Source organism: Macaca nemestrina, chromosome 9 (genome assembly GCF_043159975.1).
Source record: "Macaca nemestrina isolate mMacNem1 chromosome 9, mMacNem.hap1, whole genome shotgun sequence".
In the NCBI taxonomy this organism is placed as follows: domain Eukaryota; kingdom Metazoa; phylum Chordata; class Mammalia; order Primates; family Cercopithecidae; genus Macaca; species Macaca nemestrina.
In genome coordinates this window covers 9,802,122-10,090,479 of record NC_092133.1, presented here as the reverse complement: position 1 = coordinate 10,090,479, position 288,358 = coordinate 9,802,122, and the positions used below count along the sequence as shown (strand labels likewise).

General features: G+C 45.9%; 2 protein-coding genes across 2 annotated transcripts; one reads left to right on the top strand and one right to left on the bottom strand.

The window, feature by feature from the left end:
* Positions 1-17,748: 17,748 nt before the first annotated feature.
* On the top strand, positions 17,749-43,511 carry LOC105470062 (G protein-coupled receptor 26). Its single transcript, XM_011721798.2, has 3 exons — positions 17,749-18,456; positions 26,209-26,322; positions 39,744-43,511. Exons 1-3 carry the CDS (start codon positions 17,789-17,791, stop codon positions 39,973-39,975), a joined length of 1,014 nt encoding a protein of 337 aa, XP_011720100.1. The 5' UTR covers positions 17,749-17,788; the 3' UTR covers positions 39,976-43,511.
* A 55,322-nt stretch (positions 43,512-98,833) lies between these two features.
* Positions 98,834-244,667, bottom strand: LOC105470066 (carboxypeptidase X, M14 family member 2). Its single transcript, XM_011721812.2, has 14 exons — positions 244,217-244,667; positions 233,274-233,372; positions 215,803-215,912; positions 195,903-196,042; positions 152,028-152,112; positions 150,907-151,057; positions 134,162-134,250; positions 124,533-124,656; positions 122,178-122,374; positions 120,644-120,823; positions 115,121-115,418; positions 110,477-110,616; positions 107,909-108,008; positions 98,834-100,220 (listed from the first exon to the last, which is right to left on the bottom strand). Exons 1-14 carry the CDS (start codon positions 244,518-244,520, stop codon positions 99,967-99,969), a joined length of 2,271 nt encoding a protein of 756 aa, XP_011720114.2. The 5' UTR covers positions 244,521-244,667; the 3' UTR covers positions 98,834-99,966.
* Between the last annotated feature and the right edge of the window lie 43,691 nt (positions 244,668-288,358).

Genomic DNA, 288,358 nt, shown 5'->3' with positions numbered 1-288,358 from the left:
AAACACAAAAACAGCATCCTGTCTGCCCTAGCTGAATATTCAGAAATAGTCAATCTTCAAAAACGGAAGTGTTTGCCCAGGGTTTTATTTCTCAGGTGTTGGTGGGTGACTGGTGTTCTCACATCCAACTTGTTTGTCAACTCCTCGGGATGTTTCTAACCGTATTTCACAGGGGAAAAGACTGGCTAGCGGAGATGTCGGAGCCCCCTTCTGATTGGAGAGGAGCTCCTGCCTGCAGGGCACCACCATGGAACAGGTTGCCCACGCGGCTGAACATGGTCCTGACAGATGGTCTCCCTTCCAACAGGGGCAGAGAGTGGCTGTTGGCACCATTTGTCTGTAGTTAGTGGTGTCTGTCACCTTGCTGGGGCCTTTCAAAACTTATTTTTGTGGATGTTTTTTGCTCACTCCCAAGTATGAAGCAAGGCTGAGGAATAAGACGTCTGGCCCCTTCGCGCGAAGCACTAGAGATTCTCCCACTGTTTGATCTGCATTTGCGCAAACCCTGCCTTCTATGGAAGATGCCCTCCTGATGGTATAAGTTCAAAGCGTAGCTCATAGCTCAGACATTTCTCTTTCTTCAGCCAACACATCTTTAGCAAGCAGGTACCTACGATTTGCCAGGTACCAGCCTTGGGGGCAAGGCCTGGAGCTTCTTGGTCCTTGTACTTTCTGCAAGACCCAGAGACCTTCCATAGTCTGTTGAGTAAAGGAATGGACAGCACGTGGGATGCCAAACAAATGGGACAGAGCTTTATGATGACTTGGAATTATTAAAAGCTTCTGGTTGCAGAGCTGATGTCCCAAATATTTGATGAGACACTAACTGGGAGATCTCGGGAGACAACAAACACTCTGATGGGGCAAGTTTTTCCCAGGTTTTCCTCTCTTTTCCTGGGTGGATCCCCAAAGCTTCAAACCAGAGAAGCCCCACCCCAGCCGGAACGGGCTTCCTGTTGAAGCTCCATTCCTTCCACTGGAGAAAGCACCGGATTGCCTTGTGGATTTACACAGCAAGCCTTACCCAGCCCAGGGGAGCCATGGCCCTGGGTCTTGGCTGAAGCACAGTTGTGACCCATTGTTAGGGTTTTGAACCCTTTGGGATTCCCATAACTGAAGCTGCAGTGACAGCATAGGGTCAGCACAGAGGGTTATGTAAGATTTCAGGGCCCTGGTGTTGAAGTCTCTTGGCCCTTTCCTTCACTTCCTGCTGTAGGACTGTGCCCCCAGTGATGAGAATTCGAGGTCTGTGCATTGTCAGGAAGTTCTGGAAGCTGCCTTCAAGTCCACCTGGACATGACTGGACAGAACCTGGAGGGAGTGAGTGGAACCTTCCAGGAGCTGCTTGAAGAAGCAGCCAGTAGCAGTGAACCCACATGCTGGCCAATTTGATTCCCTCTTAGAATTGACAAAAGAGGTGGCCCAGCCCAGAGATTGCTTAGCGTGGCCAAGGACATGGGCTTTAGAACTAACAGGCTGGGCGCGGTGGCTCACGCCTGTAATCCCAGCACTTTGGGAGGCCGAGGCGGGCGGATCACCTGAGGTCAGGAGTTCAAGAACAGCCTAGCCAACATGGCGAAACCCCGTCTCTACTAAAAATACAAAAAGTAGCCAGGTGTGGTGGCAGGTGCCTATAATCCCAGCTACTTGGGAGGCTGAGGCAGGAGAATTGCTTGAACCTGGGAGGCGGAGGTTGCAGTGAGCTGAGATAGCGCCATTGCACTCCAGCCTGGGTGACAAGAGCAAGACTCCATCTCAAAAACAAACAAAAAAACCCAAAAAACCTAACAGGCCCTGGTTCTAACAGTCCTGCCCTCTCTTGTTGTAACTCAGGCCGGTTGGCTCATGATGGGCCCCTCATGGGGCTGCGTGACAAGGACGACGACATTGCAGGAGAACCTGCATACACTGGCTGGTACACAGCAGCCTCAGCAACTGGGAGCCACCCCACCCTTTCCTCTCTTGTGATGCTTGTTGACATGGAGGAGAGGGAAGCTGCCTGTGCTCTCCTGAGAGGACCCAGTTTCCTGAAAAAAGCTGGAAGCTGGGGGCTCTGACTGCTGGGTATTTAGGAAGAAGGGATCTTGCAAGGAGCAGGAGATAAGGAGCCCACAGGAAGCCAGAAATTCATCTCAGGGTGAATCTGCCTGGGTTGCAGTGGGGGCAGCTCCTCCCAGGGTACCATCATGGGGACCACCCCTCTGGCTTGCCCTGCAGGCCTGTGGGCATCCTGGAATGAGTCCCTCACTGCGGCCAAAAACCCTTGAGGCTGACCCACCCAGGAAGACACGGGCTCAAAAGGAAGAGAAGCCTCACTTCGGCCTGGCATGGCCTGGCTCACTTCCCTTCCCTCAATAATCACAGTGTCAGCCCTCAAGGATACCACTTGTGGGACTCCTGATTGACCTCCTCTTTGAAGGCAGGGAAGTTACACTCTCTACAAGCAAAATAGAGCTCTTGTTTTTATTTTTATACTTTTAAAAAATAGGAACAAGATTTCACTATGTTGCCTAGGCTGGTCTTGAACTCCTGGGCTCAAGGGATCTTCCTGCCTGGGCCTCCCAAAGTGCTAGGATTACAGGTGTAAGACACCATGTCCAGCCAAAATACAGCTCTTATCCCAGATTTCTCAGGGCCCGTGGGGTTGGGGAGAAGATGGATTGCCTTCCTATGCTGTCTCTCTATTATATAAAGTGGAAATAAGGAAGGATAACACACGGCTGGGGAGCTGGAGGTGGGGATCTGGGTTCTAGGTCCCAGCGCTGTGTGACCTTCACCAGCACCCTCACCTTCACCCAGAGCTTTTGATTTCCAATCTGTAAAATTCGGGGGCTGCAGTAGATTATCCTCAGGGTCCTAGTAGCCTTCCATGGATGTGACTCTGAGGATATGCGCTTGCCTTACTGGGGACTTAGTGAAAGATGATCAAGAGGGGAGACAGCTGGGGGAGCCTTGCAGACATGGTTGAAATCCAGACTTGTGCCTCCCCAGCAAGTTGGGCATGAAATGAAAGATCTCATGCATGTGAGAAAAGACAATGAGTTACCAACAACAACCTGAAGGATCTTGCTACATAAAGCTACAACAAAAGGGTTCTGCTAAAAAATAAAGAAAAGGTTTTATTGACAAACCAGAAATCTTCTTTTGAGGTTTTGTGCTGACTTAGCTGCAGATTTTAGTGCTGGCAAAGATGTTGCAAAGATGAGTCTGATCTCAGGGTACAGAAGGGCTTTGGCAAGAACCCTACTCTCTTGAGCCCACAGGCCCTGTCTCCCTCCCCAAACCTGGCTGGTAAACCTACGTTTTCTTACATGTTGCTAGTGCTTTAGATCAAATTTTCTCAGAAGGTAATGATAGTGGAGTGGGAAGAGTAGACAGAGCATTAAACCCCATCTCTGCCACTTGCTACCTGTGTCACTTAAACTATATTGGTTTTCTCATCTGTGAAATGGGTATAATAATACAAAACTGTCTTCTTTTGCTAGGCAGTTGGTGTTAAAACAATACTTGCAGTGGTCTTACTAATACTTACAAATGTTTTATATTATTAAAGGATGCAAGACTAGAAGGCCAGTATTTGGAAAATCCTGAGTGCAATGCAGGAGTCCCTGGAAGCTGTGGGCTACCTGCCTCTTCATTCAATAGGAGGCCTCAGTCCTGAGCCATTCTTTTGGGTTCTGGATGCTGCTTGGCAATAAGAAGCCCTAGGTGCTGGGCACGGTGGTTCATGCCTGTAATCCCAGCACTTTGGGATGCCAAGGTGGGAGGATCACTTGAGTTCAAGAGTTTGAGACAAGACTGGGCAACATGGTGAAACCCTGCCCCTAAAAAAAAAAAAAAAAAAAAAATTAGCCAGGTGGCCATGTGTACTTCCAGCTACTCAGGAGGCTGAGGTGTGAGAACCACTTGAGCCTGGGAGGCGGAGGTAGCAGTGAGCCAAGATTACATCAGTTCACCAGAGCCAAATCCTGTCAAAAAGGAAAGGAAAAGAAAGGAAAGGGGAAGTGGAAGGGGAAGGGGAAGGGTGAGAGGGAGCGGGACGGGGAGGGGGAGAAGAGGGATGGGAAAGGAAGGGAAGGGAGTGAACAAATAAACAAATAGAAAATAAAATTTACAAAACAATGGTGCATAGGATAACATAAAACCATATTTAGAGATAAAAGGGAGAAGTGTAAGCCTGAAAATGACAAATATTGCTGAGAAGAATTAAAGGAGCTCTAAATAAGTGAAAAGATGTACCATGTTCATGGAATGAAAAACTCAATATTGTTAAAATGGCACGTTTCCCCAAATGTATCTACGAATTCAGTGCCATCCAGTCAAAATATCAGCATGTTTTAAAAATGTTTAAACCAATTATAAAATTTATATGGAAAGTTAGAGAACCTAGAATAATTAAAACAATGTTGAAAAATAAGAATAGAATTGAAGAACTCCAGTAGCCTTATTCTGGCACTTGGAGATCCCACTAAGGGGTCTGATGCTATTTATTTTAAGGTGATTATTTTAAGACTTACTACCAAGAAAATGTAATCAAAACAGGATAGGTTGATGTCAAGATATAAAAAGAGATAAAACACAGTAAAGAGTCCAAAAATAGAATCTCTCTCATAGTCAGTGATTTTTACAAAGCCCCCAAAGTTATTTAATGTAGAAAACATTTGTTCAACAAAAGTTTCTTGAACAACTAGATACCAAATGGAAAAGAAATGAACCTTAACCTTACCTCACCATCATATACAAAAATTCCTTTACTTTGAACGAATCCTTCACCTAAACATGAAAGTTAAAACTATAAAACTTCTAGGAGAAAACATATCTTTGCCAATTTGGGATAAGAACATTTTTCTTAGCAGAACCAAGAATCATAAAGATATAGGTTGGACTTCACAAATATTACAAAGTTCTGCTCATCAAAAGACACCGTTAAGAAAAGAAATATGTAAGCCACAGATTAGGAGAGTATTTAAAACACATATATCTAATAAATTGCTTATATCCAAAATATATTTTAAAACTCAATAATGAAAGATAACCTACTTTAATGCTAGTTGCATCGTAAAATTGTATAGACATTTTGGAAAATTGGCATTTTCTTATAAGGTTAAATATATATGCAGGTATTTACTGAAAAAAAAACTAAAACATATGTATATTTAAAAAGCAGTGGAAGAAGGCCAGGTACAGTGGCTCATGCCTGTAATCCTAGCACTTTGGGAGGCCAAGGTGGGTGGATCACGAGGTCAGAAGTTCAAGACCAGCCTGGCCAACATAGTGAAACCCAGTCTCTACTAAAAATACAAAAATTAGCCAGGTGTGGTGATGGGTGCCTGTAGTTCCAGCTACTTGGGAGGCTGAGGCAAGAAAATCGCTTGAATCCAGGAGGTTGAGGCTGCAGTCATCTAAGATCATGCCATTGCATTCCAACCTGGGTGACGCAGCGAGACTCTGTTTCAAAAAAAAAAAAAAAAAAAAGTAGTGGAAGAGTGTCCAAAAAAGCTTTATTCAGAATGTCCCCAAATTGAATATAATGCAGATGTTCATCAACAGGAAAATAGCTAAAAATCAAAAAACAAAAACAAAAACAAAAAAACAACCCTGTGGTATATTTATACAACAGAGTTCTGCTCAACAAGAGAAAGGAATGAACAACTAAAATACACAACAGCATGGACAAACTTAAAAGATATTATGCTGAGTGAAAGAAGCCTGATGTAAAAGAGCACACACTGTATAGTTCCATTCAGATGAAGTTCTAAAACTTGCAAAATGAATCTACGATGATAGAAAGCAGAACTCTGTAAGGCTAGCTGGGGAAGATGAGATGTGGACTGCCTGGAAAGGGGCATGAGGGGGTTTTCTGGGGTGATAGAAACATTCTGTATCTTAATAGGTGTGTGAGTTACTTAGAAGATGTGTTTATCAAAACTCATCAAACAGTATACTTAGAATTTTTACATTCAAGGTATGTAAACCATACCCTGCTAAGAAAAAATTTCTTATAATACAGAAAAAAACTTGAATCTGCACAGAGGGAAAATACGCCTCTACTCTCAGAGCCATGAAGAGCCAGAACAGAATGACTCCGGTGATCTGACTACTGGACTGCATCACCAACAGGGAAGGTGGGGCTACCAGGAGCAGAAAGGAAGGGGAGGTGGTGTGGGCAGGATCAAGGCTTCTGTTCCCATCTGGCTAGGCCAGGCCCTGTGACACCTCCTGGTGGAACCTCCAAAGTGTCAACACTACAACTGGTTGGAAGGGTGAGCTTCTGAGGCCGACAAGTGATATTTGAGAATGCATAGTCAGGCAACAGTCAGAGAAAGGCACTAGATGAGCTTGGCAATCCTCTTTCTATAACAGGTTCCCTCTAACCTCTCTGCCGTGAGTAAATAGCTTGGTTTTTCCATAAAATGCCCTGAATATTTATGCAAAATAAAGAAATGACCTTTTTTGCTTTCCAAATCTTGCTAAGCCCCTAGGAGAGTTGAGTCACTTAGTGAAAGAGGTGTATGCCTGCCTTGGTTTCCCTGCGTACCTACACCAACTTCCATAAGAAAACATCACTTTGAGGCTACTAACCAGACTTGAGCTTTTTGCTCTTTCTTGCACACACTCAGACACAACCACACAAATGCACTGCCCCTGTCCCCAGCAGACTTACAAGTAGACTTTCTCCCTGAATGCATGTAGAGTGGAGCCTGAAGTGCATAGGCCCCTTATGTGTGATGAGGGCCAAAAGCTGAGCCCAGTGACTGTTCCCAGCCGTGTGGCCAGAGAAGAGTGAATCCTCCTCCACACATCTACCCACACAGACCTCCGAAGCAAAAGTGGTACATGGGCTTCAGCTGCCACTGCAGTGGAAGGGATTTAATTTCAGCTATATGGGGGAAGGAAGGCCCTAAGATGCTTCTGTTTCCTTTTCCTAGCCCATTTCCCCTTATCCAAGTTCCTTGTGTGGCATCTTCAAGGGACCTAAGTTGCCAAGTGAAATCACCTCACCCACCCACCTCATTTCGCAGGTGGAGAATCTGAGTTACAAAAGCAGAAGGAATCGCCCAAATGCATGTGATCAACTAGGGTCACTGACTAGACCAGCATCCCGAACTCCTGGTTTGCAGTTCAGGGTGACGTCTGCTACACGATGCCGGCAGCCCACAGTCTCTTTTCCATCAGAGAAGGGGGTTTATTCCCATTGGAAAGTACTGGAAGGTGGCACCCAGGCTATGGGCTCCCCCAGTGGTCTGCTGGGGGCCCCACAACAGACTGCTTTCCCAGTCCTGGTGTGAGGGCACAATTAAAGCAGCTTCAGAATCACCAGTAAAGAGTGGGTCTCCCCTTTAGTTGTTCACTGAGAACATAGCCACAGAGGTACAGATTATGGACCCCAGGAAGTCCAGGGGAGTCAGATTAAGTCAGGCTGCACATACCACTGAGAGCAGCCTGGTATGTGCTCCGTGACATGTACGTTACAGGAGGATAGACAGAGGAAGTGGAAGGCATAGTTTTGAAATATTCTGGCCGGGCACCATGGCTCATGCCTGTAAACTCAGCACTTTGGGAGGCTGAGGTGGGCAGATCACCTGAGGTCGGGAGTTTGAGACCAGCCTGACCAACATGGAGAAACCTCATCTCCACTAAAATAACAAAATTAGCTGGGTATGGTGGCACATACTTGTCATCCCAGCTACTCGGGAGGCTGACGCAGGAGAATCACTTGAACCTGGGAGGCAGAGGTTGCAGTGAGCCAATCATGCCATTACGCTCCAGCCTGGGCAACAAGAGCAAAACTCCATCTCAAAAAAAAAAAAAAAAAAAATTCTGTATTTCAAAATGATGGGACCATACAGTTCAGTGATTAAAAGCATGGCCTTTGGAATTCAACAGACCTGGATGTTGCCTCTCACTGGATATGTAGCCATGAACCCCACTTTCTGAGCCTATAAATGGAAAGGAACAGTTATCCCAGCATCTACTCAGTGAATGGTACCTGAGGATGGCTTGCTTTGAAGATCTAGTTTCAGAACTCAGGAGACACAGCACCCATAGGCCAGGTCTGGGCCTTCACAGCCAGGGAATATAATTTTTTTATTTCTTTTCTTTTTTGTAGAGTCAGAGTCTCACTCTGTTGCCCAGGCTGGAGTGTAGTGGTAATCACAGCTCACTGCAGCCTCCAACTTCTGAGCTCAAGAGATGCTCCTGCTTCAGCCTCTCCATTAGCTGGGACTACAGGCATGCACCACCACACCTGGTTGTGTTAGTTAGGGTTCTCTAGAGGGGCAGGACTAATAGGATAGATGTATACATGAAAGAGGGTTTATTAAGGAGTATCGACTAACACGATCACAAGGTGAAGTCTCACAATAGGCCATCTGCAATCTGAGGAGCAAGGAAGCCAGTCCAAGTCCCAAAACCTCAAAAGTAGGGAAGCCAATAGTACATCCTTCAGTCTGTGTCCAAAGACCTGAGAGCCCCTGGCAAACCACTGGTGTAAGTCTAAGAATCCAAAAGCTGAAGAACTTGGAGTCTGACATTCAAGGGCAGAAAGCATCCAGCACGGGAGAAAGATGAAGGCCGAAGACTCAGTCAGTCTAGTCCTTCCGTGTTCCTCTGCTTGCCTTTATCCTAGCCACGCTGGCAGTTGATTAGATGGTGCCCACCCAGATTGAGGGTGGGTCTTCCTTTCCCAGTCCTGACTCAAATGTTAATCTCCTTTGTCAGCACCCTCACAGACACGCCCAGGAACAATACTTTGCATCCTTCAATCAGATGAAGCTAACACTCAATATTAACCATGACATTGGCTAATTAAAAAAATTTTTTTCTTGTAAAGACAGGGTCTTGCAGTGTTATCCAAGCTTGTCTTGAACTCCTGGTCCCAAGCGATGCTCCCACCTCAGCTTCCCAAACTGGGATTACAGGTGTGAGCCTATACGCCTGGCCCCAGTGTTGCTTTTTTATTTCTTTTTGTGGAGACTGGGTCTTGCTCGGCCGGGCACAGTGGCTTATGACTGTAAACCCAGCACTTTGGGAGGCCAAGGCGGGCGGATCACGAGGTCAAGAGATAGAGACCATCCTGGCTAACACATGGTGAAACCTGTCTCTACTAAAAATACAAAACAAACAAACAAACAAAAACCCTAGGTAGTACCATTCAGGACATAGGCATGGGCAAAGACTTCATGTCTAAAACACCAAAAGCAACGGCAGCAAAAGCCAAAATTGACAAATGGGATCTAATTAAACTAAAGAGCTTCTGCACAGCAAAAGAAACTACCATCAGAGTGAACAGGCAACCTACAGAATGGGAGAAAAGTTTTGCAATCTACTCATCTGACAAAGGGCTAATATCCAGAACCTACAAAGAACTCAAACAAATGTACAAGAAAAAAACAAACAACCCCATCAAAAAGTGGGCAAAGGATATGAACAGACATTTCTCAAAAGAAGACATTCATACAGCCAACAGACACATGAAAAAATGCTCATCATCACTGGGCATCAGAGAAATGCAAATCAAAACCACAATGAGATACCATCTCACACCAGTTAGAATGGCAATCATTAAAAAGTCAGGAAACAACAGGTGCTGGAGAGGATGTGGAGAAATAGGAACACTTTGACACTGTTGGTGGGATTGTAAACTAGTTCAACCATTATGGAAAACAGTATGGCGATTCCTCAAGGATCTAGAACTAGATGTACCATATGACCCAGCCATCCCATTAGTGGGTATATACCCAAAGGATTATAAATCATGCTGCTATAAAGACACATGCACACGTATGTTTATTGCGGCACTATTCACAATAGCAAAGACTTGGAATCAACCCAAATGTCCATCAGTGACAGACTGGATTAAGAAAATGTGGCACATATACACCATGGGATACTATGCAGCCATTAAAGGATGAGTTTGTGTCCTTTGTAGGGACATGGATGCAGCTGGAAACCATCATTCTTAGCAAACTATCACAAGAACAGAAAACCAAACACCGCATGTTCTCACTCATAGGTGGGAACTGAACAATGAGATCACTTGGACTCGGGAAGGGGAACATCACACACCGGGGCCTATCATGAGGAGGAGGGAGGGGGGAGGGATTGCATTGGGAGTTATATCTGATGTAAGTGACGAGTTGATGGGTGCTGACGAGTTGATGGGTGCAGCACACCAACATGGCACAAGTATACATATGTAACAAACCTGCACATTATGCACATGTACCCTAGAACTTAAAGTATAATAATAATAATAATAATAATAATAATAGCTAGGCGTGGTAGCGGGCGCCTGTAGTACCAGCTACTCCAGAGGTTGAAGCAGGAGAATGGTGTGAACCCAGGAGGTGGAGCTTGCAGTGAGCGGAGATCGTGCCACTGCACTCCAGCCTGGGCAACAGAGTGAGACTCCACCTCAAAAAAAAAAAAAAAAAGAGAGACAGTGAGAGAGACTGGGTCTTCCTATGTTGCCCAAGCTCTTGGTGGGCTTAAGCAATCCTCCTGCCTCAGCGTCCAAAGGTGCTGGGATTGTTACAGGCATGAGCCACTTCTCAGGGCCCAGTGCTCTCTTTTTTTTTTTGTGGAGTGCAATGGCACAATCTCAGCTCACTGCAACCTCCGCCTCTCGGCTTCAAGCGATTCTCCTGCCTCAGCCTCCCAAGTAGCTGGGATTACAGGCGCCTGCCACCATGCCTGGCTACTTTTTGTATTTTTACTAGCGACAGAGTTTCACCAGGTTGACCAGGCTGGTCTCGAACTCCTGACCTCAGGTGATCCGCCCGCCTCGGCCTCCCAAAGTGCTGGGATTACAGGCATAAGCCACCGCGCCCGCCCCGCAGTGTTCTTGAAAGTGATCAGAGGGCGGGAGGATGAGTGGGAGGAGAGGAGCTGTCCACTGTCCCAGTGCTGACCTGCTGAGAACTCCAGCCTGGGCAGGACCCAGCAGGCTTGCAACCACTCAGGCACCCTGGTAAATTTCTAGGCTGTGGTTGTGGGTGAGTGGGGACTGGAGTGGGACAAAGAACTGGGAGAAACAGCTTTTCCTGAAAGCTTCAGTCCTGGGAATACAAGACAACCTCCACTGCCTCACTCCAGCTCAGAGACAGGAAATGAACAGGGCCAGACATCTTTAGAAGTCAGTTTAAACCCAGAGAAGCTGTTGTTCATGAACCGGTTCAATGCCTCACAGTCTAACACTAAGGAAGATCAATCACACACTTCTCTGCTCCTGGTGTCAGCCTGCATTGCAAATAAAGAAGCTGCTGCCACCACAGACACATTTAATGGATTTTCAGAGCAAGGTGCAAACTCACTGGCTGGCTGCTTGCCTGTGAGTTCAGTGGAGAGGAATGGCTTTGAGTCAGGTAGACTGTAGCTGAACTGCAACTCTTTCTATTTGTCCAACTGTGGGGCAACTGTGGTGTAGGTGATGAAGTCCTGGGCTGAGGGAGAACCCGTGTTCTGATCTCAGATCTGCCACAGGGCATCTGTGAAACCTTAAGCAAGCTGCTTGGTTGCAAGTTTCTGACACCTAGTCCATAATCAGGGTAATTATCCCTACCCCATGAATGATAAGGGGTGAAATGAATTTAATGTGCTTAGCAGAAGGTCTAGTCCACAGTGAGCCCTCAGATAGACACTGACTTTCTATACTACTCAGCTGGCATTCAGTCCAAGCACTTGGCTTGGGAAGAGAGTTAGAGGAGAGAAGAATGGGAGTGATGGGCATTTGTACATCATCCGGAGAGACTGGGAGAACCAAACCTGGGCATTAGAACAGAGTCAGCATGTTTATACACATAGGCCTGGGTCCACATCACCTCCCTCATCAGCTCTGGCTCCCTGAGAATGCTGCTTAACTTCTTTGAATCTCAGTTTCCTCATCTGTATGATGGAGTAACTAAAGTATGTCTGGTAAAGGGCTGCCATGAAACTTACGTGAGATAAAGCAAGGGATCCTAGCAAACCTTCAATAGATGTTGCTCAGCATTCTGAGTCCCATCAGACAGTGGGGTCTCAGCTTCTTCCAAGAGATTGTCAGCTGACACTTCCAGGCAGCAGGCTTCCTCTTCTCTCTGGCTGGGCCCTCTGCCTGGCCTGTGGGGCCTGGGCCAGCCAGAGACTCAGGAGTGGCAAAGGCCCTGTCTAGCAAGCCAATTCTTGTCTTATCTGATAATGAGCAAGTGAGCCAGAGACCCAATGGTGCTGTTGGACTTCATTTTCATGATTCTGCTTACCCCACTTGAGGGCTGGGCCAGGGGTATGCATAAACAGCTTTCCTGGGGGGGCAGGCACCACCTCTCTGATAGTCGTAGCAGAGAGACCATTAGACAGCAGTCAGGATCCTGGGTTCCAAACCCTGATCTGCCACATGTTCTTATGCAGTGAACATCCCCTGTAGGGTCTCAGAATTCTTATCTGTGTATCATTCTTAGAACTCCCAGGGTTCTACAAGAATCCCATGAAGAATCAGATGTGTAAACGCTTAAAAATAGAGAACTGCTGGTGGGCCAAGGTGGAGAGACTAGAAGGGGCCTATCCCCAGAATGACTGGATGCTACATGTCCTGTAAGTTATCATCTGAATAGGACTGACCTTTCTGTCCAGCCTGGCATTGGGCTGGCATCCACAGTTTGCATTCAGAGTTTGCCAATGTCCTTTCTTCCCGCTCTTTTACAGACCTGTGGTATACTCAAGGGCCACAACCACATGCCAGGCTTCAGGTTCCAGGCATTTGCTCAGGCACTTCCTTCCCCATGGAATGCCAGGCCCTGGCCCCACTCCACTTGCAGAGCTCCAGATTCCCCCAAGGGATGTGCTCTCTGTGTCCATGGCGCTTTTACAGAACTTCCCTTGGGGCATTGGTGACATTCTGGTTTGTGTTCAGTTTATATCAATATTTCATCTCTTTCTAAAGATAACTGTGGAAAGGACCACTGCAGTCTGCAACCTCTCATTGGAATGTGTATTCAGGCACATGCAAGGGTTAAAGACAGTAGCACAATGGAAATAACAGTGGATTTGAATCCTGACTCTTCACCAATTCATTTTATTCTATCCATTGGTGTGTACTTGGAGTGACCTCAAACAAATGTGGATCTCTCTGAGTCTCAGCTCCTTCACTTGTCAGGATGGAATCATGATATTTATGCCACAGGGTTGCTGCAAGATAGGCAATGACGTGCACACCCATCTGCCTCTACCATAGTTCTGTTTTGAGCCCTCCCTTGGGTCCCAGTTACAGCATTTAGTGATTCACGTTGACTCTGTCACGAACATTCCATTGCTGCTGACTTCCCTCCAGCTTGAAGGAGCATGCCATGCAGATCCAGCCACAGTGTGTTCCGGTGGGCACACTCCAGGCCTTTTGCCCCTGGTCAGGCGGGATGGATCATTGTGGCTTTTCATGGAGGTGCAGTGAGGACTTGTATCAAGGCCTGGATAGGGACGTGCATCTCCTCTCCTTGCTGAGTGTGATCTCACTGCCAACTGGTGTCTGGGGCCATGTGGAACCCGTGTTTGGGCAGGCTCAGCCTGACTGAAGCCAACAGGGCTGGGGGCCTAGTTACTGTAGGATATCAGCACCCCCTGCCAATGGCCCAACTGAAGGCAGGAAATGTTGCTCAAAACTAGAGGAAAACGAGTTCAGTTTGTTTCTTTAGGAAACTGAGTTAATATATCCTGAGTGTCTTTCTGGCATTTTAACCTTTCAATGTTGCCTTTAGGAATTTAGAAAGCAAATGATCTTTAAAATGATGTGAGAGGGTATATGAATGTGTGTGTGTGCGCGCGCGCACGCGTGTGAATACGTGTGTGTGTTCATTGGTTTATTGATGTTGGACCTAGTTACCAAGTCACCAACATCAGTTTGGTGTTGCAAAATTGAGATACTTTTAAGTTACAGTCCAAGGACACCTTCCTGAGAAGGTGGTTGAGAACCGCTGGAGTATGCAGGAAGAGCCAAGTCATGGAGCTAGAAGTACTGGCTTCATCCCTCACCAACTCTGTCACTTAACTTCTTTGAGTCTTTGGGTTCTCATCTGGAAAATGTGGGGTAGCGATAAAAGCTTTTCTTCCTGTCTTTGTTGCAAGAACTAAATAAACATAGTACTGTTTGGACATGTTTCATAAACTCCAATATGCTGGGAGAATATTAATTGACATGTTATATTGTCAATATAAATATAAATAAATATTTATATAAAGATATAAAGATATAAAAATATAAATGGGATCCTGTGTGTCTAAAGTCTCTGGTGAGGCTTCAGTGAGTGCCTCCAGGACAGAACATCAGGTCATGGTTGGAGGATGTGCCCAAGTGATTGTTTGGCATCCAGTGGCTTACCCTGACCATTTCTCATAGAGCACACTCCTGAGAGCATGACCACAGACCACCCTCACCAGAACTACCTCAGGAGCTCATGAAAATGCAGACTTCCAGACCTTTTTATTTAGAAACCCCTAGGGGTGTGACCCAGGAATCAAACTCTTTAACCAGCACCCCAGCCTTACCAGGTGACTCTGATACACATGAAAGTGTGAGAATCACAGATCCAATAGTGACCCCAAAATGTTGGTTGATTTACTCCATAGACAACACTTGGGCACTATCTTAGTCTGTTTTGTGCTGATAAAACAGAATACCTGAGACTTGAGACTTGAGACTTGGTACTTTATAATGAATAGAAATGTATTGTTCATGGTTCTGGAGGCTGGGAAGTCCAAAATTGAGGGACTGGCATATGGTGAGGGCCTTCTTGCTACATCATCCCCTGGCAGAAAGTGGAAGAGCAGAGGGAGGGAGAGACACAGGGAGAGAGAGAGAGAGAAACGGTAGGGGGGCAAACTCATCCTTTAATAAGGAACCCATTCTCATGATAAAGGCACTAATTCACTTATGAAGGCAGTGCCTCCATGACTCAAACACCTCCCATTGGGCCCCACTTCCCAATACTGTTGCATTGGGGGTTAAGCTTCCAACACATGAACTTTGAGGGACACATTCAAACTATAGCACAAATAGCTCCTATCTCCTGCCAGGAGCTATTTGTAGGGGACACTTCTTTGGCAGCAGGAGAGACACACAGATGAACAGCGTCCTCTGCTGTCATATACCAGATATTTAATGAAGACATGTAGTCAACACTGAAATCTGTAGGCCACATGAGGGGGCCAAGGATGAGGATCTTGCTAGCATTCTGCTCTGTTTCCTTCTCTGGGAAGCAAAGCTAAACATACACATTACCTTATGTAGTTATCACCACAGCTTTGAAAGGTAAATAAGAAAACCTAGCCTCGAGGATGTTGAGTAACTTGCCCAGTGTCCTATGAAGTCAGTGAGTGGTGTGTTGTTAAATGTTTAACCACAGGCTGGGGTGTGAGAAGCCCTGATTGTGGAGTTTGCTGATTTCTATAGTGCAAAAACTCTCATTGTGGTGGATTTGAAGGTACCAACATGCTGTCACTGAAGCAGAGATGGAGAGAGATGCCCATAACAGGCCCTCGTGAGCTGGTGTGAGCTGGCTCCAGAACTCCACTGTCTGCAGCTGTCAGTCACTCAAATAACTGTCAATGAGTGTCATCTGTGGACACACAGAGAAGAGGGGGCATCTTGTTTCTGCCCTCCTGACACCTCATTTCATGAGCATTTAATAAAGTTTGGATGTTTGTCCCCTCCAAATCTCATATTGAAACATAATCCCCAATGTTGGAGGTGGGCCCTGGTGGGAGGCAAAGGCGATTGGGTCATGGGGGCAGATCCCTCATGAATGGGTTGGCACCATCCTGAATGACTTCTCAAGCCATGAGGGATCTGATGGTTTAAAAGCCTGGGATCTCCCCCTTCTCTTTCTTGCTTTCACTCTTGCCATGTGACATGCCTGCTCCCACTTTGCCTTTAGCCATGATTAGAAGCTTCCTGAGGTCCTCATCAGAAGCTGAGCAGATGTTGGAGCCATGATTGCACACCATGCAGAATCATGAGCCAGTTCAACCTCTTTTATTCATCAATTACCCAATCTCAGGTATTCCTTTACAGCAAAGCAAAATGGTACAATACGGCGTCTACAATGTGCTTGGTACTATGTGAGGGAGATACTTAAGTATAATGAGGTCCCTACCTTCAGGGGATAGAGTCAACCACATCCTTGCTTGGCTTACTTTATCTAGTGGCTTGAGGCCCAGGAATGTCCAGTCACCACTGGCCACACTGGGAGGCTCCAGGATAGGGCTGTCTGTGTCCAGGACAGGGACCTGAGGTTGCTGACATGCTGCAGGGGGCCACTGCAGGGCAGTGTCTCATAGAGTTGAAGGGGGCTGCAGGGGCTCTGAGAGCTGCCCCTGTCTGTCCATCCCCACCCCTTCCCCACAGAGTCTTGGTTGAGAACAGAAGGGCCACAGTCCCTGCACATTTTCCTGAGGATAGGCAGGGGTACCCTGTGTCCAGGGTCTCTGTGGCCTGGACCAGGCCTGCCATCTGGCACCCTCCCCATTTTCTGAAGAGTTCTGGCACGTTATGTCAGGCAGGTCCCTCATAAACTAGAATGTGCTGCCTCACCAGTCTCAGGGCAGATGGGTGTGTGGCTTCAGGGCTGCAGAAGGCAGCTGCTGGAACTGGGAGCAGGACAGCAGAGTATCCACCACACCAGGGCTGCTATCTAGGCTGGTTGTGGACAGCCTGGCATGCCCAGGTGGGAGCAGTCAGGGTCAGATAAAGGCCTCTCCCGGCTGGAGAGATGCCCAAGGGATGTTACAGAGAGCCTCGGGGTCCCTGCAGCAGGCTCAGGATACAGTGGAAGCTCTGGCTGTAGGGCGAGGGGAAGAAGGTACTGTGAATCGAGTAACCCCAGTCGTGTAGCAGCTGTTCTTGGGACAGGCAGGCTGGGACACTCATGTCAAGGTCTGCCAGGATAGCATGCAGGCGGGGACAGGTGGCACTGGGGCGTGAAGGTGTCCAGGCATCCCTTCCTTTTCTCAGAGAGATTTCCTTGACTCAGCCTGTCTTTGACACACACGGGGGGATGGAGGATGATGGGGGAAGGGAGCGACAGTGAGCCAATCACCCTGCACCAGAGCCTTCAGGGCTGGTTCCCTCCGAGCCTGTAAGTGTGAGTGTGTGTGCGCGAGTGTGTCTGTGTGTGCACCAGTGGGGATTTCCGTGATAGAAGCAGCCAGATTCCAGAGACAGAGAGAAGAGGAGGGGGAAGAACGAGAGGGGGGAGAAAATTGGGGGTGGGAGAGACAGACGGAGAGAACAGCGCGGGGGGGGGCGGGGAGAGGGAGAGAGGTGGAGGGGAGAGCAGAGAGAGAGCGCGAGTGAGAGAGCAGAGAGGGAGGAAGAGAGAAAGCAAGAGAGCGGGAGGGTGCGCGGAGCGGAACGGAGACAGAGCTCGCGGGGATGGGGTGAGAGCGGGAGGAAGCAGAGGCAGAGGCGGAGCGGGGGCGCAGGTGCCTGCAACCCAGGATCCCGGGGCACTAAAGGCTTCGGCTTCGGTCGCGCGCTCAGTCGCTGGCCCAGAGGTGCAGCGAGGGGGGCCGGGGTTCACTGCTGCGCGCCAGGTGCCTGCCCGGGAGGCGGCGCGGGGCTCCGGGGTGGCTGCGCGCCCAGACGCCTGCCCGGGAGGCTGCCCGAAGCTCCAGGGTGGCCGCTCGCCCTCCGGGGAGCCATGGCGGCTGGGGCCGGGGGTCGCCGGGCGGCGGCGGCGGCGCCGAGGGGCTGAGCCGGCCGCGGGCTGCGCTATGGCGGCGCCGGGTTGCGGGCCCTGAGCGCCGGCGGGGGGCGCGCACCATGAACTCGTGGGACGCGGGCCTGGTGGGGCTGCTGGTGGGCACGATGGGCGTCTCGCTGCTGTCCAACGCGCTGGTGCTGCTCTGCCTGCTGCACAGCGCGGACATCCGCCGCCAGGCGCCGGCGCTCTTCACCCTGAACCTCACGTGCGGGAACCTGCTGTGCACCGTGGTCAACATGCCGCTCACGCTGGCCGGCGTCGTGGCGCAGCGGCAGCCAGCAGGCGACCGCCTGTGCCGCCTGGCTGCCTTCCTCGACACCTTCCTGGCGGCCAACTCCATGCTCAGCATGGCCGCACTCAGCATCGACCGCTGGGTGGCCGTGGTCTTCCCGCTGAGCTACCGGGCCAAGATGCGCCTCCGCGACGCGGCGCTCATGGTGGCCTACACGTGGCTGCACGCGCTCACCTTCCCAGCCACCGCGCTCGCCCTGTCCTGGCTCGGCTTCCACCAGCTGTACGCCTCGTGCACGCTGTGCAGCCGGCGGCCGGACGAGCGCCTGCGCTTCGCCGTCTTCACTGGCGCCTTCCACGCTCTCAGCTTCCTGCTCTCCTTCGTCGTGCTCTGCTGCACGTACCTCAAGGTGCTCAAGGTGGCCCGCTTCCATTGCAAGCGCATCGACGTGATCACCATGCAGACGCTCGTGCTGCTCGTGGACCTGCACCCCAGGTGAGCCGTGCCCCGCTAGGGCTCTGGGAACAGCCGCGCGGTATCTTGGTGGGAGTGGGAGGTCCCTAGCCCCAGGGGCTCTTTTCCACTCAGCCTCTGTTTCTTCTGAGAACACGAGGGTGGGGAGAGCGGCCCAGCTGTGGGGCTTAAGGAGGTGCTTAGGGTATCAGCAAACCAGGGCCACAAAAAACGTGGGTGAGCCCATCTATACATCGTTTTTCGAAGCATCAGGGTAAGAATCACAGACAGTCAGAACTCTGTTGGGCTTCTTCATGCTCATTTTCTGTGTTTGTAGCTTTCACTTTAAATGGCACATGGGAAGTCCGTGGTCTTTGTTCCCGTTAAAGACCTTCAAAGTGTTTGATTCTGGTCCTGAGAGGGCAGCCTCGAGGCTTAGGGAGCTCCTTAAGAGCTCTTCAGACCCAAGTGTGTCGCTTCTCTGAGTCTTTCCCTTCTCGGGTGTGTGGCGCCGCCTCTGTCTCCCGACTCTGTGTGTGTGTGTGTGTGTGTGTGTGTGTGTGTGTGTGTGTGTGTGTGTGTGTGTGTGTGTGAATTCTGATGGACTCGAGCTGCATCCTTCCCTGTGGTGGGCCCTGAGGGGTGGGGCGGGGGCTCTTCCTGTCCTCCCCGGAGAGCACTGTCCAGTGTCTGCCGGACTTGGTGCCTAGAGGCTCCTGCAGAAGGAGTGTTACCCCAAGGCTCCTGGGGATGCATCTGCCCCTACCTCTGTCCTCACATTGGCTGCTGCTCTCAGGAGGGCAGATGGAGCTGGGCAAGCATGGGTACCCTCTGGCAACCCCTGCCATCCGCAGGAGTCTGTCAGAGAGAGAAGGAGGGAACTCTTAGCTGCGCTGTCCTGAGCTCACCTCGGCTTTCCCCAGGAGAATAGGAAATCGAGGAGGGAAACAGCTGGCAGCGTCTAGACTCTGCTATTTTACATCCTGTTGTCCCAGCGGAAGGCAGGCTCCCCCTCTGTGTCTTGGGACCCTAGATAAGGGGGTGCTGGGGTCCAGATGGTATGGCAGGTGAGGCAGGCAGAGAGCTCCGACAGGGCCAGCAAGGGCCCTCCATATGAGAGAACCTGGGAACCCAGGGGAACCTCGGGGCAGAGGAAGCTGTATCCTCTGTTGGATATGTTCCACACCAAGATTAAAGGGGACAGACTGGAGGTATCAGGCTGAGCATTCTGAGTATTTCCTGCATGAGAGCAGTAACAAGCAGTCCTTGACCTTCACGGTGCTGGCACATTGAAGGGCAAGTGTGCATGTGTTCATTGTCCCCTTGAGCACAGCCATTCCTGATTGCACACTGGACCAATCGTCCAGCCACAGAATCCCCACAGATTCAGGAACAGAATGTACATGTGAGTGACTGAGAGCTCATAGATACCAGGACATGTAAATGTGGGAGCTCCACACACAATCTCATGTGTTCACACATAAACTGTATATGTACCAGACAGCTGGCCATGTGTACACAGGTTTACAAGAGTGGCATGCGTGCATTCTGCCACAAAGACATACACTGGCTCTCACAGCACATGTCTCTGCATGGTTCAGTGTCCTTCAAGGAAATATTTGCAGCCACGATTGCAGAGCTGTTGCCCTTTCCATGACTCGGGGCTGAGAGGGTCTTCCTTAGAGGGTGCATCCTTAGCACTTGGGCTGGGACTGCTCTTAGAAGATGTAGGGCAATGTCATTTAACTCCCGAGACTGAAGACTCCTAGAGCGGGCCCTCTCACCATGAGTCTAACAGCGGAGGAGGGTTGGGCTGGGAGTGCAACCAGTTCTTATTTAGAGCAGTACAAACTGCATTCCCACTCTTCCTCCAACTTCCAGAAGAGGAGGGGCCGTGGTTCCTGTTCAGCCTATTTGGGATGTAGGGCCAGCTCCACTCCTGCAAATCCCCCTGGCTGATGCCAGGCCAGACACTGCAGAGAGAGTCCTGGGGTCTCAGGAGTGGAGGCAGCTACTCTGCTCCCCTTTGATCTCCCCTCCACTCCTCTGGGAGGACCCTGATCTCTTCTTAGCCCCAGGCCGCTTTGAGGAGCCCCTGCTCCCAGCGCCCCGGGACCCTCCAAGCCCAGTCTTGTTGGAGAGAGGAAAGACTTCTGGAGCCGGGGTTGCCATCGGCCAGTGCGAACAGGCCCCCCGGTCTAATGCTCCCTGAGGTCATGGAATAGTGGCGGACCTGATAGCACTGCCCCTTCAGTGAAGACAACTTGTCCTTCTCTGAGGGGCTGATCTCCACCAAGCATGTGGAAGGGACAACACAGGAGGGGACAGTCAGTCCGCAAGAGACCCTGACAGCCAGTCCACCAGCTTCTATCTTGGCAGCACTAAACTCTTCCTCCCTACAAATGAGCAAGTACAGAGCTAGCTCAGTGGCTGCCCCGGGCACCACCAGTCTCAGGCAGTAAGCCTCCTGGGGCCATTCCGTGCTGAGAGCCTATAGGACCTGGGAGTGCTGGTCTTGGGCAGCGGGAGCCGGCTTCTCCCTCTGGACAGCCAGGGCAGAAGCTGGAGTCTTTGTTCACTGGAAGTTGTGTCAGCCTCCACACTGATAGCCTCCTGGGACTTAATTACAAAGGATCTGTTTTGAGGACCCAGGGTGGCGTTTGTCTTTGTCAGGAAGCTCCCTGGTGGTGTCCACTCTACCTGCAGGATGTTTGGTATGATAAGGAGCAGTCCTCACCCCTTTGCTTCAACCACCTCCAAAATACCCAGGACCCTCTCTTCTTAATTCAGTCTGGGACCCTGGCCCTGGGAAGCATTCCCTACTCCTGCCTTTCTGTGTTGATTTCTTCAGTTACATTTCTGAAGAAGTTTGGAGTTTCTAATGTTTGTTAGACACCTGGTGCTCCACCTGAATGAGCAGCATTCACTTCTCCCATACCACAGCTGGGGACTAGTTAGAGGCAGCCCCTCTCCCTGATGCTCCCAGACATGGCAGAGCAGGTGGGCCCCAGGGCGTGGTTGCAGGGACCTTGCTTTTCCCTGACTCACTGGCTTGGCTTAGTGATTTAACAGAAACAGAATGTTGATGATGAGGTCTCAAAAGGGAAGCAGTGCCAAACCTAACTGGAGCTTCCTGTGAGGCTCCCCCAGGCTCTGCTGGGTCCCCCAGCATGTCCTCCGTGTCCTGTGAGCAAAGTCTGCAGATGTTGGCTGAGCAGCTGACTCTAGAGGGTGTCAGAATTGTGGCTCAGCAGACAGAAACTACACTGTACCCTAGACTTTATAGATGAGAAAATGAGAGACCCAATTTTCAAGGAGAAGAGAAGCACTCTCCTAATTCAACAAATCTAGAAAGTGTCTCAAGCTAAGACTCACAATCAGGTCTGTCCCTAAGAGTTATGGATGGAGCAAATAGTGCAAATGGAGGCTCACCAGCTGTGCATATAGACGTTCTACATTAAGCTTACAAACTGTTACATGAAACGTGTTCTGCCCTCCTACCTTGGTGAATATACCTTTATAATGACCGGCAAGGCTGGTTTCACGTTTAGAATTCTCAGGCTCCTTGGGGATCAGCCTCATATGTGCTGGGAGAGCCGAGCTGGCCCACCTGTCTTGCCTACCACCCCAGCTCTACCCAGTACCACGAGGGGCCTCCCTTGCACAGGTGCACATTGCAGGTTGCACACCCACATTCCATGCACGTGTGTTGCTCACAAATACCACCTCTCAGGCGTCTAGCTGGGCACACAGGTGGCACAGTCTACCCTCAGGAGGATGGGACCAGGGGAGATGCCCACACACATCTTGCAGGCAGGATGAGGGCATTTGGGCAAAGAATTCCATGTCTTAGGCATTTAGAGCTTGGTTTGAAATAGAAGGTGGGGGCTGTGGGTAGGCACATCCACTTACCCCTATTAACTCTTTATCATATGGGGAGGGATGTGGGACTCTTAACGTGCAGGGCCCAGGGCAGGGGTCCCTCTTGCTGGATTTGAGGGCCAGACTGCTTATGCCGGTGTCCTGACCCCAAACTCAGGGCTCTTGCCCTCCGTTAGTCAGCTTGTTCCCTTGCCTTAAAAGCCAGAAAAACCAATCTGAGTCACTCCCCAAATACTCAGAGCGTGGGCTCTAGCTGGACTCCAGTGGTCTAGGGATCTTTCAGGACCCAGGCCTCTTGTGGAGAGCAGGGAGGTGTCTGTGGATGGAAGGTTTTAGCTGAGATCACCTCGTTGATTGACTTTTCAGATATTCCTGAATGGTGCCATCCCCTCTGCCCTAGGACTGGAGCCACTGGGGAACATCTCTTCAACCTCACATGTCACAATGCTGGAGGGCCTGTCTCCTTTGGTCTCAAGGAAACTGTTGTGTCACAGCCTCGGGACCTTCCCCCTCCCCCACTCAGCCACACCGACACACATGCTCGCACTCTGGCTGAATGTACCTGACTGGGTTGCCTTGGGAGAGCTTTGAGTCTCACACCCTCTGCACCACAGATCCCGCCTGCAGGTCTGAGGACCCCGGGTATCACAACCAGGCCCTGGGATGTTTGAGAATGCCCACCTCTCAGTGATTCTATGGCAGGCAGTGGGGTCTCAGGGAGTCAACCCAGAACCACTCAGGAGACCTGGGAGGAGGCCTGCCTCTGTCCTGAACTTGCTGTGTAAACTTGGGCATGTTGTAAACTTCCCAGTCCTCAGTGTTCTCATCTGAAGATAAGTAAAATAACAGCTCACAGGGCTGCAAGATTTCAAGGAGCTCAGTTTTGCAAAGCTATGGAGGGGGAAAAAAATGACAGCAAGTGCAAAGTGATGTTGTTCTGGGAGCGGATGAGCTGTTCTCATACTGTGCTTAAATAATAATCATAATAAGAAGCAAGAGGGCCGTGATGTTTCCCTTAGAGCCTGGGGGCTGCTCTGCCTTGCTCACCTCTTGCCACCTCCCTGTTCTCACCTGGAAAGCAGGAGAGCCCCAAACAGAGGAGATGGATTTATCATTTTCTTTCAAAAGATTTCAGGAAAGGAGTGATGTGGCTCCCGACTAGGAGCACTGGACTAGGAATCAGTGACTGGGTGCTAGCCCCACATGAACTGCACTCCCTGAGTGGACAAATCACTCTCTCTTTTGAGCCTCAGTTTCCCCATCTGTGATCTGGGGTGCGTGGATGAGCTGACCTTTCATACTATACATGACTGTGGGATCTAGCTGGTCTGTCCCAGAGCAGAGGCATGACCAGGCCCATGTGGATGTGAGCCCCAGGCACAGTACCCACTGTATAGACACCCTTTGTGCTCCACGGCAGGCCCAGTGTCATTAAGGTTAGGAAACCATGTCCACCAGGTCCCTGGAGGCCCAGAGAGGGTCACAGAGCCAGCACGAGCATCAGATCTCCGCCTCAGACCTCCTGACTCTTGATTCATTCTTACTACACCTTTGACACAGTTTCTGGTTACAGCTGTTTCTGTCGAATGCATGGGGCAGGAAGAGAACTTCTGCAGTGGGGGAGCTCTGTGGTTTTGGAGGTGGTGCACATGGCCCCAGAGTCAGAAGGTCTGGGTTCAGGTCCTGCCATCACCTAGAGTGACCAACCATCCTGGTTTGCCTGAGGTGGAGGAGGGATTCTCAGATCTAGGCCTTTCCCTTTAAAAACTTGGATAGTCTCCTGCAAACTGTTCAGGAACAGTACCAGATCAACTGGAACAATTGGTCACCCTACAGCCACCATTTTCCAACTGTATGATCTTGGGCCAGTTACTTAACTCTTCTGTGGTTTATATCTTCTCATCTGAAAAATGGGGACCGTGATGATATCAATCCCTCACTCACATACATGTTGTGAGTTTTAAATAAATGAATAATCTCCCATCACTGTTTCTAGTATGGCACACATATTATAGACTCAAGAAATGTGGGTTAATTAATATTAATTTCTAGAAATTAATTAGTAATATTAGTCGTGAGTAATACATTTTCAGCCAGGACAAAATCTGTTTATACAAAGCCCGACTCCGGTTCTTAACTCTTTAAATTCCTGGAAATGCAGAAGTCAGGGGGAAAAAGTCTTTGAAGAATTTTAGGAGGCTTCAGTCTAAACTAATATAAAATTGTCCATCTGTGATAGGAAATATAGTTAAGAGGAGTTTTGATTAAGTATCAAAATCATAAGTCTCCTGGCAGGCAGGGAAGGCTGCCCTGGCATTAGCGATGTACATGAACCTGGCTCATGAATATTCTCTCCACTGCTTGCATTTTTTGAACAGACTGGCCTATTTTTGGAGCCAGACCACTGCAACTCAGGCCTGGCACTGCTAAGTTATCTTCACTTCCTGGGCAACTGTGTCCACAGTCTTCTTTCCTGTTCATTTTTGATCCTCTGGAAAGGTCCCACAGCAGAGTGGAGCAGAAACAGGGTTACAGTTAGAGGCATAGGTGGCTCTTAATTCCATCTTTGAAGCTATGTCCCTGATTCCTTGGGGACTTGGGAGTGTCTTAGATTCTTCAAGCTTGGTCCCTGGAGGAACCAAATGACTCCTCCTTCAATGACCCCATCATGTGGTGTCTGTAGCTCCAGGCAGAGGTGAGGCTGTGGATGGAAGAAGTAAGGTTGAAGACGTGGAGGAAAGGAAGCCTCATGCCACAAACTGTATGACTGGAGTCCAGGCTGCCCCAGGTGAAAAAGATTTGAGTCACGCACATGGGTTCAAATCCTGCCTCCACGTAAGCAAATCATTTGGCCTCACAGAGCTCATGCTTTCTCCTCCTCCTCCTCCTCCTTCTTCTTCTTCTCCTCCTCCTCCTCTTCTTCTTCTTCTTCCCTCCTCCTCCTCCTCTTCTTCTTCTTCTTCCCTCCTCCTCCTCTTCCTCCTCCTCCCCCCTCCTCCTCCTCCTCTTCTTCTTCTTCTTCTTCTTCTTCTTCTTCTTCTTCTTCTTCTTCTTCTTCTTCTTCTTCTTCTTCTTCGACAAACTTTTGCTGTTCTTGCCCAGGCTGAAGTGCAATGACGCAGTCTCAGCTCACTGCAACTTCTGCCTCCTGGGTTCAAGTAATTCCCCTGTCTCAGCCTCCCAAGTAGCTGAGATTACAGGAGCCCACCACCACGCCCTGCTGATTTTTGTATTTTTAGTAGAGACGAGGTTTCACCGTGTTGGCCAGGCTGGTCTCGAACTCCTGACCTCAGGTGATCCACCTGCCTCGGCCTCCCAAAGTGCTGGAATTACAGGTGTGAGCCACCACGCCTAGCCAAGCTCACGGTTTTCACTGTAAACGAGGGGAGGTAAAAAGTTGCCTTGCAGATAAAACACATCTGCCAGGATTGATTGTGGTAAAGACAATAATTCAAGATACTACTTAGAGAGTGGGGCACTCTGGAGCCAGCCCATAGCATATGGTCAGTGAATGATATCAGCAATAATAAGAGGTAATGTTTAACGTTTCTTTGTACTGACTTGGGCACTGTGCCGGTGGCTTTGTGTGCTTTACACATGGAATGCATTCCATGCGTCTCTGTGCTTTATGCATTTAATTCTCAAAGCAGCCTCTTGTAGCATCTTATTACATTATGTGTAATACACTAAAATATATGATGCATATTATTATTTTACACACGAGGACCTTGAGGCTTAGCAATGTCATACTGCTTGCCCAAAATATCTACAGCCAAGAATTGACCCTGGGTCTTTCCGACTCCATAGTCAAGTTCTCACACTAGAGACTGCTGCCTGTGTTAGTAAATAGTGCCTCATCCTGACCTAGCAAGGGTGCCCTGTAGTTCACCTTCTCTCCTCTCTCACCTACAGTGTGCGGGAACGCTGTCTGGAGGAGCAGAAGCGGAGGCGACAGCGAGCCACCAAGAAGATCAGCACCTTCATAGGGACCTTCCTTGTGTGCTTCGCACCCTATGTGATCACCAGGTAAGCCTGATTGGCAGGTGTGTGGTGGGACTTTGAAGAGCAAGGCAGGGCCCAGTGGCCTTTAGCAGTGGCAGCCTCTCTTGGTCACATGTTCTTCTGCAGGGTGTGTTATGAGGTACAAGAGTGAACTTGCCAGATTTAGTGAACAGGAGGCTGCACGCTTTTCCTCTCCACCCTCGAATTCTTTTGGATTCAACTCAGAACCCAAAGGGTGTGAAAGACTCTCTCCCACTCGATTTCTAAATCACATAATTAAACCCTTTATCCCAGGCTTCCAACCCCCAGGAGGCCCTAAAGAGGAGAAGGTGAGAGAAGACGGAGGGAAGCATCATCTTCCCCAAACCCCAGCTCCCCACATCCTGATTCACTGCCACTGAATGCAAGACAGCCCAACCCCCAGGCATCCCCAGCCCAAACACCCAGGTCAACAGCAAGGTCACCTGCCACCTGCACAAGGAGCAGGTAGCATGCTCTGTTTCCAGCCAGGTGGGCATACCTGTCCTATGGCTCAGGGGCTCTTCCACTGTTAGGCCAGGTGCTGTGAGGCTTTTCGTGTACTCTCCCAGATCTCCAGATCCTCGAGCCAGCCAAGGTTTCAATACACTAGCCTTGGGCTGTGCGTCTCTCAAGCCAGCTTGCTCTAGCTGCAGCACTCCCCATATGTGTTAGCCAGAAAGAAGGAAAATATGTATTACCCAATCAGTTTTGTGCACTGGAGGGAAAATAAAAACTCCACAACTTTGCATCTAAAGAGGGTTAACTAGATGAGAAGTTGACAATAGAAAAGGAACTTTGATGGTTATTAGAAGGTGGATATGGAAGCTTTCATTGAATCTGGGAAGCAGAATCTGTGCAGGGTGTGTGTGTGTGTGTGTGTGTGTGTGTGTGTGTGTGTGTGTGTGCGTGTGTGTGAAAGAGAGAGGGAAAGAGAGAGAGAGAGAGAGAGACCCCAGGAAAAGAACAGATCCCAGCTGCCAGCAGCCCCCAGCATCCTCAGTTGCAGGAACCACACGGGGTCCCCCATGCCTCACCATCATTCAGCATCTTGCACGCCCCAGTGAAGAGGGGACCCTGTGGACAGTTCGCCCCTGTTTCCTCCCATTTGTCCTTACACTGAGCTGAAGCATAATTTGCTCTGGCCTCTGCTGCTGCTCCCAGTTCTTCTTTCTGCCATCCAGGAGGCTGTCCTCTACTCCCAGGAACCTCTGTGGATTGCAGACACTGGGCCTGACTTCCTGAGACCAGCTCCCCTCTTCTTTTCCCCAGATAGACAACTCTGTGGTGCCTTCCCCTGTCTCCTGTGGCTGCTTTCTCTAGGGGAGATCTAGTTAGCTTGTGTCTCGCTTTGAACGTGGGGCCAAGACCTGTCTGCAGGTCTCTGGATGGGTCTGACCGGAGCAGAACTATTGGTTCTTCTTTCTAGAACTGTTCACTAGACCTCAGCACCACTGACATTCTATGCCAGATACTTCTTTGATGCCATGGCTGTCCTGGGCATCATGGGGTGTTCAGCAGCATCCCTGACCTCTACCCACTGGATGCCAGTAGCACCTCCTAGTGAGGCAGGGGTACCTCCCCAGGTCCCTCTAAATTTTGATAACTAAAAATGTCTTCAGACATCACCAAATGCTCCCTGGAGACCAGAATCACCCCTGGTTGAGAACCACTAGTCTAGACCCACCACATCCAGCCAGGAAGCCAGAGCTTACATCATTCAGGGATTTCCACAAGACACAAAGCCTAGGCATGGCAACAGAGGAGAAAGGATTTCTGTTGCTCCCCAAGGGAGGCATAGGAGAGGACTTAGCAGCATGACTCTGGAGTGTGCCTTCCCAGAGCCCAAACCCCAGCTCCCCCACATCCTGCTGTGTGACTTTGGGCCAGTGATGTGGCCTCTTTGGGCCTCCAGAAGAGAGTGCAGTGTTGTGAGGATCTAAGGACAGGGACCATGAACATGCGGCACATGCCTGCTGAGGATATCTGTGGTCTTCACTCTCCTTCCTTCTGGCACTTACAGCACCATCCACGGTGCCCCTGCCCCGGACTGGCTGCTGCAGCAAGAGGGGATTTGATCCAGTGAGGGAAGGTGCATCAGACAGGGAGGGCACACAGATCCCCTCCTCTTAGGTCACAGAGGAGGGGCAGCCGTGGGTTAATGAGGTAAATGGGAACCCTCAGAGGATAGGTGACACGGCTCCAACTTCAAACTATTGGACTTTTCTCCGGCTTAATTTCCTTTCCCAACAACATTTTCCATTTAAAAAAAAAAAAATTACAGCCGGGTTCTCTCTCACAGTGCCCAGGGAGTAATGTTTCAGTAAAATGGATGATAGATTACAACTCAATATGCTCCCTCCAAATGGATTTGATGCATCTCGGGTTTTAAAAACATTCACAGAACAGTTCATCCTCCATGGAGATGAGCAGCAACTTACCTGGGAAAGAAGCAATGCCCAGGAAACCTCATGAGTACAAAATATGTCTCTGGCAAAACCCTGCCAGGCCACCACCCTGGCTGCTCTTGCCTTGGCTTTCTCTTGTGTGTGGAGGAGCCATCCTAAGAACACCCCCTAAAATGAGCACACACACCTACATTCCAGTTCGGTGCGTCTCTAGAGCACCTTTTTTGCGGAGCATACAGGAATCCCTGCAGCGGAGGCATGGGTTGGTATGACCCCAGGAGTTCCCCTCTCTTGGGGACATTGACCTTGTAGTCCTCTAACCCAGATGGAGCACCGTGTCATGCGAAAGGCCCAAGCTCCACAGGTTCTGGGGCAGAAATGAGCTCTCACGGCTGGGGCTTCACGGACAAGCCTTGTGAAGTGGGCCTGGCTGTTCAGGGCGACTGTCCAGGGAGAAGGGACAGCACGAGCCAGGTCTAGAGCTGTGCTGTGCAGCACGGGGGCCACCAGCAACAGGTGGCTACAGGGCACTTGAAACATGGCCTGTCCAAATAGATATGCTATAGGTTTAAAAACACATGAGCTCTGAGACTTAGCATGACACACTCTATACATGAAATTAATACATTTTTGGCCAGGTTCAACAGCTGACATCTGTCATCCCAGGGCTTTGGGAGGCCAAGGTAGGAGGATTACTTGAGGCCAGGAGTTTGAAACCAGTTGGGGCAACATAGTGAGACCTCTTTCTCTGCAAAAACATTTAAAATAATAACTCGTAATTTTATATAGAATTCATAGTGAAATGATAAAGTTAAATAAAACATGTAATTAAAATTAATTGCACCTGTTTCTATTCACTAGCAGAACATTTCAGGTGACACCCGTGCCTGCCTTCTCTCTCTGTTGGCCCTTGCTGGCCTGTGGTCAGGGACGTCTGGGGTGCGAGGTGTGCCGGTGCCCTGCTCCCCACCTCCCTCCTCCTAGACCTTGAGCTGCTCATATGATCCTTCAGTGGCCAGGACCTCCATGTCATCCACTCTAAGAGGATGCACAGAACTTCCTCCTCCACCTTTCTCTCCCATCAGGGCCCTGCTCAAAGTCAGGGTTTATCTGGGAATGTTTCCTGAGCAGTCAAATCAGTGTCTTTCTCCTTGGGGTCAGGAGGACTGAAGGGAGGAGACATCAGACCCTGAAACAAGGCAGCAGGGAGAGGAGTGCAAGGCAAATAGAGCCTCCTGGTGGGTCCTCCTGCAATCACACCCCTCTTGGAGCCTCCTGACCTTGCCAATCCCTCTACCCCTACATGGCTTCCACAATGTCCAACCAGATGCTTAGTCTTTAGGGTGACCGGAAGTCCCCCCCAGGCACATCAGATGGGCTTCTGTGAATTTATATTCACTGCACCAGGGGCCATCTGAACCCCAGCTGTGCATGGGCACAGCCAGGACCCCATCAGAGCTCTACTTCCCCTGCCAGGATATGGACTGCCAGGCTGGGCAGGGTGCAGAGGGGACAGGATTAATCTCACAGCCACCTCCAGGGAGCCTGATGCAAACTCTTCCATCTTCCTTTGAGTCAGGGTTGAGAAACACATTGCTTGTGAGGAGAAGCCAATCAATGGTAAGGAATAAGCAAGATCATCCTGCAAAGCATTCAGCACAGTGTGAACTTATCATCCATGCTGGAATCTGGATCACTGACATTTCCAGTCACAATTTTTTATTTTTCTGCTGTTCTTTTCAAGACGATTTCCAAGTATAGAGATGACCGGTCTCAGAAGAAGCTGAAGACACACCTCTGAAATGTAGTTGAGGATTTAACTTCTTATAGAAAATGAGTCCTTGTGGAGAACCAAGAGCCATGGGTTTTGGAAGCAAAGGATCCCCTAAGCTATCATCTCATGCAGGGAGGGTGAGCTGGTTGCACCATGGAGACCAACTTGAACCCACTGCTGGTGACCAGCAGAGCACTGTGTTGAAAGCAGTTCTGAAGCCAGGCTAGGATTAGCAGGAAAGTGCTAGGAATGGCTGGGAGAGGCATGCATGCTTGAAGTTTTTCTTGGGTTTGCCAGCTTGGCTTTACCTTAGAATTGCCTGAAGAGCTTTACATCCAAACTCATATCTGGACCTCACACTGAACCAGTTCAGTTAAACTCCCTCGGTGTGGGGCTGAGCATGGGTGACTGTAAGGCGCCTCCGATGATTCTAATGGCCAGTGTGCTGACAGCCATGTCTATTGCATCCCAACCCATTTTACTGCTGGAGTAAGTGAGGACTGGGGTCAGGGAGTGTTGGAATAATTGCCCGGAGCTACGCATCTAGTCGGCAGTGGAAGTGGACTTCCAACCTCATTGGGCTCTCTACCCGTCCTTCAGGCTCTCAGAGGCCTCTGGGGAGTCTGTGCAGACCCAGCTGTCCCCTCCTTTCTTGTGTAGGTCTGTGGCTGTGGCATTAAAGCTCATGGCATGCAGGGAGTGCTCCAAAACCCTTCCCCAAGATCCTCTACCCACTCCCAAGGCAGATCTTCCAAGGCTTGCTGAGTGAGTCATACTCCTAGACTCCCATCAGCCCACTGCACTGCAGCTGCAATCGTGGACTGCGGCCCTGGGGCAGGCAGAAGCCTGGGGAAACAGCCAAGGACAGGTCCTGGATGGCTGGACGGTTCTGGAGCTCCATATGGAGGGAGTCACTTCCTACAGGCTCTCTCTCTTCTTTATTTTTTATTTTTTTTGAGATGGAGTTTCACTCTTGTTGCCCAGGCTGGAGTGCAATGGTGCAATCTTGACTCATCGCAACCTGCGCCTCCTGGGTTCAAGCCATTCTCCCACCTGAACCTCCCTAGTAGCTGGAATTACAGGCATGTGCCACCACGCCCAGCTAATTTTGTATTTTTAGTAGAGGCGGGGTTTCTCCATGTTGGTTAGGCTGATCTTGAACGCCCAACCTCAAGTGATCCACCCACCTTGGCTTCCCAAAGTGCTGAGATTACAGGCATGAGCCACCATGCCCAGCCTAGGCTCTCTTGAGAACAGCCGCCTGAGCTGCATCCCTCCAACCTGCCAGGTGCTCGGTGGTGGCAGCTCAGGGGCATTGAGCTCAGCTGCAGCCCCAGCACTAAATAGGCAACACAGAAGATGTGGGAGGTGTGAACCCTGTTCTAGGTCAGATCCCTGAGACAGGGGGCTCCTGGCTTAGATAGGATGAATGGGGACCAGGAGGCAGCCCTTGGGTGGAGCTTGTTTGAGCTAAGAAGTGTATTACTGCAACAGGTTCAGCTGGATCTGACGTGGCTGTGCCTTCCACAGCACTCTACAGTTTGCTCAGATGTTATTCTCCTGGGCCCTAAAGTGCCCCCAAGAAATGGACTGGGTGAGCTATGTGAGCTCCACTCTGCAAATGGGGGCACCAAGGCTCAGAGAGGAAAGACACTGCACGGGTCATTTAGCTGGAGAGACTCGGGGAACCGGGCAGCGTGAGCCCATCTGCAGATGCCACTGGGCAGCTCCAGGGCCCCCTGGGCGGAAGGATGTCTCCCTTGCATGCAGCACCTCCTCATTGTTCTCTGCCTCCTCACTGTCCATAGAAATAAACATCAAAACCCACTGAGGCAGTGACAGGCTGATCCTGGGGAATTCAGACAGGAAAAGTAAGGACAAGCTCTATCTCCTTAACTAATTCAGGAAAGTCCCTTCATTTTTAATCCTGTAAGTCCTCACTTTGTACCTGAAGCTGTACCAGAGCTGTCCTGATACCCTCTGCACCTAGTTAACATTCTCTTGGTTTGTTTGTTTGTTTGTTTGAGACAGAGTCTCACTTTGTTGCCCAGGCTAGGGTGCAATGGTGCGATCTCAGCTCACTGCAACCTCCACCTCCCTGGTTCAAGTGATTCTCCTGCCTCAGCCTCCTGAGTAGCTGGAACTGCAGGCGTGTACCATCAGTCTGGGCTAATTTTGGTATTTTTAGTAGAGAGGAGGTTTCACCATGTTGGTCAGGCTGGTCTTGAATTCCTGACCTCAGGTAATCCACCTGCCTTGGCCTCCCAAAGTGCTGGGATTACAGGCATGAGCCACCGTGCCTGGCGCTAACATTCCCATTTTATAGATGAGGAAACTGAGGCTCAGTCAGGTTCCAGCCTTCCCCAATTCCATCAAGTGACTCGGCCTCAGTTCTAGTGTGGGTCTGCCTGAAACCAGCGCCTGTGCCCAGCCCCTCACAATGCACCACTCTGCTTCTCCTCTCAGTAGAAGCAGAGGTTCCTACTTTCCTCCCCCAGGTGTGTGGGCAGACACGTTGAGGCATGACCCACTCAGAAGTGGAATGCTGCAGTTTCTGAGATGATTGAAACCAAGTTGTTCATGTGTCATATACACCCTTCATTGAGCTGTCAGCACAGAAACTAATATTCCCCACAACTCCCCAGTGACTGTATCTAGGCAGTCAGCCTTGCTGCTTCCACCTGCCTTGTACCTTATAAATGGAGATGTGTCAAGAGCATAGGTTGACGTCAGATGGCGGCTGGAAATGCTGGGAGCTGGGAGGCCAGGATATTGAGGAAGAGAGGAGGATTCTGCTGTAACATCTGCCACCGCTTTGAGTTGATGGAGAAGATCCCACTGGCTGGGCAGGGGATTCCCTTCTCTTTGTACCCTATCTATTCACATTTGCCTGTTAACTTTCTCAGATAGGAAAGCATAATTCTTGGGTCAAGTGTTTAAAAGAACCATTCAAGTGTTCCTATAGGTTATCAAGCTTTCTATTGGAGAGCTTGAAGTCTTTATAACCATACCTGTCACTTAGCGAACACCTGCCAAGCACCTGGGGCTATCAGCGCATACCTTGTTGCATCTGGGACAGCTCTAACAAGGTAAGTGCTAGAATCCTAGTCTCACAGAAGTTCAGAGAGCTGAGATGAGTTTCTCAAGGACATATGGGTAGTGAGTGACCGAGCCAAGAGTTAAAGGTCAGTGTCAGGCCAATTGGCTATAACTCAGCCTTTAGGCCATGCCACAACTCCAAAGACTGGGGCAGGCACTGGAAACACAGAGAAGCCACATGTGTATGTTTTCGGCCCAATTTCCAGTAGGCCCACGCGTAAGTACCATGGCATGAACCTAGATGGCCTCCAAGCTCCTGTGAGTGAAGCAGGCATTGAGTTTCTCTAGCAAAATTGGTAGGTTCTCCTGCAGTCATCCCCAATCTCCCATCTCACTGACAGCAGTTTGTGTAGCTGGAGTTCCCAAGAGACCATCAGCGCTAGTAGCCAGAGCCACTGGCGAATGCAGTTGGCATCTTAGAAAGACAGGACATCCAACTCTACCAGCCAAAGAGCTGCCTGCACTTGCGTACTGGGGCACACAAGGCCACAGTAGGAAACATATTTGCAAAGCTGCACCTTCACTCTTAATAGAAGTCTGACACCTCCAAGTCACAGTCACACTGTTCTGTGTCCTCAAAGCCGTAGGTCACAGAGGACTTTTCCCAGAGTCTTTGAGCAGGGTCTGCAGATCCACAACAGGTTCTCATCCAAGAGTTCAAATGACATATTTTCTGAATTAAAATCCACATGTCTAGAGGCATTTGTAAGGCTATGCTCTCCGCAGCGATCTACGCTTACAAATAATTGTGGTTGTCATATATTATTGGAATCAGGCTTTGAGGCACTTGAAAATCTGACAGCACCATTATTGTGGCTTTTCAAAGTCAGGAAAATGTGTAGATGGGAGAGGGGTCTCATATGTAGGGGATTCCCGAAGATTGATATTTTATTAATAAAATGACTTCTCCATTCTGTCTCATGAAAATTTAAAGCATCAGCTTATTACTTCAAATATGCAGGTCTTCAAATATGCAAGCTGAGTTCTCCAGAAGTCTTAGGAAGACACTGGGCTGGTTGTCCAGGGAATGTTCTGTGGCCCATGTTGTATTGCATTCAGTATACAATGTGTGTGTGTGTGTGTGTACACATGTGTATGTATGTATGTGTGTGCATGTGTTTATGTGGATGTGTGTGTGTGTGCATTTGCATTTATGTGTGTGTGTGAGTGAGAGAGAGAAAGAGGAAGAGAGAAGAGAGGAGAGATGATGGTGGCATAGAAGGTGTAAATAGAGGGTGCTAATTTGTCACTGTAAATTCAGGATTTGAAAGTACAAGGGCTTGATCACACTGAGGAACAGGAACCTGAGTCAAGGAGGCCGGTGGGGCAGCCTGGCACCAGGAAGGCACGTGGTTGCCGGCACCCGCCTTCCCGTTTCAAATCCTGGTTCCTGCATGTTCAGGCTATGTAGCTTTGACACTTCTCTGCCTTAGTTCCATCTTCTGTACCATAGAGAGAGTGATATTGGAGTCCTGAGATGGTCTCTGTGAAGCAGTTAAGGAGACACAGAGCCCCTGGGGGCCCACAGGAGGTGCTTGGTCAGGGGCTACAGGGGTTACTGGTCCTGTTCTCACTTTGGAACTTGCTTCCCTTGGGGATTCCCACTGTGAAGCAAGATCAGGACACTGGTCTCTCCAGAGGCTCAGAGAAGGCCTTGGAGTTCTGGCAGACATGCCTCCCTCCTCCCTCCCGGGACAAGGACTGCCTAAGCTGCTGGGTGGGAGAGTGAGGTCCCCATGGATGAGGAGCAAGGATGGGCAGCTTCTTGTCTCCATCAGCCCTGGACTGTGGCAGCCAGCTCAGATGCGCCAGTGACCCACATCAGAGGGGTTTGTTACTGGACTGTGGCAGCCAGCTTAGACGTGCCAGTGACCCACATCAGAGGGGGTTATTACTGAGAGAGGAGGCATGGCTCCATGGGATATTTCCCTAGACAGCTATCAGAACATAGGGGTGCAGGCACACAGGGTTTCGGGGTCTGGCAAGATCTGTGGGTATCTGCTCTGTGTGTCACCCTAAGTCAGAAAAACACACATCTCTGTGCTCTGCTTCCTTTTCATCAACAAGCTCTGTGCCCCACAGTGCTTTCTATCCTCTCCAAACCTACACACCCCTCCAAACCTACACACCCCGGCTTACATAGGGGCTGGGCTCCTGTGTCAGAATCCCCTGATGTGCTTAGAAGAGGGGATCCCGGCCCTTTTCCAGCTCCGTCCCCTCCCCTTGCCTGATCTGCTGACCAAGGGTGTGGACCTCACCCCAGGGGATTTTCCCGGGGAGCTGGGTCAGGGCAGGCACGTGTGCCTTTTGAGCACAGAAGCATGAATGCTTCCCCCTGAATGGAGCCTCATGCTCCAGAGAGCACATGGAAAGTCATCTATTGCTCAGTGGAAGGTCGGGGGAGGTGGCAGACAATGACGTTTGTGGGGAAAGGTCCTGCCTTCTCGTGGGTGGCAAGGGGCAGCACCCTGCTCCTGGGGCTGCTAATCTTTGTCAGATCTCCAGGGTTGACCTTGGCATACATGGGCTCTAGGAGTGGGGCGGGGCTGGTTGATGCTGTTATAGCCAGGGGTCCCCAGAACAACCACACAACCACACAGCCTCCCCTGCTCCCCTGCTCCCCATGGGGTTCTTCAGGGGGCGTCTTGGTTTGCTAGGGCTGCCGTAACAGAGTACCACAAACCGAGCGGCTCTAACACAGAAAGACTTCTCACAGTTCCCGAGGCCCGAAGTCCAACATCAAGGTGTTGGTTCCTTCCGAGGGCTGTGAAGAAGAAGAGCTCACTCCACCCATTCCCTGAGCTCCTGGTGGTTTGCTGACCATCTTTGGGTTCCTTGGCTAGCAGATGTCTCACCCTGATCTCCGCCTTCGTGTTCACATGGCGCTCACCCTGCATGTGCGTCTCTGTCCAAGTTTCTGCCTTTACGGGAACACCAATAGTACAGAATTAGGGGCCCGCCTTACTCCATCATGACCTGATTTGTATCTGAAACAATCTTATTTCTAAATAAGATCACATTCCGACACTAGGGGTTAGGACTTCAACATGTGAATTTTGGGGGGAGACGCAATTCAACCCGTAAGAGGGGCCATGACAAAAGGAAGCCAAGTCCTGCTCTGTCAACACCTGAGCCCAATAACCCCTCACTGCGGGACTCTCGGCCAGAACTAATCAGGAGACAGGGCCTTACACTAGAGACTTCTGCTCGGCGAGCTGCCTCCCTCCCACGTCCCGTCCTGAGACCATCCACTCACTTTGACTGCGGAGGGGAAGGAGGGAGAGGGAAAGGCATTAAACAATCTGACCACATGGAGGAGGAGAGGCTCCCTTTAGCACACTGTGACCCTGCCCACTAGTGACATGTGACTGGTCAGAATCATAACGCCCCTTTCCTGGGGGGAAGGGCACCAGGAAGGGGTGAGCAGAGCTAGATCTGGCAGGAAAACATGGGCTGAATAATCCCTCTCTAAAAGGTCATCTGGAAGGGATCTGGTGCTTATCCAGAAGCCTGCCCAGATCTGGAATTAGAAAGAAGTCGTTGTGGCAATATGGAAACCCTTGCCTCTTCTCATCAACAAAAGGAGCTGGGGGCTGTCAGAGCTAGTGTGGATAATAGCCAGCAGCCAGCCACGGCAGGCACAGGGAGCCACCTGCATGGGGCCATGAGAAAGCAGCTCAGCCAGCCACAGCCGAGCCTGGAGGGGGCATTCCAGCTACCCCCCGCCAGTGGCCACTGGCAGCAGCGTCCAGGCCTGTATTCAGCCAAAGCATCTCTTTGCTTGGAGGCCCTGACAAAGGCCAGACATTTCAAAGCAGAAATTGTCATTGTGCACAGTGAGGAGGGGCAAGGGACAAAAGTTCCAGACAGCATATAGTGACCTCATGGAAAAGGGGTTCTTGGAGCCAGAAGGGACCCCAGAGCTTCCTTTGTCATGTCTGCAATGCTGAGATTCACATCTTGGCATGGCCACTAGCCAGGACTTGGACTGCAGGTAGATGGAGCTGGGCTTCCCATGCAGGAGACCCTGACTTGCTGCTCACCTCTCTGAGCCTCGATTTCCTCACCTGTAAAATGGGAATAATGATTCTCATTCTGCTGGATAATTGTACAGTTAGGGATTGTACACACAAGTGCTTGGCCCAGAGGAGACATTCAACTGGGAATTATGATATTTGAGCCAGGTGGAGAGCTCAGACTTGCCATGAAATCTCTGAGAAGCAAATGCAATAGATTTTACCTCTTTATTATCTAAATGGTGAAATTTTAGATTGTCCTGAATGATTTTATTCTGTGAAATCTACAGAGCCTGCAAATAACAGTTTCGATCTTGCTGGACGGTTTGATGATATCTGGTTCTGTTAGTAAATCCTTTTGGGAGAGCCAAAATGCTAAGCCTGAATTTAGCAAATGTATAAAAAACTATAGACATTTTGGAAAAGCAATTTGGCACCGCATAGCAACAATGTGTTGGCATTCAGCTATTTCATTATTATTATTAGGTGTGAATTCTAAATTCAGGGGTTTTTTTTTTGTCCCTTTGAATTCATCACTTCTCAAAATAGATTTCTTAAAAGTATAGATTTCCTAAATGTTCACAGCTCCATTTCCCCATTCAGGCTCCCAAGCATATGAGAGGAGACATAGTCACAGTCCCCCACAGGGTCAGAGGGCAAAGGTGGACAGTGGTGCTGAAAATAGAATGCCAACTAGAGGGGCCTCAGAGTGGACTCCTTGAGAGCCTGTTCCAGAAAGGGGCATTTCTGTGGAGGATCGTGGTCCACAAGGTTCCTCCTCCTCCTCTTTGCCAGCTCTACAGCCCAAAGAAGGCTTAAGCATAAACAACTGAAGATAGCAGCACTGAGTTCCAGCTCAAGCTCAGTTCTTTCTGTACCTGGGTCCTCACCTGGGCAGTTCCCGAAGCTGAGAGCCACCACCACCTTCTATCTGCAGGCACTCTAGGTAGAATACAGGTACTAGACCCCCAGTCAGAGGGGAGTATAGGTGCTGCAGCTTCCATGGCCACTGACTTGCTGTGTGATGTCTGGCAATCCCTTTCCATCTCTGGGCCTCAATTTTTTTCATATGACGACGGGTGGAGAGAGTGATATGTGATCTCCAGACTCTCTCCCAGCTCTGTGGGTCTTTTCTATTTCATGTTAATGCTGGATAATGTCCAAATATGGCCAAGGGTGCTAGACACACTTGAGAGAGTAAATGGCCTGATTTGGGTGGAGGGTAGAATTCTGTTGAAGGCTTTCCCTGAGCTCATAACATGGTATTAGCACCCTCGCATGGAGCTGTCTGATGGTACCGAGAGGACTCCAAGATACATGGGCTGTGTCTTTCCCTGCCCCTCCCCCAAAGAATGAGGGTCCCTTTAGGATCCCCTGATGGCGGCTATCGTCGAAGACCACCAGGATCCCAACCCAGGGAACAGGACTTCGTGGCCAGCATTGTTTCCTGTGCATGACATACTTTGAGCTTTGCAAAATGTTTTCACAATTGTTCTCAGCCCTTCCTCCCATGCAACCTCCTTAGGAAGACAAAGCCAGGATTGGAAGCCAACAATGGGACCAGACTCTTCTAGTGAAAAGATCATTGACACGATATTGTCCCACCTTTTTGTTTTTCACATGAGACATACAGGTCCAAGGAGTGAACAGAGGTGCCCAGGGCCACATGACAAGTCAGCAGCAGAGCTGGCGCCAAAGCCAGAACAGCCAGCTATTAGCTAATAGCTGGGTTCTCGCTGCAGCTTGGATTTCAGAGTCAGACAGACCTGGGTTTAAATCCTGCCTTTACAATTACTGGCCATGTGACCTTGGGCAAAATATTTAACCTTCTGGGACATCTGTTTCCTTGCATGTAAAACAGAGATGGTCATATCTCCCAGGGCTCAGCAAAATCACCTATGGAAAGTGCTTAGCACAGTGTGTAGAATAAAATACAGCCTGGAAAATGTTCACTATCATCATCGTTATTGGTGTAAACTGTTATCATTGTTATTTGAAGAGGCAGTCTCAGATAAATTGAGGGTTGGGCTGGGAAATTGTGGTCCACAGGGCACAGACAGGCCTGGTCCATGGCCACTCCAGGCGGTGCCTAGCTGTGTCCTCATTAACAGCTTCCCTGTCTCTCTGCAGGCTAGTGGAGCTCTTCTCCACCGTGCCCATCGGCTCCCACTGGGGGGTGCTGTCCAAGTGCTTGGCCTACAGCAAGGCCGCGTCCGACCCCTTTGTGTACTCCTTACTGCGACACCAGTACCGCAAAAGCTGCAAGGAGATTCTGAACAGGCTCCTGCACAGACGCTCCATCCACTCCTCCGGCCTCACGGGCGACTCTCACAGCCAGAACATTCTGCCGGTGTCTGAGTGAAGGACCACGCTCCTGCTGAAGAGTTTAGAATGAGGCAGCGGTGAGAAGAAGGGAGGGAGGGCGTGGGGGCCCCTGGGTGGACACCACCAGCCACCAGTCCCTGGCACACCCAGTGATCCTGGTTCCCTGGCTTGTAGGGGCTCCAGAGCCTGCTTCCTGGTTCCTCAAGGGCAGACATTGGACACTCACTATTTGTCACCAAAGGATGACTGTGGGCCATGTGCTGGCCTTTCTTTCTAAGAAGCTCCTTTGAGCTCCTGGACTCACCTGAGGCTCCCTGGGGGATGACACTCAGTTCTGTCACTGTCAAGGATGCAGACAGCTGATGGTAGGTGGGGAGCACGGTGTCCACCTGCCTGCTGACCACTGGGCGCTACTCCATGCTGAAGAAAAGTGACAGTCTCCAGGGGACATTTCAGCCATGCTGAAAGGGAGGCTGGCAGTGGTCATTTGGCCCGGATCTAACGTGGCACCTCGTCTCCACAGGGTAGTGACGGCTGCTTCAACCCAAATATTATTCAGCTGGTACTAACGACATTGTGCCCAGCTGGGACTCTTGGGCTCTGTGCCTGAGGGAAAATGTTTCACAACTAGTGGCTGCCCAATTGCTGCTGACCAGTTGTCTTAGAAATGGTCAATTGGATTCCACTTTTGTCCTCTCCTTCCCCCAAAAGCGAATGTTTGTGTGTGCGACAATCTCAGCATGAAAATGGTTTAAATAGGCTGGTCCTACATGTATTAGGTTCTTTCAGGTTTGACTGGGAGGTCACCTTTTTCTGATTTACAAGTCCCAATTGTTGGAGCTCAGTAAAGGCAGGAGGAAGGTGGTTGGTTAGTCCCCCGCTCCCCGTTTGTGACCTGAATTTACAGGAAGTGTTTCACTTTGTCTTATGTATCTTGTCTGGCATGTCCTGGGAGATGGATGGGCAAGAACTGGCCTGAGCAGGGATTTTTGCCTTGATTTTAAGTCACTGGGTTCCATTGTCCTGGCACCTCCATTTCCTTAGTTTCTGTAAACCTATTAACAGAAAGTACAGGCTGTTCAAGGTTATCAAGAAATTGCCCTGTGCTAATGATGAGACAGTGAATTTCTTTTTTTTCCGAGATGGGAGTTTCACTCTCGTTGCCCAGGCTGGAGTGCAATGGTGCAATCTCGGCTCACCACAACCTCTGCCTTCCGGGTTCAAGCGATTAAAGACAGTGAAATTTTTATGGAATACTGCACCTATAATACATATGCCAATCTGTTAGCAGTCCTGACTTGATCTAATAAAAACCAAGGAGAGCCACCCCTGCTTTCTGGCCATCTCTTCTTTGTCTACCATTTCTAATTGACTTTCAAATACTCATAGCAGTTCTTTTTTCTTTTTTCTTTTTTTTTGAGAAGGAGTCTCGCTCTGTCACCCAGGCTGGAGTGCAGTGGTGCGATCTCAGCCTGCTGCAAGCTCCGCCTCCCGGGTTCGCACCATTCTCCTGCCTCAGCCTCCCAAGTAGCTGGGACTACAGGCGCCTGCCACCATGCCCGGCTAATTTTTTGTATTTTTAGTAGAAACGGGGTTTCACCATGTTAGCCAGGATGGTCTGGATCTCCTGACCTCATGATCTGCCCGCCTCGGCCTCCCACAGTGCTGGGATTACAGGCGTGAGCCACCGCACCCAGCCCAGAGCAGTTATTTTTCAATCCTCCACTCTAAGTGATTCCTCCAGGGTGGAAAGCATGGGAAGCAATGGAATCAGATGGCTCATTCTCTCCTTCCAGCTCTTTACATCCTAACTTTGGAGGTGTAGAAGGAAGGATGTGGTCCAACAGGAAGGAAGTGAAAAGAGTTTATTGGTTTTTACTTCTAGGCAGTCCCAATTTTTAAAGGCAGACAAGTATCTGCATATTTATTTGAAAAGATGTCTTATTAACTCTTAGCTCCTCAGTTAGAAAACAATTGACCTGGCTTAGTCTTTTCTAGTTTCAAAGTTTCTTTGGAGACTAGAATGGAGACAGGTGTGGCTTCCAAGGAGGCTTTGGCATTGTGCAGTTGCTGTCAGAGATGGGCCCATACCTGCTAGAGGAAGCCAATGGGGCACTATCCTTCCCAGTTTCATGATCTGGGGCGTCATGTTGGTAGCTGGAAATCAGCCACGGTGGGAGTGTTTATACCATGAAAATCAGCAAATGCTATAAATCAGGCCTTGTGCCCCACAGAGAGCTGATTGTGAAACATCTACTAGCACACCACTGCCAGACATGACTGTGTGTCACTGAAACAAAATTGCTCTGGTTCAGAGCTCCTTTGGCCACTCATATTCCAGTAGCTACAGACATTTGCTTCCTGGTGGCAAGCAGCTGTGCACCCTCCATCATCCCAACCCCAGAAGGATCACTGGGATTGAAAACCAGCAGAAGCCGAGACAGGATGCACAGCTGAATGGGAGGAGAGTAGCTCCCTTCTCACACAAACACTTTCAAAATTGGGCAAAAGTGGCCCAGTGCATGAGGTCAGTCGACAGCCAAATTCCAGCAGCAAAATACATTTTCATCAATATCACTTTGGGAGAATAACTGTGGCACACGCTCTTTCTGCTTTCTCTGTACTGTGTAGGCAACATGGTGTCCTCCCAGTAGCAACTAGATCTCTTTTACCTCTTCTTTAGCCAAGAAGCAAGATCTGTCACCCACGACACTGCATATCTTGAAAATATGCTTTTCATAATTTTCACTATACCTCTAAAACCAATCGTACCGGCATCATGTAGACAAAAACTCCAGAAAAGTCGATTCATTGGGCATTTTCATTATATTTGGATACATGAATTAAATCCCAAGGGAAAGTGAGAAGAAAATTACTTTATTAGCAACCAGCGTTAGCCAACTCTGCTGTCATCACCTTTAGATAAATGTTTATTTTCATCGCTATACAGTCTATCAAATTTGCCCCCTGGTTTTATTACTCCGAATTGAATTATCTACCTCATTTTGTTTTAATTTAATTTATCAAAGGTAACATTGTTTTCTCAGGTATAACACATAGAAACACCAAGATTTTCAGCATCTGAGTCAAACTAAACTACTTGCTTGACTTCACTCCAGGGTGAGACTTGACCTTTAAGGCCCAAACTCTGGTGAGCTATTGGACTGGGTGGAAACTTTTCAAGAAGGCCATAAAGGAGGGGCTTTCAAATTCCTAAATCCACATATAGGACTGAGTTCCTAGTCCTACACAATCAGAATTTGCCTTTTTAAGTCACCCTGCAACAATTCCGGCTTTTTATATGGCACCTTTCTGAGGGAGGGGATTTTGCAGTGGAGGGACCTCCAAAGGGAACGTCCATTTGCATGTGTGCCGTGGTATTTAGGGTTTGTCTCGTGGTAAGCTCACCTCTCAGAGATGGCTCACCAATCACCTGCCTGTTTTCGCTTAGAAAGCAGGCTTGGGCAGGAGGGAAAATGGATTTGAGCCATCTCAGACCAACTGTATCTCTTCTAGGACTCAGCTCAGCCTCCTGTCCCCATGAGCAATAAAACTCTCTCCTTGTGTCTGTGAGATTCGTTTTCTTTTTCATGGTGCCTTTCTTTCTAGAAAAGATGGAAAGAATGGGGCCAGGTTCATGTCCTGGTTGTCACCCTTTTACACGCTTGGGTGCAGGTAGATATGGCCTTCCCATGGCTGCAATGTGACCCTTGGAGGAACCAAAGTCTGTGCATTGTAAGAATTTAGCCCAGATGCAGGATAAACTAACTTGCCTGAGTTTAATGAGGATATTTTATCAAGTGCCAGGAATCCCTTGGGTCAGTTCCTATCCTCTGGACTGGGAGCAGCATGGGAAAAAGAGGTCCGAGACATATTTAGCGTCTCATGTGTCTGGAAGGGAGCCATTGGCTCTTAAATTACTATTCACAGAAGCCACCATGGAAAGTTGTTTAAAATGCAGATTCCAGCATCCCCTCCTCAGAGATCAATTTCAGCAGGGCCAGGCAGGACCTAGGTTTCCGCACTTTTAATCATTGATTCCCAGGTAACTGATAGGAGTTGTCTTCAAACCATCCCCTAAGGAAAAATGATCTTAGACACTTGGATAAATTCTATAGAAAACTTGAGTGTTTCTATTAATAACTATCTAGGTTTCAATCGTCTTATATCCTTTCCCTAATTCTCCAAACAGTTCAATCTCCAGCTTTATTCAACGGCTGGGCCATTTTGTTCTCGGAGGGACAAAATTGATCTCTCCATGAAATTGTAAAAACCCATCTTCATTACTTTCTACGGGCTCCAGGTCATAAGGATGAGATATATTTTGGGTGCTGGCAGAGGATGGCAGTGCTGGCTGGCTCTGAGCCAGGAAGCCGTGTTAGAGGAAGGGACCGTGGCATTCAGAGGGGTCCCCTTGGGGGCACTTGCTTGGGTCTTGGATCAAACTCAACTGGGGCAGCCTGGCTGTGGGAGGTGATGACGTCTGCCACCTCTGCCACTACCCAGAGCTTGTCCTGCCCTTTTCCCAGCCAGCCTCATACACAGGAACTGAGCCAGGCTGAAGCAAAGTCAGCAAGAGACAGTTCTGCCTGCCAGTCTCTGGGTGTGGGTCTCTTGTTGGCTCCCAGCTCATCCCGTGTGGCTGATCCTTCCAGGTCACTTGGAGCAGCCAGTATTGACAGTGTCCTAACAGCTGGTGGGTATGAAGGAAAGACCAGGCTATGGACTCACATGGAGTGCCCTGGTGTTGGCTCTGGGATCTGGGCTGGGCTGGACCTGGGAAGAGGGTGGGTGGAGCTTGGCCTCTGCAGTTTGCACTTGCAGGTTCAGGGGAGAAAGTTGCCTGAGATCAGTGTTTAGGGGTAGTGTTTCCCATTAATCTTCATCATAATCTTTTGATGTAGGTGCTGTTATTATCTCTACTTTACAGATCTGGGAAGATTTGAAGGTCCTGGAGACAAGGAGGTTTTGGGGAGAATGCAAAACAGGGCAGGGCTCTCAAGAAGGGAAGACCAGTGACTATGGGGAAACTGAGTGTTTCTATTAATAAGTATCTAAGTTTCAATTGTCTTGTATCTTTCCCTAATTCTCCAAACAGTTCAATCTCCAGCTTTATTCAAGGGCTGGGCCATTTGGTTCCCAGAGGGACAAAATTGATCTCTCCATGAAATCAGCTGCACCTCACTCTGGGCAGCTCTAGGCTCAGCAGATGTTTTTCTGCCATTAGGAAATAGCCCCTTACTCTCAGCTCCTGCTCTAACACCCATACCCACCAGCTGGGCCTTGGGACCTCTCCCTTCATATGGCTCCCACTTGCTTGGGAAGGAATTCTCTAGACTTCTCTTACTCTGTATGTTTCTGGGGGAATTCTGAGGGAAGAAGCTTTGCAGCAACCTCTGTGCCCAGAACATATGGCTCGCAAGCCCTTTGCGCCAACAGGGAATCTATCTAACTAATTGTTTTAGTGTGTGAGGCTCATTGTCAACCTGGATTTCCCTGAAACTCTGGGCCAGCAGCCCCCAGGAGCATCAGTAGGACCCAGAATTTCCCCTGGCACCAAACTGGACCACTTTGCACCTTGCACCCAGGAGAACTGACTTAGAGGGCCCTGGTGTTGGCTCTGGGACCTGGGCTGAGATGGATTTGGGGAGAGGCTGGGTGGAGCTTGGCCTCTACAGTTTGTTCTTGCAGATTCGGGGGGAAAGTGGTCTGAGAGCAGTGTGATTTGTAAGTTCCCCCACCTTCCCCGCTGGCTCACACTGTCTCCCCAGACCAGTGGCCTATTAGCCCCCAAAAAGTTAGTCCAACCCCAGGCCAGCTGCCTTTGCTCTGCTGTGGCCTAAGTTCTGGCCTGGTCAAAGGAAGGTGGCAGGAACCCCAGGCTTGCTCTTGCCTCCTCGCACCTCCTTCCAAAAATGCGGAGTGAAAGAGTAAAAGCCAGACACTTTTAGGGGCTGACTGTCTAGAAAGGAGGAATCAGAGGTCCCAAGGAACACAGTTGTGCAACTTCCTAGGGAATCTGCATCAGGAGAAAGAAGCGGCTAGGACACATGGTGGCTTCGCTCAGCCTGGCTGAGACATCACTGTGCAGAGGAAGAGATCTGTCAGGGGTCCGGAGGAGCAGAGTCCTGGAGCATCTGGGAGGGCGGCATGTGGCAGCTGCAGGCTCTGGCCCAGAACTGTGAACACACCTGCCCGTCACTCTCCAAAGATTTACTGAACACTTACTGTGTGCCAGGCCCCGTGCTTTGTCAGGCTCTGGGGAGACAAGTCATTACTCTGCAATGTGGGAAGCAGGGCTGCCCTGGAACTGTGTACTCAGTGCTGTGGGGGTACAGAGGGAGGGCTGAAGAACTTAGCTGGTGGGAAAGGAGGGTTCTGGAAGGCTTCTCAGAGATGGTGGCACTGGGCCAGAACTTACAGTAGGGAAGAGCATGTGGCAAGGCACAGAGGAGATGGGAGCCTGCCTGGCGAGGGGTCCAGTGGTGACAGAGCTCACTGTGGGTCCAGAGATGGTGTCAGGTGAGGGCTGAGAGGGAGGGCAAGCGCCCCTTGAGATGGGCTTAACGTGATGGTGATCTGTGTCCAGTGGGAGATGATAGAAGTCTCGAGGTTGGGAATATCAGAATTAGGTCTCTTTTAGAAAGAGAGGCCAAGGAGAAAATCCATATATTCTTAGCTACCAAAAAAGAGAAGGAAGAAAGAAAAGAAAGAAGAGAAGCGAGACAGAAAAGAAGGAAGGAGAGAAGGAAGAATGGGAAAGGAAGGAAGAAGGAAGGAAGGAAGGGAAAACAAAGGAAGGAAGGAGAAAAAGGGAAGGAAAGAAGGAAAGAAAAAAGGAAGGAGGGAGTGGAGGAAGGAAGGAAAAAGGAAGGAAGGAGACCTAGCCACTTCTTTCTCCTGATGCAGATTCCCTAGGAAGTTGCATGAAGAAGGAAGGAAGGAAGGAAGGAAAGAAGGAAGGAAGGAAGGAATGAGAGAAAGAAGGAAGGAAAACGAATCTCATTCATTTTGAAGGGCATCTGCATTACACAGCATGGGGAAGGAAGCATAATTCACTCTCAAGAACCAACCACATCAGGCAGGGCACATCTTCTGACAATATCCTGAGGGGAGCGAATGTTTGTCTTCAGTAGGGGAGTGCCACACATTTAATATCAATGCAGGGTCCTGATGGGCACTGCCACATACCCCCGGGACAAACGGAAAAATCCACACAGCAGAAACAAGCAGTTGGCAAAAGCTGTCCTCATGCTACTTGGCAATTCGATCACCCTCCCTTCACTCCCACCCCTATCTCCGGGTGTTGCACAGTTTGCCCGTACAGTGTGTCATGTAAATAGCATCTAGCACTTAAAGGTCAAATTTGATGAGTCTAATCAATCTCAGCAGTGTTTTAGTTCATCACGTATACCCATATTTAAGGACTTTTAAAGTAATTTGGATTTTTGACTCAAAAGATGATATGCCCCCCTTGGGGCACGCGTGAGTTCTTAGGAACACCAGCGTGTGGCATTTCCTGTGTCCTCTCACGCATGCTCAGCATGTCAGTGTTGTACTCATTCCCTGGCACGGAAGAATTGTTGCACGTCTTTAATGGAAGCCAAAGTCCATGATTTGATGGTTTCAAGAGCCTAAAAGCTGTATTTGGAGACAGGAAGTCTACTCTGAACTGTGAGAGTTAGAGTATCACCATCAAGGCCCAAGGCTTCAGTCTTATCCTGGACAATCCTCAGGGATTGGGTTTGGTGTTGGGGGAGCACTGGATGCCATCACATTGACACTCAATTGATTGGGTGACCCAAGATGGTCAGTTGCCTAAGGACCAGACCATAGTGACTGCTCATGCATCCGCTAAAATACCAAACGCTCTGCACCAAAAGACTCAGCTTGACATTGCCTTGCATTCAACTCATGTATTACCAAATCTTTGCTTGAATTATTAATAGTAACCAAACCCTCTGCTCTAACAACCTTCGAATGTCAAGTTCCTTTGCAAGCTGAAATTGTTCCAAACCTCAACACTCCTGTTTTACAACAAACATGTAAATACAACCTTTTTTGGAGTGCAGAAACATTTGTGGAGTCTGGTGTGCCGCCAACCCCATCAGGATTTCCCCAGGGGAAAGTGGCTAACTCTGGATCACAAACAGCCTTGGAAGTCCAGCAACAAATCAAAAAGGTGCCTTGCCTGACCCCCATTACCACCTGGGGTGGTTTTTCTAGACACTGGAATAGGCCAGACTTAATTTTCTCAGGCTCATCTGGGAGAAGGATCAAATCCTGCCATCTGGATGTGCATTATTCATGCTGGTGTTTGGTGAGGAAGCTCCTAGGAATGCATATATCTCTCCTTCTGCCATTGTATGTCGTGCGTAGTGGATGCCAGTAGACAACTTTAGCCACTTCCGTACGTCCTTCTTTATGGAACACCCTCATTTCCCCACATGGAGGTTTTACTCTGCCCAGTGTCCAATGGGAGAACCATCCCTTCCCTTTAGTGAGAGGACAGTTGGCTAAATGCTATTCTCAGTGCTCCTGGAGGCTCCTAGTAATGAGGGCACTGAACACCAATTCTTTACATTCTTTGAATTTTCATAGATTCCTATTTTTTTCATGTTTGTGCAAAGTGGGGTGAGGAACTCACACCAACCACAGCTTGGGGCATCCAGAGAGTGGCTAATAGATAATAGAAGGGAGTCCAATTAAGGAAACCCAAGGTATGTGCCAGCTGGTTTAGCATTCAATATGGAAATGCACTTTATATTTATTTGCACACGTCAAGAATACTCTTGGAAACCAGGATTTAGAAAAATAAAAGATATTTCATTCCTGGGGACAAAGTGACCTGCAAATGATTGGCTTTTGTACAATGCTGTAATCCCTTAATGTCAGACTCTTAGGAAAATGGGTGGGACATCTGTGTGTTTGTGTTGGAGTGAATGTGCCCATAACCCTGTGCTCCTGTGTGCCTGTGTGCCCATGATTATATGCACATGGGTGAATGTTTGTGTGCCCATGAGTATATGCATACGGATGAATGTTTGTGTGCCCATGATTATATGCACATGGGTGAATGTTTGTGTGCCCATGAGTATATGCATACGGATGAATGTTTGTGTGCCCATGATTATATGCACATGGGTGAATGTTTGTGTGCCCATGATTATATGCACATGGGTGAATGTTTGTGTGCCCATGATTATATGCATATGGGTGAATGTTTGTGTGCCCATGAGTATATGCATACGGATGAATGTTTGTGTACCCATGGTTATATGCATATGGGTGAATGTTTGTGTGCCCATGAGTATATGCATACGGATGAATGTTTGTGTGCCCATGATTATATGCACATGGGTGAATGTTTGTGTGCCCATGATTATATGCATATGGGTGAATGTTTGTGTGCCCATGAGTATATGCATACGGATGAATGTTTGTGTACCCATGGTTATATGCATATGGGTGAATGTTTGTGTGCCCATGATTATATGCATGAAGGTGAATGTTTGTGTGTCCATGATTATATGCATGTGGGTGAATGTTCATGAACAGCAACAGCTACACTCGGAGTAGAAAACAAATGAAGCAAAAGTTTAGCATCCTCTCATGTTTGTCAACATCATAGTTTTACGTTTACTTTCTTCTAATCTATTAAACATAAATATGGCTCCATTTGTTTAGTATTACCAGAAACTCTCCCAATACGGCAATATTACCTTCTGTGTAATCCACTTGCCAACAGCTGTTTTCTGTTGAAATGGGACTCAAGAATTTTGAATCCAAGGCCAATGCTGCCTGCTCTGTTTACAATGGTTTGTGTTTCGTGAATACATATCAAATGTTGTAATATATTTTTATGATAGAATTGATGGTTAACACAGGGAAAAAGTATATATTGTGATTCTGTCCAATAAAGCCTCCTGTTATAAAATCTCATGCACCTTTTGATGACCTGATGTAAACACATTTTTAGGTACAGGTTAATTGCCAGAAATGTTAGTTTCATGTAATTTCATGGTGACACTGAAGTTTCTATTTCTTGTCTTTCCTGTCTTCCAATATTGTACTCCTTTTCTCTTCCATCTCCAATGCCCTAGGTGCTCCTGCCCACCCCTGCAGCCTTCTGAGTAGTAGGTATTTATCTTTCGGGGGCCTTCTCTTAACTTGCCCAAAAGCACAGCAGCCCTCCCCTTCCCAAACACCCCTGACCAGGGGGATGTGTATTCCCCACCCTCTCAAATACCTTGCAATTTTTGCCACTTTGGCCCGGTTCCTCAGGCTTTGCTAGATGACTAATTAACTTCTTGGATCTCAGAAACAGAGTAGGAGGGGCCTGGGAGAAGGAGGACCAGACTTCTCGGTTGCCTGCTGTGTGCTTGGCACTTTGCTAGGGGTCTTGGCTATAGTTTCTCATTGAAGAGCTCTAGAGGTGGGGCTTCTCAATTAGTAGATGCAGGGACTGAGTTCAGAGAAGTTAAATGACTTACCCAGGATCACACAGTAAGGGGGCATAGAGATTTGATCCCAGGTGTGACTGATACTAAACTCATATTTTTACCAAATCCATGAAGACGCTTCCTGAACTTAGAGATGATTCAGCAAAGGCCTGTCTTTTACAGTTGGGGAGACTGATGCATAAAGAAGGAACTGACTTCCTGATATCAGATAGTAGAACTCGCATGTCCTAGGAGCTTAGGCAAGTTACTACATTCTTTCAAAACTCTCTACTATTTTCTGGTTCAAATATCAGATTTGCCTTTCTATCCCAGCACATTCCCCTTTCTGTGGCACCATTTCCTCCCCTCCAAATAGGGAGAAGGACCCTCTGTTCCTCAAGGTCTTGTGGGGATTAAATCAGCATGGCACATAAAGCACATAGCGGGTGCTTCACATCTGGAGACACCAGATGCCCAATCCACATCACAGTGGCTCTCATGGGACTGGGGTCCCCCAGGCCTCAGCTACTGCTTCCTTAGGACAGTACTTCCTGCTCAGCCAAAGAATTAACATAAAATTAATATCCCAACATGCACAGCGACTAAGAGCCAGAGCACACGTTATCAAATTACCAGCATTGCCATTAACTGGCTGTACCACCTAGAAAGAGTGACTTATCCTCTCTATGCCTCAGTTTCCTTGTGGATAACACTGGCTAGCATCACTACTGAGTCATCATGCTTCAGGCACTCAGAACAGCACTTGACACAGGGTCAGCTGCACAGTGAACATTGCCAGTCAGCCTTAGTGCTGTCTTTTTAGATAGCACTCTGTCTCCATAGAGGGGGTATAAAGGCAGGCTTGGGAGAGATTGTGGATGAGGGGACTCGGCTGGGGCTCCTTAACCTTGTTCACACCCATAGTGCTCACGACATGGCAGCTTGATCCATTTCTGAGCGAATTTTCACAGCAGTCTCAAGCCTGACACTGGGGCCAGGTATTTGAGCAAGAAGATCCAGACATGATGCAGCCGGGTATCCCGTGGTGCTCGATGGCCCAGCACCCACATAGGACTAACGCAGCTGATTCTAACTTCGCTAGGCCCATAGAGCATGGACATTGCGTATGGGGCTTTACTCCTGGGAAGTGAAGGAGTGGCAGGGGCCCCACAACATTCTTTTAGGGTGGGCTCCAGGCCACTGTTCTGAGCAGACAGACCTCTTCTTGCCCTCCAATGCTGAATTGGGCTGTCTTCAGGGGAGTTGTGAGTTTCCTTGAAGGTCAACCAAGTCCCAGAAGAAAAAGGAATCAGGAAAGCTGCTGTATCTGGGAATGGGAATGGGATGCTTCAGTCTGTGGGGGCCACTCTCCCCAGCATGGGAGCATCTCTAGTATCAGCTCCAGGGGAAGACCCTTATGCTGATTAAGGCTGTGAGTAGCTACCTACCCTGAACACCTACCCAGTCCCAGATGCTGCACTAAATACTCCAAAAGCACCATCTCATTTAATATCTCAATACTCCTATGAGGTGAGTGTTTTCTTATCCCCTTTTACCATTGAGGAGGCTCCAGGGATGGAGCAACTTGTGCAAGGTCACACAACTGCTCCCAGAAAGGCCAGCTCCATCTCTCTAGCTCCTACTGCCTCTCCCTTCTGCAGGGGCCCTGCAGGCAAGGTCGGGGCCATCCAGGGAACCACTGTCCCAGCATCAGTATCCACACCGCGACTTACTACTCCCTCTTTGCTGACTTTCAACAAGAGTTTAAGATGGATATTTACAGAGTCACATTCCATCTTGGCTTTTCTAACTTATGTCATTTGGCCTGATACAAGGCTCTTCACTCTCTTAGCTGTAATTTTCTCAACTTTAAAAATAAATCTGGGTGTAAGATTAGACATAGAAACCAATAGAATAGAGTCCAGAAATGGACTGACCCATAGATGATCAATTGACTTCAACAAAGATGCTAGGATAAGTCGGTGGGGGAAAGGATAGTTTTTCTTCATATGGTGTTGGAATAGCCACATACAAAAATAAATAAATAGACAGACCTCCACTCATCCCTCACCCTATGTGCTGAGCTTAACTTGAAATGTCTCAACACCCAAATGTAAAGACGGAAAATATAAAACTTCCAGAAGAAAACATAGGAGAAAATCTTTGCAACTTTAGGGCGTGCAATGGTATCTTTGACAGAATGTGAAAAGCATTAACTGTAAAATTAAAAATTGATGAATTGGAATTTCATCAAAATAAAAAACTTCTGCTCTTGAAATATCATTTAAAAAATGAAAAGACAAGCTACAGAATGGAGACAATATTTGCAATACATAGTCTGGCAAAAGAATGGTATCCAGAATACATAAGACAAATTATCTGTTTAAAATGAGCAAAAGATTTAGGCCACACTTCCAAAAAAAGATATGCCAGTGGCCAAACAAGCATATGAAAAGGTCTCAACATGATTAGCCATCAGGAAAGTGCAAATTCAAACCACAGTGAGATACCACTACATACCCATTGAAATGGTTAAAATTAAAGATTGACAATACTAAGTGTTGAAAATAATGTGGAACAACGGAAACTCCCACACATTGTTAGTAATACGAAATGATACAATCACTTTGTATCTTGTGAAAGAATGTTCACAGTAGCTTTATTTGTAATAAACAAGTGTGTACTTTAATTGTACTGGTGGTTAAGCAAGTATATACATTTATTAGAGCTCATAGGGTTGCAACACTTTAAATGGGTGCATTTTATTGTCTTTAAATTATGGCAGAATAGAGTTGATTTAACAACAAGGAAAGCTGTTTCTCTTAAAGGTAAACATGAACTTACTATATGACCCAATAACTCTATTCCTAAGTTCTGTTCCAGGAGAAATGCAAATGTGTCTGCAGAAAGAATGTTCACAGTAGCTTTAATTGCAATAAACAAAAACTGAAAGCAACCCAAATGTCCATCAAACAATTGTGGTATATTCTGTTTTATTCTATTTATATGAAATGTTAAAAAAAAAAAAAAAGACTAATCTACAGTAAAAAAAAAAAAAATAGATCAATGGTTATTTATGTTTGGGATGGTAGAGATTGTAAAGATGCACAAAACTGATATTTTGGGGGTGATGGAAATATCGTGTACCTTTTTTTTCTTTTTTTTTTTTAAGACAGATTTTCGCTCTCGTTGCCCAGGCTGGAGTGCAATGGTGCAGTCTTGTCTCACCACAGCCTCCGCCTCCCGGGTTCAAGCGATTCTCCTGCCTCAGCCTCCCAAGTAGCTGGGATTACAGACATGCACCACCACGCTCAGATAATTTTTGTATTTTTAGTAGAAACAGGGTTTCTCCATGTTGGCCAGGCTGCTCTTGAACTCCTGACCTCAGGTGATCTGCCCGCCTTGGCCTCCCAAAGTGGTGGGATTACAGGCGTGAGCCACTGCACCCAGCCAAGGGAATATTGTGTACTTTAACTGTACTGGTGATTATGCAAGTATTTTGTTAGAGCTCATAGGGTTGCAACACTTTAAATTGGTGCATTTTACTGTGTATAAATTATGGCAAAAAAAGTTGATTTAATAACAAGGAAAGCTGTTTCTCTCTAAGATCTCTTCTAGCTCCTGGAAACCTTGACAAATATGCAGAATTACCTTCTCCTCGTTATGAAAATTCGCTTTTTCACACCGCCTCAAATTCTCCCAATAAAATGAAATTCATCTATGCTAACTCATCTTCCTTTAGAGCAGGGGTCTTTAACCTTTTATGTGGGCCTGCTGCCAGCCTGTGAAAACTATGGACTCCTCCAAATAACACATTTCAAAGGAGGTAAAATAGGTAAGATTTCAAAGGAAGCCAATTATATTAAAATATAGTTACCAAAATATTTTTAAACATTTGCATTTGCAATATAGTAATATATGTACTTTGTTAGCACATTAAATGACAAAATCTAGTGGCAGTCTAAAAATTACCATAATTCCAAAATATGAGCTGAAACAATATTTCAAATGCCTGCAACAATTGTAAAGTGATATGAAGATGCACCTGCTTTCTGTTGGTGACAAAGTCACAGGCCACCTGACATGCCTATAGTCTATTCCTCACTTGCAATTGAAAGTAACACTATTTTTTTTTTTTTTTTTTTTTTTTTTTTTTTTTTTTTTTTTGAGATGGAGTTTTGCTCATTGCCCAGGCTGGAGGAATGGCGTGATCTCGGCTCACTGCAACCTCTGCCTCCTGGGTTCAAGTGATTCTCCGACCTCAGCCCCCCGAGTATACAGACACCCACCACCACGCCTGGCTAATTTTGTATTTTTAGTAGAGACAGAGTTTCTCCATGTTGGTCAGGCTGGTCTCAAACTCCTGACCTCAGGTGATCTGCCTGCCTAGGCCTCCCAAAGTGCTAGGATTACAGGCATGAGCCACTGTGCCCTGCCAATACTAAATTTTAATTAAAAGTTAGTGAGAATGAAGACCTGATTTTCCATCCAACTTCATAGATTGAATTCTGTCTATGGAACCCAGTTCGAGAACCCTAGTTTAACAAGTGATTTATACCTAGTGTGAAATTTTTAATCAAGTTTATTTCAGTTAACTCCGAGACTAGCCCCTCACCCACATGAAGGTGAAAAGGAGGCTTGGAGCACCAGGTAGGGAGGACAGGGAGGACAGGAAGGGCTCTGAGGATGGGCAGAGCTGGAGAATGGACGCAAAATCAAGATGGGAAGGAGCCGCCTCAGGTTTCATGGGTGTGGTGGTGGGGGGCCTGGTTTAGCTACTCTCCTGTTCCAGACAGCTCTATAGAGAAAGAGTTCAGGGCGGGGGGTTTCTATGGGTTCCCCAGTCTGGAGTGCCCAGCTCCTGTGGGCCCTAACTGAGGCACCAGAGGAAGGCTGGACAAGCAGAGCCAGGAGGGGGCACTCCTTTGTGCCCAGGCTTCTAGGTCTTCTGGGTTGGGCAGGATACAGAGCAAAACCCCTTCCCCAACTCACACAGCTCCAGTCAGCTGCTGGCTGTTGGCAGGGCAAGGCCCACCCCCCAGAGCCTGCCCCCCACAAGCTGTCCTCTGAGATCTCACTGCCACAAGGGTGACCTTCGACCCAGGATTCGGGGCTTTGCTTCAGGGTGCTTTGCTCTCTGCCCAGAAAAAATCCCCCAGGAAAGGAAAGACAAAGGGGTGGTTACTTGCTGAACTCCCCACAGGTTTACCCTGAACCCAGGCCCAGAGAGGGGAAGGGACCTGGCCGAGGTCACCAGGAGGTCGGGGACATGCTGGTGCCCTTCCAGCCCTGGGCTTCTGCCCTCTCCTCCCCTCAGACCAGCTCCCATGGGAATGTGAAGAAAGGAGGACCACAGGCACCAGTGAGGCCACCCTGGGGACACACAGGTGGTTAGAGGCAGCCCAGACCTCAGACATCATCCAGGGCACTTTTATAAACAGGAAAAATGTGGCCGGGCAAAGAGTAGAGGCTCCTGCTAACACCACCAGCTGGTAGGTGGTGAAACCACATGTTAGCCCTTGGGTACGTGGTTCCCCAACTTGACCATGTATTAGAATCACCTGGATTGCTCACTCAAAACATGTCTGCTGGCACCAGGCCTGACCCTACAGAATCAGCAGTTCTGTAGAGGGGTCTAGGATCTGCACTGTCAATGAGCAGCCCAGATAGCTCCAGTATGCAGCCAGGTTTGGGGCTCATGGCACTGAGCCATTCCCAAGTGTAGCCTAGGAAGAAGTCCTGAGCTGTGGGCAGAGGGAGGGAAGAGCTCGGAGAGAGCATCTGGTTCAAGACACTTGATTCACTTCTTTCTTTTTGGTTGGTTACATCTAAAACTAAGGATGGGTGGCTGGGGTGGGGGCCAGAATTTAGTCTTAGCTGAGCTGGGGGCCAAATGGAGTGTGCCCTGAGGCTTGGGACAGGAGCATGTGGGTGGGACTTCCCATCCCTGACCCCCACACTTATCCTGCCCTTCAGTGGCTATGAGGGATGGCAACCAGGTCACAGGGCTGGACTTTGTGGCCCCAAGCCCCAAGGAGCAAAGCTGGGCAGGGCTTTGGCCTGGATCAATGGCCTTAGGACTCAGCCCACACATAAGTGGGGTGAGTGCAGCGCAGGACAGCGTTCGTGTTCTCCAAAATCTGTCTTCATTCTGACTCAGTCACCAGGGGATTCTGCACCCGGGTCTTACCAGAAATGCACCTCTGAGTTTCAGTTTAGCTCTCTGCCCATCATGTCACCACAGCGGTCCATGGAACCTGATGCATCCCGCAGCTTAGCCCTTCCACCTTGCCCAGCATGCCCTCCTCACCGACACCCCCCACTCCCAGCCCCTGCCTCTCAGCCTCTAGGGCTGCAATCTGCTTCTGTCTTCTCCTTGGATCACACACTTGGACCCAGCTTCCTGTTTTGCTCTGGGCTCTGCTTTCTCTTGCGGTGTTGGTGTCATGGAGGTCTCAGGTGAGAAACTCCTTTCTGCCATGTGGCTGTCTGTGGAGAAGTGGGGCACTCTGTGGGGAATGGGATACGAGGGGTGTCCGTGCACTCCAAGCTGTGGCCCCTTGGGTTATAGATCAGTTTTTATCCAAAGACCCTTGTGATGAGTCCAGGCTTGAGTTTAGTCCCTATTCTAAGACATGATTTTGCATTTCTTCTTTCATTGGAAGATGACATTTCAAAAACTTTCCTTGGCTTCCAAAAAACTTAGCATTAGATGATAGAAATCAGCTCATGGGCCCCTTGCTTTTAGGTGATATCTATTGTGTTTCATCCTTGAATATCAATTTGTCGTGCATCCAAACTCGCTATGCCAAACCTTTTGAATCAATGCAGGGTATATGTCTTAAATTAACTCCATAAAACTTGAGTAGCTAGCATAGAAATTTAAGGAAGTATGTGAGCAGGACGTTATGTCCCCCAGTTCACCTGGCCTTCTTGCACTCAGTGCTTTCAGCAGCTGGAGGGCGTTTTGTGTCATGTCTAAGTTAATGACAATGAAGGGATGGGAGTGAAATCAGTTATCGGATAACAAACAAGTGCTCTCATGTCTGATGGGTAGAAGAGAGGGGCACTCACTTCCTCAACACATGAGATGACACTGACCTTTCAGTGAGCTCTCCCCAGGAAAGAGGAAGAGCCCTGGGCGGGCGGGATGGGGAAGGACACTTCGGGAACCATGGAGGAAGCTTGGAGCTCCCTGCTGGAGCATGCAGCCTGCAGGGCTGCAAAGAGAAAACCTGGTACCACCCTGGTTTGGAGGTTTGCTGGCTGTGCGAACCTCGACAATTTACTTCTCCTCTCTGAATGTCAGTTTTCTCAACTGTATGAAGGAAACAGTAACAGCTACTTTGGTTGTTTGTGAGGGTCAAATGCAACACACATACAGAAGCCCTATAAAATGCAAATACTTTTTATCTTCAGTTCTGTGCAGAGGCCACTGTGTTTACTTATGTATTGATTCTCCCTGTCCTCTCTCCCACCCCTATCCTCCTGCCCACATGCCCTCACCTCCCAGAAGTAGGAGAGTACAGTTATTTGGTTAAAGCAGTTACACTTTTCAGGATTTGCTTCAGGCAAGAAGACAGTGAGCCCTGGGAATTGTAATTAATGGAGGCAGACTGAAATGAGCCAGTGGATTGGGGTGTTTGCTGATTCATCTTGGAAAACACTAGGTCCTGAATCCCAATCGGCTTCTACCACATTGGTCATTGTTCTATGTCTGCACTGTCCTGTGCAGAAGCACCTGTGTTTACTTACAAACTTACATATTGATTCTGTTTCTTCTCCTACCCCCATCTTCCCCCTCATATCCTAAGTGCTCAGCACAGTGCTAGGTACACAGCAGGCACTAAATAAATGTTTCTTTAATTAAATTCCCATTAATAGCTACACTGTGTGAATGGTGCTTTCATGATAGATTTTCCTGTCACCCCTTGAGTTTCTGCAGACATTAGGATTCACGGAGAATGCTGTGTTCCAAGTAAAAATATTCATTATGACACACGCTGTTTGCAATTTCCACAATCCAAGTCATTACCCATAATGTGCTTGGGGAGGAAAACAAACCTCTCTTGGAAATGCTGCCGTGTAGTGGTTGGGGTCAGAGCTCTGCCTCCAAATTCTGTGACCTTTCCAGGAGCACTTCTCTGTTGACCATGACCAGGAGGGATTCCAGGCTTGGGAGCACCAGCCAGAGGACCCCCAACCAGATGAGATCCAGTCACACATCTCAGGCAAGGTCAGACAGCCCAGAGCCCCCAGGAATGCAGCCTCCCAGATGTGTGCTAAGGACAGCATGCTTATTTGGAACGCTGGGTCACCCTGTAATGCATTGCAGAAACATGGAGATCCCCCTGTTTGACACTTTCCCCTCTTAATCCCATTTTTTAGAAATAGCTGTGCAGTGCAGAAGTTTCCTCCTGGTCTCATTAGGTGTCTCCTCATAATTACAGGTTTTAAAGCAAGCTCAAGGCAGAGCCTTTCAGAGAAATTAAACCTAACGAAAAAGAGAAGAGAAGAAGAAAATGCGTAGGAGCTGGATAATTGCACGCCTGTGTCTCTAGCGGTGGGCTCAGGCACACAGAGCAGCAGATGGGATCTAAATTGAAGGAAAAATCAAAATGAAATGCAACTCAGACAAATGATCATCAAAGCAAGCCATGAGAATTTCTGGACAAGCCTCTAGCTAGTTATTTGCTTGGTGACTTTACCTAGGTAATTGGTTCCATTGTTTCTCCCCAACCCCGGATGTCACTCAGCTGTACCTCCTCTCTTTCCTCTTGGTGGGGGATTTCTAGAAACTGCTTCTGGGGCTACAGGTCATAGGACATCAGCCAAGAGACAGTTTTCCTCCACTTTGCCTCCCTGTCTCTCCCTCCAGCTGCTGCACTTTGATCCAACCATCTGCAAACCTACCCAGGGCACATGGGGCTCCTAACCCTGAACTATCACATAGCAGGTGCCAGTTTTGTTTTGTTTTTAACATGGGCTCGTACTTAGAAGCACCTTCAGCATAGGTGAGTAGAAAGCCAAGGGCTTTGGAAGCAGAATGACCTAGAATGGAGTCCATTGCTTGCCATCTTTTTCACCTTAACCTTCGTTAGCAAACTGTTGACAACAGTAGCTGAACCCTTAGATTAAGTGAGCTATTCTGGAAGGTGCTGGCACACAACAGGCAGCATTCATGCCACTTAGTCTCTAGTTTCTCTGGGGTAGGCACCATGTTCAGAGTTTTTAGAACTTCTAGCCCTTCCAGGGCAGCATGAGGCAGTGTGGTCAGTAAGAGGAACCCCATGGGTTTGAGACTCTGGTTGCCAACTCTGTGATCTTGATCATGGCCCAATGTCTCTGAACCTATGTCTTCCTGGGGCCATCAGGGATACAGAGACATCATCCCAGGCCTGCCTGCCCAGTTCAGCGGATTAGGCTGCCATGAATTCTGGGTAGTAAAGCATGAAAACAGGTTCTATCAACTGTTAAAGGTGAGTCCAAATTAGTGCCTTAGGACAGCTCTGGAAACCCACAAATGAAAAGAGTTCTCAAGAACTTTTCCTGGGGACCCCCTACAGCATGACTTTCACACAATTGGTGCCATGGTGAGGGTGATGGCTTCGGAGCTGGAAGAACCATGCTGGCACTAGCCCACTGTGCAACTTCGGCCATGTCCCAAACCTCAGTTTCCTCACCTGATCATGGAAATTATATCCTGATAAGGAACATAAATGTTCTTTATGAACTGCAAAACCCACGTCTACGTGTTACTTGTTCTTAAAACTCTTCAATCTAGCCCCAGGGACGTTCTGCTCTCAACATTACTCACTTGTTGGTACTTAGTTTAAAACTTCTGTAGAAGGGAAGATACACACCTTCACTGAAAACCCACTTATGTTCAAGCATCATTTGAAGCAATTAGCTTACTTCACAAGGCAATGTTTAATGAAGATCGTGGCTGGCAGAATAATGGCTCCCTCAAGATGTCCATGCCCCACTCACCAGAATCTGTGAACATGTTACCTTATGTGGCAATGGGGACTTTGCAGCTACGATTAAGTGAAGGAGCTTAAGTTAGGATATTACCCTGCATTATCAAGGTGGGTAATGTAATCACAGGGTCCTTAAAGGATGGTAGAGGGAGGCAGGAGAGTCAGAGGGGGAGCTAAGATGATGGATGCACGACTTAGAATCAGAGAGAGATTTGCAGATGCTATGCTGCTGGCTTTGAGATGCAAGGAGCCAGAAGCCAAGGAATGTAGATGACCTCTGGAAGCCGGAAGAGCCTCTTCTGCAGGCTCCAGAAAAAATGCAGCCCTGCAACACCTTGGTTTTTGCCCAGTGAGACTCATTCTGAACTTCTGAACAACAGAACTGTACGATGATAAATTTGTGCTATGTTAAGGCCCCAAACTTGTGGTGATGTGTTACAGCAGCAAAAAGAAATTAATTTATAAATAAATGAAAGCTTCTGCAACTTGTGTACAGAAATCCAATATCCCAGGTACAAAATGGGAGAAAATTGGTTCAGCAGCTGCGCTTTGGAACAGAGCGTGATGACTACATGTCAAGATGTGGTGATGATCACAATGGCAGGTTTAGTGTTGATATTTTCATGAGGAGCGACTGGAACAGAAGTGGAAGTGGCCCACATTTACCAAAGTCATTGGGTCACAAGAATAGTGGGTTCAGTTCAGGACAAAACAATTCTAGCGGGGCATTACACACTGGCACAACCTAAGAGCCAAGAGAGAGCAGTAACACTCATCTCTTGCTAGCAGAGAACAAATTGGTACTGCCTCATTGGATGGCAATTTGGCAACGTGTATTAAAATTTTCAACACACATATTCTTCAACTTAGCAATTGCATTGCTCTGAATTCATCACACAGATAACCTGTACCAAGAAGTACATACAATGCAGGAGATTTATGATTGCCTGGTTTGTAGAAGCAAAAGATTGGAAACTATCTAATACCCATCAAAATGGGACCCGGTTTAATAAACAATGGGACACTATGAAGCTTTACAAATAAGCCGGTGGGGCTTTCTACACTGACGTGCAATAATCTCCAAATTTCATTATTAGTGTTTTTAAAAAGCAAGCTGCAGAAGAGTGTGTGTGTTATTTTTGTCTAAAACACATTTGTAGACATTGTAAATGCATAGAGTTCCTTTGAAAACACACACAAGAAAGTAGGAACACAGTTGGCTCAGGAAGGAGAATGAGGGATTGGGGGACGTGGCAGATGAGATGTCATTGGCCCTTCCCCTTACCATCTTCTGCATTTTCTCCTTCCATGAACTTACATTGTATACTAAAAAGAGAAAGATACAAAGGAAACAAAGGTCTCCGAATCCAGCTCATGTGTGGGCTGTTAAAGGAACCGGAATGCTTACCCAAGGCAGAGGACAGGACCAATGGAGAAGATTTGTACTTGAAATAGACAAGACTTTTCTGACCGTCAGAGCTGCCTAAAGAAGAGCCAGGCTGTCCCAGAGAGGAGTGCATGTCCCATGGCTGCTGGGGCTATTGAGGTAGACACCAGATGAACCTTTCTCACAGGGTCACAGCAGAGTCTCAGGTTCTGGAGGATTTTGTAAAGTGCAGAAAGTCCTCCCCAGGCAGCAGCTGGAATCATGTGGGGAACTTGTCAATCCCACTGATGCCAGGGCTACCCCAGACCATCTGAACCAGAATAAGGAATATGAGCTCTACTCTGGCCCCATCTAATCTTGCTCCAAATGGAGCTCAGAACCTTCCAATGGTTTCCCATTGTACTTAGGACAAAGATTATATCCTTACCAAGGTCTCAAGTCCTCTTGTTGTTCACTCTCTCCCAGCCTCTTTAACCAATTCTTGTCCCTCTCACTCACTCACAAGGATGTGTTCTGCTATAGTCTGAATGTTCATGTCACCCCAAAATTCCTAAGTTGAAATCCTCACCTCCAAGGAGATGGTATTAGGAGGCAGGGCCTTCGGCAGGTGCTTAGATCCTGAGGGTGGAATCTTCATGAATGAGATTAGTGCCCTGAAAAAGGAGAACCCAGAGAGCTCCCTTGCCCCTTTCTGCCATGTGAAGACACACCAAAATGGTCATTTATAAGTTGGGCATCAGGACCTCACCAGACACCAAGTCTGCCAGTTCCTTGATCTTGGACTTCCCTCGATCTTGGACTTCCCTTGATCTTAGACTCCAGGACTGTCAGAAATATATTTCTGTTGTTTTTAAGCCACCCAGTTTTAGATATTTCATTATAGCAACCCAAATAGATTAAGTCACAGTCCAACTGCTTAGTGCCATGGACTTATCAGAAGTACCACTAACACATTCACCGTGCCTATTGACTATTCTTGGTTATTATTTTTTTTACTTTGATTAAAAACACAGGTGCGCTTGTTACTTACTTCAGGTGTTGTCTAGGACCAGGGGCGGCCAATTATCCCATTACAGAAACAATGTACTTGGAATAATGACTGTGCTTCAGAATAATCCAATTCTATTCACCTGAGTAAAGTAAAAGACTATATTCCTGTTAAGATCAGGCATACTAAATGGCTGAATTCTTATTCGGGGAGAGGCTAGCTTGGGTGGCTAGTGGATGGAAATTCTACCCATCCACTAGTGGGATCTACCACTGAGATCAAGAATGGGGTGGGTGGAAATGAGGGGTCCATTTGGAATACGTTGAGTCTCAGGTGGGTGAGTCCAGGGGATAGTTGATTGATGGTTTTAAAGGAGGGAGAGTTGTAGGGTGGAGAGGAAGATTTGGGAATCATCTAGATTTAGGAGGTAGTTGGAGCCATCCAAGTGAAGAAATTGCCCAGCAACTGTGTGTTCAGTGAAAGAGACTCAGAGAACCTCTGATGGGGCAGGTGGAGAGAGAACAGGTGGAGACTGAGAAGATGCAGAGAGATGCACAGTGAGAACTAGAAGGAGCAGGGCCGCAGGAACCCAGGTTGGAGAAGCTCCAAGACTGAAAATGGGGCAGAAAGCATCAGTAAGGTAAGGCCACCTCGACGATGTTGGACAGCGGAATGAAGACAGTGGGGACTATGGGACTGTGTCAAGTGTGGTCTGGGCAGCAGGGTGGCAGTGAAAGTCAGCACAGAAGACAGAGACGTGAGTGGGAGATGAGGAAGGACTCACCTCCCATTGGATGGATAAAAACTGGCTGCTCCTCTCTGCACACTAAACAAAGTGAAAAAGAAAAAGACAAATGTTTCTATTTTTCCAGCCCCTCACTGGCCTGGAGGCCTCTTCTTGCAACCTCATAGATTCTATGTCTGTGTCTGTGTGCCTGTGTGTGTGTTGTGTTTAAGTCACTTTGCTTTCAGATTCTTGCCTTAAAACTATTTAAAACAGGGGAAAAAAGTAATGCATCCTGTATCAGTCAGGGTTTTCCAGAGAAATAGAACCAATATATATTAAGAAATGTATTTTAAGGAATTGGCTCATGTGATTGTGGGGGCGGCAAGTGTGAAACTTAGGCTGGAAACCCAGGCAGGAGTTAATGCAGTTGTCTTGAAATAGAATTTCTTCTTCTCTGGGAAACCTCAGTTTTTGCTGTTAAGGCCTTCAACGGATTGGAGGAGGCTTTGCCCCATTATTGAGGATAACAGTCTTTCTGATTTAAAGTCAACTGAGAGTAGATGCTAACCACATCTACAAAACACCTTCACAGTGACACCTAGATTCTTGTTTGATTAAACAACTGGCTACTATCGCCTAGCCAAGTTAATGCATAAAACTAAACATCATACATTCCAAATCATGCAAACTGCTAATTTCCTGCCTAAGCTTTATCACTGACAGTCTCATTTCTGTTTAACAAGATACTGGAAAATGGAACAAGAACCTGGGGTGGGGTTCCTCCTCTGGCCCCTCAATAAGTCATGGGATAGCAGAGGTGGCTGCAATAACCATGCTTTCTAAGTCAACGTTCAGCTCTTTCAGAGATTTCACCTCCCATGGCCTATAAGGCACAAGGAAACCTCTTATTTACCCAACAGTTATAGTCTCGAAGTGACTTTCTCCACGATGTGTTAGCAAGCAGGCGCTTTCTCAGTGACAAACATTGGGGAGCTGATAAAACGCTCCCTCCCACGCTCCGCTCTCGTGGTGGATTGAACAACAGTAAATTGGTTCAGAGTGCTTGTTGGTATTTCCCCGCCTTTTTTTAATGTCAACCTATTAGCAGCTCTAAGGGATGTCCCTTGAGGGCCACACACGTATTATCACAATGGAAGTGAGACGCTATTGAAACACCCACACAGCCGCCTCTGTAAGATGCTCTTCCTTTCAACTGAACCTGGCCACTCGGGAGTGAACCAGACAGCAGGACCAGCTCCCCCTTGGGCAGGTCACTGGCTTCAGACCAAGACAGAGCAGATGGTGGGGCTGCAGGGGGCTCCTTGGGATTCCTGTTTGCCCGCACCTCACCAGTGGGCTTGCTGCTTTTACCTCTGTGCAGCTGTTCTTTTCCTGGCTTTTAAAATCAGTAGATCCCCAGTGAGCAGCACCCACAAGAAGTGTGGCTGCAGGTCTACCTGGGTCGTGGATCTTCATTTCTCAATCTGACCTGCTGGAAAGACCCAGTGGCTTGTGGGAAAATAATCAACCTTGGGCAGTTAAGGGCTCCCGTGGCTGATTCCGACAGTTGTTAAGCAAACATAATTTACCTACTTTTTCCTGTTTGGCACTCTCATTTCAGTGTTACAAGAAAAGAGTAGCACCTCTGATCCTGTTGCAATAAAAAGTTTGAGATTAGGGCTGGACACAGTGGCTCACGTCTATAATCCCAACACTTTGGGAGACTGAGGCAAGCAGATTGTTTGAGCCCAGGAGTTCCAGACCAGCCTGGGCAACATGGTGATACCTCGTCTCTACAAAAAATATAAAAGTTAGCTAGGCGTGGTGGCGTGCATCTATAGTCTCTGCTACTCAATAGGCTGAGGCAGGAGGATAGCTTGAGCCTGGGAGGTCGAGGTTGTAGTGAGCTGTGTTTGCACCACAGCACTCCGACCTGGGTGATAAAGTGAGACCCTGTCTTGAAAAAAAAAAGTTTGGGATTACTGAGATAAAATGTGGATCCATTAGACCAGGGATTTTTTATTTGGGCATCCACAGACATTTTGGGATTTATGAATTTGGATGGTGAAAAAACATTTATTTGTTTTTGTTAACTTGAAATGTAGCTTTCCTTCAATCGTGAATGTAAGTGACACTCAAAAGTAGCATTAGCAGCGCCTATGACTTTGTCACTAATGATAATCATGGATATTTTCATATCACATTACAGTTGCAGAATTCTAAAAATAGCATTTCTACTCATCACTACTTCAAAATTACAGCAATATGAGTTGGCTGCCAGATCTTGTGTTTAATGCATTAATAATGAAGCACACATATTACTATATTACACATTTGTTTATGAAAATATTCTTATAATTGCACTTTAAGGTGATGGGTTTCCTTCTAATCCTATGTACATTGTTTTGTGCATTGTAAAATATGATTTTGAGGAATCCATGACAGAGAAGAGATTCCAAACCTCTGCACTGGATCAATGGGTTTCAAACTGCAACAATAATCTGAGCAGTCACGGGTCATAAAGTCAGCTTAGCAGGTTGTGATGGCCCTTCTACTTTAGGAAAACAAATGAATAAAATAGAAAGTATCTGAGTACATCATGTACTAAAGATACGTCAAATTTTTATTATTGTGTGGTAAATGCATACCAGTTGAAATGTTTAAAAATCATGAACCTAGACAGCAAGGGTTGTAAAGACAGGAATCATGTCTATATTTTGCTCATCATTGCCTACCTCCGTAGTACTTAGAACAATGCTTGAAGGTAATACACGTATTTGACTTCTCCAGAAAGATGGAACCAATAGAAAATATAGATATATGAGAGGAGATTTATTAGGAGAATTGGCTCAGGTGATTATAGAAAGGTCCCACAACAGACCATCTGCAAGCTGGAGACGCAGGGATGCCACTAGCGTGGCTCACTCCAAGTCCGAAGGCCTCAGAACCAGGAAAGCTGATGGTATCACTCTCAGTTCCTGGACAAAAGCCTGAGAACCCAGGGAGGGCTGGTGTAAGTCCTGGAGCCCAAAGGCCGAGGAGCACAGAGTTCTGATGTCCAAGGGCAGGAGAAGAAGGGTTTCCCAGCCCCAGGAGAGAGAGAGAGAGAAAGAATCCACCATTCCTCTGCCTCTTTGTTCTTTCTGGGCCCCCAGATGACTGGATGGTGCCCACCCACATTGACGGCTGATCTTCCCCACTCAGTCCACTGACTCACACGCCAATCTCCTCCAGAAACACTCTTACAGATCCACCTAAAAATAATGCTTTACCATTTCTCTAGGTATGCCTTAATCCAAACAAGTTGACACCTAAACTTAACCATCATGATTGGTGCTCATCAAATATCTGTAGACTAGAGAAATGAAAAACCAAAGGGTAATAACCGTATGTTACATTTCTCCATCAAAAATGGTTATAAAGCCATTCAAGAAAGATTTTTTGAGTATTTACTGTGGGCTGGGGGATGCACCTGGCAACAGAATTTCAATAGCAGAGAGTCTCAGTTTACCCTCATGAAGCTTTTAGTCTAGCAGAATAAAAACTTCATTCAGTTTGGGCCAAAAAAAAACCAAACAAACAAACAAAAAAAAATACAAAACCAAAACTGTGAGTCTAAGGTGTTAAACACATATTTTCTGGGTACATGCTGTTTACAAAGACACCGAGAAGGCCACCAGGCAGGTCATGTGGCCTTTTATGTGGAGGATCCCAGTGGACCCTGATGGGAGAGCAACCAGGTTCCCACGAGGCCAAAATGCAAGGCAGAGAAAGCCAAGGGTCACGGAGGAAGTGTGCCCAGAAATACAGGCACAGTTGACAGATTAGCTCTTAGTTATGTCCCCAACTCAGTTTCAAAGCTCTTGAACCTTTTATGGTAGCAAACAGTTCCTGAAGCTAGGGATAGGGTGGGAGCTGGAGACCAGGCAGATAACAGAGCACAGCATCACTGCTGGTAATCACTTGGGGTCACCTGATGCTCCATGTGGCCCAGAGCATCCGGGCTCTGTGGAGGGAAGGGGCCCAGACTGAGATGTTCCTGCTTAAAGACTGGGCTCAGTAAAGTCACGGTCTGAGATCATGTATGAACTAGGAGAAAACCTGCCCAGTAGGACTGAATGCCATGAACCTATCTACTTCATACTTGGCTCCAGCAGGGACTATCTTTTTTAAAGCCTCCCCTAAAATATTGTTACCAGAAGCTGACCCTTGGAGAAATTACATCGCTGGTGTAATTCAACAGACCTAAGAGAGAACATTTCATTTATAGTGCACCCAGGTCCTCAGTGCCCCCTAAGACCTTGGCAGAAACAAACACAAGTCCTCCCAGAAAGGACACGCTATGCGATTGCTCAGAACTCCCAGAAAAAGAGTGTCAGTAAGTATGAGTCCCCTGTTTACAATAATTACAAAACAGCAAAACAACAAGCCCTTTGATCCAGAGTCAGACCAAACAACACACAACAGAACAGAGCTACAATGACTCTTAATAATGAAATTATCAATTCCAGAATATACAGTAAGTAAATGCAGAAGGCATTGTTAACATGAATAAGGTACAAGAGACTATAAAAAAAAGACCAGAAGCAAGTGTAAATTTTGAAAATTGAAAATATAATAATAGGAATTAAGATAATAATGCAGAGGTTTAAGTCCAGAATTGATATAGCAGAAGAGGTCACTGTGAAATGGAGGATAGATTTAAAGGATTTACCCAGAAACCATAACAGAGACAAAAAGAGATTTAAAAAAATATATAAAGGAGAAATTAAGATGTGTGGAAGGTAAAGTAAGGCTAGTCAACAGATAGGTTTTGAAGTTCCACAGGAGATCATGGCAAGATTGGGGAAAAGATGATACTCAATGAGATTACTGCTGAACATTTTCTGCAAATAATGGGAGGAAAAAATCTGACTTCCTAAATCCTTTAAGCTGGTCTGCTAAAAAGAATCCACTTCTAGATGTGTGGCGTTAAACCTCAACACCAAACATAAATAGAGTGGCTTAAAGCAGCCTGAAAGAAGAGACAAATTACTAACAAAAGAAAAAAAATGGTTATACTGGGAGCAGATTTCTCAATAGCAACAAAAATATTATTCCACCATCTTTGGAAACCAGAAAATGGTGGAATAACATCTTTGGATAAATAAAAGAACATTAACCTTGTACAGCCAGTGAAACTGCCTTTCAAGAGTAAGAGTGAACTGCCTACATTTAGATAAAAACAGAACACTCACCACCCAGACTGGAACTAGGTGAGGCAAGTGAGGTGCCTGGAACATAAAATTTGAGGAGGACTCATTCTCAGTGATGTGAAGTTTAGAATTAGTGCCTGAGAGTGAAGGATAACATTCATATGGTTTGACTGTGTCCCCACCCAAATCCCATCTTGAATTGTAGTTCCCACAATTCCCTTGTGTCATGGGAGGGACCTGGTGGGAGGTGATTGAATCACGGGGACAGATCTTTCCCATGCTTCTCTTGTGATAGTGAATAAGTCTCATGATCTGATGGTTTTATCAGACAGAGTTTCCTTGCACAAGCTTTCTCTTGCCTGCTACCATGTGAGATGTGCCTTTGCTCTTTCTTCATCTTCCACCATGATTGTGAGACCTCCCCAGCCATATGGAACTGTGAGTCAATTAAACCTCTTTCCTTTATAAATTACGCAGTCTCATTAAGAAAATGTGGCACATATACACCATGGAATACTATGCAGCCATAAAAAAGGATGAGTTCGTGTCCTTTGTAGGGACATAGATGCAGCTGGAAACTATCATTCTCAGCAAACTATCGCAAGAACAGAAAACCAAACGCCACATGCTCTCACTCATAGGTGGGAATTGAACAATGAGATCACTTGGACACAGGAAGGGGAACATCACACACCAGGGCCTACTGTGGAGTGGGGAGAGAGGGGAGGGATAGCATTAGGAGATATACCTAATATAAATGACGAGTTAATGGGTGTAGCACACCAACATGGCACATGTATACATATGTAACAAACCTGCATGTTGTGCACATGTACTCTCGAACATAAAGTATAATAATAAAAATAAATAATTAAATAAATAAATAAATAAATAATCCAGTCTCAGGTGTGTCTTTATCAGCAGCATGAGAACAGACTAATACAAACATATTTACTTTAATTTTACCTCCTAAGTGCCTCACTCTAGTCCTGACCTTGTTACCACCAAAATACCCCACTGAGGGACTTCTAGTGAATATATTTCAAGAAGAAGGAAACTAACCCCAGAAAGAAGGTATGAGGCATAAAAAGAAATGAGTTAGTGAAATACAAAATGTTTAGACAAGTATAGATAATTGTGGGAATAGATTAAAGTAGAGTGGAAATGGGGAGAGGTTGGGGAAAGCCAAGGTCTTGACTAAAGTCGATGGAGACTCAAAGCAAGGTGGTATTTCTCAGTGGGACTCTGGGTCTATTTGGGAGGAAGCACCAAGGGGAGGAGCTAAGGAATTGGCTGGGGGTATGAGAGAAAGAGCCAGGTCAAGTAGAACAGTTCTAGGGTTTTTGCTGAAGCAGAGGAGGGATGGAATTGTCACCCACATAATGACGGGAAAACTGCGGGAGGAGCAGACTGGATGAGGAGCGGTCTGGGTTCAGCTTCCACCAGGCTGGCTGACCACAAATCCTCCTGTGAATGGGACTTCACTGTTGAAGGCTGGCTGGGGCCACTTGGTGGCTGGCATCTGCTAACTTTTAAACTCAGAGGCTAGACTGCATCACAACTTCAGTTATGTGAATGCAAATGGCTTGGGTGCAAGTGCTTGGCCTGTAGCAGAAGCAAAGTAGGAGATATGATCTGGGTCTCATGGAGCTTGGTCTTAGTGTTGTCATGGGTGTGAGGCTGTCCTGGAGATTTGTCCTGCGTTAACCCTGGGCACATGAGGTGGCATTTCACTATGATTTCCAGGGGTACATTGTTTCTCATAAGACAGGACCAACTGTGCACATGTCTGGATACACACCTGCCCAAACACACCACACACACCACACACATCACACACCACACATCGCCTATCTGTGATCTCACATAAGAGTCCCTACCTGTCCCTTGACTGCAAAGGAAAGGTGTCGAGGCTTCAGAAGCTCAGTCTGTCTCCATCCTAGTCTCCATGGAAACCTTGAAACCAGACAGGACTAGGCCAAGCTGAGTTATTTGTCTCCTAAATAAGGAGCTACATCAGAGACCAGTCCCTGGGGCTATGAGTTAATAAGACAAGAACCTTTCAAATAGACATGCACAACACTTCTCCACCTTTAAATACTGGGGCCTTGTAGACTAGGGGCAGTTCCTTCACGGAGAACCAAATGTACTTCTATGTCAGTATAGCCAGTTCTGGGCTGATGCCTGCAGAGGTAGGAATATCTATTAATATTATTGGGCTACTCTTTGGTAATGATAATAAAAATAAAATAATTATAGCTACGACTAGTTGAGCACTTCCTATGTGTCAGGCAGTGGGCGAAAGGCTCTACCTAAAATTATGTTCTGTAATCTACACAAAGTATTAATCTTTCTTTCTGTAAATATCCTCAGATTCCCAGATCCACTCATTTCTTCCCTCTGCTGAGAGTTCCCTGTCATCAGGATGTTTTGGGGCTGCTGCTTTGGGCTTCTTTGTCCTGTGCCCATTTGCCCTTCTTCTGGTAACTGCACTTTGACTTTCTTCTGGAAAAGCTCTTGCCTACTCACTGGGTGGTATTGTTTGAGAGCTGACTACCTCCCAGCTCCATGGCTGGACATATGGCCAAGGTCTGGGTGACTGGCACCTTCCTTGGTCACGGTCATACTATTTCACAGCTGGACACTTGGCCCAAGTCAATCCTATGAAGAGCAACACCAGGATATTTCCAGAAAATATTTATAAACAGTTCTTGTGTTATATGAGAGTCAGTAAGCTAGCAGGATGTAAGTTTGGAATTGCCAGGAACTTATTTAACTGTTGCTCTATAACAAGCTACCCCAAAACTTAGTGGCTTAAAGCAACAACTACATTATTAACTTCTATGATTTTGTGGCTTGGCTGGGATCAGCTGTGAGGTTCATCTGCTGCATGTGATGAGGGTTGGGCTGCAGCCATGCAGGGGCTCTCCTGGATGAGAGCATCCAGATGGCAGGTGAAGCAGGCTATTAACTGGGAGCTCAGGTGGGGCTGCTGACAGGAAGGTCTCTGTTGTCTATGCAGCCTCCTCATGTGACTTGGGCTCCACAGTTTGGCCAATGAGCTCCAAGATCAAGCATTCCAAAAGGTCAAGTCCCAGTATGCAAGCACTTACCAAGCTCTGCTTGTCAATTCAATAATGGTATGTAAATGAAATCATACAGTACGTAGCTTTGAGCTTGTCCTTTTCACTCACAGAATGACCTTGAGGTCCACTCAGGTTGCTCTGTGCACCAAGAGTTCATTCCTTTTTATTACTGAGTAGTATTCTATGGTTTGCATGGACCACAGTTTGCTATCCATTCACTTCTTAATGAACATATTGGTTCCTTCCAGTTTGGGGCTATTATAAACAAAGCTTTTCTGAATATTCATTCTTATACACCTCTTTGTATCAACATACATTTTCATTTCTCCTGGATAAACACCTAGGAGTAGAATTGCTGGATTATTTAGTAGGTTTATGTTTAACTTTTTAAAACATGACCCAACTGTTTTCCACAGTGTTGGGTCATTTTACATTCCCACCAGCAGTATAGGAAAATTCTAGCTCCTCTACACCCCAACACTTGGTATGATAAAGTTTTAAAAAATTGTAGTCATTCGCAGAGTTGTTTTGCAGCATCTCAGTTGGTTTTAATTTGCATTTTCCTAGTGACTAATGATGTTGATTATATTTTCATAGGCTTATTTACCTTCCATATATGTTCTTTGGTACAGCTTGTTCAAATTTTTTCCCCATTCTTTAATTGGGCTCTTTCTTTTCTTATTGTTGAGTTTTGAGAGTTCTATTAGATTTTTTTTACATGTCCTTTGCAAAGATTTTCTCCCAGGAACAGATTACAGACCTAAATGTAAAATCTAAAGCCATAAGACTTCTAGAAGAAAACAGAGGTGAAAATGTTCGGGACTTCAGGTTAGGCAAATATTACTTAGCTGCAAAACCAAAGGCATGCTTCACCAAACAACAAATTGATAAACTGGACTTCATCAAAATTAAAAACTGTTCTTCAGAGGACAATTTGAAGATAATAAAAAAGTTGACACTTAATTTCATTTTATAAGTAAATATGTTGAGCTGTATGAAGATTGACTGATTTGCTTAACTTACCTTGGAAATGAGCCTCCAGGCCTTGGGCCTGAGTCTGAGTTATTCCAAATCACATGCTTTTAGTTATTTTCTAGTATTTCCTGAAAATGTACAAAGGCTTCCATTTCTTCTTTAGAAAATGAGAGCAGCTCTGTAAAGCACTTCCCAGTAACTCAGAGGGCGCAAAACACTCAGAAATGTTTCCAAAATCCAAAAAGAGAAGAAAAAAGAAGAGACACATTTTTGAGGGGGGTGAAAAAAATACCACCCACACATATAACTTAAATATTCAGAAAATTTCATTTCATCAATATACTCGAAATTGTATCATCAGGGTGCCAACCGTTGACTCTGCTACCTGGGAGGCTGAGGCAGAGGGACTGCTTGAGACCACGAGTTTGAGTCCAGCCTGGGCAGCATAGCAAGACCCCATCTCTATTTCTTTTTAAAAGCCTTAAAAATAATAACCCCTTCAGCCCCTTAGGAGGAAATGGTGAGGTCTACTTTAGAGAAATGCTTTCCAGTCAAGCCTTCCAAAGGGGGGCTCTTCCTTCACAGTCTCCCAGGCCCCCACTCTGGTTGTGAAGATGACCGAAGCTCTAAGCCTGGCCCGTGAATAACCGCCAGGAAAGACTTAATTGGATAAAGTTGGCTGACTCCTTCTGGTACCAACAGCAAGGACCCTGGAGGAGGAATCCACCTCTCTTCCCTTCCCTGACTTTACTTCTAACTCCTCAGAACAAAGTTGGGTGTCACTGTGGGTGTAGAGTCCACTCTGAAGCTCCGCAGTCACCTTCTAAGTCTGCCAGGGTTGGCCCCTGGGGATGCAGGCCGGGATTAAGAAATAAATAAACCTGAGTGCTCCTCACACAGTCCTCTCCACTGAGTTCCTGTATAGAAGAAACGAGGTTGAGATAAGAGCCAATGGTGATTCTGAAAGGGAAAGGAGGGCACAGGTGGGGAGTTTGTGGAAGAAGCTGGTGGAAGGGAAACTATCAAGAGTTCCCTTAACTGGGAAACCTCAAGAGAGGTCAGTGGACAAACACACAAGTGCAATACAGGGTGAAGTGTGTGCGGGAGCCACTGTTCATAAGCACCTGGCTTTATGGACACGGCACTTTCATCAGGATTACACCAGTCCTGAAGAACTTTCTGCAGATATACTGTTCTCAGAGAAGAATTCACAGCAGTTAAGAAGTATGTCAGGCATTTTATAAACATTATTATATTTAATCTTTTAACAGCTCTGAAATGTTGGTGTTATTATTCCCATTTAAAAGATGAAAACATTTAAGCTCATAGAGGTTAGGATCTCAGGTTTAACAAAGTATCAAATCCAGACTCAAATTCAACGATTCCTCTGTACCAAAGGGATGTTTCTGCCCTAAAGTGGGATGAAAGTCACTGGGAAGGCTCCCAGGGCCATGCAGAATCAGCCCTAATTAACACAGAAAGCGGACAATGCTGACTTGCGGAAGCCCACAGAAGACAGGCGGGCAGGGCAGAGAATCCAACGGGGTGGCTGAGAGTGGGTGAAGAGCTTCCATGGGAAAAGAGAAGCAGGAATTGGGGCGCACATCATAGAGTGCCTAGGTCTCTGGTCATGCTGCCTGACATGAAGGGCTGGTGACACGGAGCTTTCGCTCTGGGACTCTCTGCTGCAGGCACTGCAAGCCAGCCTCAGGCACAAAGTGTCCTCTGGGGACTCAGGAAGAGTCAGGCTTTCCTGCCTGGGGGAGTTAAGTCCATTTGCTCCTGGTAAGTCCGGTCCAGCATGCTGACACCTCGGGCATCTTCTCCCTAGCCTCCCTGGACTTAGCTCTTTGTTGAAAACAAACAAGTACCCAGACTACCTTCAGTCACCAAAGACTGCCAGAATCCCAGGCTCCTGTGGGGACCAGCTGGCTCCAAATCAGAGGTAGCACCAGACCTCCCTGCCCTAGAATATCTGACTCCCGCATGCCTGAGCATGGCCAAGACATTTCCACAGGGAACATGAAAAGTTGTGTTTCTAGTGCCTAAACCTGAATCTTTGATCACGTTCAGTGTCAGGCAATAAGATGAGAAATCAGCAGATGACCAGAGGAGGTCAGAATGACCTACCTTGTCATCCATGCCTGTGCTTTTATCCTGCACTAGATCCTCAAGAAAAGCCTTCAGTCAGATGCTCCTGTGCCCCAACCCAGAGCAAGAGTCACCTTGACATTGCAAAGTACAGTTTTATACAAACATTCTGAATATAAAAAGAAACCCCACAGCCTGAGTTTTGGTGGTAGAAGCATACTATTACATGTTCAATGGCTTCTTCTCCTCTTCTCATTTTCTCAGACACAGACTCAGGAAGGACACTCAACCAGCAATGCAAAGAGTCATGAAGAGATTGATGGGATTTGGAAAATACAAGCAAGTAAGGTGCATCTGTGAGCTGAAGCCATAAGGTGGAACATGGGTAGAGGAGAATGGGAAAGAGGGTGATTCTACAAAGGAATATCAGGGGGTTGCTCCCAGAAAAAGGTGATTGCTGGGCTACAAAAGCAGCACACGGCTCTGTGAAGACAGGGATTCTTGCTGTCTTCTTGACCACTGCATCACTGGCACCATGTGGTCAAATGAGTGTACGTTCCATTGACAGTGCACTTGACCGGCAGCATGATCAAAATCAAAGAAATGTGTCAGCTGAGCTTGGTCCCTCACATCCAGCAGTCCCCAAGTCCCTGCTGCCTACTACCTTCAACACAGCATTTCCTTTAAGGCCATAAAATGTCAAAGGGGAAAATGATTCTCCCCAGGTTGTAAGGGGCCCAGCAGAGATAAAAGTAGGGAGGACTGTCTGCCGACAGGCACTGCTCCTGTATACCCAATATGATGCCATTCAATTTTGGAGAGTGTAGTTAACTTGGGGGATCAGTACAGAGACCCCCCATATACACAGGCTACAGCATGGGGTATATCCATCATGGCAGGAGACAAATTTCCCTGCGGGGCTTGTAAAATTTTATTAATCTGACTCAAACACTTAGAGCTTAAAGGGAACACAGAAGCCTGGTTATGTAAGGTAGTTTTATCTAAATCACTTACAAGAACTCGACGCAGCAATGACCAGATCACATTGTCCCTGCTCCTGGTCAAGCGTGCTGTCAATGGAACACACACTCATTTGACCACACAGCGCCAGTGACGCAGTGGTCAAGAAAAGAGCAAGAATCCTTGTCTCCACAGAGCCGTGTGCTGCTCTTGCAGCTCAGCAATCACCTTTTTCTGGGAGCAACCCTCTGATATTCCTCTGTGGAAGCACCCTCTTTCCCATTCTCCTCCACTTGAGTTTTTAGGAAGGGTAACCTCCTTTTCCTAGCCCCAAGGTAGGGCACATGACCCAGGCCTGGTGGGTTGGAAAATTGTAATCTCTGTGCCAAAGAAACGGGGACAGAGATGGGCATGCTATCCACATTTGGAGAATCCCTGGTCAACCCAAAGTCTTTCTTGGAATTTAAATGAAGTGCTTTCCTCTCCAGGTCTTTTTAAGATGGTAGGATGAAAGTCTGATGTTGCTAAGACTTATCTCTAATGCTATGTTTTGAGAATTCCTTCAGTATGAAGCAACTTCAGAAGAAACCAGAGACAAGATGTAAAGAGAGGTTCCCAACGACATCATCTGTGCCCAGATCCAGCCATGCCTGATTTCCGCATACCCCTTGAAGTTTCTGTCTCCTTAGCCAATGAATTCCCTTGTATCTTAAGCCTGTTTCAGTTGCTTTTCTGTAGCATCCAGTGGAAAGAGCCCTAACCTCTATAATGAGGATGACTCTGGACTTGCAAATGGAGCCTCCATTGGCAAGCAAAGTCAAGGAACGAGTCAAACGCCTCCCACCCACGGTACCCCAGTTTTCCACTTATACTTCAACTACCCCCAGCTTTAGTTCCCACCTCTCCATCCCCCCATAACCAGCGCTACTTCCCCTCCCACACTGGCCCTCACTGGACTCCTAACAGCCCAGGTCTCTCTGCTTTGCCAGACGTTCCTGCCTCTGTCTCTTCCCCTTAGAATGATTTTTGGTGCCAGATACCACAACTCTGCAAAAGGCCTCCCTCATGCTCCCTTCCCACACCTCAGGGGATGCCCTTCCCACCCAGCCTCTCTGCCAGGAGAGGAGAACCAGGCAGAAGCAACACAGTTTCTTACGGAACTTTTCTAGGACAGAAAGGCAATAAATAAATAAATAAATAAATAAATAAATAAATAATCCAGCAAATGCAGAGCACAGAATACAGCTTTTCCTATTTTGAATCGGTAAACAGTGGGGGGTTACAAAAACAGTTTAACACAAAAAAATCCTTTATTTGAATTGCTTTGAGACGAATGTGACTTGTTCCCCCAAAAGTTAGTAAAAAGATAAACGTGATCCTTGTAATCTAATCTCTTAGAGCTCATATTTCCCCGGGACAGCATTTTAGGGACTGACTCCAGCTATAATCAAGTTAAAATGCTTTAGAAACATTGTATCAAACAACAAAAGTTCAAATAAAGATGCCCTCCTTTTTTTCAGGCTTACTGATATGATTTTAGAGGCCTAGGTAATATGCATTGGTTCTTCTGGAGGTAGAGAGGAGAAAAGAAAAAAAAATTAACAGTTGCTTCTAATCAGAGGTCACAAACCCACGTCCGCAAACTGAATCTGACCCTAGACATTATTTTTATTTAAATTAGCGGCCAAGAATGACATCCCTGCAAAATCCTGATTTCTGGCTTTGCTGGAGGAGTCAGCAGAACTGGAAACCCCGGGATACCTTTTGTGCTGTGCCCTTGTGCTCAGTGATTCTGGCATTGCTGGTAATTTTCTTCCGTTCCCACCAGGTACACTGGTTTGTTCCCCCTATCCGTAGTCTCGGCCGGATTGACAGTAGGGGCACCTCCCCTGGCAACCAGGCAATCAGGTGGCACATACAGGTTCTATGAGGAGTGACCACAGCCCGGGTGCTGGGAGAGAAGGTGGCAGAGTGGAAATGAGCTGTTCCAGCCAGGCCCTCCCGCACCCCAGCTTGGAGCTTCTCTCTTGAGGGACTCCCAGCCTCCCTATGGAAGCACAGCCAAGCTAGAATCTGCCCCTGGACTCTGGGCCCTCTGTTTTCTCTACCTCCACCCCTCCCCTCGTGGGGCTGGAGCAGCATCACGCAGGCTTTAGAGGTCAGCCTGCCCTGGGGAAGACGGGCCCGGGCTGGCCCAGATACCACTTCTCCTGAAGAAGGATTTCAGTCAGACTACGGGGACTGGGAAATCCTAATTCAAATCATTCTTAACGATCTTAAGAAAAGGAAGTTCCACGACCCTTTGAAACAGCCCACAATTGAAGATCTGATGGCTGCTGTTCTGCACCGTGCTAAGTAGTTCGCCGGCTTCTGGCCCGGCGCCCCCATCTGCTGCCCCAGCTTGAAGAAAAGCAAGATGGCGCCTCCCCTCATCCAAAACTACTGTCTGGCCCAGGAACCCAGGAGGGCAGGCGGGTGACTTACCTTCCAGGCAGTGCATGGGGAATCGCAGAAAGGGCTCTCCCCGACCTGGTCTCCCACTAAGGTCTAGTCCTCCGGGGACTTTGGGCTTCGGGGAGGGGCAACTCCTCGTGGTGTGGAGGCTGGGAACAGGCAAGTGATGCTGACGGAAGGAAGTCCCGAGAAAGAGCCTTATATTGCTCTTGCCCACAGTTATTTTTCTATTGGCTGATATATGTTAAATACAAAACTCATGTCAGGAACCAGAATATAAATCAGCCTCTGGCATTTATGCTGAGTGGGATGACTAATAGTCACTTAAATGTGTAATCCAATCCTGCTAATTTTTCAGTAGCTCGATGCATCCCCAGGAGAACGCAGAATTTCTTTGCAGGACACAGCGACCACCACCGACTGTTTTCTTTCCCACAGAAGGTACATTTCTGTTCCAGAAACATATCTGTTCCTTTGTGTAGAAAATTTTGCATGAGGCCCGGCGCGGCGGCTCATGCCTGTAATCCCAGCATTTTGGGGGCTGAGGCGGGCAGATCACTTGAGGTCATGAGTTCGAGACCAGCCTGGGCAAAGTGGTGAAACCCCATCTCCACTAAAAATGCAAAAATTAGCCCGGCATGGTAGCACATGCCTGTAATCCCAGCTACTCGAGAGGCTGAGGCACGAGAATCACTCGAACCCAGGAGGTGGAGGTTGCAGTGAGCCGAGATCATGCCACTGCACTCCAACCTGGGTGAGAGAGTGAGACTCAGTTTAAAAAAAAAAAAAAAAAAAAAAAACCTTGCATGACATACGACACACAGGACATAGGCCAGGACTACAGAGGTTAACTAACTATATTCTCTGGTTGGTCAGACCACACAGGGCAAACACACTGTATTGAGAAACATCGTTCGGAAAACTTGGTACACCTTCGAATCCGTTTTTAATGTATAGAAAAATACCATGCTTATCTCCAAGGATTATAACCAACTGATAATATGGAAGCATATGCTCCCCTACTGAGCAAATGGATGACTTATGTTCCTTTCTCATCAGAACAAAGAAGAGGTAGAGTGTTTGATTGCTAAGACTCTAAGAGTGGAAGAGCATCTTACCTAAAAATGAGCTTTTAGAATGCAGTAATAGTGCCCTGGTTTGTTTGGCTAAAAGCCAATGGATTCCATCAGCTCGGCACAAAGAAATGTCCCAAATATGAGAGAGATGGACAGGGAAGATGGATGGCAGCCTGGCTGATTTCAAGGCCAGGAGCCATGGCCTGGGCCACTATCCTGTCTGGTGAGGGGAAAAAGGACCATGTTGGAAGCACTGGTGGCCACGTGTAGCATTAACATTTTATGAGCAGTAACTGGGAGAGTTAGAAACGTTGGACTTGAGACTCGACATTGCCACTAGAACCTGTAGTGTGGAATCCCTTTGACCAAGCCCTAGAGTGCCTGAAATGGTCTATCACTATTCCCTACAGCTGCTACTCTGTTCCAGACCTTTCCCATCTCTCCCCTGGACTGGTGCAGGAGCTTCCAGCCAAATGGCTGCTCCTCTTCCCAGTCTGCCCCCCTGCTAACTCCATCCTTCCTGCTGCTGCCAAAGCTTCCTCCCTAAAACATGGAACAGATGAATTGGAGAAAGGCCAGCCATCCTTGGCTCTATAGCGTCTCTCAGGATTGCTGAACCACATATGTGTGCATGTAGATGTGAATTTATCTAAGTGTTATGTATGAACACATGAACCATGAATCCCCACCTAGGCAGACCTTATAGAGATAAGGTATATTTTCTCCCCCAGGACATTTCATTCTCCTGCAGTGACAGGTCCTCCATCTCCTAATCCCATCATCCTCTGGCCCATCAGGAACGCTCGAGGTTTACCCCAGCCTCATCTCTCCCTCCAGAAAGCCACTTTCTTGGACAAAGATGCTTACATCCCGCAGCTCTTTCTCCATGTCCTTCTCGAATGACTTCTACCTGCAAGGTGGCTGAGTACATCACACACTGGACAAGGGATTACCTCACCTGACTCCCTCCACCTGTGACCCCGTGCTCTCATCTTCTGTACAGTCACAGCAAACCCACTGGGACTGAAACAGCTAGAGAAACTCGAAGATCTAGCAAATGCCATTTTGGTGAGGACAGAGACATTTCCCGTTTCCATCTCTGCTTTATACCCTGAGCCCCACACAGTGCCTGGTAAACAGTGGGTGTTTGTAAACACTTGTTAAATGAGTAAATCAATGAATCGGTGTTCACCCCACCCTTTAGTCCTTTTCCTGCCCTCCTGTTACCCAGTGGCTTAGGATTCCTTATAACCAACAGTGCATCGGGGAGACGCAGGCAGAGAAATTCCTGGGCCTTCACTGGTCCAGGTCTTGAAATGGTGAATTCGGAACATTTTTCTACTCAGTTGTCCCATGCACGGGTCATTTATCCGGGCTCACCTTGCAAAGATGCCTCGCTTGGTGTTACAGATGCCTATGGTGACCAGCGCGTCTCCTCAGTTCTGCCTGAGGGCTCTGCATTGCTGGCTTTTCTCACTGGGTCCTTTGTGGGCACCCAGGAGCCCACCAGGCTTCACACAAGTGTAGCTTGAAAGTGCAGGGAGTGAGCACCCTGGGGACAAGCCTTGGCCAATGGGAGGGGAGCAGGGGACAAAACGTCCCATCTTGCACATGGCCATAGCAAGACCATAGCAAGAGGCATTCCATAGGCTCCCACTACTGTTCACAGTGAACTTCATCCTAGCTTCTCCCCTACTATGTCCCTTTCTCTATTCCCTCCCTCCTGCTTCCTGGAACCACCTCCCAAATTATTCCCTGCATTCAAGTTCTATCTCCGACTTGACTGTTGGGAACCCCCAAACCAAGGCACACAGTTAGACAAATATCCCATTGTGGATATTTTTGCTCCAAACTCCCATCTTGCAATTTTCTCAATCATCTGTCCTTTACTAAATGCCAGTCTCTCAAAATTTCTGCTGCTTGATAATTGGAAAAAAACTCAGGCAAGTTCCTGGCCATCCCCAGGCCTCATTTTGCCATCAGGAAGAAGGAAATAAGCACACCTGTCTCCCCCGTCTCCCTGCCTGGCTCACTGGGCAGGCAAATGTGTGGGAGGTGATTGTGAAGGTACCAGATTTGCCAAATATACGCTTGCAATTAAATCCAAAGGCCTGTCCCACAGTTGCTTGACTTTTTTAAAAGGCCAATTTATTCTCCTTTCTTAAGAACTAAACAATTTTTCCACTTCATTTATTAAAATAAAGCTCTTTAACTTGCATGTTTTTAAACTAAAGGAACCGTGCTCTGAAATGATGCCATCACTTCTCAGTGAGAACCTGTGCACCCTGTTCTTTGTGCTTCTTGGGATTGCAAGTGTAGCCTTTACGAGTGCTCTGTGGGCCTGAAGTAGCCACAGGGCAAGGCTCACAGCTGAATCCAGCAGTATCACTTGCCTTCCTTCTTCAGCATCACCTGCCTTCCCCCACCTTGGTTTTTTTTCCTTTCTAATGCAGGGTCCTCCTATAGCTCCTCAAATACAATGTACTCATGTCCCTCAGAGCCACTGCACAGACTGTCCCCTCTCCCTAAAGAGGCCCCGCTCTTATCCTCCCCATCCCCTACCCCACCCCAGCCAGCCAGGAGAACTCTGGCTCATCTTCTGCATCCAGATGAAAGGTCACCTTCCTTGCCTGTCAATCCCCCACCCACCCATTGCAGTCATCAGAGAGAGCTGACCAGCCTCTAAAACATGCCTTCGAGGTGCACATAACATGCCTTTGCTGTCACCTGTGTTAGAACCACAAGGCTGGAGTCTTTCCACCTTAAGAGGTCCCAATGCCTATTAGATGGGACCACAGCAGACACTCAAGAAAGGCTTTTCACACCAAAGCTCATCTTATAACAAACCTGAATTTTAAGGGATTCTGCGATGTATTGATTAGGAGCCTCTTTGAACCTCTAGGGAGCGAGTAGAGGTTATTTGCAGGGAGAACTTGAACATTTCCGTACCTCTGACCTTACAACCCTCGAGAGCACCAACATCCTGTTCTGATGCTGTGTGATCCCCGCTGCTCCGATAGTACTGTGGGTGTTGGCACAACAGACAGAGCCTGAGCTGGAAAGAGGTTCTCAAAACAAAAGCTAGGGCTGCAGGCGAAGGACATTGCCAGTTAGCAGCACCATGGAGAGAAACTGTGCTCTGAATCAGAGACCATATACCACTATCCAGAGGCAGTGGATCCTGAACAAATACTCCTGTAAGCCAAGTGCGCGGGTTTGGTTTGCCTCCTCTGTGCTAAAAGGGATCAGGGTAGGGTATGCACTTAGCACGGCTCCACCTGTGCAGCCCTCTGTGAGGTAGCCTCACCTCCTCATTTGCATAATGGAGCTGAGGTGGATTTCCTGCCTCCCCTGGAGGGTTGCTGAGAAGAACAAATAAAATAATGGATGTGCAAATCCTCTATAAATTGCAAAGTGCCATGTAAATGAAAAAAATATTTACCCTATATTCCTAAAAAAAGAAAAAAATGAGGGCAATAGAGTTGACTCCAAAACATGAATTTTTAAAAGCAGCCCAGGATCCTCCTTGGCTGCCTGCTGTTCTCTGTGGGCACCTTGCAGGTGCTTAGCTCCACCACCTTCCCTCTGCAGATGAGGATCCTAAGCCGGAGCAGAATGAAGTCACTTGCTTGGAATCACACAGGCAGTGAGTAACAGAGTCTGAATTCAAATCCATTCCTCTTTCTTGTGGAAATAAAGACCAACCAAATGGGAATGAGCTGTTTATTCTGAGCTTGCTTCAGCAAGGGAGTCAGTCATCATCACTTGTGTTTTCGTAGAAACTCAAAGGGGAAAGGCAGGGAGAGGCCAAGCACAGCGGCGCACACCTGTAATCCCAACATTTTGGGAGGCCAAGGCAGGAGGATCACTTGAGACCAGGAGTTTGAGACCAGCCTGGGTAGCATAGTGAGATCCCCATCTCTACAAAAAATTTAAAAAATAATTAGCTGTGTGTGGTGGTATATGTCCCTGTAGTCCCAGCTACTCAGGAGGCTGAGGTGGGAGGATCACTTGAGCCCAGGAGAGCAAAGATGCAGTGAGCCATGTTTTCACCATTGCATTCCAGCCTGGGAGACAGAGTAAGACCCTGTCTCAAAAAAAAAAAAAAAAAAAAAAAAAAAAAAAAAGCAGGCAGAAGAGTGGGAGAGCTTCATAGCGGGCACAGGAAGCTGTAGATGGGCTAAGAAGAAGCAGAACATTCTATGTCATTGGTTAGGGGAAAAAGAAAATCTAACCTTCTCTGATTGGTCCTAAGTTGGAAGCAGAGATAAAACCTAGGGAAGCGGTTCTTTATTATTTGAGCCTTGGTCATTTTGGACAGACTGTTACAGAGGTTACTGCGTGGCTTCCTGGATTGCAACAGACATAGTGGCCTGGCTTCCTGCAAGTCTGACTTACAAATAGTAGGCTGGTTTCCCAGGCTGGTTTTCTGACAGGTTGCTGCAGGTCATGGGTCAGAATTCAATTGTTATAAATTGTCAGGACTTCCTTGCACCGTATATTCAGTCTCTCACTTTCCTGTATCACCTGACTCGAAACCCACTGCTTTCACAAACAGGATGTCTTTCTTTATCAGGGTTTTAGGAACATAGATAATTTCATCCTTAGTGAAAGAACTAAGCAAGCAAGCGCTCTCAGAAGCTCATGACCTTTTCTGTTATCCAGAAGAAGTATCTCATAAAGTTCTTTGTTTATTGATCAACTAGAAGAGAGGAAGCAATGTTTGGAAATAGCATGTTTTCATACTCTGTAAATTTAGAATTGTCCAGGATCACGGATAGGTATTTACCAGGCTGAAAGTTTCCACCCAAATGTGTGAACGCAGCAGCATTCACAGCTCCAACAAGGTCAGTGTACACAAACATTTTTATTCTCGTCCTCTAATTCCCTTTTTTTCTTTTTTTTTTTGAGATGGAGTCTCACTCTGTTGCCCAGGCTGGAGTGCAGTGGTGTGATCTTGGCTCACAGCAACCTCTGCCTCCTGGGTTCAATCAAGGCACGTGCCATCGTGCCCGGCTAATTTTTTGTATTTTTTTTTAGTAGAAACGGGGTTTCACCATATTGGCCAGGATGGTCTCAATCTCCTGACCTTGTGATCTGCCTGCCGTGGCCTCTCAAAGTGTTGGGATTACAGGCATGAGCCTTCGCGCCCGGCCCTCATCTTCTAATTCTAACAATGGCTGCTGAGTTATGAGGTGAGGCCTAGTGACAGCTCGGGCAACGTTAGAAATTGTAGGTGATTTGGGGAGGATGCTGGGAAAGGGCCTCAGTACATAAAGGAACATCTGAAAATGGCTGAAAACAGTCCAGTAACACTGTTATTCTTTTTAGTCACCATGTAGTGTTTTGGCTTCTGGTATCTAAAGTTCTCAGGCAGATGAAATTCTGAAAATGTAAGCAAAATTGTTCCTGAGTTCTGTGTTACTTATGGGTTGGAGATGTTGACTTTTGCACCATCAGACAGACCTGAATTTGAGTCAACCCGGAAGCTCTTTGAACCTCATCTTTTAGGAATTTTATGGAGGCTTCATTATATAGATATGATCAATTATTAACCCAGTCTCTATCCCCTGTCCCTTTCCTGGAGGATGGAATGTGGGGCTGGAAGTTCCAAGCTTTTAATCATGGCTTGGTATTTCTGGTGATTAGCTCCATCCAGGAGCCCACTAAGAATAGCCTCCTTAGAACAAAAGGTGCTCCTATCACCCAGAAAATTTCAAGGGATTAGGTGCTTTGTATCAGGAACTGAGGTCAAAGACCAAACATTCGAACAAAAGATGCACCTAGCACCTCTATGGCTCAGGAATTACAAGGACCTGGGGACAGAGACCAAATAGATATTTCTGATTGTAAATCACAGTATCACAATATTGCTCTCCAAAAAATACTCAGGGTCCTGTTCTGAAAGATGCAGGGGATATTAGGTAGAACCTTAGGTTGAGTTCCGCAGAAACAGCTTCTGGGATAAGGATGTGTGTGAAAGAAATTTGTTGGAAAGTGAGTCCAAGAAAACCTGGTAGGGGCGTGGAGACCTTCAATCAGGAAAGGAAGGCACCAAGCAAAGATGTGATGCCAAAGAAGGTCCCACCAAGGGAAACCTTGGCTCAGTCCCACGGGGAGCTCAGGGGACAATATAGGGTCCAACTCAGAATATCCTGTTCTAGGAGCGAAAGAGTTGGGGTATTTATAGGCTCACACCACATCAGTCATTGGTGTGATCACTTATTGGTGGGGGAATGCTCCAGGGAACAGCGTTCCCAGGCACTACAGCTCTCCAAGCACAGGCAAAGTGAGCCCTGAAGGCTGAGGGCAGCCCTATGCCTGGAGGGGCCAGTGCCCTCTCTTGGGAGTAAGAGCTCACCTCTCAGCAGTCTTTTGTTTGTCCATTTGTTTATGGAAAGGAGATAATAATTTTGTGCCTACTAGGAAGGACAACAGCTCTTTGATACTTGGACCTGTGAGTTTTTATGAGTAGCGGCTAAAATGGTAGAATTGAAGCTATAAACTGTCTATGGGATCGTAAGTCTAGGTGTCTGTAATTCAGAAAACTACCTTTCATTGTGTATTTGATGTTTTTCTATATCTAGAGGGTATTCATAAATTAAATTTTAAAAGTCTCTTAAATTAAAGGAGCTAGGCTGGGCGCAGTGGCTCATGCCTGTAATTCCACACTTAGGGAGGCCGAGACCGGCGGATCATCAGAGGTCGGGAGTTCAAGACCAGCCAGGCCAACATGGTGAAACCCCATTTCTACTCAAAATACAAAAATTCGCCGGATGTGGTGGTGTGTGCCTGTAATCCCAGCTACTTGGGAGGCTGAGGTAGGAGAATCACTTGAATCCGGGAGGCGGAGGTTGCAGTGAGCCGAGATCACACCACTGCACTCCAGCCTGGGCAACACAGCAAGACCCTGTCTAAAAATAAAAAAAAATTAAAGAGCTATATTTTGGTTGGAATACAAACACTTCTAGAAGTGAAATTTTCCTAAATTACTAGAAAATAAGGACATTAAACTTTGAATACTTGAAGTCTGTCAGTCAAAGCTAACTTAAAAGCATTTTAGGAATCCATATAATTAAGGTAAACCTTTGGCAAATGAAACTAGTTTAATAATTTTGATTAATAACAAGGCAGCTATGTCCTTCTAATTACTGCTATATATAACATGAGCTAGATTTTATTCTACTATACAGTGTTTCCTAACGTTGTTCAGGTTTACTGCTCAAATAAGCTAGCATTATTCCTAGATAATGTTTAAGGCTACAAAAAAAGTAAATTTGTGTTCAACTAAATAGAATCATTATTCTGACAGACTGTACCCAGACATGCCTCATTTTATTGTGCTTTGCTTTATTGTGCTTCATAGATACCTCATTTTTTATAAATTGAAGGCTTGTAGCAACCCTGCATTGGGCAAGTCTGTTGGTGCCATTTTTCCAACAGCATGTGTTCACTTTGTGTCTCTGCATCACATTTTGGTAATTCTCACCATATTTCAAGCTTTTTCATTCTGATTTCATCTGTCATGGTGATCTGTGACTAGTGATTTTTGATGTTATTATTGTAATTGTTTTGAGGCACTATGAACTGCACCCATGGAATATGGCAAACTTAATCAATGAATGCTGTGTGTGTTCTGACTGCTCCACTGACCAGCCATTCCTCGATCTCTTTCCCTTTTCTCAGGCCTTCCTGTTCCCTGTGATACAATGATATTGAAATTAGTCCAATCAATATTCCTACAGTGGCCTGTAAGTGTTCAAATGAAAGGAAAAGTCACATATCTCTCACTTTAAACCAAAAGTTAAAAATGATTAAGCTTCGTGAGGAAGGCATGTTGAAAGCTAAGATAGGCCAAAAGCCAGGTAACTTGTGGCAAACAGCCAAGCTGTGAATTCAAAGGGAAAGCTCTTGAAGGAAATTAAAAGTGCTACTCTAGCGAACACACAAGTGATAACAAAGCAAAACAGCCTTATTGCCAATATGGAGAAAGTTTCAGCGGTCTAGGTGGAAGATCAAACCAGCCAGAACATTCCCTTAAGCCAAAGTCTAATGCAGAGCAAGGCCCCCAACTCTCTTCAAGTCTATGAAGGCTGAGAGAGGTGAGGATGATATAGAAGAAAAGCATGAAACTAGCAGAGGTTGCTTCATGAGGCTTAAGGAAAGAAGCCGTCTCCATAACATAAAAGTACAAGGTGAAGCGGCAAGTGCTGATGGAGAAGCTGCAGCAAGTTATCCAGAAGATCTAGCTAAGACCACTGATAAAAGTGGCCACACTAAACAATATATTTTCAATGTAGACAAAACCACCTTACATGAGAAGAAGATGTCATCTAGGACTTTCATAGCTAGAGAGAAGTCAATGCCTGACCTCAAAGCTTCAAAGAACAGGCTGACTCTCTTGTTAGAGGCTAATGGTGACTTTCAGTTGAAGCCAATGTACATTTGCCATTCTGAAAATCTTAGGGCCCTTAAGAATTATGCTACATCTACTCTTCCTGTGCTCTATAAATGGAATTAAAAAGCCTGGATCGCAGTACATCTATTTATAGCATGGTTTATTGAATATTTTAAGCCCACTGTTGAGACCTACTGCTCAGAAAAAGAGATTATTTATAATACTGCTGCTTATTGACAATGTACCTGGTCATCTACAAGCTCTGGCAGAGAAGTACAAGGAAATTAATGTTGTTTTCATGCCTACTAACACCACATCCATTCTGCAGCCCATGGATCAAGAAGTAATTTTGTCATACAAGTCTTCTTATTTCAAAAATATATTTATTAAGGCTATAGCTGCCATACACAGTAACTCCTCTGATGAATCTGGGCAAAGTAAATTGAAAACTTTCTGGGAATAATTCACCATTATAGATGCCATCATGAACATTTGTGATTTATGTGAGGAGGTAAAAATATTAACATCAACAGCAGTTTGAAAGATGTTGATTCCAATCCTCATGGATGACTTGGAAGGGTCCAAGACTTCAGTGGAGGAAGTAACTGTAGCAGATATGGTAGAAACAGCAAGAGAACTAGAATTAGAAGTGAAGCCTGAAAATGTGACTGAATTGCTGCAATCTCATGATACAACTTTAACTGATGAAGAGCTGCTTTTTAAGGATAAGCAAAAATAAAAAATAGTTTCTTAAGATGGAGTCTATTTGTGGATATGCCATGAACATATTGCCACAGCAATCCCAACCTTCAGCAGCCACCACCCTGATCAGTTAGCAGCCATCAACATTGAGGTAAGACCTTCCACCAGCAAAAAAATCAGGACTCCTTGAAGACTCAGATGATTATTAGCCCTTTTAAAAATAAAGTTTTTTTTTTGTTTTGTTTTGTTTTTTTGAGATGGAGTCTCGCTCTGCCACCCAGGCTGGAGTGTAGTGGCGCGATCTCGACTCACTGCAACCGCCGCCTCCTGAGTTCAAGGTATTCTCCTGCCTCAGCCTCCCAAGTAGCTCAGACTACAGGTACATGCCACCAAGCCTGGCTAATTTTTGTATTTTTAGTAGAGATGGGGTTTCGCCGTGTTGACCAGGCTGGTCTCGAACTCCTGACCTGTAGTGATCCACCTGCCTCGGCCTCCCAAAGTGCTGGGATTACAGACGTGAGCCACCATGCCCAGCCAACAATATTTTTAATGAAGGTATTTACATCATTTTCTTAGGCATAATGCTATTGCATACTTAATAAATCAGTATGGTGTAAACATAACTTGTTTACACCATAAATGCACTGGGAAAACAAAAAGTTTGTTTCACTTGCTTTATAGTATGTCAACCTGAAGATACCTTCCAAGATCTTTAAGTAATTTAAACCTTTGAATGATATTAAATTCTATTAAGTAACGGATAATCATTGGATGCCTAGATCATTCCTAAGATGAATACTGAAACACTGGTTATTCAGCATAATTTTGAATTTATAGGTGTTTGCTTCTTAATTTTTAAATGCTTGGGCCATATTAGTGAACATGTACATTTTTGCTGTTTGTAGAGGTTCTTTAAGAGAGGTAGGTATATGGCTATGGAAATTGTTGCATCAATTAAGGAGCTGTTAATTTGCTAAAATGCTGGTATGTGATAGCAGTTCTCAACTAATGTTTCACAGTTTGCTCTATGAAAGAGACATTATTTACTTTAGTTAAAATTGTAATTGATATAAGTTGTTGAGATTATGCTAGAAGCAACACTAATAGAAAAATACAACAGTGTGCGCTTGTCTTTCAAGGAAAACAGTAGTTTGGTCCTAAAGCAACATTTCTCAGATGTTTTTGGTATTCAGATAACTGACACTCATAAAACTTATGAAAGACCTTATAAAACTTTTGATTTTGGGGTTATAACTATCACTGTTTTCTGTATTGGCAATTGAAACAGATATTTTATTTTTTTAACTTTTATTTCAAGTTCAGGGGTACATATGCAGGTTTGTTTCAAAGGTAAACTTGTGTCATGGGGGTTTTTGTACAGATTATTTCATCACCCAAGTATTCGCTGTTTTTCTTGATCCTCTCACCCCTCCCACCTTCCACCCTCCAATAGACCACAGTAGGCATTGTTCCCCCATGTGTCTATGTGTTCTCATCATTTAGCTCCCACTTATAAGTGAGAGTGTGCAGGATTTGGTTTTCTGTTCCTGCATTAGTTTTCTTTCTTTTTCTTTTTTTTTTGAGACGGAGTCTCGCTCTGTCGCCCAGGCTGGAGTGCAGTGGCCGGATCTCAGCTCACTGCAAGCTCCGCCTCCCGGGTTTACGCCATTCTCCTGCCTCAGCCTCCCGAGTAGCTGGGACTACAGGCGCCCGCCACCTCGCCTGGCTAGTTTTTTGTATTTTCTAGTAGAGACGGGGTTTCACCGGGTTAGCCAGGATGGTCTCGATCTCCTGACCTCGTGATCCGCCCGACTCGGACTCCCAAAGTGCTGGGATTACAGGCTTGAGCCACCGCGCCCGGCCCCTGCATTAGTTTTCTAAGGATAATGGCCTGCAGCCTCATCCATGTCCCTGCCAAGGACATGATCTCATTCTTTTTCGTGGCTGCATAGTATTCCATATATATACCACATTTTCTTTATCCAGTCTACCATTGATGGGCATTTAGGTTGATTCCATGTCTTTGCTATTGTGATTAGTGCTGTAATGAATATTTGTGCGAATGTGTCTTTATAACAGAATTATTTCTATTCCATTGGCTATGTTTCTAGTAATGGGATTGTTGGGTCAAACAGTATTTCTTGTCTTTAGGTCTTTGAGGAATTGCCACACTGCCTTCCACAATGGCTGAACTAATTCAAACTCCCACCAACAGTGTGTAAGTGTTCCTTTTTCTCCACAACCTCACCAGCATCTGTTATTTTTTTACTTTTTAATAATAGCCATTCTGACTGGTGTGAGGTGGTATCTCATTGTGGTTTTGATTTGCATTTCAAAACAGAGAATTTTTTAAATGCTTGTTTAGAGATAATTTGAAGAGAACAGCAGTGAATGTATTGCATGTTAATAACATCTTAGTATTATTATTCAATCAGTCCTGACCTCACAGACTCCTGATACCTATCTTCAGGTAAAGTGTCAGTTTATTCCAGAATATGAATGAGCTTGTAGATAACCAGTTTGGAAAGTGAATTTTATTTGCCTTGGTTCTTAATTCCTGAATTGAGAAACTCTTCCTGAGGCTCCCTACTTTGTATGGACTGGTATGGCTATTTGCATAGTAGGAATCTGTCCTCCTTTTTCACTTGGATATAACTCGAAAAATTGGTTATGCAACTGATATGGTTTGGATCTGTGTCCCCACTCAAATTTCATGTTGAAATGTAATTCCCAATGCTGGAGGTGGGGTCGGATTGGATGTAATTGAACCACAGGGGTAGTTTCTAATGGTTTAGCACCATCGTCCTAGTGCTGTTTTTATGATAGAGTTCTCATGAGATCTGGTCATTTAAAAGTGTGGTGCCTCCCCCTGCCCTCTCTTTCTCCTGCTCCAACCACGTGAAGTGCTGGCATCCCCTTCACCTTCTGCAATGATTGTATGTTTCCTGAGGCCTCCCCAGAAGCTGAGCAGATGTCACCATGCTCCTGCATAGCCTGCAGAACTGTGAGTCAATTAAATCTCTTTTCTTTATAAATTACCCAGTCTCATGGGTTTTTTGTTTTGTTTTGTTTTTGTTTTTTGAGATGGGGTCTCACTCTGTTGCTCAGGCTAGAGTGCAGTGGCACGATCACAGCTCACTGCAGCCTTGACCTCTTGGGCTCAGGTGATCCTCTCACCTCAGCCTCATGAGTACCTGGTACTGGAAGCACACGCCCCCATGCCCAGCTAATTTTTTGTATTTTTAGTAGAGATGGGATATTGCCATGTTGCCCAGACTGGTCTTGAAATCCTGGCCTCAATGGATCCTCCTGCCTCATCCTCCCAAAGTGCTGGGATTACCAGCATGAGCCCCCTCACAGGCCAGGCAATTCTTTATAGCAATGGGAGAATGGACTATTACAGCTACCAAAGTCTTGCCTGGAATGTCATATTTGAAAATGATGCCTATTTAATGAGGTATGGTTATGGTTTTTTAAAAAACAGCCTTGGAGTGAAATAATCTATACCATACAGTTCACCTGTCTAGAATATACAATGGCTTTTCAGAGTTATGCAGCCATCACCACAATCAGTTTTGAAACACTTAACCACAAAAGGAAGCCTGTACCCCTTAGTCTTCACCCACCCCAACACCTCCTCAATCTCCTATCACCCCAGCCCCAGGCAATCACTAATCTGCTTTCTGTCTCTACGGATTTGCCTGTTCCGGACAGTTCATATAAATGGAACCACACAATAGGTGGCCATTTGTGACTAACTTCTTTTACTTAGCACAATGTGTTCAAGGTTCATCCATGTTGTAGCATGTATCAGTATTTCATTCCTTTTCATTACCAGATAATATGCGGCGGTCTGAATATGCCACATTGTGTTTATCCGTTCACCCCTTGGCATTTGGGTTGTTTCTACATGTTGGCTGTCATGAATAACACTGCTGTAAACATTTGTGCACACGTTTTATGTTGACATATGTTTTCATGTCTGTTGGGTATATACCTAGGACTAGGATCGCTGGATGATATGGGAACTCGATAGTTAACATTTTTAGAAACTGTCGGTCTGTTCTCTAAAGTGGGCTGCACTCTGCTCTAACAATAGCCCACTTTTGTTTCAGATCATTTCCACGCTGAAGGTCTAAGCATTTCAAATATATTACGTGGAATTGAATCCTTGTGACAATCCTAAGAGGCAGACCTTACTGTAGGCATTTTAGAGATTTGGAAACAAGTCCCAGGGCGATGAGGTGACTTGCTCAAAGTCACCCAGATGGTAAGAGATGGCACTGGGACCAAACTAAAGCTCATCCACCCCAAAGCTCCATCTTTTCCTTTTCGATCCCATCCCCAGGGAAGTGCAGTGAGGAGGGCTTTTTTCTTTCTCCAGTGGCCTGGGGCTGCCTTTCTCCACAGGCCTCAAGGCCCCCTCTGTTGCTCCTGCCCCAGCCCTGGTGCTGTTTTTTCCCTGCAGGTTGGCAGAAGGCCCAGAGCTGGAACCTGATGTTGTGGAGTCTCTGGACTTCCAGGAGCTGGAAAGGAGCAATGCCCAAAGGATGGGATCATGGCCTTTGCCATCTCCCCCTAATCCCCACAGGGAGCCTGACAGCTGTGCTCATGCTTGGGGAGGATGAAGAGCATCGCAGAGTCAGACAGGGGCCATTATTTTCAATGAAAATTCATTGAACACCAACCCCATGCAGTAAGGGTTTCCATGGCCAGGAAACCTACTTCTGTAACCAATTGCTTCCCTCCTGTGCTCAGCTCCCACTTCCCTCACCGCTCAGCTAATGCAGGCTTCAAGAGCAAAGTAAGGCGTGCATCAAAACAACTGCTTCCATCCTGGTGATTAACTTGGAAACACCATACTACAACATCTAACTACGTACATCTATGCATGCCCTCAGCCTCAGCTTCCTCATTTGAAGAAAGGGAATAATAATATTTACCTCTAAATGTAGCTGTGAAGATGACAAGGGGTATTAAATAGCACACTGCTGGGAACACAGTACCTGAAAACAATAATCAGCAGCTGCTCTGCATCTCAGTACTTGCCATGTGCCGGGTACCTGTCTACATGCTCTTCACTGGAGCCCCATGATATGCAAGGTAGGCCCTGTTTACTATGCCCATCTTTTTTTTATTTTTTCTTTTGAGACAGAGTCTCGCTCTATCACCCAGGCAGGAGTACAGTGGTGTGATCTTGGTTCACTGCAACCTCTGCCTCCCGGGTTCAAGCGATTCTCCTGCCTCAGCCTCCCGAGTAGCTGGAATTACAGGCACGTGCCACCACATCCAGCTGATTTTTTGTATTTTTAGTAGAGACAGGGTTTCACCATCTTAGCCAGGATGATCTCAATCTCCTGACCTCATGATCCACCCACCTCGGCCTCCCAAAGTGCTGGGATTACAGGCATGAGCCACCATGCCTGGCCTACTATGCCCATTTTATAGATGAATAAACTGAGATTCATAAAGTACATAATTTACCCTAGGTTGTGCAGGGACCTAACCCGTGTCACTATACTTCCCTGGGGATGGGATACAGAAGGAAAAGATGAGCTTTGGGGTGAATGAGCTTTAGTTTGGTCCCAGTGCCACCTCTTGCCAACTAAGCGACTTTAAACAAGTCACCTCATATCCCCGGGACTTGTTTCCACATCTCTAAAATGTGTATAGGAATCTCTGCCTCTTAGGATTGTCATGGGGATTCAATTCAATGTGATATATTTGAAATGCTTAGACTTTCAGCATCAAAATGATCTGAAACAAAAGTGGGCTATGGTGAGAGTGGCATATCTCCTAGTTATTTTTTGTTATTTTTTGATTTTTTAACAATAGGCATTCTGCCTGGTGTAAGGTGGTATCTCATTGTGGTTTTGATTTGCATTTCAAAACAGAATTTTTAAAATGTTTGTTTAGAGATAATTTGAAGAGAACAGCAATGCTCTCCGACACTTTGCTTTACTGACTGCTATCCTGAAGGCCTTGGAGGCGAGGGAGGCCGGTGAGTGCTGACTCACAATGATGGACTGACATTTCAGTGGATACTCACCACTCAGCCTTGCTCAGAGACGCTGGGCGAGGGCTCCAGAAAGTGGCCTTCCCTGCAGATGTTGACACATGTGTGAGGCGGGGACAGAGTCCACTACCCACAGCACCTGTGAGCACTAGGTAGAACTACTGTCCTCTTCCTCTGTCAGGCTGGCCCTCGAGACAGATTAGATAACAAGAAATGCCAGGGTGGTGCTGATCCCCGCAGTGCCCAGCACACCAACCAGGCTACAAAGGATGTGGAAGCTGCACATAAGGATGGGCGTTACCAACCGCAAATCAAACTGGGCCTTACCAACTGCAAATCAAATCAGGACCAACCGCAAATCAAACTGGGCCTTACCAACTGCAAATCAAATCAGGCGTTACCAACTGCAAATCAAAACCGTCAGCTTTTGGGAAATCAGGACATCATCGACTCTTAAGTCATCTCAAGCCGACAGGAAGCTATGATGGCAAAGGACATTCAGAATCGGCCCAATGAGCTTCCCCCGGCTCCGCTACATATTCAACCGGCTCCTCCTTAGCAGATTCCCCAGCCACCTTCATCACACAAGGGCTCCATCCTTTGTCCTCTGGTTGCTGAAATCCACCCATGGTTCCCAATGTTCAGTCACTGCCCAGGGTGTGAGCTGCTCCTGGGAAAGTTGGCCCTGCAGGTCAAGAGGCTCAGCCCCCTGGCCTGTGCCCAGACCTAATTACAGGTTCCCAGGCAAGCAGTGGAAAGAGCACTGTCCTGAGAGTTCACCTCTGCATGAACTGAAACGGGACTTTGGATACTTCATGCCCCTCCCTGGGCCTCATTTTTCCTGTCTCTACCTGCAGGGGGACTAGACTAGCTCAGGGATGGAGACAGCAGGCATCCTTGCCCTCACCTTTGCCATACCCAGAGCAGACATAGGTAATCAGTTGGAGCATCTTTTCATTAAGCCAGCTCTCTGCCTCAGAATTCTTCTTAACACAGAGCTCCAAGCAAGGACAACCAACAAACCAGAGTTGGCCTGCAAGAGGAAGCCTAGATGCCATCCCCAGGCTCGTTGACTTCATGGCTGCCCCTCAGCTCTAAAGACCTGCCATTGCCCTCTGTAAACACCAGAAGATACTGGAAGGCTCTGCCGCATATGTTTCAGCTCTCTGAACTTTTCTTTTTTTGAGATGGAGTCTAACTCTATTGCCCAGGCTGGAGTGCAATGGCTTGATCTCGGCTCACTGCAACCTCTGCCTCCCAGGTTCAAATGATTCTCCTGCCTCAGCCTCCTGAGTAGCTGGGATTACAGGCATGCACCACCATGCCCAGCTAATTTTTGTATTTTTAGTAGAGATGGGTTTTCACCATGTTGGCCAGGCTAGTCTCCATCTCCTGACCTCGTGATCCACCTGCCTCGGCCTCCCAAAGTGCTGGGATTGCAGGCGTGAGCCACCACGGCGGGCCATGAACTTATTTTCTGATTTTCTCTTGATTTCCTGTGCATTGGCTGGGAAGTTGGGGATGTGTTTGTGTGTCAGAGGCATCGACACACAGGAGGAAGAGCCCCCATGGTCTCAGGACAGGTCACCCTAGTACACAGAGCTCAGTAGTAGAGGCAGATTTGGGCTGCTGTGAGCCAGGCTCTGCCTCCTTCTGGCCAGTCCTGCTGGGCTGTGGCTCCGTAAGCAGCAGCTCCCTCCACACTGTGACCACCCCCTGGGATCAGGGACACAGCACAAAGTGGCATGGACATGTGGGCTTCTTCAGGCAGGGTGGCAGCCTCTAAAGCCAATTCTGAACCTGCAAACCTGGGACTCTTTCCTGGTATGATTATGTGCTAACACCACATGACAGTTTCAAGGTGTTGTAATGCCATTGTGTACACTGAATAATGCCTGGAGTTTCCTGGTAAAGACCGGGCTCCAAAACTCATAGAAAGTGATTGCTGACAAATGCTGATTTGAGCTCCTGCTCTGCACAGCTCCTTAGGTGCCCCTCAGCATAAAACAGACATGAAAGAGGGTGATGCTGCTGCGGCCCTCCTGGGACCCGCGTGGGAGGATGAAGACAGTAGACAGGCACTGGACTCCGCCAGAAAGAGACATACCACATTGGTTGATTTTATCCTGCAGAAAAACATCTCAAACAAACAGCCTGTCAATCTCTGGACGTGTTTCTACTCAGTCAAGTACCAGATTTCACTTATAAAAATGAAGACTCTTGAAGAGGTAAAAAGACACCAAATAAATTCAAAGTATAGATTTTCAATTTATCAAGTCACATTTTGTGAACTTGTTAAGGGAATCTACAAACAGAGCACCATGTGGCAGAGGCTGGCTTGGCTTCACACGTGTTCATGGTGCACCTGCTGCAGTGGGGCGTGGCCCTGCAGGAATGGGAACTGAGGAGGACGTAGGTCCTGCCCTTGGGAACTTCCGGACCAACAGCGGAGAGAACCTGAAGTAACATAACTCCTCTGAGAGGCCCTGAGGGCTCTGCAGATTTGTCCAAAGGAGTGAGAAATACCATGGTCCTGAGAGGGGAAAGGCTTCCTGGAGGAGCTGGCATTTGAGACAGGACTGGAGAGAAGCAGGAGGGTTTTTCAGCTGTGTGCAGAGGCCCAAGTTGAACCTAGGGAAAGATCTAGGAGGGTAATTCCAGCTGAAAAGCAGGAGAGAAGGCAAGTAGGAGAGAGGTTCTGGGCTCCGAGTCAAGGAAGGTGGTGTGGGCTTGAAGGTCCAGTGAGGAGCCGCTCAAGGAAGGTGGTGTGGGCTTGAAGGTCCAGTGAGGAGCCGCTGTGTCATGGAGGGGCCGAGGAGAGAAGTGACTCCAACAGAACAGAGCTTTAGGAAGCCAGAATGTCGGCTCTCTGCCAGAAATCATCAGACACCACAGCCAGCCTGCCCTTTAGAGTCTATGAAGCCTGAGGGCTTTACTTTGCAGGACTAGATGAGAGATTAGAAAGGATGCCTGACCTCACATCACACACCAAAGAGTCCTGGCCAGCCCTGAATGCAGAGCCCCTGCCTGCGATCCCAAGATGCCTGCAAACGGGCTCAGTTTGGTGACAAGGCTGCAGGGAGGGTCTAGAATGGCATGGACGCAGTAGGCTGTGTGCAGTAGCGCCGCAAGTTCCAGAGCTGACTACTGGAAATGAGACCGAGCCATCTCGGCATCAAGGGCCAGGACCTGGCTTCTGGGTCAGCATGGCAGGGACTGGACAAATCCACAATCTTCCAAGCAAATGTGGGATTGCTCGGGTTTAAATTGTGGGTCCAGGACATGTCTCAAGGGCCCAGAAGGGTCACTTTCACCCCTGCAGCTCCACCTTCTGAAATACAAAGGTGGTTTATAGTTTTAAATGCTTTATAGCACCACCTCCATATCTACTGCTGCGAGGGTCAGATTTTCCTACCATGGGCTTAGTTGAGAGCTGTGTGGTCCAATATGTAGCCTTTAGCCACAAGTGGCTATTAAAAGTCAAATTAAAACTAAAATTCTGTAATATGAGAAACCCAGTTTTTAAGTTTCACTGATCACCTTTAAAGTACTCAGTAGCCACACATGGCCAGTGCTGTGGCATTCGACAGCACACAATAGGACCTTTCCATCGTCACAAAAAGTTCTATCAGCCAACAACAGCTTATAGCAGGAGCTGACTGTGTGACTATGCCCTAGCTTGCAGGCCAAATCCAGCTGCCACCTGTTTTTGTAAATAAAGATGTACTGGAATGCAGCCATGCGCATTCATTTCTTTCTTTCTTTTTTTTTTTTGAGATAGTCTTTCTCTGTCATCCAGGCTGGAGTGCAATGATGCGATCTTGGCTCACTGCAACCTATGCCTCCCGGTTGAAATGATTCTCCTGCCTCAGCCACCTGAGTAGCTGGGACTACAGGCACATACCACCACACCCAGCTAATTTTTATATATTTAGTAGAGACAGGGTTTTATCATGTTATCCAGGCTGGTCTTGAACTCCTGACCTCAGGCAGTCTGCCCACCTCGGCCTCCCAAAGTGCTGGCCCATTCATTTCTGTACTGTGTATGTCTGCTTTTGTGCTACAATAGCAGAGCTAAGTGGTTATGACAGAGACTGTGTGGCTTGCAAAACCTACGATATTTACTGACCCTTTTAAAGAAAAGTTAGCTGACCCTGAGTATAGACTGTGCAAAAGCTACATGAGAATCTTTTCTCTAAAGATGCTCACGGGCATCTCCAAGAGCGAATAGTGGGTCCCAAACATGTGTCTCTCCTAGGAAGGAGGCAGGGAACATAGTGTTGTCAGCATCAGTGCTGAGCTTAGTCGGGGTGCAGGATGGCCACCCCCAAGCAGGCACCTTGTCTAGGCTGACCAACCTCAGAAAGAGGTAGTGGGGTGGCTGCAAGCCTACCCAGAAAAGCCAAACACACCAGAAGGGTCTTACCATTTGCTTTCTTTATTATTATTTTTTTTCATTTTTCCCAGGTCAATGAGGCAGCAACATTAACAAAAACGGAGACACACTTTTTCCTTGCAAGATAATTCAATAATTCTTCCCAAACTGATGCTCCACAGACAATCCTAAGAGGTTTTCATTGCATTTAGCCTAATTTGGAAGATCTGGCATTCCACATATCAAAAATAACTCCCAGACTGACATGAGGCCAGCCCATGAGCACGCAGTTCCACACAGGGCAATACCCCAAGCAGAGAGAGGGCTTCAGGCCACCCCCCTTCTGGCTCTTTCCAGTCCTAGCAGGTGAAAGAGGAGATCCAGGCTAAATTATCTGGCCCCTCAGGAAGGCTGGCACCTCTGGTTTTCCCTACTTGGGGAGACTCCAGGGCTACTGGATCTGCAAGGAGTTTAGGAGTTCTTTATGGACCCAGAATTTGTGCAAGAAGCTCCATGCTTACCGCCCAACAAAACTCCTGAGTGATCTCAGCCTCTCTCTCCTTTTCTGAACACACTTCTTTGTTGAAAAAGGAGACTAAATGGATTCAAGAGGCTCACTGATGTGCACTTGGCAATGACACCATTGTCAACAGAACACAGAATTTATCTGTAGCAGCTTGCAATGTCCCAGGGCCAGAGAGGGTGGATTCTCGAAGGATGCCTGGGAGCATCTCAAATGGTAACATTTGGGACAGCCCAGCTGGGGAAATGCTGCAATTTTAGCTGTGCAAATTGCAAATGCATGTGGAACCTTTGCTGTCACGCAAACAGGGGAAATACCAGAATCCTTTTCCAGGCAGCCAGGAGGCTCTGAACGGACAGGCTCCCCTCTTTCTCTTTCTCTCTCTGACTCCCAGGTTGGCTTGCTGAGTTCTCTCACTCCCATCAGCTTTTCTTTGCTGCTCTGTCCAAGTTATTTGGATAAATGGGAACAAAGAAAAGAAAACAGCCTCAGCCTCCAGCCTTCCCTTTTGGGACCTGCCTCACAATGCACACTCTCTTCCAGGCACTTCTTGAATTACAGAGGGAACAACAGTGAGCGAGTCCACTATGGAGCTACTACCAAGTTGGTTTAATTTGCGTGGGTCCCAGACGGGTCTCCAGGGCCCAGGAGGGTCACCCACGCTGTCGTCTCTTCCGCCCCCGCAGCTTCAGCCGCCTGGCTGGCAGGCTGATGGGCTGCTTCCCAAACTTCTCCATGATCTCTCGGATCCTGGCCATGTTGGTTTTGCTAAGTGTGAAGTCACACCGTGTGGCCCCCATGTCATAGCCAACCATACAGTTCTTGGTGGATGCAGTGAAGCCTTCGGCCTTTGCTGTGACCGCATACTCTCCAGGGTTCAGGAGGCGCCAGTAATCCCCATCGTTGGCTGTGGAAAGGAAAACCAGGGGAGACTCAGAGCAGCTCTTGCTAATGCAAATCCCACCAGCCCTCCTCCAAGACCAGCTCCCTGGGCCAGAGAGAGACTCTCAGGCTGGCAACGTGGAATCCTAGCTCCTGCAGATGCAAATTCTTAATGCATTTTGGAAGCCAAGATGTTTTCCTCTCTGAAAGCTGCCTTAATGGTTTGAACAGGGAGGGGAGGTGTAGGCTTCCCGCAGTGCCAGTACATAGGAGCAAAGCTGGAGAGCCGATCGCTAATGCTCCTTGCTCTGTGACAATATGAGCCACTCATTACGAACTTGAACTTCCAAACGGTATGCCCTCGCCACAAAATGCCATCTTGAAAAGCCATCAGTGCAGGGCCTCCTGGCTTCCTTAGCATGGCTGCAAGTACACAATAACCATTTTTTAAAGGCGTGGGCTCTTCACTTCTGGAAAGAGAAGGAAAGGACTAACTGGGCTGAAGTCAGATGACCCAGGAGAGGCCCTGGCACCTGTACCCCATTCCCTGGCTGGGGCCTGGAGAGACTTGGGAGTTGCAGGGGCATCTATACATGGATGCTGCGGGGCAGAGGAGCCTTGAGACCACATGAAACTCAAGCTGGAGCTGAGGTGGTGCCCATGCCTCCCAGGTAACCACCGGCCGATTACCTCCCAGGCACCTAACGTGACCTGGGTCCATCCTCAGTTCTAGGCTGGATCCCTGTGGTAGGTGCAGTGGTTCACGCCTATAATCCCAGCATTTTGGGAGGCTGGGTGTGGTGGTGGGTGCCTGTAATCCCAGCTACTCTGGAGGATGAGACAGGAGAATCGCTTGAACCCAGGAGGCGGAGGTTGCAGTGAATCGGGATCATGCCACTGCACTCCAGCCTGGGTGACAGAGTGAGACTCTGGCTCAAAAAAAAAAGAAAAAAAAAAAAAAAGACAGGTTCTAGGCTGAGGTCACTTCTCCCAGAGAGCCTACAGCCTGGTGAGAACATTTAGATCCATAGCATATCAGAGACCATGAGACAGAAAAGGAGACACCAGAGGCCATCCCGGAGAACACTACCCACACACAGAAAGACGAGGCTGGCACTGGCTCACTGAACCCTCCAAGTGACTCTGTGATACAGGCTGCACGCTTATTCCCTTTTCTATGTGAGTAATTTGATGCCCAGAGAGGTGTAGTATCCTGCTCCAGGTCACACAGCTAGTAATCAGCAGTCCTTCACTTGTGACAATCTGAACGTCCTGACCAGTCTAAAGTTTTGGAGCCAGGTAGAGAAAAGGTTGGGTTTGATCAAGTACTTAGTAGTCCCTGGACAAGGTTTGCTTGTCTTAACAAGTCCTGAAGTCTTCTAATGGATGGAAGAAAACTATGTATGTGTTTACAAATATACATCTCCCATATACACATCTCTATAACACTTTGAAGCATCGTGTTGAAATCATGAACATTCTAATCCCAGTTCATCCGAAACACCCAGTGCAATACGCTGAGCTCACAAGAGCACAGGACGTGACGGGAAGTGAAACGTGGAGGCAGTCATTTGCCACAAGTACATCATTAAGGAGCTGAAAGGAAAACAGGACTCATCTGACAGACCCAGGTACACGCTCAGGTGGGTGGCTCCTGGCATGTGTCCTGGGTCTTTTTTAGTGAAATGGCAAGTTCTTCAACTAAATAAAATGCCACTTCATACCTTTTCAGGAGCACATCGACAGGCTGAATTATACCAGCAGGTGACTCGAGCCTCACAGCAAAGCTTGTCTTTGGAGATCTCCCTCGGGGTTCCCACAGTCCCTGACAAGCCCAAGCGAGCCACCTCCTCCACGTGCCCTGCCTGTCCTCTCCCCTCTCCCTGCTACCAGGCAGCGCATCCTTGAGAGTGGAAATGGCCTCTGCTTCCTGCCTCGGCTCTGTGTTAAAGCTGTAGGCACCTGTAGAGCCCGTGTTTTCCTCTTCCGTGCTCAACATGCATGCCGTTTATCCTCCTGGATTGAACACCGAACAGGTCAGAACATTGGTTCATCTGAATGGGCTGGAGAGAAGTGAGCGACCAGGAGAGCACGTGGCTTACTGGCCTGAGAAGCGGGGCATATCAGGTCTCAACTACCAAGGGTGCTCAGAGGGGATTAGTTAAGGCCAAGAGCCTGCCCCCACCAACAACTGTTGTAGGGCACTGGCCATTGGAGGCCCCTGGAAGCAGACCTCTCAGTGGGAGCACCTGACTCAATGGCACTTGGAGGTTAAACACCTCAGGGAGGGGGCAGCCCAGGTTCTCACCAAGGGAGGTCCTTAGTAAGCTGAGCAGTGAAAGAAACCCACAATTAATGGTTATCAGCATAACTGGCTCAACTTCATGTTTCTAATAAGAAGCCTTTGTGATTCCCCTTGTCCCCGAAAAAGCCAGAAGAAGCTCTCCCTGTCCCCTCCCCAGTCCACCCTCTGTGCTGTTGCTGGCCTTCTTATACACATCATGGTGCTTATTCCCTAGACCTGCCGTTATCGCAGGGCCACATGGCGATGAAATCCAAAGTCCTTGGGTGGCTGGAGCCTCTGGGGTCCCAGTTCCTGCCCTCCCCTATTGTATCTCACACCCCTTTGTTCCAGCCATTCTGACTGCCTTGCAGTGGTATCTCAGGACACACACATCTCATACCTCTGGGTTTTGCATATACTGTTCCCACTGCTGTTCCCAACTCTTGTGCCAGGTCTACTTCCTTTCACCCTTTCTAAAGTCAGGCCTTGCAAGATTCCATTTAAATGCCTAGAGTTCGATTTTTTGTTTTGTTTTGTTTTTTGAGACAGAGTCTCACTCCATCGCCCAGGCTGGAGTCCAGTGGCACGATCTCAGCTCACTGCAACCTCTGCCTCCCAGGTTCAAGCAATTCTCCTGCCTTAGCCTCCTGAGTAGCTGGGATTACAGGTGCGCACCACCACGCTTGGCTAATTTTTGTACTTTTTTTTTCTCTCTTTTTTTTTTTAGTAGAGACGGGGTTTCACCATATTGGCCAGGCTGGTCTCGAACTCCTGACCTCGTGATCCACCCGCCTCGGCCTCCCAAAGTGCCGAGGATTACAGGCATGAGCCACCACGCCAGTCCTAGAGTTTGTTTTTAATAATGAAAGCTATTCTTACTAATTTTCAAGAAATTTGTTCTGTCCTTGTGGTCCTGTCAGGTAAGCCCTCTAATTTTTGAAGAGAAATAGACAAGCAGGTGGAGACAGTGTTCCTGTGAGCCTGAGGGTTCACCCCATTCAGATGAGGGCTCAGTGCTTAGAGCAAAACCCAACGCAGATCCTGTAGGCCCCTTCCACATCACTGCGCTCCACTGGTCCCAGCCGGCCTCTCTCCAGCCACACAGGCTTCCTTTTGTTTCTTGATTCTTGACTCTGAGCCTTTGCAATTACTGTTCCCTCCAACTTGAATGCTATTCTTTGCTCTTCTAAAGGCCAGCCTGTGTATGTCCCCGTAGGGAGGGACCCTTCCTTGGCTTTCCCATCTATCTGTAAATATCACTTGATTTATTTTTTTTTCATGGCACTGATCACAGTGCATAGTAAACTTTTAAATCTTCATTTTGGAGTTATCTCTAGGTTTCCTTCACTAGAATGTGTACTTTTAGAGGCCATACTTGTTTTACTCACTGCAGTATTTCCAGTCTGGTGCACAGTAGGAGCTCAATAAGAAAGGTCAAAAGAATGAATACAATGATCAGGACTGTGTGTGGCATTGGCCCCGTCATCTGAAAGCTTCTACTGAGGAGACACGGATCTGCCTGATGCCCTCATTGGCCTGGCAGGGCACGCTGTCCTCAGTTCTTGGCTATTTTCCCAATGTCTTCCTTGAGGCTCTCATTTTCTCTGCTTCTGTCTCTAGCCACTGGAAAAGTCTGGAATCACATTATGAAAAGCGGGAGATGCAGTGTTGGGCTGCTGTCCCCATGAGTGCTCAGGTCTGTGTTCAGGGTGAACCTTCTAGGGAGCTGCAGTGGAAGTCAACACATAATGGGCATCCCAGGCATTCACGCATGCCAAGCCTGTCCCACAGACTCTGGCCAAGCAATGGATGAAAGAAGTATGCAGACACAAGTATTTTGCCTGAGCATGTGGATAGGGGACTGCACGACTTAGCACCACTGACAAGAGTGCAGCCCCCATAAACCAGGAATGTTTGTATTTATTTAGTACAGATTTAATGACAAAGGCTTGGAGCAAACACAATTTGTGGGTAATTAACATTGTCCACCCCCGAGTAGAGAGCAGTCCTGCACACAAATGATCAAAGGTTGGTTTCTGGAGACATAAGTAAACAAATTGATTTAGATAAATTCCTTTACATTCCCTTGTTATCTACTCTGCCCTTCTGAAGTTTTTGCAAAACGTCCTGACCTTCTAAGAAGGTTTGTGTCTTTCCTTATAATTTCTCCCACCACCCTGACCAATCTCCTATACACGGGCAGAAGGGGCAACTCAGGTCTAAAGAATGTCAACACGAGCAGGTCAGGTCAGCACCCACCAAGTAAAGGACAGTCGTGTGGAACAGTGAGCCGGGTGTCTGTCCAACGCACTGATATGCATCTAACTCAAAGCATTCCTACCAGCTTCCCTCCCTGTGGAATTCCATTTAATACCTCTGTTTACTTTATGCAAAATCCATCCCAAAATAAAACTTGTCAGATCACATAAACCTCAGACAGAAATCAAGGCAAATTCAGAGCTTTTCTTGAGAACCGAAAGATTCTGAAACAGAATAAAGAGCCGTGTGTAAAGTATGGAGTTTATCTGTCATGATAATACACTGGGAAATTATTTATAGAGGGGAAAATCAAGGGAGGGAGTTGCATTTCCCATTAGCTCATCAAAACTGTCTCCTTGATTGCAGGGGCTTGAAACTCAGCACCCATTAGGCAAAGTATTCTGTCTTAGCTTATGGGGCCCCAGGGTCTTTTTATCTCCCACTCAGTTCAAAACTCTTATGTTTTCTCACATTGCATACAAAGCACTAAATAGTCAAGGAATGTTCTAGGCTCTTCTAGAATTGTCATTTCAAAGGAGCTTCATTTGTAATGTTTAAAATACAAATCCTATGCAGAACCACATCACACAGCCTTTCATGCATAATGATCGCCAACACTCTGCGTGGTCTCTGGCACATTACAGCTATGCCATCTACATTTGCTGAATTAATTAAGGAATTGTGAATAAATATATGGAAAAAAATGAACACCTATGAGGGGCTACGATGTACAAAATTCCATGGTATTCGGTGTGAAGCCTCATGGTTCATGGCTATAAGATCAGTGACAAGTGGTATGAATGTTCAGAAAATATTATTAAGTGAAGAAATCAGTAACTAGATGGGAAAATGCAATTTATGGCATTATACAGCAATCTACAATTTTGTGGCATTTTAGACACAGTTTATTCATTTGCATATTTGGTCTTTTATGCCAGGCCCACTGCTAGGGAGCCTGGCAATGAAGGGTACGTGGGCCAGGTCTGAACCCCAGCCTCACCTCATCCTAATGTCCCAAAGTCTGCTTCCTGGCAGGTGGAATGGGATCTTTTGTTGACAGGACAGGATCATGGGAACAGTTTGCAGAGAAGGAGCCTCTCCTCCCTGATCAAGAAAAATAGCATGGAAATAAAGGAAGGAGCACCAGATTTGAAGCCTCTAGCGCTTGGCTCAAATCATAGCTCTGCCTCTCACTGGGTAATCCTGGACCATCATGGACTGTTCATCCGCCCATTCATCAACAAGTATTTATTGAGCATCCACTGCTCAGAAGTGGCCAGGCAGGGGGCTCATAATACACTGAGGAACAAACCAACCAAACAGTCAAGGGCTCCTGACCTCGTGGGGGCGAAGAGGCAGAAACAAATAACGAGCAGAGTACACACGAGCCTATTATGTGATGTGTTAGAAGGGAGATGTGCCACGGGGAAGGGACAAAGTCGGGGCAGGTAAGAGGGACCAACAGGGCAGCAGGGAGGTGTGCCATGCTCACAGGGGTCAGGGTTGGCTGCAGTGAGATGGTGCCATCTGAGCAAAGACCTGAAAGGCAGGAGGCAGGAACCCAGGGACCTCCCAGGGAAGAAGGTTCAGGTGGACAGAGGTGCCACAGTGATGACCCCCTGTGTGGCTGTCAGTCCACGAGGAGCAGTGGGAAGTCAGATCATGGCCCTGTTTGCCTTGGACAGGGGTGGGGAGTGGGACACAGCATTTTCAGTTTTAAGTGGGGCATCCCAGGTCATGACAACCCTGTGGCACAAAAGAAAAACCTGGACTTGTTAAGCACCTTTGTTTTCATATCACTTTCTAACCAGCAAAGAACAGGGCAGAGTCCTCTGGGACCCTGAAGGGCACCTGCAGGGCATCTTCCAGCCCACCTGGGGGTCGGAGACCTGAAGCCAAACTCTTCTAACCCCTTAACCATCAGTGGGTCACTGCCCTCCTTAAGCTGCTGTTTTTCACCTGAATGAGTGGGAACGAATGGCCTGTCTCCCTCAGAGGGATAAAGTGAAAACAACTGAGAGAAAGCGTGCGTGAGCGTTCTTTGAGAACAGATCGTGTGGGGAACAGCTCCTTATTCCTGCTGTTGCTGAGTGATCCAGGGGCAGCCTTCTGCTGTCCTGACGTGGTGTGGCCACTTCATAAGTGCATTTTAAAATGGGAGATTGTTTTGGCGTTTTAGGAACTGGAAACCAAATTTGGTTTATAAAACCCTGGGTCTTACAATTTCTTTTCTTCCATAGCAAAGAGAGTTGGAATAAGATGTGAGCACTGCCTTTTAGAGATCATTCTCTGACCCTCAGATTATCCAAGTTCCTAGAATTTTCTACCCTGCATTCAAAAGGGAATCACGTGTGCTAACCCTGACTAGTTAACACCATCAGACACTCATCCCTTCCAGTGAGTGGGAGCTGGGTCTCCCTGATACATCTCATCTAATGACAGCATCAAGAAAGATACAATTTATGTGAGGAATGATGCAGTTAAATGACAGAGTTAATACAAGAAAGCTATTAACAGAGTGGCATATAGGAGATGCCCTCGTTTATTATTACTGTTATTCTTATCCTACCCTTCACATTACAGACACCTGAGTCTTCCTAAGACATTACGCTCAGTGATTTCCTGTGCTTTAATGGAAAAGTTGCATCCTCTCTGGAGGGGCATGTAAGGCCAGTCCCAACCCACCCCTCCAGCTGTCATCTTGCTGCTGGTCCCTTCAAACTCTCCACTCCTCCATAAGTCACCCAGTTTATGGCTTCTCCCTCTCCCGAGCAGCCTGGCTCCTTCCCTCCCTCCCTCCCTGGCCCCTCTGGGCTTAAGGACACAGGCCACATTCCACTTGGTCTGAGAGCTAAGATGCCTGCAGATGCAACAACTCCATAGAGACAGAGCTGCTTCCTCAACTCCTTAGAAACTTCCACTGCACCTGGAGGTCAGCTGGCTGCTGCATGACCATCCTGTGCAAGGGACAGAGAGCAACCAGGAAGCACAGGTTGAAAACCTCCCTTTCAAGGGTCTCTTGAAAAGTGGGAAATTTAGAGGAAGGAGACTGTAATTCGGCTCTGAGTAAGACGTTTCCAGCAGTCATTTCATGATTGTAACCCAAGTAAAACACCTAAAAAAAATGGGTATTTCTTACCAAGAGACAGTTGGTACACATTTGCAGTTACCTGTTCGGATGTCATGGTTTACGCCTTCTACGGAGATAATGGCATTTGGGATTCCTTTTCCATGTGAATCTCTCACCAAGCCTTTAATGCCACGATGAACCTGCTCAGCAAACATGAGACACAGGGTGAGGCCACCGACCAGCTCTGGACACAACCGGCACAATGGAGGGGGCTGTCAACCCGCCATCAGCCGGTTCCCACCAAGAACTCACACAGCACCACGTCTTGCTCAGGGGCATGGAACCGAAAAGCAGGTTCATTGCTCACTGCATTGTCGGGTTCAATTAACAAGGGCGAGGTCTTGGTGTAAGAAAAGTGAACTTATTTCTGAAGCTAGCATTAGGGAACCATCCTGCTTTAAAATGTGCCACTTCTCCTTTGGAGCAAAAAGCTGATACTTTTATGAGGGGAGGGAGCTAGTGAGCAAGGGCAGGTGTCTTATCTAGACCCTGCTAGCCTGGTGTCTTATCTACCAGACAGTTGAGTTGGCACCTTCCTGGGCAGAAATAAGTTGTAAAAGTGGCCAGCGGGCATGCTTTCAGCATGCCCTCCAAGGCCAGCCCCTGGAGGTGGGCGTTCTGCCTTGGAGCACAGATGAGCTTGCCCTGCAGGGAATGTCTGCTGAGGGGGAAGTGACAGGTTATTTTGCATTTCAAAAAAGGCTAAGTGGGAAGCAGGGGAAAGGAGAAAGGAGAAAAGAAGAGAAAAACACCAATTAAATTATCTCTTAGAAAAACAGGAGTCCTCAGGTTATAGGCTTGCCTGGCTCTGTATGGATTTGGAATGTAAACTTCTGCATTTCTTTTGGGTTCTTGCACCAGAAAGTCTTCCATTAAAATGCCCAGAGGCTTAAAAAGTATTAGGATCTGAGACGGTTCACAGAAACACATTTACTAAAAACTGAAATTTAATTTTTATAGGCATATTTATTTTGACTTTTTGGGACTTGCTGACTTAAAAGTCAGAGGGAAAACAAACAACTCAAAGAAACCTTCCTACAGATGACAACTCCAGGCATAGACCCTTCCAAAGACTTAATTGTGTCATGCGATGCACTTGAACCTTATGCCTCAGTTTCCCCACTTGTAGAACGATGTGCCAATCCAAGGTGACATTCCGTCATTACCAATGACTTTATGCATATTACGAGGACTAAGCATTTTATCCACAGGAGGCCTTTTGGCTAAATGGCATCATTACTTAAGACTGATTAGGTTGTTACAGTCAAGTCCTTCTCTTTACAGGGATGCAAAGGAAAAAGAGCCTTCTCTTACAAAATTCCAGGCTGGGAACAGGAATTCCTTGGGTGAGAGGTTCCCCTTAGAAGGAAAAATGGATTCACACCCTTCTGTGCCAGGGAAGCTCACTGGGGGCTGAGTCTCCCAAGACCATCATGGGACAGAGTCAGATGCTAAATCCTGGTGCCAACCTCTGCCCCCTGTGCAGAAGTGCAGCCAAAAGTGCCAGCCAAAGCCATTGGCTGAATGTGCCTTCTGACTGCTGAGCAGAACCCATGGAGGGGGAACCTTGTGTCCAGCCTCAGGGTCTTACTTACAAATGGATGGAGGTTAAGGTGGAGTCAGAATTAACACTTAGAAAAAGCAGGAGCCCTGAGGCTTGACACTTGTTTCTGTTTAATCCATTGCTTTCCAGTTAGTCTGTTCCTTAGTGGGGCCTGGATACTGTTTGGTTAGTTGCAGAACTAGAACTGGTGAATTCACTAATGCTGCAAGATGGATGTGTCCTTGACAGCCTACGGCAGGGAGGTGTCCAAGGTTCTCAGAGGAGGCAGCAGCAGCCCCTCCCCAGCTGGGTAGCAGAGCCCAGCGGTACTTGTTAAAGCTGCTCCCAGGTCATTCACCCCTGCCACCTGCAACAGTGACTCTGAAGGCCTGGGAGGGTGTTAGGGACTCAATTGTGTCCCCACCCCACCCCAGCCCCCAAATTCATATGTTGAAGCTCCAACCCCAGTATCTCAGAATGTGACTATTTAGAGATGGAGCCTTTAAAGAGGTAATTAAGTGAAAATGAGGCTGTTAAGGTGGCGTCCTCCTAAGAAGAGGAAATTTGGACTCATACACAGAGGCACATGCACAGAAGGATAACCACCATGTGAAGAGGTGGCAAGATGGCAGCCGAGGAGACAAGGCTCCAAGGACACCGACCCTGTGGGCAGCTTCGTCTCGGACTTCTGGCCTCCAGAGCTGCAAGTCTGCCTTGTAAGCCACCTGGTCTGTGGTGTTTTGTGATGGCAGCCAGAGCAGACTGAGACAAGGGGCCTGGGCACGTTGGCTCAAACACGTAGCACCTGTTCCCTGCAGAGCAGCATCAGAGAGCCCAGGAACCAGTCCCATTGCTCCAGGCCAGTGGGCACAATGACCATTGGTTTAGAGCTCTCTTCCCTGGGGCCTGCTCAAGTGTCAACACAGAGTTGCTCCTCAAAGCACTAAGATGGCCCAGTATGATGGCCAAGGTCTGAAGCTCTAATTCCATCCCATACTTTCAGCCACCTGGCAGCCTCATCCCCCAGCTAGTCCCCCTCATCCCAGCCACATGCCCTCAATATACCTGCTCCATGAACACGATCAGAGATTCCCGGTTATTCTCCCACTCTTCGGGCAGTTGACTCTCATGTGGGTATTTATCACAGCCGACGTAGATGGACAGTTCGAAGCAGTTTGTATGAAGGTAGCTGAAATCGTTCAGACCTGCCAAGCCAATGGGACAACAGTGTAACTGAACAATACTCAAAATGGCACTGGGGAATGGGACACAGGGGGAAGCAGAAATGTTTAAGAACATTCGGAAGGCCTTGTTTAAACAGGGAGGTATCAAGTATCTACTACAGACAAAAATTTGCATTAGAGCAAATGTGTGTGAGTTAGAGATTCTGGAGAGAAGATGCATCCGCAATGGTGTGTGGTGAGGACGGACACATGGAAGTGTGGCTTTGACAAAAAAGCCAAAAGAACTGAAATAATGCTATTTAGATAAAATACTTTATTAAAGTAAAAAAGTTTAACGCTCCATTTTTGGAGTAAAGCTATCATTCATGAACACTACAGGTTTTAAGTGTTTGATTAAGTTTCTCTCTACAGTTATGCTGTCTCAGCTATAGCTCTATGACAGTCTTCTATTTTGATTCCAAAAATTGCGATCCTTGCCACTGTTTGCCGAGTGCCTCCTATAAGCCAGGATCTGTCCTAAGCACTCTGCAGCCATTAGGTGACTTAATTTTCATCCCAAACCCAGCAGAGGTAGGCAACACAGCACAATTTTACAAATAGGAAAATTGAGGTTGAGAAGGGAAAGAATCGTACCCAGGACCACGTATGTGTCTGGAAAGGGTCAGAGTCAGGGTTTGGGCCCAGGTCTGCATGCCCTTGCCTACGGCTCCGAATAGAGCATCACTGCTTGGGGACTTGTAGGCAAACCCACTCCCCCAGTACACCTGAAAGCAGACAAGCCTTCTGCCTCCTGGCATGACGACAGCAGGACAGGAAGCCCCAGCCTGATGTGTAGTGGGTGTCTGGACTCATTATCTAGGGCTGCTGTTACAGTGTAAATTACCACCAAATGGTTGGCTTAAAGCAACAGAAATTTATTCTCTCACAGTCTCAGAGGCCAGAATTCTGAAACCAAGGTGTCTGTGGTCCCTCCAAAGCCTCTGGGAGGGGGAACCTCCTCTAGGGGAGGAGGCTTCCTTGCCTCTTGCAGCTTATGGGGGCCCCCGGCATTCTTTGTCTTGAGGCCGCATCACTAAGCTCTCTGCCTCTGTCTTCATATGGGCTTCTCCTCTTCTTCTGTCTTGCTTCCAGGTAACACAGGGTGACCCCATCTGGAGACCCTGAATATAATGATACCTGCCAAGACTCGTTTTCCAAATAAGCTAACATTCCCAGGTGTGGGGTTTTAGAAAGCAGACATTATCTTCTGGGGAGGCCACCACTCCACCCACTATACTAGCCAACATTTGTGAAATAAATAGATGAGTGTTTGATGGCTTGAAGTACCAGTGGCTTCCTTCCCAACATTTTTGTTTTTGAACAGGATGATGATTAGCAAGCTGTGCTCTGCGCGACTCACCCAGTAGAAGGCCCCTCTGACCACCCTCCCTGGGCTCTAGGGTCAGGGTCACAGAAAGCAGGAGTGCTGTGTGCCTTGGACAAATTTTCTTCATTCTCACTCAGTGCACCAGAAGAAACCCTCTCCTGCAATGCTCAGTATCAAAACCGTGGCTTTGGGGTGTCAAGAGCAACTCTATCAATCTGCTGCCTGGTAACTGAAGTCAGAGGCAAAATGGCGTTAAGTATACAGCCACTCTACCCAATGCCAGGTTCGAACCATTCACATGTCATCAGCAATGGGCCTCTGATTAAGCCTGTGATGAAACACTGAGCGTGTTTGCAGTGAGAGCAGTGGAATAAAAAGGGTGGGACAGAGCCAAGTCAATGGAAAATCCTTCACATGGGCCCCCGTCTCATTGAAGGAGACTGGTCAAAATTCCTTCGGTCAAACCCGCAGTATGGAATTACAGACAGTGCAAGAAGGCCAGGGGACAACAGGCCACCAGTGAGCACAGGTTTCAGCTTTCCGGGAGGGCTGAACACCTGTCTGCAGAGAAAACGATTGTCACTTCCACTCTTTTAGTCCTCGTTAGCACCGAAATAAATGCGATATTTAAACGTTCTGGAGTGAGCCTGCCATTTTGCAATATGTGTCTTCAGAGCACAGGAAGTTTTAGAAGAACTGGCAAAATGAGAAACCAGAGGGAAGTGGAGAAGCCTGGGCCTTGCTGTCCTGCTGCCGCCCGCCAGCCTTCCAGAGTGTATCACCTTGCTGAGAACACATGGCCAGAGACGGGCTTCGAAAGCAAAATGCTACTTCCTGTCTGAAGTGTGTGAACAAGGGGCCACGATGTGCCCCAGATAGTTCTTCACAAGCCTTCGGTCCTAGCGGGGGTGGTGAGATATTCCTTTGCGTTCTCTCCCTAACTGGCATCCTTCTCTTGTCACCAGCTTCAGCAGGGAAGGCACAGCCACATTCCTTACAGCTCTGTGCATCTGATGTGACCACAACGCCTTCCTTCAGTGTAGAGAAGAAGGTGCAGGGTTGCAGGAACAGAGAGGCTCAAAGGAGTCTGGAGTGAAAGCACACATACTCCAAACAATGTACATTTCAAAGTGTATTGACCCTTGCTCTCGACTGGGCCACTCCCCATTAACTAGTGCCTGGCAGGGCACAGCTAATGAGTAAGAAAAAAAACGGAACAAAAAGGTGGAGAGGAGAGGGAGGGGGAGGAAAGGAAATTACAAGTCACATTTCATTAATCTACAAAGCAATGAATCTGCAGACTTCATCACACTGTCAGGAAGATGAATGATTAAAAAGGCTCAAGCTACCACATGGCTCTGCTGCAAAGTCCCAGAAATAATGGAAAATATAATTGATAGAAAAAAAATCAAACGCTACCTATGTGATTGTGTGGCAGCCAACTTCGCAAAATGTTACGAGTGACCAATACTGGGGAATCCGGGTGTGCCCATGCCCAATTTAGTCACAGCAGCCATAAAAAATAAACAGGTATTTTACTTAAAGCTTTTTGTAGGTGGGTTTTTAGGGCTAAAAACTTGAAAAGCAAGAATGCTTTTTGCCATTAGGAATTTTTCTTGATAGATAGAGATTTGCTTTTTTTTTTTTATTTCATACAAGGTAAAACCATGATGGATTTAGATAAAATGCCTCCACTTGGTCTGTAAAAGGCAAAACGTCAAGCTTTCTGCACATGTTTTAAAATGCCCAGGGAAACAAGTATTTCTACTTTGTTTTTCTTTTCCCAAAGGTGGGAACATACTTGAAAAGTAGGTGAAGGCTGAGTTTCTAACAAAGTCAAACGATATTAACGCTTATCAGTACAGTGAAACCGACAATAAGGATGTGCTTATATGAGGTTTCACAGCAGCGTGTTACTGCAGAGGGGAGTCCGCAGGGGACGGGAACTTATTGCGACTATTTCTGTGAGCCACACGTCAAGCACATCCACATCTTCCACCTGCATAATCCTCACAGCTTCCTGGAGGGAGCTGGTATTACTACCACCGTCCTCCTCCTCCTCTTCATCATGACCATTTTTACAAATGAAAAAGTGCAAGGGTTCAGAGAGGTTAAGTAACTGGCCCTGCATCACACAGCAACTAAGTAACAGAGTGGGATTTGAACCCCCAGTCTGACGTGAAAATAGTTTGCAAATTCATCATTGGCTTGACCAACCCTCACAAAGCGAAGGAAGGAAGAAGCGTTATGCCCGGGGTCCTGCAGTCCATGCAGAGGGACTTTGGAAATGGGACATCCTCATCCCTCCTGGTTTAGGGAACAGCCCTGAGACAGGAAACCAAGTGCTTGTCCTGACGTGTGGACCACGGGGCCCTCTGGCTGCTGTGAGGGAATTTCTGAAGTCTCTCCTGGGAGCCTCTGCAGTGCTGAGTGGATGCCAGGAGCAATACTTTGTATTCCCCATGCAGCACACAGTCAGTGTTGACCGCAGGCTGTGGGTATGAGTGTGACGGGCTGGCCCGCTGGCCGCTGGAGGACAGCAGGTATGAATGGAACCGTCCTCACCACAGGTTCAGTCTGCAGCTCACAGTCCCTTCACAGTTGAGCTTGGGATGGATGCCTGGCCTCCTCTGTGGGTTTACAGCACAGGACATCACCCAAGAACAGAAGAGCTCGTACAGATAAGATAAGAAAAACTCAGGCTCCAGCGCCAGCACCAGCACCAGCACCAGCACCAGCATGCTCTCCACCCCTTCACTAGGTTGGGTTTTTTTTTTTTTGTCTTTGTTTTTGTTTTGTCCACTATTGCCATTAACTCCAATTCTACCCATCTCTGACCCTGTCAAATCTGAATAGCTTGGAGGCTAAGCACAGGCCACGGAGTCAGAGACCCCAGCCCTGTGCCTTTCTTACTCGAGCAGATCCCTTTGGGTCTCCAGCCCGTTACCTCCTTTGTACACTGGAAAGTGAGACTGGGGCCAGGATGGAAGGAGAGCCTGAGTGCTGTGCTTAGGAAAGTGCTGGCAGGTCCTAAGTGCTCCACCGTGGCAGCCACCACTTAGTGACAACGGGACAGTAGTGATACCGGGAGGGCCAGGAGGAGACCCCTGCAGCGTCCTCCTGCGCCTGCAGTCCACTCTCCCCCAGAGGGAGGCTTACTTCCAGCAACAGTGTGCCAGGAGGCCCCATTGACAGTGCCGTCCTCCTTCTGGAACTCCTCCGTGTGGCACACCCTCCTCCGGGCGTCCGTCATGAGGCGGTGCGTGGAGGCATAGGAGTAGGCCAGCCAGCGGAACACGTGGTCGTCGGGGGTGGCGGTGTGTTCCTGTGTCTTCCAGGGGGACCGCACCAGATCGTAGGGGTATGCCACCACCAGCTCGCCGCCCTGCAGGTTGCCGCCCAGCACAAAAGGGATTTTTTCCATCCAGGCTATGACTGCTCTGGTCTCGGCGGCCACCTGTGAACATCCCAAATGGACAAGTAAAATGAGCAGGAAGCCGCTTTCTCTCCCCAGCTGTCAAACAGGGACGTAGTCAAAAAAGCAGTGCTTTTATGGAATAATCTTAGTAAAGTTTAGAATTTCAAAATCAATTCTGGGAAAATGTGAAAGAGACTTAGAAAGACTCATAAACCAATCAAATGAATGGGCTTTGTTTGGATCTTGATTTAAACAACCTTGGGGAGGGGGGAATAACAGGGGAAATGTGAGCACTGACCAGATACTTGACTATATTAAGGAATACTTTATTTTAATATAATAATGGTAACGCCTTATGGTTGTAAAAAGAGTGCCTTTATTTTTTAGAGATATCTACTGAAATCTTTACAAAGGAAAGGCTATGATGCCTCGGTTTAGTTTCAGTAACCTGGGGGAGGAGGAGAAAGTGAGTGAAGGTGTGGACGAAACAGGAATCGGTAAGTGTCAGAGCTGAGATGGGTCCATGGCGATCCTGGGCAACTTCCTCCCTAATTCCGTATGCTTGACATCGTTTAACAATAACGTTTAAGTAAAAAAGAAAACCATGTCAAAAGCTAAAATTTGAAAGTTTGATATGGTCAAACATTGATCAGTGAAACAAGTATTTATCATAAATTGCTAATCTCTGTGAAGATAATCTCAGTAAGATCAAATTGACAATGATAACAGACATCGGAAATCATCTCACCATGATGTATAGAAAACTGAGTAAGGGATGAGATGGACTTGGGATTCATTAAGTTTTGTTGTTTTTGTTTAAACACCTCAGGGGCCCTGGATTGGACCAATGAGAGAGCTTAGTTCATTATACAGTATCACTGCTGGTCTGTGCTTGGTCACCTTCTGGTTTTATTTATTTATTTATTTATTTGAGACAGAGTCTTGCTCTGTTGCCAGGCGGGAGTGCAGTGGCGCAATCTCGGCTCACTGCAACCTCCGCCTCCCGGGTTCAAGCGATTCCCCTGCCTCAGTCTCCTGACTAGCTGGGACTACAGGCGCACACTACCACGCCTGGCTAATATTTTGTATTTCAGTAGAGATGGGTTTTCACCATGTTGGCCAGGATGGTCTCGATCTCCTGACCTCATGATCCGCCCGCCTCAGCCTCCCAAAGTGCTGGGATTCCCTTCTGTTATTTATTTCAACATGGAAAACACCTATGAACCCACCATCCAACCGCAGACCTCACTAACAATTTCTGTTCTGTGTGCCTACACCATCCTACCTATCCACCCTCCTGCCTCCCACTCAGAGGCACCCACTGTATCCTAAGTGATGTGATTCTCATTCTCTCTCTTTTGTTTTATCCCATATGTGTATACCTGAAAATATACCGTTTGGTTTTACTTGCTTTTGATCTAAAAATAAAAATAGGTAGGGGTGGAGGGGTGCAACGATACTGCTGGTTGCCTTCTGCAATTTCTTTTTCCTCCCACTCAATTTTGTGTTTCCCATATTCATCCTGTTGTTGAATAAAGGTATTTTCAGGCTTTTTTTCACTTCAATATGGAGATCCCATTTAATGCATTAATACCTATTCTTAGATGATGGGCGTTGGTAATTTTCAATCTTTTGCTATAATGAAGAGTGTTGCTTTGAACTTCCTTTTACTGTCTTCTGGTACATATGTGTTGGAATTTATCTTGCACATATCACCAGAAGTGAAATTGTAGAGGCATAGGATATAAAAATATTCTACTTTACAAGGTAATCAAATTATTTTCCAAAATCATTACATCAGTATATACTCATCCACAATGTATACTCATCCACAGTGTATACTCATCCACAATGTATACTCATCCACAGTGTATACTCATCCACAGTGTATACTCACCCACAATGTACAAGAAATCTGTCCCGTATTCCCTCCCACACTGGGGGGATTTTTACTTTTGCCAAACAATGGACATATAATGTTCTCTCATCTGCATTTCCTTAGTACTAGTGAGGTAGAACATCTTGTCATTTTTATTAATTCTGTTTCCTCCTCTCTTACCCTTTTGTCCATTTATCTATTGAATTGTTCATATTTTTATTATTTGTTATTCTTCAGCTTTTAAATTTTCAACATTCTCAGTTATATAATTTATAAATAACTCCTCCCAATTTTTAGCTTGTCACAGTTTTTCAAATCTTTTGAGGAACAGGCTTTCTTACCTCCATGTAGTCGAATTTACTAATCTTTTATGATTAATGCCATTTGTATCTCACCTAAAATAGCCTTCCTCACACTAAAAGCTATATTCAAAATTTGATGAGATATTATTGTGAATAATTGTTAAATTTGATCAAACACACCTTTCTATAGACAAATTGCTTCATATTATTTCTTTGTTTTCTATCATTTCATTCATTTTTGGCCTTGCTTTTTATTTATTAATTTTAATTTCTTTTTTTTTTTTTTTTTTTTTTGAGACAGGGTCTCACTCTATTGCCCAGGGTGGAGTGCAGTGGCATAATCTCAGCTCACTGCAACCTCCACCTCCCAGGTTCAAGCGATCCTCCTACCTCAGCCTCCCAAGTAGTTGGGACCACAGTTGTGCACCACCACGCCTGGCTAATTTTTGTGTTTTTAGTAGAGACAGGGTTTCACTATGTTGGCCAGGCTAGTCTTGACCTCCTGACCTCAAGTGATCTGCCTGCCTCAGCCTCCCAATGCCCTTGTTTTTAAATTAATCTCTCTTTCTTTGGGTTTCTTCTGTTACTTATTTATTTATTTATTTGCTAACTTCTTAAGTTAGTTAACTTTCAGCTTTCCTTTGCAATATAATAACTTAAAGTTATAAATTTTCCTAAAGCACTATACTTTGCTATAATCCACAAATTTTCATATGTAATCTTTTCATTATTATTCATTTCTAATTATTTATTAGTTGTCAGTATTTTTTTCTTTGACTTATTCTTTAGAAGTTTTTTATTTTCTAAATACATGAAGAGGTTTTCATTAATCTTATTACAGTCTTCTCGTTTAACTGTATGGTGGTGAGACCAAGGTCTGTCTGATACCTATTCTCTGAAATTTGTTGAGATTTCCCTTATAAGCCCAGTATATCATCAATTTTTTTTTAAATGTTACAGGATTACTGAGAAGAATATTCTCTAATCATTGGTTATAGAATTTTTTTTTTTTTTTTTTTTTTTTTTTTGAGATGGAGTCTCGCTCTGTCACCCAGGCTGGAGTGCGGTGGCGCCATCTGGGCTCACTACAAACTCCGCCTCCCGGGTTCACACCATTCTCCTGCCTCAGCCTCCCACGTATTGGGACTACAGGGGCCTGCCACTACGCCCGGCTAATTTTTTGTATTTTTAGTACAGACGGGGTTTCACCATGTTAGCCAGGATGGTCTCGATCTCCCGACCTCATGATCCGCTGGCTTCGGCCTCCGAAAGTGCTGGGATTACTGGCGTGAGCCACCGCGCCCGGCCGTCATTGGTTATAGAATTCTTACAGGTCCCTTATGTCAAGCCTGTTAGCCTTGTTACTCAAATCTTTATCTTTGCTGATTTCTTATCTATCTAGTGTATCCACAATTGAGAAAACTATTGGTGATGATAGAATTGTGTAATTCTCCTTGTAGTTCTAGACAACAAGGTCAAATAACTAAATTCTAGTCCAAAAGCAAAGACTGAACATCCAGAGACTCTGCACAATTGTGCTAAAAGGATTGCTTAGCTCTTATAGCCTAGTGGCTAAGAAAGCCGGCAACCAAATTCCAATTTTGGTCTAAGTGTTCCCAAAGTATAACATAGCTTGAATTGTCAACTTTGCCCAGTGTCATTAGGATGTTAGATGGAAAAACAAACAAATGAGCAAAAAACAACTAAAACAGGTTATGTGGGAACCATAAGAGCAGATTTAGAAGACAGAAGACTCAGGGGCCTCCCTAGTCTCCTGCCCACATCAGCACCCTTGGGCATCCTAACTGAACCAAGTGGCATTGCTGCTGTCTGTCTTCATCACCCCACTGCTCACTTCCTGAGGGCCTGGATGACCCTGGACTGTCAGTCACTAAAGGAGCCCACCCTGCTGCTCCTCCTCCAGTAAGTGGCACCCACATGTGCTGTGCTGGGGGCTGGAACGCCAAGGGAGAGCTGCTGTCCTCTCTCCAGCTCCCTTTAATCCCCAGTAGGAGAAGTCCAACCTTTTCTTGTTGTTGTTTGTTCGTTTTGAGCTTGCAATTTGCTTGTCTAAAATATAGCATTTCCCAGCCTTCCTTGCAGTGGCTGATACCATGTGCAACTGAATTCTGGCCAGTGAGAGTTAAGCAGAAGCATTATGTATAACCGCTTATAGGAAATTGAAATATCTGAGAGAAGAACTTTTTCTTTTCCCCAAGCCCTTTCTCTCCTGTTCCTTCAGAGACATGACAGCTGGAGCACCAGCTGCCACCCTGGATTATGACCTTGAAGATGAGTGCCACATGCTGACATGGCAGAGACAGAGACAGAGATGAATCTTGGGTTCCTCACGATTACCAGGCTTCTACTTGGCTGGTCCTTGGCTGGCTTCCAGGGTACTTTCACGTGAAGAAAGAAAGAAACTTTTACCTTGTTAAGGCACTATTTTGATTTTTCTGTGGCTGCGGCTGAACCCAACACTAACTTATATATCAATAAAGGTAGAACTCTTGAAGAATGTTTACGATCGAAGAATCAGAGTACGGAGCTCAACTATGATGCCCAGGAAAGACAACAAGAGGTACGGGAGAATTATTTCTTCTACAACATACTCTTCGTAAAACAAGACCTAAGAAATCTGGGGAAATATTTCTCATCTAATTTCATTTTTGTTTCCAAAGAAACACCACATGTAGTAAACCCAAGGGGATGTACTAAAATAAAACTAAGATATATTAAGCAATCAGTAAGGGCTAAGGATAATTTCTTAGTAATATAACCGACAGTGAGAAAGATATTAAAGGTAGTAACAAACATGTGCAATTCAGGGGAGATTGTTTTGGTTTTGAACCTCCATGTGCTTGTTAAGACATATAATTAAATGATTTCTCCTCTACGAAGAATCTCCTCAAATATCCACCTAAAAGGTAGTTATTATCTAGCACACTTATCTGCTTTTGGAGAAAACATGAAAGAAAAAAAATGGTTTTGTCTCCTTCTTAAATGTCCTATCCTCAGCAAATACCAATGGGGGTTAAGCCTGGCCTTTTGCTGCTTTATAGATGAGGGGTATTTTGACTCACCGTGGCATTTTCCGACAGAAACCACTCAGGGATTGCAATATAGTGATTGGGAACTTTCCTGGGGCCGTTCTGTTGATCCTCTGCCTCCCAGAGCAGCGTGTTTAAATCAGGAAAGTTGTTGTTGATGTCAATTCCATCGTGGGTCCAGCGTCCCAGGGACCAGCCTCCCAGCTCCGAGCCCTGGAGACAAGTGAGAGTGTGAGGAAGGCACAGGCTGCATTCAATGCGGACCCTCTACCATACAAGATGCATCTGTCTCCATTTCCCCTTGGGGAGGGTCTCTAAGCCTCTGGATGCCCTTTGACCCAAAGATGGCATCTAAAGGAGAATATTGAAAACCTTCCTATTAATATCTGGCGGGTGGTAGATAGTTCAGTCAAATTACTCCAAAGAGGGAATTCAGAGAACCACCCCTGCCACATGGAAGTGCTTAAAAAGCATTAGGTTCCTTCTTCCACCCCTACCTTCCTCTCTTCCATACTGGCCAGGTGAACCTCTGAGTAGCAATGAACTCATCATTGCAGTATCACTGGCCACCCTAGTAATGCATTCTCCCTGCCTGCCCATGATTCTGGCTCACTATTTAGCAATGCAAATTCCTAACTGACTATATCTGCACCAATAAATGCGACCACATTTCTACACTGTAAAGCTTGTATTTGATAGGTACCATTGTTTAAATATAATTTTCCATTTTATTCCCAGGTATTGTGATATATCACTGTCAATACACAACATAATACTAACTATACTCTATGTTCTCTTTATACATAATTCTGTACATGTGCATATTCTATACACACCTATAACCTAAATATGTTCTATATCATAATTGGAACATAAAATATAAAGAATATATCAGAATAATAAAACAACTTCCTCAGAAGACTGATGAGAAGATTAAAGGCAATAATCAAGGCTAACACATGCCATGATTAAGTGCTTAGCCAACATAAAGTGGTACTACTGGATTCCATTATCGTTATGTATATAGCAATACTGCTGTTCATCTTCACTTCCTCCAGTTTGTCGGCACGTCCACCTCTCAAGGCCACCAACATTCTCAGTGCCTGCTTTGCACCTTTCATAAACCTTGTGGGCTTCCCTGCCTCAGCAGAGACACTCAAAAATAAAACTCGTGTGATCAGGCATGGTGGCTTACACCTGTAATCCCAGCAGTTTGGGAGGTCAAGGCTGGCGGATTACCTGAGGTCATGAGTTTGAGACCAGCCTGGCCAACCTCCTCTCTACTAAAAATACAAAAATTAGCTGAGTGTGGTGGCAGGCGCCTATAATCCCAGCTACTCAGGAGGCTGAGGCAGGAGAATCGCTTGAACCCAGGAGGCAGAGGTTGCAGTGAGTGGAGATCGTGACACTGTACCCCAGCCTGGGCGACAGAGGGAGATCCCGACTCAAAAAATAAATAAATAAAGCTCGTAAGGTGGAATTTTGCATAACCCTGGAGCTGGGCATACTCTGGAGCTGGGGCCTCACTGCCCACATCCTATTGGGTGAGATGGGCCAGGGCCATTACCCCTTCGTAGGCCTTCTCGTAGCCATCGGGGTTGAGGGAGGGGAGGATGTGAATCCGCGTCTCCTCCACCAGGTGGACGATGCGCGCATTCCGGGCCAAGTACTCCTGGCACAGGAACTGCACCAGCAGCAGCAGCAGCTCCCGGCCTAGCACCTCATTGCCGTGGGCCCCCGCGATGTAGTGGAACTCGGGCTCACCTTTACTCAAAGACAGAGAGAAGCACAGGTTCATGTTGAAACACTTAGGGCCAAACAGTGCTTGTCATGTTGTGTTAGGCGGAAAGTCTTGAATGATATAAGCTTACCATTTTAGCCCTATTTGTTCTTTCAAACAAACCTCTAAAATGACATCAGGACAACTGTCTTATTCCCAGAGAGTCAGGTATGTAAGAAAATGTATAGAAAAATCTGACATGACACCTGTCACAGGGTAATAATGTCCATTCTTACTTACCAAGAACCGATCAAATAGCATAGTGCTTAGGGCTTAACATTTACAAGTTGAGCACAAGCCATAGCAATCAGTGCCTCTCTTTTGGGAGGCATTTATTTTTCTTAAAATAACTTCCTATTAAGTTTAACAAAGACAAATGAATATAAGCAGAAAATAGTCCAGCAGGGCAAATCAGCAGTGACGCAGTGTAAAGTGGGCTTTCTTTAGGTATTTTTTCTTTCAAAGCTCAGCTTTTAAATCTTAGGGTGCTATGGTTTAATGTATGTGCCCCCCTAAAATTCATATGCTGGAACTTAAGATCAAACATGAGTATTAAGAGGAGGGGCTGGCCGGGCGCAGCGGCTCACACCTATAATCCCGGCACTTTGGGAGAGGGCTCCAGTGCAGGAGTTCAAGACCAGTCTGGGCAACATGGCAAAACCCTAACTCTACAAAAAACAAACAAAAAAAATTAGCTGGGCATAGTGATGCACACCTATAGTCCCAGCTTCTCAGGAGGCTGAGGTGGGAAGATTGCTTGAGCCCAAAAGGCAGAGGTTGTAATGAGCCAAGATCATGCCACTGTACTCCAGCCTGGGAGATGGAATGAGACCATCTCAAAAAAAGGAAAAATAAGTAAAAGAGGTGGTGCCTTCAGGAAGTGATGAAAATTTACTCCTCTTATAAAAGGGTTCCAGAGAACTAGCCAGGCACTTTTGACCTTCTGCTCCTGCCATGCAAGACAAGAAGGGGTCTTAAGAGGAACAGCCCTCACCAGGCACTGAATCTGCCCATGCTTTGACTTTGGACTTCCCAGCCTCCAGAACTGTGAGCAATAAAGTTCTGTTGTTTATAAATTTCCCAACCTCTGATATTTTGTTACAGCAGCCAGAAAGGACTAGGGCCTGGCATTTATCAGTGTTGGGCTCAAGCTGACAACACATTTCCTTCCCTCATTGGCAAAGCTGCTACTTTTGAGGAAATGTGATTTTACCAGAAGATAAAGTTTTTATTATTTGAAATAAACACCTGCCAGGTGCAGTGGCTCACTCCTGTAATCCCAGCACTTTGGGAGGCCAAGCAGGCGGATCACCTGAGGTCGGGAGTTCAAGACCAGCCTGACCAACATGGAGAAACCCCGTCTCTACTAAAAATACAAAAATTAGCTGGGCATGGTGGCACATGCCTGTAATCCCAGCTACTCAGGAGGCTGAGGCAGGAGAATTGCTTGAACCCAGGAGGCAGAGGGCTCCATGAGCCGAGATTGTGCCATTGCACTCCAGCAGGCAACAAGAGCAAAACTCCATCTAAAACAAAACAAAACAAAAAACCTCCTGAGAGGAACTCCTGAGACTTTGATGAATGTTCAAGTAAATCAGACAAATCTTTGTACTTAGATATCAGCAGATTTCTAAAGAGCTCCCAGATTTACCAAAAAGAGAAACAAAGAAGCCCATCTGACCTATAGAGGTGCAGGCTGGGGAGTGACTGAATGGGAAATGGCTGAAAACAGGAAATATCTAAAAACAGAATTGAATTTTTTTAAAAAGCGGGAGAAGCTCCTCTAATATGCGCCATTAACGATCAGGGAATCCTGAAGGAGGAAGAAGTTCTGTCCTGCCCACCTCAGCCACTTTCTTCTTTGGCTGTTGTGGTTGGTCTCAGAGGTGGACGACAGAGAATGAAATATGCTCCCTTTGGAGAGAAGATGGGTATTTCCAGTGTAAATAATTCTATAGTCCATATCATAAGATGAGTGGTTCACAGAGCCAACATGTGCAGAATCTGTCTACGTGAGACAGCAGTGGTGTGGACAGCTGATGCCCTGTGGCATGAATCTTCTCATAGGGTAAACAATCTCCTCACTGTTTACATGGGTACCAAAGATGAAGGGGCCAAGCATCCCAGAGGGGCCCTTCTCACCGACTTCGTGCTCCCCAGGGTGATCGGAGATCTCCACAGCATACAGCTTCAGGCCCTGGTGGCTTTTTCCAATGTTGTAAATTCTGGTGATATTGGGACACATTTCATTCACAACTTTCATCAACTGAAAAACAAAGTGAATCCAAAACTCTAAGCATTGATGACTATGCACTAAAAGGACAGAGCTCCCAAGAAGACGGAAACCTCTTGCTTTCCTCCACAGCCTCCCAAGTGCATCCACATTCTGCACACCCCAGCTGCTATCGCCTCTACCCAGAACACTCTCCTTATATCCCTCTGTCCTAGATAATGCCTACTTTCCTTCCAGCACCTGCTCTACCATCACCCCCCTAGGAAGAAACTCCTGGCCATTGCCCCCACCCCGTCCCATACTTTCCGCACCCCTTGGTTGTGGCTATCACTTCCTGTTATCCTCCAAATGTTTATGTCCCCCAGAATCCATAGGCTGAAACCTAATCCCCAATGCAGGAAGAGCTGGGCCCTCTAGGAGGTGATTAGTGTCCTTATGAAAGAGGCCCAAAAGAGCTTGTTTGCTCATCTGCCATGTGAGAAAGCAGCACTTCGATGGCCCTGTGAACCAGAAAGTGAGCCCTCACCAGACCCTAGATCTGCCAGTACCTTGATCTTGGACATTCCCACCTCTAGAACTCTGAATAGATTTATGTTATTTATAAGCTACTCAGGTTACAGTATTTTAGCATGAATGGACTGAGATACTTGCTGATAGAGTTTGGCTGTGTTCCCACCCAAAACTCATCTTGAATTGTAGTTCCCATAATCCCCACATGTCATGAAAGGGACCAGGTGGGAGGTAATTGAATCATGGGGGTGGTTTCCCTCATTGCTGTTCTGATCGTGAGTTCTCACAACATCTGATGGTTTCATAAGGGGCTTCCCCCTTCACTCGGCATTCATTCTCTCTCCTGCTGCCCTGTGAAGAGGTGCCTTCAGCCATTATTGTAAGTTTCCTGAGACCTTCCCAGTCATGCAGATCTCTGAGTCAATTAAAATTATTTTATTTATAAATTACCCAGTCTCAGGTATTTCTCCATAGCAGCATGAGAATGAAGTAATACACCTTCCTTAGTTGTGACTATCACCTCCCTGGTTGTGGCTATCACATACTTGGTTGTGATTATCACCTCTCTGGTTACGGTGACATCTTCCCTGATTATAGCTATCACCTCCCTGGTTGTGGTTATCACCTCTCTGGTTGTGATCATCACCTTCTTCATTGTGGTCACCACTTCCCTGGTTGTGGTTATCACCTCCATTGCTATAGCTATATCCACCCTGGTTGTGGTTCTCACATTCACTGTTGTTCTCACCTCCCTGGTTGCGGTTATCACCTCCCTGGGTGTGGTTATCACCTCTCTGGTTGTGATCATCACCTTCTTCATTGTGGTCACCACTTCCCTGGTTGTGGTTATCACCTCCATTGCTATAGCTATATCCACCCTGGTTGTGGTTCTCACATTCACTGTTGTGGTTCTCACCTCCCTGGTTGCGGTTATCACCTCCCTGGGTGTGGTTATCACCTCTCTGGTTGTGATCATCACCTTCTTCATTGTGGTCACCACTTCCCTGGTTGTGGTTATCACCTCCATTGCTATAGCTATATCCACCCTGGTTGTGGTTCTCACATTCACTGTTGTGGTTCTCACCTCCCTGGTTGCGGTTATCACCTCCCTGGGTGTGGTTATCACCTCTCTGGTTACGGTGACATCTTCCCTGATTATAGCTATCACCTCCCTGGTTGTGGTTATCACCTCTCTGGTTGTGATCATCACCTTCTTCATTGTGGTCACCACTTCCCTGGTTGTGGTGATCACCTCCATTGCTATAGCTATCACCACCCTGGTTGTGGTTCTCACATTCACTGTTGTGGTTCTCACCTCCCTGGTTGCGGTTATCACCTCCCTGGGTGTGGTTATCACCTCTCTGGTTGTGATCAGCACCTGCCTTGTTCTGGTTATCACTCCCCTGGGTGTAGTTATCACCTCCCTGGGTGTGGTCGTTACCTTCCTGGTCATGGTTATCACTCCCCTGGGTGAGGTTATCACCTCCTGGGTTGTGGTCATCACCTCCCGGGTCGTGGTTATCACTTCCCTTATTGTGCTCATCACCTCCTTTTTGTGGTCATCACTCCCCTGGTCATGGTTATCACTACCCTGATTGTGGTTATCACCTCTCTGGTTATGGTTCTTATCACTCTTATTGTGGTCACCAACTCCCTCATTGTGGTTATCAGCTCCCTGGTCGTGGTTATCACCTTCCTGGTTGTGGTTATCGCCTCCCTGGTTGTCGTTATCACCTCTCTGGTTGTGGTCATCACCTCCTTCGTTATGGTTATCACTCCCCTCGGTGTGGTAATTACTCTCCTGGTTGTGGTTATCACCTCTCTGGCTGTGGTTCTTATTGCTCTTGTTGTGGTCATCACCTCCTTCATTGTGGTCCTCATTCCCCTGGGTGTGGTTCTCACCTCCCTGGTTGTGGTTCTCACCTCTCTTGTTCGTGGTCACCACCTCCCTTGTTGTGGTTCTCACTTCCCTGTGATCATCACCTCCCTCGCTGTGGTCATCACTCCCCTGGTTGTGGTTATCATTTCCCTGATTGTGGTTATCATCTCTCTGGTTGTGGTTCATATTGCTCTTATTGTGGTCACCACCTCTCTCGTTGTGGTTATCAGCTCCCTGGTTGTGGTTATCACCTTCCTGGTTGTGGCTATCACTTCCCTGGTTGTGGCTATCGCCTCCCTGGTTGTGGTCTTATCTCTGTCATTGTGGTCATCAGGTCCCTCATCATGGTTATAACTCCCCTGGTTGTGGTTATCACTTCCTTTGTTGTGGTTCTCACCTCCCTGGTTGTGGTTCTCACCTCCCTCAGTGGTGGTTATTACTTTTTAACTATGATTTCCTGTTTTCTTATTGCCCACTCACTACACTGCAGATCATTGTGGAGACAGACTCAGCCTTTTATCTTTTATGCCTGACCAAATAAATATATCTTAATATCAAGTTTTTCTCATAATTTAATGAGCATCTACATTGTTGGGTTGAGCAAATACACACTGCTTCTTCCCTCCTGGAGCTTGCGGCACACAGCCAATAAGAGGCATGCAATGACCCAGTTCATTGCCACTAAGTAAGGAGAGCACCGGGTCACCATGACAACAGGAATCATGGGGTTAAACGGTAGGAAAAGCAGGCTTCAGCGAGGAAGTGAAATAAATACATGCTGTTTTCTGAATTTTGCCTTTTTAGTCAGCTCATCACACTGATAGCTGAGGTCTGGGAAAATGAGACCAGGGGCCAAAGGAGGTACCAAGGGCTCTGCAAGTCATAGGAGAAACGGCTACCCTAAAGGTCAAAGGTCAGAGACACCCTCTGCCTAGAGGTTGCCTTGCCTCGTGTCACTGAACGAGTACCTGTGAGTTCACTGCAAGTAGCTGTGATTTGCTAGGCTAAATTTGTTTATCAATACCCAAGTGAAAGAAGATCTGATTCAAAGGGCATCTCTTTATTGAGCCAGGCACCAGACCATGCAGTAGGGGCCAGAGGGCTCCAGGGACACTGTCACGGCAGTGTGTTAAAGACCAGGAAGGAAGCCCAGGTGCTGCAGAAACACACAGGAAGGCCATCCTGGCCAGGGTGGCCGGTGGGCAGGTGCCCATTAGGGAGGCCCGTGGCCTTCTGAAAGCTGAGCTGGAACAGGACAGAGGAAGGGCATAGCCCACAGTGGGGCAGTGTGGACCTGAATGCTTTCTAGCAAGCTGCCAAAAAATCGGATCAACTGAATTATCCATAAAATGTCCTTGTAAAGTGTAGATAAACAAATCTGTTGCAAATTTTATGGTGGGTTGAAATCTATTAGAACTGGAAAATTGGTATTATGTAAAATTTATGATACGTTGGAGTTATATGACTGTGTGCTTCATATGCCTTTCATAACACAACATTCTGTAATGACTGGGAAGCGTGGTTTAATGAGCATCAAGAAGCGTTTCTAAAGGAGTGGGAAGATTTACTGCTGCTATAGCTTGGCTTTGATGACATGCCTACGAGAGGTGACAGGTGCAGCCTTGACTTGGAATTCAGGGTCTAACTGTCTTACTACTCCAGGGGTTAAAACAGGCTTCCCTTTATGATAACTCACTTTGTGTCACAATATTTAGCTGAGAGAAAGCTGGCTACAAGGACTCTTAACAGAAAGACTCTACAACAGAAACCTATCATAAATGGAGAAGCAACATGCAAAGGACATGTAGCTTCTACAGTCATCACCATGAAGACAGACACTGCAGGGACAGCAGGGGGCCACATATGAATAGCATCACATTTTAATAAAAGACACAGTAATCACATCACCAATTGTGTTAACAAGAACAGTAAGAATATGCTCCATTTCTCTTCTAAGTCTTATCATCATGACTGGCGGGTAAAGTAGAGAAGACAGAGAAGATTTTTCCCATTCTACAGACTTGGAGACTAAGGCCCAGAAAGCCATCGAATAATTTACCCTGGGTCACCCAGCTGGGAGCAGGAGAAGCCAGGACTTTGGCATCTCAGGGCTCTTCCCACACCCCTATCTGTCCATGAAGGTGTAGTAGAGAAATGAGAACCAGTGCATCCCTGCTGCTTGTTTTATTTGCTGCACACTGTGACCATTCTGATGGCCATAGCATACTTGCCATCTCCTTTGAGACCCCATGTACTAGTCCTTGCTGATGCAATCATTCTCAGCCAACAGCATTGACCTTAGCAAATCCCATCTGGCAGGCAATTCACTGTCTTACATTGAGATCAGTGACTAGCTCTATGGACATAAAGCCAGGTGGCTCATCACGAACTAGGCAATGAATGCAAGCATTCAGCCCAGGTTGGCTTCCGTCACTGTTACCCCACCTCCTTCCAATTAGCTGCAGGAGAAATGTGCTGTCAGTACTAGTGATCATGACCTTGACACTGGAAGAAGATGTGCATCATCTTCCCTTGAGATGCACATTTAGCTATGGCATGGGGAGATGCTTGGGCCATGAGTCATTAGCATCACCTCCTTATATTCTACCCACTATCACTGTACTTTCATAGCAGCCACACTTTCCCACCGAAGGCACAGTATTGGTTAACAAAGTGCATGCCACTGTGCCATGGTATCATAAGCATCTTTCCCACATGAGACCATGGGCCTTTGAAAAATCTTCTTCTCAGTGAAGTTTCTCTACAATTCTCTCTGCACAGTGGCCCTCTGCAATGCCAGGAAGCATCTCTCCAGTGGCTACCAGCACCATCAAAGACCTGGGTAGTGGCCCACTCTGCTCTTCTCAGCAAGGCAACCGTGAACATCCCCAGGAATGATGTTTCCCGTTTAAACACAATTAATTCTTGTAAGGGAATACAATTATTCTTGAGAGGGGTCAAAGATGGTTTTTTGGAGTTTGAGTCTTTGTGGTAAATGTTTGGGTCTTGATGATTTCAGTCAGAGTAAGGAATAGAATTTTCACCATGACCTTAGAGCATGTATTCTCAAAAGGGATGACATCACCCCAAGGGGCTGAAAATTGTTGCTAAAAAAGTCTTAGGTATTACGATGCTTTGTGTTCCCCCAAAGCTCAACCCTATCTAGCAAAATCCTATTTCTTAATATTTAATATAATGAGGGGAGGATAATTAAGAAAAGAAAAGAAGTCTAAAAACTTTCCCTAGGTGGGTAGTAATGAAAAAGAATGTTGAGAAACATCATCTTAGAAAGTACCAGGGTTTGCAAGACTCTTAGTCTCTTCAAGACTCTCTTTTCCCAACTCTGGGATAGAAATAAACTTTGCATCCTGGTGTCTACTGAATCCCAGGTTCTGCTGCTTCACTCTCTACTGAAGGAGAGAGAATCAAGAGCCTCAATTTCTGGCAAAATATCGGAGGGAAATTTTTCATAAAGATGGTAAAATGTTATGCACACTGACACTTGTTGTGGCATGTTTCATACTTTGTCTGTATTCATGAAAAGTTATGAATTGGGAGATATCCAAATGTTCCACAGCAGGAAAGAAGCTGAGAAAAGTATGATGCATCCACTCACCAGAACATTCTGCAACCTCACTATCACAATTATGAAGACAGCATGGAAAATGGCTAATGATCCAATATTCGCTGAGAAACACAGGGCCAAGATGTAACTATCCTGTCATCAAAACCGTAGGAATTCTGTGAATACAGAAGTTCAAACACCACATGGAAATGGGGAGAAAATGAAAACTGCCTTTTTTTTAGAGTAGTGGGTTCGTGGAGGATTTGTCTTTAGGCTTTTGGTTTGCATTTGATGCTGACACAATGTTGTTTATCCAGTGAATGCAAGTTTTGTTTTGTTTTGTTTGTTTGTTTTTTAAAGAGGAGAGTAGGGAAGAGGAAAGTTCTCTTCTGCCATCTTTCCTCATTTGCCTGAGAAACAGGCACCGCACCTTGCCCAATGGAAAAGAAATTCCAGAAGAAGGGAAGAGGGAAGGAAAGGAGTTGGGTGTATCTGAATGTGCAGGCTTGCTGCTCTGCCCTGGCTTCCTGTCCCCACAGGGTCAGGCTGAGCGTGGTACAAGTGGGTGGGTCAGCCATGGTCCCCACAGCCTGATGTCCCCAGCCATCCTTAGGTGCCCTGGAAATCAATGTCATTAGATGGCTGCCTTCCAGCCCATGTCTGCCTATGTTACTTTTTTCTATCCACATCACATCGTCTACATATGGGCCATCAGCCAGTACTTCCTGGGCGTTTGGGACCTGACAACACTGTGACCAAACCAAAGAAGGTCATTAACCTTGTCCTCAAAATCACTTCTTCCTTTTCTCCACAGAAGCACACCAGGCCCCTCTCTCTCCCCAACTCACTCCAATAGGTGACCTCCACTGGGCAGCCTGCCTCAGAAATGCCTCTCTTCTCAACCTTCTTCAGGCCCAGGGGCCAGCCCTCCATACAACTTCCAGAAAGACAGTTCTGTGCACCTAAAGAACCTCCACAGACCCCCGCGTCAGGATAAAAGCCTCTCCTGGCACTCAGGACCAGCCTCCTCCCAGCTACCTTCAAATTGTCACAGAACACACCTGCCGGCTCCGACCTCATGCCTTCACTCTTGCTGTCCTCTCTACTCCGAGCACCCTCCCTCCACCCCTGCCTGGCAGTGCCAGCCACGCACGTTGGATGACAGCTGACCCCCTCTGCAACCAAAGCCTCCCAAACCAAGGCCAAGCAGATGGCTCCCTTCTCTCTCCCATCCCCCATGACTGTAAGGACCTCAAATACACACCTTGATCAAGTGCACACTCTGGATGGTAAAATGACAGGGTGTCTTCCCTCATTGCCCCAAGTGAGGGAGACAGGCAACGTACACGTAAACCAGCAACTAAGCAAGAATAAATTGCAACATACGCTAAGAAGGTCCTCCGTATTTTCTTGGAACAATTCCCTTTCTCCGCCTTATAGTGTCAATGTCAGGACTTTCTCCTTCCTCTCCTCCTCCTTTCTCCACCCAACCACCTGCAGCTCCCCTCTGCCTGGAACTGTGCCTTGCAAGTCAGTGCTGTCTGCACAAAAGAGTCACATGTCCCCTCATTATCTTCCTCGTACAATGCAATAAGATTTTCTATTTTCACTTCTTGCTTCCTGCTTCTGTTTCTCATTTTTTTGGTTTGTTGTAAATGTCTCTTTCAATAGTAGGAAAAATGAACAAGTTTTTCCCGAGGGAGAAAGATTTCTGCAGTAACCTAGCAGACTCCATATGGGGAAATTGCTCAAAACGTTGACTTCTTTCCCATCCCCAGGAGCCAGGAATCCAAATGGCAAATCATTTCTGGCTTGAAGACTCTTCAGGATTGATGGGTGCTCTCCCGGACAGTCTCTAGTTGATAACTGCTGAGCTGTGGGATCTCACAGGGGTCTTTCAGTGTCACCTGAGGGGGCTGCACTGATTATCCAAAGGTCCCTCTTGGCTCCAGTAGTGATCAGAGTTGCCTAGGGTAATGAAGCATACTCCGCTTGCTCTCCTTGTGAGAAAAGAGCCCCAAGTCTCCACGCAAGACAACTATTTACAGATAACAGCTACCTAAAGTCTCTGTGCAAGTCACTCATTTTAAATGCATTTAGATTTATTGCTTTTGACATTAATTGCACTGAGTTGATATCTGTCTCATTTCTGAGCTCAAGAAGCTGTGCTGAGATGTCCATGAGCAAAGCAGAGTTAACACATCAGTACTCCATAAAATGGAATGGCGAGCAGAGCCATATAAATACCCCAAAAATGTAGAGCAGCAGGGATGATTCACAGCCCTCAAGTCCAAACACATTATCTTGATTTCTGAAGAGCAAGACAGCAAGAAGATTTCTTAGCACATCCCACCTCTAAGTCTGTGCTGACAGGTGTCTGGAAGCTGTGTGAGTATCTCAAGTTAGATTACATGAAGACAAACCAGGCTTGTTCATTCCATGGGATTGGAGCTCCACTTAATTACTCTGACCTCAGAAACATCTTCCACATTTGTACTGGATGGCTGCTCCCCTCCCTTAGCACCTACAAGCCCTCCCTTTGAGCCATGTTAATTTGCCCTTGGTGGATCCTTGTTCTGTAAATGTATTCAGAAGGACATTTCTGCATGTTCTGTCTCTTCAGATTCTTAGCTCTCTAAGGATTTCTCATTTGCCAGCTCCTCCCCATGCTTTCTAGCACCTGCTGGGGGTGGGCGCAGCACAGGAATTCATAGGCACCGCACTTAGCGTAGGTACTGCCTTTTTAGCTTGTCCTAATAAACACCCTGTCCCTTCCCCCTTGTGCACTCAATATGCAAATGCTGTCAAAATCTCAGAACTATTGGGTTTCTATAATTAAATCTGGGGAAAAATCTCATCTGGGATTGTCTTTTCTTTCTAACAATACTAAGAGCTATGAAGCTATCAACCAGTAGTTCTGAAACCTGGCTGGACAGCAGAATCACAAAAAGAGGATTTAAAAATCTGGATCCCCAGGCTCCTGTCTCCTAAGGATTCTACTTTAACTGGCCTGAGATGGGGCTCAATTATCACTAGCTTTACAAATTTCCCCAGGTGATTCCAATGTGCAACCAAGATTGAAACTCTGAAAATCTGAATAAGGGGTAGTGCTATAGTCTCTCAGTGCTGTTTTCCCATCTGCAAATAACAATAACCACAGTCCCTACCCTTCTAGAGTTATTAGGACTGAACACGGTCATGTACATAAGTTGGTCCTATGTGAATATTTTCCGCTATTATTATCGTGTTATCCTAGATCCTTTTTCTTCTTCAACTCTGCATCTGACCAACATCCTTAAATAGCACTCAAAACCACAATAATTCTTAAGATCTACAGTATTAACTGAGAAGAACCTGGATTCAAATTGTGTTTCAACAATCTGCCAGCCAAGAAGCCTTCCTCTGGTCACCTGAACCCCAAATCTTGAAACGACAAGCATTTAATGTGTCTTCAGCACATCAAATGATCATTCAGATCCCTAATCATCAACTTCTGGAAAAAAAAATTTAAGCGCTTATGGACACATAATATGTTGCTTTTTTTGATGAGTTCCTGGCATGAGGCTTTGTGATCTGGGTCTTACCTGGCGCATTTCCTTATAGTTGTGGTGTTTAAAATCCAAGTCGTCAGTGGTGGTCATCTCGTTCCGGCGGTGATAATAGTTATTAGGATCTAGGGACAGAAACATGATTTTGAATTCACTCCCATCCTTCTATCTCCCATGGCATCTCTGTTAGAGACACATGGGGACTGCAGGGACAGTGCAGTCCAATCTCTAGCTTCTAAGGTTGGTTCAGAGATGAGAAAACCAAACTACAGGAAGCAACTTAGGAGTCCGAATTACCCAGTGGTTAAGAGTGTGGAGCCAGAATACCTGGGTTCAAATCGCCACTCTTCTACTTACATGCTGTATGAGTATGTAAGTGGGCAAGTTACTTGCACAGTGTTTGACTTGGTTTTTTACCCATGAACAAGAAAAAGAATGGTGCCTCTTTCAATGGTTTATTGTTAGCATAGATGGGACAAATCTATGCACCCAGCAAGCTGTCAGCACTACATAAATAAATGAATGAATATCAAGACTCCACACATATGCATGGAGACTTCTGGAAGGATGTGGACCCTATAAGCCCCTTACCCAGTATTCATTCCCCTTCCTTCCTTCCTAAAGAAGCCCTATGTTTGGGAATCCCCTTTTCCCACTTCTAGGAAGATCTCAAGTCCCCAGCTCCAGGGCTCCAACATGACTGGCCAGTCAGAACACAGCATCTACTGGCCACTGTCATTGATCCAGATTGAAGGGAAGGACTTGATTGACACACAGGAGGATTGAGTAACAATCTCTCCCCAGCAGTAAGAATGCAGAAGCACGCTGCCCACTTGCTACTATGGCCATCTGACCTCAAGAAGAACTAGCCTCAGGATGACTTCCGTGGTGTAGATGACCCACAGTAGAAGTCAGAGAACTCCAGTAACACTAAGAACAACTGAATCAACCAACCCCAGAGCCCAACTTTGGACAAGATAAAGACCCCCCTTTGCAGCTAAGCCAGTGGGAACTGGGGTTTCTGCTGTGGGAGCTGAAGCACCCCAGCGGATATAATCAGAATGTGTTAACAGAGCTGACCTTTGGGGACTGGGATTCGGGGGTCAGGGAGGCCATGTCTGCTCTTCACTTGATTCCCTTCCATATAAATTGACTCCCTCTCTGCATTCCTATAAGTGTGTATGGTTTATATAATTACAAAACCCAAGAACACAGAGAAGAGAGGATAGGACAGGGAGGAGCAAGAGCAAGAAGGAGGGCAGCCGTGAATGGACCACTCTATCTGCCTTGAGGTCCCCCAACCAGCCCGGTGACATCTCCGTCAGGAAGATGACACTGGAAATGTGGTGCATTTCCTGCTCTGTTCAGCGCTCCCTCCAATGCAGAGAACCCGCAGCCCTAGAAACCGTGTGAGCAATGTGGGAACCATGCAGCTGTCTGTTTAACCCAGTGGCTCCCGGGGCCACTCTAGAGGCAGTGAGGGCAGTGGGGGGATGAGCACTCTGTGGTATGTGGAGCAGCGAGGCCAGATCTGTGCCACCAACTGTGGTCCACAGACCAGTAGCATTGGCTGTTCGCTAGATCCAGCCCTGATCTACTGAATTAGAAACCACACTGCAACAGGATCCCAGCTGGCTCTGTAGACATTCACAGTTTGAGAATACTCAGCACGTGTTACATACATCTGCCATCAACTGAGCCAGCCCTGTGCCTGCATCCCCACAGCCACAGGTCACAAGCACCATACCCAAACTGATCAAGGTTCACTTAAAGACTGGCTTCACCCTTGAGAACAGAGGCCACTTGCAATAAGTTAAAAATCACATATAGACTCAAGCACTGAAAATACAGCTTTAATATTCACAAATGGTTTTCCAGTCATGCGATTACAAACAAATAACTGTTATGGGAAGGGAAATAACGTGGGAGTACAACTGGCATTTTGTCCAGAGAAGAAAGCAAAGCCATTCAGGCTTAGCCAGATGCCTCAGTGATTTATTTCTCAAGCCCTTTCCTTTTGGGAGTGGAGGCTGACCACGCCTCGGGCAAGCTGCCTTCCCCTTGATTTCCAAACCTGCCAGTTTCAAAGCAAAGGTAAAACATGTATTTTGCATTCATTTACACCTAACTTACTAGCAGGCTGTTATCTAAGAGCTATTCAACACGCCCGAAACCTCGGTGGGGGGGGGGGGTGCGGGGGGTGTCTTTTCAAAGGACTTTAAAGTCCCTTTTGTTTTGAAACACAAATTATGCCTTCAAGGTTCTCAAAAAGGATTGAAGAAAAACTGAGAGCCCTAAATACAAAAGAGCTCTGTGTTTGGCAACATTCTTCCTTCCTCAAGGCTAATCGGACTTCTGAAAGGTATGGGTACCTTTTCCAGAACTGTCTCAGAACTTCACAACTTCCAGTCATCCACATTTTGAACAAATACTCCCTTACTTGTCCATTTATTCTGATTGGGCAAAGTTTTATTGAGACCCTCCCTATTAGGAGCCCAGCACTTAGGTAAGCGATGAGTGAGGACCAAGCCCTGAGTCGATAGACAGAGCCAGTGAGTCATCTAAGCCAGCTATCCGCCTGCTTCCTTCTGTAGACAAGAGAAGCCCTTCCTCCTGTCAGAGTTGTTTGAACCAGAGTGACTCCATCTTGAATAGGAGCTGCGGAAAATGAGGCTGAGACCTGCTGGGCTGCATTCCCAGTAAGTTAGGCATTCTAAGTCACAGGATGAGATAGAAGGCTGGCACAAAGAACAGGTCATAAAGACCCTGCTTATATAAAACCGGTTGCAGTAAAGAAGTCGGGAAAACCCATCGAAACCAAGATGGCAACAAGAGTGACCTCTGGTGGTCCACAGTGCTCACTATATGCTAATTATAATGTATTAGCATGCTAAAGGCACTCCCACCAGCTCCATGACAGTTTACAGTTGCTATGGCAAGATCAGGAAGTTACCCTATATGGTCTAAAAATGGATGGACCCTCAGTTCCAGGAATTGCTCCCTCTTTCCCAGAAAACTCATTAATAACCCATCCCTTGTTTAGCATGTAATCAAGAAGTAACAATAAATAGAAGCAGCTGAGTGGCCCATGCCGCTGTTCTGCCTATGAAGTAGCCATTCTTTCTTTACTTTCTTAATAAACTTGCTTTCACTTTACTCTATGGATTCATCTTGAATTCTTTCTTGCGTGAGGCCCAGGAACCCTCTCTTGGGGTCTGAATTGGGACCCCTTTCCAGTAACACTCATGTGGGGAATCTATTCCAGGTGCTTCAGATATGCAAGTGTGAGCCTGTGACTCAGGAACACACTTCCTTCCTTCAGCTGGGCACTGGCTCAGAGATGATCCCAGGACCCAAGCCAGACCAATCAGATGAGTTTTCTCACAGAGCTTGCAGGAGCACAGTCTCTTCTGCTGGAGCCCTCGGAGGGTAGGATGTGAGTGGGAGGTGTTTGTGGCCAACCTGCCAGTCTGCAAGTTAGTGACAGGGGGAGCCCCGACCTCCACACGAAGGCCCTGAAATGTTAGATCTATTCTTGCCTGAAGCCAAAGTCAGACCTGCCCCTGGAATTTTTGCTTATGTGAGCCCGAATTTCTTTACATTTTTCTTAACCTAAGTTGAGTAGGACTTCTGACCTTTGAAAGAGAAATTCAGGCTGATCCAGTCTATGGGGGCTTTATTCTCACAGAGGGAGCTTTGATCCCTTCCTGTGGTTACTTCTATACCTCCTGTGTATGGGAAACCAGCTGATTCGTCTGCAACACCTTAGTTACAGGGATGGACAGACTCCAGGAGTGGAGCCTGAAATGCTCTTTCCAACCTTACTTCCCTTATTAAACTACTCAAGCATTCTGCTCTGTCCAAATTGGTCTACTAATCCTGCCCTATTATGGGCTGAATTGCACTCCCCCAACCAAAGAAAAGCTATGTTGGAGTCCTCACCCCCAGTGCTTGAGAGTGTGACCTTGCTTGGAGATGGGGTTTTTACTAAGGCTTTTGAGTTCAAGTAAAGTCATTAGGTGACTCCTCATCTGATAGGGAGATTTGAATACGGACACACACGGGGGGAACGCCAGGTGAGTGAAGGCAGAGGCTGTGGTGATGCACTTAGAAGCCGAGGGATGTCAAAGGCTGACATCAAACCACCTACAGCTCTGAGAGAGGCCTGGAGCAGACTCTCCCTGACAGCCCCAGAAGGAACCAGCCCTGTCAACACTTCGCTCTCGGCTTCTGGCCTCCAGAACTGTGGCAGGATAAGTTATTCTAAGCCACCAGTTTGGGGCACCTGGTTATACCAGCCCTAGGAAGCTACTACCTGCCCTAAACATCTCTGCCTCCTCACCCCCGAGTCCTCCTGCAGTTTTCTTTTGATTCCTCTGAGACCAGCACAAATGTCCGCTGCCCTGTAGGGCCTTCTGGTCACCCTCATCTCAGTCATTTCTTACTCCTCAGACATGGTCATAAAATAAATCCTTCGATCACCTGGACTACCTTTCACCTCCTTTCAATAATCTATTCTCAGATATCCCTGATGTAAATTCATGGGAGCCCTCCGGAGACTAAGAGCTCACTCGCTCACGAAGCAGCCTCTTGCGCTATTTTCAGCCCTAATTGCTAGGAAGGTCCTCCTTTATCAAGCTGAATTCTACCTGCTGATCTTAATTCATTCCTCTTCAGCTAGGATGACTAAGCCTCTCCCTTTCATGTACGATGGAGGCAGGAGAATAGGGCCTAGAAGAAAACATAAGGCCGATTCATGCTGACTTCCTAGAACTAAATCAATTGGAAACACTTCAGCTATGACAGGAAATATCCTTTCCATTTACAGAGGGCATACACCAAGTAAATGACTCTGTAACTTTACTTCATCCTCTTCATTTACATAGGGTGTACACAAAGTGACCAGTGGAAACCTCTAGAAAATTCTGTAATGGGGCTCTTGAGCCCCCACGCTCAGGCCCGCCCCCACCCTGTGGTGCGTACTTTCGTTTTCATTTTCAATATGTCTCTGCTTTTGTTGCTTCATTCTTTCCTTGCTTTGTTTATGTATTTTGTCCAATTCTTTATTCAAGATGCCAAGAACCTGGACACCCTCCATCAGTAACATGATGATCCTACAGATTTGGAGGAAATGTAGCCTATTTTCCCCTGAGTTGTCTCTGTTCCTGCCTAAACATCCCTATTCCCTGCATAGCCCTCACGATGATTTCCATGGCTCTCACTGCTCCAGTTCCCTCCTCTGAACACACTCTATTTCATCTGTTGCTTCCCCAACCTGTAGCACGTGGGACCCTGACATGTGGCCTAACAACAAAGCAACCAACTTGTCCCGGTTTTTCCCAGGACTGTCCTGGTTTTAAACAGGAAGCATCATGTCGTTGGAACCCCTCAGTCCCTGGCAGCCTGGGTCGGTTGGTCACCCCCTCCAACCAGCTCAAGCAACTTTGGCTTGGTATCTCCTTTCCTGTGACAACTTAATTACGTGGCTTAAATCACTTTAGCTTTTTAGGGATCACAGCTCTGACTCGGCAGATGCATGCCTGCAGATGTCTTCTAGTCAAAAATTTAATTATTAATTGATTGGCCTGTTATTTTGCTGTCTTAATGACCACAGTATATGAGAAAGCAATCTCATGATCCCATCTTAGGCTAGATATGACCTACATTTGGCCAATGCCCATTGATTTATGCAGGTGTAGCTTTAATCTTGAAGCAAAAAGCTTTTACTGACTTCATCCTATTGTTCACTGAACACTGCTACATGCCCAGCACTGTGTGAGATGCTGGGGAAATAAGCATGAAAGATACAAGGCCCCCAACCATGAGGGGCTCACTCAAGGCTCATGGAAGGAGTACACGCATCCGCAGACAGAGACGGACGTGTGGCAAAGGCTGCATTCCTCTTCATCTTCTGTTTCGGGAAGCACATGTGTGAGAGAGAACAAGAGACAGAGACCCTGCTTCCCGCTGCCTTCCCTGAAACACGAGGCCTAAGCTCTGTGGCATCAGGCAGCTCAATCTCTGACCCCATACCTGACAGCAAACAATTGGACATTCCCAGGACCCTATGCACATCCACAGGTTGTTCAGAAGTGAGAAATAAAAATAAAATTATAAGCCCCCAACTGACTGAATGGACCACTTCTTGGCCAAGAGAATCCCAGAGAAACCTTGGAAGCTGAGTTCACAGCTACAACGGATGGAGATGGGACACACCTCATTATACCCCATTCCTCACTGCCAGTCATTAGGCTTTCTACCCTATGGGCTAAACAGAAACCAGTCCTTTCAAAAGACAAGGTCCTTCCCAAGCACAGCTTATCTTCCCAAGCACCCAAAAAAGACAAGATCCTTCACCCCTCCCTGAGACGTTGCCTCCTCTATTCCCTTTTTCTTCAAATGTTCACCTATCTTATGTCAAATGTGGATTTACTGGGCACTGAAGTCTCCCAAGGATGTCGCCATTTGCCTCAGTGCCAACCTGCCCCCCTTCTTGTAAGGAAAATGTATAAATACTAAATCTCCTGAGAACCTCTTTGAAAAACACAGCCACAGATGCTTCTGTGACTTGTGTTTCTCCCGGGCACACCCTCAGTTGGCTCAAAAAACCGTGGTAGTTTGAGACTCAGGCCACAATCCCTCAGAGGAGGAGGAAGGAAGAAGAGGCTGGCTAAGGCTTGAGTGTCAGTGGTAGGAAGCCTGGGCTCTGAGGTGGCTACAGCCAGTTCCCCATGCAGCTGGGCTGTGAGCCATGTTGGGGACCAGATGACAGTGCAGACAGAGATGGAAAAGGGACACAATTGGAAGAGGAGATCTAGGAAAGGTGGAAGGAGGCCCCAGGTGGGCCTGGCAGCATCAGAACCCATCTCACCCTCTGCTAGTACCAGCACCCGCACCAGCCACAGCTCAGGGCTCCTGAGCCCCAAACCAAGTGCCTGCTCACTACATGAGTTTTCTTTCTTTCTTTCTTTCTTTTTGAGATGGAATTTTGCTCTTGTCACCCAGGCTGGAGTGCAGTGGCGCAATCTCGGCTCACTGCAACCTCCTGAGTACTGGGATTACAGGCACCCGCCACCATGCCCAGCTAATTTTTGTATTTTTCGTAGAGGTGGGGTTTCGCCATGTTGGCCAGGCTGGTCTTGGACTCCTGACCTCAGGTGATTTGTACATGGGACTATTCTTAAAAGAACAGTAAGAATCCCAGATCAAGTCCCATTACTGGGACTTCAAAGGGACCAAGATTCTTGGGCTACTGTGCTTGCTGTTTGCTGCTTTCTGGTTGGGACCTTGACTGAAATGAGTAGGTGCTTGGCTGGGGAAAAGAGGTTCCTTTTTTGGGAAAGTAGCTCACCTGCAACCTAGAAGCCTGGGCTCAGGATACCTGTGAATGCTCCATCCAGACTGGCAGACCCACAGGGACAGCAAATTCCAGGTTACCCGGGGATGGCGGAGAGGACTGGGGAGTGATTACTCTGGATTTGTAGCCCCCATTTTTCTAAGAGATGGTTTAATTATTTTTTTCTCTCTCTTCTTTTCTTATTCCCCCAGTTCCCCACTTCCTACTTAGCCCTTTAGAAATGCAAATACAGGCCGAGAGTGGTGGCTCATGCCTGTAATCCTAGCACTCTGGGAGGCTGAGGCGGGTGGATCACCTGAGGTAAGGAGTTCAAGACCAGCCTGGCCAACATGGTGAAACCCCGGTCTCCACTAAAAATACAAAAATTAGCTGGGAGTGGTGGTACACAGCTGTGATCCTAGCTACTCAGGAGGCTGAGGCAGGAGAATCACTTGAACCCCAGAGGCAGAAGTTGCAGTGAGCTGAGATCGTGCCACTGCACTCCAGCCTGGGCGATAGAGCAAGACTCCATCTCAAAAAAAAAAAAAAAAAAAAAAAAAGAAAAGAAAGAAAAGAAAAAGCAATGCAGATACAGCCTTTTACCTCCCCCTTCACCAGCCTCTCCCTACAGGGCAAGTTCTTTTAATTATCTGCTCCAAAACAAGTCTGGGGAGTTACAAGTGGATTTACAAAGCAAAGCAAGCCCGATATGAAACTTTCCCCCTCCAGGAGGTTGCCTGCCCATGAAGGTGCCAGCAGTCACCAGCCTGACCAACCAGTAGGGAAGGCATCAGAGCTAGCATGGACCCTTCACCATTGCTTGTTCCCTCCCCTGCCTTTTAAAAGTGCCCACTTTGTGCTCTGAAAGTGAAGTGGCACATTTAAAGACAAGATGCCTCTTCCCCTAAACTGGCTTCAGAATAAACCACTTTCTTTATACCAGAACTCACTCTTGTTAATTGGACTCTGCATGCGGTGAGAGCAGTGAACCTGCTGTTCAGTTTCAGGTTCAGGGAGGTTTTAGGGGGTGAGGACAAAGTTTTGAAATTAGAGAGACCTGGGGCTTGCACAACATTATGAATACACTAAATATCACCAAAGTGTACCCTTTAAAAGCCTTAGTGTATATTATATGAATTTCATCTTGATTTTAAAAAAAAAAGGATCCCTGGCCCCCAAAGTGCTCTCTGAGGACTGAGGACACCAGAGGTGCTAGGTCACAGGCGATTTTTCTTTACCTGGCACAACACCAGCCTCCCACCCAAGGAACAGCTGCCACGGTGGCCTTGTGACCTCCCTGAGCCCCAACACGCTCAGCAAACCCCTGAACACAGATGGCCTTGCTCCACATGCGAGCTGAGCACGAAACCCCTCCCCTTCCCACAAAGAGCTGGCTGTCTGATGCAGTCGCCTTTGTCCAGACCCCACTGACTCCTCTGATGACAAAGTAATTCCTATAGAGCAAGGCCAAGAGAGATCCAGGAGCCGCAGACCCCCAGGCACAGCCTCACCTGATCCTGGGTCATCACTGTCAGCAAGAGCATCAAACCTGTCACCCCACAGGGCCCCTCAGAGGGGGCAGCACATCCTCTGTGCCTATTTACTCACTTCCACCCTGTTTCCTATGTCCCCATCACATGGCTTCTCCACTGTAGGAGAGGAAGTCCAGGAAACCCTCTGGTTCCTTGGCAGATGCTGCTGTGCCGACAGCCCTGGGCCAATTTGCAGCTTGACTGGCAGGGAAGCTGTCGGGAAAGACAGTTTTCAAGAGTGTGGCTGTTTTAACAGTTTCCCAAGATCATCAACATTGGGCAGCTGGACCACGAAGAGAAATCTCACATTTATTTAAACTTGGTAATGTTAGAGACAAATGCTTGTTCCTCGGTGCCGAAAAGAAGAACCAGCACTCAAAGAATCTTCCCAGCAAGGCAATTTTACTTCTGTGGAGGGGTGCAATGTGCGGATAGAGCAATGGTGAGAGCAGCCTGAACGAGGGAGGGGAAAGGGTTCTTATTCCTGACGCAGGTAGCCCCTGCTGCTGTGCTGTTCCCCTATTGGCTAGGGTTGGATCGCACAGTCTAAGCTGATTCCAACTGTCTTTTTTAAAGAGAGCAGGGGTGCGAGCCAGAGTGGAGTGGTGAGTAGTTTGGCGAGAAAGGTGGTTACAAAACAGGTGACTCAGGATAATTCAGGTCAGAGCAGGTGACCAGGGGTAACTCAGGACAGAGCAGGTGACCAGGGGAACAGATGTGAACTACTGATTAGAACTGGTGGAAAAGGTTGTTTACTGAAACTAGGGGTGAGGGGGCAAAGAGAACCAGGAAGTTAAACTTTAAAATGGAGAACAAAGAATAAGAGAGTTGAACATACTGACATACTGGTTCTTTGAAGAGAAACTGGGAGTTTACTATATTTAACAGTAAGGGGAAGCTGCCTTCTGCTGCTGGGAGGACAGGCTGCAGCCAGCAAGGGCTGCTCCCACCTCAGATGGGAAGGATTCACCAGGAATAAAGGCGTCTCACAGGTACAGGCAGGTCTCCCACATCGTGCCAGGAGAGACGGGGGAAGCAAGTGTATCTATCTTATCTCAGATTCCCAAGCATCTGCCTCAGCAGGCACCCCATACATATTTAATATATGAATGAGTGAGTGAGTAAATGAATAAATGGATGGGTGGACATTCTAGTCAAGTTATTTGGGAAAGGCCAGTTATGAAGAAGATGCACATTCTAGGGCACATGAGGTCTCTAACAGGGGCCCACCTGAAGCTGCGATGCTATCACCCTATTACCATGGCAGAATAGAGAATGGAAGGTCGGCAGGGGGGTTAAAATTAAAGCCACATCATCAGGGGTGAGGACAGTCACGAGAGTGTGCCATCTTTGAGTCTCAGTATTGGTTTCCTGGGGCTGCCATAACAAAGCACACCACATTCCAGGTGGCTTAAAACAGCAGAAATGGGGGCTGGGCATGGTGGCTCATGGCTGTAATCCAGCACTTTGGGAGGCAGAGGTGGTAAATCATCTGAGGTTGGGAGTTCGAGACCAGCCTGACCAACATGGAGAAACCCCATCTCTACTACAAAAACTACAAAATTAGCCTGGTGTGGTGGTGCATGCCTGTAATCCCAGCTACTCAGAAAGGTTGAGGCAGAAGAATCGCTTGAACCTAGGAGGCAGGGGCTGCAGTGAGCCAAGATCGTGCCACTGCACTCCAGCCTGGGAACAGCAGAAATGGACTCTCTCACGGTTCTGAAGGATACAGCTTCAAGGCATCAGCAGGGCCGCGGTCTCTCTAAAAGCTCTAGGGGAGGATCCTTCCCTGCGTCTTCCAATGTCCGTTGGCTGTCTGCAACCCTGGGCTTATAGCCACATCACTCCGATCTCCACCTCTGATGTCACGTGGCATTCTCCCTGTGTGCCTCTGTATGTCTGTTTTCTCTTCTTAAGGACACCAGTCATTGGATTAAGGGCCTACCCTCATCCAGTATGATCTCTTGATTGATAACATTTGTAAAGACCCTGTTTCTAAATAAGATCACATACAAGGTTCTAGGGGGACCTCCTCTTGACTGATTATATCTGCAAGGACCCTGTTGCTAAATAAGATCACATTGGAGGTTCTGAGGGGGACATGAATTCTGGGGACACTATTCAGCCTGGTGCAGTAAGTCATGGCGAGCCCTGAACAAATGCCCACTGCGAGAGGCCATCCTTCCGAACTGAGCTGCTTCTGTACAGTGAGCAGTGGGCTTCTTGCTGCACAGCTGAACCCAGGCCCAGAGTTTGAGACAGGCCAGGAGAGAAATCTGTGGTTCCCCATGTGACCTGTTATTTCAAACTCAAATCCCACAGTACTTTGCACAGGCAGAGGCCTTGGCATTCTTGTTGTTGGGAAAGTAATGATTTAGCACCATTAGCGAGTCACAGAGAGCACAGAAAACAAAACCAGGACAGGGTTAATGGGGAGGAAGTATCTTCTCACATCCACTCACCACCTATGGGATCTGGTGACCTCAGAAATGAGGCAGCCACAGAACAAAATAGCCAAACCTTGGGCAGGGCAAGGAGGAAGAAGGGGAAATTGGGAAAAATGAAGCATGTTGAGCACTAACCATGCACTGGTACTCTACAGACACAGTCATTTAGTCTTCACAGAGTCCCGGATCAGGAATGGAGGGGCTGCTGGAAACTTACAGTCAAAGCAAGAGCAGCCTCTTCTGCTTCCTAGGGGAGTAGCAGAGTTCTTCTCACGGAACTCATGGTTTTGAAAGGCAAGGCGCCAGCTAGCCAGGATGGAAGAAGGTCTCTATCAAAAAAAAAAACCCAGACATTCCGCCCACCACCCCAGCCCAGAAGCCCCAGGGAAGGAAGCCAGGGGACAGCAGAGATAGAGATGGAAAATGAGAAGCAGAGACAGATAAGAAAGATCTCCCCAGGGAGAGCACAGTTCTGACGCCAGTGCAGCAGGGCAGTGGGCTAGACCGGGGAGGAAGGCAGTGACCAACAGATCGGTTCCCCTTGCTGGGATGACAAGAAAACTCAGGAAGGGAAATGCTGATTGCCTGGGCTGCCCTTTTGTTATCCCCAGACCTTCTGCAATACTCATGCATGCAAATCGGCATCAGTGGAGACTGCTGTTCTAGAACCCAGAGCCACTGGCAGGAAAGACCCAAGGCAACCCAGAGCAGAGCTGGGACCTGCAAGCAGTAGAAGACAGGTGGGTAGCCAACCCAGAGTCCCCAGAATCCCTAGGGAAGGAGGAGATTTGAGATTTCCCATAGGACTGTGAGGAATATTTGTGTTATTTTATTTGAATGTTTTATGAAAGCATGACCACAGAAGTTGAAGGACTCAGCCACACCCCTACAGTGAAGGTATTCCCTCCACTCCATAGGAAAGTAAACCATAGAACATTTGCACAGGCTACCTGAGACCACAGTTGCAGAGGAATAAAAGTGGAATTTGCACCCAGGTCCGAGCTGAGCCAAAGCTCATGACCCTTCTGTCCACCAGGCTTCCCCTGAAAGCAGTGTGAACTCATCTCCTTTTTAAGTCCCTGGCAACCAGAAGAGCTCAGCTGGTACTCAGCAACTCCAAGAAGCTCGTCAACGCCCATCAAAAAGACGCTGATGACATCACCCTCAGCAAAAGGAGGCCTAGAATGAGGAAGCCAATGGCTGCTTCATGCCCTCTAATTCCTATCTTTTCAAGAGCCCAGGCCTGGGGCCCAAATGAATGATCAACTCCTTGGCACAAGAGGGTATTCAGACTTAGCAAGCAAAAATGGAAGGGAGCAAAGCAAATCAATTTATGTACAAAGTCTTGCAGCCATAGTGACCCAACAGAGCAACAGCCCATCCTTTCTCCAATTTGTTCATCTTGATGGTGGGTGGGGTGACTGGCTGAAACATCATAGCTCAGCAAGACAGGTGGTGGCCTTACAATTAAAATAGCTTTTCAATAATTATGAACTAGTGAACATGGGCTGGGAGGATGTACATATTAGGAGGAAGAATGCAGCGTGTCACCTGCTCCTGGCCAACTTGGAGGACTGACTTCAAGGCACTGCCTTTCGGCAGCTCCTCTGTGCTTGAGGGAGTGGCTCCTGTCCACAGATCTCTGTGCCTGTCACTAGGTTCTCTGAGTTACACCCGAGAACCCTGGACACCTCAGTGCTGTGCAGAGGAAGGACAGTTGCTCAGACCTGGTGACCAGGAAGACGAGGTAGAATGAGTGACAACTTCCCCCAAAGACACCAAAGCCTCACACATTCATAATAGAAGCTATTGGGCATTTCCAGGGGCTCAAGCACAGCCACCTCCCTATCTTGAAGGTCATTTCCTACAATGCTGGGTACCAACTCTGTAGCCTAGTGGGGTAATCATTTGCAAAGCTCACCTGGTCCTTTTAAGAGCCAGGCAGTGTGTAATGCAGTGTTGTTTGCAACAGCAAAAGCTCTGAAAACCATCAAGGCCATGACCATCTGGCCAGTCAGCTGGCACAGTTCTTAACTCGCATTTTTTTATTGTTAAAACTTTATCTTCAGAATTCTCCCCAGGTTCTGATAAGCATAGATATTCAGTGCAAAATGGACTAGTCCGTTCAACCTTAGAAAAGAGGACTTTCTTTTACTGTTTTTTATTAATAGCAATCAAATTATTTTTATTTATTTATTTAAGACTGTGTGTGTGTGTGTGTGTGTGTGTGTGTGTGTATTTGAGATAGGGTCTCACTCTGTCACCCAGGCTGGAGTGCAGTGGTTGTGATCTAGGCTCACTGTGACCTCGCCTCCGGGACTCAGGTGATTCTTGTGCCTCAGCCTCCCAAGTAGCTGGGATTACAGGTGCCCGCCACCATGCTGGGATAATTTTTGTATTTTTAGTAGAGATGAGGTTTCATCATGTTGGTCAGGCTGGTTTTGAATTGCTGACCTCAAATGATCCACCTGCCTCAGCCTTGCAAAGTGCTGGGATTACAGTCGTGAGCCACCGTGCCCTGCCAAATTATTTTTAATTGTGGAAAACTACACATAACATAAATGTTACCATCTTGACCATTTTTCCAGTGTATAGTGCAGTAGTGATGAGTACATACACCTTGCTGTGAAACCACCAGCCATCTTCAGAATGTTTTCATCTTGCAAAACTGACAGTCTTTACCCATTCAACAACAACTCTCCATTTTCTTTTACTTTTGAGCTTTAAAAATTCTATTAATAGACCATGGTATATGGTAATTCACTTTTCAGCTCAAAAAATTTCTGGAAACATTATGCATAGAGTCTTAAAAAGCACCAGCACCCTCATCCGCCCCCACCGGAGAGTTCACAGGAAGACGGTGAGGGAAGAAAGGGACAGAACAAAGAGACACAGAAGCAAAGGTAAATGAATGTTTCATGAGAAAGAGGCCTGGGAAGTGCAGACTTGGAGAGGCTGCATTTCAACCACGAGGTCACCTTGGGTAATCCCTGGCCCTGGCCTCAATAACTTTTACAAAGGAATCTCCCTAGCACCAGGGTGATAAGCAAGACTCGTTTTGCGCCCCTGAGCAGCCCCATCCTTGGACATGACCCCATCAGGCAGCATGCATGAACTGCCGTTCCCTTCTAAGCAAACTGCTAAATAACTTCTAGAAAGAAAATGGTCCTTAATATTTGGGGGATGGAAAACAGAACCATTCTGAGTCCATACATGAATTCAGATTTCACAGTGTAACCCTGACTTTGTGAGGGTTTAAAGGACCTCCAGGGCCCATCTTCAAACACACACACACCAAGAATAACTTCACAGGGAAATATTTATTTCATGAGACTCTTACAGGCTGCCCTTTGCCCTTTGCCAACAACAGATGAATTCCTACCCACAGAGAAAAGCCGCAGGTTACTTTTTCCAGCAAGCAGACCAAGGCTGTGCTGAGCAGAACAGGAGAGCAAGACTCCTGGGCTGGCATCAAGAGGGCCAGAGCCCATAAATGCCTCCCTGAAGATACCTGTGCCCACAGTCGCCCTGTGCTGGAGAACCCGGCAGGTCCAGGATGCCAGGACCGGTCCTGAGGCAATTCCTGCACCAGCCCACCACAGAAGGAGGCCCACATCCACGATCAGGCAGGCCTTCCACATTCTCTCTGCATCTGCCTTGAAACTGGGCACATTCTTCACACCAGCAATCCTACTTATCATAATCTAATTTCAGGAAATAATTGTGGACACACACAAAAGAAGGACAGAGAATTAAGAATGTTCTCTGTGGGGTTGTTTACAGAATCCAGTGATTAGAAACAACTGAACTTCCGACCGTCTGAGGCAGACTGAAAACATGGCATTTTGTCCGTGGGCTAAAGGAGAAGCATCCCAAAGACAGATGGTCTCTAATGGTTTTGATGACATAAAAAAAAAAGTTGCACAATTGAATAATTACACATAAATATAAAACAAAATATATATAAATATATATATATGACCAGTGTGAGGGTAAGCAGTTAGGTAGAAAGATCTGTCTTTCTCACCAATATGAGGTTTGGATTGTAAAAATCTGAGGTTGGCTAGCAAGATCATGAATACTATGGGATTGAGAGAAAAACCATTAAATGACCTTCAGTATGCTTCGAAAATACAGGAAATGTAAGTTCATGGAGAGGGGGATATTACAGAAACAGCCTGAGAGCTGGTACCCTGCCCTGGGCAGTGCTGGGAGGGTCTAGGAGTCCCAGAGGTAGCCAGCCCCACACCTCACACTGGGCAGGGGTGGGAAGGCCCCACTGGAGAGTTTGGGGGTTGAGCGACGACTGTGCCCCATGTCCCCACTGCCTGCCTGTGTGGATGGACTATAGGTGAATAGGAATGTGAAGGTTCCTATAGGCCCCATGAGGTGATGACGCCCTGTAGGGGGTGATCTCAGGCCAGCCACATTCCCTGGAGATGTGTGTTCAGGATGAAGAGGCTGCGGCCTGCAGGCTTCATCCAGGCATGAGCATAGAATGCCTGAAAGGCCAGGACAGAGCAGCCTGTCCAGAAAAGACATTATCAAAGATGCAGGTGGCACATGTGAATTAAAACCCCTTTTCTTCAAGCCACCCTGAGGTTACCCCCAAATATCATCATGTGAAAATAAGGCAAGTGGAATACTACCTGAATAAGCATTTACTCAAAGACACAGGCTTCCAAGAGCAGTTACTCCATCAGAAAAAGACTATGTTAATGGTTTAGAATGAACTTCTACCACCTCCATACCTCACTGCCACTACCCAGTGTCATGGGATCTGCCAATGACAAATAAATGTGTTCTCCCAAGTTTCTACATAATTTTTTTTTCTCACTTCTTAGTGGTAGGTTTCGTCTTAAAATCACAGTAGGCAAAACTGCACTTGGCAAGGGACTTCAGTAGCCCCATTGTTCACTGTGCTTCCCAGGGGGCTTATGGGAAATTTTTATTTATTTTCTTTTTGGTTCACCTATGTTTTCTAAATATTCTACAACAGACATGTATTTTTTTCTACACAAGAAAACAATTGCTTGGTGTATTGTTACTTTTTATCTTTTTATTTTTTTGAGACAGGGTCTCACTCCATCACCCAGGCTGGAGTGCAGCGGTGCAATTTCAGCTCACTGCAGCCTCAACCTCCTAGGCTCAAGCAATCCTCCTGCCTCAGCCTCCCAAGTAGTAGGGAATATAGGCTCACTCCACCATGCCTGGGTAATTCTTAAATTTTATTATTTATTTATTTTTATTTTTGTGGAGACAGGGTCTCCCTTTGTGGCCCAGGCTGGTCTTGAACTTCCAGCCTCAAGTGATCCTTCCTCCTTAGCCTCCCCAAATGCTGGGATTACAGGCGTGAGCTACTGTGCTTGGACTGCTTAGTTTATTTTTATTTGCCTTGGCTGGGCATCTGTTTTCCATCAGTACTCCCACCCTTCAGGAAGCACGGGATGGGGAGGTTGAACTCACCTGGCAGAGGGCAGCCCAGGATCTCCATTCTCATGCAGATGCTCCCATTATCAAACCAGGACCGTGGGTTTATGCGGATGTAGCGGGCCACCATGGGGACGGGCAGCTCGTTGAGAACAGGGATCTCCTTCTCACTGTTTCCTTCAAATATCTATTTATGCTCAAGGAAGAAAAGGAAAATCTTTTAGTGCTTAATTACCAAGAGATAAAGAGTCAGAATTCACTCATTCAACAAGACCTTATTGAGGAAAACCTAATGCGTGCTAGGCATTGAAGAGAAAAGAAGAAATGAATCAGGCCTGGCCCCTGCCCGCAGGAAGCCTCCATCTAGTTGGTATGCGGGGAAGGGGTAATTATATATTGTTGGAAAAATCTATCGGTGTCATGGCAAAGGGACAGCTAGAGAGCTTTGGGATTTCAGAAGATGGAGAGGACCAGGCAAAGTTTTGGGGAAAAGGGGCTGTTTGAACTGGCATTGAAGGAAAGCTATTTAGATCTGTAGGGATGAGAGGGTATCCAGAGAAAATGAACAATGAGTGCAGAAGTCTAAATATTGGATTCCTTGGCAGAAGAGCAGCTGGTTCACTTGTACAAGGACACAGGACTGTGTGTAGGGGGTAAGAATGAGAAAGAAGATTGAAAAAGGAGGCCACAGTCAGACTAGTCAGACTGTGTAAGATATTGGATACCATGCTAGGAATACACACTTGAGAATCTGAGGAAGAGAGTGACAGGATCAGGACTAAGCTGGAGCTAATCATGGAACTGAAAGGCCAAGGTCACGAAATGAAGTTAGGAAACTATTAAGAAGAGCTGCAAGAGGCCCCAGCATGCATGCAACTTCCAGGGCTACCTTGCAAATTACATAAGAGGCTGTATCCCTGCAGTTCCCTGATGGGAGTAAAAAGGCTGAATTTTACATTAGCTCTAAATAAATGTGTGTCACTTGCTGCTGGGCTTCAGGGCATGGGAAGGGGTGTCTGTCCATCAGACCCTCATGGTAGGTTTGAGTTGACACAGAATCCACAAATCTCCAAATAATTGATCATACATTGCCTCTCTTTGCAAAACTCCACCCAGCCAGGCACCAAAGGCATGGTTAGATGGAGGATGAGACTCACCATGTCTCCAGATCCATTCTTAACAGTGACCCACGTGTGGCTGTCATTGCTCACCATGACCTTATATGATGTCACCCAGTCACTCCTACGAGAAAATAAAACATCATCAAGACTATACACTTTAAAATGTTTATTTTTCCATGAAGAGGTTTAGAGGTGAGGAGAGCAGGTGCCAGAGGCAGACAGCACTGGGTCAAACCCTGGTTCCAGGACATTTACAGCTCTGTGACCTCAGCCAGGTACCTAACTGACCCATCTATGCTGCTATTTATTCATCCATAATATGGGAATCATAAAAGCATCAACCTTAAAGAATTAACATAAGCCTTAGTTTAATGCCCTTTAATCACTTAGAACATGGCCTAGCCCCTAGTCATCACTGTTGATCACACACATAAAGATATACAAATGGGCATCTATCTTTTTGCATTGAACACCTACATCACACCCAAGAAACTTAACAGAAAAATAATTTCAGTAAAGATTGCAAACTGGTCTAAAAATTTTGGTTGGGAAGCTGATTTGGGAATGTAACAAATGAGATTTTACTCATCACAAAAATAAAATCTTGAGTCTCTAAGAGATACTGGGTTTCTCCTTGGCTGTCACAGCCACACAGAAAATCCCCACCCCAGGAAGAATGCAGTGATGGCTGGACCTAAAGCCGTACACCCATCATCACACCCCACTGCACAGAAATTTCTGGGGGTAAAATCGACATAATTTGACTTTCCAGAGTGGAGGTCAACCTGATAGCCTTGGCAAGAAAAGTGACCTATACCTTTTTTTCTCACTGCCTTAGTTTTTTATAATGTTAGTTGTTGAACAATATAGGAAAGTCTTCCTGAGTACTCACCCCCCTGTAATTTTGTAAATACTGGAACTAAGCAGCAATTTACCAGATTTTTTGTTTTTTGTTTTGAAAATTCTGCCCATTAAAGTATTTGGAATCTTTTTCCTACTTGCCTGCTTGCCCTCAGGATTGAGATTTATCCAAATAAGGTTTTGAGTTTCCTATCTGAATTTATACTGCCCAGTAGAGTTTATTTCAAAAGAACAGCTGGTTCTATGCAATCTGGTTCATCCGACTGACTTGTCATGAATTCTTAGGTGCTTTTATACATGCTTGGAAACAAACCCTCACCTCACACCTTCTCTTCTTCTCCTCTCTCCTCCCCACCAGCTCTGTCTGAATACCTATTAGAAGCCAGAATAGATCACACATCACATTCCTCCTCTGATAGCCACCACTGTGAGCCCAGGGCTGTGGAGGGAGATACACTGGCATTGCCTTAACAAGAAAAGCACCTCAGTAACAGCTCCTTCCTTTTCCCTGGAAAATTATCCACACCCAAAATAGCAACCTGTTTCCCACATACAAATAATTTCCAAATGACTTGTAGCTGCCATTCCCTTTGCTGTCTGTTTTTCAGCTGATAAGGCCCGAGGGTGATACAGCAAGACAGACAACAGAGGCGGGAGCTGTATCCTGCCAAGACAGAGGTGATGAATGTAGGAAACCCCTCGGTCAAGAGAAGCACAAGACAATAAGAGGGGAGTAGAGAGAAAAAGAAAAAGAAGTTCTCCAACAAAAATGAGGGGCGGGGAAAAAAAGGAAATGAAAGCCAAGTCATAATTTCTCAAACTCAAACTAAAACAATTTAAAAAAAAAGAATACTAATACCCTACTTATGTTTGAATTATAATTGTTTCTGTGGCTCAGAACTATCTTCTGAACTGCAAAGCTACATCATATCTTCTTGCCTAGTTGACCCCTCCACTTAACGTCCCTGTGACATCTCAAATTCAACTTGCTTTAAACGAACTGATTCACACCTTCTGCTCTACACCATGACCATAGCAGTCCACCAGAGGCCCTGCCCCAGGAAAGGTACTGCCATCCACCCAGGGAGGCCAAAATCCCAGTGTTAGCCTGGGTGTCCCACCTTCCCTTCCTCCCTGATATGGTTTGCCTGTGTCCTCACCCAAATTTCATATTGAATTGTAGCTCCCATAATCCCCAAGTGTTGTGGGAGGGACCCAGTGGGAGGTAATTAAATCATGGGGACAGGTTCTTCCCATCTCATTCTCATGAGAGTGAATAAGTCTCACAAGATCTGATGGTTTTGTAAAGGGCAGTTTCCCTGCACATGCTCTCTTGCCTGCAGCCATGTAAGACATGACTGCTTCTCTTTTGCTTTCCACCATGATTGTGAGGCCTCCCCAGCCATGTGGAACTGTGAGTCCATTAAGTCTCTTTTTCTTCATAAGTTACCTAGTCTTGGATATTTCTCCATAGCAGTATGAAAACAGACTGATATATTCCCCTATATTGAATCCATCACCAACTTCTGTCAATTTTAACTCCCACATTTTTAAGAATGTATCCAACTCTCTCCACCTCCCCTGCCACCACCCCAGTTCACTCTCTCAGGCCCCCTGGCATCTAAATTGCTCCCCCACCTATGTTGCAGGCAAGAGCTTACTTTTCTAATGAAATATTATCATGTCATCCCTGCTTAAAATAGCTTTTATTTTAAGTATTCTCATATTATGCATTGTGCTATCTTAGTATTAACAAAATCCTCATCACACTCTACTGGACCCTTGCTTGCCTTGTGTTCTCTGTGTTCTTTCTTTCAATTCCTGATACTGTTTATACTCTCTCTTGCCCCAGGGCCTTTGCACATACTGCTGCATCTGTCTGAACCCCTCCTCTTCTCTCCTCCTCTGTCTGCCTTTAAATTATTCAGACCCCAAACCAAATAAAAAAGCTAGTCCTAACCCTTCGATCTAGCCAATTTCTTTTCTTGTATGCTTTCTTTCATAGTTTAATTCAGTTTGTAATTTCATACTCCTTTCTGGAATTACCTGATACTGTCATTCTCTCCCACTGAGGTATAAGCATCTCACAGATGGAGAAAGGAGGGCCCATGGCACTTGGAAGACAGAAAGGATGCTGGTGCCCCAGGAGAGCAGAGGAAGGGACAGGGGCGCAGAGGCCAGGGCATGTTGGGCTTTTAGGCCATTTGATAGGAGTGGAACTTCCTCTGCCGGGCAGTAAGGAGCTACCCCTCTTGAAGTTCACCAAGGGTGGTCAAAGTACCTGAAGACCAGTTAGAAAGTCTCTGCTTCCAAAAATTCCACCGTAATAGAATGCGTGCCAATCAGAGGCTGTCCTTGTTTTTTCCCTGTTTAGAAAACTAACTCCCCTTTCTACCACCTTTGAATCACTGCTGAAATAAGCGTGATCACAGATGGGTCCTCTTGTCACAGGTTTATGAAGACTTTGTTCATTTTGTTTCAGGCCTAGTTTCATCTTTGACAATTCTTATCATTGCTTATAATTATGCTTTATTCATTCTCACTGCTTTCTACTACTCTACTCTGAGAACAGTCACCATAATTTTTTTTAGCCATTTTATTGCTAATGGGGATTTGAGTAGTTTCCAGTTTAGATTATTAGGAAGAGTGCTTCTGTGAACATTCTTGCATGTATCTTTCAGTGAATTTATATAAAAATTCTGTTTGGTGTATAATTAGGAGTGGAATTGCTAGGTCATAGGGTCAGAGGGTAGATGTATGTTCATATACCTATGTTCAGCTGCAGTATTTTCCAAATTAATTATACCTATTTGTACTCAGACCAGCAATAAACAAGAGTCTGGTTGTTCCACGCTCTTATTGACACTCGATAGTATCTTCCTTTTTTATTTTAGCCATTCTTGATGGATGTATCCTTTTATCTCATTGTTGATTTATTTTAATTTGCTTGGTGACTAATGAAGTTCAATATTTTGTATGTTCATTGGGTATTTGAATACCATCTTTTGAGAAGTGCCTACTCAAGTTTTCCCCCTGTTTCAATTAGGTTGTCTGTCTTTCTCACATTGATTTATAGAGCTCTTTATACATTCTAGATATAAGTTGAATAATATATACATATATTGCAAATATCTCCCCCAATCTGTCTTCCTTTTAATTCTCTTTGTAGTATCTTTCTTTTCTTTTTTTTTTTTTGAGACAGGGTATCGCTCTGTCATCCAGACTGGAGCCTCCCAGGCTCAAGCAATCCACCCACTTCAGAGTCTCTCAAGTAGCTGGGACTACAGACATGCACCTAATCTTTGTTTTTTTTTTTTTTTTTTTTTTTTTTTTTTTTTTTTTGAGAGATGGGGTTTTGCCATGTTGCCCAGGCTTGTCTCAAACTCCTGGGCTCAAGTGATCTACCCACCTTGGCCTCCCAAAATGCTGTGATTACAGGTGTGTGCCAACACGCCCAGCCTATGGTGTCTTTTGATGAAAAAAAAATTCTTAATATAATCCAATCTTAGCCATTTTTTTCTTTATGGCTTTCAGTATTTTTGTTCTTTTCAATAAATTTTTGCCTACTCCAAGATGATAAAGATATTAACTGATGTTTTCTTCTAAAAAATTTTATTGTTTTACCTTTCACATTTAAGATCTGCAATCCATTTGGAGTCGATTATTGTATAGTGTGAGGGGTCAAGATACATGGTTTTCTTTTGTTTTTGTTTGTTTTTTTGAGACAGAGTCTCTCTCTGTCACTCAGGCTGGAGTGCAGTGGTGCGATCTTGGCTCACTGCAGCCTCTGCCTCCTGGGTTCAAGCGATTCTCCTGCCTCAGCCTCCTGAGTAGTTGGGACTACAGGCGAGTGCCACCAGGCCCAGCTAATTTTTTGTATTTTTAGTAGAGAGTGGGTTTCACCATGTTTGCCAGGATGGTCTTGATGTCCTGACCTCATGATCTGCCTGCCTCAGCCTCCCAAAGTGTTGGGATTTACAGGCATGAACCACCACACCCGGCCCAAGATACATGGTTTTCTATATGGGCTTCCAGCTGACCTAGAACCATTTATATGGTTATTTTCCTATTGCACCAGAGTGGCAATTTGCTATAAATCATGTGACTGTATATGTCTAGATATATTTCTGGATGCTCTATTCTGTTCTGTTGGTCTATTTCTTATCCTATCCTAAATCTGTCTTATCTAATGTTAATTAATATTAGCATATTAATAACATTAATACGTTTTCTCACTTTGTTTTTGCTTTTCAAAGTTGCCTTCACTATTCTTAGATCTTTGCAGTCCTATATGCATTTTAAATTCAGCTTGTCAATTTCTAAAACAAAGCCTCTGGATTTTAATTGGGTTAACGTTGAATATATACACCAATTTTGGGGGAATTGACCTCTTTACAATATTAAATCTTCCCATTTATAAACATGGTATATGATCCTCTTTATTTAGGTCTTCTCTAATTTATCTTTTGCTAGCTTTATTCCTGGGTAGCTGATTTTTTAAATGATTTTACGTGATATCACTTTAAATTTTACTTCCTCATTTATTGCTGATATGTAGACACATAGATGCTTTTTGTATGTTGACTTTGTACCCAGCTACCTTGATAATTTATTAATTAGGTCTAATAGTTTGTGGGCTCCTTTGGATGTTTTTATGAATATGATGATATTACAATGACAGTTCTGATTCTTTATTTCCAGTCATTAGGTCCTCTATTTCTTCTTCTTGCCTTATTATACTGGCTAAGATGTTCAGTCCAATGCTGAAAGAAGTGAATAACAGACATCCCAATCTCATTCGTGACATCCAAGGGAAGGTTTCTATATTTCACCACTGAGTAAGATGCTTCCTGTAGGACTTTTTCTACTTTTTTTCTTTTTTTGTTTGTTTTTATTTTAATCAAGTATGAGTTCATTCTTTTTCACATAACAACAGAGTCTGGATGTTTGATGCTGCTGGCACTTATTCAGCTAGTCGACTGTGTAAGAATTCGTTTTTCATACACATTATCTCCAAGTTCTACGTGGATGTTGCAAGAGGACTTATGACACATTCATTTTACATACTTGTCATCTCAGATTTCTAAGAGGACATCCATATGCTTTCATTCTTCATATTGTCTCAGAGTTCTAAAAAACATCAAGATGTTTTCATTTTTGTATGTATTGTCTTTAGGTTGTAACACAGTGATTTCAGCTCTGTATCATGTCCACATTCAAAAATATTAAATCAGTTACAAATATTACAAATTATAAATTTTTAAAATGACTTATTTCCTTCCTGGTGCATTCTTTAAGTTTGATTTACAATTCTTTTTATTTAGTTTCTTGAGGTCACTCGTCAGGTTTTCTTCTTTTCTAATATAGCATTTCAGGTTATGATGTTCCCTCTGAGCACTCTTTAGTTTCATGTCATTAATTTCGATAGGTCATATATTCTTTGTCATTTAGTTCAAAATATTAATTCTTATTGTGATTTATTCTTTGATTACAAACTATTTAGAAGTGTATTGTTTAATGTCTAGGTACTAGATATTTTCCAGTTACTTTTTTATTATTGATTTCTAGTTTAATTCCATTGTGGACAGAGAACATACTTTAAATTATGTCAGCTCTTTGGTTTCTCTTGAGGTTTCATTTATGGCTCAGTATATGGTCAATTTTGGCAAATGTTCTATGTGGACTTCAAAAGAATATTGGCTCTGTAATTGTTGGATGCAATGTTCCATACAAATAATTTTGATCATTCAAAATTGATGACTGCCAATATTAAGATTGAAAAAAAAATCACAAAATAATCATATTTTGATTATTCTAGTTTCTCTCTATTAACTTATTAGTTATATACTCACAATATTCTTTTCAGAATTCTCTTAAGATTATAATATGCATCCTTGATTACTATAATCTTATTCAAATGATAATTTCTACTACATCCATGGTAATGCTAGAACTCCATAACACTTCAAGTCCATTTACCCCTCCAGCTTTTGCATTATTTTGGAATTCATTTTCAATTCCATATGTATTTTAAATTTTATAAAATATTCCTACTATTGTTTTGTGTAGTTAATGTTTATAAACCTACTCATTTACCCTTTCTGGTACTCTTCATTAATTTTGCATTTCCACGTTTCTACCTGAGATCATTTTCTTTCTGCCTGAAGAGTGCCTTTGCTATTTTTTTTAAACCAAGTATGCTGATAGTAAACTTTTTCAGTTTTTGTTGTCTGAATATGGCTTCTTCATTTCATCATTTTTGAATGATATTTTTGCTGGGAATTCTAGATTGATGTTTATTTTCTTTCAGCATTTTAAAATTTTGATGTTATTAGCTTGTGAGGCATTGTTTTTCTATATAAACACACACATGTTGAAACTACTGTTGTGCAATAAGAGTAAACATGCAATAAGAGTATGAGTAGAAAAATGAGTGTCAGCCATTTTAGCTTGAATCCAGCTTTGTTGTTTACTAACTACATAAGCTTGGCAAGCTACCTAGCCTTTTGAAAATAATAAAGCTATCTACAAGGACAGTATATATTAATGCATGAACTGAGAGATGTTATAGTATACTGGTTAATACCCCAGGCTTTGACATTAAGAAGGCTGTATTAGTCCATTCTCACATTGCTATAAAGATCCTACCCAAGACTAGGTAATTTTTAAAGGAAAGATATTTAATTGACTGACAGTTCTGCATGGCTGGTGAGGCCTCAAGAAACTTACAATCATGGTGGAAGGCAAAGAGGAACAAAGCCCGTCTTACATGGCGGCAGGAGAGAGAGAGAGCGCGCAGGAGAAACTGTCACTTATAAAACCATCATATTTCATGACAACTCACTATCATGAGAACAGCATGGGGGAAACTGCCCCCCGATCCAGTCACCTCCCACCACATCCCTCCCCTACATGTAGGGATTACAATTCAAGATGAGATTTGGGTGGGGACACAGAACCAAACCATATCAAAGACCAAACTGAAATTCTAGTTCTTCCACTTACTAGCTGCAACCCATGTGACAGCAGTGTGTCTACTGAGCCCCAGCTGTAAGATAAGGTAACAACTCTGCCTCCTTGTATAGTGAGCAGGGATTGAATGGGGTAATGCAAGTAGTCTGAGCACAGTACCTGGCACATAGTGACTGTTCCATAAATATGAGCTATTAATAAGAACAAAGAAATTATACACTGCCAGATGCCATACCAACATATAGGATTACTATTAACGTTGAACTGGGACATAATTCAGCTGCTCCCTCCAAACGCTTCCAGGGAGTGGATCTTCACACTGACCCCTTTGTGCCCTTGTAATGGAAATGTTCCGCCACTGCCATGAAGAAATTAATAATTAATTAAATCTTCATTAAAATAATGAAGGTTGGTAATCCAGGGTGATAGAAGAGATACTTGCCAATCATTATGATGTTGTGGCAGGACTGAATTGTGTCTTAAAGCTCTACCTACATGAAAAAGTTAAAGCATTATGGGATGTGTGGTAAATCCTGCTCCTCTCCCTGCAGCTACTAGCTTCTGGGAATACAAAGTTAAATTATACAACATCCCTTTACTCAAGCTTTTTACAGGTTGATGATGAAGACAAGAAATTAATCTGGAAATTTCAAGAGAGCGTGATCAAGTGCTGTGATGAGACAAGTACAGCAAGTTGTGGGAGGGCAGAGGAAGTCTGCATCGCTTAGAAGGAAAAGGAGGCAGAGAAGGTTTGTGATAAAGATAGTCCTGATCTAACATAAAAGCTGATTATGTTATTCTTTTGTGACAGGCAAATCCATTGTCATTAAAGAGCCTCAGAACACTGAAGCTATAATGTCACTGCTTCCTGGTCTTCTAATCTTCAGGGAAAGTTTAAAAACCATGGCACTGTTGTGGCTTTTTTCCATTTCCCTCAAATAGACTGTTCCACATCACAAAACCACCTTGACATTTAATTCTCTCCAACTGGAGGTTACGAACTCCAAGCAATGTAGTCCAAATAAAGAAATGTTTGTGTCAAAGATTTCTTGACTGTGGAATGAGGAGAGGCTTCTATGAGTTGCAGCCAGCTCCCTCACTTAAAAAATTTAAAAACAAAATACCTTTGTATGATATTACCACATTGCCCTCCAATCCAGCTTTCCTTCAAATCAGAAAAACAGAGGAGGTAGACCATAATAGAAAAAGTTGGAATATATTTAGACACTTTACTACATGATGCTAATATGGTTTAATTTAAAAACAAAGAATATCTATCATCAACAAAAAGACAGATTCTACTAGTGTACAACCAGTTTCTGGTGACATCAAAACAAATGCTTAAAACCATCAGTGGGCTTGTGAGCAAGTAAAGAAACTCTCCAATGGGGCAAACAACAACCACAAAAACCAGTTGTTAGCTGAAAAAAAGGATAGTGAGTAATGCACAAACACAAAAGCCAGGGTAGCCCCAGGGAAAATGCATCTAACAGTGCTAGGATCAGAGTACTAAGCCTGAGAATCATCAAAAGCTAGGGAAGTTGAACTTGAGACTTTTCCAGGACTCTGAAAAGGGGCTAAAAGATCTCAGCACAGTGGTATCCACTGGTTCCCAATAGAAGCTCACACGAATCCCCTCAAAAGAAAAGAATCTTCAACCTAGGCTCTTGGAGGTTTCAGCAGGTACAATTAAGTAGTCACTGAATTAAGAACGACTATTTATACAATTTTTAAAAAATCATTAAACACACAAGAAAACATTCTCCATGAGGAAAAGGCAGCATAAACAAAAAGCAACAAACCTACAAAAGAACTTCTGATTTTGTAATTATCACATTTTATAATTTTCCTTTAGCAAAGATTTATATAGTACCTAGCACATCAGATGCCTTGGGAAGCACTTCACAAATACTGTAGTCCCCCCTCATCCATAGTTTCCTTTTCTACCGACTGTAGTAACTTTAAGTCTGAAAATATTAAGTGGAAAATTCCAGAAGTGAACAATTCATAAGTTTTAAACTGCATCATTTTGAGTAGCATGATGGATATAGCACGGCATCCTATACCATCCCACTCTATCCTGCCCAAGATGTGAATCGGCCCTTTGTCTAGCACATCCATGCTGTATAGGCTTCCCGCCCATTAGTCACTTAGTGGCCTTCTCAGTTATCAGATCAACTGACATGATATGGCAGTGCTTATGTTCAAGTAACCTTTATTTTACTTAAGAATGGCCCCAAAGTGCAAGAAGTAGAGATGCTGGCAATTCGGACACACCAAAGACAAGCCATAAAGTGTTTCCTTTAAATGAAAAGGTGAAAGTTCTCAACTTAATAATGAAAGAAGAAAAAATAGGGTATGCTAAGATTGCTAACATCTATAGTAAGAACCAGTCTTCTATCAGTGAAATTGTGAAGAAGAAAAAAGAAATTGATGTTAGTTTTGCTGTTGTACCTCAAACTGCAAAAGTTAGTCATAGTGTTTGATAAGTACTTAGTGAAGATAGAAAAGGCAGTAATTTGTGTTTATCATGTGCCAGGTCCCACTCCAAGATATATAAATTGATATAAATATACTTATGTAAATAGATACAGACATACTCACATATATATATATAGATAGATATAGATACATATACACACATACATATACATAAATTGATTTAAGTATCACTACAATGCTATGAGGTAGGTATTATTATCTCCATTTTACAGATGAAGAACTTGAGACACATAGGAATCCTATTATTGTTAAGGAAGTATTAATTTATTACAAATTAATAATATTAAATAATATACTTATTTCAAATTTGCTCAGTATACCTGGTAAAATTCCAAGAGTAAAAACTGAAATAATAGAGTGTGTTATGCAAAATCAGCCTAATGGAAAAACCAAGCAAGGTGGGAAAACTCAGATTATATAAAAGAAAAGTAAAAAGAATAACAGAGAGAAAGCAGAAATAAATCAAATTATAAAAACTATCACACAAATATAAATAGATTAGTTAATAGATCATTATGTTGGATTAAAAATTACAAATATATTGTTTATAGGAGACAGACCCAAAACATAAGAAAGTTGAAACTAATGGAAGAACAATCCATAAAAGCAAATACTAAAAGAAAACTAGGTAGCTATAATAATAACAGACAAAATGTACTTTAAGACTAAAAGCATTATTAGAGATAAAGACAGTCATTACATTATTATAAAAGATTCAGTTCACCAGTATAAAATAACAATTTTAGATTGTATGCACCTAATACAGGAGCTCCAAAAATATAAGCAAAAAGTAAAATAAAATAAAAATCAGTATAAGTAAAAAACTGACAAATTCATCAGCATAGAAGAGTATTACCATACCTCTCTCAATTGTTGTTTTAAAAAGGCAACAAAAATAGCAAAAATATACAGGATTTTAATAACATAACCTTTATGTAATTAATATACATAGAACTCAGAACACAAAAGTTAGATAATATTCATTTCTTAAGCACACATACAACATTTATCAAACTATGTAATTATCCATAAAGGTAAAAACATTTCTAAAATAAACGAGAGAGTTCAGCAAGATAACTGGACATAAGCCAATATACAAAAAATTAATTACATTTCTATACACCAGCAGCCAAAAATAAGGTACTTACACTTACAAATAAATTAAAGATGTGCAAGATATTTATGAGGGAAACTTTAAAATGTTATTGAATAACATTTTAAGACATACCTAAGTGGGGATCTATATCATGTTCATTGATAGAAAGATACTGGAAATGTGTCAATTCTTTCCAAAAATCTCAATTGCATTTTCAAGAAACTTTACAAACGGATTCTAAAATGTATAGGAAAGAATAAAGCCCAAAATAGCCAAGATACTTTATGAGAAAAAGAAACAGTAGAGAGTATTGTCCTATCAAGACATTGGAGCTTATTATTATAAAGCTTTAAGACACTGTGATAATGGTGTATGAATAGATAAATTTATAAATGTAAGAGAATTTAGAGCCCAGAAACAGACCCATGCATATATAAAACCTGAAAGAGATCTCTAGCATATCAATTTTAAATAAAAGAACTATTAAATAAATGATCTGAAGGCAACTGAATATTAATATAGAAAAAAACTAAAATCAGACTTTATACCTAATGTTTTTCACAAAATCATTTCTGAATGGATTAGCTCCTTAAACATGAGAAGTGAAACTTAAAACCTAACCTGAATAACAAATAGAAGAGTAAGTTCATAACCATAGAGTATGGAAGAAATTTGTATATAAAACACAACCAGTCAAATCATAAAAGACAAATAAACTGAAGTACATTAAAATTTAAAACTTTTGCTTATCAAAAAACATCATCAAGAAAGCAGTAAAAGAAATCCTAAGCTGAGAGAATCTATTTTGAGCACATTTAGCTGACGAAAGATTAATATTGAGAATATGTTTTTAAAATTCTATAGATCAATGAGACAAAGAAAAAGCACACAATGTAAATGGAGAAACATGACAAATATTTCACAGCAAAGGTAACCAAATGGCAAATAAACATAGGAAAGGAAGTTCAACCCTGTTAGTGGTTACAGAAATGCAAGTTTCTCTAAGGACAACAGTGAAAGATAATGCTTTACACCTTTTATATTGAAAAGTAAGAATAGCAATGTCAAATGTTGGTGAAAATGTTTCACAATAAAAACCTTAAAGAAGACTATGACAACCACTTTAGAAAGCAAATGTCATTGTCCTGTTAAACTACCATTTGCATACCTTCCAACCCAGCATTACACTCCCATGTATATATCATGGGGACTGCTTTGTACATGTAATCCAGGAGACATATACAAGAATGCTAATAGCAGCATTATTCTTAAGAGAAAATTGCAATAATGACAATAGCAACAATAAAAAATCAAAAAGAGTACAATCTAATCTTCATCAAAGAAGAATAGATAAATTGTGGTATGCCCGCAAGGTTAAATAGCATTACAAATATATGAACTAAACCCACAGGTAACAACATGGATGATCCTGTGAAGCATAATGTGGCGTGGAAAAAGACAATTCCAAAAGCTACATTCAGTATAAAATCATTTTTATAAAGCCTGAACCAAGAAAAATAATATTTTTTCATATGTAATACATATGTGACAAGAGTCGTTTTTAAAGGTAGGAGATTAATTGATCCCCAATAAGGAGAATGATTCCACTTCTGGGAAGAAGTAGGGGGATCTGGAAAAGGCACAGAGATTATTTCCACCAATCAGAGATCATCTTGACCAGACAATATTCTAGCCTATGGGTCCCCAACCCCTGGACCGTGAACCAGTACCAGTCTGTGGCTTGTTAGGAAGTGGGCCACACAACAGAATGTGAGTGAGCATTACCAACTGAGCTCCACCTCCTGTCAGATCAGTGGTGGCATTAGGGCATTAGATTCTCACAGGAGCATGAACCCTATTGTGAACTGTGCACACGAGGGATCTAGGTTGCATGCTCCTTATGAGAATCTAATGCCTGATGACCTGAGGTGGAACAGTTTCATCCTGAAACCATCCCTTCCCCACCCCCATCCCCACCCCCAATCCCCCACCATCTGTGTAAACTCTTCCATGAAACCAGTCCCTGGTGTTGGGGACTGCTGTTCTTGCCATTTAGTTGCATGGCAGGTTCATAAGCATTGGTTTTATTGTAGTGCTTAATACCTTACACATATATCCATTCTTTTGTATCCATCAAATATTACATAATGATAAAGCTAAAATATATTTATTTGAATGTTGTACAATAGGCCTACATACAGGAAAATGCCACAACTACCTTTTGTGAAACAGATGTGTGTAAAGATGCCATATTCATCTCTTAAAGACGTTTTATAAGTAAAAAATAAGATCTTTGCTCTTGGATTTCCTTATGTATAATTTTTTCTTTCCTTGAAAGAGCAACTGTATTAACATTTTCTAATAACAATTCATCTGGCACTTCAGTTTGCAAAATGCTTCCATACACATGATCTTACTTTGTCTAAGAAGAACAAGCCAAGTTCATCATCAAGGATGTGCTAATTCACTAGGTTGGTAGAAAGAAAGGATCAGATCACTTGTTTCCTATTTCTCCATACCTAGATGCTCTGTTCCCCTATTCTTTGGTCTTCATCGTACTCCTCTTTTCCCCAGGTCCTAGGTATAGGATTTCAGTGTTCTCAGATCAGTTGCCAACCTTTACGGTTACTTAAGCAAGTTATCTGGAGCTGCACATGATGTGTAGAAATTGTTCTTGGTTAAAAATGCTTACATCTTAAACCTAAAATTAGCACTTCTCCATCACTTGCATATAACCTCCCTTTCTCGAAACACAGAGGCCACATAATCAATAAGAATTTAAGAAATTGAACATTGAAAGCATAAACTAAACATGAAATCTAGATCTTAGTGCATTTTTCTAATGACTGTAATGTCAATTGTCTTCAATAAATAGAGATGAGCATCTTAACTTTTGGAAGATGTGCCAAACATGGTGGTGCCCAGCAGATACCATAATCTACTTTAACTATGTCTACCTGGAAACAATGTTTTGTGTGCTCAGCTCTATTGTTTCCGGGAGTTACGTTTCCACTTAGACCCTTGCACATGATCACCTTTGGAGCAGATGTGTCGTGCAGCATGACTGTGTTCCTTGGCCACAGTGGAATACCTAAAGGTGCACCTGACAGAAACTAGGCCAATCACAGTACCTTGATGATGTGACCACAGTTGATTGGCCTACACTAGACACCTGATCCGATACATTCTTTCCTGGGATTTTGGATTTGAAACTAAGAGGTACCTGCAGTTATCAGTCATTGGGTGCTGTTATGGTTAATACTGAGTGCCAACTTGGTTGGCTTGAAGGATGCAAAGTATTGATCCTGAGGTGTGTCTGTGAGGGTGTTGTCAAAGGAGATTAACATCTGAGTCAGTGGGCTGGGAAAGGCAGACCCACCCTTAACCTGAGTGGGCACCATCTAAACAGCTGCCAGTGCAGCTAGAATATAAAGCAGGCAGAAAAATGTGAAAAGACCAGACTGGCCTAGCCTCCCAGCCTACATCTTTCTCCTGTGCTGAATGCTTCCTGCCCTTGAATATCAGACTCCAAGTTCTTCAGTTTTGGGACTCAGGTTGGCTTTCCTTGATCCTCAGCTTGGAGACAAGCCTATTGTGGGACATTGTGATCATGTAAGTTAATACTTAATAAACTCTCCTTTATATATCTCTCTATCCTATTAGGTCTGTCCCTCTAGAGAACCCCAAATAATACAGATTTTGGTACTAGGAGTAGTTCTAGAGGAACAAAATATTAAGGATAGAGTTATTTCATTGGTTTAGGGGTTTCTGGAGTTGGGTGCTTAATATGATTAGACCCAAAAATGCTAAGGACTCTACTTCTAATAGTATGGATGACACTGATAGTCCTTGTTGTAAACTGTTTAGAGAGCTATGTAAAATTTCCAGGTGCAGTGGTTCATGCCTGTAATCCCAGCAATTTGGGAGGCTGAGGTGTACAGATCACCTGAGGTCAGGAGTTCAAGACCAACCTGGCCAACAAAGCGAAACCTCATCTCTACTAAAAATACAAAAATTAGCTGGATGTGGTGGTACACACCTGTAGTCCCAGCTACTTGGGAGGTTGAAGTGGGAGGATCACTTGAACCTGGAAGGTGGAGGTTGCAGTGAGCCAAGATCATGCCACTGTATTCCAGCCTGGGCTATAGAGTGGGACTTTGTCTAAAAAAGAAAAAAGAGTTATGCAAAATAAATGCATTTGACACTCCTGATTCATCACTAATGACAGGCGAGGAGTTTAGTGACTCTATACATAATACCCTTGACCATATGTGGAGAACCAAGGAACATAATGAAGCTGGTTGGTTGCTCCTGAGTTCAGTGGACAAAGTGATAAAAGAAAATGGTGAACTCAGGGATTCTGTCTCCCAGCTTCACAAGCAGACACTGAGCCTCAAATCTGCTAAGTTTGCCCTGAGTGAGAGTCTTATCTCTGGTAGAGAAAGAGCTGAAATTGTGGAAAAACAGATACAAGCTCTCATCATGTGAGTGGCTGACCTGCAATGAAAAGTGCATGCACAGCCTCGCCTGCTGTCTACTGTTAAAGTGAAGGCATTGATTAGAAAAGAATGGGATCCTGTAACTTGGAATGCAACATGTTGGAGGACCCTGATGAAGCTGAGGACACTGAGCTTTTTTGTAAACTCTGATGAACCTTTTTTGCCAGAAGGAACAACTTCCCCATCCCCAGTAGTGGCAACATCCCCTCCCCAACCCATGCTGCCATCAGTCTTTCCACCTTTGTCTGAGGAGATAAATCCTGCGCTGCCTGAGGCAACAGTGATGGCCTCCCCTGAGGCAATTGCCAGGCAAGGTAACGTTGATTCTCCTCAGGAACCATCCCCAACACCCCTGTTTCCTTCTGGACAGATAACTCAAGTCCCGGCAGGCCCCTAGAGATGAGGTTCAGAGCGTAACCCATGAGGAGGTGCACCAGACTCGAAAAGAACTACTTGAGTTTTCTAATTTATATAAACAGAAATCTGAAGAACAGGCATGGAGATGCATAGTAAGGATGTGGGATACTGGTGGAAAGGAACATAGAGTTGGATCAGACTGAATTTATTGATTTGGGCCACTAAGTAGGGACTCTGCGTTTAATGTTGCAGTTCAGGTAGTTAAAAAAGGTTCTGATAGTTTATCTGCTTGGTTAGCTGAAATATGGATTAGAAGATGGCCCACTGTGAGAGATCTGGAAATGCCTGATCTCCCTCGGTTTAGTGTAAAGGAAGGGATCCAAAGGCTTAAGGAGACTGGGATGGTGGACTGGATTAGTCACTTTAGACCTACTCATCCCAGCTGGGAGGGTCCAGAAGACATACCCTTAACTAATGCCATGCAAAATAGATTTGTGAGGGTAGCACCTGCATCCTTGGAGCTCCCTGGATTCATCCTGTGGTCACTTCCCCAGTGCTAGAATGCATAATTGGCATAGACATACTTAGAAGCTGGCAGAACCCCCACATTGGCTCCCTGGCTGGTAGGGTGAGGGCTATTATGGTGAGAAAGGTCAAATGGAAGCCTTTAGAGCTGCCTGCCTCTACCTAGAAAAATAGTAAGTCAAAAACAGCATCACATTCCTGGAGGGATTGCAGAGATTAGTGCCACCATCAAGGGCTTGAAAGGTAGTGATTTCCACCACATCCCCATTCAACTGTCCCTTTTGGCCTGTGCAGAAGACAGATGGATCTTGGAGAATGACAGTGGATTATCATAAGCTTAACCAAATGGTGACTCCAATTGCAGCTGCAGTACCAGATGTGGTTTCACTCCTTGAGCAAATTAACACGTCTCCTGGTACCTGGTATGCAACCATTGACTTGGCAAATGCCTTTTTCTCCATTCCTGTCCATAAGGCCCACCAGAAGCAATTTGTCTTCAGTTGGCAAGGACAGCAATATACCTTTACTGTCCTACATCAGGGGTATATTAACTCTCCGGCTTTGTATCATAATCTTATTTGGGGATATCTTGATCACTTCTCACTTCCACAAGATGTCACAGTGATCCATTACATTGATGACATTACACTGATTGGATCCAGTAAGCAAGAAGTAGCAAAGACACTGGACTTATTGGTGAGACATTTGCCTGCCAGAGGATGGGGAATAAATTTGACTAAAATTCAGGGAACTTCTACCTCAGTAAAATTTCTAGGGGTCCAGTGGTGTGGGACCTGTCAAAATATACCTTCTAAGGTAAAGGGTAAGTTGCTGCATTTGGCCCCTCCTACAACCAAGAAAGAGGCACAATGCCAATATAATCCAAATAGTGGGCCTATTTGGATTTTGGAAGCAACACATTTCTCATTTGGGTGTGTTACTCTAGCCCATGTATTGAATGACCCAAAAGGCTGTCAGTTTTTAGTGGGGGCCAGAACAGGAGAAGGCTCTGCAACAGGTCCAGGCTGCTGTGAAAGCTGCTCTGCCACTTGGGGCATATGACCCAGCAGATCCAATGGTGCTTGAGGTGTCAGTGGAAGACAGGGATGCTGTTTGGAGCCTTTGGCAGGCCCCCATAGGTGAATCACAGCAGAGGCCTCTAGGGTTTTGGAGCAAGGCCCTTCCATCTTCTGCAAATAATGACTCTCCTTTTGAGAGACGACTCTTGGCCTGTTACTGGGCTTTGGTGGAAACTGAACATTTGACTATGGGTCATCAAGTCACCATGCGACCTCGACTGTCTATCACGAACTGGGTGCTTTCTGACCCATCTAGCCATAAAGTGGGTCATCCATAGCAGCATTCCATCATCAAATATAAGTAGTATACATGCGATTGGGCTTGGGCAGGTCCTGAAGACACAAGTAAGTTACATGAGGAAGTGACTCAAATGCCCATGGTCTCCACTCCTGCCACCCTGCCTTCTCTCCTCCAGACTGCACCCATAGCCTCATGGGGAGTTCCCTATGATCAGCTGACAGAGGAAGAGAAGACTAGGGCCTGGTTCACAGATGGTTCTGCACGATATGCAGGCAAACCACCCAAAAGTAGACAGCTACAGCACTACGGCATCTTTCTAGGACATCCCTGAAGGATGGCACTGAAGGGAAATCCTCCCAGTGAGCAGAACTTCGGCAGTGTACCTGGTTGTGCACTTTGCATGTAAGGAGAAATGGCCAGATATGCGATTACATACTGATACATGGGCTGTAGCCAATGGTTTGGCTGGATGGTCAGGGACTTGAAAGAAGCATGACTGGAAAATTGGTGAAGAGGGGAAGAAATCTGGGGAGGAGGTATATGGATGGACCTATCGGAGTAGTCAAAAACTGTGAAGATATTTGTATCCTATGTGAGTGTTCACCAATGGGTGACCTCAGCAGAGGAGGATTTTAATAATCAATTGGATAGGATGACCCATTCTGTGGACACCACTCAGCATCTTTCCCCAGTCACCCCTGTAATCACCCAATGGGCCCATGAACAAAGTAGCCATGGTGGCAGGGATGGAGGTTACGCATGGGCTCAGCAACATGGACTCCCACTCACCAAGGCTGACCTGGCTATGGCCACTGCTGACTGCCCAATTTGCCAGTAGCAGAGACCAACACTGAGCCCTCAATATGGGGAATATCACCATTCCTCAGGGTGATCAGCCAGCTACCTGGCAGCAGGTTGATTATATTGGACCTCTTTCATCATGGAAAGGGCAGAGGTTTGTCCTTACTGGAGTGGATGCTTATTGTGGATGTGGATTTGCCTATTCTGCACTCAGTGCTTCTGCCAAGGCTACCATCCGTGGACTCAAGAAATGCCTTATCCACTGTCATGGTATTCTGCACAGCATTGCCTCTGACCAAGGCACTCACTTTACAGCTAAAGAAGTATGTGGCAGTGGGCTCCTGCTCATGGAATTCACTGGTCTTACCATGTTCTCCATCATCCTGAAGCAGCTGGATTGATAGAATGGTAGAATGGCCTTTTGAAATCACAATTACAATGCCAGCTTGGTGACAATACTTTGCAGGGCTGGGGCAAAGTTCTCCAGAAGGCCATGTATGCTCTGAATCAGCCTCCAATATACGGTACTGTTTCTCCCATAGCCAGGAATCAAAGGGTGAAAGTGGAAGTGGCACCACTCACCATCACCCCTAGTGATCCACTAGCAAAATTTTTGCTTCCTGTTCCCACAACATTACATTCTGCTGGCCTAGAGGTCTTAGCTCCAGAGGGAGGAATGCTGCCACCAGGAGACACAAAAATTCCATTAAACTGGAAGTTAAAATTGCCATCTGATGCTTTGGGCTCCTCCTACCTTTAAGTCAACAGGTTAAAAAGGGAGTTACAGTGTTGGCTGGGGTGACTGACCCAGACTATCAAGATGAAATCAGTCTACCATTCCACAATGGAAATAAGGGAGAGTATGCATGGACTACAGGAGATCCATTAGGTCATCTCTTAGTATTACTGTGCCCTGTGATTAGGGTCAATGGGAAACTAAAACAGCCCAATTCAGGCAGCACTACAAATGGGCCAGACCCTTCAGGAATGAAGGTTTGGGTCACTCCACCAGGAAAAAAAAAACCATGACCTGCTGAGGTGGTTGCTGGAGGCAAAGACAATACAGAATGGGTAATAGAAGAAGGTAGTCATTAATACCATCTACGACCATGTGACTAGCTGCAGAAACAAGATTGCAAGCATCATGAGTATGTCCTCCTTCTCTTGTTAAAAACATGCATGTGCATGTTTACATGTATACTAAGAAAATATCTTCATTTTATTTCCTTTTTCCTTTATGATGTGACATGAGATTTATTGACTTCATATCAGCATTTGAGTGTTGTTAACTTTATTTAATAGTATTTGGGTTGGGGATTGGTACATTTCCAGTTGTACAAAGGATAGTTGTGTTATGTTAGCTGTTATTATGACCTTATTATTGTCTTTATTTGAAGATTATATATGATATCAGGAGATGTGTATGGGTTCAAATTGACAAGTGGTGGGCTTGTGATGGTTAATATTGAGTGTCAACTTGATTGGCTTGAAGGATGCAAAGTATTGATCCTGGGCATGTCTGTGAGGATGTTGCCAAAGGAGATTAACATCTGAGTCAGTGGGCTTGCAAAGGCAGACCCATCATTAATCTGGGTGGGTCTAATCAGCTGCCAGCATGGCTAGAATATAAAGCAGGCAGAAAAATGTGAAAAGACCAGACTGGCCTAGCCTCCCAGCCTACATCTTTCTCCTGTGCTGGATGCTTCCTGCCCTCGAACATCAGACTCCAAGTTCTTCAGTTTTGGGACTCAGACTGGCTTTCCTTGCTCCTCGGCTTGTAGACAGCCCATTGTGGGACCTTGTGATCATGTGAGTTAATACTTAATAAGTCCTTTTTATATATATCTCTATTTTATTAGTTCTGTCCCTCTAGAGAACCCTAATACAGGTGCTGATGACACTCATCCCATGTCATGTGTCTGGAGAAGCAGAGGCCACTCTACAGAGACAGAAGAGTGAGAGAGCAGCACAGAGAAGCTCATAGAAGAGACCCCTGGAGAGAGTCCCATCAGTGCTCAGACCCCAGGTTCCAGAGGAAGAGCTTGAGCTCATCTCCATTCCTGCCCCTAAACTCACTGACATACGTGTCTGTTCACTAGTGTCCCGCTTTGGGCTTTATGCTTGCTGGACTCTTGTTTTGGCCTATGAAGGCCTCTGAGAGCTGTATGAGTTCCCTATGACTGCTGTAACAAATTATCACAAACACAATGGCTTAAAACAATGCAAATACCTTCTCTATCAGTTCTGCAGGCTAGAACCTAACATAGCTCTCCTTGGGCTGTAGTCAAGTTGTGAGCATGGCTGGTTCCTTTCTGGAGGCTCCAGGGGATAATCTGTTTCCCTGCCTTTTCCAGCTTCCAGAGGCCACCCACATTCCCTGGCTGGTGGCCACCTTTATCCACCTTCAAAGCCAGCAACAGTGCATGTCTCTAACCGTGGCATGTCTCTAACAGTGCATGTCTCTTCACTAGCCGTGGCTTCCTCTGACCATAGCAGTGCCCCTTTTAACCCATGTGATGAGACTGGACTCACGTGGATAATTCAGGCTCTTCTCTCCATCAAGATCTTTAACTGAATCACATTTAAAAAGTCCCTTTTGCCATATAAGGTGACATATTCACAGGTTCTGAGGATTAGCATGTGAATGTCCTATGAGAGGATGTCTGCCTACCACAAAAACCCCACTCTGATTCTGGCTCTACTCCAGGACTCATTCCAGATCCTTTTCTATCCTGACCCAAGATTGACGATCCAGTCTTGTTCTGCCACCTTGGTCCTAACAGGACAAAACAATGGTTCCCTAATTCCATTCAATAAGTGGAAAGCTTAGAGCACAGCAAGAAAGCCACAGCCACAAAAATTAAGTTACTCTGTCGACTCACAAACACCAGTGTGTCTCCCAAAGTGGACATAGAGTTCAAATTTCCTTAAGAAAATTCCTCCCACTTGACAAATCAGTGTTTGACATCATGGCCCACTTACCATAATTAGGGTTTCCCGGTACTTCTCAAAACATTCAGCTCCTTCTACACAATGTTAGAAGTTGCATTCCTGGAAGAGGCACATTCTATGTTTTACCCTAGTAAGCCTGACTGGCAAGAACTGACAGGTCATAGGATTGGCCACTGGAGACTTCTGAAAACTCTTCTGATTCCAGCACAAGGCTCAATATGCTCTTCTGAGCATTCTGCCAACCACGTGGAGTGTGTTCCCACAGCACCATGGAATGTCAATTTCCTCACACGTCAGGAAGGCAGATACTACCAATTGTATTTGACTATGAAGTGATACTATGTCTGCATGTCCAACAATGGCTGTCAAATGGGGGTAATGTTGTCCCCCAGGGGACATTTGACAGTGTCTGGAGACATTGGGTAAGGTGCTACAACTGGGGACATCTAGTGGGTGGAGGCCAAGGATGTTGCTAAAAACATCCTAAAATGCATTAGACAGACTCTCATAGCAAAGAATTATCTGTCCCACTGTGCCAATTGTGCTAAGTTTGGGAAACCCATTCTAAACAATTCAAATAATAAGATGTTAATTCTCCATTTGATTTGCTCAAAACTGTTAAGGAAAGGGTAAATGTCACTGGCAATTTATGAGTGAGGAAACTAGAGTACAGGCTTTCCAGGGACTTATAACATTTTAAACACCAGATTATTAATTAGATAATATAGGTTTTTTCAACACATTCCTGTTGATTTGCCTAAAAGAACAGGAAGGATTCAGAAACAGATGTGTGACCAATGAAAAAGGTAACAGCTTAAACAGTTTTCCAGAATGGAGCTCAGCTACCTGAAAGACACTTGCCACAAACAGCTGCTGAATAAACAGAAATTGGTTTCTCCAAAGTATCTGAACACAATTTATTTTCAAGTGTCCTGGACAAAGTTAACCTGTTCCTTTACTTAACAAAACTTTTATTTATGGACAGTGCAAGCTTCAGCTCAAATCTTTCTCATACTAGCATAGAAGCCACTCTTTCTCTTCACCTTTGTGCCAAATACTTGTCAATACCAGGTAGAGGGAGTGTGCCAGGCACAGGAGTACAGTAAATCTCAAAGCAAACCCAGAGCCTAGCCACAGGGAGCCTATAGTCTAATGGGGAACATAGAGATTGCATACTAAGTATAATATTAATGAATGAACTGCAATTGTGATATTGTTCAAAGGAGAAAATAAAGAGTGCTTGTAAATAGGGGGTGAGGGCTAGCTTAATTTTGGGCAAGTTGGGGGAGGCACTTCTCAGGAGGTGATATTTGAGCTAAAGAGTCAAGAGAAACTAACTAGGTGAGGATTGGGTGGCATTTCATTTTAAGCCAGAAAAAATGTATATGAGAGATAAAATATGCAAATAATAATTTCAAAAAAGTGGGCAGCAAAAAATGGACCTGAAAATAATAATAATAGAATTTTCCAAAATTGAAAAACTTTATCGAGGAGGAATAACTCAAAGCTTTGTAAGCATGCCTACCCTCAGACCTCTACTCTGTAGCACTGAAGGCAATGGAAAGTATTGAAAAGTGCCTCACAGTCTCCAGAGATAACAGCTACGGGGTTTCCTTTTGCTATAATAAAAATGTTCTAAAATTGATTGCATTGATGATTGCACAACCTTAGGAATATATTAAAAACCACTGAGTTGTACACATTAAATTGTTGAGCTGTATGGTAGGGGAATTACATCTCAATAAAGCTGTTAAAAATTCTTGGGGAAAATTATTTCCAAAATACAACCAGGAGTGATATAAACAAAAATGCATTTTCAGACATTCAAGAAGTCTAAAACTTTACCTCCCAAGCTCCATTTCCAGAAGATATGCACCATCGAAATAAAGGAAAAACAGAGAGATGTAGGAGCTAAGAAACACAGACTATAACTCAGGAGAGAGGTGAAAAGAATTCTAAGATGAATGTGAAGGGACAAGAGCCATGTAGAGACCTGGGAACCAAACCAGTTCAGAGGCCAGCAGATGCCAGATGGCTCCAGGAGGGATATCTCAGGAAGAAAATGAAAAAGTAGATTGCTAATATGTATGGATATATTAAGAGGAGATTTTTGTGTCTGTCAGAAAGCTTTGGAATTAACTAGTAAGAGGTACCTAGAAAGCCATTAAAAATAAGTGATTATTACCTCCAGTAAAAACAAAAAGTTGCACAGGGAAGGAAATTTAACTATAGTATACTATTTGACTCAGCTCGTAAATAACAATTCAATAATAACTATTGTGTAAAAATTCAACACTGTTTTAACAAAATTTGGCAACATAACTCTTTTGGAAGGATAAGAAAATAAGAAGAGACAGAGATAGAGAGAAAGAGACAGAATGAGAAAGAGAAAAAAAGTGTGTGTGTTAGAGGTTGGTCAATAAGAGACAAATTCTCACTTTTCATAGTAGAATGTCAGAAGATGATAAATGATTTAAAAGAATCTGGGGAAAGAGTACTAAAAGCATTTTATTCCAAAATATTGGGATTAAGAAATAGAAAACAGAAGAAACAGCTAATGGGTTTGCAGTTGTTGCCTTGGGAGACCAGAATTGAAACTGAGAAACGTACGAGACATGGGCCACCATGTTTTCTTAAAAATAGCATTATTTGGCTTTTTAAACTACAAAATAATTTTTAATTAAAAAATCAATCCATTTCACTCCCTTGGCACATTTTCAGCTCTTCCACTCATTTTAGGGTCATTTTCTTCCAATGCATGCAAGGATTGAGGCCAATTTGTATCTCTATTACACATTCAAAGCAGAACTAAAAAGCAAAATTTCCTTCTTCTTTTTAAGAGTTTACATTTTACTCTGTTTCTCTGGAGAGAAAGTCAGTGGAAGTTTATGTGAATAAAATTGGAAAGCATTTTGCTTTTTACTTTCCATTGCTTGGCCTGTGTTCTAAATGTATTGCCAATTGACCGCTCTGCTGGCTGTGCTAATGTTATTTTTCAGATGGACTTTAAAGAAAAACTGGAGATCAGAATGTTGTTAGAAAAGAAGAAAAATATTGACTTCTGTGAAAGTTAGCAAATATTTCATCTGTCAAAAATGCTTACAAAAATCATAGGCTCACCCATTCCTTCAACCTGGATTGAAGCTAACACAGCACAAAAAATATTCCCACAAAGAGAGAGATCTTCTTGGAAAATAAAGAAGCTTCCTAGCAGGCATGAAAGATGGTATTGAGTGAGCAAAATCCACACCATGAGAGTTGTATATTCTCAAGACCAGCTGGTGTGCTGAGAGCAGGCAGGGAGATTTGCTGCAAACAACCTATAGTGCTGGATGGCATCCTGGAAAGATCAGGGACTTTCAAGCCAGGCAGAACTGGGCTCAAAGACTTGCTCTGCCACATCCTAACTATGCCAACTTCAGTGGTTGTGGTTCTCTGTAATAATAAGTTGATAAATCCTAACTTCCAGGGATGTAGTAGGGAACAGAGTTAACAATATTTACTATTACAGTAGCTCAACACATGGTAGTTATTTTCATCATGACTATTTTGTAATGAAATATGACATCTCCCAGCCCTGAATGACACACAGGGACTCAGGCATTCAACTGACTGCCATTTTGCCACTTCCAGTCGGAAAGCCAGGCCAATGCATAGAAACATTCACCTGGAGGAATCCTGTCTTTTCCTGTTTGAAAGTCTCCGTTTCTCTCAAATCAAAATTATCCAACATGGCTTAGAAATTGGACACTTACTGGAAATTCCAAAAAGACCAGAAGCTTCTGGAGGATTCTGAGGGGAAAACATTTACTTTTTGAATCTAAACTGGCCACAGTTCTAAATGAGCCTCATACTGTGGACAATCTAGTGGCTAGATTACATGCAGGCCTCACACCATGTGCTCTATTCACACATACAGTGTGTATGTGTGTATGTACTTATTAGAGAAGAGACAGAGAGGAAGGGTGCAGGGTGAAATGCCCATATATAAGGCCAAAGTCATCTTGGGTCATGCATGATGAGTTTCCCAGCGCATTAATGTTTGCACCACCAAGTATCAGAGGGCAAATGGAAGAAGACCTGCTAACTCAGCTGAATGCAGCAGGCCATGGAGGAATACAGCACAGCACCTGATGCCCGTTCTCTCCATCTTCTTCTCTCTGGTCACTTTGGCCATGTGTTCTGCCTTGGCAATATTTACTACACAGTTATTTACTGCCTTTGTGCAAGAGAAACACAAGACAATGAACCAATCAGCCTTCATCTCTGGCATCACAGCACTGAATTAGGGTTCACAACTGCTAAACCTCACCTTGTCTTCCACTGACGATGCCCATCTGTCCTTGTCTCCATAAACATCACACAACAGTAACAATCCTTCCAAGCTACCTTCACCTTTTGTTAAAAAAAAGAGTTCTTCCGGGAGGCAGAGCTTGCAGTGAGTGGAGATCGTGCCACTGCACTCCAGCCTGGGTGACAGAGTGAGACTCTGTCTCAAAAAAAAAAAAAAAAAAAAAAAAAGAGTTTTTATAAATTTCAATATAGAGTATAACACATCTTTAACTATGTTAGTATTTTTATTAAGATTACTGTCACTTTTAGTAGTGTTCTGATTCCAAGTTGTTTGGGGTTTTTTGAGGTCTTCCCAAAGAAGCTCCCTTACTTTCAGGGCACAAATTTTGCAGAATGTGAGGTTTTAAAGACTGGTATATTACCACAAAACAGCTCTTCTGAGTGAGAAGAGCTCCATGGTTTTCCTCACACCCCTCAGTTGGCTCTGATGTGAAGTGTCCTGTCAAAATCACTTTCCATTGCACGGCATCATGTAGTTCCAGCAATCAGTACAAACACCTACTGAATGGTGATGATGGGCCAGACACAATTCTGAACTACTATACTTGTTTTATTTCATTTAATCAACACTATGAGGTATCATTATTATTCCTGCTTTACAGAGAAGGAAAGTGAAGCACATGAAATCAAATAATTTGCTCTGGGTCACACAGAAAGTGGCAAAGTTCTTCATTGCTAAGGTTACTCCCCCTTCAATGGCAGGAAGACACCACCTGGCAGGATTCTCATCTCCCCTGCAAGATGACGCTACTGAGCACAGAAGGTAAAGAGCACTTCCTGGTTCACTCAGAGGTAGAATGAGGCCCCAAACCCAGGCATCCTGGTCACTGTACTGTGCTACTAATAGCAAAAGAAAGGAAAGGGAAGTAGAAAGATATCAAAGCTAATAAATAAGGAGTGGAGGTACGGGAACATTTAACAGTACAAAGGTAAACACTAAGAATGGTAATTAATCAGCTAAAACTGGAAGGAGGAGTAGAGGAGGGGGACAGGGTATGAAAGATTACACAAATTTAACCATTGTTCATAATAGGATGTTAATATTATCTGGAGAAACATTGTATAGAGCATTATATAAAATTATAGTCATAATTTTATGGCTATAAAATTAGAGACACCAGAACTAAATTACAGGAATTCTTAATTATCAGAGGAAACGCAATCCTATTCTCATATACAAAAAACACACAAAGCAATTCAGAAAAGTTGAAATCGAGTTATGGACATACAGAAAGCATGCCAAGAATGCATTTGTAAAATCTGAAGGTGGAATTCAGGGCCAAAAGCATTAAGCCAGACAAACAATGGTATTACATTATTCCAAAAGACGCAGCTCACAATAAGGCATTAAACAGTTATAAATATCTATGCACTAAAAAATAGCACCAACATCAATGAAAAATTACAGAAATTACAGGGAGGGATGAAGACAAACTATCTAGACTGTAATGGGTCATTAGTATGAAGGAGACTAAATATCATAATTAATAAGGTAAATCTAATTAATAGACTTGAAGTTCTATAGTCTAAAAACAAAAATAATCTTTCTTTTCAAGCATTCATGGAGCATTCACAGAAACTCTCCCTATTTTAGGCCTCAGAAGAAACTTCCAAAACATCAAGAAATTAGAAAGTAGAGATAACATTTTCTGAGGCAATGAGAAATGTATAAATATAAAATTAAAAATCCCAAAACCTCCCCCTGGGGAAATGTAAATCAGTCTCTTAAACAATCTTGGACTAAATAGAAAAATCAAATTGAAATTACAGAATATTTAGAAACAAATGCTAATAAAAACATTATATCAGAACCAGTGGGATGAAGTTAAAGCAGCACTCAGCAGAAATCTCGAAACCTTACAAACTTACATTATTAAATTAGGGGAAAGTAAATGAATTAAGCATTCAACTCAGGAAGTTAATCGAACAATAAAATAAATCTGAAGAAAGCAAAAGAATTGATTTTTTTTTTTTTTTTTTTTTTGAGACGGAGTCTCACTCTGTCGCCCAGGCTGGAGTGCAGTGGCCGGATCTCAGCTCACTGCAAGCTCCGCCTCCCGGGTTTACGTCATTCTCCTGCCTCAGCCTCCCGAGTAGCTGGGACTACAGGCGCCCACCACCTCGCCCGGCTAGTTTTTTTTTTTGTTTTTTGTATTTTTTAGTAGAGACGGGGTTTCACCGGATTAGCCAGGATGGTCTCGATCTCCTGACCTTGTGATCCGCCCGTCTCGGCCTCCCAAAGTGCTGGGATTACAGGCTTGAGCCACCGCGCCCGGCCTAAGAATTGATTTTTTAAAAGAAATTAATAAAACCAGTAACAGAAAATAGCTAAATAAGTAATTCTAATGAAGTCTTGTTTTTTAAAAAGAGAAAAAATGATATTACAAACCATTTAAAAAGGGAAAAAGCACAAATATCTAGAATAAAAATAATAAGAATAAAATAATCACTAATGAGAAGAAATTTAAAACTGTTTAAGAGACAATTTTGCTGAATCAAATACAAATATATTTAAAAATACAAACGTTGTAGGACAATAGATTTTGTCCAGATCAACTGCAGAAACGACTGAAAATCTAAACAGACTGATAACCACAGAAGAAAGAGAAGAAGCCTCCTGTAACCATGCCTAAATGTATTCAGAACATAGAAATGAAGGAATATTTGATACCAAAAACCAACAAAGATTGCCCACCAAAAAGAAACCTTTACCATACTGTCACATGCGAATAATGGTGCAAAAACCATAAATAAAAGAGTAGCAAACAATATCATTTGCAATTGCTCAAAAAACACAAAATACTTAGATGTAAATCTAACAAAAGGTTTACAAAAAGGCTTAGAAAACAGGACTTGTATGCTGAAAACTGTAAAATTCTGATGAAAGAAAACAAAGAAGATTTAAATAAATGGAAAAATATTCCATGTTCTTGGATTGGAAGTTTCAACATGGTAAAGATGCCGATTATCCAAATGTACACACAGCTTTACTGCAATTCCTAACAAATTCCCAGTAAGATATTTTTGTAGCTATAAACAAGATTATTCTAAAATTAATATAGAAAGGCAAAGGAGCAAGAATAGCTGAAACAATTTCTTAAAAGAATGAAGTGGGAAAATCAGCCTCCCCAGTTTCAAGATACTATATAGCTACAGTCATCAGGACTGTATGATTGTAAGGGTTCTGTGGAACAGAACAGAAAAATAAATCGGGGTGGGCAAGGTGGCTCATACCTATAATCCCAAGGCAGGGATTGGGGAGGCCAAGGCAGGTGGATTACCTGAGCCCAGGAATTTGAGACTAGCCAGGGTAATATCGTCAGATCCTGTCTCTACAAAAAATTTTAAAAACAAAAATTAGCCAGATGTTGTGGTGCATGCCTCTAGTCCTTGCTACTCAGGAGGCCGAGGCAGGAAGATTGCTTGAGCCTGGGAGGTTGAGGCTGCAGTGAATCATGGTCCTGTCACTGCACTACAGCCTAGGTAACAGAGCAAGACCTCGTCTCAAAAAAAAAAAAAAAAGTTAAAGAAAGAGAAATAAATCCATACAAACATGTCCAACTGATTCTTTACAAGTGCAAAATCAATCTGATGGTGGAAGGATAGATCTTTTCAACAACTGGTACTGAAGCAATTAAGTATTTATAAGCAAAATAAACCAACTGATGTGGTTTGGCTTCGTCCCCACCCAAATGTCATCTTGAATTGTAGCTCTCACAATTCCCATGTGTCATGGGAGGGACCTGGTGGGATGTAATTGAATCATGCGGGCAGGTCTTTCCCATGCTGTCCTCATGATAGTGAATAAGCCTCATGAGATCTGATGGTTTTATAAAGGGGAATTCACCTGCACAAGCTCTCTCTTGCCTGCCACCAGGTAAGACATGCCGTGCTCTTCCACCATGATTGTTAGACCTCTCCAGCCATGTGGAATTGTGGGTCAATTAAACCTCTTTCCTTTATAAATTACCCAGTCTCTGGTATGTCTTTATTAGCAGCATGAAAACAAACTAATACACAAACTTTTACCTAAATCTCACCTTTTATATAAAAATTAACTCAAAATAGATAATAGCATTAAATGTAAAACAAATAAAACTTTTAGAAAATAGAAGACTTTTGACATCTAGGGCTTGATAAAAGAAATTCTTAAACATGACACCAAAAGCACAATTCATAAAAGCAGGAAATTGAACTTGATTGAAATTTAAGAATTTTGCTCTGCAAAGCTGATGTGAAGCCAATCTAAGAAGACAGAAAGACAAAACATTGACTGGGAGAAAATATTTACAAACCATATATCCAACAAAAGACATATATCAAAAATCTGCTAAAGAACTCTCAAGAGTGAAAACACAAACAATGCAACTAGAACATGGACAAAAGACAGGAAGAAACATTTCACTAAAAAGGATATCTAGATGGCAAATAAGCACATAAAAAGACATTCGACACCACTAGCTATTAAAGAAATGCAAATTAAGATGGTGACAAGATATCACTATGCACCTGTCAGAATGGCTAAAATAACAAATAGTGACAAGATTAAATGCTGGTGAGGATGCCCAGAAACTGGATCACTCAGACATTGCTGGTGGAAAGATAAAGTGAACAGCCACTCAAGGAAACAGTTTGACAATGTTTTACAAAACTGAATATGCAATGAACAGAGAAATGTGTATAATCTACGTGGAAAAAAATTTTTCTTTTTTTCAAGACAGAGTCTCCCTCTATCGCCTCAGCCTCCCAAAGTGCTGCGATTACAGGCATGAGCCACTGCACCCAACCCAAACAAACAACAACAACAAAAAATTAAACACAAACAGTACCAGGAGTAAAAAGAAATATCTGAACAAATGGAAAAGCCAACACCACGTCTTTAGAGAGGAAGACACTGATTTCAGAGATGCCAATTCTCCCTCAATCCCTCAAGTTAAGGCAATCTAAAAGATCAACAGAAATTTTTCTTGGAGATAATTTGGACCTTATTGAAAATTTGTGTGAAAAAGAATATAGCAAGAATAGCCAGAAAGAGCCTGAAAAGATTAATAAGGAGGAGGAACTAAGTCAACAGGACAGCAAAACAATGCACACTATAATAACCACAGACATGTAGTTCTGGCCAATAAAGACAGAACAATGGGATAGAATAAAAAACCCAAAAGTAAACCCCACAATACACAGGAATGTAGACTATCCTGTGGGTGGCATTTCGGTTGGAGAAAATATGGATCATATAATAATGTTGGGATTTCCTCGTAGCCATTTGAGAAAAAAACAAAAATGAACTTGACATGTTACATACACCCTACACCAAAATAAATTCCAGATGGTTCAAATATGTCAATGTAAAAATTGAAATAATAAATGTACTAGAAGAAAATATAAGGAAAATTATTTATACATTTAAAAGGAGTAAGCGCTTTCTAAGTATGATATAAATCTTAAGAGACTGATGATATTAACCACATAGAAATTCAAAATTTTTGCACAGCAAAAGGTGCCATAAGCAAAGTGACAGAAAAGGGAATAATTGGGGAAAACATGAGTAGCTCAAATCCCAGTCAAAGGACAATGTGGAGGGATACAAGGTAAGATTGAGGAGCTGCCTCGATCGTGGAGGTCTACCTCGCTGGAGTTTCACAGCAATCACCTTGCTGGTTAGATCTTCTCCCTCCAACTCCCCAAATCCATGCAAACAGCCATCATCAGCTACAGCAAACACCACCAAATGTGGCAAGTGGGCAGAATCAGTCACATAAGAGGAGCGCTAGTAGTCCCCAACCTTCATTTGTGCAAGGCACTGGCTGTTACCCACCTCTACATACAAGTAGGGAAAGCACTATTAAATCCCTTTCTACTCAGAGCAAAGAGTCCCAAAAGTTTTCCTCGTTTTTTAGGCCAATGCTCTGCTGGAACTATGAGGAAGCTGGCTGCCTCCTCTTCCTGTCCATCACCTCCTGACAGCTGCATTTCAACAGCCTAGTGGGCTTGAATCTTACCCATGGCCAAATTGTAACGTTGGGCAGGACTGCTGATCCCAGGAGGTCTGGGCTTGCCTTTTGCAGCTTCTGGGAATAATATGCAAACAAAAAATGAAAATTTTACCTTATGTCTACAATAAGCATGGGTGCACACTGCACTCAGAACATGGGTGTGCACTCATCTCTATCTCTGTGTGTGTGTGTGTGTGTGTGTGTGTATGTGTGTGTATGTGTGTATGTATGTGTCTTTCTTTGCTGGAACTCTAATCATGCAGTTAAATGGCTCTGCCACATTCTCAGTACAGCCAAATGTGGGACACTGTGTGAACTGTTGATTTATTGGATTTTTCACTGTGGACTGGTTACCATGGCTTTTTGAGAATTCAGACCACAGGAGGAAATGCTGTAAACTTAGAAATATTATCTATTTTCCATTACCTCCAGTAAAAATGTCTATCAGGGAGAGAGCTAGGGAAATGCCACTTTGCAGGCCAAGTCACAATAAATTTGGGTACAGGATGAATCAGTTCCTAAACAGCCCCAGTGCAGAGAAATAAAAGTACAAGGTCCTGAAAGCCCCCCAAATCTGGAATAGTTGCTTGAGGGACCAGGAAGAGAGAAACCCAAGAAAGAGCTCATAAGAATCCTAAAGAAGAGAGAGAAGTGGGTCAGCCCTGCCTCTGTCCAGGGTTCAGCAGGCACTGCCTACAGCTGGGAGTGCCAGCACCCATGATCCAGCATCAGAGAGCCAGGCATGGGGATGGCTGGTTAAGCCATTTCAGAACTTTCATGTGCTCTCGGCACTTTGCCTTCGTGGGCACGATTAATTTACTATTACTGCCACAAACTTAGTGGTTTAAACCACAGCAATTTATTCTCTTATGGTTCTAGTGATCAGAAGTCCTAAAATCAGGGCTGCATTCCTTCTGTGGGCCCTAAGGAGAGTCCCTGTTCTTGCCTTTTCCAATGTCTACAGGCCACCCCTGCCTTATTGTAGGTCTCCTCCTCTATCTTCAAAGCCAACCACAGCCAAGCCCTTCCTCAAGTTGCCATATCTCTGGTATTTCCTCCTGTCTCCTTCCATATTTAAGAACCCTAGTGATTACATTAGGGCCACCCAGGTCATCCAGGAAAATCTTTTCTACTCTAAGGTCAAGCAATTAGCAGCCTTAATTTCATCTGCAAACTTAAATCTTTGCCATGTAACCAACCATATTCACAGATTCCAAGGATTAATATAATGACATCCTGTGGGTGGAGGCTGGGGGACCTGGGGTAGGGGGGTTGAGGAGTGGGGGTTGGCAGGCAGGGAGCAGGTGGGGGGGTGCGGGGCGCAGACTGGTGCAGGGCAGTGGTGTGATTATTTTGCCAACCACGGGCCCCTTCCTCCAAAAAGAAAAGTTTTAAATATATTTTATGACTATGATGGTATAAAGATGAATATATTAACATTACATATTTGAATGTTTTCTTCAACCTAGAAGTTTAGGGGTTTTCTTTTGATTTTAAAAGAAATTAAATGCTTTCATGGATCCCCTAAAGGTCATGAGACCCCAGGCACTGCATCTCCTGCATCTGAGGGGTAAGTCAGCCCTGGGGGAGCCATGCAATGGCTCAGATGAAGCACACACAAGTCCAGGCCTGTGGAGGTGTCTACACTTGCATGAGCCACACAACACAGGAGAAAGCCCTGAGCAATAGTGTTGTGGGGAGACATATGCGCTGGACAGGGAAGAGGGGGCAGAAAGGACAGGATTTTACTACAAGGCAAAGCGGGTGCTTTGGTTGAGTGTGTGTCCCTCCAAAATTCATATGTTGGAACCAAACCTCTAATGTGATGGTATTAAGAGGTGGGGCTAGGGGCTAGGCTGGGCACAGTGGCTCACACTTGTAATTCCAACACTTTGGGAGGCCGAGGCGGGTGGATCACCTGAGGTCAGGAGTTCAAGACCAGTCTGGCCAACAGGGCAAAACCCCATTTCTACTAAAAATTTAAAAAATTAGCCAGCCATGGTGGGGCACGTCTATAATCCCAGCTACTCAGGAGGCTGAGACAGGAGAATTGCTTGAACCCAGGAGGTAGAGGTTGCAGTAAGCCAAGATCTTGCCATTGCACTCCAGCCTGGGTGACAAAAGCAAAACTCCGTCACAAAAAAAAAAAAAAAAGAAAAAAAAAGGTAGGGTTCTTGGGGAAGAGCAGAGCCCTCATGAATGGATTAGTGCTCTTACAAAAGAAGGTGAAGAGAGCACCTGAGTGTCTTTTGCTCTTCCATCCTTTCCGCCATGGGAGGAGGACACAGAGTTCACCCCCTCTGGAGGATGCAGCAACGAGGTACCATCTTGGAAACAGAGAGGAGACCTCAAAAGACATGGAACCTGCCAGCACTTTGATCTTGGACTTCCCAAACTGTGAGAAACAAACTTCAGTTATGTATAAGTTTCCCAGTCTAAGTATTTCTGTTATAGCATCATGAACAGACTAAGACAGAAGGTTAAGCCATGTTACTTGGGCTTTCTAAACCTGTTTTCTCATCCATACAATGAGAGAAGAAAGGAACCCACGTGGGCAGGGTTACGATGAACAGCATAAGAGGTAACACAGGCAAAGTGCCCAGCCGCCTTGGTGTAGGGAACCCATGTGTTTTTATTTTTAAAAAGTTCCGGCCGGTCAAATTTATGCCAACAAAATACAGATATGTCACAGGAATATTTTCGTAAAATGTCAGATGCTACTTCTTAGCTGCAACATGATTCAGTTGCCAGGGCCTTCCTGGGTGCCGTCTGGAGGCACTGGGGGTGCTGGAGGTCCCAGCTAGGGATGAATAGGGCTTGGGGGTGCTCAGAGGTAAGATGAGGCCACCTGGTAAATGAGAGAAGCTTCAGCTTACTGTGTCTCTGCCATGTGTCCAGGCTGAGCTCATGGCTTTCCATAGCATCTCACCAATACTCAGCAAGCTGAAAGAGTGAGGCATCTCCTCTTCCCACGGTCCAGGAAACTGAGGCTTGGAAGGGCGAGATGGCCACTGGTCCACCCACCTACTCAAGGCTGGTGGCAGCTGCCTCCCAGTTAACGATGCTTGGACCACACAGAGCAAGTGAGAGTCATCAGAGAACCGAGGATGTGGTCTGAGCACATTTCAGCTTAGCTGGAGAGGAGATAGAGGAATGGGGTAGGGGCAGTACTGGCATGAGAATAGGACCCTCCATGAAAGGGAAGGAGACCCAAGAAAACAGCAGCAACAGCAGACTCCTACAGGGCACTTGCTACGTGCCAAGGACAATCTTAACTGCTTGATGGGAATTAACTCATTTAATCCCCACAACAACCCTAAGTGGTAGCTATGATTACATCTCCATCTTACAGATGAAGAAACTGGGGCCCAAAAGGCTCAGAAACAGGTTCAAGGATGTGCAGCTCGGTAGGTCTGGAATCCCAGTCTCACTCCAGAATCTGAGCTCTTATTCACTCTTTGACACCAGTGAGGACCTGGTCATCTGGGGGAACAGAGAGCAAAGGAGTGGAGCTGCATCCCCACAGGGCGTCCTGGAGCAGGTATCCTCCCAGTGGTTTCTGCACTAAAGAGCCCCACCTATGCTAGGTGGACTCTGGCTTGGCAGAAGCTGTTTGGCCTCCAGAGGAGACAGGGTCAGGAGGGGCTGGTCATAGAGACCTGTCCTGTGCAGGGCTCTAATCTAGCACTGGAGATTCAAGGGCAAACAACCCTGCCTGCTCCCCAGGGGCAACATCAGTGTAAGTACAAACAAATAGACAGGTGGTCAAATAAAGCCAAGAGAGGACATGAAGCAACTGAGGCTGGGTTTTAAAAGGTGGGCAAAGAAGGCCTCTGAGCACAAGGAGGGTTGCACCTGCAGGAAGAGGGAATAGCAAAGTGCAAAGGCACCAGGGCAGCAGCAGGCCTGGTGTGTTTGTGGAACAAAAAGGATGTTCCTGGGCTGGAGTGCAATGAACAAAGGGAATGACATCGGGTGGGCAGTAGGAGCCAGTCTCCATAGGCCCTTGTGGGTTGCTGTAGTCTGACTGACCTCTCCAAATGTCATGTGGAAATCTGATCCCATGTTGGAGATGCAGCTTAATGGGAGGTGTCTGGGTCATAGGGACAGATCCTTCATGAATAGAGTAATGCCCTCCTTGGTGGGGGGCCGGGAGTGCTGAGTGAGTTCTTGCCCTATTAGTTCTCCCAAGCTTCCATGAGAGCTGGCTGTTAAAAGAAGCCTAGCACCTTTCCCCTCTCTCTTGCCTCCCCTCTCTGCATGTGATCTCTGCACACATACCAGCTCTCCTTCGCCTTCTGACATGAGTGGGAGGAGCCTGAGGCTCTCCCCAGATGCAGATGTGGCCACCATGCTTCTTGCACAACTGCAGAATCATGAGCCAAATAAACCTCTTTTCTTTATAAATTATCCAGCCTCAGATATTCCTCTATAGCAACACCAATGGACTAAGACATGGGTCAAGGGGTGGGGACATTAGTGAGCTAATCAGGGGAGGGGCCCACAGCAAGGGGGCCTCCTCACAAAAAAACAGAGGGAGGCAAAGGCAAGGTGTGCCCAGCAACCATCTGGGGGGCTTCTTGGGGGGGTCACAGCTAGGGAACAAGGACCCTCAGATAAAGCTGGGTGGAACCTTCCAATCCGGAAACAAACTCAAAAATTGTTTCCATTTCAGAGATTTCCCCATCTGAGAGCTCATGCCTTCATCATCAACACCCAGAAAGCCAAGAACGAGCCCCTTGTGAAAGCTTTATTTAATTTCAAGTAACTATCCCTGCATTGCTGAAATTTAACATAAAATGCAGAAATGATTGCATGCCCGGCCTTCTACTTGAACTTAGAGATGTTTTCATTAAAACACTTCTATTTCATGCTAAACACTATGGTTCAGAAAATGACAGTTTTCAAAGACGTTAGAAAGGAGTTTGGAAACTTCTCTCTCCCCAGCCCCCCATAGATGCCAAACATTTCATTTCACCCTTAAGCGAGGAGACACAGCGTGACACATTCTGCAAACACACACACCCTCTCTCCCGAGAAGACGGGTGAATGATTTATGAAGTGCTGGCCTCACTTTGCACTCTGCTTCTGAGCTCCTGGCCTGGCCCTGCACCTTCTCTCTGCACTGTGGCAGGCTGCTGCCACGTGGGCCCAGGTCTCTTGGGAGGAACAAGGGGACACAGAGGCCGGGATGATGCCTCAGGGGAGCAGAAAGCTGGATCCAGTGGAAGAGAAAGGGTGAACCTTGCTGAATGCTTCCTGCTGTGAAAATGGGAACCTCGACCAAAGGAGGTGTTTGGGGAAGCTCGGGCTCCCCCACGCCCTGGACCAAGGTCCTCCAGCTGCTTCTGTATTTGTCTCTACCCTTCTCACCTCCCTTTCCGCTTCTGCTAGAGACCCCACTGTCACTTCAGCTGCCTCCTCATCTCCTCTCCCGATCCTTGCAGGGTCCAGTGTCCCCTGGAGATCCCCCCAACAGGGATGGTGCTGAGTAGCCAGTCCTCAAGCCTCAAGATTCCCAGAAGTCTGCTCCTTTGGAAACCCCCCTTGGCTCCATCTCAGCCCCTTGCATCCTGACCCCAGTCATCAACTCCACTGCCCCATGGGGTCCTCAGGTAGGGTCACTGTCTTCCCCTGCCAATCCTCCGTCACATCTGAAGCCCCATCTCCCACAGGGGCTCCTGAACCTGCCCTGCACCTCCAGGGAATCAGCCCTCTAGCTTGAATTCCCACCCCACCAGCCCTGAGTCTCACAGGCCCTCATTCCTGACACAGTTGGTGCCACCAGTGCCACACTGCCCTCGTTCCTGATCTCCTCCAGCTGCAACTGCCACCAACTCCACTGCCCCTAGTAAACTACCACCAAGCGTGCCCAAAAGGACAGTGACAATTCCACATCTCCAATGCCCACAGAGCCCTCTCTGCAACTGGAGGAAGATGCTCCCTGTCCTTTATCTCACTGCAGATCTTACTCTGAGTTTCCAGCCCCAAATCCTGCCACACTCGCTGTCCGCAGAGGACCCCACCTCCTACTTCACCAAGAATGGGAAACCCTCTAGGGTGAAGGCTCGGAACACCCCTCAGCACTGCTCCTCACCTTCACTATCTCAGGGTACAGGAGAACCTCCTCCTTTCCAGGTGAGTCCCTGCCCCAGTGTCAGCCCCTCAGGGACCTGCCCCATCAGCCACCCCCCACCAACTTTCCCTTCACCTGGATCTTCCCTGCAGGAGAGATCTCAGGGTAAAGGACACCCTACTCCTTTCCAGGTGAGTCCCTGCCCCAGAGTCAGCTCCTCAGGGACCTGCCCCATCAGCCATTCCCCACTGACTTTCCCTCCACCTGGATCTTCTGTCCAGCCGAGAAACAGCCAGATTCCCAAGAAGCAAGGAGGGAAATTCGCCTTTCTTGTCCTGGTCTTCCGTCTGATGTTGGCAACTTACCCACTCCTTCCCTTCACCATCAGAACTCTCCAAAGAAAAGCCGAATGTGGAACTCCTGCTAAGACTTTCTGTTGCCAAACAGAAAGCGAGCGTCTCAGGGCTCAGGGCTGAGCCTCCCTGTCCTTGCGCTCTCAGGCACAGAGCCTAGCTCACAGCAGAAGTTCCATCCATCTTCCTCTCATTAGCCTAACTCCTTCTTACAAAGTCAGCCTACCAGCTAACCATCCTCAGCCCTCACCTCACAAACTCATTCATCAAATTTTTGCCCCACTTAAAGGACAAATGCACAGACTTCAAGATATACACAGAATCATTTTGTCAATTAAAGAGCTAAAATTGAAAAGATTTGGCTCCTTCCAACTGCCTGTATTTATTCCAAATCATTAGAGCCATCTATTCACCTCAAGCAGAATAATTAACTTTTCAATCATCACATTGGTTATAACTGTTAACACTCATATATCTAATATACTTTCTGTCATTAGGGAAATAAAAGATTGCTTTTCATTAGTATACTAACACTGCACAAAATTATAATGCAGTAGGGAAGGATACTTCATAATTGTGAAAAATATAAATTATTCAATATCATTAAAACAACCAGATTGTTTTAATGATATTGAATAATTTATATTTTTAATGATATTGAATAATTTATATTTGTATAAGTTATTGTATTACTTTCAAATAGCATGAATTATTTGGAAAACTAATAAAACTGCGGTTGTAGAACTTATCATCAAGTTGGTTATGAGCTCGCGTCAGGACCGCAGTGGCTGAGCCTCGTGATTTCACCTTTTCATCTCTTCCATTTGTCTCCCAGGTCTCACAGCAGCTCCCCTGTGCCCATTTACCATGGGATGCGCCTTGCTGAGTCTAGTAGACCCATGAAGGTATCGGACTCTTCCAATAGATTGAAAGCTCCCTGCAGGCAGGGCCATTTCTTGCCCACTTTTATATCCCTAGTGCTTATTGTAGAGCACTTGATAAACATCATAGGAATGAATTAATAGACATCCAGAGAGTATCAGAAACAAATAAGATCATGAATGTTCATTTTAAAATTCCAACTATAGGGCAAGGCATGGTGGCTCATGCCTGCAATCCAGGCACTTTGGGAGGCCGAGGTGGGAGTATTACCTGAGGCCAGGAGTTCACGACCACCTGACCAACATGGTGAAACCCCGTCTCTACTAAAAATACAAAAATTAGCTGGGCACAGTGACAGGTGCCTGTAATCCCAGCTACTCAAGAAGCTGAGTATTAACACTTGAGCCTGGGAAGTGGAGGCTGCAGTGAGTTGAGATCACACCTCTGCACTCCAGCCTGGGTGACAAAGCAAGACTCTATCTAAAAAATAAAATAAAATAAAATCCAACTATAAACGTCCTATAAAGGAAAAGTTTATTTCTTAAGTGTATATTGTAACTCCAACTGCTAGTCAAGTCTTTCTGTATTTCAATAGCCAGCTAGAAGTCACTCTGAATAGCAACATCCATTTGGAAAAATCTACCAGGCTGGCAAGTTCCTCCCTTTCCATTTCTGAAACATTACCAACCAAAATGCAACACGCTGTGAGATGAGGGTACGCTCCGCACACTTAACTAGAAAACTCAAACTCTAATTCCAGCTCTGCCATGGCTTGTCTTGGTGTGAATTCCACTTCTGCCTGCGACCCTGCAGGACCTGGGAAGTGACAATGGGCACCGGGGGAGTGTGCAGGACAGTAACCTGCGCAGACCCCCCTCGAGCTATTTACTAGGCTCCTACACACAGATACTTCCACCAATTTGTCCTCTGAGGTGTTCCTGTGAGGAAGAAGAGGGGAGGACCAGGCAGGTGACTGTCCCCAAATCCTCAGATTCATGCAAAGCAGCTTTCTCTGTCTATATTTTCTAAATATTTCCAAGAAAGATTTTATTTGACAGAAGAATCTATACCTAAAAATAAAGCTTGAAAACTGCGGTTACAGATAAACCCAAAGACGTGTGGCAGGAACAGCTACCACTTACTGTGCACTTATTATGTGCTGGCTCATTTAAAACATCGTAATTTAACTTTACTCTCACCACATCTTTATGAGATAGAGAGTAGTTATCTCATTTTTAGAGAACGGGAAACTGAGGGTCACAGAAGAGAAATCTCGAAACCAGCAAGGGCCGAAAGCCCTGACGTGTCGGCCGCTCTACAGGAGCTGTCCAGCTCCACACACCTGTGGCTTCTCAACCTTCTCTTCCCGAACCCCTCCACATTCCCCCCTTACATGTATAATATAAATAAATGCTCATCCATGTATCGTCATAGATCAGTTAGCTCATTACCATTCCATGTGAATGAGTCTTTGTCGACTCTTTACTTCATATTGATACCCATTCATTAAAGAGTTATTTCTTGTGCATCTAATAGGCGCCTGGTCCTGGGTAAGGTCCCAGGAATAAAGACTGCCAAGACATGGATCTGCCATCAAGGGAATCACAGACTAGTGGGAAGAAACATGAAAACCAATCAATAGAAATATTAAAAATGGTACCATAGCCGTCTGTACTGGGAGCAGTGTGGGGATGGGTCATGCCAAGAGAGAAAGGGAGATGACTATTGCCTTCCTCGCTGTTAGTATTGAATGATACTCATTTTTGACATGTTTTCTGGACATACTGAGATAGAAAAAGGCTCAGATACCAAGATGTATCCTAATCCCATTTCCTCTTCAGTTCTCACTGGAGATAGTACTATTCCAAGAGATAAGACAAACCAAAACTCATCAGGTTTCTTTTCATTGTTCCTGGAGAATAATTTGGCTTGAAATACATTTAAAAAAACAAACTCTTAAAGTAATTCTATCCCTTGCCTTCCCTGTGAGATGTTCCTGTACTGTTTGAGCCAAGGAAAGATACTGTTCCACTGCAATTCCTTGCTTACCCCAAACCTTCTTGTGTTTCTAGCTGAAATGGAATGTGAGCTTTATACTTACCTTTCACTTATTTTCTAATCCAATAATAACCCAACTACTGGGTCTCTAAGGACAGTGGCCAGACAGCTTAACATGCAAACATTAAGGCAAAAATCCCCATGGATAATCTCAAAACAGTCTTTTGTTTTAAGTTTCCATTTTTTCCTGAGCAACCCAACTGCCCCCATAAATTCTTGCCTTTCAGAATATCAACAGTGAAAACAATTGTTATGGGAATAAGCTACTGCTAAAAGCAAAACGCATGCCACAGAGGAAAAATCAACAAATACATACACAAACGCTACTGAAAAGCAAGGCAAATAAAATGCAATACACAAAATGGCATAAATGCATAACCAACTGTTGTCAAAATGCACAAATTATTCGAGCTCTGAAAATGTATTCACAGAAAAGAATTCTAATGAAGAAAAAGTACGAAAATGCTTTCTCACAACATGATATGTGATAATAGAAAATTGAGACGGTGATGGAGGTGTGGCTGAGTAAATTACAGGCCATTAAAAATGATCATTACAAAGCCTGAGTAACAGCATGAAAAATGTTACTGATATGTCTTTAAGTTAAAAATAAAATAACTGGATATGTAACATGATTGCAATATGGGAGAAAAAAATCTGTTAGCATAAGGACCACGGAATCATGCATAATGTTTTAAAATTTTGCTGGATGTTATAATATTGTCTTTACAGTAAAAAAAAAATTTTTCAGAGTAAAATAGATGATGAGTCACTGCCTGACAATTGTCACTGCATAAGAAAGTCCCCTTTGCAGGGACAATGACAGGTGTTTAAATGTGAGCACAGATGCCAGCTTCATCTCACTTATCCCACTTTATTTATTAATGTTGACCTTCCAGAAATTAAAATTAATCTAGTCAGCAAATTAAACTCTGATTTTATTTGATTGCCAAGTAACTAGTAAATATTGAAAGATGGTAAGACATGAGCTTTCAGAGTGCAGTATAGATGGGAACGTTGGGGAGGACTGCAGACGGGAGGGATCTGAGCTCACAAATATCACAGTTTCCTAATGTTCACACGTGGGACATTTGTGATCTTGGCTTCTCAATGTAGGCAGATGTTAGAAGAATTTGAAGATTTCTTGTATACGTTCAGAAAGCACCCGAGGTCCTGCTGACTCTACTACGCCCCTCCACAAAGCCCCCAAGCTCTGCATGACCACCGTCCACATGGCTGGAGCCACACGACATCCCTCACAGATGCAGCTCTGCCTCGGTCTCCACAACCAGCCCTGAGCCGAGGTCGACGGGGTGATTTTGTTCATGTATTTTTGCTTGCTTATTGTAAAATAAACATTACATAAAATTTATCATTTTAACCATCTTTAACTGTACAGTTCTGTGGTATTAAGTACATTCACATTTGCAACCATCTATCTCCAGAACTTTTCATCAACCTATACTGAACCTCTGTACCTCTTCAACATTAACTCCCAATTCCCAGTTCCTCCTAGCCCTGGCAACACCATTCTACTTTCTGCCGCTATACATCTGACTGCTCTAGGTCATCATGGAAGTGGAATCACGCAGTGTTTGTCTTTTGTGACTGGCATACTGCACTCAGCAGAACGACCCCAAGCTGTACCCACGTGTAGCATGTGGCAGCATGCCTTCCTCTTTAAGGCTGAATAATATGTTCCACTGTATGCATATGTCATGAGACAGGGGGTTTTCAAGGGCTGCAACCCATCTCTCTTGGGATTACAATCAGGTCACACTTGTCACTGTCCCAGCCTTGGTCCTGAGTGAAATTCTGAGAAATGGAACCCCTTCTCATTCGCAGGCCTCAAGCTGTGTCATCCTTGACCTTCACTACTTCTCCGGTGGTCCTTCAGTCAGGAACCTAGACTTCCAGTCCTTCTCCCTAGGATCTGGACAATTCATGCCCTCGACTCCAGAACTGTGTACTCACTGCTTGTCCAGAGGTCCTGCCTTGGGCTGTGCCCTGGCCACCAGTCAGGACACCAATATCTCGTCTCAGAGCCAAGACAGCAGCCACTTGCCTAAACCACCTGGGGCAGATCTTTCTTTCCACTCCTGTGCAGGGGGAGGGTGTCGTTCTGAGACGCACCTTCCTTCCAGGAGAATGTGTCGACAGTGAGCCTGGCCTCCTGTTCATATTCCAATTTTCTCCCCTTCTACTGCCCATCACCAAACACCTCTCTGCAACTTCCCTGTGTCTATCCAGACCCTCAAAAGTGAGACCCAAAACAGGGTCCAGAAAGCACATGTCCAGGTACACTCACAGCCAGAGGGAGTTCCTCCCTTGAGTGATGACGCCAGTGAATCTGGTCAGGCGCCGGGCATCCACTTCAATCCACTGCTGGAGGTCATTTCTTCCCGCGCACCATGCTCCGTCATAAAAATCATTTTCATTAATGCCCGCCTAGAAAGAAAGAAAGAAAGGGGTGTTCTTCAAAAAGACTCTTAATTGAAGAAAATTAAGACACACCTTTTCCTGAGACTGAGAGGAAGGGAGGGAGGATAGGAGAAGAAAGTGAGGAAGGTGTTAAAGAAAAAAATAATTGTGCCCTGAATGTCTTACCCTAAATCATAAAAGGGAGATGCTTCGTATCCACAAGTTGAAAATATTTCAATACACCATGTCCTCTTTTTGCCCAGTGTGAAAGATGAAATTTAATGAGTACTCCTACTACTCATTCATCTAGCACACATAAACCATCTCCCACACAGCAGCCCACGCACACCAGGTGCTGGGGATGCAAAGGTGAATCGTTCCCTCCCAGAACCTCGCTATCTAAGCAGGAAGAAAGATGTGAAAATAGATGAATTAGAACACAGTGGGGCCGGTGCTATTTCAGGAATATGAGCAAACCGCTGTGGGAGCATTTAAGGACAGAATCCCTAACTTAGTGTAGGGCCGCCCATAGACAGAAAGCCCCAAGACCAGGGTGATACTTGAACTAGGCGTTGAAGGGTAAGTTTATCCAGTGAACATTTGTTTGTTAGTGTTTAAGTCATTTTATGTGTTCAGTATCAGTTGCTATTACTACCAAAAATTCTTGTTTTTTCAGAGATGGAGCCTTGCTATGTTGCCCAGGCTGGCCTCAAACTCCTGGGTTTAAATGATCCTCCCTCCTCGGTCCTCTGAATAGCTGGGACTACAAGCACACACCACCATGCCTTGCTCAAAAATTCTTTTGATCTGAATTTCCAAGATAGGTAAAGTTTTTGCTCTGGAATTTTCTCTATATTATCACCATGTGAAGAGATAATTCACTGACTCCTCACCTCCCAAAAAGGACATTTGAACCAAGTGAAGCATCCTCGTTTATTAACTCTATTTTTCCATGGCTATTTCACAAAGCTATTTCTTATGATCAGATAAAAAAAAAAGTCTGAATGATAAAAATGATCAACCAGCTCATCTTCCCTATCTCTGAGCACTTTCAGCTCAAATTCTGGGGACAGCCTTAGAATGGGCAATGGAAATGTGCAATTAAGAGTCCAGCTATAGGAGTGAACAACTTGGCCAAAGATTGCACTGAGCAAAACTCTATCCATCACTGCACCAGCTAACATAAGCGTTGTATCAGGACAAAACCACAGTACAGTGTTAGACATCTAAGGCTTAGCAGATAAGAATAGAACTGCCACATAGCCTGAGACATGTACCCTATAGAATCATGGAAACTGGAAGGAACTGTCCATCAAAGTCTACTGACCAGGATTTGAAATTAAATTTAAGGCTCCTAGTTTTGCCAGCCTGAATATTTTGCTTCTGCTGCCAATCTCAGTTCTTTCTGAGCACACTGGACAGTCAATTAAATGTAGCACAGTGTCAGGGGAATGGAGAGCTCTTTCCAAAGATGACTCATTGGGAAGTGACAGCCACCTCTGCAAAATCGATTATGAATTTAAAAAGCAAGTGCCTGGGAGAATTCAGTGAAAGAGGAGGTACCAGCCCCTGAGATGTTACAAAATTATACCATCGTGCAATAAATGATATTCAGATGATGCCTCTGAGAAACCAGGAGAAGAATGCATTCATCTCTTTCTCTTTAATAATGTAGAGAAATCACTGATAAATTTTGGAGAAATTTCAATTAAAAACTGTTGAAATAAAAGATTTGATTCTTTAAAGAGTACACTAGTCTTGAAAACGTCACTAACATGGAATGAATCTTTCTACTACAATACCAAAAAAATGGAGAAGTGATGTAATTTTATAAAGGAAATTAAATTATATGCATTTTTTTCTTAAAGAAAGCACACCAATGTACCTAACAGACTCAATTTTGCTTAAGATAAATGTGGGAATTATCAAATCCATAACAAAGAGAAAACCTGATACTGTCTAAGATCAATCTAATAGGATTTTTCTGTTTCAAGATGATAAACATGTTAGTTTTCTGTGCTCTTCTCTCAAAAGTCAACCCCAAAGAAAGAAAGCAAGATACAGAAATACAACTTCGATTTCTGATAAAACCAGAAGACATACAAAAGCCCTAAATTACAATATATGAAGACAGAATCGGATGGAGGAATCCTAAATGACTCAGCAAGAGAAGGAAGTGCAAATGTCAAAACAGCACAATAAGAAGTAAGCCACACAGAACCTTAGAAAAGCTGAGAACCTGGGTTTCAAGATATCTTTGGGAGGTAAGGCTAAGGCAGGACTCAACAGGGAATTCCTTCAAAATGTGTATTAAAAAAACAATTAGGCTGGGCGCAGTGGCTCACATCTGTAATCCTAGCTGCTCAGGAGGCTGAGGCAGGAGAATCACTTGAACCAGCGGGGCAGAGGCTGCAGTGAGCCAAGATTGCACCACTGCACTCTAGCCTGGGTGACAGAGCAAGACTCAGTATCAAAGAAAACAAAAAAAACAACAAAAAAAAACAATTAATTCCCCCATATCTCCACCCCCACTCCACAGAGGACCTGAAATTTTTCTCTGAAAAGAAAGCAAACTGTAGAGACTCTGGACTGGGGACACTAGGCACAGAGGAGGGCAAGGGTGCCATGATGGATAAAAACAGTAACTTCTGGGGGCATCAGCACACTAAAGAGTGAGATGCTCCAGCTCCTTCCCCCAACCAGCTATAGAACACCAAGCAAACTGTAATAGAGAACAGAAAAAAGGCTTTAAAAATCTATAATTAATATTTCTAGAAAGGTCTTGATTTCATGAAACAAGAACAGAATACTCTAAAGAAGGAAAAAGCACTGAACAAGAAAGAGCTCTTAGAAATTAAGAATGTGGAAGTTGGAATTTTTAAAATGTCAGCAACTTTCAAAATAGAAAGGTTTTCTATTTTTAAAACAGAAAGGCTAAAAAGATAAAGTTGAAGAAATCTCACAAAAAGTAAAACAGAACACAAAAATAGACAACAGGAGAAAAGTAAGAAAAGCAGAGGAAGAAATCCAAAAGGATTTTAGGGGGGAAAAAACGACCAAATAAAAACTATACTTTCCAGCTAAGTCTCCGAAACACGAAGAATCTAGTATACATAAAAACTAATACACACACCAAGGAATATCACTTCAAAACTTCAAAACATCAGAAATAAAGAAAAGATTCTAAAAGTTTCCAAAGAGGAAACAAGCAGTAAAACGAACACATACAAAGAAACAAAGAGGAATGAGAATGACATCAGAATTCTCAATAGCAGCATCTGAAGCTAGAAGAATGGAGGGACAGTGCTTTCAGTGTTTGAAAGGGAAAGATTTTTCATTCTAGAATTTTTACACTCAGCCAAACTATCAATCATGATGATAAAATAAAGGTATTTTCAGATTCACACATTCTCAAAAAATCTATTTTTCATATACCATTTCTATGAAGCTATTAAAGCAGCAGTCCCCAACCTTTTCGGCACAGGGAACTGGTTTCATGGAAGATAATTTTTCCACCAACTGGGGGTGGGGGATGGTTTTGGGATAATTTAAGCATATTATATGTATTGTGCACTTTATTTTTATTATTATTAAATTGTAATATATAATGAAATAAAATTACACAACTTACCATAATGTAGAATCAATGGGAGCCTGAGCTCGTTTTCCTGCAACTAGACATTTTCAACTGGAGGTGATGGGAGACAGTAACAGATCATCAGGCATTAGATTCTCATAAGGAATGCACAACCCAGATCCCCTACATGCACGTTCACAATAGGGTCTGCGCTCCTTTGAGCATCTAATGCCACTGCTGATCTTACAGGAGGTGGAGCTCAGGCCATAATTTGAGCAATGGGGAGTAGCTGTAAATACAAACGAAGTTTTGCTCTCCAGCCTGCCACTCACTTCTTGCTGTGCATGCCCCGTTCCTAACCAGCCACAGATTGGTACTGGTCTGTGGACGGGGGACTGGGGACCCTGCACTAGAGGACGCACTCCAAAAAAATGAGGCTGAACACTACAGAGAGGAATATATCAGATCCAGAAATGAAGGGTTCCAACATAGCAGAGAATTCTCAGAATGATGGTGAAGATCCAAGACAGTAGCCATGTAGGAGACCCAGAGAGTAGCCCATTCAAATGCAGCAGGTGAAATGGCTTCTGAAGGGGTGTCTAACAGAAACGTAAAACGTAAAACAGGACTAAAAACCACTGAACAGATGTGGCTGCATAAAAAATGATACTGAAGGTTGTTTTGTTTTTTATTTTCAGATCCAGACCTATTGCAGGGTGTGGGGAAGAATATGTTCTTAAAAATACAAGCAGGTCCAGAAAAACAAAAGGTTGTTAAGAAATGATATAAAGTAAATATTTCCTGACTCAGAATTAAATTATTTCTTGGTTCAGTAAGTAGGAAGCAAAATTTTCAGTCATAATAATGAAAACCTTAGATACAGATTTACCCAAAAATTGAGCTACAATTTTATCAGAAAGATGGAAGAGGGGAAAGGGGTGAAAAAAATGTGTGATAGCCTCATCTTCCAGAATAGGGATCTAAAAGATCAAGTCCACATTTATAAATTGATACAGATCAATATGTGCATATTATTTAGATGTGAAGATTTCAGGCCAGGCACAGTGGCTCACGCCTGTAATCCCAGCCCTTTGGGAGGCCAAGGTGGGTGGATCACTAGAAGTCAGGAGTTTGAGACCAGCCTGGCCAACATGGTGAAACCCTATCTCTACCAAAAATATAAAAAATTAGCCGGGTGTGGTGGTATGCACCTGTAATACCAACCACTCAGGAGGCTGATGCAGGAGAATTGCTTGAACCTGAGAGGCGGAGGTTGCAGTGAGCTGAGATGGCACCACTGCACTCTAGCCCGGGTTACAGGGTGAGACTGTCTCAAAAAAAAAAAAAAGAATTGAAGATTTCAATTCCCCAAGAGACAATTAAAAAGTTTCCAGTAGCTGTGCCATCCACAGTGCTTGATGGCAGTCAGGGGCCGGGTGCAATGTGAAGTATGTCTGTTATAAAACTGATTAAAACAAGTTTTAATTTTAAAAAGCAAAAGGAAAGGGATACATAGATATAGAGGGTGACTGATACAATGTCTACTGTTTATTTTTCATTTTTCAGGTATCTACAGAGCATTGACTACGTGCTAGGTATTATGCAAAGTGCTTTGCTTTCTGAGAGAGACAACAGTGAATATCAAAATCATTCTGCGGCAGTGAGTCACTGATCTGCACTGTACATATTTCATAATCATGGACTGCCTCTACACAGAAACATCTGGAAGCAAATAAAAAGTCATATCCAAGTGAATGTAACTATTTAGCAATTCCAGGATAATTGACGTACAGCTGCCTCTCTGCAGACGTATCCCAGGGCTATTTGGACAGAAACAGGATAAACGGATAGTTATTTTTAAATATTTTTGAGAAAAAAAATTTAGAAGCAATAGTTGAAACTATAGATTATCAGCAAGTTAATGCCTTTTCAGGGGGAGGTTATCTAAAAAATGCTAGCTGTGACATCTGATTAGTAAAGTAAGTAGTCTGCCATAAAATGGCCATCATGTGGTCTGAATGTCTGTCTTCAATAAACCTCTGTAATAAACCATGGCTATAAACCCATAAAACTTGCCAGGTGCAATCAGCTGATCCTTCTGCAAATTGGCAATGCACCTTGTCCCAATTCCAGCCTTAATCATCAGTAAAGTAGGCTGCACAGAAACACTGTTTTTGCTTCATTGTTTTTGAAGAAATTTTTAAAACCAAAACCAATTTCTTAACTATTTCCTTGCATTGGCCAAGGAAACTAGTAAACATCCACAGTTTAAAATTAAAAATATTTAAAAATAAAATCTATTCAACACACCATAAACCATTTATTAACTATTTAAAAGAAGAAAAGATGAAGAAATATACTAACTGAAAAAGAAACAGGCAAATGTTTTCACATCAACATTCTAATTCAGTTTAACGACAATCTGTGAAATGCTTTAGCCATTAACATTGTATATCTAGGGAACAAGTTTAATTCTCAAACAATTATTAATTCACTTATCAGTGACCCCATAAAGATTGTGTATATTCTCCTGTGCACTCCAAGAAGGCAGCACAGCTCAGAAACCCATGCAGGCCAAGTGCAAGTCCTCATTCTACAGCTTATTATTTAAATACCCCCAATTAGGTCAGTTGGTCTATAAAATGAGGATAGAAATAAAATATGTGATAATACCACTGTCACAGTTACAGGTATTTTATATAGCGCCTGTCACAGAAAATACAGTCAATACATGGAAGCCACTGGGGGTACAAGTATGATTCCCTTTGTGTTTAGTATGTTCCTGCTGTGACCTGTGATTAAACTTGCTTTATGGTACAATTTCAGTTTTCTTCTATTAATAGGTGAGTTAGGTCCATTTAGCCCATTGACAGATGTCCTTTGTCTGAATGAATCATCCGCGTTTCTTAGATATTCTATTTTTATTGCTTCCTGTGGCTTTGTTTTATTTTTATCTATTGATTTTTTTTTTTTTTTGCTTTAAGTGCATATTTCCTCTGAAAATGCTAATGAGCTGTACCTTTGTTTTAGTGGTTGATTTAGTAACTATGTCTTTTACATAACATACTTAATTCTATATTTTCTTAGAAAGTACCCATTAACTCCCTACTATGGGCAGTGATTAAATCATTATTTCTACTTCCTGCTGCTTCTCCTCCTTCCCCTTTATCACCTAATTTCATTTATTATATTCTTAACATTCACTCTTCTTTTTTTTTTTTTTTTTTTTTTTTTTTTTTATTTGAGACGGAGTTTCACTCTTGTTACCCAGGCTGGAGTGCAATGGCACAATCTCGGCTCACTGCAACCTCGGCCTCCTGGATTCATTAGCTGGGATTACAGGTGCCAGTCACCATATCTGGCTAATTTTTGTAGTTTTAGTGGAGACAGGGTTTCACCATGTTGGTCAGGCTGGTCTCGAACTCCTGACCTCAGGTGATCCACCTGCTTTGATCTCCCAAATTGCTGGGATTACAGGCGTGAGCCACCATGCCTGGCCTAACATTCACTTTTAAAAGACTAAATCAAATATACCTCTCTTCTTTAGTAGAGCAGCTTTTTCATAAAGTTTTCATTAATTTAAAAATAGGTATAGAAAAGTGTGCAAATCCCAAGTGTGCAGCTCAATCAATTTTTACAAACTGCATGTACCCACATAACCACATCCAGACCAAGATGTAGACCATGAGCAGCACACCAGAAGCTCCCTGTGTCCCTTCCCAGACATTAACTTCCCGCAGACACAACCACCGCTCTGACTTCTTTCTTCTCTGGCTGGTTTTCTTATTTTCAAACTTTATACAAATGAAATCTACTGTAACTACTCTTTGTGTCTGGTTTCTTCTGCTCAATATTTATTATATCTGGGAGATTCACCCAGACAATTGCATGCAGCAGTAATTTAGTCCTTTTAACTGTCATATAGTATTTCACTGTAGTACATAAAAATGACTTATGATATATGTGGATTATTTCTATTTGGGGGTTACAAATAACACTGCCATGAACACACCTATTCATGTCTTCTTGTGCACATGTTAGCACATTTCCATTTAGGCATGAGAGTGAATTTGTTAAGTCAATGTGCATGAGAATGTTCAACTTTAATAAATACAATAGTTTCCTGTTATCTGTGGTTTCTCTTTCCACAGTTTCAATTATCTGAAGTCAACCACAGTCTGAAAATATTAAATGGGAAATTCCAGAAATAACCAATTTATCAACCGCGTGCCATTCTGGGTAGGGTGATGAAATCTCACACCGTTTCTCACCATTCCACTTGATGTGAATCCTCCCTTTGTTTGGCGATCCACACCAACTACTTTAGCTGCCCAGTAGTCACTTAGCAGCCATCTTGGTTATCAGAGTTGGTATTGCAGTGCTTGTGTTGAAGTCACCTTTGTTTTACTTAATAATGGCCCCACAATGCAAGGGTATTGGTAGTGGTAATTCAGATATGCCCAGGAGACAAGTAAAATGCTTCCTTTAAGTGAAAAAGATGAAAGGTCTCAACTTAATTTTAAAAAGAAATAAAACTGTATGCTGAGGATGCTAAGATCTACAGTAAGAATGAATTTTCTACCTGTGAAATTGTGGAGAAAAAAAAAGAAATCCATGCCTAGCATCTAAGAGCATTTGGTACTACCCACAGTTTCAAGCATCCACTGGGAGTCTTGGAGCATATCCCCCAGATAAGAACTGACTATATACTGCCAAACAGGTTTCCAAGTGGCTGTGCTACTTTACATTCTCAGCATTGTATGAATGTTTCCATTGCCCCACATCTTTGCCAACACTTGATATTATCCTTTTTTCAAAGCCATTTTGGTGCCTGTGTATCCTGTCTCATTGTGGCTTTGATTTGTATTTACTTGACGGCTAATGGTGGAAAGCTCATTTTCTCATGGCCGTTGGCCATGACATTGCACCATAACCACAGGGTAGCTTTGTCTCAGTCCTTCCAATATACCATGTTCCCTACCACCACAGGGCCTTTGCACACACTCTTCCCTTTGACCTGGAATGTTCTTCTCTCCCTCTGCCTACCTTTGTCCAATAAACTCTCAACTTATCATCCTTCTTCATTTAGCCCAAGTACTCACTCCATCCTCAGGAAAGTCCTCCAAGTTCTAGCCTGAGGCAGGTATACTGGGCATACAGAACGACAGTATTGAATTGTGTTTCTCCTTCTCCAAAATAGGCTCATGCCCTAATTCCTGGAATCTCAGGATGTTACCTTATTTAGAAATAGGGCTGGTGACCAGGCGCTATGTCTCAATCCTAGCATTTTGGGAGGCTGAGGCGGGCGGATCACGAGATCAGGAGATCCAGACCATCCTGGCTAACACAGTGAAACCCAGTCTCTACTAAAAATACAAAAAATTAGCTGGGCATGGTGGCATGCATCTGTAGTCCCAGCTACTCGGGTGGCTGAGGCAGGGGAATTGCTTGAATCCGGGAGGTGGAGGTTGTAGTGAGTCAAGATCGCACCACTGCACTCCAGCCTGGGCAACACATCGAGACTCCATCTCAAAAAAAAAAAAAATAGGGCTGGTACAGATGCACTAAGTTAAGATGCAGTCAGATTAGAGCAGGATGGGCATATCCAGCATGACTGTGTCTTTAAACAAGAGGAAATCTGAACACAGAGACACACAGGCAGAGGGCAGATTATGTAGAGGCTCATGGGGAGAAGGCTGAGGGACCAGGGAGGCAGAGACTGGGGTGATGCATTTATCAGCCCAGGGATGCCACAGAACACCTGAGGCCACCAGACACTGGAAAGGGCAAGGAAGGACCCTTTCCTAGAGACTTCAGAAGGAGAGATGCCCTGCTGCCACTTTGATTTCAGATTTCAAGCCTCCAGAACTGTGAGAGAATCAGTGCTTGTTGTTTACAGTTGCCCTGTCTGGGCTTACAACGTTGTCGTGGCAGCCCCAGGGAATGAATGCACCTGCTCCTCTCCTTCCCAGGACTCATTACAGATGGTAATTATGCATTCACGGGTAGGATTTTTTTCAGTAATTTCATCTCCCCATTAGATTACTAGATTATCAGAGCTGCAGGTTAAAAAGCACAGGGAACATGCCCAACTCCCTTCTATTCTCTTGCATCCTTCATTCAAACCTCATCTGCCCTGTAACAGAAAATCCTACTTTCAAAATATCCTAAATCCAACCACTTCCGACCTCCTCCATCACTCCTATCTTGGCTCAAGACAGTACCATCTCCTGTCTAGGGCCTGAAGTCACCCCCCTTAACAGGCCTCTGCTTCAATGCTTACTCCCCGAAAGTCAACACAGCGACCAGGTTGATCCCTTTCACATGTAAACCACAGCATGTCATTCCTGTGTCCAGAACTTTCCAGGGCTCCCCTAATTGGCTCATGGTTAAAAGCCAAAGTCCTTCCAGGGGGCCGGCAGGCCTCCTACTACCTCTGGTGCATGTCTCCTCCCCTGATGCTCACTCCAGCCTCCTGCTGCCCCTTGGCTATGCTGAGCATGCTTCCAACCCTGACCTTTGCTGGAGCCATCCCCTCTGCCCGGAATGCTCTTCCCACACCCCCTTGGCTCCCCATTGATCCCCTTCTTGAAAAGCGGCTGCCACCTCCCCAGAGCCTGCCCCCTGACTACCACTACCAGCTGTCCACTGGTTTTGTTTCCCTTTTCTCCACAATATGTGCCACCTTCTAACATACTATAATAATAAACACTACGACTTGTTACATTTCCTGCTGATATGGTTTGGATCTGGGTCCCTGCCCAAATCTCACATCAAATTGTAATTCCCAGGGTTGGAGGTGGGGCCTGGTGGGAGGTGATTGGATCATGGGGGTGGATCTCCCCCTTAGAACTGTGTTGGATAGTGAGTGAGTTCTCATGAGATCTGGTTGTTTAAATGTGTATGGCACCTCCCCACTCTTTTGCTCCTGCTAGGGTCATGAAAGCAGTGCCTGCCTCCCCGTCACCTTCTGCCATGACTGTAAGTTTCCTGAGGCCTCCCCAGAAGCAGAAGCTACTCTGTTTCCTGTACAGCCTGCAGAACCATGAGCCAATGAAACCTCTTTTCTTTATGAATTACCAAGTCTCAGCTGTTTCTTTATAGCAGTGAGAGAAGGGACTAATACACCTGCCTTGATTTGCCTCCTGCACTGGAACGCAAGCTTCAAGATGGCAAGAATCTTTATTTTGGTCATGAAGGCATCCTCAGCACCTAGAACAGGGCCCAGCACATCATAGACCCCCAGTAAATATTTGCTAAGTGCTCAGGGCTCTTCTGTTTTTGCTCATCGTTGTTTCCTCTGTTCTTAGGACAGTGCTGAGTACATAAAAGGTTTCCAGAGTGTGTTGTGTTTTTGTGTTGTTGTTATAATAAAATGAATAAATAAAAGAAATAATCTGGCCAGGCACAGTGGCTCATGCCTGTAATCCCAACACTTTGGCAGGCCAAGGTGGACGGATCATTTGAGGTCAGGAGTTCGAGACCAGCCCGGCCAACATAGAAACCCCATCTCTACTAAACATACAAAAATTAGCTGGGTGTGGTGGCGCGTGCCTGTAATCCCAGCTACTCAGGAGGCTGAGGCACAAGAATCGCTTGAACCCAGGAGTTGGAGGTTGCAATGAGCAGAGATTGCACCACTGCACTCCACCCTGGGTAACAGAGCTAGGCTCAGTCTCAAAAAAAAAAAAAAAAAAAAGAAAAGAAAAAGAAAGAATCTGCTCTGTTATTCTTTCCTTCCCTCCTCCTCTCCTTTTTCCTCTCCTCCCTCTCCCTATCCTGGCTTTTTCTGCTTACACAGTGTTTATTGTGTCCTTGAAGCACTAACACAGAATGACCTATATACCTGATTCCCAACCGTGCCCGTCCAGGAGATGGTCATCTGACCTGTGTGTAGCGGGGCAGGTGCCCTGCGGAACCATCCCCATGAGGCATCACTGGAGAAGCAGCTATGACTGCTGAATGGACACACAGGTGACTACTGATGCCTCTCAAATCAGACTGTTCTGGGCCCTGCCTGGATGTGGGCGTGGGAGATCCTAGGGGAAACTCAAGCCAGTGGTCAGGGAGATAAGGCACAAGCTGGGAGGCAGGGGTGGCCCTAGAGCTAGCTATATAACAAATATGTATACTTGTTTTAGAGATAAGGAAACTGAAGTCAGGAGCTAAGTGACCTGCCCTAACCCCACAGCTACTAAGTACAGACCTGAGACCCTAACCTCAGTTTTCTGGCTGAAAATAAACCCAGGGCTCCTTTCCTGCCAGCTCCAGCACCCACGTGATGGCTCAGCTTGTTCAACAGTCAACCCCCAGAGCCTGTGTGTCCGCTCCAGAGTCATAACTGCACTGTGCCTTCTCCAGTGATGCCTCATGGGGCTGGTTCCCCAGGGCACCTGCCCCACTGTACACAGGTAGGATGACCGTCTCCTGGATGTGCACGTCCCCTGGCAATCAGATGTGTAGGTCATTCTGTGTTAGTGCTTCAAGGACACAACATATGAAATTTAATAACATATTAAAGAAAAATGCACATAGCAAACAGAACAGAATCTATATCTGAACCAGATAACCCTGTGGTTCCTTAATAATCTGTGGTTCATGGGTCAAGGAGGCTTTGGTAGTTTTGGACCCTTTTTACTTTGAGGTCACATTGCCCTTCTACCTGCTTGGTGTCTATACTGTAAGCTTCTTGAGAAATACAAACAGTGCATCACCATCATAATAGATACTCATTTTGATTTTTTCAAGGGAGTCACAATTTAAAATATTCAGTCCTGTTATTCCCATAAAAATCCAAATACCCCAAATTCCAGGGTTTTGGCATCCAAACACTGTCTCCCAGACTGTTTGCTTGAAGCCAGATGTAGAACAAAATCCCTTTATCAGAACAAACATGACATTCCTTGACTCGGAAACTACGTCTACTGTGATTATTTTTGCGTCTGTAGCACTTAGCACATATATGGCCCCCAAGAAGAACTTGAGAGTCACAGCAAGGTTTTGCACACCAGGAAAAACAAAAACAAACAGACAAGCAAAACAGAAAATCGGGAAGGCCTGGAGGGAGAGATAGGCTTAGGGTCAAAGACACAGGTGCAGGGCCCAGCCACGGGCCGGTGTAGGTCGGGCACGGGTGAGATCTGGGAAAATCGTGCTGCCCAAGGTACTCCATAGACTTCCTGCCAGGAGAAATGTGGCCTCCACCTTTGGTCAAAGTCGGGCCCCAAGAGCACTGGGGCCAAAAGGTACAGGGAGACATGTACAGGACGTGCCCTGGAATATGAGCTGTCACACAGGATAAAACTCAGTTGGTTCAATGTTCTAAAATTGCATTCATGTCTTCGTGCAGGGGTACATATGAAGCCAAGGGCAGTGGCTGCTTCCAAGTATCCCACCTCATTTTAGGTAAAAAGGGGATGCGAACACTGGAATTAGATTCTAATATTGGCATCAAGGTGCTCCATAGAATTTTTTTAAGGAAATGACTGAGGAGAGGACTCATGATTCCTTCCAGTGGTGCTGGGGAAATGGCCCTGACAGACACTATTATTATGGCCAGACATTTCTCATGGAAGAGCTACAAGAGGTGAGCCTCTCTCTCTAGGGGACCAAACTCTCAGTCATTTCTAACGTGGGTGAGACAAGACCTGGTCCACAGAGTGCCAAACGACTGTGACCAGACTATCACAAAGACACCCAGAGCTGTGTAGGCAGCGTGCTATGCTTTTCCTTGTGACCTCAAAACATCAGCTGTTTCTTCCAAGCTCTGATCTGAGCACCAACTTTTTTACATCCTCAGTTATAGGCAGAAATTGTGGTGACATCATGAGTCCCAACCACATACTTGGTGTTTCATTTCTTCTGATCACACATCAGATCCTGACTTACTGTAATTTAAATTCTTGAGAATGAGGTTGAAAGCCAGCCCTCTGATGTGGCAGTACTTACTACTGCAATCTGTTCAAGGCTTGCCAGCTAAGAAAATATCCAAAATAATAAGAGTGGTGCAATAAGTCACTTCGGCAGGGCTGCTGTCCCTGAACCCCCTTCCTTAGTTTATGACCCAGGGAAAATATCTTAGGGTCCTCAAAGGAGGATTCTTTGGGGGTGGGGCAGGTGATGAGCTGCCATTAGATGACCCACCTGAATACAGGGTCACTTCCTAAGACTAACTAACTAACTACAGGCAAAGGATCTAAGCATGTTTTTGTTTTGTTTTGTTTTGTTTTGTTTTGTTTTGTTTTGTTTTGTTTTGTTTGACAGAGTCTCATCCTCTCGCCCAGGCTGGAGTGCAGTGGCATGATCTTGGCTCACTGCAACCTCCACCTCCCAGGTTCAAGTGATTCTCCTGCCTCAGCCTCCCAAATATCTGGGATTACAGGCATGCACCACCATGCCCGGCTAATTTTCGTATTTTTAGTTGAGACGGGGTTTCGCCATGTTAGCCAGGCTGGTCTCAAATTCCCGATCTCAGGTGATCTGCCCGCCTCAGCCTCCCAAAGTACTTGGGTTACAGGCATGAGCCACCGTGCCTGGCCCTGGGCTTGATTTTAGAGGTCATTGTCAACATGTTCTCTTGGAGACTCAGGATGTTAATTTCCAATCTGTCTGTAGTTGCTCCAAGAATGGAAGAAACCAGTGACTGTTTCTAAATGAGATCACAGCCTCGCAAATGAGTTAGTATAAAAGGGTCCTGGGCCCACAGGAAGAATAATCATAGGTGAGGGGCCGAACCTTTGCTCTCCTGCCGAACTGGATGTCTTCCTTGAATTCCTGGAAAGTCTATCTTGTCCCAATGTAGTGATAAAATGTAAATGTTGGTTTTTTTCTCTAACCTTATGTTATTAAGTTAACAAAAGTAAAATACTACTTGGAAAAAAGGAAGTATTAAGTTATAAGTACTCTTTCAGTCTTCTGCTTACAATGATGGAAAAAGAGACAGGTATTTCTGCGGTAACATGGCAAATCCATTCCAGTAAAAGCTCCCAGTCTAAAACCCAGCTCACCAGCCAGCCCATTCAAAATCTATACAGGTCTGGAAGCACAAGACTGAAAAAAATTAATTCTAAAAACACATTAGCACAGTTAAGAAGGCACGTTGAGTTGCTCAAAACAGTGTTTAAATACAGCTGTAATTACAGGATTTGATCTGAAAAGGAAACAAGCAGGGAGGCAGATGATGTCAGCAAATGGAAGGCAGCTGAGCTGCTGAGTTGAAGGCTGGGGCAAAATGGGGAAGGGACCTGAGCAATGCACCAGAACAGGCCCCACCGACACAGAGGAACAGGAGGCACAGGGCGCCACGCACAGGACTCTGCAGCTTCCACGCTCACCTGTGACAGTGTCTGTGGTCAGGTGCTGGTGCTCGGTCCCACGGACCACTCATAGACTCCACACTCACCCGTGACAGTGCACTCTGTGGTCAGGTGCTGGTGCTCAGTCCCACAGACCATTCATAGACTCCACACTCACCCGTGACAGTGCACTCTGTGGCCAGGTACTGGTACTCGGTCCCACAGACCATGCATAGACTCCACACTCACCCGTGATAGTGCACTCTGTGGTCAGGTGCTGGTGCTTGGTCCCACAGACCATTCATAGACTCCACACTCACCCGTGACAGGGTACTCTGTGGCCAGGTGCTGATACTCGGTCCCACAGACCATTCATAGACTGGCAAAAGTTGCACATGAACCAATGCTGCTTTTCTGTGTCATAATGACATCATCCCTGTATCTGCCAACCACACAGGGCAAATATGTACTAGAAAAACACATGTGACAGCAGACCAGCCTGCCCGGCCTCCTGCTAGGCTTCTCCTGCTCAAGCTCCCTTAAGCACTGCAGCCACTCCAGGGAAGCTTTGTTGATTCAGCGCATCCATATGTGCAGACGCCGTGCTCACACGGGGTGGGGAATACCCAAAAATGCAAGAGTCACATTTTCTGCAAGCAGCTCAGCATTTGGCAAGGGTGCCCATGAATAAATCAATGTGAGACAGTTGTCAGAAAAGAGAGATGTACACAGTTCGATCACTATTCCAGCTGTCGAACCTACACCACTTTTATCTGTTGACTTGGGAGGCAGTTTTATGGCATCATTAGGAGCAACAACTTAAGGTTTAAAGCTGCCTGGATTCTTAATCTGCCTCTCCTGGGAGATGTGCGCTGAGTCACTCCATGCTCCCTGTGTCTGTTTTCTATAAGGCAGAGGTAATAATAACAGGACTGTCTTCCATGTTGGAGGAATAAATGAAATCACGCACATAAGGCACTTAGCACTGTGCCAATAATGCTTGGAGCTGATGCCCACTCTCCCTTTGCTAGAGACTGAAGCATCTTGAAGGCAGAGAATTCCTAGGGCTTTTTGTCGTGGCCCTTTCTGTGCCCATCACATAGCAGGCACCTCACAATGGTCTGCTGCAAGACTGAATGCTAATGGATAAGAATATGAATTTGAGAAATGCCAAAGGCAATTATCTTTCTTTACTCCTTTTGAACCTCACAATATCATGAAGGAGGCAGAGCCAGCAGTGGGATCTGCACCTTCCTGATGATGACACTGAACCTCGGAGAATGAGGGCATCTCACCCAAGGCCACACGGCTGGTCAGCAGTGACCAGCACCAGCATCCCAGCCTGTGAGCCCCATGCCTTCCAGCCTGGACCACAGCCACATCTGCGCCTATGGAGTCCTGGGCTGGCACAGCGCTGGGCTAAACCACCTCACAGCCTGCACTAGAGTATTAAACACAGTTTCTAATTCTGACATCTTGGTGTTTCTCGATCACAAAATCCCATTAGCTCAACACGCCTACAAAATACTCGTATGTGAGACAAGATGTGGTTATTTTTAAACTGCATTTCAAACCGTTCTGTGTGGGGAGATGTATTTTTGGAGCACACTGACTTTAATTATGCACCTGTGACAGTGGAACCACACTGCATGTGGCACTGGCTGTGGAAGACACAAACCACAAAAGTGGGCTGACCTCGTCCCCATTTCCCTGTGTCACCAGCAGGCACAGGAGCACAGCCCTGCTGACACCTCGATTTAGCCTGGTGAGCTTCCCATGGGGGACTGGGGCTGTATGTCGAAGCCCACAGACACACACTGCAAGTGACGCTGCCCTCTCTGGGGTTGACACCAGGTACCTGACTGGGGTCAGAGCCAGAGGCTAGGGATGGCGGGCCCAGATTTGGCTGTTAAAGCAGCGACTTCCCAGTCTAAGAGCAGGTACGGAGACTTTCCTGTGAGAAGGCATCAGGGTAAATAAGACACCACTGAAGAAAGAAAAACCCATGAAGACAACTCACACTGATGTGATTCCCAAACACGGCCTCCTTTTCACCCCGACCACAGGCAGGGGAGTGCGCTCAGTCAACGCGTTCGCCGAGGGGAGCCTGGCGTCTGCCTGGGGTGAGCCTCCCATGGGTGAAGGACTACCTGAAGCCAGGAAGATGAAGTGAGGACAGCCTCGCCAGCTGCTCCCTGCTGGATACCCCATCCACAGCGAGGCTCCTGTGCAGCCCAGCAAAGGCAGGTCAGTGAATAAACACCATCTGCACCTGAGCCAGGTCTCCATGCATGTCCTCGGTGCACCTCCCATGTTGCAGGTGCTATTCTGCGCACCAGGGGCTGGGCAAGCAGGAGAAACAAGGCCACATCTAACATGGGGCTTACTCACAAGGAAGGGACAGATAAAACCCAAGGAAATAAGTAAATGAAGGTTCAGAGAGGGACCCAGTCACCCAGGGCCAACCTGGGACTTTCCTCATATGGTAAGTGGAAGCCACCAGAGCCTTTCAACAGAGGAAGAAGATGATCCAGGGAATGTTTTAAAATCAGAAGTCACCTAAGGTCACCACTCAAGGAACCTGTGAGTGATCAGGACTCTCGTCTTTCTGATGAGACAACTGAGCCTCAGAGACATAAGATCATTGTTCCAAAGGCCCCCAATCTAGAAATGTCAAGGCCAAGGTCTGCACTCAGCATGCCTGCCTACAACGTCTCATTGGCACACCCTGCTTGGCACTCTGCCGGTGGAATTCCCAACTGAAGGGACACAAACACCATGCCCCCCAACCTTCCCATTCAACCCCAACACATTTAGGATTAACAGGACCTTTTAATTTTTTACCAAAAGCACAAATAAACATGGACACTTTCTCTTTTTCAAAAGATAATTTCAATTATAGTGAAAGCATGCAAAGCATCAGATGACATCTCCCCTGATGAATGCACAAAACAGGCTGCACACGCCCTGCTTGGGCCTGACCGTTATTTCCTCAGAGGACTGGATCCCCTTCTAGGGTACTGGAGGCGCTGTGTGAACATGAACTTAGCTCCGGCTCAAGCTTTGAGGGCTCATGTGTTCATCCTCTCACAAAACATAAGAGATTTGTTTGCAGTTGACAGTTGTGCACATCCAAATATTTCTTAATAGTTATTATTCTTTTTTTACACGAGTATTTATAAACCAACCTTCGGATCTCATTAAAGTTAGTTCTACAAATGTTCTACCTGAATTCCTCTGAACTAAAAAGTGGCGGAGGTTAAACAGTTCGAAAGTCTGTTTGATGCGGTGCAGTCTGAGGGGTGGGGTTGGAGAAACAGCAAAGCTTGGAGTCAGAGCTTGGCTCAGATGTCCCCAGTCCCATGAGCTCCCTGGGAAGGAACCTTATCTGTTCGTACACAGTTCCCAGCACAGCAGCAGCCCCTTGCACATTTATACAGATTGTTGGGGGAGTGAGGGGTCCCCTCTGCCACTTGGAAGCCATTAGCTTTGAGTGTACCCTTGATGGCCCTCAGGACCATGGGCAAGGAACCTCCTCCTTCCCTAGACCAGAGATGGTGCACGTGCAAAGAGACTTGGAAACTACTCCCCACACAGAAGAGCTCTAGAAAGAAAATTAGAATACGGTGCCATTAGAGAGCCACACGGGACGGCGGAGATCAAGTGCTAAGCTGAGAAAGAACAGATCGGCAGGAGGTGGGGCAGGAAAAAAGACCCTGGGGATGGGACGGCAGAATAACTCCCTACCCAAAGATGGCCACACTCTAACCTGCAGAACCTGCGCATATATTAGATTACACCGCAGAGAGGAATGAGGGTCACAGATGGAAGGAAGGTTGCTTGAGGAAGGGAGATGATCCCAGGCTATGCAGGTGGGCCCAGTGTAATCTCAAGGATCCTCAAAAGGGGAACAAGAAATCAGAATAGAGAACCAGAGAGACGGTCACATGAAGACTCTACCTGCCTTTGCTGACTCTGAAGAAGGAAAGAGCCACTAGCAAGGAACAGGGCAACTTCTCAAGACTGACAAGGGGAAGAAAATTGATTCTCCCTACAGTCTCCAGAAAGGAGCACAGCCCTGCACACCTTGACTTAGCCCAGTGAGACGTCTGTCCTCCAGAACCGTAAGACAATACATTTGTGGGAAGAGGCTACATTTATTTGTCACAATAGCAATAGGAATCTCACGCATGGATCAGGTGGGATTCATGTGAGTGGGGCATGGTTGGGCAGTAGAAGTTTCTGGTAGGGGAACCTGCTACAGAAAGGGTCTGGAGTCAAGAATTGCATGGCATGTAGAGTGTGCAGGGAGGAGCTCACTTTCCTGGAGCAAGACCTTGGACTGATGGGACTGACAGAGAGGGAGGCCTGACACTCTTGAGGCCCAAGTTAAGAAAGGCTCTTGAGCCTCCAAGAGGGAGACCAGCCAGAATGTGCATGGCCCCAGGAGCCTGGGGCTTGACCTGGGGGAACGCAATGGAGGGAGCCACAGGAAAGCCTAGAAGATGTGTGTGTGGCAGAGACAAGAAGCATTGGCAGGGAGGCAAGGGAAGACAAATGCCACTGCCTCATGTGCCACGGCTCTGCCCCGCCATGCCCCAGGCATTCCACCTTCTCCTCCTGTCCTTTCCAGACCAACAGCATGTGGAAGAGAAGTGTTCAAAGGGCGGAAAAGGAACAACCTGGGTCCAGGTACTGGTGGTCTCACTTTTACTCACGACAGTCGTTGGAGAAGACATTGCCTCCCTGAGTCTCAGAGCTCTCACTGTAAAATTAGGATCATTCAGCAATATCCTTTCTTACTGTGAGAATTCAGGCTAATGCATTTTAAATCCTGGGCATTGCCTGACCCAAGCTCAAGGAACCAGAGCAATAAACAAAGCGGTCAAAATCCTTACAACCACAGGGCCAGGTACCTGGATGTTGAGTCTCCCTCGATGTGCGCCCAGGCCATAGCGCTTCACCGTGGAGGCATGGAGCTGGAAGTCTGTGATTTTTAAGGTTTCCAGACCAAGAGGTGGGCAACCTGGAAAGGACAATGCTTGTTAAAAACAAGGACAGATGCTGAAAGGGATGAGTTTCTTATTTTCTAAATCTAGCCGCGTGCTTTTCCATTTTCCCCTGAACTGCCACCCACAGGCATGCCCGGTCTTTCCAGACACGGTTGATTGAACTGTCAACATTAAGCCTATGTTCTTTCTTGTTGGCATTTGCTTTAGGGGTGTTTTTGCTCTGATATTCCTTCTTTTTTGCTGTCCATGCTACTGTCTGAGGCTGTTCCCAATTAAGGATCCTTCCCCAACGTGACTCAGTCAGGAAGCATCACTGGAGCTCTGCAAATTAATCAGAACCTGCTGATTTTGCTTCAGCAACTCTGGCCTTTATATTGTGCATGCTAATGAGCAGAGGAATATAAGTAGAAAAAAAAAGTCTATTGTTTTCCATTCTCTGCAAAATGGATAATGTGGAGCACGACTAGTAAACACCATTTGCCCCTGGAATAAAACACCAGTGCTTGATCATCCCAGCCTAGCCCATTGTCTTTAAGAATGACAGTGTTTACAGCAGCATCCAGAATGGGTCTCCTGACCCCTGGGCTGCTGTTTGCCCCCACGCCCACCACAGTGAGTGGGAGAGCGTTTAGTGAAGGCAGAAGGGTGCACACAGTGAATGCGAAAGGCCATGCAGCGAGTGGGGGCCACACAATGAACTGGGGGGCCCCGCATTGAGGGCGTTTGTGCAGCAGGCATGCCAACCATCTGAGGCTGACCTCACAGAGGAAAACCTGGTTACCATGCCCCTTCCCTCCCCAGGGCCCTCACACCTTCCAGGCCTGAAGGACATGAATCTGACCCATGTGGTGGTATTTCCTGGGTCCCGCATGTTCACAGAGTCATTCTCCATCCTGCCTACCAGAAATGGACTTCAAGTGGCTGACCAGCAAGGTTAATCCTCACACTACATACTCAGAAATCCTCACTGCTGCGCCTCCAACAGCCCTGCCTCCTCACAGAACCTTCTCATGTTGTCCCAGCAGCCCCACCTTGCCCCTCTCATGGTCTGGCACCTCCGTAGCTTGGCCCCTGAGCCCAGGTTATAATCCCACACCCCGTCACTCTCTGAGACAGCTGGGAGCCTGGGCCCGTGCCCTCCACTCTCACCTCAGGACAATGGGCCCCTTCTGTCAAATGCCACTCTCCTCTTGGAGTTCACAGTCCCCAGCGGTCACTGGTATCCACCAGAGGGCCTCGTCAGAATCCAGGGCAAGCTCTGAGAGTCAAGACCACTGACCCATTACACTCCTGTCCCTTCTGAGAGGCTGGACTCCAGGACATCCTGCAGCCTGGCCCCAGGAGCCTGGGCTCTGGCTCAAGCTCTTGGGTTCCCTAAGCTGGGGCTGCTGCCCCACTGTGCCCCATTCTTATCCTCGTCTCCTGCTCACTCCTTGCTCTTTTCCCCATCACCTGGTCTCAGCCTGTCCTGCCTTAGACACAGTCAGCTTTCTCAGGAATAACCAGTCTGTCCTGAGAGACCCTGCCCACCAAGAGACCCCACCCACTGAGAGAGAGACCCCACCAACTGACTGTGACACCAAGCTGGCTAGGCAGCAGGTTCTATCAGGCGATTCCTGGTGGCCTGGGAATAGCCTCTATTTATCTTTACTCTGCCAGCTATGGTTTCAGGGTTCAAGGGACCTGGGGAGTTTCAGACCGTGATGGGGGGAACCAGGCACAGGTCCTGTCCCTCCACATCCTGGTGCTCAATACATGCCCACAACAGTCCCACATAACCAAGCACCAGAAACACCAAAAGGATCTGCTGTCATCTTACGAACCTATTTCACTGCCATGTTGAAAGTCTTCCCATCCACCAGCTTCTTCCTTGGTGGCAGAAGACACAGCAGGCAATAAATTCTATGGACTTCCTTCAGCAAAGCCACTTTTATTTATATCATTTATACAGTCAAAGTGAGAGACAGACAGATGGACAGATAGCCCACCAGATGGACAGGCAGACATACATAGATCATGTACCAGCTCAATAAAGCAACAATAATTGCTATTCAAAACATTTCTTCCAGAAAAAGACAACAACTCCTATGCATGTGAGTATTTTAATTCAAAAAAGGAAGTACCTGACTAAAATTACATATCCATCAAAATTGCTTTTCTCTCAATAGACAGAAGCTCTGTCACATCCTCTTGCCAAGATACAGAAGGGGGTGAATAGAAAGTGCCCACAAGTGAGGTGTTTCATGGATGCACATCTAACAGCAACTGAAAAGTGCAATGCCTGCCCTCTCACAGGCTGAGTTTCCCGCAGCCAGCAGTGCCGGCAGCTGCCACATCTAACAGCTACTCTTGTCCACTCCTGTGATGGTGTCATGGCAAAGCCAATAACTTCACTCCCTCCACCCACAGCACAGATGATGACTTTGCGGGAGGAGCCCAGATAAACACACACGAACTTGGTCTGCTCGCAAATGTGGTCTTACAGGAACCCAATGCTCTGACACTGGGATTTTTTGTCCTTATTAGAAGATGCTATTTTTAGAGCCATTAGTTTGGTTTGGAAGCCTTCTCCATTGCCCGTGGCACTTACAAAGAAGCTAGAGATTCCACACAGAGAACACACAAAGTCCTTGAAAGGCAAAGACAGCGTTACTGATCCGCGTGGGTGAGCGACGGCCCTTTGGTTGTAAGGAACCAACCACAGCCAACTTAGACAGGAAGGGAAGTCCCTAGAGAAATGACAGGGATGGCAGAAAGTGAGAAGGACAGAGGCGGGACACAGGACACGTGCGGGTGGAAAGGCACAGAGCTCCCATCATATAGGCAGCAGAACAGTGGATTCCAATGGCACTGTCCACCTGCTATCACACCTCTGAGTTTCCACTCAACCTCACGCGTGCCTCCAGAGAGGGCCTGACTCGCCTGGTCCCCTGGCTGCCCACTGGGATCAGGGTGCTGTTAGCAAAACAAGGGGATGCCAAATTCAAACCGACACGGGGCACAGGACAGGCATCTGCATCTGCATCTGCTGCCCGGAGCTGAGTGTGAACACAGCTCAAGCAGGCTTATCCAGCTTCTGAGTTATCGGTTCTTCCAACTGCCTCCTCCTACTAGCCAACCCCAAGAGGGGCAACACCTCCATCTCCGCTTCCTCTCTCCCTTCCTTTCCTGGGATTTTTGCTCCTGACTCCATTCATTCACAGTGGCCCTGGTCACTCTGTGGCCCTTTGGGACTCCTCAGCCTCTTCTCTGTTTCTTCTATACTGGGCCCCGCAGTCTCTCCCTCTCAGCCACTCCTCCACCCCCACACCACGCATGGCCCTGGTTTCCATCACACAATGTTCTGCTCTTTCTCTTCTTCTCTCTCAGTCCAGACCTTCCTTCCTTGTTTGGACTTTGCTTTCCACCTCCCCGAGGGCAGTCTTTCCCCTGCTGCGGCACAGGCTCGTCACCCTCAGACTGATTCCCTAAGAGAGCCCCTCCCCTTCCCTGTAACAATCCACCTTCTGAGCCCACACCTCAGCTATGAGGTGTCACAGGCACCGTCTACACCACTTGGCGTCCAATGACATGCACAAAGTTTACATTCAGGGCCGGGCACAGTGGCTCACGCCTGTAATCTCAGCACTTTGGGAGGCCAAGGCAGGCGGATCACTTGAGGTCAGGATTTCGAGACCAGCCTGGCCAATATGGTGAAACCCCATCTCTACTAAAAATATAAAAGTTAGCCAGGTGTGGTGGCACATGCCTGTAATCCCAGCTACTCGGGAGGGTGAGGCAGGAGAATCGCTTCAACCTGGGAGGAGGAGGCTGCAGTGAGCTGAGATCATGCCACTGCACTCCAGCCTGGGCTACAGAGTGAGACACTGTCTCAAGAAAAAAAAAAAACAAGTTTAAACTCAGATCACTTGCTTGTCTGGAGACCGGCCTATTGACGTGGCGGGCAGGCCTCAGAAACCTGGTGGCTCCCATCAGGCAGGTGTGAATGCGGCAGCTGGAGTAATCCGCCTGCAATCTGCAGCTGAAGCAAATACCCAGTCATCTTCCAATGTCTGCTGCAAAAGAATCTCCTCAAGGTTGTCACCACTTCTTCCTCGGGACTCTGTCCCCTCACTTTCGTGTGGCAGAGGCCGCAGTATCAGTCAGGCACACAGCAGTAATGTCAGCTTCACTTGGAAGGTTCTCATTTCATCAGTCTTCCATTCTTTATTTTTCCCTTTGATAGCCTCCTCTCCTTCCTTCCATCCCACGTCTGCCTCACTCTGACTTCACCCTGTTTTCCATTAGCATCAGGGCAATTCACAAATGTTACTGCAACCCTGCCTAACGCAGGGCGCCATGCCCCGCAGCACGGCATCCTGCAGGCTCACATAAAACTACCCACTGAGTCAGCTGGGAGTTACCCCCCTTCACCAAACCCCACTTGATAACATTTGTTAAGTTAAAAAGAAGTTTAAGAATAAAGTAGTCTAAGCACAAGCTCACTATCCCACATACCTTTATGCAAAGATCAACAAGGCAAAAATCCCATATCAGAATAAAGCATCCCAGGAAAAGTTCCCAAGCCCATCTTAAAGACTTATATTGAACATCTGACACAGGAATCTCCACATTTAGAAAAAGGCAGGGTTTTCCTACGCTAAAGAACAGGAAGTAAAGGACTAGAAAATAAAAGACAGGAAAATTATCTTTTGCTTTAAAGATTCTAAATTAATTCAAAATACAGAATATTGAAATATTCACCAAACTTAATACTTAACTCTGATGAATTTCAGAATATTTCAACCTGATTCATTGTTCTTCTTTTCTTTCTACCCTGAGAGCATCATCCTAGAGATTTCTTTCTTTCTTTTCTTTTGAGACAGATTTTCGCTCTTGTCACCCAGGCTGCAGTGCAATGGTGTGATTTTTGGCTCACCACAACCTCCGCCTCCCAGGTTCAAGCAATTCTCCTGCCTCAGCCCCCCAAGTAGCTGGGATTATAGGTGCCCGCAACCATGCCTGGCTAATTTTTGTATTTTTAGTAAAGATGGAGTTTCACCATGCTGGCCAAGCTGGTCTCAAATTGCTGACCTCAAGTGATCCACCCGCCTTGGCCTCCCAAAGTGCTGGGATTACAGGCGTGAGCCACCGCACCCGGCCCATCTAGAGATTTTTGACAGGTCTACTCAACGTCTAAAATGAATAAAGTGACCTGCTCCTCCCTCAGGTTCTCCGGCTAAGGGGAACAATACTACAGTGGGGAGAGAATTATGCAGGATGAGGAAACCACTTGCAAAGCATGCTGAGCCACGTCGGAGAGAGGAGGACTGGGGAATCTTCAACCTGCAGAATGGTCTGGAGGTCTCAGAGCCACAGGGGCTAGAGCAAAACATTTGAAAACATCTGCAGTTCCCAGGCCTGCAGAGGTCTTGAAAAGTGGATGAGACCTCTCTCAGCTGCACCCTGGGCTGACAAAGACCAAAGGGAGCACAGTGCAAACAAGTCACCAGAAACCAGCAGCTCCCACTCCCTTAGGCCAGTGCCCAAGGCCACTCCTGGTCCCTGAAGTGACATCATTGTCAGCACTTCAGTCTCTGGGCTGCACCCTGGTCTTTGGACCCCAGCCACCATGGGGAACTGCTGCTAACACTGTAACCCCTAGGCAGCTTCTCTGAGGCAATCAGCAGCCAGACAAGATCCACAGCATGAAGAAACCAGCATCCAGGAAACCTCCATGTCTTCAAAACCAGAAATCTCAAAAGAAGGGCAGAGATGGCAGAAAGAAGATAAGTACTGTCTCCCAGCCACAGTCCCGGGCTTGTCTAGGACTGCCAGGAGATTATTGAGCGTGATCATCAGAATAGCAAAGACTTTGCAGCAGCAACCTGTGCATTCTAAGGGCTGAAGGAAAAGAAAGTGGGATCTGCAAGCCACTACCAGCTAAGTTACAGTCAATAGTCACGGTAATTGTCATGGTAATTAAGGGCTCTTTCAGACACAAGAGTATTCAGAAAATGTGCCCTACTCCCACCATAACCATAAGCCTTTACTGAAAGAACAGCTGGAATCACGGCGCCCAGAAACATAGACACAAAGGCAACCAGACACGTGACCGGCGGGTGCGGCAAACACTGAGGACTGCATGGCACTTCCCGCAAAATGAGCCCAGAGAACACTGCCAGTCAAAGAACTCCAAAAGCATAACAAAGTTAGAAGGAGAGGTTAGAATTCCATCGACTTTAAATTCTCAAAGAAACATCTGCTCCCGGTCCCAGGAACTGTCAATCACAATACTACTTCCAAGGACTAGGACTTTTCCCCATCCTTCAGAAAACATTACTGAGAAAGACACGACTGTTGCATGGGTGACTAAGCAAAACGGAGGAGAAGCAAGGTTTCAAAGCTTAATTTAAATATCTGTAATCAGAGAGTTTAAAAAAATCTTTGTTGGAACTGTAACATATTTGTATTACAATGTCAATTGATGATATAATTACTAGGTTTAAAGAGTGCTTGAAATAAGTGGGAAACTCATTGGCAGCTCTTCATCCCTCAGCAGTGTTCTGCCGGGGTTCCCAGCCAGGCTGCAGGGAAGCAGGCTCCAACGTCAATCACTCAGTGACTCTTGAGCCCATTTGTTCCAACAGCCTCAAGACGAGCTCCCCGTTCCTCCCCTAAAATGAACAAATTCATCCTTTACCATTAAATCAAGTTTCTGTTGCTTCTAGAAAGAAAAAAGGATCTAATCCTGAGAAGCATGTGGGTGAGGAGAACACAGAAAAAAGTGTGAAAACACTTCAGGAAAATATTAATTAGAGATCAGAGATGTGTCACAATCTGGAGGAAAGGAGAGTGACAATCATCCACGATGAATCTGCTTTTCTCTTAAAGAGAAAAGCCTCTCTGAGAACACACCACGCTGAGCAGGGCGCCATCTCCCAGCCCCATGCTCTATTCTTCGGGAGGTGAGCATGGGGTCCCCTGCCTCATTCTACCCCACCCCACGCACGCACTGCCTTAGATCTGTCTCTTGCTAGCAGTCTCTGCATTACAGATACTTTTCCAAAGAGACATCTGCCCTCTGGCACAGATTCATTAGTCCTCATCATCATCATCATCACCACCATACATTACCATCTATGCACAGCAACTCTTGAACAAATTGCAAATGTCCGTTGCATTTAAGATCATGGGGGCCTTTGTGGCCCAGAAATTCTAGGGCACAGTCAGAATATAGCATATAAGTAAGAATTCTCAATCTAGCATCGACCCCAACACCCCACCTTCAGTATTCCAAATCTGTCTGGGGGGTAGGGGCTGTTATGGAGTCATGTCATGAAAATTATTTTAAAAGTGTAGTGATTTGGGGAGCACCAAGGAAAACCTGCAGGTAACTACTGCGAGACAGACCAGCTAGAGACTCCTGTCATTGAATCTGCACAATGACCCCAAGAGATGGGCATCGTCGCTTATCGTCGCTGAGACTCAGGGATGCTGAACACCGTTAAATAGCCATTAGGTGTCTGAGTTATAAAAGCTCAAGCGTAATCTTTACACTGTCTCCGTCTGACTTGAAAACTCGAGAGCATAACACAAATGAAGTTGCTTGGTGGTGTTTGGGGTCACACCAGGAAAAGGGCTGGAGCCAAGACAGGCGTTTCCCGCTGGCAAAGCAGAGTTCAGAGTCCAAGGCCCTGTGGCCTGCTGTGATCGCCTCAAGACATGATGGGCGCTTCCAGGAACAAGCTAACAGCCTTCCTGAACTTTTGCTTTCATTGCCGCCTATAAATGGAGTAGCTTCGACTTAACAGAATTATTTCCTTCGCCTTTCTGAACTTGACATTCCCTTTGATCAGTGAAGTGTGGAGGCAGCTTCCCAGTGCACTGAAAATCTGTCTGCAGTAGCTCTCTGCCTTTCTCAGATACCACTGGCTTCCCTGAGGGACAGGGTGTCTCTCTGGGTCTTGGGAAATCTCTTAGCCAATCTCAGCCTTATCTAGTTGTCCTTGGAAAGCTGTTTAACACCCACCACGGGAGAGACGATCCTTCAGACCCTCATCACTGAGCTCCTCCAGACAGCAGTTCTCACCCCAACTGAGCATCAGAATCTCAAAGAAACTTAAAGGAAAGGTGTCCTAACCCCTCTCCCAGAAACTGATCAATAGGACAGCAAAGGAACCCACCACTGGTCTGAAGTTCCCAGGTGATTCTTCTGAGACAACCAGTCTCAGAAGAGAGTCCCTGCAAACCTGACTGGGGTCTTTTACCTGTGAGGTTACACAAGCTCAGAGATTTTCTTTCCCAGACCCCAATGGATCCAACAGAGGATACTCTCAAAGAATTGGGTTCCAGTCCACGCTGGCTACAGCAGCTGAGATCTGGAGTCAACCTGGAGCCTCAGCCTCAAAGGTTCTGATCACCTACCTCCTTCTTAAATGTCCAGCTCAGGGGCTGTTCTATCTGAAAAGCCTCCCAAGACTTCCTCCCCTGCACTCAACCCTCTCAGCCTACTCACTCCTGCCTTTAGCCTAACCTCCTAGGAAAAGTCCACACTGTTACCGTGGTAGTTTAGTCTGTCTCCCTGAACAGGCTGTGAGCCTCAAGAGCAGCAATGACAAGTTTTCATCCCAATGCCCAACCAATGTTCCCAAATGAATGAATTTGCATTATGATCCAGTATAACTGATAATCCCTATGTCTGCATCATCATGGAAAACTAACACTATTCTTTATACATTGCTTATAAGGCTCAAAAAAAAGGAATTATTGATTCGAAAGAACATTTATCAACCCTCAAGCACTTGCCAATTATTATCTTCATAAATTTTTCCACATCCGTGTACTACCTGCACTATTATTTCCCTAATGTTTTTATTTAAATCAGATTACTTTAATGAAAATATGTTCATGTAAAAAGAAACTTTATCACTAGAGGATAACATGAAAATATCTCATGACCTTGGGGTGGGCAAAAAACATTCTTAGCCCAAAGGAAAAAGTACTGACCACAAGAGAAAATATTGATGATTGGTCTATATTAAATTTAAGAGCATTTGTTATTCAAAAGACACCTCTACTAGAGTTAAAAGTGAGCCAAGAAGTGGGATATTCACTATGCATGTATCTGATACAGGACTCATATTCATTGTATTTTCAAGAAAAACAAATAAACAAACAAAAACCCTCCTATAAATCAACAAGAAAAACAACAGGCGAAAGAACTGAGCATGTATTCACAAATGAGGTTATCCTAATGGTAAGTAAGCATTAGTCACTAGTCATCAGGAAAATGCAAATTAAGACCACAATGAGATATCAGCCAATATGAATAAAATAAAATAAAGACTGACAATATCAAATGCTGGTAAGAATGTGAAGCAACTAGAACTTTCATTCACTGCTGGTAGAAGTGTTAACTGGTACAATCAGTTTGGAAAAATCTCCAGCAGTACTTATCATACACTATGATCCAGCAATTCTTATAGGTATACATGCAACAAAAATGCATTCACATATACACCAAAAGACTTATTCAAGAATAGTCCTAACAGCACCATTTATAATAGCCAAAAACTGAAAACAATCCAAATGCCCATCAACAAGAGAATGAATACCCTGCAGTATAGTCATGCACTAGAATACTATAAATCAATAAAAATAAATGAACTATGCGATACACAACATAGATGAATCTCATAAACATCATATTGAGCAAAAGAAGTCAGACACAAAAGAGCATACCATGTGTTATCCTATCAATATTAAGTTCAAAACAGGCAAAAGTTGTATCTGATGGTGGTTATCTTTGAGGAGAAGCAGGAGTAATGGTTACTGGCTGGAAGTAGGAAGGAGGACTGAAGTTGAGACCTCGGAACAAAAATATATAAAAGACAAAAGGCTGCTAGAAACTGGAAACTCTGCTGTATTGGAGGTTCTGCATTTTGAGCTAGTCAACATTTACAGATCTGAGAAAAGGCTTAGACTGTCCCTCCTGGAGAAAACCTGGCTGAATCTTGCCTCACTGAAAAATAAATAAAGAATGAACACTAATGTACAGTCTGTGCAGAACAAAAAATTCCACCAAAAGAACGTTAAAGGAGGTATACCATCCAAAACACTCAGAGAAATAATGTGACCTTGAAAGTAACTTGATGTGATAGCTAGGAAAATATTTCACCCAGACACTGTTCATCCTTTGTATAATCCAAGAGTCATGGCCTCTACAAAAAAATGCGGAAGAAAAGGATAAACAGGAAAATATTTTAAATAAGGCCAAATAGCAAGAAAACTAAAAATACAGAAGCAGAATTAAAACCTACAAGGAAGATCTATTCTTTATGAATGGAGGTCTTTGCCAACACAGTAAAGAAAAATAAAGGTATAAAAATTGAAAAGGAAAAAACAAAATTGTCATTATTTCATATAAATCATGATATTGTACTTAAATATCAAATAATATGTAATTAATAAGAGTTTGGCAAGATTGCTGAATATAAAAATCAACATTCAAAAATTAACTATACACCTGTAGTCTACCAGTAAAGAGTAGAAAATTGAAATTAAAAGTATCACAGAATAGCAAGTATCAAAGGGTAAATCTATTAAAAGATATATAAGACCTCTAGAGATAAATTTCTATGAGAGATATTAAAGAAGGTCTAATATGTGGAGAGATATACCATGTTCATGGATTAGAAGAGTCAATGTTGTAAATGTGTTCATTCTCCCAAATTGATTTGTAAAATCAATGCAAATCTAAATCAAAATTCCAAGAGCATTTTTGTAGAACTTGACTACATGATGTAAATGTGTGTGTGTGTGTTTACAAGTACACATAATGGGTCAAGAATAAACACAACTTTTAAAGAAGAATGGGTCCTGTTCTACCAGATGTCAAGATTTGTTATAAACCTACGGTAATTAAGAAAGTGAGATATTTCAAGCATGGGTAGAAAAATGCATTAATGACAAAGATTAGTGAGCCTGAAAACAAAGCCAGGCATATATGGATACTTGATATCCAACAGACAGGTGGCACTGCAAAATACTGCCTTTTCATTTGGTACCTAGTACTTGTCTTAGTCTATTCAAATTGCTGTACCAGATTATAAACAACAGAAATTTATTTCTCACATATCTTTTTTCTTCCTTTTTTTTTTTTTTTTTTTTTTTTTGAGACAGAGTCTCACTCTGTAGCCCAAGCTGGAGTGCAGTGGCACGATCTTGGCTCACTGCAACCTCCACCTCCAGGGCTCAAGCGATTCTCGTGCCTCAGCCTCCTGAGTAGCTAGGACTAGAGGCATGCATCACCAGGCCAGGGTAATTTTTTGTATTTTAGTAGTGATAGGGTTTCACCACGTTGCCCAGGGTGGTCTCAAACTCCTGAGCTCAGGTGATCTGCCTGCCTCAACCTCCCAAAGTGCTGGATTACAGGAGTGAGCCACCACACCCAGCCTATTTTTCACATTTCTAAAAGCTGAGAAGTCCAAGATCAAGGCACCAACAGATTCAGTGTCTGATGAGGACCTGGTTCATGGACAGTGGCTATCCTCTCCCTGTGTCCTAACATGGAGGAAAGGCCAAGGGAGCTCTTGGGGGTCTCTTTTATAAGAGCACTAATCCCGTTCATGAGAATTCCACCCTCATGATCTAATCACTGCCCCCTGCCCCCCCACCACACACACACAAAGGCCCCACCCCCAAATACCATTACCCTGTGGGATGGCATTTCAACATACACATTCTGTGGGGACATGATCAGTTTATAGCATGTGTTTACTGCTTTCATAGTCAAATGTTTAATAAGCCAGGAAAGAAACCTACGTTCACCATAAGACCAACTTCCACCACAAGTGGTTTAAGTGCCAATTTTTTTTTATAAAGTTTTAGGGCATAACATGGTAAATTTGGTTTTCTATTAAATCCATTCCAGAGTCAGTAATACAGAATAAAGAGGGTTTTATCACAGAAGCTTTGAGAAGATGGAAACAAGATAGGTCACAGTATGCCAAGAACAAATTCCCCAAGAGCAACAGAAGCACATGTACTCTCCTCTGTCATGGGGATTCTGAAGAGGTACAGCCCTAGAATGTCTCCCCTATAAATGGACCAGTATGTACTTGGTCAATAAGAACCACACTTGGGGTCAAGTGACTGACACAAATGAATGAAATTTCATGCCACCTATGGGTGCTACCGAGCACATCAGAGTTCTGTCCCCTAAACCCTTGTCTGGGAAGTATTTCTAGGCTGACAAGTCCACTGTGCCTATGGTTTCAGACCAAGGTTTCTGAAGCTTATAGCTGCAGACTGGCCACACTGCTCATGTGGTGTTCATAAACACACTAAGTTTACAGACATGTCTACTGTAGGCTACAGCCAGCCCAGGACCCCTAATCAAACCCAGTGAAGGCCCTGCCACAAACCCATTGTTAGAAAAACAAAATAAAACTCTCCACATTGTAAAGGAATGCTATAAAATCCTTCAAAGGCACATGTTTCATTTTAGAGACTAAAGAATAACTTTTTAGGCATGTTTGAGATGGAGCACAAAGTGGAAAATAGCAAGGAGTAGGGGCACCTTTGGTTTCCCAGCGCCCATATTTCTTGGGCTTCCTAACCACCGTCTGTCAAGAGGGGTGTGACTCTGTCCCAATTCCAGCCCCTCACCTCCCCTGTCACTCCCATAGGAGTCTGAAATACAGGCATGGCAGTTTATCATGTCTACTATGTCGGTAAAATCCTCCAGAATCAGAGATCTGGGAATAGTTGTGCCAGATGCCAAGAAGGAAGACCCAATTTAGCCCCAGGGAACTGTCTGGTTATGCAATGAAGAGAAGAGGCTCATAACAAGGGCTTGGATAAAAAACCAAACTGTCTGTGATGCAATGAAAAACCCTCAAGCTTAAAACACACACACATATACATTAAGTTGGCCAATCCCCAAGTATGGTGCCTGATTGAGGCCTCAAACTTCTTCCAGTCAAGGCACGAGGGAGATGCATCAAGCAAGCTCGCATTCACCAACATGTGTCAGGGAAACCATCCTACTTCCATCCTGGTAGGAAATCACGTTTCCTTTTTTTTTTTTTTTTTTTTTGGTGGGACAGAGACTTACTCTGTCACTCAGGCTGGCGTGCAATGGCGTGATCTTGGCTCACTGCAACCTCCGCTTCCTGGGTTCAAGCAATTCTCCTGTCTCAGTCTCCTGAGCAGCTGGGATGACAAGTGCTTGCTGCCACGCCTGGCTAATTTTTGTATTTTTAGTAGAGACAAGGTTTTACCATGTTGGCCAGGCTGGTCTTGAACTCCTAACCTCAGGCGATCCACCTGCCTTGGCCTCCCAAAGTGCTAGGATTACAGGCTTGAGCCACTGCACCCGGCTGATCATGTTTCTTCCCTACAGATCTTGCTCTAAGAACTGAAATCAAAGACCACTTCCTTGAAAGGACCAGCTGCTGTTCTGGGTCATAGAGAACCCATTTGAGCATATGTAGAGCAACTGTTCTGTTCACCATGATGCTGACTCTACCACAATGTGGGTACTCAACAAACAGGTTCACCATTGTCAAGTACTGCTACCAACACTGGGTCTATCCAGAGATGAATCAGACAAGGCCTCTGCTCTTAAGCATTCACAGGCTTTCAGAACCAAAGAGCTATGCACAGGAATCACTGTGAAATGAGAAACAAGGGAACCAGGACCATGAGAAAGAAGCATAGGAAACTGAAGAGAGGTGATCAGAGGAGGCTTCCTGGAAGTGGGATTTGCAGAGCACTGAACTTCTAAGGAAGAGGTTAACAAACTATAGCCTGTGTAAAGGTGAAATACAGCCCACCACCTGTTTTTGTATGATCTGTGAAATAAGAATAAATTTTAAATATTTTAAGGTTTACATTTTAAATGGTTATATAAGCACTTATATAATATCTTGATTTTGCCTCTTAGCTACTAAAGCATAAAATATTTATAATCTGATCCTTTATTGCCAGCCCCTGTTCTAAGGCACACAAAAGACCCCAAGATGGTAAATTCAAGTCATAGCTAATGTTTGCTGAGAGCTTACTGTTCGCTGTGTGCTACACCGTGCAGACAGTACTTAATCTTCACAATATGCCTATAAAGGTAATGTTATTCCCACTTCACAGAGGAGGAAACTGAGTCATAGAGAAGTTAGTAACTTGTCCAGAGTCTGGCAGCCAAAAGTTAGTAACTTGTCCAAAGTCTCGAGTGTAAGTCTGATCCCAAAGCTGTCCTCTCAGTCACCAACTTTGATGCTTGTCCAATTCCCTATAGAGAGAACATGTGAGCAGAAGCTTAAAGCTTGGGACACATGTGAAAAACAAGCCCTCATCTGTCTGGAAACAAAGGGAAGGAGAGGCCAGAAAACGGGTAAAATCATGGTGGGAATTGCCAAGTAGAGTATAATTCTGCAATGAATGCATGGCAAATAAAATGGCATAAGGTAATTTCATTGCAACAAAAGCTGTCTATAGTAGCAAAAAATTGGAAACAACATAAATGTCTATTATTAAGTGGTTATATTATGGAATGTTATGTAACCTTTGGGGAAAAAAAAAAAAGGTCATGCTTTATCTTCATTGTATTGGTCAGCTACTGCTGTATAACAAGAAACCCCTAACTCTTAATGGCACACAATTAGCATTTACTTTCAGGTGTCTGTAGATCAGTTGAGCTCAGCTGGGTAGCTCTGGGTTGCTGGTTGGGCCCACATCTGTTCCACTCATTGCTCAGCCTCCTAGGACCAGCGGTCTAGGTATGTACACTCTTCTTGTAGAGATGCAAGAGACCCAAGAGACAAATGGAAACAAGCAAAGCATGGGCTCAGAACTGACACTTGACCCCTGTTGGCCTAACAAGGCTCATGGACCAGCCCAAAGCCAAGGGACTTCCAGCTTTGGCAAAGGGAACTAAAGAGTTACACAGCAAAGGGTGTGGGGATGAGAAGAGGTGAAGAATTAGTTAGAATGATGACTCAACCAACTTCTTAAACTATTACAAAACAACATCTAAAATGTAGCTGGATACTTGCCACAGCTGAAACTACTCCTTAATCACAGTGACAGCCATGTACATGGTCTCTTCCTCAAAAGCCAAAGTTCCATAAGGATGACTTCTACGTCTGAGATGAGCCTTTTAACCCCATCCACTCTCATAACTCCATGTGGTGAACATCGCCTGTACTGCCCACTACCTTGCAAATGAAGTGGCTGACATCTGCTCTGCCTGCCACCTTGAACATAATGTAGCTGTCACGTATACCAGCCCAACATTCTGCCACATTGCCCTCAAAGCCCCCCAGTGCAACCTGAGTAGATCCTGAGAGGAGGATGGACTGTGGGTTCTGAGAATGACCAGTTCTGCATTGGAGGCCACACTTTGCTTGCTCAGGTGCCCAACTCTAGGCCTGTGTTCCTAACGGCCATGCCACCCTGCCACATGTGCCCTGCCTCCATGGCCACCAACTGTCAGTTGCATGTCAGGGATCTCCTCAGCTGCTTTTCCCCTCCAAGGTTATCCTCGACCCCTCCTTTTTTTTTTTTAGTAAAAGAAGTTTCACAGGCTAAAATCACATCTAGGGCATTCAATGAACCAGAGCCTTGATGACTGCCTATGAGACCAGTGATCCCAACCTGACAGAGCTTTGAGGCCAAAGGCAGGGGAGCAATCCTGGGTGGGCCAGTAGGGAGGGGTGTACCCATGGCAGAAAAGAAGGCAAATTTAGACGTGTGTGTGTGTGTGTGTGTGTGTAATTGAGTCTTCAAAAATCTTTCTGAAAATGTCTCCCCAAAAGTTTAAGAACTTCCAATTCTGATAATAAAGAACTAAGATAATTTAAACCAACCCTTCTGCTGAAGCTACTAAAAAAATCTGGGCAAAATATGTTTAAAAGCACTTAAAAATTAACAAGGCCGTGAAGAAGTACCAGGATCCAATCTGATGGCAGCAAGACCCAGGGAGGCGAGACCAACTCTCAAAGCCACGTCAGCCCTGTGGCATTTGTAATCCTGAAGAAACAGCTGGTGTTTTATCAGCCTGCTTGGGCACAAAATGCCAATGTCCAAGGTCCACTCAAGGTGAGGAGTCCTATTACCCCCCATTTAGAGAAGACCCCAAAGAACCACACTGTCAGGGTCAAGCAGCAGAAACACAGCCACAGCGTGCACTGTGCAGAACGCACTCTCCTGGTCCAATGAGTGCTCTCAATGAGCAATGGGTGGAGTGCACGCCTGCCCACTTTAAGAAGGAATAAACTTTCATTTGGTGAGTGACCACAGAAGGTCACTGTTGTTGACATCTGTTTTCACTTGAGGATGCACTATTAGCCATCTCTATGATTTCTTTGATGGCAAGTTCTTGGTTAGAAACACTGCCCCAAATCATTACATTGTGCCTAAGGAAGCACGCACTTCCATCTGTGACAATCAACTCTGTAACGTGGTTTATGGACTCGCATGGCAGCTAAAGTCCTGCCTCTGTAAATGCAAAGTTGTGAAATGCATTGTTTATTTTAAGCTAACCAAAAAGTCTAGAATCAGAAAATCTTGGGTTCAAATCCCTGTTTGTTTTTACCACATAGAAACTGTATAACCCTCGGTAAATTATGCACATTACCATGTCTCATTTTCCTCATCTGTAAAATATGGGTAATAATGATAATAATAATACCCACAGTCAGAGGCCAAACACTCAGCCAAGTGCCTGGCTACTGCGTAAGTGCTTAATAAATGGCTGTTATTACTAATACTCATTTTAGCCGAAATGTGATCCTGGTTACCACAGTTTAGAATAATAATGATCCAATAATAATAATGGCAGTAGTTAATAGCAATAGCTATAGCTCGTGGGCCAGAGATCGTTCATGAGTCTCAAACTCATACCTTTGAACATCCCAAGGTGAGCAATTAAAGGTGCACTGTGTTCACATGACTGTGAGACACTGGCCCAGCACTGCGTATTTTGCAAGTAGATTTGATCTCTGACCCCAGAGGCTCCTGGGTCAGGTTGGGAGATAAGAAATGCACACTCAAGGCCATGGGCAGCTAAGAGGTCCCACAAGAAAGGAAATAATGTCGTCTCTGAGGAGAGAGAGGTGGGGAAAGCAACCAAGAGCTCCAGGAAATTCAAAACTGACTGCAGCTGAATCGGAGAACCTGGCTGTGAGTTGGGAGGCAGTGCACAAGTGTGAATGCGGGCAGAAGCTGCCGTGAATGTTCTCCCCTGCAGCATCGATCAGAATAGACAGCAGGCCCCAGGCAGCCCCACACTCACGAATCTGTAGTCGGGCTGCTGCACCAGGGGCCTGTACCCACCCACCCTCCCTGAACACGGCCTAGGACTGGTGTAGGGGCTCTGTGAGAGCCTCACTTACTCTCTCTGACATCTTCATGGGCCACGCGGACACTGTGATCATCGTTGGCAGCCTTCTCAGAGCTCTTGGTTCTCATAACTTTTTTGTTGCTGTTTTTACCTAAAGGGGGAGAGAGAGATGCCTTTACTTTCACATATGTCAGAGCTGGTTCAGGATGCTGAGTTCAACTGTCCTCTCCTGCACAGCAGCCATCTCCCCTTCTGTTCCCCTGTTCCTAAAGATGATGTCTTGGACTCTAAGGAGTCTCTAGTTAAAGGAAAGGAAATGTGTTATTAGAAACACCCAGGAGAACAAACACTCCTAATAAAAACAACGTACACCTTCACATTGTTACTATTATAAGACTGAAGATCACGCCTGTAATCCCAGCACTTTGGGCGGCCAAGGCACGCGGATCATGAGGTCAGGAGATCGAGACCTTCCTGGCTAACACGGTGAAACCCTGTGTCTACTAAAGATACAAAAAATTAGCTGGGTGTGATGGTGGGCACCTGTAGTTCCAGCTATTCGGGAGGCTGACGCAGGAGAATAGTATAAACCCGGGAGGTGGAGCTCGCAGTGAGCCGAGATCGCACCACTGCACTCCAGCCTGGGTGACAGAATGAGACTCCGTCTCAAAAAAAAAAGAAAAAAAATGACTGAAGAATACTTTTGGGTAGTACATTTGATCCTCACTGAGGCCCAGAGACATCATTTGTAGTTTCTGGAACTGGAAGTGGAGCCTCAGACTTGTGACCCCAGAGCTAGCATTTTCCACCCTGCTGGGCTTCTCCAACCTAACTCTCTCCCAGGCCCTGGCTTGGCACCTGTAGATAAGGATGCTGCCACCATCTGGGGAGCCTCCTTGCCATAGCCTGAGACACCTGCCTGCCACGTTCCTGCTGGCCCCCTGGCTCCTTCTCAAACTGCACCCCCTCTCCCTGCTCCAGCAACACAGGCCTCCTTTTAGCCTTCAGTTCATGCTTCTTCTTCACCAGAACTTTGTACTATGTTGTTCCTCCTGGAGCACACTTCCCTTCCCTTCACTCTCAAACTAATTAGCTCCTACTGATCCTGAAAATCTCAGCTCTGGCATTGCTTCCTTAAACTTTCCTGACCTCCCCACCAAATCAAATCCACTTTGATGGAAGTTGATAGCACCTGCTTTGGGTCAGGTTGCCTCTAGGTAGAGCCTGATGCAGGGGTTTGGATGCACAAGGTGTATTGAGGGAGAGGGAGAGGAAGAGAGGTAGGATGGGGTGAGGAAAGGAGCTAAGCAAGGCTGTGGTCTCAGCCAGAGTCAGGCTCAGCCCATCCCACAGGAGCAGCAACTACACACACGGTTGTCCTGACTCGGGACAAGGAGCTGTCATTTCTACTGCAGTTGGCTTCTGGCTACAGCCTGAGAATGGGAGATGTAGCCTTCCAAGGGTGCTTCTGCAGAGGTAGAAGCAGGTGTGAGCTGCCTGAAGAGGAGACTCCTGGTATCTGGGGCCTGTGTGTCCCTGTGGGGAAAGAAGACCTGGGCGGGGCACTGGCAGCCACACTGCAGCTCTGCACCCATCTTGGGTGGCAGCATCCCAGTGGCAATGGGATGTGTCTGTTGATGAGACAGGGATGACTTCTGGCTTTGCTCACTGCTCTGTCTCCAGAGTCTGGGACTTAGGAGGCTGTGATGAATGAATGAAGGCATGAATGAACAAATGAACCAGTCAGTGAGTGACAAACGAAAACAAGAGGCAGGGCAGGTCTGTGGAGAAAGAAACTTAGCTTGAACTTTAAAAGCCAGTTGAAATACCAAAATCAGCTGGTGGATTCTTCCAATAATGAAATCATTTCCGACTATGTTACAGTCACCTGCTAAAAGGACACTTATTAAGAAAACCTTAAATCTTCAAGAAATTCAAGGGGTACATTGGGCCAAGCCAAAGGAAACCCCCTTTTTGTTATATTCTTGGGTGGTACCTGCTGGAAGTATCTTTCATTTCCATGTAAGCTTAAAATAAAATAAAAAAATTAAGTGTCCCCATTAGTGTCTAGAAGCCAATTAACTGAAACCTCTGTAAAGGCCAGAGGAGGAGGGCAAGTCAGAGACCTGAACCCACATCTCTGCCTGATGCTGCTTTGGCCTGTGTCCTGCTTCTGTGGGTGGGAACATCCCGGCTGGTGGGAAAACCGTGGAAGGAGGCCACCTCCTTAAAAGCCTGACTGGAGCTCCGTAAAGACCTTAGTGGCTCCACAAAATCAGGAGCATAACTTCTGATAAGGCTGAGTTGGATTTTGCAGAAATATAAGATGTTTTAAGAAAAGGAAAGGAAAAAATTACGCAAAATATGTGAGAAAAAAAGCCAAAGTTCTGGAAAATAATGCCCATTCCAGCCTTCCCCAGAAGATGGTGTTCACGACAGCCTTCCTTCAGCCAGGGCCACCTCCATAGGCCCTCCACGGAACAGGCAGTGAGAGAGGGAGCCAGGCAGCCCCCCAACATCACCGCCTGGGCAGCCCCCACACCACAGCCCAGCCAGCCCCCACACTACAACACCATGGCCCGGGCAGCTCCCAATACCGTGGCCTGCACAGCTTCTAATACCATGGTTTAGGTACCCCCCACCAACCCCGCAACCATAATACCATGGCCTGGGCAGCCCCCACACCACAGCCTGGACAGCCCGCAATACCACGGCTTGGGCAGACCCCACACCATGGTCCTGCCAGACCCCACACCACAACACCGTGGCCTGGGCACCCCAGGCCCAGGCAGATTCAGGCCTATGAGGAAATGGCCCCGTTCAGCTCTGGGACTCCAGTGAAAGTCTGGATGTCAGGCGAAGGTCCTACTACACTGAGAGTGTGACTCTCCTGGCAGGGGGAGGGGGCTGGGATCAACATGTGGGGAACAGACTCCCCGAAGGGAGTGGCAGATGGGGCTGAGATAGCAGACAGGGGCCCAGCGCCTGCGCTGGGGAGGAGGCAGCTGGCGGTTGGGAGTACAGGCCTAAGGGCCTGGTTCCAGTCTGGGGTGCTGCCACGTCTGCCCCTGCACCCACAGGTGTGTCCTGGGATGACCTCGTCACCTCTCTACACTTCGGTTCCCTCATCAGTGAAAGGAGAAGGCAACAATACCTGCCATGGTGGAAGCTACCAGCAGGAAACAAAAATGCTGCCTGAAGTGCTTAGGGTGGCCCTGGCCTGCACCCTCACTGACCAAGACCTATATCTTCTCACCCATCACAAAGAGCTATTCCAGTTGCTGGAGGAATAATAGCTAATGTGCATAGCATGGTTCAAAATTTACAAGGCATTTTCACATAGATTCTAATAGGGTCTTTGCATACCATTTTATAGATGGGGATACAGATGCTCAGAGGGGAGAAGAGAGCTGCCCAAGGTCACGGACAGAGCCAGGAGGGGACAGAGCTGGAGACTGACTCCAAATCTGAGCCCTTCACAGACAGCACACAGGACCCCCCTTCATAGCCCCTTCCTCTCTCCTAACAAGAAAGGCGGCATATGGTCCATGCAGATGAAAGAAGAAAGCAAAATGGAAACAGTGTGCAGAGAAGGGGCCAGGATCAAGCCAGCATCTCCATCTGGGCTGCATGACAAAACCAAATTCCTTAAAAGTAGCAAACTGAATTGCCAATGCGGGCCACATGTTCTATTCTGGTCTACAGTGATAAATATAATTCTTGGTTAATAGAGAACTATTTTTCCCCTCACTATACAAAGGGCTTACAGTAGCAACCCCCAGAAGCCAGGAAAAAAAAAAAAAATGCTTTGCTGCAATTTTGCATTTTCCCCAGGAAATTCCAGTCCAGCTGGCTCTGCATTCCTACAGTGAAGGACCCAGCCCAGGGCTCTGAGGTCCTTGCCTGCTTCTGCTTAAGGAACCCACATTAGGAGAAAGAAATGACCAAAGAGGTTCTCTGGGGCTCCCCAGAATTGCAGCACTAAGGCTAAATCACCACAAACACACCAGATCTGCTGGGAACACTCACACAAGGAGAGCCAGGAGAACTTCACAGGTGAACACAAAAATCTAAACAAAAGCAGTGAGAAACGCCTGCTCTGTGTGATGTTGGCAGGGAAAGGGCCACGACACAGGGAGGAACCGCCTGCACCCTTATCCAATTCTGAGGACAGGAAGCTCCCAGAGGAAATAAGAATCCAGGGGATCAGTGGGTCCTGAAGGGTGAGTTGAGCAGTGGACTGATGCGCTGGCTTCCATCCATCTCAATGACCTTGATGGGAGCTGGAGGGGAGGCTGTGGGCTGGACATGGAGGTACTTGTGAAATTGTCTAAGAACTTTTTACCAAAACTAGACCAAAATCAATCAATCGAACAACCCATCAAAATCCCATGGCCTGCCTCTCTCTCTCTCTCTCTCTCTCTCTCTCTCTCCATTGTGTCTTCTCTGGGAAACCTGCCTGGTCAGTCCTGCCCTCCTCTGGGTCAGCCTTTCATGTAGAAGACCTGGCCTCAGATCTGGGCATAAGGAAGAGTGGGCTTGGTTGGGGCAGCAGTGCCCTGTGGCCCCCCACTCTCGCCCTTTGTGCAGCCAGCAGCTGCCTTTCTGACTTGCAACCAAATCGAGTCCTTTGCCTTTAAAGAGACACCCCGGTAACAGCAGCAGGTGGGTATGTGCAGACACTGTGCAGGGAGCTGTTGGTACCTGCCAGTCTCATTTTAGATTCCATCTGGAAACAGAGCCTGAGACAAGAAGGCCTTGGGCACAGTGCTGTATCAGGGAGGAGATTTCAGGTAGCACAGGTGAAAAGGTGAAAGGGGAAATAGCAATAATTTAGGCTGTGTTGTTTGGCAGGACCCAATGGGGACTCAACCTGGCTGGGGACTCAGGGTGGGGTTGGGAGGGGAGACACCTCTGAGCTGCCCCTCCAGAGGCTGGGAGGCTGGGAGGCTGGGCATTGACCCATCCGATCGCACACCTCCTCCAAAAGCTTAGGTTATTAATTGTTCCCATGCCACATTGAGGAACTGAGGCTTGGAGAGGTCACAAATGCCCGTGAGTGGCAGAACCAGACTTTGACCTCAGCTCTCTCTTAATCCTGAAAAAACTCACCATGGGGCACCTACCTGTGCCTAGCACGAACCAGGCATTCCATACAAATCTGTGACATCAGGGGCTTAAATTAACACTTGAAGGTGTTTTGTGCCATGTCAACCAGCCTATGATGCCCAATGAGTAGCCAGCTGGCTGCCAGCCAGATGTGGATACCATCCCTTCCAGGGGCCATCCAAAGAAACCCTAATTTCCTGGGTTTTGTGACCCCAGAGAGGTAGCTGCAGTGACTGGGGCCTGAGAGGGCCACAGAGGGCAGAGCCATTGCTGGAGATGCCAAGCCTGAGAGCTCAGGCTCCCTGGACCCTTAGGGACATCCAGAGAAAACCCCCACCTCAAAAGTCAAGGCTCCAGGGCCAGGCTGCCATTGTCCCCACGCTAAAGGTGCCATGAGCTCCGGCAGCCATGGACACTTGGGGCATAGAGAAAACACAGTGGCTGTTTTTAAGAACCACAGCACGCAGGCCAGCTTTCGCAAACGTGGGAGTGTCCTCCTTTATTATCCATGCGCGAGCCCTGGTTTCTGGAACCTTGGGCACAGGCAAGAGGAAATTTGCCAGCATTAATAGTTGACTTTGGAAGGCATTTTGGAAATGGAGGTGGTGTCTTAGAAAGCTGCTTGCTAATGTACAGGAAATGACGTCCTCTCCCTTGGAATTTTGTAGGGAGTTTACCTGGACAAAACACTTTAGATTTAACTCTTAAAGTGAGCATATGATTTGACATTAAGGATTGCTTGTTGATTGTTTAGGTATGCTAATAGCATTGTGATTGCTTTGTAAAGTACTTACTGAAATATTTACAAACACAGCCTCCTAATCCTTACACTCCCATTTTTCCCAGGAGAAGACATTTCCATCCAAAAGCTAAAGGCAGCAAACCACCACGAAAAGAGAAGGAAAGCTTAAATGTGAAGCCCTTTTCACCAACTGGCTCACAGCATGCACAACAGAAAAGGCTTTGTTTACAACCAAATATGCTCAAAGAACAACTCTTTGGTTATTTCCCCCCTGCAACTGGGGCACAGCACAGTACAAAATGCAAACTCAATTATTCTGAGTACAGACACACAAACGTGGCTCACTGCCCCCTCTGCAAATTCCGTGGGCTCAAGACTATGGTGGTGATGTGGGTTTGGCCACATTCAAACAGTGGCTCATTCTCACCAGCACATGAAGAAAGCTATGAACAAAGGACTAAGCAGAAACTCAAATTTAAAGACTACATATCCAAGCCTACTTCTAACCCAACGTGCAATGAAGAGAGAAATAAATAAAATCTTCAAATCCCTCATTCAAATCAATAGTTCAGCTTATTATTTGATTTGTTTGTCACTGCCAAGTGGGAGGAAAAGGGTAAGTTCAATAACTATGGTTTATTTTTCTGTTCTATTTTATTCTTCAAAAGGAATATGGCTGCAAACCAGGGTCATCAATTTGAAGATAGCATGCAAAGTAAGACACCCCCAAATCCACTTGCACGTGCAAAATGTGGCCCCTTTTCTTATGTTTAACCCTGGGATAACGAAAACTGAGGACCTGAGAGTCACTCCCATGGCCTTAAATCATTCCAACTGCAGGGATCTAGAAACTGTCAAATTCAGTTCGAAACAGCTAAATAAATGGAATTAGAGAGCAGAACGTTGTCAAGCCCATATGAGGAAGAACATTCTAGCAATAAGTACTCTTCATCCACTGAAAGGTCCATCCATGGAAGCCTATGAGCAGAGGCTGGGCGGTTCACTGTTAGAATCTTGCAATAAGCAAGAATCTGTGCTCAGTTTCCACTTAGGTTCCTTAGAGTTCTAAAATTCTGGGATGGATGAGTGTTCACAATGAGGAACTCAGAAATTGTACAGTACCAAAATCCTACTGCAACCTAAGAAAAAGATTCTTCAGTTCCATATCCTGATAGTGGTGGTGGTTCCATGAACCTGGACATGTGATAAAAACTGCAGAGAACATGCATACAAATGCATGTAAGAACTGGTCAAATCTGAGTAAGGCATGTAATCTAGTTAACAGTGTCACTGTCAACCTCCTGGTTTTGATACTGTATACAACGGTGATTCTCAACCCCCTGGGGGTATTTGGCAATGTCTGGAGACATTTTTGGTTGTCACAACACGGGGGAGAGTGCTACTGGCATCCAATTTCAAGTCCAGGGACACTGCTAAACATCCTACAATGCACAGGAAGGCAACCCCCTTCCTCCTCTTTTGGCATGCACACACAACACACACACACACACAAACACACGGTTGGCCCAAAACATCAAACCTGCCAAGATTGAAATATCTTGTACTAGAATCATCTAAGAGGTTACCATTAGCGGGAGCTGATAAAGGGTACATGGGGCCTCACTGTACTATTTTTGCAATTTCTTGTGAGCTTATAATTATTTCAAAATAAAAACTTAAATAAATGTTTTTAAAGATTCCATTCTCTTGAGCATATTGGGGCTCTACTTCTCCAGAAACCTGTCAGTCACTCATGGAAAATGCAATATTCTCAACTATCCAAAGGGTTCCGTTCTCCAAGCATCTCCATGAACGTCAGCATGTAATGCCCACTGGGCATTTCTGTGGTGGTGTGAAAGAACAGCCAATGGTCAAAGCCAGAACCCACACCCAGATCAAATCCCCAATGCCCTCAGCTCCTTGCATAAACCCCCTACAGGGTTAAAAGAGGGCTCCCTTCTGGGGCCTACAACATAGAAAATCTGCCTGTTTGGAAATTCACTGGGGAATCACTTGCTGAATACATCTTTCCTTGAACTCACTTTTATGCAAGACAAAAGCTATCTGGGAAATATTTTATCATCTGCAAAGATAAAGTACATATAGACTTTTAGTTAGTTTTATATGCTTTTATACTCTTATGCATCTCTAAATTGAACCCCTCACTCCCACCTCAGTGCCTGGTACATAGCATTGCATCATCCACCCAGTGAAGCAAAGTACAGAAGTTTGCATTAAACACTCCAGGCCACAGTCCAATGTTCCTTCCTATGTAAGTGACTTCCTAAGATATTCCAAAACAATCCAATGCGGAGATAAGTGCTTCTGTTACACCATGAGCAGCATATAGATCAAGCCACTACTTAAAGTGGAAAAAAGTAATTTTCTCCTAGTGTAGTTTAACTGCACAAAACTGTCACTGACTCCCCTAACCAAGTTCATGCTTAAACCAGTCTTCCCACTCCGGTCCAGGGCAGAGGATTCTGCTGAGCAAACACCAAAATAAAAAAGGACAGGAGTTAAAAATATGAGATAAATGTCACACTTGTCTTGCCATGGTTGAGGAGAGCTCTAAAAAAGCCCCCCAGAATTCATTAGAAACAAGGCTGACATGGTAGCAGGTCCGGAGGCAGCTGTCCCAGCAGGCCTCTGATCAGAGTCTCTGGATTTTCCGAAGATGTGTTTTCAGTATGGGGCTTGGAGATCCCGGCAGATGCCAGGGCCGTGCTGAACTGGGCAAAGCGTCCTGCAAAAGCAGAGACTAGACACCAAATAAACAGGCTCCCCCATGGCCTGTCTCTGCCTGCAAGATGGCCTTCCAAAAGCAAAGGAGCTTTCTCTTGCATATTCAGGTTACATTCTGATTTCTCCTCCAGAGACCCCATTCCAAGAGTGGCAAGAGCTGTTTCTCCCAGGATTAAAGAGAGTCACCTCCCCATGTAACCCCTGAGTCTGCAGACACATTAGTCTGTGGACACAGCTCAGGCCTGGTTGTGACTTTCTGAGATGTTTTCTGTAGGGAAAGAAACCTATCTTAGGAATGATGTCCGGTCACTTGCACGAGTCCCCAGGACAATAAAAGCTGACTTACTTGTCAAGTCTTAAACATCACCTCTTCGGGGAAGCATTACCCAAGCCCCCACAGATTCAGTGAGCTCCCCCAGCTTATGTTTCCTTAACTCCCCGCACTTCTGTGCAACGCTCAGCACAACTACATTACTTTCTCAGAGTCCCCAGCTAGTTCCATGTGGTGGGGGGGCAGGGAAGAGGACTGTCTTGCTCTCCCCATGCCTAGGATCTCACCCAGCACCGGTGCTCAGCAGGCTCTTTTAACAGCCTGTGGAATGAATGAAAGGTTCACAGGAAGACTAGCACAGAAGCTGGCAGGCACACTGGAAGCTTTCGTTAAAAGGTTTTTACAGCAATCGACAAAGTAAAGCGAGGTGGTAGGTGCAGTCTTCCTATTTGCAAATGATGATGAAGTTAAAGCTCAGGAAACAGAGCCATGATCCCAGATCCCCGAATTGATGAGCCCTAAACATGGGTGTTAGGCCCCGTCTTCAGACTCCCAGTCTGGGACTCCTTCCACTTTCCCCCTTGGCACCACTCCCAGGGACTGCCAGAACCCAACATACATGTCTCCTGCCTATACCACCCTACCATGCCCAGCGTGGAGCTAAGCATGTTGCAGGCACTAAAAAAAAAAAAAAAAAAAAAAAACTAGAATGCACATGGATTTGATTCAAACTACCAAACCAAAAATGCCTTGAGTTTAAAAGGACAGGAGAAAGGCTTTCAAATCTCCCAAGCCAGCAAGTGACACTGAGCAAATTACTTAAACTGCCTGAGCCTCACCCACCCTTCGGAGCCACTGAAAGGATTAAATGAAACTGGCACATAAAGTTTCTAATGGAGTCACAGTCTACATTCTACAAATATGAGTCTCTTCCCACTCCTAATCCTGTTATTAGGCCACAGTGGCTCTTACACATCTGAATTCCCATAACTCTCCCTGAGACACTGGAAATTCTGGATGTGTTCAGGGTTGTCACACAACTCAGAAATCCCCGCCCATTCAAAGTTGTCCACAATGGAAGCATGCCAGGGCCTCTGCAAAGGGGGATGCTCAGATAGGTCCACCCTTTCAGGAGTTCTGTGTCCTCACCCCTCCTCCACTTTCCCACTGCCCTAGCTGCTGACTTCCATGAGCAGTTTAACCAATCAAAGATGATGCCTTCCACACTCGGAGCCCTGTAACGGTGGCACCCTCACGTATCTCCTTTCAGGAAAGGCCATTGCGAGGCCAGAGAATTTGGCCACATTCCTGCTCATGCCCCACTCTTGAAATACTAGGCCTGCAGCCCCTGAAATTTGAGCAAAGAACATTTGGAACAACTAGAGGAAGCCCCACTTCACAAGGTGGTTAATAAACTACGTCATTTAATGGAAGTCATTTTCCTAGGAAAATGGGATTGGCAGAAACTGAAGATGGATTTGAGAAGGGTATGAGACTTGGATGAAAGACGGAGCACCGCAGGCAGCCAGGCAGCCCCTAAAACAGAGTTCAGGCTGCAGCAGACTCCAGGCACAGACTCCCCAGCGGAGGCTGTGCCATCCTGCCCCAGCCGGGCAGAGGACCCAAGGGGCCCACTGAGAGTGGGAGGGAGGGAGCTGAGAAGGGACACAGCTGGGTAAAGGCCTACTGGCAGAACTTTCCCCAGAAGGCCATCTGCCAAAAGAGCCAGCCATCCATACCCCCAAAGCGGAAATTCAGCCGCATTTGAGGATTGAAGAAGTAGGCAGAGAAGTAAGAGGTATCCAGCAGAAAGCTCCTTAGCTCAGGGGATTTCAAGCTTGAAACAAGAACTTTGACCCTCCAGGCAGCCTCCCAATTGCACAGCTCCCTCTTTACCTAAGGGTATAAGGTAGAGCTGAAATGTGTGTCAGGGTCAAGGCCAAGTTCTGGGAAGCTGGGCAGGCCCGCAGGAAGCGCAGACACAGTCCCTAGGGAGGCAGAGGCAGCAACAGGGAGATTCCCGGGACTGGCCCATCCCTGACACACAGACAGGGAGAAGCCAGCTGTCCCCTGGAGGCGCGAAACCACCGGCGCCCCCTCGGGCTGCCCAGCGCAGAAAGTTCCTTACCTGGTGGAGGCGGCTCCGGAGCCGACTTCTCCCTCTTGGGAGCTTTCTTGGGCTTAGTGGCCCTCTTGGGCGCCCTGGGCTCCTGCGGGCGCGGCTCCCACTCCTCCCCGGGCCCCGCAGGCAGTGGCGGAGAGAAGGTCTCGGGCTCCGGCTCTGGGCGCGTGTAGTAGGGCTCCTGGCTCCAGATCTCCTGCCCGTAATAATCAGGGTCCTCGAGGGCTGCGCCCTGGGCTCCAACCCCGGCCACGGTCACTGCCAGGAGCACCAGAGCCAGTGCCGGGGTAGCGGTTCCCGGGCGGGACATGCCTGCTCCGCCCCGCGCCCAGGGCAGGGTCACTGTCACCGGGAGCGCCGGGCGGGCTGCGGGCGCAGAGGCTGGTGCGGGGCAGGGGCGTAGGGCACAGCAGAGCGGCGCACGGGCGCGGGAGGCTGCCGGCTGGCTGCGCGTGTGACCGGCCCGCAGGGTTGGGCTGGACTGGGCTGGTCCGGGGCGGACAGGGGCGCGCAGAGGCGCGGGGCGGGCGCAGGGGGGCCGGCCCCGCCCTTCCTTCTTCCCTCTCTTTCCCGGCGACCCCGCCGAGGCCAGTCCTTGGAGGCAGGTGTTCCAAGCAGCCAAGCCCAAGAAAGCCCCCTGCGCCCCGCAGTCGGTCCCTAGCCCCCTTCCCCTCCCCCACAGGCTGGCCAATGTGGGGCCTGCTTCCCCAGAGACGCGAATGAGTTTCAATCTTAGAAGAAAACATTGAGGCCCGCTGTTCCATTCCTTTGTTGAGAATGGAGGTGGAGAAACGTGACCTGAGAGGAGAAAAGATTGGCCCGGGGTCCTGAAGTAAATCAGAGCCCAAGCAGCCTCCAGCTCTCAAACTCCTGCCCCGTGTGCTGACCATCCCGCAGACGTGGACTTCCCACTAGCCATGCTTCTGTTTCAGGAACTGGGAATGAGGAATTCCTGAGGTTCCCGGGGTTTCTGGGTGTAAAGTTCCCTGGGAGCAGGGCTTAGGGACCCTGGAGGAACCCCCTCCCATCTGAGACAGTGATTCTGTGGGGCCTTGGGAAAGAGAGTGATGTTACCCCAGGGCAGCCATCCAGGGGTCACAAGAGGGTTTGTGGTTCATGCAAGAGCAGGCTCTTGCCCAGAGGGTCCTTTGAGAAAGGACCTCCCACTTTGGACAACTCTGCATGAATTCTTTATGTGGAGCCAAAGGACTGCATGCGTTTCCCTTGCTGCTGTAACAAACGATGACAAACCTAGTGGCTTCAAACAACACCTCTCTAACAGCTCTGCAGGTGAGAAGGCTGATGCAAGTGTCACCAGGCCAAAATCAAGGAGTCAGCAGGACTGGGTTTTTTAGGGGAGCCTCTGGGGAAAAGTCCACTTCCGGGCTCACTCAGGTATTGGCTGAATTCAGCTCCTTGCCGTAGTAGGACTGAGCTGCAGTTCCCTTGCTGGCTGTGGGCTGAGGCGCCTTTCCTCCTGCTGGCTGCCTGTGTTCCTCCACATGTCTTCTGCAGGCTCCTCCAGGCCTCTCCCTGGTCCTCGCACGTGGGCCCTGCATCTCAGAGCCAGCACTGACGCAGCTTCAAATCTCTTCCCTTCCTGCCACATCTTTTTGCCTTTCAGCTAGAGAAAATTCTCTACTTTTAAGAGAGCGTGTGATTAGATGGGCCCACCCAAAAAATTCAGGATAGTCATCCTCTCTTAAGTAGTGACCTTAACCACATCGGCAAAGTCCATTTTGCCATGTTCCCTAACTTTTTGCCAGGTTCCCTAACTATCTCTTGTTCTAGGTATTCAGGTATAGATGTCTTTGGGATCTCATGGAGTGTACTACAGGGACAGACTGACCCTCGAGCCTGCATTGGCCTGTCACCTTCCCAGTTCCTCTAGGCCTGTGATATGATCCTAGGATGCCACTGAGCTGAGTCAGGGCACCAGGGCAAGGCCTCATCATTGCTCTGGAGTGAGGACTTCCCTAGAGTGGGGGCTCCTGAGACCCCACAGTGGTCAGGGCTTGGGCCAGGAAGGCTCTCATTCTCTTTCTGCATAGGCCACTCAATCAGGCTATCTTTTAGGCCAGTCTTCCAGGCTTCCAGTTTGAAGGTCAAAGCAGAATGACTAGAAGGAGAGGAGAAGCCTGCTGGTTGAGGCAGGGCCTGTCCACAGGGACCAGGAGGCCTTGGTCCTGCCTGTCAAACCCTTAGGACACTCCGGAATCCAGAGCCAGCAGAAGTCTCCAGGGTAAGAAGGCAGGAGGGTCCCCTTCCCCACCCACCACTCTCTGCTCCCCGCCCCTCCCTGGATCCCCGCCCACCCTCCTCCAGGACCTATCCCCAGGGCTCACTCTTGGGGACAGTTTTATCTGAAGCCAGGCACTCCAGACAACAACAGAATCTTCAGTGGTGAAACAGAAAGCGGCTCCAGCAGCAAGCAACACACCCAGTGTTCCAGCGAGCTGTATGAAGCACTAACAAGAGGCTGGCCTGGCATCTTGGCCAGAGGGACTGCAGAGGCTGCCCAGGTCAGGACTGTGCCCTGCACCACCTCCATCAGAACCCCCAGAGCTTGCTCAACAGCAGACGGACACCCAGGCTGCACCCCAGACCTTCAGAATCTCCTAAAGAGTGGGTTCAAGCACTAGCATATCTAAGAAGTTCCTCAAGTAATTCTGATAGCGTCCAAATTTAAGGTGAATTTTCTCCCTCTCATTTTACGTAGAATCCTGAGACCCAGATTTACCCGAGGACACACAGCAAGCTAGTGATGGCCAGGACTAACCCTGCTCTACTGCCTTTAACCAATATTTAAAGTCAGGCCTTATACATCTCAATGGCCCCAAACCCATGAGTCCTGAAGACATTTTACTGCTTTTCAGCACCTCTTAGGTAACATAACATATACCCGCTCTGCAGTGTCTGGTAAGTGTCCAGAGAAAGCCCCACCGAAACATGCCTCTCAACATGTCCCTGGAATAAAGAAATGAGTCCCACTTATTACTGCTCTCCCTATTAATGCTTGCTTGTTTGTTTTCCCTGGGGAGACACATAATTAAAGCAAGCAGAACAAATAGAACAAGAATCGATTGCACTGATGCCAGTTCTCCCAACACAGAAGCCCATGGCACTGTTCCTGGAGCATCCTTTGTCTACCTCTGGCTCCCTCTCTCTGGTGCTGCCTGTCCTGGAAATGTGCAAGGCACAGTCAGAGCTCATGAAGTTTAGGAACATAGGGTGGCAAAGCTGACCTCATTCTCTTGGTTTGCAAGCCTTATCCTTCCTCCCAACTCTCACCTATCTGTCTGGAAGGGTCCTGCATTCTTCAGTTTCTCAGATGAAGGCCTCCCGGGTCATCTTGGCCCCATCTCTCCTTCCTCTTCTAATACATAGCTGTAAGTCCTGCTGCTCTCATGGCACACATTCCTTAATCTGCCTCTTCCTGTGTTCCCGCTGCCCATCACTCAGCCCATGGTTCAGAGACCCATGGCAGATGACGGGAATCTGTGCTCAGCAGGTCTTCCTGCTTTGGGGCCTCTCTGACCTGCCGTTCACCCTTCCTTCAAGGCAACAAGCCATTCATTCTCCCTAAACACCCATTAACAACTTTGCTCACCAACCAAAACACCCATTAACAACCTTGCTCCCTGAAGAATCTGCAGGGTTAACCAATCCCACGTAAACCTAACCCCTCTGGGTGAGATTCAAGGCTTACTAGCTCACTCAAACTTGGCTCTTTCCTCTCACCACTGGGCAACAACCATAAGACAGGTTCCCTTTTTTTTTTTTTTTTTTGACAGAGTCTGACTCTGTTACCCAGGCTTGAGTGCAGTGGCACCATGTTGGCTCACTGCAACCTCCATCTCCTAGGTTCAAGCAGTTCTCCTGCCCCAGCCTCCCGAGTAGCTGGGATTACAGGCACCCACCACCACAGCCAGCTAATTTTTATATTTTTCACAGAGACGGGGTTTCACCATGTTGGCCAGGCTGGTCTCAAACTCCTGACCTCAGGTGATCCACCCATCTCGGCCTCCCAAAGCGCTGGGATTACAGGCATGAGCCACCATGCCCGGCCAAGACAGACTCTTAATGGCCTTCTGCACAGCACCAATAAGCTCTGTGATTATTATAATATGCTAACTTTGCATCTTCCACAGAAACCAGCAGAGTACAAGAAACACAGAAAATTTCAATAACCCCTTCTGCATAACTAATCTTGCCTAGAGTCTTTCATGGCATCAGCCAAAGAATGTTTCTCTCTAAGACTTTTTCTGTTCTCAATCTAATAATTTGTCTATATAACTCAGGACTGGAACCCTCAGGAGGGGCTGTGAGTCTCTCTGCATAGGGTAAGTGGAGCTCCAGAAACCAGACACTCCAGTCAGGGGTAGCAATGGGGGCAAACTGGGAAACCAAAATGGCAGTTCAGAATCCCCCCCTGATTTCTGAGTTCTTCAAATGGTGTTCTTTAAAGTCAACCATTGTTTGTTTGCCTCAGTTGAGAATCTGCTAAGTGCACTTCTGCTAAGCAAAATAAGCCCATGTCTGTGCATTCATTCATCCCTTAGACACGATTCTGCTAAGCCAGTTTCTGTTATACAACATAAATCCATACTTGTCTAATAATCCTCAAACACCTTACATGGCTAATAATTTTTCAAATATTTATGAGCCCCACAGAGGAGATTTATGTTAAGCGGCTTGGCAAGGAACAAGAGAGTGTGCAGGTCCAGAGAACATTCTGTTGAAACAAATATTGTCAAGACATCAATATTTTTATGGCATTTTTCATCAGGACTTTTCACACCTGCTCATTTCCCTAATTATCCCTGAGACTCTTACACTTTCAGAGAGAATGAAAATGGAATTTTTTTGAAAGATCATTAATTTGAAAAATTAGCTGCTATATAAAGAAAAATACATACTCAGGCACAGCCATTACTAAAAATATAGTCTTGAGATGGATGCACAAGGAGAGAGATACTAAGTTGTTATGGCAACTATCATTATAATTACAAAGCTGGAGGGTTTTTCTCGTTCATTACTGTGTTGAGATGTGGTAGTTTAAATGGCAGTGTCCTTTGTAATGTCCTCAATCTCATTACTACATAATTACCCATTTCATATTTAATTTTCAGCATGTTTGTTCTTACTCCCATACCCTGTACATTTGGCCTCTTTTGATAAGCCTTATTCTTAGCTCATGGATCCCTCTTGCAACTTAATTCCTCTCCTCACTATTGCCTCTACTCTGTGGTTTCATTTTCAATTTGGCCTTTGGGACACTTGCTTTGGCATGAGATATTCCATTTGTAAACAGTAAGACGCTGTTGCGAAAGTTCTTCAGAAACCACAGGAACAGGCACCCGGAGAGACACTGAACACAGGACACACCGGAGCCTGCTGAAAGGCCTTGGAGGCACGGTGTTTCTTGGCTACCTACTATGTGCAGGATCATTTACAGGGGTGATCACATTTGACCTTTGTAAGCTGGGTTCTCTGTTTGCACGCCCTCTGGTCTTCAGCCCTCTGGGCTTGCCTCTGTACCTGGGAGACTGGGAGGCCCTTGTAAATTAGTCCCCTTGTCCTCTGGTTTCTGATGGGGATTAACCAATGGAGATAGGAAGGTGAGGAGAAAGGGTTCTGGGTATTTCTTCCCCTTCCTCCACCCCCACCCTTCTATGCCCCCCACCCACTTTGGCCCAGGGGTCCTGGTGGTGGCTGGATCCTTGGGCTTCCCTGAAACCCACTTCCTCAACTCTAGCCCTGCAGTCCTGACAGCCTGAGCCTCCACTCATTAGCCTCAATATCACTGTTTGTCTCCACATCCCTGCCCACACCTCTGCACTTCATTTAATTCACCTGTCATCTGTGTGTGCCTCTGTCTCCTGCTGGGTCCCTGACTGATACCATCCTCCCAAAGCTTTGTGAGGGCAGAATAGCTCCCCCTGTCTTACAGCTGAGGAATCTAGAAGTGGCTAAGTCTCTTGCTGAAGGTCATGTAATTAACAAGTGATCGAGTCCGTTGAACCCCCAACTGTTTCATTCCAAAATTTCCACCTCCATCACTCATGTTGCAGTCTCAGGCCAAAGGGAATGGTGGCCCATCAGGTGACCCGAGATGCGCTTGGACAGATTGGCATAGTATGTCAGGGTACAGCATGGGCACCCTGGGGTGGTCATGGGTGGGCGTGGCTTTAGTCTCCAGTAAATCTCAAGCCTCTCCATCCATCAGGAGTGCTCAAGATCTAAGTTCTTTAAATTTAGAAGTTCTGGAGCTGCTTCTGTGGTCACTTAATGCACGAAGCCTGAAAGACAAGAAGCAATCATCTCCATGGAGTCGAGATTTGCATGAAGAGGAACTCAGTGTGAGAAGCCAAGAAGCAAAGCAGAGGAAGATGCTGCCCCAGCCCCCGGCCTCCAGTCCATCACTGCCACATGGGCAGGGCTGCCACGCTCTGGCCCAGAATCAGAAGCAAAGGTTTGGAAGGTCTGAGTTTAGGCATCCCTCTTTCTATCCTCTCAGTCAAGGTACAGGGCTCTCTGAAACAGCAGTGCCAAATGCAGTTGGTCCACACACTCTATGAGGCCCCAGGGCTGGGAGAGACTTCCCACACCTGTAGTCTACTGTCGGGCAATCAGACCCCAAACCAGGGGTCTCACTGATGTTTCTGCAAGAGAACACCTCTGCCTCTCCCCACCACACAAGAGACATTGAACTTGGTAGGATGGAGACTAAAAATGTAATAAACTCATGAACCTAATGACTTTGAAAATCTAATAAATTCCTAGAAAAATATAAAATGCTAAAGCTGACACAAAAATAGAGAACCTGAACAAACCAATAATATTAAATAAATTAAAATGGCAGTCAGTCTTTATTAAAAAAAATTCTAAGCCAGGCGCAATGGCACACACCTGTAGTCCAAACTACTTGAGAGGCTGAGGCAAGAAGACTGCTTAAGCCCTGGAGTTCAAGGCTGTAGTACTCTATAATCACGTCTGTGAATAGCCACTGAACTCCAGCCTGAGCAACACAGTGAGACCTTGTCTCAAAAAATATATATCTTTTTAATTAGCCAGGAGTGATAGTGTGCACCTGTAGTCTTAGCTACTTGGGAGGCTGAGACAGGAGGATTGTTTGAGCCCAGGAGCTTGAGGTTATAGTGAGCTATAATCACACCACTGCAATCCAGCCTGGGCAACAGAGTGAGACTCTGTCTCCAAAAGCAAATAAACAAACAAAAGTTCCAGATCATTTTTCTATTTTCCAGTTGAATTTATTTATTTATTTTTTTTTTTTTTTGAGACGGAGTCTTGCTCTCCAGTTGAATTTATTAAACTTTTTTTAAAAGCTGAAATTCCCACCTTATAGAAAGTTTCCTTTCTTTTTCTTTCTTTTTTTTTTTTCTTTTTTAAGATGGAGTTTCGCTCTTGTTGCCCAGGTTGGAGTGCAATGGCACGATCTTGGCTCACTGCAACATCAACTTCTCAGGTTCAAGCATTTCTCCTGCCTCAGCCTCGCAAGTAGCTGGGATTATAGACCTGCACCACCATGCCCAGCTAATTTTCTGTATTTTTTCATAGTACAGATGGGGGTTCACCATGTTGCCCAGGCTGGTCTTGAACTTCTGACCTCAGGTGATCTGCCTGCCTCAGCCTCCCAAAGTGCTGGGATTACAGGGACCAGCCACCGCACCCAGCCTGAAAGTTTTCTTTTACAGAAAATTGAAAAAGAGGGAAATCTACTTGGATAATTTTATTATGCTAATGTAATCTTAATTCTAAAATCAGAGAATGAAATTATAAGAATATAAAAGGCTCATTTTGTTATAAATATAGACATTAAAAATCTTAAGTCAAATATTAGCTAACTGAATCCAATAGCTTATTTTTTAAAATACGTAAAGTATACATAAAATCCATAAAGTATAATTAAGTAGACTTTATTTCAGGAATACAGAAATGTTTCGACGGTAGAAAAATCTACCTATGTAATTTATCATGTCAACAGATCAAAAGAAAAAGGTTGTATGATTATCTAAATCAATGAATTATCTGAATTAGAAAAGCAGTTCATAATATAGAGCATCTGTTTGAAGATGTTCTGAACAAATGGAAAGATACCTATGCTTTTGCATGGGGCAACTTGGGATCAAAGATTCAATTCTTGCTGGGCATGGTGGCTCATGCCTCTAATCCCAGCACTTTGCGAGGCCAAGGCGAGAGGATCACTTGAGCCCAGAAATTTGAGACCAGCCTGGACAACACAGTGAGACCCTGGAAGGAAGGGGAAGGAAGGGAGGACTTAGGCACAGAAATAGACAGACCATTGTCCAACGTAAGAAAATAGAGAGCTTAGGTACAGACTTATGTGTAATATTTAGGGAACAACACACAATATGAGAATGTTACACATCAAGGTGGATTCTTTACCATGTGGCCTTGGGAAACTTGGCTCTCTCTACAGAAAAAACTAAAACTGGATCCTTACCACACACAAAAGTGGACTCCAAATGGATTAAAAAACTAAATGTGAAAAGTGAAACCATAACAATAATAGAAAGTGTATAAACATATCTTTGTAACCTAGAGATGGGGAAAAACTTGTTAAATAAAAACCTCAGAAGCACAAACCATAAGGCAAAAATAAGAAGAGGAGGAATTAATGAGGTTACTTATATCAAGATAAAAGACTAATGTTCTACAAAGGACACACTGAACAAAATGAACAGGCAGATAACATATTGGGAGACAATACCTGCAATGTCTAACCAAAAAAATTTTTTTTGGAGACAGAGTCTCGCTGTGTCACCCAGGCTGAAGTGCAGTGATGCAGTCTCGGCTCACTGCCACCTCTGCCTCCCAGGTTCAAGCAATTCTCCTGCCTCAGCTTCCCTAGTAGTTGGGATTACAGAAGCCTGCCATCATGCCCAGATAATTTTTGTATTTTTAGTAGAAAAGGGGTTTCACCATATTAGCCAGGCTGGTCTTAAACTTCTGGGCTCAAGTAATCTGCCTGCTTTGGCCTCCCAAAGTGCTGGGATTACAGGCGTGAGCCACCACGCATGGCCAAAAAATTAATATCCATGATACATAAGGAAGAAAGAGAGAAGTCCTGATAGGAAAATGGGCAAAAGCTATGAACAGGCTATTTACAGAAGAGAAAACTCAAAAGGCTAACTACATATAAAGAAATGCTCAAAGCCATTAGTAACCAGAGAAATGCAAATTCAAATGAAGAGGTGTCATCTGACAACTATTAGCTGTGCAAAAATCAGAAAGCTGGATGGTGTCAAGTGTTGGTGATGGTGTGGAGTTTTGGGGCACCTGAGCACTGCTGGTGAGGATTCAGATGGGTACCACCCATTGGGAGAGCAGATGCATGCTCCCGACATTCCCGAAACATGTGTCTGTCATAATTAAAGGTGCATATAAAAGACATAAAAGATTATGAGTCCAATGAAAATAAACTTAAAATAAATGTAGCTGAGAAGCATTTTTTATTAAAATGCTTGTGCCAATAGAGAATATTACATTAACTCAGGACACAAGTCACTGAAACAGTTTCTACATGTTACCATTTGAAAAAGTAAGACTTGGCACAACCAACCTAACAGATTTTTTTTTCTTTTCTCCTGAATTGAATGAATCAATCCTTTTTTATGGTGTTTCATTCTAGAGTCAGCCCACACTAATTATCTGGTAAAGAGGATTAACATTTTATTCTTTTATAATTTTCTGATTGCTTTTAGGGAGTAAGAGACATAAAGAATAAGCAAACAAATGCAATGTATTAAAAGCATTTCTAATATGTCCTTTTACCCTCCAGGGACTTTGTAATATAAATACCCTTATACAGTAAGAAAAATAGATCACTAATTCTCAAGCTGCAATTACCTGAGATCATAATACTGAACATACATCAAAGCAGAGGCACAGTAGTTTAAATCCAATTGAATTACATCTACCCTTAGGGGAACAATCAGGAAATACAATATTAAAAAAAGAGAGCCTTGGCATCATTCCTTCACACCTGGGCTTCACTGACTAGCTCCAGTTGTAAATCACATGCTGAGACCAAGTGTGTTTTTCCAGGGCTGAGGCATAACAGAGAAGGAGCTCCTGGGAGCAGCAAACACCTTGTTTGTCCTTCTACCCAAGCAAGTTTGTGTGTGTGTGTGTGTGTGTGTGTGTGTGTGTGTGTGTGTGTGTGTGTGTTTCCCCTATGCAAATGAAAGCAAGTTTTCACATTGCATTATAAGCTTGGTAGCTAAGAAACCATTTCTATTTCTGAGAAGGTTAACTTTCAAGTTCAAACATCTGATGCTTTGGGTATTGTGAACAAATGTGAACCTGAAAGAGCCAGTCTTTCAAGATGGATCACCATTGGCTAACTGAGCCAAAATTTAAAGTACAGTCAAGCGGCCATTTGCGGAGTAGAGAGGTCACAAACGTAACTTTGAGTTCCTGAAAAACAACACCTCTGTTTAACTTTGGGACTTTCACAGCGCACCTGAACCAACCAATCAGAGTTCACCTGCTTGTGCCAATCAGAGATCAGCTGTATCAACCAATCAAGGCTCAGCAGTATTGACCAATCAGGGCTCAGTTATAGTGACCAATCAGGGCTCAGCTGCGTCATCACTCGGAGGTAAGCGAGGTTGAATTTTTCATTTGCCAGAATTGCCAACTGTTTACTGGAATTAAGTCTCTTTCCTCCAAACTGTTTTCCAGAGAACTTTTGTGCAGAGTATCCCACTAAAGTCACCACTGTCACAACTTGGATAAAATGTTTAAATGTTTTTCAAACCTAAGCTTACAAACTATAGTGGATAAAACAGCATTTTTGCTCTTATTGGAGGTGAAGAATGTTAAATATGGAAGTGTTTAAATGGTATATTTCAGTATATAAAGAGCCTCTAAATGGGGTTATCTGAACTTGGAGTGGGCCAGGCGAGGTCATGCAGCTCGCAGGCACGTTACCCAGGGGAGTAATCTGACATGGGCCTGAGCGCCGCACATTCTGACTCTTCCCACGCTAGCTGGAAAGCCTGGAGCAGGCTGACCTCACAAACTTAGCCTTAGTTTACACATATGTAAAGTGGGGAAATCCTGTCCTAACCTGATAGAGAATTATGCTGAGAATGTAATAAAATAATGCATGTAATAGCTTAGAGTAAATCTTGGCATATAGTGTCTTAATCCATTAGGGCTGCTATAACAGAGTACTGTAGACTGGGGGGCCTAGAAACAACAGAAATCCATTTCTCACAGTTCCGGAGGCTGGAAGTCCCAAGAGCAAGATACTGGCAGATTTGGAGCCTGGTGACGGCCCATTTCATAGACGGCAGCTTCTCCCTGTGTCCTCATATGCTGGAAGGGGCACCCTTGGGCCTCTTTATAAGGGCACTAACCCCATTCATGCGGGCTCCTCCCTCATGACTTAATCACCTTCCCCAAAGCCCCATCTAATATTATTGCCTTGAGGGTGAGGATTTCAACATATGAATTTGACAGGGGAAACACAAACATTCAGACTGTGACACAGGGTGAACACTCAGGAAAGGCTGGCGGCTGTTGTCATTCTTCATGATTATTATCTTAGCCTGTCAGTGTAAAGCGCATGCTCATTACTGCCTGAAGAAGAAAGACCACCTCCTCACCGTGCCCTTTCATTCTTTCCTTGTCAATGCCTTGCCTTTGCAGACATAGTTGCCACCACCTAGAGTGCTCTCTGGTGCTTCCTTTCACAGCAAACACCTACTTGCACATCGAAGCCCAACTCTAATGCCTCCTCCTAGGGGAGCCCTCCATGATTACAGCAGGTGAGGTCCTGTGTTCCTGTCTCCAGGCTCCCACAGCTCCCCTAAAGTGGCTTTCACAGCCCTCATGACCTTGTCCTAGGCATAGACACAGAGGACCTTGTCCTGGCCATAGGACACAGAGGGATCCCTGCTACCCGACTACCTCCTCCAGGGCTGTTGGCATCCCTCTTGCATGCAGAAGGTACTCAGTAAATGCTGGTTGGAGTTGGATGGCTGGATGCAAAGACCTTAAGAGCAGGATGCAAAGTCTGATTCCTTTCTGCATCCTCAGAGCCTGTCCCAGTGCTTGGCACACAGTAGGTGCTCAATAAACAGTCAGGCACTGAAATTGACTTTCAAAATGCACATGGCCTGGACTGCATTTCCTCTGAGTGTCCTCTGCTGGCTTCCTGGCTCAGCTGAGATCTGGGGTACCCACCTGTCCTGTCCCGCCACCTTTGCCGTCTCCACCCAGACCTTAGGTTCCCGCTTTAACATGGGTGAAGTCCTCTCAGGGATAGGGGAAGAGGACTCCGCTATTCCTATGAGACCAGAGCATGGTTCTTCCTCATCTCACACTGGTGGAGCCCTGAGGCTGGGAGGCCAAGGGGCTTTGTAATATGCAGAGAGCATTCCTCAGTTGGCACAGACACTTGAAATTTTACAACAGATCTCGTTCTCAAAGGAGGAAAAGTGGAGCCAAACCAATTAACTTTTTAAACAGCTGAGAGATTCAAATGAAGCAAGGTTTGCCAGGCGTAGCTGTAACCTGACAGAAATAGGAGATGTGCTGGGGGAAGCTCTCAGACTCTGGCATGGGTTTGCCTGGCCAAGACATGAGCCCCTCCTGCCAGTCCCCACATGGGCCCAGCTGTGTGAGTTCACCCCATCTCCTCCAAAGCAACTCTCAGCTCCCTCTTTGGAGAAAAACATAGATGAGCCTTAGGAAGTGAAATGAAAAGAGCCTAACAATTAAAACCAGTATACCACTTTTCTGTTCAAACGAAACCTTCCCAGTTATTCATTACATAAATGTCTTTCATCCTTTCGATCTCAGCTTAAATGTTACTTCCTCGGAGACCCCTTTCTGGAAAATTCTGTCTCAAGCAGGACTTACCCTTCTTCCCTCTTTCCTGGCTCTGCAGCCTGTTCTTTCCCTTCGGGGCAGACACTCCACTGGGCCACTTCTTTCCGACTATGCTGATGTTTGAGTGAGTAAGGGACAGGCAGGCGCAGTGGGTAAGAGTGTGGGCCCCGCAGTCAGGTTCTGGCTCAGCTGCCCACGGCTACGTCCTAGAGCAGTCACCTTACCTCTCTGTGCCTCGGAGTCTTCATCTGGAAAATGGGGATAACAATCATTCCCACCTCACCAACCATTTGTGGGGAGTAAATGAGTTAACACACGCAGAGTGTTTGGATCAGGGCCTCGACGTCGGGGCCAATTTATATTATTCCCATTATCATCATCAGCTTCCTAAGTGTTTTATTGCTGAGGTATGACCATGTCTAGCACAATGCTTGGCATTGGGCCAGGGTTCAGTAAAGGTTACCATAGAGCTCTCCCAAACCCTGGTCTGAACCTGTGTCTCCAAACTCCTTGTCACTTCTGCTACTCATGAATCTCCTTTTCTGGCCTAGTTCAGTATCACCCTCTTGTGCATTCACACATCCGGCTCTCCTACCTTGTCGTCAGGCATTGCCCTCTGCCAGCACCCATATACCACTTCCTTCTAGTTACATCAGCTCCTCCCTCTTTTCCCCAACCTCTGTGACCTCCCAGTCCCACCCACCCACCTGGAGGGCCCAAGCTCTGCATTGCACCTGCATCCTGTGACCTCCCCTCCACCCACCCACCCGAGCTCTGCATCACACCTGCATCCAAGTGAGGGATCAGCCTCTTGTGCTCGGTGAAGCACCAGTCCCTGAAGTTCACCCTGTGACAAGAGCTGGGTCAGGCAGGTGGCAGGTAGCAGCTGTGCAGGAATATGCATGAAGACAAGGACAGAGCAGGGCTTTCCAGCCCTCTTATTAGGCGCTTGCATTCCAAGTGGAGCTCCCCTGGGCGAGGCTATTTCTGCAGTCAAACGCTCTACCACTGAGCTATACCCCCAAGTGAGGCTATTTCTAATGTGGGCCTTTCAACAAGGGAAAAGAGGAAATGAAGAGAAAAGAATGAACCCCGCCACACAGCCTGGGAGCTGGGCCATTTGCAGGCAGTGCTTCCAGAATGAAAGACCTTCCAACAGCAGCTTGACAGCCCTGCTTGGATTTTGTGCTGGGATGGTGCGACCTTCTGATAAAGCCATGGTCTCGGATAGTGAAGCACAGGGAAAGAGCACTGGACAAGGAGCCACTTTGGCTGTGGGGATGCCACTCTCTGTGCCTGAGGCTTTCAAGGCCTCAGTTGCCCCATCTGCCAATCCAGGCATTGGACAGATGACCCTGCCGTTTGAGCCCCTGACTTTTCTGATAAAGCATGACCACAGCTCTGAAGCTTTCAGTCCAGGGCAGAGGATGCCAATGACCGAGGGATGACCCAACCCAGCACAAGAGATTCCAGACCTCCTCTGGCCCCAGGGTCCAGGCTGCCTCCCGCCTAATGTGCCCGCACATTCCCATTCCTCCTTCTTCCCATGCAGCTTCCCCCTGTTCACGAAGCCATCTCTGTGATGTCAGGGTGAGACCGTCCTGGGGGTCCCTCCTCCCAGCCCTCCTGCCTGTAGTTTCTTCTGTTTCCCGCCTTCCTGCCTCCCACCCCACCCTCACCCAGTCATTCTCCATCTCCTGCATCCCAACTCCTCACCCAGAAACGCTGCCTTTTCCATCTCCCCCTCAGGGGACAAGCTCAAGCCCTGTGGTGTTGCCAGGTCACCTTGAGGCTGATGTCCAGAGCCCGGGCTCTGGCTCTCAGGTTCTATGTGAACAGGCCGATCCCCACCTCCCGACGGTCTGTTCACTCTTCCTTCCACCGGCGATGCCCAGGTACTGAAGTGGGGGCAGGTCATCCACGTGGCCCGTACCTTTGCTCTCACGTCCCACTGCCAGGCACAGCCTTATCAGCTCCAGGAAGCCTCCCCCGTCTGCTCCTGCACCCATCTCCCACTCCGGATCCCCAAGTCCATGCATCTCGTCCCAGAAGTCCTCAGAAATGTGACCGAAGGGCAACATGGGCACACCACAGGCTTACCTCGTTCTTTAACCTTACTGAGCCTCTGTGTCCTGATCTATAAAATAGGACACTAATGTCTACCTAGAAGAGAGATGGAACTAAGGTGCTTCACAAAATGAAATGCTACGTAAATGTCAGACCCAATGCTGAGTCAAGGCCAGCTCACGCCTCCTCCCCACCCACAGTAGCCTCCTCACTCTCATAGATGCAGGACCTTTCTTCTTCCAGACAGCTATGGGATCTTGATGGATCTGCCAAATCAAACGCTCCTCAAACACCCTTGCTATAAATCATGTCAGCTTCCCTCAACTGCCTCTGAGCTTCTGAGCATGTGTGCATGATATTGGAATAAAGTTTAAATTAAATCCAGAAGCTGCAACGCTTCATAAAACTTAAACTGCAAATTCCTCACTGTGGAATGCCAAACCGAAAAAGTACTCAGAAATAAATACTTCATTTCACCCCATGTGCCCTGAAGACCCCCAAACTTGGCTCCAAAAGATCTGGGACCTTCCAAAGATAGGAAATCTATGCAAGAAACCTCTCACATGGCCTCAGGATTCAAGCCATCCCCATGCACTTTTAGAAGGAGGGACAAGAGGAGTCCCAAACCACCAAGGACCAGGATGGAAAGCAACCCCCAAATGGTGCCAGAGCAAGAGATTAGGGAGGATGTCTTTGCCGCTTTCCAGACGGATGTCCTGCTGCCTCCCTTGCAATAACCAGCTCGTCTTCTCCAGGTGAAATTTCCAACTGCCCAGAAGCTGCCTGATGGATGCCCGCTACCCATCTGAAGTTCACCTAAAGGATTTACGAGTTTCTGCCCTACAAGTTTGGTGCAAAGTTCATGCTGGGAGGCACCTTAGGAAGCACAAAGCACGGTGTGCGCATGTGTTTTCTAAATAGTAGAGTTTCCAGGAGGGTTTCCATCAGCACCGAGTGTTTACGAGAGGCTGCCACAGCGGTGTGGTAGACATACCTGCTCCTGCTGCCAACACGATTTGCTAGTGTAATTAACATTCAGGCTGAAACTGGAGAAGGCAGTTCAACTCGCAGCGACTATTTTTAGAGGCCTCTTAATGGAAAACTCTTTTCCTTTCAAACCACACAGCTTTCTGTAATTAGGAGAGAGACTATTATTCAAGTCAGATTTTACTTTTTCTCACATTTCTGTGCTTTATGCGATGTTATCCTAAACCTGCATTTACGTGGGGCGGACAACACACAGAGAAGCGGCATCGCTGGGCGGGGTCCTCGCAGCGTCCTTACCTACCCTCCCACAGCAGAGGGAGGATACAGTCACCAGAACAATCCCCCACCCCCACCGCAAGTCCCACCCTAACCCTACTGGGGATCACTTAGGTGATACTGCACCATCCCATGCATTTTTCTCTTAGAAACTGGCTATGGGTCCCCAACAGCTCTGACATTTCTGGAGGATAGTTTAAAATGTCTCTTCTACCATTCCCATTATAGAAACATAGATGCCCCCCCAAGTTCATTCATGTGCCCATCAAATAGTGGGCATCTCCTTGGTGCAAGAGAGGGACTGGACCCTGCAAGGCACCCACCCAGATGTACACTGAGGGCACCATCCCTGCCTTCATGGAGCTTATTTTCTAGTGTGGGGACTAGGGGGATGGTGCTAAACAGGGCAGTACATCAGCAAAACATAGGACTTTTGATAAACATTTTAAAAAGAAAAAAGAAGGAAGAGCAGGGAAGCAGGAGGAAGGAAGGGAGGGGGAGGAAAGGAAAAGGGGAAGAAGGAAATGAAAGAAGAAATGAGAAAGGAAGGGAGGAAGCAAGGGAGGAAGCAAGGACTCAATAGGAGACTTTAAACACGGGAGGGATGTGACAAGGACCATATTCGGGATTGGGTAGAAAGTGGGGATGCTGGTAGACCAGTCTGGGGCTTGTGCAGGGGAGGGATAGTGGTGACTTGGGATGGGACACAGACTGTGGAGAAGGGAATAAGGGGACAAATTCAAGCCCACTGGTAGGGGTAGCACCAGTAGGAAGTCCTGGAGGGGCCGCAGGTGGGAAGGAAAGAGGAGGAAAGGATGGGGCGGGGGCTCACACAGGGGACTTCTGCTGGAGAAAGACTAGGAAGTAAGAGCAGTTAGATTCCAAAGGCTGCAGCTTAAGCAGCAGCTATTAACAAGAGACTCTCTGCTAAGGCCAAGTGCAGAGACCATCCTGTTTGCAGATAAACCAGATCACCTGCCAGTTTCTTCATTCGATCACTCACTCAATCAGCAGACACTGGCTGAACTCATGCCAGAGCCAGACCCTGGGCAGGTTCTGGGAAGGTGGCCACAAGGACTCAATTTGCAGCCCAGTAGGGAGACAGACATGCACATGAGGACCACCCTCCCAGGAGGTCAAGGCTACCATGGAGGGCTCAGGGCAAGGAGACAGGTGTGGGCAGAGGGGCCACCTGGTCCATCTGCTTGGGGCACCAGGGATGGCTGCACAAGGACCAGACAACTGAGCAGAGTTCTCCAGAACAGCTGGAGGTGGGCGGGATCTATCCACATATTCCAGTTCACTCAGGTTTAAACAGCCATGAGGTTATTAATGGCAGAAGGGCACTGGAGACCTTCTGCAGTGATTAAAATATTCCATATCATGGTTTGGGTACAGATTATAAATTTGTTAAATGCATAATCTATAAATCAGCAGTGTACAATCAGCAAACTGTACACTTTACATCTAATTCACTGTATGTAAATTTTGCTAACAGTACCTTATATCTTCAATGAAAAAAAAAAAGATTTAAAACTGTAAACACAAAAAAGCCAGGAGGCTCATTGTTAAGTCTCACTAAATTTAAGTGAATATTTTGTAATAACCTAACACATTGACTTGACCTTTTAAGAGGCGATTCTGCCCTTTTGAAGCTATAGGTTCAAGCTTTTTGGCTGGGCACAGGCACACCCCGCCATCAACCTCAGGCATGGCAGATCCCACACAAGACAGTACAAGAGCAGGATTCGTGCAGCTCGGGACACTGGCTTCCCTCCACCCTGAGGTTTAGCATCCAGGAAAGGTCTCCAGAAAGCACACTACCAGCCCACATCCCACCTGGAACAGGTCTTCGGGGCCTGCAGTGGGGACTTGCCCTCAGCAAGTTCACCTCCTGAATTCTGTTTCTATAAATTCCAACTGCAGTCCACACAAGGCTTAATTTTTTTTTTCTTTAAAGAACACTCTTTGCCAAACTCTGTGTTGAGTAATTAACTAGTGCCATGCCCAGCAAGGGAAAGCAGCTCTATAATTTGTGTTCCACAAGGCTCCGCCTGACAAGCGGAAGCCCGGGCAGGTGCTGCTTTCCCTCAGCCCTGCATTGGGTTCTAGTTGCGTTCACCCAGGCTGCTCATGTCTGATAATGTTTCATTGCTGGGCCATTCAAAGCCTCCAGAATATTTCTCTTTCCATTGTACAGTACTAAATCTTTGTCAACACTTCTCCAGATGCAGAGGTTGACAGTCAGCCCTCAGTAACTCAAATGGAAAGCTAGTAAAAGCTCCCAAAGGGGCATCTTTCAACAAGTCATTCTGCTTTCATAAAATAAAGAAGGCAGGATAGGCCGGGCGCGGTGGCTCAAGCCTGTAATCCCAGCACTTTGGGAGGCCGAGACGGGCGGATCACGAGGTCAGGAGATCGAGACCATCCTGGCTAACACGGTGAAACCCCGTCTCTACTAAAAAATACAAAAAACTAGCCGGGCGAGGTGGCGGGCGCCTGTAGTCCCAGCTACTCGGGAGGCTGAGGCAGGAGAATGGCGTAAACCCGGGAGGTGGGGCTTGCGGTGAGCTGAGATCCGGCCACTGTACTCCAGCCTGGGCGACACAGCGAGACTCCGTCTCAAAAAAAAAAAAAAAAAAAAAAGAAGGCAGGATAACTATAACCACTCTCCTCTTCCTGTCATGTTCTCTCAAAGCAGAGACAATGGAGGTAATTTGGGGCTTCCTCAATGTCCAGGGACAGTATCAGTCATGTGGTCACCCATGAGGGCCACGGAGCATGCCCTCACCACAATCTCATGCCAAAATTTACTCCCTCCATGCTGATGCATGTGGAAACAAAGATGCCCTCAAGAGAGGTGGCCCAGCTTCCATATCCCAGGACTGCCAGGGTCACAGCAACCTACCTGCACTGATGGGTGCAGCCAGGCAGTGCCTGAGCCCACAGAGCCAGTGCAGGGAACAGGTGTGACCACTGTCAGCAGGTGGGGCCACCACAGTCCATAGTGGAAGACAGAGGCTGGAATGTCCCACGCTGAACCTAGCCCCACCGAGTTGGCCCACCTGCACATTCAGGCCCCTGCACACCTGCCTCATCTCCCGACTCAGCCTTTGGTTGCTCACCCATGCCAGACAGGGGCCTTGCTCTGAATGCCTGGACACGTGGCCGAGTTTGTTCACTCCTTCTCCCTCTGGAGTCTGGGAATCAGTTCTGTGCATTTGCAGCCCTGGAGGTAGGATTCTTTGTCAAATCAATGGCCAAGATCATGACCTCCACCTGGACAGAGCCCTTTCATGTCCTGTCAGCATTCATCAGATCTAGCATCACTCCCCCACTGCAGAGATTCTGGGAACTGCATCACCGGCCCCTGGTGCAGTTCCCAGGGGGAGTTCTCCTGATCCACTGGATCCCAGCTTTCTTCACTTCCTGTCAGTGAGGGCTACCTCAGCAACCTCCTCTGAGGTTGTGCCTGCCCAGAAACAAGCCCCAGGTTGGTGCAGAATCATTGGTTACTAGACATTTGCAGAAGTGAGTTAGGCATAACTGGTGTGAAATACAGGTATGGACATGGGTGCTCACCCAACTGCACCCAAGTCTCTGCCTCATTATTGACTAACTGTTTTCTGGGGCTGCAGTAACAAACTGAGTGACAACACAAATTTATTCTCTCATGGTCCTGAAGGCCAGAATTCTGAGATCCAGGCATCCACAGAGCCACACTCCCTCCACCAGCTCTCAGGGAGGATCCACTCTTGCCTCTTCCAGGTCTGATGGCCCCAGGTGTTCCTTGGCTTGTGGCAGCATCACTGCAATCTCCACCTCTGCCTCCATGGGGCCATCGTGCTGCTGTGTCTGGGTCTCCGTGTGTCCACATGGCACTCCCCTCGTGTGTCCGCATCTGTGTCCAAATTTCCCTCTTATAAGGACAGCAGTCATCCTGGGCTAATGATGAGGCCCATCCCAAGGACCTCATCTTATCTTGATTAAACCTGCAAAGACCCTATTTCCATATAAGGTCGCATTCATAGATACTGGGAATTAGGATTTCAACATATCTTTTTGTGGGGGACAAAATTCAACCCATACAGACCTTATGTTTCCCTTGATCTATCTAGTTTCATGACTTTTTCATTTGGGAATTCATTCAGCAAGTATTTATTGAGCACCTGTTACATTCCATGCACCACACCGGGTATGAGGGACTTTTGCCCTCAAGAACTGACAGTCCAGGGGACAGGTCCCCCGGCAGCTGCTACGAAGGAGGACACTCAGAGCAGAGCAGCCCCAAGGGGGCTCCTATCCCAGCCTTAGGGCATCAGTGAAATTTCTCAGAGCAAAGAGTGATGGCGATGAGAACTAGGCTGAATACAATTAGGTTGCCATTACTTTTAATGGCAAAACCCACAATTACTCTTGCACCAACCTAATAGCCAGGCAAAGAGGCCATAAATGGAAAAAGCTCCAAGAAACTCAGAGATAAGAGAGGCTGACAGATTTTAGGAAACCTTGGGTGATTCAGCAAGGTAGAAACAGAGGCATGGCAAGAGATGAAACTCCAGAAAGTCACATGGGTGCTTACATGTCACTGTGATGCCAAGGCACCCACAGAGCATCTGTGGGCTCTGATTACAGGTGCCACCCATTGAACACACACTGTGAGCACCGTCTCCTGTAATCATTCCTGCAACCCTGCAGGGGTGGGGTGCTCACCGGTGGTGAATCTGCAGCAACCTCAGTTCTTGCCTCCTCCGAAGAAAGAATTCGACTGAGGGGCACAAGACAGAAAGACAGACTGAGGCAAGCTTCAGAGCAGGAGTGAAAGTTTATTTAAAAAGCTTTAGAACAGAAAGGAGAGGGGAAGGGAGGAGAGGGGAGGGGAGAAGAGGGGAGGGGAGGAGAGGGGAGGGGAGGAGAGGGGAGGAGAGGAGAGGGGAGGGCAACTTGGAAGAGGGCCAAGCGGGTGACTTGAGGAACTAAGTGCACAGCTAGACCTCTCGATTGGGGGGTTTCTGCGTTGGCATACTTCCAGGATCTTGCATTCTCTTTCCCCACTCCTGAGATCTTATTAGGAAGCTGCTGACCGGTTTCAGGTGTTTTCTCTTAGGAGCCTGCCTTTCCCTGGCAGTGGCTGTGACCAATTATTATTTCAGAGAAACAGTTGACAGTTGCCTGACCATCACCTGATGGTCACCCAATACTCCTAGTGCGTGTGTGTGTGTGTGCGCGGATGGCGGAGGGGGGCATTCCTGCCCTGCTCATACCTAACTAGCTACCCACTGTAACACTTGAACAGGTGAAAAAAGTGAGACCTGTTGCATTGACATTTCTCTCCCCAGGTCCCATGAGAGAGGCAGCAGAGGCTGCCCTCTGGGATTCGGCTCCACACCCTGGACCACACCTGCATCTGCAGACTGGTCCCCTCCCAGACATTGCACCGGTATGGAAAAGAAGGGGAGGGGCTGGTGGCCAGGGCTTGTTTTCATCTGTGATGCCCTCTTGGGTATTCATCCCAGAGCCTGCTAATTTAGGAGGCACTGCCAGGGATTAGGAGCATGGGAATGTGAACTGAAACACACCCAGCCCACTCCACTCCGGCTGGAGGAAGGCTCTGAAAGGCACTTAGCTTTTTTCATCCTGGCCCTCATCCACCATCCACTTCCGTTCTTGTGATTCCCACAACCTGTTAATTTATCAAACAACCTCAGTCCGGTCAACCATCCAGTTGTTTTTGTCTCTGAAGCCACACAACAGATTCAACTACTTTGTTGTTGTTTTCATTTGCCAACTAGGTGTAGAGGGTCATGAAGGAAGTGCCAGACCTCGTGAGTTTACCTATATCCATAGTCGTACCCCAGACACCTCCAAAGCTCATCCGCACGGGAAGTTCTCTGCTGAAAGAGTGTTTAGCGATGGAAATGGATCCCTGGGCTCTACTCTGCAGAGATGAAGGGCTCTAAATCTGCATAGCTCTTACTCTAGGAGGCTGCCGGGCTCTCTGCCTTGATTTGATTAATGAGTGTGGAGTTTGGCAGAGGCATTCTTGGAGGATTCTGGATTGGTCGTGTGTGTATACATAAAATAAAAGATGCGCTGTGGGTATTTTGAGCTAAACATGACTGATAGCTCTGTTTATTAAGATAGGAGCAGTCAAACCCTGGCTGTTTGAAGTTATACACAGATATGCTGAAGAAGTGCAGCCTTATCCAAGGGCGGAGTCTCATGATAAACTCGAAAGAGAATATGTATTCTCCAAGTAGCATTTGGTGAATAACGAGGCTAGAATACATGTCCGGCCACTCTGTATTCTTTCCCTAATGATCGTTTAGGGGGCATTGGCTTGGCAAAAGAGCACTGCAATTATTGCACTATAAGTGTGTTTATATGTGTAGGTGGGTGCGTGCATATATCTGAATGAATATACGCATGTATTCTGCACCTTGTTCCCACAAAGGGAATTAAAGATGGCTAAGGAAGCTACGTAATAAAATTTAAATAAATTTTAAATAAATAGATGAGGAAATCAGGGCAAGTGAGATAGAAAATTAGGAATTAAAAATAGAGGAAAGAAAGTAGAGAGGAGGGCAAGTGGGTGTGAGGAGAGGAAGGAAAGACGAGGGGTGGGGAGCGAGAAAAAGAGAAGAGGAAGTGGTGAACAAAAGCTTCTGTTTCCATGGTGACCAGCAGCTCCAGGTCCGCAGAAAGAAAGCTCTGGAAGATAGTGTGGACTGGCTGTTTAACCGGATGCTGTGGCATACTTCCAGGCATCATCCCTCCTCAGGAGGCACCCCCTCCCCGGCTCTGGAAGCTGGAAGCTGCCCACAGCCCATGCAATACATAATTCCCAGACCCTGAACCATGCCTGATGGACCAGAGTGAGCACCGGAGTCGGGCCATGCCAACCGCATTCCCTCCCCTGGGGTTTCGGAATCCAACCTGAGAGGCAGGAAGTCAGTGTCATTTGGTGGCTTGACCTCTTGGGCATGGAGCATGCAATTTGGGAGGAGCTCCAGCCTGCCCTGTGCCTGAGAAGCAGAGGAAATGAGCATGGTCGAGTTGGAGGTCAAAACAGCACTTGCCAAGGTCATCCGGGAACTCCATGAAACTAACCATGAGTCCACTTCTTAGTTAATCTCCAAGCCACATCGAGCACATTAACCGTGGCTCCCTTCCTGGACACTCTCCCATCTGGGCTACTGGAATGCCCTGACCAGGCCTTCTCTGCCTCCTCTTCCTTCACTGAGACTCAAGATGTACATGTTCTTTAGCGCTGGGTCTGGACCCCTTTTCGCTTCTAGATTTCCCCCTTCTCTCTCTAGGGAAGCCTGTCCATTCCACCCATTGTGTGGCTTTAAATTCATGCAGAGAAGTCCCATGTTCCAGGTCTGTGCATCTGACAGCCTCCTGGACATCTCCACTCAGATGCTGCCTCCAGGTCCCAGACTTCACTCAAAAGGTGAACTCCCCATTTTCTTTCCCAGATTTGTTTTCCTGCTCTCTGCCAACAACACCATTCTATACCTGGATGGTTACTTAAGCCAGAAGACTGACACCCGGGCCCTAAATGCTCAATCCCAGCATAGCATCCATCAGCACATCTCATAGATTCAACTTCCAATGTATACCATGAATCTGTTTTCTTCCCTGATTCCCTAAGATTTCACTGCCCTCATTCAGGCCACCACTCTCTTCAACCTGAATTTGCTTATCAGTCTCCTGACTAGTCCCCATATTTCCTCTTGCTCCCTGACAACCTGGATTTGCTTAAAGGCCTCCTAACTAGTCCCCATGCTCCCTCTTGCTTCCTGACAATTTGTTCTCCACGCAGCAGCCAGAGGGGCCAGCTCACAACAACAAATGGATCTGCTTCAAACCCTTTCATTGATTCCTCCCACCCAAAGAATAAAACGCAAAGTCCTTACCAAGAGGTTTGAGATTGGACCTGCTCTGGTCCCCTCCCCTCCCACGGCTCCTCTGATGCCTTCCTCACTTCTCCCCCCAACTAGCTCCTTTCAGTTTCTCAAATATTTCCTGCCTCAGGGCCTGGCACTCACTGTTCCTCTGCCTGAAGGTCCTCTCCCTGCCCTTCACACACTTGCTCCTGCCTCACACATCTGACTCTCCACATCATCCCTGCATGGCAGGGAGATCTCCTCCTATCTTTCCATCCAAAATAAGCCCCACGTACGCCAGGCGCAGTGGCTCATGCTTGTAATCCCAGCCCTTTGGGAGGCCGAGGCGGGAGATCACTTGAGGCCAGGAGTTCGAGACCAGCCTGGCCAACATAGCAAAACCCTGTCTCTACTAAAAATATGAAAATTAGCCAGGCGTGGTGGCAGGTGCCTGTAGTCCCAGCTATTAGGGAGGCTGAGGCAGGAGAATCACTTGAACCTGGGAGGTGGAGGTTGCAGTGAGTGGAGGTCACACCATTGCACTACAGCCTGGGCAACAGAGTGAGACTGTCAAAAAAAAAAAAAGAAAGAATAAAACCCCACACGTTATTCTCCATCTCAGCTACCTGCTGAGCCCTTCAGACAACTGATCATTTCTTCTTAGTTTGTTGCCTTGTATGATGTCAACTTTCCTCGCTGGTCAATGGCTCCTTGTGGACGGGTCTGTGATTGGTCCACACTACATCCTCAGAGACGGTCCATAATGTGTATTCATGTATTATTTTTAAAGCTAAGCAGAGAGAAAATGACAACAGGGAACCAAGAAAGTGCTCTATGAACTTTCCAGTCCCTGGTCCTGGTTGCTCAGGAAGCAGGCGCCCACTCCAGCCCTGGAGTTCTGCTGAACACTCCTGACATCGGCCAGCAAAGCCTTCTGCTGCCCTTGAGCAATTTTCTGCTCCTGAAACCAGCACCTAACACCTGGCTATGACTCTCTGTGCCCTCTGGGAAACCAGTCACCAGCTTTGAAAGCTTATGGATTCCAGGGCAGTTGGCATAAGGCTGTTCTTTCTCAGGCTTGAAGTTTGGTGCTGTACTTCATGCTTCTTGAAAAAAAAAAAAAACAACATACTTGTGCAAACCCAAACTACTACAGGAGGGGAAAGCATCTCAGTCACCAAACATTCCCAGCCCTAGGAGCGCTATGTTGGTCATTGGTGAGCTTGTATTGCATCCCAGGGGATTAGGGGCAAGATGCTATTATCTGTGGAATCAGAGGCAGCTGGATGAAGTGGGAGTAGGTGGTGGGATCCATGGAGTAGGGGCCCTGGGATAGAGAAGCCACTCTGCTCTGATGAATGATACACTAGATAAGGCTCTGGATTGCTCTGGGGTTCTGTGTCCAGGTCTGCAAGATGGAGAAAACCAGAGCCATCAAGTCACTTAACCAAGCACTCCCGACCCACCCCCAGTCACTCTGTACTCCTTTCCATGGAGCCCCATGGGAGTTCCTGTTCACTGCCGTTGACCAGTCGTCTCTGACTGCATTAAGCCCACTCCTTTGAGTGGTGACTAAAGTCCCTAACTGCTCAGCTTTCCACGCGTGCATCTGACCTCCCTAATTCAGGCCCCTCCAGGGCAGGAACATTGTGTCCCTGTCTCTTCCTCAGCTCAGAACCTGGCAAACACCAGGCATCAAATCAATGTTTGTTGGTTTGATCTGGCTAAATGATCTGAAGAATCCTTTCATTCCTCTAACTCAAGCTACCTTATGCCATTTGATTCTCTCTCTCTCTCTCTCTCTCTCTCTCTCTCTCTCTCTTTTTCTTTTGAAACAGGGTCTTGCTCTGTTGCCCAGGCTAGAGTGCAGTGGTGCAATCATAGCTCACTGCAGCTTGGAACTCCTAGGTTCAAGTGATCCTCCTGCCTTGATCTCCAGAGTAGCTAGGACTACAGGCACGTGCCACCACACCCAGCTCTGATCCTCACCTTGATTCCAGTTGTTTGCTGGATGGGGTGAGTAGGGAGTGAGAATGACAGATAGGGAGATGGGGGAAGAGGGGAAGCCAGGACAGGAAGGGAGGGGAGGCAAGGCTGGACCTGGTGTTTTTGAAATTGAGTGAGATTGGGTGGAGGCATAGACATTCAGCTTGAGGCAAAAAGGGAGAGAGTAGGAGATGAAAATAGATCTATACAATCAGCAGATGCCAAAATACTCAAAACGTTCCCAAATCTCCCTTAACATCTCTCTAGAGGCGACCATAGAAAAGATCCTTTATTCCATTTCTAATTCAGGATCTGCTTTGATGTGCTCAGGCACAGGAAGGAAAGTTACAATGACTAACATCTTTAATGTCATTAAAAATAATTAAATTACATAGTCATTTCTTACACTCAGCCTGGACTTTTTTCAACACTTTCTTTCAAAATGAAACATTGCAAAGACATCAGGGAGTTGGAGAGAGCCTGCGGACAGAACCTTCCTTCCAACTGCTGCTCTTGATAGAAGATTATAATAGGCTTCTGAATTCATTTGACGTTTTCTTGCTATTTTGTACGCGTAATAACAGATGTAAAGCCTCAGATTTTAATGGCACCTTTCTACCTAATAACCACATGTGCTCTCACAAACATTCACTTTTTGTATGTTGAAGAGAAGTATTACTAGCCCCATTTTACAGAAGTAGCAATTTGATGATTCATAGCGCATAAGCACTAATATTCACTGAATGCCTGCCATACTCTAGGCACTGAGCTTTCATACAGTCTCATTTATACCTCTCAGCCAGCTTTTCAGGACTGAGAAAGGATTCCAATCTGGACCACCTGACTAAAAACCCATATCCTTCAACACTGTGCTATATAACTTGTTCAACAAATCTTTATTGAACAGTTACTATGTGCCAGACATTATCCTGGCTTCTGGGGATACAGTGGTACAGGAGACAGATCTCTCTATTGTCAGGGTGATGTTACAATAGGAACACATAAAGAAATTAAAACAGGGTGATGTGTTCAAGACTGTAGGGCAGGTGTGAGAGACAGTCCATGCCTCCTGAGGAGTTAATGACAAGAAGGACCCATTCACAAGAAAATATGGGCAGAGCATTCCAGTCGGAAGGAAGCCCAGGGATCTAAACATGTTGGTATTTATTATTTCCTCAGCCATTTCACCTGAATATCTGTTGTAAGACAATATTTATTAATATGGAAACAAATACTCACTGCTTATTTATAATAATGAAAACAAATAGAAATTACCTAAAATCGAATAGGGAGAAATTTCAAGGAATTATGACACTTGTGCTTGCTGAAATATTATGCAGCCATGAAAAATAACTTGGCAGGTTTTGATTCTGACTAGGAAGTATACCTTACTCTCTATCTCTTCTACTGGTTACAACTAAAAACTCAGGACAGACTGTATAAAACAACTGTCAGAGTACTGTGAAAAATAATAACAGAGTGGAGAAGGAAATAAAAACTTGAAGAAATACAGATCCAGCAGAGTGTCCTGGAGTGCCCCCACCTCATATTTCCTGGCTTAGACACTAGGGCAGCTAAATCCTGAACTGTGTGGCAGATGTGATGTGCACAGAATAAGTTCCAAGAGAAATCCTCCCTTTCTGGCCAGAAAATCAGAAGGGCAGCTCTTGCAGTGCATAGCTTGGGGCTAAATCTGCATTTTGTTTTCCTTTTCCCTCCTTTTACTCTTCCAGCCCTGTTCCGAGGCAATCCCCAGTCATGATGCTGTGATCCCCTTCAGTAGCAGTGGTCATGGAAGCCATACAAGCATGTAAAATTCTGAGAAAATTCTTTCCTCTGACTAGAGGAAGCTGGAAAAGGGGTCCCTGTGGTCCAAAGAGTGAGGTGGGAAGGACGTCTGTTATCTCCTCTTTCTTCTTTTCCTAGCTATTTTGTCCTAAAGTGGACCAGTCACAGGGAGTGCATAAAAACACAGGGAAGTTAAAAACCCCAGCTGGAGCACCAGGAAAGGGGACCACTGGGAGCTGGAGATGGTGGAAGAAATTTGGAAGAGGAGGCAGCTGAAGAAAGAGAACCCCTAAATCTGTGTTTGAAGCCCCCAGCTCCTCTCTGAGCTGTGCATGTATGGAACTGACATGAAGTAGCATAGACAAGGCTTTGAGAATTTAACTGCTGTACATCCACTGCTCAGGACCCAGACTGGACCCTGGGTGGCCCCCACACAGGACATATCCAAATAGCACCACAGAGGCTTTGAAAATTAAACTGACATTGAAACTGCAGCCCACAAAGGATGCACAGGGACTTGTGGTCCAATCCTAACCAGCTTGATTACCTGCTAAAATGAAATAATCAACATTTATCAGATGATTTTAACAGTGCCCACAGCATGATAACATAATATTGAAAAATATCCAGGATACAGTCTAAATTTACTCAACATACTAAGAACCAGATACATCCCAACAACCACAAGATAACCCAGATTTTGGCATTATCAGACAAAGACTTTAAAGCAAGTATGACAACCATACTCCATAAAGTAAGAATGAACACTCTTGAAACAAATAGAAAGTTATAAGCTCTCAGTAAAGAAATAGAACCAATTGGAAAGAACCAAGTAGAAAGTTTTAAAAACTGAAACATACAAATAGAATTTTTTTTAAAGTCCCTAGAGAGGTACAATAACAGAATGAAAATGACAAAAGAGAGTCAGTTAATTTGAAGACAGGTTGTCTTTGTCCATTCGCGTTGCAATAAAGGAAATACCCGGAACTGGGTAATTTATAAAGAAAAGAGGTTTATTTAGCTCTCAGTTCTATAGACTGTACAAGAAGAATGTCAGTGGCATCTCCTTCTGGTGAGGCCGTCAGGAAACTTCCACTCATGACAGAAGGTGAAAGGGAGGCAGGGTGGGGAGATCACATTTCAGGAAGTGAAGGAAGCATGAGAGAGAGGAGGAGGTTCCAGGCTCTTTTTAACAATCAGATCTCATGGGAACTAATAGAGTGAGGACTCACTAATTACAAGGAAAGCACCAAGCCTTTCATGAGGGATCTATGGCCATGACCCAAACACCTTGCACCATGCCCCTTTTCCAAGAGTAGGGGTTAAATTTCAACATGAGATTTAGTGGGATCAAACAAACTATATCCAAACCATGGCATAGATCAATAGAAATTACCAGTGATAAAGAGATAAAATATTAAAAATAAATTAACAAAGCCTCAGTCTTTAATTTCTTATTAAAGACCAGGGAGACCAAAAGATTATTGAAAATTATTTTTAAAGTTCTCAGAGACATAATTCCTATATCTAGCAAAAATATCCTTCAGGAATGAAAGCAAATGAAATAAAGATATATTCAGATGAAGGAAAACTAAGATAATTTATCACCAGTAGTGTATAAATTTAAAAATAGATTTCAAAAATAAATACAATGCAAAATTATTTTACAAAGGGCTTATTATTACTTTGAAAAATTCCTGATCTAATGTTTAAAAAATCATGATATAAAATTTAAAAAACAGTGTTCTTGCAGTTATGTCCAAAAATACTGTGCATAGAGAAAAAGCTAGGTAGAAGTGAAATAAAAGGTTATTAGTGACTTCTTTTGGCAAAAAGATCTATTGGTAAATTGTCACTTTATTTTATTTTTTAATATTTTCCAAAATGACAGTGGATAATTGTTATGGTTTAAATGTGTCTCCATAGTTCATGTGTTGGAAACTCAGTCCCCCCGTGTTGGAAACTCAGTCCCCCAAGTGTTGAGAATTGAGACTTTTAAGAGTTGATTAGGTCATGAGGGCTGTGCCCTCATGAATGGATTAATACTGTTATCTCAGGAGTGAGTTCATTATTGTGGGAGTGGGTTCCTTATGTTGTGTTTCAAAAGGATGAGTTTGACTCCCTCTTCTCTTTTTCTCTCTCACATGCATGCTTTTGCCCTTCCACCTTCCACCATGGGATGGTACAGTAAGAAGGCCTTCACAAGATGCCTTCACAAGAAGGCTTCACAAGTCCAAGAAGTCCTAATCTTGGACTTCCCAGCCTCCAGAACTCTGAGAAATAATTTTTTTCCTTATAAGTTACCCAGTTTGTGGTATTCTGTTATAGCAACAAAAAACAGATGAAGACAATGATCAACCGTGTTTATAACATTAAAAAAAATTACTTCTGAGTGCACCGGTTAGCTAGGGAAAAGGGTGGAATAAATCTCTCAATTTTAGTCCAAGAAAAAGAACATATTGTTAAAGATTTCTTTCTAAAGAGAGGAGGTGTAAGAGAGTGCCCACCAGATGAAGAATATGGTCAGTTGTTTCAGCTTTCACCCATGTTCATGAGGATCCAATTATCTACGTTCATAATACAATTTTTTAAAAAAAGCATCTAAAGTTCAAAATTATTAGACATTATAGATTTGGCCTGCCTGACAGTTCTTAAAGTTCTTAATTCTGTTTACAAAGAGAAAAAGGCCTTTATGGGAAAGAATCTTCCGAGATGCTGTTGGTAACCACTGCTTCACAATTGATAAAATCATTGACTGAAAGGAAGAAAGAAATAAAAAAATACAACTAGCCTCAAATGGCAGAAGCAGATTTTAAGGCCAAAGGGATGTTCTGTGAATAAAATAAGAGCTGGCAGCCCACCTATCCCTGTATAATATCCAAGGTAGGAGAGGCAAGGAATAAAGACCACTAACAAAGGAGCATGAGCTCAGGCTCCAGATGATGGACATGGTAGCAGAGACTCAGAATCAAACATGTGTGTGCTGAATAATTCAGTAGACCTACAGGGTAGTAGAGATGGCCACATGTGCCATTGTTAGCCTGAGTGAAGAAGGGAATGATAGACATTTAGAGAGGTAAAAAGAATCCCATGAGACCTAGAGTTTTAGAATAAAGGTTTGCAATTCCCTGGCAACATCAAACTTTGAGGAGGAAAGGAGATCCCTGGTTTACAACTCTTCCAGGAGCTAAGAGAAGGGATAGCTGAGGTCTGAAAGTTGTGATGTGTGATGCCTGATGCCTTCCCTTTTACTTAGCTCTTCTCCATCCTTCCCCATCTTTCCCTGCACAACCCTTTGAATCTGTTCCCTTTAAAAAAGAATGTATCTTGTTCTACTCCAGGACTCAACCTGAGCACAATTGACATTTGGGGGCAGGTGTTTCTTTGTTGTAGGGGCTGTCCTGTGCGTTGTAGAATGTTGAGCACCATCCCTGACCTCTACCCTGCAGATACCAGGAGCACCCATAACCCACACTTGTGACCATCAACTATGTCTCCAGACATTGCCAAAAGTCCCCTGAGGTGCAAAATCACCCCAGTTGAGAACTATCATCCTACCCATTTTGGAAATTGCATGGATAGTGATTTCTGAAGAAGCAAAAGGTGAGTTCTTGCCTCTTAACCACAGGTATGGCACTGAGCCCAGCAGAGCCTAAGGGAATAAGGGCAAAAATATAAAGTTCAATTTTTTTAAATTTAAAAAGGGTAAAAATTTTTTCTGGATGTAATGCAATTTTGCCCTTCTAAAAACATATATGCTGTCCCTCTTGGATATCTGTGTTTTAGGTATTCACTCATGCATTCAAGCAACACTCACTAAGTGCTGGGTTTTCTGTGATCCTCACTTAGCAGCAGCCAGCCCAGCCGGCTTGCCCCTGTGGCAAGTCTCCTGCATTTGCATAAGCAAATACAGAACTTTACTGTATTTTGTCTCACTGAGTCTACAACATTTCTGTGAGCTGAGATTAAATTCCCGAAAGCATAGGAGCCTCGGCAAGGTGAGACAACTTGCCCAAGTGGACAGGAATCTGGGATGGGGAGGGAAGTTCTTCTTTATGAAACATCTCCAGCTGCAGAATCCAGAAGGAATGCAAGAACTTCATGTTGCAGCCTGAGTTGAATAATTGATTCAGGCCAGAATGATCATTGGTTGAAAAACTACTGGGAAACAGGATATTCACACGAGGCCAATGTATCACCCACAGATAACTGAATAATCACAAAGGGAAAAATTGCTGTCAACACCTTAACCATGTGATCAGATTACCCACTGTGGAGAAGCTTGAGGCCTGCCGTGCAAAGTCTCCAACCTCACCTAGGAAGTATTTCACCAGGGAAATTTAATCAAGCCTCTATAGCTAACTCCTGGATCAGGGGGGAAAAAGGGGATAGAAAAACATGCAAAATTGCCACAAGGACACAAGAAGACAGATCAAGAACCTGGGGCATTCTAAAAGACAGTTGGCCTGCGTTCTTCAAAAAGTTGATGTCGTGGAAAAGAAAAAGAAAAGGTGGAGTGACCATGCTAAATGTAAAAAGAGTTAGAGATATAACAAGCAACTGAAATGTGTGTGCATTGGATCCTGGCTCTTAAGAAATAAATATTCTTAAGACACATGAGGAAATTTGAACATAAATTAGATGATAAGGTTTGGCTGTATCCCCACCCAAATCTCCTCTTGAATTGTAGCTTGCATAATTCCCTCATGCTGTGGGAAGGACCCAGTGGGAGATAATTGAATCATAGGAGTGGTTTCCTTCATACTGTTCTTGTAGTGAATTAGTCTCATAAGATCTGATGGTTTTAAAAAGGGGCATTTCCCTGCACAAGCTCTCTTCTCTAGTCTGCCTCCATGTGAGACATGCCTTTCACCTTCTGCCATGATTGTGAGGTCTCCCCAGCCATGTGGAACTGTGAGTCCATTAAACCTCTTTCTTTTATAAATCACAGTCTCAGGTATGTCTTTATCAGCGGTGTGAAAACAGACTAATACACTGGCTATTACATAGGTCCAAATGATTATTTTTTCAAGTGTAATAATAGTATCATGGTTATACAAGTAAAAAGGAAAAAAACTCGTTTTCTTTCTACACTCTCACACACACTTCACTTCTGACACCAAAGGTGTGGATTTTCCATACCAAACAGCTCACCAAATCTCCGGACACCAACTGTATATTCTGCTATGCAGTTAGGACACTGACTACCTAGAGTTGGTGCAGACCCCACAGTGAAGGGCTCAGTCCCACAAGACTGCCCTCACTGCAGACGTCAGTTAGAAATAGCGGGTCCCCAGGTTACCCACACTTCTGTCTGAGTATCCACAATGACCCCATGTAGGGGTTCCCATGACCCTCTCCTTAGGTTCCATAATTGGTTCTAATGGCTTGCAGAACTCAGGGAAATGCCTACTGGTTTCCTGGTTCTGATACTGGCTTATTATAAAGCCTATGGTAAAGGACACAGATGATCGGCCAGAAGAGGCACACAGGATGAAGACTGAAAGAGTCCTAAGTGCAGGAGCTTCTGTCGTCATGGAGGTGGGGTGCACCACCCTCCTGGCACAGGGATGTGTCACCAACCCAGAAGCTCTCTGATTTTTACATAAGTTTCATCACTTTTGTATGATTGATTATAAACTCAATCTCCAGTCCTTTTCTCCCCCCCAGAGGATGAAGAGTGCTGGTGGGTGAGCTGAAAGTTCCAAGCCTCTAGTCCTGGCTTGGTCTTTCTTGTAACCAGACTCCATCCTGAAGCTATTCAGGGGCCCAATAAGAGTCATTTCATTAGAACAAGCATGCCCCTATCACCTCAGGAAATTCCAGAGGATTTAGGAGCTCTGTGTCAGGAACCAGGGTCAAAGACCCTGATTAGAACAAAAGACCCCTATTAGAAAAAAAGACACTCCTAGAACACCTTATTGATGAAAAAATTCCAAAGGCTTTAGGGGCTCTGTGCCAGAAACCAGGAACAGAGACCAAATGCATATATTTTTATTGTATCACAATAAGAATATGTTCTTAGGAAGTAAGTGCTAAAGGGATTATGATTTAGGGGTGAAGTGTCATGATAAGTCATAACTTATTTTCAAATGATTTATATATATGTATGTATGTATGTATTCACAGAGCGGTGGGAGAGATATGTGGCCCCTGGATCCAATTTATGCCCTAAATCTGCTGGATTTTCCACTGTTTTACACATGTTTCTAGCAGGGAGAAGTTCAGGAAATGATCCACTGGTTATTTTTTTCAATTAAAAGACAGATAATTCAGGCTTGAAAGTTTGCCCAGTTCTTCAGCAAGTTTCCAGACCTCATTAAGCAGTGGAGATTATTAGAAAGAATCTCACACACTTATTAATTTTGTTTTCCAGTGAATCCAAGATCGTCTTTGTCAGCCTTTGCTAAATCTGCAAAACACATCGGCGTCTTGATTGCTAATTAGTGTACCGGGAGAGATAGTGGCTTCCACAACAATTTCACATAATAGAGTGAATTTAATTAAAATGCATAAATTTTAAAACACCCTAATTTGTAAACATCCTCTTGGAAATCTTATGTCTGTGCCAAAATATTTGTAAGTTGCACACATCCAACAAAATTGGCATCTCCTGCCTCTCTTGTGTGTATTATGAGGCAAAGTTTGTTATTCCTGCAACACTATGGGTCCCCCCCGCACCGCCCTACCACAGTTACCACACCATGTTTCTGTCTTGTTTACCTGTCTACTTTTTCCTCTAGACTATAAGAGTTATTCATTCACTCATTCAACAAATATTTAGTGACAACCTACTAAGTGTCAAGGCTCTGTTCTAGAAACGAGAGAGTAATGAGCAAATTCATGGAGCTTCCAGATACAACCATACCAAACTGTAATAATTTACCATGTTAAAAATTAGGGTCCAAGATTTATACATTAGGCAAAAGTGCCCTATTTTCACTGATTTCCAGTGAAATCTCAGTAACATATGTATGCATATCATGCTTTTAAAGTATAGCAGGCTCTCAGGGCTAGAAGGACTTCCAGAGACACATGTCCCAAGCCTACCCTCTTCTACAGGAGTTACTCACGACATGCTCTTCCCATGGCAGATCCCAAGCAGACCAGAGGGCCAGCACCATAGTGTCTGTGCCATGTCTGTAACATGCCATTGGCCAAAGTAAGTCTCCAGCCAATCCCAAACCAAGGCAGTGAAGAACTGGGAACAATAACCTAATCTTCCGACACCAGGTCTTGCCATGGAAATGCTGTTTCCTCCACCTTCTGCTCTTCTTCCTCTGCTAGCTCTACTGTCCTTAAGATTTAATTTGGATATCGCCTCCTCTGAGTACTCCTCTGTTGCTTGGATGCTCCTCCTTGATTCCCCCAGTGCCCTGGGCATACCTCTACCGTGGCACCTAGCACAGTTTATTGGAATCATCTGTGTCTCTCTCTCCCTTGAACTGAACTTGCCTGACAAATGCCTCTAATTGCCTCCTGAACATGTTTTCTCCCCTTCTTTAGAACTCAAGAGAACATCAGTTTTGTCCAGAGCAGTGGTTCTGTTAAAACTATTCACTTTTCTAGATATTCTTTCAATTAAGCTGACCACGCAAAACAGTTTAGCTTTCTGCAAAGCTTTCTTAACAGAGATACATCCAGAAAATCTGCTTGCCTTTTGTTTTTGTCCTTTGCTCCTCCCCATTCTTCTGCCTGGAACATAAATGTATGCCCAGAGTGCAGCAGCCATATTGCAATCCTGAGGACTAAAGCCATGAGTTAAAGATGATGCAGCAGAAAGACAGGCAGACAAGACAGGGGGAATCCCCAGTGGCTTCTGAGCTTCTGTGTCCACCCTGTACTGCCTGGCTCCAGACTTTATGCTATGTGAAGAAAACCCTTTCACTTCACTAAGTCACTTCTGTTCAAGTTTCCTGAGAGTTCCAGCCAAATGGCCCCTCACTGACAGAGCCTCTCAGGGAAGAGACAGACTCACTCATTCTTGCATCTCAGACCTGGGACAGGTCCTGGGACATAGGAACCCAGTAAGTGTTCATCTGTGGATGGGCACGTGACCTTACGGAAGCTCTGCCAACCTTCTCACCTCAGTCTCACCACTACCCGCTCTCAATTTCCAGACCCCAGCCACACTCCATAGGGATCCCCTCATGCATGCCAAGCTCCAGCTCACCACTGGACCTTTTTCAAAGGTTGCTCCCTTTACAGGAAGGACAGTCTCTCCTCTATCTCTACCTCCCTTGAGGCTACCTTGAGGCTTCTTCTCTGGCAGCCTCCTGTGCCCCACCCTCCAATGATGCTAGACCAGCAAAATGCCCCTGTGCCTCAGTGTTCTTATCCGTAAAATGGGCATGATACTAGTACCTGCCTCACAGAGTTGATGTGAGAATCAGAATAGCCAATTCTTACAAACAATCAGAGATCACAAACGTACATAGGCTTACCCCATGCCAGGCACTATCCTAAGCACCTCACATGCCCTTAACTCATTTAATCCTCCCCATGACCTACAAGTCTAATGTCAACCTCACCTTACAGATGAGGAGACTGAAGCACCGTGCCCAAGGTCACACAGCAAATGAATGGCAGAGCCAGGATTTATACCAAGCAGGCGAGATCTGGAATCCAGGTGCTTACCTGTTGTTCATGTGGCCTTAGGGCTCCCAACTGCACTTGGTTCATTAGCTCCCAGTAACTGTTAATAACTATTCTTGTCGGCCAGACACCTGCCACTCTGGAAGTAATTGCTTGTGCATTCACTGCACCAGGCTTTGTTACCCCCAGGTGAGTACAAATGGGTCACATTCATAATTTCTTCCAACATTTGTGTGGTTTTAGTTCCCACCTACTTGTTAGCAAGATATCCAATCTTGTTTCCCTGTATCTCCCTTTTGGGGATTTTCTCTAGAAAACCCCCAGTGTGGGGGTAGCTACCAGGCACTTCCACTCTCTTTGTCCAACCAGGATCTGCACACCCCTGAGGACTAACACACTCAACTGTGCCCTAGCCTCCTGGCCTATTCGTGAATGTCAATGCCCACATTAACACACAGCACAGAGCTTGTCTGCCCAACCTCCTGGCCGTGGCACACACTCCCCTCCACCACCATGTACTCCTGTCATCCCACCTTCTGCGAGGCCTTCACAGACCACAGATTCATGCTTGGAAACTGGTTTCTTGAGTGCTGAACAAGGGAGGTCACCAGAGAGCTTTGATTCACCACACAGATTGTCCGTGGACACCTGGCCCGGTCAACCTTAATAGGTGGTCCCAAACCTCTCCAAAAACTCTTCAAAGAGAGCCAAAGTGGATGGTCTGATGACCCCTGGGAGTGGTGGACTGTTTCTGTAGTTTAAGATGCAGATTTTAAATGACCGCAATTTAAAATTGATGAATTTTGTTCTATGTGAATTATGTCTAAACAAAGCAGAATACACCAACACATGTGGCCACAGCATGTTCTTCTCATTATACGGCCTTGACACTGCTCTGTCAAATTGTGGCATCTCTGTCCCCTCCCCTTGATCCTGTGACTGTGTTGACCAGCAGATGATGGCAGAAATATCCCTATCTCTATGTGACTTCTGAGACAAGGTCAGAACGTTCTGCTTTGTTCTCTTAGGACACTCATGCTTGGAAGCCAGCCACTATGCTGTGAGGAAGCCCAAGCAGCCACATGGAGATGCTATCTCTGGGTGTTCCCACTAACAGCCCTGGCTGAGATCTCAGGTAATAGCCAGCATCAAATGTTCAACATGAGTGAATGAGCTTCAGATGACTCCAACCCACAGCCATTCAGTCCCCTAGCCTTTGAGGCTTCCCAGACATCAGAGATAGGAATGAGCCATTCCCCCTGGCTTCTGTCCAAATTACTGGTCCACAAAATCCATGAGCATTGCAAAATATACTTGTTTAATGCCACTAAGTTTGAGGTGGTTTATTATACAACAATGGTAACTGGGAAATGGGGCTGCCCCAGAAGATCCTGGGAAGGCTGTGGTCCTGAGTGGAGCAGGGGGGCACTCCTACAGGTGGCCTACAGCTGATACCTCTCCTAGGAAGGAGGGCAGGACAGGGAATCCTGGAGAAGCCAGCAGGCTTGAAGCCAGGAGACATCTGAGACCTTGTTGGGAGATCAGAGAAAGGATCTATCACAGGTGACAAGATGGGGCAGGCAGTGCCAGGACAGGTAGTGCCAGGAGAGGTAGTGCCAGGACAGATGATGGCTCAGCATGCAAACTGGACTGCTTTTGGGTGGCCACAGTAAGGGACCTGAGGAGCCAATGGGCTGGGGCACTGGGAGAGTGCAGGGAGGATGAATTTCAGAGGATTCATGAGGCCAGACCCCGGGTCCATGGGAGGGCACTGGTGCCCTGGCAATCCTTCCCCTGGAGTGAATGAGGCTGACTCAGCTTCTAGGAGCTGGGGGCTTCCTGGTCAGCACCACTGACGGCTTTATGGGCCAGAGTCCCTCCAGTCTTGGACAAAAGTGAAATTGCAGAACAGCAACCGAATCTGAGAAGAGACCAGATAAACTGAGGACCTACAAACAAGGCTAGGAGGAGGAAAGCTGGGAGACCACCCTGGAAGAAATCTTATTTTCTCCCTGCACTCTCTGTTTCACTTCCTTTTGGATCCCAGTATAGAGTGGATGCTCTGGCCAAAGTCCTCATTTCCGCTTCTCCCCACCCACTCTCACCCCCACTATTCCTGCTGGGAAGGGTCCCTCTGCCTTCTGCAAGCCTTATTTTAAAATGGCTACCTGCAAGGAACCTGCTGCCCCTTTGGTGGTAGCCCAGAAAGGTAAGCAGGTCCTGTCTTGGAGGGAGTGGTACGCACCCACGCACACACACAGCCCGCTCCCGCCAGCTCTGGATCCCTGCCAAAGACCCCATCTGTAATCAGAAAGGGACAGGAAGCCTGGGGACACACAGCTCCGACCACCAGGTCATGCTTTCCTCCTTGGGGAGGGCATCCCTGGTGTGCCCAGAGCCTCTGCTGAAGCAGAGGTGGCAGAGGTTCCCACCACCTTCCCTCCCAGGCATCTGCTGCATGCGTGGCTGCCCAGCCCGTCCTGGGCCATCTCTGTCCCCTGAAGAACCTGGCTCCCCTCAGCCCCTGTCTTCCACGTGGCCACCAGCCTGGTCCTTTTCTCACACCCGATACATGAAGCACACTGAAAAGGCCGGCTCACAGTGACACACCTTGATGGCTTGAGTTCTCAGCTCTCCTGGGAAAATCCATGCCTGAGTACACATGTGGGCCCTGTAAGGCAATCTCAGACCCCTCCCCTGAGATTTTGCTCAAACCCCCATCCTACAGCCCTGCTTCAAAGTTACTCTTTGAGACTTTCTGTTTGCTCCCCATAGCACCATCCGAACTGGAGGCAGAGGTGCTGTCCTCAGGAGAAAAACATACTGGGGTGTGCTGCTTCCAGCAGCCCCATGACTCTAGCTTAGTTTATCTTGGGCGTGAAACATTCCAAAGGAATGCGGTTCTCCCTGTGCCAGGGACCAGGACTGCAGGAGAGGCCACATGAGTGCTGGTACCTTTGCAGGTTCCTGCAGCACACACAGGCCAGATTCCTGGACCCTGCTTCAAAGCAGCCCTGTCTTTCCCTTCCGTCAGGACCTCCAAGTGAACACAACCGAAAGATAGCAAGCCCAGAAGCAGGTTGATGAGCTAGGCAGGACTCCAGTAAGCGAATCAGGATTTGAAATTGCATAACACTCCTGAGAGCTGCCATGTGCTTTTAATTTCCCTGTTACGGTTAAAGCAGGAAAAGACATCCAGTGAGTGGATCCAATGAATTGCTAAAGGAAGCCTCCAAAGCCAGGTCACAATGGCGTTTCCTGACATTCATTTTAATTGAATAGTTTAATGTTAGATGATTACAACCCCATCACATTTATAGAAAATGAGTAGCCTGGGAGGTCTCCAGAGCTTGGCAAGGAGAAATAAATCTTTCATTCCCACAGCAGCTGATCTGATGGCAGGCTGGGGAAACTTACCGACACTGAGTTTGCCATAATATCCTGGTTTAGGCCCCAGACTTCTGAATGTGCACCCATATTTATGGGGACAACTTGACCACATGTAACCACAACAGAGAGTAAAAACTAATCAGGCTTAGTCAAGGGGGGTCCTGAAAACTCAGGGAAGGGACTGACCATCACCACCAGCTGGCAAAGAGACCTCTGGTGGGAGGGGATGGGGAGCAAGTGAGTCTCAGCTGTCTGGCAGTTAACAAAAGAGGAAGAGAGGTGAGAACATCATATCTATGAGGCCGAACCCCAATAAAAAACCCCTGGACACTGAGGGTCAGGTAAGCTTCTTTGATTGACAGTATTTCATGTATACTATTGAACATTGCTACCCGGAAAAATTAGTCTGTCCATAAGTCTGTGGAGGAGGACATTGGGAAGCTTCATATTTGGAACTCTCCTGGACTCTGCCCCACATGCCCCATCTCTTGACTGATCCTTTCACTGTAATCTCCATCCTTTTATTGTAATAAGCTATAACTGTGAGTGTAACAGCCCATAGTGAATCCTTCTAGGGAAATGTCCAGCCTGAGGATGGTCTTGCAGATGATGGGCTTTTCTTATTGTGAGAGACATTTGGCTTCTTTCTTGCCCCTCCTCCTGGGAAAAAAGTAGCCCCAAACTCATACAGGGCAATATTTGAAAACAATGGATAAGTTGAACTTCATCAAAAAGGGATAGTTGTGGTTATCAGCTCTTCCCACTACACTCATTTTAAATGAATAGAAGCAGTACTTATTGAATTTTTAGATTAATATATTCATATCAGAGTCTCAATCCATCAATAAAATGGGAGAGTAAACCACTATATGTAAAAAGGTGTTTATCATAGTATTTTTCAGAATAGCACTGCCATTCTCAAACAACGTGCCGTGCGAAGAATGTCAGGCAGCCACTGATGATGAAATTCACAAGAGTTTGACATACATGAGAAATATGGATGCTATACTATGAAGTAAAAAGCAAAGTAAAAGAAGAAAATCAGGTCTTAACTCAGTATACAGAGCATAAGTCTGAGTGGTTTTTTTTAAACCGGGTGGCAGTGTTGATTAAGTTAGTGAATATGTGAGTGTAGGAAGGTACAGGTGAAACTGTACAAAAGGAAGGTGTCGCCGGGTGCAGTGGCTCAAGCCTGTAATCCCAGCACTTTGGGAGGCCGAGACGGGTGGATCACGAGGTCAGGAGATCGAGACCATCCTGGCTGACACAGTGAAACCCCGTCTCTACTAAAAAATACAAAAAACTAGCCGGGTGAGGTGGCGGGCGCCTGTAGTCCCAGCTACCCGGGAGACGGAGGCAGGAGAATGGCGTGAACCCGGGAGGCAGAGCTTGCAGTGAGCCGAGATCCGGCCACTGCACTCCAGCCTGGGCAGCAGAGAGAGACTCCATCTCAAAAAAAAAAAAAAAAAAAAAAGAAGGTGTCAGCTACATCTTCAAGCAAAGACTGGTGGCCACTGTGAAGCCAAACTTCTTTGTCAAGTGCAGACTTGGAGGTTGGTTATGCAATGCAGGGTCAGTAGGGATCCTTGCTCAGGCACCATCTTGTGTGTGCATAGGGTGGTACTGGGTGCTCTGGTGCCTGTCTCTAGAATCCCCTCAGTCTCACCTCTCATGCCAGCCTTTACTGCAGCAACCAGCTCTGTTCAGGTTTTGAGCTACTGAAGAGCACCTCACTCCAGACTTGCAAATTAACATCCCATAGGACACTCTTGACCAATGGGACCTGGAGCCAGCAGATGATATTTCCCCCTTTGTTCCTTGGGTGGACAGTTCTAAGACACATTCCATAGATTCCCCAGAAAGTCTGCAAAGTCAGGCAGTCAACTGCCTTTTGCAGTGGCCAACTCAATAGTGCATCTCTGAGCGACTCTCCATCTTTCTGTGCGCTCTCCCTGTCCCACTCTGCTCCTTGCAATCTCATTCTCAAACTCACTCAACAGCATCTACTTAAAGTCACTTCTCCCCTTGGAATGCAGGGCTCTGCATACAAAGTGAATCAATTCACATAAGGAATGCAAGAGCCTACTGCGGAAGGAGGGTTCAGACTCCAATGCCTGCACCCTGAGCTCCAAGTGTAGGAAGTGTGGGAGTTTCTTAGCATGGCAGATAGCAAAATACAGCAAGGGTTCCAACAGGGAATAGAAAGGAGACAAGGGGGAAGCAGGGCTTGTAGGCCAGTCTCAGTGCAAAGGCACGGGCTCACATGGAGGAGAGTCAGTTCTGTAAAGCATTGTAAGCCATAACAATCAGGTCTCCTGCGGCACAACTTCAAAAGGTAACGTGCCTGCTGTCCACTAGAGTTTGGCCCTGTGGCAGAGACAGGAAGATCTCAGGACAAACCCACCCTGGGATGGTGATTGTGCACTAGGAACAATAACTGACAAAGGAGGTGTCAGGTAAAGCCACCTTGAATGTGATTTTGGAAACCAAGCATGGGGCTCCACCATGACCTGGGCAGGGAATGGACAGTGAGGCCATCACAAGGAAGGGCAAGTATGACCGGTCTCCAACAACAATGCCACGTGGCAGCAAGAGCCAGCAGCATCCCTGCACTGACCACTTAACTTCCCGGCCCTGTCTTCCTAGTATTGATCTAGGACTGGTGGCATTTGGATTAAATAAGACCCAGGTGTTCTGATACTTTGTGGATGGTGGGGATGCCACAAGATGGATGAGCTATTAGAGGAATCAAGAAGAAAACCAAAAAACTGATGTCATCATATTTGTACTTTAAGAATCAAAAACGGGCTGGGCATAGTGGCTCGCGCCTATAATCCTGGCAGTTGGGTAGGCCGAGGCGGGCGGGTCACTTGAGGTCAGGAGTTCGAGACCAGCCTGGCCAACATGGTGAAACCCCTTCTCTACTAAAAATACAAAAATTAGCTGGGCATGGTGGCAGGTTCCTGTAATCCCAGCTACTTGGGAGGCTGAGGCAGGAGATTTGCTTGAACCCAGGAGGCAGAGGTTGCAGTGAGCCGAGATCGCGCCACTGCACTCCAGTCTGGGCAACAGAGTGACACCATGTCTCTGAAAACAAACAAACAAACACACACACAAAAAAAGGAAGCACACCTAAACCCAGGCTTCCTTACCCCAGGCAGGCCAAAGGAGGCTGTCATACCCTTCATAAGATGTAAGGAGCAGAGGAGGAAGGGAGTTCATCTTCTTTTCTGAATATCCCTCTTAAGAGAGAGGAAATCTCTCTTCCCAAATACCTCTCCTTACCCAGCTCCCCTCATCTCTTGTTGGTCAGATTGGGTCGTGTCTGCTCAGAAATGAGTCACAGGCAGGGGTCATGCGATGGCATGACCAGACCTGATTACCTGGGAATTAGGGCTGCTCATGGAGCCGGGGTAAATCACCTTCACCTTTGTCATGTTGGAGTCAACATTAGAAAAGGGGGAGGGGGAAACACGCTGGCAGATGCCCAAGAGGGTCCACTGTGCCCAGTGACACAGAGCCCTGCATGCACTTTGCAGGGCTGCCGTAGCCCAGCACCACAAACTGGTAGCTTACAACAACAGAAAGGTCTTCTCTCTCACAGTTCTGGAAGCCAGGAGTCTGAAACTGCGGTGTCAGCAGAACCACATGCCTCTGGGCACCCTATGGGGAGATCCGTCCCTGCCCCTCCCAGGCTCCTCTGGCTCCTGGTATCCCTTGCCTTTCCTTGGCTCATGGGTGCATCTCGCCAATCTCTGCCTCTGTTGTCACCGGCCCTCTCCCTGTGTGTCTGTGTCTCAGTGTCCAAATCCCCCTCTTTATAGGAACACCTGTCATACTGGATTTAGTAGTAAACTAAAGCAGTTTAACCTCATCTTGATTCCACCTGAAAAGACCCTATATCTAAATAAAATCACATTCAGAGGCTCAAGCGGACATGAATTTAGGGGGGGACCCTCTTCAACCCACTGTAAACCCCAAGGGAAGGAAGGCACCCTGTGAACTACATGCCAGGAACAAGCCTGATGGGGAAGCTCTGTGTTCACCCATGGGAGGCCCTTCATCCATATCCGCCCCACCCATGTGGAGGGGGTGCAGGGCCCTTTCTCCCCATCCCTGTTTCCTCCAGCCATCTTTCTGCTTTTGCCATCCATCGCCTGCCACTGAGACCTGTGCCTCCCACTAGCTGTGTTGGATGAAGTTTGTTTCAAGTTCCTCTTGATCTTGATTCCCAGCCTTCTCATTCTGTCAGGCCACAGTGAGGTGAACTCCTCACCAT

Bases quoted from the DNA above. Each gene is read 5' to 3' on its own strand.
- LOC105470062 (XM_011721798.2), top strand. From the start codon at position 17,789: ATGAACTCGTGGGACGCGGGCCTGGTGGGGCTGCTGGTGGGCACGATG. The intron at 18,457-26,208 runs GTGAGCCGTGCC...TCTCACCTACAG, and splicing joins CTCGTGGACCTGCACCCCAG to TGTGCGGGAACGCTGTCTGG. The intron at 26,323-39,743 runs GTAAGCCTGATT...GTCTCTCTGCAG, and splicing joins GCACCCTATGTGATCACCAG to GCTAGTGGAGCTCTTCTCCA.
- LOC105470066 (XM_011721812.2), bottom strand. From the start codon at position 244,520: ATGTCCCGCCCGGGAACCGCTACCCCGGCACTGGCTCTGGTGCTCCTG. The intron at 196,043-215,802 runs GTACCTGGCCCT...CTTTCTTTCTAG, and splicing joins GAGGGAGACTCAACATCCAG to GCGGGCATTAATGAAAATGA. The intron at 124,657-134,161 runs GTAAGACCCAGA...TTTGTTTTTCAG, and splicing joins ACTATAAGGAAATGCGCCAG to TTGATGAAAGTTGTGAATGA.